The sequence below is a fragment of the Ranitomeya variabilis genome, chromosome 2, assembly GCF_051348905.1.
Source record: "Ranitomeya variabilis isolate aRanVar5 chromosome 2, aRanVar5.hap1, whole genome shotgun sequence".
NCBI classification, from domain to species: Eukaryota; Metazoa; Chordata; class Amphibia; order Anura; family Dendrobatidae; genus Ranitomeya; species Ranitomeya variabilis.
The window spans coordinates 413,632,906-413,921,263 of NC_135233.1; the positions used below are offsets into that span (position 1 = coordinate 413,632,906).

At 45.1% G+C, this 288,358-nt stretch overlaps 2 protein-coding genes across 8 annotated transcripts; both read right to left on the minus strand.

Moving 5' to 3' along the window:
• Nucleotides 1-44,612: 44,612 nt before the first annotated feature.
• Nucleotides 44,613-187,671, minus strand: TYW2 (tRNA wybutosine-synthesizing protein 2). Of its 7 annotated transcripts, none has more exons than XR_013221433.1 (11): nt 187,619-187,671; nt 116,097-116,205; nt 112,216-112,391; nt 92,661-92,829; nt 84,048-84,246; nt 83,821-83,971; nt 83,639-83,748; nt 83,178-83,335; nt 51,966-52,917; nt 50,631-51,081; nt 44,613-49,924 (listed from the first exon to the last, which is right to left on the minus strand). XR_013221433.1 is itself a non-coding variant. In XM_077286549.1 (10 exons), exons 5-10 carry the CDS (start codon nt 92,763-92,765, stop codon nt 52,534-52,536), a joined length of 1,107 nt encoding a protein of 368 aa, XP_077142664.1. In that variant the 5' UTR covers nt 92,766-92,829; nt 94,938-94,995; nt 95,251-95,324; nt 112,216-112,391; nt 116,137-116,217; the 3' UTR covers nt 50,616-52,533. The 7 variants fall into 7 exon arrangements, 5 of the variants coding, with proteins under 5 accessions (XP_077142664.1, XP_077142663.1, XP_077142665.1 ...); XR_013221432.1 differs by having other exon boundaries at nt 116,137-116,205; nt 187,619-187,645; XM_077286549.1 differs by lacking the exons at nt 44,613-49,924; nt 187,619-187,671 and adding exons at nt 94,938-94,995; nt 95,251-95,324 and having other exon boundaries at nt 50,616-52,917; nt 116,137-116,217.
• A 27,009-nt stretch (nt 187,672-214,680) lies between these two features.
• Nucleotides 214,681-216,584, minus strand: LOC143803819 (uncharacterized). Its single transcript, XM_077281584.1, has 4 exons — nt 216,053-216,584; nt 215,800-215,959; nt 215,414-215,688; nt 214,681-214,685 (listed from the first exon to the last, which is right to left on the minus strand). Exons 1-4 carry the CDS (start codon nt 216,165-216,167, stop codon nt 214,681-214,683), a joined length of 555 nt encoding a protein of 184 aa, XP_077137699.1. The 5' UTR covers nt 216,168-216,584.
• Between the last annotated feature and the right edge of the window lie 71,774 nt (nt 216,585-288,358).

Below are 288,358 nucleotides of genomic sequence, written 5' to 3' on the forward strand. Positions count from 1 at the left end.
AAAGTAGATACAGGCCCCCAACAAATAATAACGGTGAGGTAAGAGGAAAGGACAAACGTAAGTATGAACTAGATTCAGCAAAGAGAGGCCCACTAAATAATAGCAGAAATATAGAAAGCGGACTTATGTGGTCAGCGAAAAACCCTACAAAAATATCCACGCTGAATATCCAAGAACCCCTGTACCGACTAACGGTATGGGGGGAGAATATCAGCCCCCTTAGAGCTTCCAGCAAAATCAGGAATCACATTATGAACAAGCTGGACAAAAAACAGAATAATACAAATAAACAAAAAACAAGAAAGCAGGACTTAGCTTATGTTGCAAAAATCAGGACCAGTAGACAAGAGCAACCAGACAAGGACTGATTACACTGATGCCAGGCAATGGACTAAGACTCCAGGAAGTTTAAATAGAAACACCCAGAGTCTTAACGAACCAGGTGACTACCAACCTGGGGAAAGAGTATCCAAGAGCAATACCGCTAGTGACCACAAGAGGGAGCCAAAAAGTATAGTTCATAACAGTACCCCCCCTTTAAGGAGGGGTCACCGAACCCTCACTACGACCACCAGGGCGATCAGGATGGGCAGCGTGAAAGGCACGAACCAAATCGGCCGCATGAACATCAGAGGCGACCACCCAGGAATTATCCTCCTGACCATAGCCCTTCCATTTGACCAGATACTGAAGCCTCCGTCTAGAGAGACGAGAATCTAAGATCTTCTCCACCACGTACTCCAACTCGCCCTCAACCAAGACCGGAGCAGGAGGGTCAACAGCAGGAACCACAGGCACAATGTACCGCCGCAACAAAGACCTATGGAACACATTGTGAATGGCAAACGACACAGGAAGATCCAAACGAAAAGACACCGGATTAAGGACCTCCAAAATTCTATAAGGACCAATAAAGCGAGGCTTAAACTTAGGAGAGGAAACCTTCAGAGGGACAAACCGAGAAGACAACCAAACCAAATCCCCAACACGAAGTCGGGGACCCACACCGCGGCGGCGGTTGGCAAAACGCTGAGCCTTCTCCTGTGACAACTTCAAGTTGTCCACCACATGATTCCAAGTCCGCTGCAACCTATCAACCACGGAATCCACCCCAGGACAGTCAGAAGGCTCAACATGACCCGAGGAGAAACGAGGATGAAAACCAGAGTTGCAGAAAAATGGCGAAACCAAAGTAGCGGAACTAGCCCGATTATTGAGGGCAAACTCAGCCAATGGCAAGAAGGTCACCCAATCATCCTGATCCGCAGAAACAAAACATCTCAAATAAGCCTCCAGCGTCTGATTAGTTCGCTCCGTTTGGCCATTAGTCTGAGGATGAAAGGCAGACGAGAACGACAGATCAATGCCCATCTTAGCACAAAAAGATCGCCAGAATCTGGACACAAACTGGGATCCTCTGTCAGACACAATATTCTCAGGAATGCCGTGTAAACGAACCACATTCTGAAAAAACAAAGGAACCAGATCGGAAGAGGAAGGCAACTTAGGCAAGGGCACCAAATGGACCATCTTGGAAAAACGATCACACACCACCCAGATGACAGACATTCCCTGAGACACTGGAAGATCTGAAATGAAATCCATGGAAATGTGTGTCCAAGGCCTCTTCGGGACGGGCAAGGGCAAAAGCAACCCGCTGGCACGAGAACAGCAAGGCTTAGCCCGAGCACAAGTCCCACAGGACTGCACAAAAGAACGCACATCCCGTGACAAGGAAGGCCACCAAAAGGACCTAGCCACCAAATTTCTGGTACCAAAAATCCCAGGATGCCCTGCCAACACCGAGGAATGAACCTCGGAATTAACTCTGCTGGTCCATTTATCAGGAACAAACAGTCTATCAGGTGGACAAGAGTCAGGTCTACCAGCCTGAAATCTCTGCAACACACGTCGCAAATCAGGAGAAATGGCCGACAAAATCACTCCCTCGGCTCTGAGACTCCAGGAGAGTTAGGCACAAAGCTCCTAGAGAGAGCATCAGCCTTCACATTTTTCGAACCAGGCAGGTATGAGACCACAAAGTCAAAACGGGAGAAAAACAATGACCAACGAGCCTGTCTAGGATTCAGGCGTTTAGCAGACTCGAGATACATCAGATTTTTGTGATCAGTCAAGACCACCACACGATGCTTAGCTCCCTCGAGCCAATGACGCCACTCCTCAAATGCCCACTTCATTGCCAACAACTCCCGATTACCAACATCATAGTTCCGCTCAGCCGGCGAAAACTTCCTGGAAAAGAAAGCACATGGCTTCATCACAGAGCAACCAGAGCCTCTCTGCGACAAAACAGCTCCTGCACCGATCTCAGAAGCATCCACTTCAACCTGAAAGGGAAGTGAGACATCAGGCTGGCACAAAACAGGCGCCGAAGTAAACCGGCGCTTCAGCTCCCGGAAGGCCTCAATGGCCGCAGGAGCCCAATTAGCGACATCAGAACCTTTCTTGGTCATATCCGACAGAGGTTTAACAACGCTAGAAAAGTTAGCAATAAAACGACGGTAGAAATTAGCAAAACCCAAAAACTTCTGAAGACTCTTAACAGACGTGGGTTGAGTCCAATCATGAATAGCTCGGACCTTGACTGGGTCCATCTCCACAGCAGAAGGGGAAAAAATAAAACCCAAAAAGGAAACTTTCTGCACTCCAAAGAGACACTTTGAGCCCTTCACAAACAAAGCATTATCACGCAAAACCTGAAACACCATCCTGACCTGCTTTACATGAGAATCCCAATCATCAGAAAAAACTAAAATGTCATCCAGATAAACAATCACAAATTTATCTAGATACTTCCAGAAGATGTCATGCATAAAGGATTGAAACACTGAAGGGGCATTAGAGAGCCCAAAAGGCATCACCAAGTACTCAAAATGACCTTCGGGCGTATTAAATGCAGTTTTCCATTCATCTCCCTGCCTAATGCGCACAAGGTTGTACGCACCACGAAGATCTATCTTGGTGAACCAACAGGCACCCTTAATCCGAGCAAACAGGTCTGACAATAGTGGCAGAGGGTATTGAAATTTAACCGTGATTTTATTCAGAAGCCGATAGTCTATACAAGGTCTCAAAGATCCGTCTTTCTTGGCCACAAAAAAGAATCCCGCACCAAGAGGGGAAGAGGATGGACGAATATGTCCTTTCTCCAAAGACTCCTTTATATAAGAACGCATCGCGGCATGCTCAGGTACCGACAGATTAAATAATCGTCCCTTAGGAAACTTACTACCAGGAATCAAATCTATAGCGCAGTCACAGTCCCTATGAGGAGGAAGAGCACTGGACCTGGACTCACTGAACACATCCTGATAGTCAAGCAAATACTCAGGAACTTCTGAAGGAGTGGAGGAAGCAATAGACACCGACGGGGAATCGCAATGAATTCCCTGACAACCCCAACTTGACACAGACATAGCCCTCCAATCCAGAACAGGATTATGAGCCTGTAACCATGGCAGACCCAAAACGACCAAATCATGCATCTTATGCAGAACAAGAAAACGAATCACCTCCCGATGTTCAGGAGTCATGCACATGGTCACTTGTGTCCAATACTGCGGTTTATTCTCCGCCAATGGCGTAGCATCAATTCCTCTAAGAGGAATAGGATTTTCTAAAGGCTCCAGGAAAAAACCACAGCGCCTGGCAAACGACAAGTCCATAAGACTCAGGGCAGCGCCTGAATCCACAAACGCCATAACAGGGTAGGAAGACAAAGAGCAAATTAAAGTCACAGACAAAATAAATTTAGGCTGCAAGTTACCAACGGCGACCGGACTAACAAACTTTGTTAGGCGTTTAGAGCATGCTGATATAACATGTGTAGAATCACCACAGTAAAAACACAACCCATTCTGACGTCTATGATTTTGCCGTTCAGTTCTAGTCTGACTTCTATCACATTGCATTAAATCAGGCGTCTGTTCAGACAACACCGCCAAAGGATTAGCGGATTTGCGCTCCCGCAAACGCCGATCAATCTGAATGGCCAGCGTCATAGAATCATTCAGACTTGTAGGAATGGGAAAGCCCACCATCACATTCTTAATGGTTTCAGAAAGGCCATTTCTGAAATTTGCGGCCAGAGCACACTCATTCCACTAAGTAAGCACGGACCATTTCCGAAATTTTTGGCAATACACTTCGGCTTCATCCGGGCCCTGAGAAATAGCCAGCAAAGCCTTCTCTGCCTGAATTTCAAGATTGGGCTCCTCATAAAGCAATCCGAGCGCCAGAAAAAAAGCATCAATATTCGCCAATGCCGGATCTCCTGGCGCCAATGAGAAAGCCCAATCCTGAGGGTCGCCCCGCAAGAAGGAGATAACAATTTTAACTTGCTGAGCTGAGTCTCCAGACGAACGAGGTCTCAAAGATAGAAACAATTTACAATTATTCCTAAAATTCCTAAATTTAAATCGATCTCCAGAGAACAGCTCAGGAATAGATATCTTAGCCTCTGACATAGGACTGCTTGTAACAAAATCCTGAATGCCCTGCACACGAGCAGCAAGCTGATCCACACTAGTAATCAGAGTTTGCACATTCATGTCTGCAGCAGAGTTTCAAGCCATTCAGAGATAAAGGGGAAGGAAGAAAAAAAAAAAAAAAACTCAGAACTTCTTTTCTTTTAATCCCACTTCTGCAATGCATTAACTATTCACTGGCCTGGCATACTGTTGTGATCCTAATGGCAGAGGATCTCAGGGTCTTCAGCAAAGTCTGCAAACATAAAAACTAGCTCTTAGGGAGGTGGTAACTGAGCTGACCACATACCTGATCCTAGCCCACAACTAATAGCAGCCGGGGAACGTACCTAGGTTGGTTCTAGACGTCTCGCGCCAGCCGGAGATCTAACTAACCCTTTCAGAGAAAATACAGACCTCACTTGCCTCCAGAGAAAGGTACCCCAAAGTAGATACAGGCCCCCAACAAATAATAACGGTGAGGTAAGAGGAAAGGACAAACGTAAGTATGAACTAGATTCAGCAAAGAGAGGCCCACTAAATAATAGCAGAAATATAGAAAGCGGACTTATGTGGTCAGCGAAAAACCCTACAAAAATATCCACGCTGAATATCCAAGAACCCCCGTACCGACTAACGGTATGGGGGGAGAATATCAGCCCCCCCAGAGCTTCCAGCAAAATCAGGAATCACATTATGAACAAGCTGGACAAAAAACAGAATAATACAAATAAACAAAAAACAAGAAAGCAGGACTTAGCTTATGTTGCAAAAATCAGGACCAGTAGACAAGAGCAACCAGGCAAGGACTGATTACACTGATGCCAGGCAATGGACTAAGACTCCAGGAAGTTTAAATAGAAACACCCAGAGTCTTAACGAACCAGGTGACTACCAACCTGGGGAAAGAGTATCCAAGAGCAATACCGCTAGTGACCACAAGAGGGAGCCAAAAAGTATAGTTCATAACAGAAACGAGATCAAAGCAAGAAGGAGAATACCAGTAGGAGTCGTGCCGTAAGATCGAGGCAACATCCTACTGAGGCGTAAACAACCGGCGGCCGGAACGCCGAGGAGGTACAGAGCTCTAAGCCATACTTCAAACCAACGGCAGGACAGTCAGTCACAGGCGGGCTGTCTCACCTTAATCACCTACGCAGACATAGGGGGCAACCTTTGGAGAGGGGCGACTCTAGGGTCCCGGAAGAGCTCCGAGCCTACCCGTCATACGGGTGCGTCCCAACCGTAACATCAGGGAGGGACGGAGGATTAGCAGAACATCATCTAATCGAGTTGTGAGGGAACACGAGAAACAGACACGACAGTTGTGGGGACTATCCCGTAAGCACAGCAGGGGAGGACCACAACACATAGCGCTAGCAGGAAGGCACAGATTTCCACCTGCAAAGGGAACTCTGGAGGTGCCATCGGACCGGCCGGACTTGCGCAGCCCGGTTAACCGTATTCCGGATTGAGGACTTTGAGACCTTCAGTAAAGAGGTAAAGAGACTGCAACCTGGTGTCCTCGTTATTGACTGCGACCGGCACTACACTACCACCATCATCCACATCTATTACTGTGTGCCCCTCAGCAGGGTCACGGACCGGGTCTAGCCACCGTGACAACCCCAGAGCAGAGACTCAGAGGCCCGGTACCGGGTACCCCTCGGCCCTGCGGCAGTGGGGGCGCTACATAAAAGTGCTCACCACACATCTTAATAAGTTCCTTAGGGGGTCTAGTTTCCAAAATAGGGTCACTTGAGGGGGTTTCTACTGTTTAGGCACATCAGGGTCTCGCCAAACGCGACATGGCGTCCGATCTCAATTCCAGCTAATTTTAGCTTGAATAGGTCAAATGGCGCTCCTTCTGTTCTGAGCCCTGCCATGCGCCCAAACAGTGGTTCCCCCCACATATGGGGTATCTGCATACTCATGACAAATTGGACTACAACTTTTGTGGTCCATTTTCTCCTTTTACCCTTGGGAAAATAAAAAAAATGTTGCTGTAAGATCAATTTTGTGACTAAAAAGATACATGTTCATTTTTTCCTACCACGTTGCTTCTGCTCCTATGAAACACCTGAAGAGTTAATAAACTTCTTGAATGTAGTTTTGAGTACCTTGAGGGGTGCAGTTTTTAGAATGGTGTCACTTTTGGGTATTTTGAGCCATATAGATGCCTCAAAGTGACTTCAAATGTGAAGTGGTCCATAAAAAAATGGTTTTGTAAATTTTGTTGTAAAAATGAGAAATCACTGGTTAACCCTTATAACTTCCTAACGAAAAAAAAAAATTTTGGTTCCACAATTGTGCTGATATAAAGTAGACATGTGGGAAATGTTATTTATTAACTATTTTGTGTGACATATTTCTCTGTTTTAAGTGCATAAATATTCAGTTTGAAAATTGCAAAGTTTTCCAAATTGTCTCCAAATTTCCATTTTTTTACATAAATAAACGCATGTAATATTGAATAAATGTTACCACTATCATGAAGTACACTATGTCATGAGAAAAGAATGTCAGAATCAGCGGGATCCGTTGAAGCGTTCCGGAGTTATAACCTCTTAAAGGGACAGTGGTCAGAATTGTAAAAATTGGCCCGGTCATTAACATGCAAACAACCCTCGGGGGTAAAGGGGTTATACAATATAGAGTCTGCCTATGGGGGGCATTATACTATAGAGTCTGCCTATGAGGGGTGCATTATACACTCCCTGACAGAAGTTATGTCGCTTATCCATGTTATGTAAATAAAAGCTTATAACCTGACATTAAATTCATCCATTGGTTGTATAAATTATTCTTTTGAAAGCTGAAACCCTCTGAAATGTGGTTTAGGTTAAGAAAATAAATTGGCATCAATGCAGAAATATTAATCATTTAATGGACACAGAATGGTCAGATTTTGTCAAGACAAAAGTTTTGTCGCCTGGTCATATAATGCACCCAATTCTAGTTTACATCCTCACCTGTGCTCAGTAAGTGATCGGTAGTGTCGAGCAATACCTTCCGATATCCAGAAGTATCGTATCGGATTGGATCGGCCGATATTCAAAAAATATCGGATATCGCCGATACCGATACCCGATAGCAATGCAAGTCAATGGGACAAAAATATCGGAATTAAAATAAACCCTTTCTTTCCTTGTAGGTTAATTCTACATGAAGGAAAACAACTAAGAATAATGTAGGATGTATTGGGGGAGGTGGAGGAAAAATTAAAGGCATTCAGAGACACAGAGACCGTGCAGACAGCCGTGAACGGCGATGCAAGGCCAAAAAAAGCTCCTCTATGTAATCCTATATAGTGTTTTTCCACAATCTAGCAGGATACGGATGGAAAGCCACTAATAGGATACATTTGAAAAAATGTGCAGCAGGCTGCGCTAATTGAAAAACGGACAATGGAATGGTATGAGGCAGTGACGCACCCTGAGCTGACTACAACCAGCAGTGGCTGCAGACCAGACTACAGAGTGAGCTGCACTCACACAGAGACCTTGCAGACAGCCGTGAACAGCGCTGCAAGGCAAAAACAAGGTTCTCACACAGCGGTTGCTAAATTAGCCTGGGTAAAGCACAATGAAGCAAATTGCTATCTCTAAACTGGCCCTAGGTCAGAACACAGCGTCCTGTCCCTAACTGAATTCACAGCAGAGTGCTCAACACTAGTGATCAGTTAATTAGTGTGTGTGTGTGTGTGTGTGTGTGTATAAAAAGAAACCCAGCACCCCAGACCTTCACTTGAACTGCAACTTGAGCTCTGACAACATGCCAAAAATCCATCCTGAGACCAAACCCTGGATTATCAAGAGGCTGAAGACCAGATCCACTGTGGCTGCCACCTTTAATGTGTCTCAGCGTCAAGTACAAAGAATTAAAAAAAGATTTGAAGAGACTGGAGATGTGTTTGACAAACCCAGGTCCCACAGACCCCGCAAGACAACTGCTCTGGAGGAACGTTTGTTGGTTAGAAAATCCAAAGCAAGCCCCTCTTCCACTGCAGCAGGGCTCCAACAGGCCTGGTCACCTCAAGTCCCTGTGTCAACTAGAACAGTTTGTAGGATTCTGTCTTGAAATGGCCTCCATGGTCGAATCAGTGCCCAAGAAGCCAGCACTAAACAAAAGGCAAATAAAAAACCGCGTGGCATTTGCAAAGTCCCACAGCCTGCTAAACAGATGGACGCTGGAAAAGTGGCAGAAGGTGAATTTCTCTGATGAATCTACAGTAGAATTACACCACAGCCGCTGCAAATACTGCAGGAGACCTACTGGAGCCCATATGGATCCAAAATACACCCAGAAAACAGTTACATTTGGGGTGGAAAGATCATGGTCTGGGGTTACATTCAGTATGTATCTCATACATCCATCTCTACAACAAAGTTCCTCCAGGCAAAAAAGATCAAGGTGCTCAAGGACTGGCCTGCCCAGTCACCAGACATGAACATCATTGGGCATGTTTGGGTAGGATGAAAGAGGAAGCTTGGAAGACAAAACCAAAGAATTTAGATGAACTCTGGGAGGCATGTAAGACTGCATTCTTTGCTATTCCTGATGACTTCATTAATAAATTGTATGAATCATTGTTGAACCGCATGGATGCAGCCCTTCAAGCTCAAGGAAGTCACAGAAAATATTAAATATGACTCTAATAGCACCACAACTTCATTCACCAATGTTATGCAACATATATTTGTATTGTAAGTTAATTATTTGTTTGAATATCACATTACTTTCTGTGGGCAACAAATCTTTTGTCTTGCCAAAATCTGACCATTCTGTGTCCATTATATGATCAATATTTCTGCATTGATGCCAATTTATTTTCTTAACCTAAACCACATTTCAGAGGGTTTCAGCTTTCAAAAGAATAATTTATACAACCAATGAATTTAATTTATTAATTTATAAGCTTTTATTTGCATAACATGGATAAGCGACATAACTTCTGTCAGGGAGTGTACTCATTCAAGAAAATGGAGCGCACTCAGCCAACTAGGTGGTGCAGGCTGTACTTGGGAAAACCCAAAGTAGCCCAATAAGCAAAAAAACAGCCGCACTCTCTCAGAATATATCTTGCAAAGGGTGATATATTTATTCACATGTGTTGAAACATAAGTATATATACACACACAGCAGGATTAGAAACGGAGTAACGTTTCGACCCTATTCCGGGTCTTTCTCAAACTGCAAGTAAACACAAACTACAATTAGTGTTCTGTACATATAATTAGGCACGCAAAATTAATATTTACAAATATATACAACTATATTTACAATTAATAATTCATGAGTCCCGTTATAAGGAAAAAAATTTGTGAGGTACAGTCAATGCACTAAAATCCTCTCCCTGGTCTCTAGTGGGTTAGGTAATTTATGGGAAGCCATATTCAATGAGACTAGGACTGGAGACATGCTAGTAAAGTAAGTTGAGGGGTCAGTTAAATGATACCTAATGGTGGACCTGATGTGTGTTGATATAAATTATCGCCTAAAGCACTGACCTGTGTTATCGATAGTGGACGAAATGAAGTTTTGGTCCCTTTAAGGGCTGTGCATAGAGAAAGAGTGAAGAAGAATCCCTTGTAAGAAGATGTATAATCCATAAGTGGTGGTACGGGGTATCGGGTAACTACCAACCTCCTCCTGGCGTGGTGCTGGGGTATCCTGCTTCTTTAAGGTGTGTTCCTGCAGTGGAGGCAGTGATTTTATTTATAGTGCCTGCCGGCAGCAAAACGAGGCCATGTCAGAGGGAGGTGTGGAGCGCGGAATGCGTGCTATGTTGGCGGCACCTGCGCAGTGTATGGTTTGAAATAGAGGCTTGGAGTCTCTGTGGCTGCTGCGCATAACTGCGCATGTGCGATGCGTGCTGGAGCTCCGGAATGAGGATCGCATTGTAACCCACGGCGCACGCAGGAGTTGAAACTGCGCACGCAGGAGTCTGTGGATCCTCATTCTCCCATGTAGATGGGTGCCTGTCATAAATTAAAGGCTGGGCTGCCTGAAAAGGGCTGCTAACTATTGAAATGAGGCACAGAGTGTATGGTGAAGGCTGGTGGGGATTATCCCTGGCTGGGTAATTAAAGTGGAACCCCAATGATGAGTAGTAGAAAAATGTGGATCGCTCTGGAAAATTTGTATAGACCAAAATTCAAATGAGAGATTAAAGAAAATAATGAAAATAAAATTAAAAATTAAAATTAAAAATAAAATAAGAAAATTAAAATAAAAAATAATAGATAATAATAAATAATAAAATTAAAAATAAAAATAAAATTAAAATAAAAATAAAATAAAAATGAAAATAAAAGTAAAAATTGGGAGTAAAAAGGGGGAAATAAAAAAAATTAAAATAAAATAGTACTGAAATAACTGGAAATCACTGATATGATGGAAATTCGTACTCAAATATAAATCTACACGTGTAGTGGCGTACCAGGATGAGTGATATAATATACTGAAAATAAGGGGTGGGGGAATAAAGAATGATGTAGAGAATAGAAAATTATAATGATGAAAAAATGAGAAAATGAAAAATAAAATAAAAATAAAAAAATAAATAAAAAATAAAAAATGAGAAAATACGAAAAATTTTGTAACTTACCCATGGCGGGTGTTAGGAATAATTAGTCAGGTCAGTGCATCTGTAAGAATAAGTAAAGGGTTAGGACTAAAGTAATAGCTCTAGTACATTATGACCACATCTATCCACCACTAAGTTTTCAAATATATCTTACACATGTATATTTCTACATAAAAGAGTAACTAATTAATCAATCAATCAATCATGAAATTCTTACAGAGCACAACGGACAAAGCAGTTCAACCATGAATCCTAAGTTGATAGATCTAACTCCCTGTTGAGTCCCTTTGGCGTGAGGGTTTGTAATGTGTGTATCCAGTAGGCTTCCCTCTCTCTAAGTAATTTATTGTGGTTGCCGCCCCTCCTTGGTCTCTCGACCTGTTCCACAACTTGGAATCTTAGTTGTGAAACTGAATGTTTGGCTGATATGAAGTGTTCTGGGATGGGCAACCATGTCTTTTTGCACCTAATTGTGGATTTGTGGCTTGATATGCGGTCGGGAACGTGTTGTGTTGTTTCGCCTACATAAATAAGGCCGCAGTGGCACTTGACCACATACACCACCACAAAATTAGATTCGCATGTGAAGAAACCTTTTGCCTTGTGTCTCTTACCAGAGTGGGGGTGAATGACATCCTCCCCTTTAATGACATTTGAACAACATGCACATCCCAGGCATGGGTAAGTCCCCACCCGTTTTGAGCCAATGAAACTCTGTTTGCGTTATTTCGTTAGGCTACCAATGTCCGCCCTCACCCATTGATCCCTTAAATTTGGTGGTTTTCTTTTGCACATAAGTGCTGGATTTTTGAAGGCTTCAGTGTCAGGATATGACCTATGGAGAAGGCATTATCGGGTGGTGGGTATGTACAAAGGGAATGCGTTCAGGTTTGACGGATGTATTACGGGAGGGTGTAGGTTCCAGGGCTCTCTGTTTTTCGGTGTTTAGGAGTTGTTCTGGATAATTCCTGTCTTTGACTTTGTCGGACATTTCATTAAGGCAAGTTTCTAGTAGATTCTTATCCACACCTCCCTCTGACATGGCCTCGTTTTGCTGCCGGCAGGCACTATAAATAAAATCACTGCCACCAGGGCCGGCCTTTGCCCTGTGCGACCTGTGCGGCCGCACAGGGCGCCAAGGCTCGTTAGCATACAAGGGGCGCATTTATTGAGCTCAGCAGATTAATGTCACATTACATCAAAATCAGGGGTGGGATTCAGCCGGTACGACCCGGTACGGGGCAGCCGTTTTCTAAAATTTCCATCTGCCAGCGTTCCGGTTACCACGCCCCCGGTCATCGGGCCCCCCCTGGCAGTGGCATAGGAAGGGGGCGGCACAATGCGGGGGGCGGCACAATGCGGGGGGGGCGGGTCGCCGGCGGCGCAGAATTTACCTGGCTGTTCGCTTCTCGGCTTCAGAAAAATGGCCGCCGCGATCTCCATCTGCGCATGCGCGGCATCCCGCGGCCATTTTCCTGAAGCCCCGGGCAGCAGAGCACTCCACCTGCGCACGCGCGGCCTCAGGAAGATGGCCGCCCCCACCGATAAGCAGATAGAGCAGGATCGCGGTCAGGTAAGAAGAACTTGTTTTTTTTTTTTAATTATTATTGAGAGCGGCGATCGGGAGGGGGGGGGCAGGGCAGAAAGCTGGACACAGGGAGGCAGAACGCTGGACACTGGGGCAGAAAGCTGGACACTGGGGCAGAAATCTGGACACTGGGGCAGAAAGCTGGAGACGGGGCAGAAAGCTGGACACAGGGGCAGAACGCTGGACACTGGGGCAGAACGCTGGACACTGGGGCAGAACGCTGGACACTGGGGCAGAATGCTGGACACTGGGGCAGAACGCTGGACACAGGGGCAGAACGCTGGACACGGGGGCAGAACGCTGGACACGGGGGCAGAGCGCTGGACACTGGGGCAGAACGCTGGACACGGGCAGAACGCTGGACACTGGGGCAGAGCGCTGGACACTGGGGCAGAACGCTGGACACTGGGGCAGAACGCTGGACACTGGGGCAGAACGCTGGACACTGATGCAGAACGCTGGACACTGGGGCAGAAAGCTGGACACGGGGGCAGAATGCTGGACACGGGGGCAGAACGCTGGACACGGGGGCAGAAAGCTGGACACTGGGGCAGAAAGCTGGACACGGGGGCAGAAAGCTGGACACTGGGGCAGAAAGCTGGACACTGGGGCAGAAAGCTGGACACTGGGGCAGAAAGCTGGACACAGGGGCAGAACGCTGGACACAGGGGCAGAACGCTGGACATTGGGGCAGAACGCTGGACACTGATGCAGAACGCTGGACACTGGGGCAGAAAGCTGGACACTGGGGCAGAACGCTGGACACTGGGGCAGAAAGCTGGACACTGGGGCAGAAAGCTGGACACTGGGGCAGAAAGCTGGACACAGGGGGCAGAAAGCTGGACACAGGGGCAGAAAGCTGGACACTGGTGCAGAATGCTGGACACTGGTGCAGAATGCTGGACACGGGCAGAATGCTTGACACAGGGGCAGAATGGAGACACGGGGCAGGATGACAGACATGGCGTCATGACTGGAGACACTGGAGGCAGGATTGGAGACAGATGGGGCAGGATGGATACGATGGAGACAGATGGGGCAGGATGGGAAGATCATATGGGGCAGGATAGATACTCATTAGGGCAGGATGGGAGAATATATGGCTGACGCCAGGAATGAGACACACGGGGGCCAGGATGGCGAATATTATTACCATAGGGGCTAATTAAGGGATATTATTACTGCAGTGATGTATTTATTTTATTTTTTGAGTATACTGTTTTAAATGGAGGGGCGGTCCTATTACTGTGTAGAGTGACACTATGTCGCCTTCTTCATGTGGTGTAATGTAGAAGTTGGGAAAATTAAGTAATGTGTTCTGCAAGTGGAACTCGAGATAACTGTGTTATTTCCTGCAGAGACGAGTCCTGGCTGGATGAAGTGATGGCGGTCTGTGCGGGATGAAAGATGAAGGACTTCACCTAGAGATGTCACTGGTGAGTCAGTGTGTTACCTATACACTGACACTATACACTGTATACTATATACTGAGGTCCTGTGTATGTCACCGGTGATCACTGTATTACCTATACACAGACGCAGCATACTAAGTACAGATCTCCTGTGTATAATGGCACTTATGGTGATAGTATTGTGGGTTTTTTTTATTATTGATCAGTATTGTAGTATTCAGTCACTATGTGGTGGTAATATGTGGTCTGGTCATGATGTTGTGGTATTCGTTCCTTGTATTTGATATTATTCGATCACTGTGGTGGTAATATGTCATCTGGTCATGGTGTGGCGGTGTTTGGCCTTGCAGGCCGCCGCTCTGCACTCTGATTGGCTGTCAGCCCATATGGCTTTGGACCAAGCGTCATTTTTTCCTTTTGGTCCACTTTAAAGCACTTTATAATTCCCGTTATTGCAATATTAGTGTTTCTTCAAGTGTTTTGCAGGGAAACACAAGTTTTCTAAGTAAACGTGTTGTTGTGAATATTAAAGAGTTATTGTTTTCTTTCAAAGTTTGGAGGGGGGGGGGCGCCGTCCTGCAGTCTCGCACAGGGCGCCTTTTGGGCTAAGTCCGGCCCTGACTGCCACCAATGCAGGCACACACCTTAAAGAAGCAGGATACCCCAGCACCACGCCAGGAGGTTGGTAGTTACCCGATACCCCGTACCACCACTTGACCATATGGATTATACATCTTCTTACAAGGGATTCTCCTTCACTCTTTCTCTATCCACAGCCCTTAAAGGGACCAAAACTTCATTTCGTCCTCTATCGATAACGCAGGTCAGTGCTTTAGGCGATAATTTATATCAACACACATCAGGTCCACCATTAGGTATCATTTAACTGACTCCTCAACTTACTTTACTAGCATGTCTCCAGTCCTAGTCTTGTTGAATATAGCTTCCCATAAATTACCTAACCCACTAGAGACCAGGGAGAGGATTTTAGTGCATTGACTGTACCTCACAAATTTTTTTCCTTATAACGGGACTCATGAATTATTGATTGTAAATATAGTTGTATATATATTTGTAAATATTAATTTTGCGTGCCTCATTATATGTACAGAACACTAATTGTAGTTTGTGTTTACTTGCAGTTTGAGAAAGACCCGGAATAGGGTCGAAACGTTACTCCATTTCTAATCCTGCTGTGTGTGTATATATACTTATGTTTCAACACATGTGATTAAATATATCACCCTTTGCAAGATATATTCTGAGAGAGTGCGGCTGTTTATTTGCTTAAGGGAGTGTACTCAGACTCAAAATCCTTCTGATCATGAATGCGAAATCTGGTGGTTTTCTTAGAATCTACTGCATCAACTGGTAAATTGTGTGACATTTGGTGACATCATTTATACAAAAAACAGGGATTAATCTGCTCAGTCATATTGGACTGCTTTTCTTCCAAAAACTAAGGAAAATATGAGGAGTTCCTCTTATAGTATATACGTACCTGCTGTGGATGGAGAGGTGGAGGAGCCAGAGCAGCCAGTCACAGGAGGCAGGAGCCCAATGCTGCTGCTAACCCCTGATCCTAAAGACAAATGAATATTCACTGCTCCCTATGCCCATAATCCCTCCCACCTCTATACACTGAAGCTGTCGCTTTAATAGAACGCACAGTGTTAGCCGCAGCCACTGGTTCCTGTAGTGGCTGGGTGATCCCATGTGCATGCTATTAAACAGAATGAATATTCATTCCCTTTAGTAGCGGACACAAGTGATAGCAAGGCCGATGCAGGAAGCCGGCGGCTGTGGCTGACACTGTGCATGCTATTAAAGATAATATTCACTGCTCATCATGCCCATAGTCACGGGTGTGAGGAGCAGTAAGTATTCTGGCAGCGGTACTCAAATTGTAAGTGGCGCATGATGTCACTGTCCTACGCTGCTTACAAGCATAAATCAGCTGCCGCCATCAGAACATGACGCTGCGAGGGAGTGGAGGGAAGGCAAGTTGGATGGTTTATGTTTTTTTGTAAATGTTTTTCTGATCGGGGCCATGTATACCAGGATAAGGATGAAGGAGTCATACAGTTATATGAAAAAGTTTGGCCACCCCTATTAATCTTAAGCTGAATGTTTTATAAAAATAGTTTTTTTTGCAGCAGCTATTTCAGTTTCATATATCTAATAACTGTTGGACACAGTAATGTTTCTGCCTTGAAATGAGGTTTATTGTACTAACAGAAAATCTGCAATCTGCATTCAAACAAAATTTGACAGGTGCATAAGTATGGGCACCTCACCAGAAAAGTGACATTAATATTTAGTACATCCTCCTTTTGCAAAAATAACAGCCTCTAGTCGCTTCCTGTAGCTTTTAATGAGTTCCTGGATCCTGGATGAAGGTATTTTTGACCATTCCTCTTTACAAAACAATTCCAGTTCAGTTAAGTTTGATGGTCGCCGAGCATGGACAGCCCTCTTCAAATGATCCCACAGATGTTCAATGATATTCAGGTCTGGGGACTGGGATGGCCATTCCAGAACAGTGTAATTGTTCCTCTGCATGAATGCCTGAGTAGATTTGGAGCGGTGTTTTGGATCATTGTTTTGCTGAAAGATCCATCCCCTGCGTAACTTCAACTTTGTCACTGATTCGTGAACATTATTGTCAAGAATCTGCTGATACTGAGAGGAATCCATGCGTCCCTCAACTCTAACAAGATTCCCGGTGCCGGCATTGGCCACACAGCCCGAAAGCATGATGGAACCTCCACCAAATTTTACTGTGGGTAGCAAGTGTTTTTCTTGGAATGCTGTGTTTTTTTGCCGCCATGCATAACGCCTTTTTGTATGACCAAACAACTCAATCTTGGTTTCATCAGTCCACAGGACCTTCTTCCAAAGAGAAATTGGTTTCTCTAAATGTGCTTTTGCATACCTCAGCCGACTCTGTTTGTGGCGTGCTTGCAGAAACGGCTTATTTCGCATCACTCTCCCAAACAGCTTCTCCTTGTGCAAAGTGTGTTGTATAGTTGACCGATGCACAGTGACACCATCTGCAGCAAGTTGATGCTGCAGCTCTCTGGAGGTGGTCTGAGGATTGTCCTTGACTGATCTCACCATTCTTCTTCTCTGCCTTTCTGATGTTTTTCTTGGCCTGCCACTTCTGGCCTTAACAAGAACTTTACCTGTGTTCTTCCATTTCCTTACTATGTTCCTCACAGTGGAAATTGACAGGTTAAATCTCTGAGACAGATTTTTGTATCCTTCCCCTGAACAACTATGTTGAATAATCTTTGTTTTCAGATCATTTGACAGTTGTTTTGAGGAGCCCATGATGCCACTCATCAGAGGAGATTCAAACAGGAGAACAACTTGCAAGTGGCCACTTTAAGTAGCTTTTCTCATGATTGCATACACCTGGCTATGAAGTTCAAAGCTCAATGAGGTTACAAAACCAAAAAAAGTGCTTTAGTAAGTCAGTAAAAGTAGGTAGGAGTATTTAAATCAAGAAAATGATAAGGGTGCCCATACTTATGCACCTGTCAAATTTTGTTTGAATGCAGATTGCACATTTTCTGTTAGTACAATAAACCTCATTTCAAGGCAGAAACATTACTGTGTCCAACAGTTATTAGATATATGAAACTGAAATAGCTGTTGCAAAAAAAACAATTTTTATAAAACATTAAGCTTAAGATTAATAGGGGTGCCCAAACTTTTTCATATAACTGTATTTTTGAGTTTTAGGCGACAGGAGGTGGCAAGAGTTTGGACGTGCGGTTTGAAGGACAGGGCAGAGTCGAGAGTGACCCCGAGGCAGCAGATTTCAGGTGCGGGAGAGAGCGTGATGCCGTTTACCATAAAAGATAGATCAGGTAGGGGGATACATGAGATGGGGGAAATATGTTGAGTTTGGTTTTGTCTACATTGTGTCTACATTACAACAAAGTCAAGCAGCAGACATTGGGGACAACAAAGCTACAGACAGGCAGAGGGTGAAATCGACTCTCCACTGACTAGGATGATCGTCATCTTATTCGAATGTCACTCAGCAACCGCAGGAGGACATCAAGTAACCTACAAAAGGAATGGCAAATGGCAGCTTGGATGAAGTGCACGGCAAGAACAGTTCGTAACAGGCTCCTGGCGGCTAGAGGCAGGACTCAAGTCATATAAATCTAGAAAAAAGCCTTTCATCACTGAGAAGCAAAGGAGAGCCAGGCTGAAGTTTGCCATAGACCATAAGGATTGGACCATAGAGAACTGGAGTAGTGTAACCTTCTCTGATGAGTCTAATTTTCAGCTTTGCCCAACAACTGGTCGTCTAATTGTTAGACAATGACCTGGAGAGGCGTACAAGCCACAGTGTCTTGCACTCACTGTGAAATTTGGTGGAGGATCTGTGATGATCTGGGGATGCTTCAGCAAGGCTGGAATTGGGCAGGTTGTTCTTTGTGAAGGGCGTATGAATTAAGCTGCATAAAAAGGATATCCTGGAAAATCAGATGATTCCATCTGCTCAGGAAATGCTCCCCAACTCTGAGGACTGTTTTTTGTCCTGCAGGACAATGCGCCATGCCACACAGCTAGGTCAATCAAGGTGTGGATGAAAGACCACCACATCAAAGCCCTGTCATGGCCAGCCCAATCTCCATACCTGAACCCCATTGAAAACCTCTGGAATGTAATCAAGAGGAAGATGGATAGTTACAAGCCATCAAACAAAGAACTGCTTAAATTTTTGTATCAGGAGTGGCATAAGGTCACACAAAAGCAGTTTGAAAGACTGGTGGAAAGCATGCCAAGACGCACGAAAGCTGTGATTAAAAATCATGGTTATTTCACAAAATATTGATTTCCGATCTCTTCCTGAGTTAAAACATTAGTATTGTTGTTTCTAAATGATTATGAACTTGTTTTTTTTTGCTGACAAAAATTACCTAACAAGGTATGAAGTGACACATTAGTGAATAAAAGTAAAAATATCTTTATTGACATATTATTTTAAAAATTACAAATCTTTAAAAGACAGGATGATGGAAGAAATAGGACCTCCAAAGCAGAAACAGGGGGTGACCCACAAACCCAGATGGCAATGTGTTTTTTATATATAAATATACATGTATCTAATGTTGCTGAACTTAAATTAGTATCCCTATAGGAAGCAGGAAAGAGAAGACTGACAATGTGGATGGACGGCAAACATCTCTTTGGAAGAACTGCATGGCAGTCTTATATCTGATTGAAGGGTATAACTAAAAATAGGCAATCAGAGGTATAAATATATACATGGCAATGCCCTCACATCAAAAATGGCTTTGGTGATAGTGTTGATAGATTCTATAATGGCACAAAGTTTTAGTAATCTGGACTACATATTGATTACCTGTACCTATAGCACTACCCTGTCTACTTAAAGGATGGGTTTCTCACTCATAATGTTTTTCATATATGCTATAATAGCCCTGGTGGCACTATTTTTATTAGGACTGTGTTTATTGTCTTATTGATAATGGCCCTACTACTTACGACTGCCATTTTTTCTACTTATGCGCCTTCAATAAGCTTGTTTTACTTCATCGCACGAAGCACTTTATTATCTCCCAAAAATCCCTTCATTCCCCCTTTTCACTTTTACTATCTTACTGTCATAAGACATCCACACCAGCAGATCCTATCTTCTGTTTACACTTCTTTTACGAGGTCATCTTAATATTTAATATTTAATATTTTCCTCGATTACGGTACAACTAGCACTCTGGGTCTCTATTTACTCATTTGACCTCTTTCACTGTTCAGCTTAGTATTGTAGTTGGCACTTTTTCTTCATATTAACCAAACCCATGCTTTATTCTTCATAAACCTATATACCTGTTCATCATAACCTCAGTTACTGTATGTTTCTTATTATTTAAGATGAATTGGCACTCCACATACTTCATATACAACTTCACTTTCTTCCTCTTCCTCCTCTTGGTCTTTTTCCTGCTTGCAGCCGCTGTTGCTTCTTTCGAAGTGTGAAGGGGGCTGGTACCTCTCTCCTCTTTCTAAGCGTGGGTGCGCATGTTCCGGTCTTGTAGCTCTGCTGGACTTACGATCGGCATCATCATGATGATGTGCGGCTTTCCTAACCGCTCATCACCAGACGCGAGATCAGAAGTCTCATTTATTTCAGAGCACCCTACCGTCCTCATGCGCCGCCATCCGCGCTATACAGTCATATGAAAAAGTTTGGGCACCCCTATTAATCTTAAGCTTAATGTTTTATAAAAATTGGTTTTTTTGCAACAGCTATTTCAGTTTCATATATCTAATAACTGTTGGACACAGTAATGTTTCTGCCTTGAAATGAGGTTTATTGTACTAACAGAAAATGTGCAATCTGCATTCAAACAAAAGTTGACAGGTGCATAAGTATGGGCACCCTTATCATTTTCTTGTTTTAAATACTCCTACCTACTTTTTACTGACTTACTAAAGCACTTTTTTTGGTTTTGTAACCTCATTGAGCTTCGAACTTCATAGCTAGGTGTATGCAATCATGAGAAAAGCTACTTAAAGTGGCCACTTGCAAGTTGCTCTCCTGTTTGAATCTCCTCTGAAGAGTGGCATCATGGGCTCCTCAAAACATCTGTCAAATGATCTGAAAACAAAGATTATTCAACATAGTTGTTCAGGGGAAGGATACAAAAAGCTGTCTCAGAGATTTAGCCTATCAATTTCCACTGTGAGGAACATAGTAAGTAAATGGAAGAACACAGGTACAGTTCTTGTTAAGGCAAGAAGTGGCAGGCCAAGAAAAACATCAGAAAGGCAGAGAAGAAGAATGGTGAGATCAGTCAAGGACAATCCTCAGACCATCTCCAGAGAGCTGCAGCATCAACTTGCTGCAGATGGTGTCACTGTGCATCTGTCAACTATACAACGCACTTTTTTTTTGCCTCCATGCATAATGCCTTTTTGTATTACCAAACAACTCAATCTTGGTTTCATGAGTCCACAGGACCTTCTTCCAAAAAGAAATTGGCTTCTCCAAATGTGCTTTTGCATACCTCAGCCGACTCTGTTTGTGGCATGCTTGCAGAAACGGCTTCTTTTGCATCACTCTCCCATACAGCTTCTCCATGTGCAAAGTGTGTTGTATAGTTGACCGATGCACAGTGACATCATTTGCAGCAAGTTGATGCTGCAGCTCTCTGGAGATGGTCTGAGGATTGTCCTTGACTAATCTCACCATTCTTCTCTTCCTTTCTGATGTTTTTCTTGGCCTGCCACTTCTGGCCTTAACAAGAACTGTACCTGTGTTCTTCCATTTCCTTATTATGTTCCTCACAGTGGAAATTGACAGGTTAAATCTCTTAGACAGCTTTTTGTATCCTTCCCCTGAACAACTGTTGAATAATCTTTGTTTTCAGATCATTTGACAGTTGTTTTGAGGAGCCCATGATGCCACTCTTCGGAGGAGATTAAACCAGGAGAACAACTTGCAAGTGGCCACTATAAGTAGCTTTTCTCATGATTGCATACACCTAGCTATGAAGTTGAAAGCTCAATGAGGTTACAAAACCAAAAAAAGTGCTTTAGTAAGTCAGTAAAAGGTAGGTAGGAGTATTTAAAACAAGAAAATTATAAGGGTGCCCATACTTATGCACCTGTCAACTTTTGTTTGAATGCAGATTGCACATTTTCTGTTAGTACAATAAACCTCATTTCAAGGCAGAAACATTACTGTGTCCAACAGTTATTAGATATATGAAACTGAAATAGCTGTTGCAAAAAAAACAATTTTTATAAAACATTAAGCTTAAGATTAATAGGGGTGCCCAAACTTTTTCATATGACTGTATATGCACTCCCAGTAACATCTGACACGCTCACTTATTCCATACATAGGGTTAATCCACTCCGCCCCCTCTTGCACGTTACTCCCAGCACTTCTATGCGCTGTTAGCAACGTTGTATACACGCCCCTAGCAACACCCTAACACGTCTTCTAATTTCTATGTGCATGGCTGGTTAACTCCGCCCCCCTCTTGCACGTCACTCCCAGTATTTCCATACGCTGCTAGCAATGTTGTATACACGCCCCTAGCAACACCTCGACACGTCCCCTCATCTCCATGCACATGGCTGGTCAACTCCGCCCCCTCCTCCACGTCATACCCGGCGTCCCGGACAGATAAATCAACACTAAGGGCTTGTTCACACTTTGCAGATTTTGCTGCGGATTTTTCCGCAGCGGATTTGGAAAAACCGCAGTGCAAAACCGCTGCGGTTTTCACTGCGGACTTTCCTGCGGTTTCTTCTGTGGATTCCTCTGCGGGTTTTCAACAGCACTTTCCTATTGGTGCATGTTGAAAACCGCTGCGGAATCCGCAGAAAGAAGTGACATGCTCCTTCTTTTTTTCCGCAGCAATTCCGCGCGTTTTTTTCCAGGATTTTCCGCAATGTGGGCACAGCGGTTTTTGTTTTCCATAGGGTAACATTGTACTGTACCCTGCATGGAAAACTGCTGCGGATCCGCAGCGTCAAAACCGCTGCGGATCCGCAGCAAAAACCGCAAAGTGTGAACATAGCCTAACACCTAGACTCCATTGCCCCTTTTGTTTGAAGAAGCTGAAAGGCGAAACAGCGCTTGTCGGGCACAGGAGGTGACCTGCCTTCCCACGTTCATCTCTACCCGTCCCCACTCATCTTCAAGTAAATACCTCATGGCTTTGTGATCAATGTTTTTCGGTCTTTTTCATGTGCAGTCTGCCTTAGGAATTTAACCCCTTAACGACCGCCGATACGCCTTTTAACGGCGGCCGCTAAGGGTACTTAAACCACAGCGCCGTTAATTAACGGCGCTGTGGAAAAAGTGAATAGTGCCCCCCAGAGTCGGATTTTCTCTGGGGTCTCGGTTGCCGAGGGTAGCCGAGACCCCAGAGAACATGATTCGGGGGGTTTTTACCGACCCCCGAGTTGCGATCGCCGATAATTAACCGTTTACCGGCGGTCGCAACAAAAAAAAAAACGCGATTTGCCATTTAAATTCTCTGTCCTCCGATGTGATCGCACATCGGAGGACAGAGAAATAGGGTCCCCGATGGCCCCCAATAGCCCCCCAATACTCACCTATCTCCCCCGGTGCTCCTCGTGGCTCCCGATGGGCGCCGCCATCTTTTTTCCGGGGAAAAAATGGCGGGCGCATGCGCAGTGCGCCCGCCGCCCGGCACCCGGAAGATCTTTGGGGTCTCGGCTGCCGGGGGTAGCCGAGACCCCAAAGAACATGATCGGGGTCGGTTTTCACCGACCCCTGTTTTGCGATCGCCGGTAATTAACTGTTTACCGGCGACCGCAAAAAAAAAAAAAGAAGCAATCTGTAATTCTCTGTCCTCTGATGTGCGATCACGCGATCAGAAATAGGGGGATTCGGGGACCCTATCATACTCACCCGGTGTCCCTGGGTCCTCCTGCGTCTCCTCCTGCCGGCCGGCTAAAATTAGGGTTAGGGTTAGGGCTAGGGTTAGGGTTAGGGTTAGGGCTAGGGTTGGGGCTAAATTTAGGGTTAGGGCTAGGGTTGGGGCTAAATTTAGGGTTAGGGCTAGGGTTAGGGTTAGGCTACTTTCACACTAGCGTTTTTTGGCTTCTGTCGCAATGCGTCGTTGGAGAAAAAACGCATCCTGCAAAAGTGCTTGCAGGATGCGTTTTTTCTCCATTGACTTGCATTAGCGACACATTGCGACGGATTGCCACACGTCGCATCCGTCGTGCGACGGATGCGTCGTGCTTTGGCGGACCGTCGGCACAAAAAAACGATACATGTAACTTTTTTTGTGCGACGTGTCCGCCATTTCCGACCGCGCATGCGCGGCCGGAACTCCGCCCCCGCCTCCCCGCACCTCACAATGGGGCAGCGGATGCATTGAAAAAACAGCATCCGCTGCACCCGTTGTGCGGCGCTTACAATGCTAGCGTCGGTACGTCGGCCCGACACACTGCGATGGGCCGAGTACGACGCTAGTGTGAAAGTAGCCTTAGGCTTCTTTCACACTTGCGTCGGTACGGGGCGGTCGCAATGCGTCAGCCCGACGTACCGATGCACGTTGTGAAAATTGTGCACAAAGTGGGCAGTGGATGCAGTTTTTCAACGCATCCGATGCCCAGTCTATGTCCTGGGGAGGAGGGGGCAGAGTTACGGCCACGCATGTGCGGAAATGGCGGACGCGACGTACAAAAAAAAGGTTACATTGAACTTTTTTGTGACGACGGTCCGCCAAAACACAACGGATCCAGTGCACGATGGACGCGACGTGTGGCCATCCGTTGGCAATACAAGTCTATGGGCAAAAAAGGCATCCTGTGGGCACATTTGCAGGATCCGTTTTTTGTCCAAAACGACGGATTGTGACGGATACCACACGACGCAAGTGTGAAAGTAGCCTTAGGGTTAGGGTTGGGGCTAAAGTTAGGGCTAGGGTTAGGGTTAAATTTAGGGTTAGGATTGGGGCTAAAGTTAGAGTTAGGGCTAGGGTTGGGGCTAAAATTAGGGTTAGGGTTAGGGTTGGGGCTAAAGTTATGGTTAGGGTTGGGGCTAAAGTTAGGGTTAGAGTTGGGATTAGGGTTAGGGTTTGGATTAGGGTTGGTATTAAGGTTACGGTTGGGATTAGGGTTACGTTTGGGATTAGGGTTGGGATTAGGGTTAGGGTTGGGATTAGGGTTAAGGTTAGGGTTGGGATTAGGGTTAGGGGTGTATTGGGATTAGGGTTAGGTTTGAGGTTAGCTCTGCCGTGCGCCCAAACAGTGGTTTACCCCCACATATGGGGCATCAGCGTACTGGGGATAAATTGGACAACAACTTTTGGGGTCCAATTTCTCCTGTTACCCTTGTGAAAATAAAAACTTGGGGGCTAAAATTCTTTTTTGTGGGAAAAAAATATTTTTTTATTTTCACTACTCTGCATTATAAACTTCTGTGAATCACTTGAGCATTCAAAGTTCTCACCACATATCTAGATAAGTTCCTTAGGGGGTCTAGTTTCCAAAATTTGGTCACTTGTGGGGGGTTTCTACTGTTTAGGTACATCAGGGGCTCTGCAAACGCAACATAACACCCACAGACAATTCTATCAAAGTCTGAATTCCAAAATGGCACTCCTTCTCTTCCGAGCTCTGCCATGTGCCCAAACAGTGGTTTACCCCCACATATGGGGTACCAGCATACTCAGGACAAATTGGAGAACAAACATTGGTGTCCAATTTCTCTTGTTACCCTTGTGAAAATAAAAACTTGGGGGCTAAAAAATCTTTTTTGTGGAAAAAATTTTTTTTTCTATTTTCACTACTCTGCATTATAAACTTCTGTGAAGCACTTGGGCATTCAAAGTTCTCACCACATATCTAGATAAGTTCCTTGGGGATCTAGTTTCCAAAATGGGGTCACTTGTGGGGGGTTTCTACTGTTTAGGTACATCAGTGGCTCTGCAAACGCAACATAACGCCCGCAGACCATTCTATCAAAGCCTGCATTCCAAAATGGCGCTCCTTCCCTTCCGAGCTCTGCCGTGCGCCCAAACAGTGGTTTACCCCCACATATTGGGTACCAACATACTCAGGACAAATTGGACAACAACTTTTGGGGTCCAATTTCTCTTGTTACCCTTGAGAAAATAAAAATTTGGGGGCTAAAAAATCTTTTTTGTGGGAAAAAAATATATTTTTTATTTTCACTACTCTGCATTATAAACTTCTGTGAAGCACTTGGGCATTCAAAGTTCTCACCACATATCTAGATAAGTTCCGTGGGGGGTCTATTTTCCAAAATGGGGTCACCTGTTGGGGGTTTCTACTGTTTAGGTACATTAGAGGTCTGCAAACGCAACATAACGCCAGCAGACAATTCTATCAAAGTCTGCATTCCAAAACGGCACTCCTTCCCTTCCGAGCTCAGCCATACGCCCAAACAGTGGTTTACCCCCACATATGGGGTGTCAGCGTACTCAGGACAAATTGTACAACAAATTCTGGGGTCCATTTTCTCCTGTTACCCTTGGTAAAATAAAAATTTGGAGGCAAAAAATCATTTTTGTAGAAAAAATGCGATTTTTTTTATTTTCACGGCTCTACGTTATAAACTTCTGTGAAGTACCCGGGGGTTTTAAAGTGCTCACCACACATCTAGATAAGTTCCTTAGGGGGTCTAGTTTCCAAAATGGTGTTATTTGTGGGGGTTTCCACTGATTAGGCACATCAGGGGCTCTCCAAACGTGACATGGCGTCCGATCTCAATTCCAGCCAATTCTACATTGAAAAAGTAAAACGACACTCCTTCTCTTCCAAGCTCTGCGGTGCGCCCAAACAGTGGTTTACCCCCACATATGGGGTATCGACGTACTCAGGAGAAATTGCACAACAACCTTTGTGGTCTAATTTCTCATGTTACCCTTGTGAAAATAAGAATTTGTGGGCGAAAAAATTATTTTTGTGAAAACAAATGCGATTTTTTATTTTCAGGGCTCTACGTTATAAACTTCTGTGAAGCACTTGGGGGTTCAAAGTGCTCACCACACATCTAGATAAGTTCCTTAAGGGGTCTAGTTTCCAAAATGGTATCACTTGTGGGGGGTTTCCACTGTTTAGGCACATCAGGGGCTCTCCAAACGCGACATGGCGTCCGATCTCAATTCCAGCCAATTCTGCATTGAAACAGTCAAACGGCGCTCCTTCACTTCCAAGCTCTGCGGTGCGCCCAAACAGTGGTTTACCCCCACATATGGGGTATTGACGTACTCAGGAGAAATTGCACAACAACATTTGTGGTTAAATTTCTGTTTTTACACTTGTGAAAATTAAAAAAAAATGGTTCTGAAGTAAAATGTTTGCAAAAAAAGTTAAATGTTCATTTTTTTCTTCCACATTGTTTCAGTTCCTGTGAAGTACGTAAAGGGTTAATAAACTTCTTGAATGTGGTTTTGAGCAGCTTGAGGGGTGCAGTTTTTAGAATGGTGTCACACTTGGTTATTTTCTATCATATAGACCCCTCAAAATGACTTCAAAGGTGATGTGGTCCCTAAAAAAAACATGGTGTTGTAAAAATGAGAAATTGCTGGTCAACTTTTAATCCTTATAACTCCCTAACAAAAAAAAATTTTGTTTCCAAAATTGTGCTGATGTAAAGTGGACATGTGGGAAATGTTATTTCTTAACTATTTTTCGTGACATATCTCTCTGATTTAAGGGCATAAAAATACAAAGTTTGAAAATTGCAAAATTGTAAAAATTTTCGCCATATTTCCGTTTTTTTCATAAATAATCGCAAGTAATATCGAAGAAATGTTACCACTAACTTGAAGTACAATATGTCTCGAAAAAACAATCTCAGAATCAGCGGGATTCGATAAAGCGTTCCAGAGTTATAACCTCATAAAGTGACAGTGGTCAGAATTGTAAAAATTGGCTCGGTCATTAAGTACCAAATCTGGTAAAATTGGCTCTGTCACTAAGGGGTTAAGTTTCCTTCTGTGGTATTACACTGCCATCTAGTGGCCATCTCTTTAACTACAGTACTTTACTGTTTCTCTCCTGCTTAGCAGCAATTATTATTTCCACCTTTGTGCCATTATAGAATCTATCAACACTATCACCAAAGCCATTTTTGATGTGAGGGCATTGCCATGTATATATTTATACCTCTGATTGCCTATTTTTAGTTATACCCTTCAATCAGATATAAGACTGCCATGCAGTTCTTCCAAAGAGACGTTTGCCGTCCATCCACATTGTCAGTCTTTTCTTTCCTGCTTCCTTTAGGGATACTAATTTAAGTTCAGCAACATTAGATACATGTATATTTATATATAAAAAACACATTGCCATCTGGGTTTGTGGGTCACCCCGTTTCTGTTTTGGAGGTCCTATTTCTTCCATCATACTGTCTTTTAAAGATTTGTAATTTTTAAAATAATATGTCAATAAAGATATTTTTACTTTTATTCACTAATGTGTCACTTCATACCTTGTTAGGTAATTTTTGTCAGCAGTAATAATTGAAGTGCTAAAGCGCTGCCTATTTTAAACCCCTCCTTTTCGGATCATGGGATTAACTTGTTTTTTTTTTTGCATTATTTGAGGTCTGCAAGCAATGCATTTTTTTTTTTATTTTGCCCATTTCTCATTTTCAGAAAATAAATACAAAATGTATTGCTTGGAACTTCGGAGGCATGTTGTCAGTAGTTTATAGAAAAACAATTTACATTTTACTCAAAAATATTCCTATAAAGAGAAAAATCAGATGAACTGAAAATTTTGCAGTGGTCTCTTCATTTTTGTATATGAGGCTCTCAAATTTGGGTCAGGAGACATCAGTGTGTGAATGCAGCATAGAGTGAGAGCCAGAGGCGTAGCTAGGGTTTTGGTTCAGAGTAGGGGGCGAAGCTTCCGAGTGGGTCCCTAACCAGGTAACTTTGATTACAACTTGGTGATGCACCCTAATAGTGGAGGAGAACCTCAGCAGATGACCGCGCTGTTACTGAAGATAATCCCTATATAAAGACCAACATGGATATTACCGCCATATGGTCAGTGGTAGATACCAGCCCTGCAGAACATATAAGAGATTACAGCACAGTTACTGATAATGACTTACCGCTGATGTCCTTTCTGATGGAATTGTTCATTTTTCCCGTCTTTTCCATCTCGCCCAGACCGACATGACAACTTCATCCACACACGACTCGTCTGCAGCGAATACAACAAAGACACATTTCACTTCTCACATTCCAGCCATCACCATCTATTCCCAACCTGCACAAACTCCTTATCCTGCTGATACTCCAATACTGAGCCGCTGCTGCTGTATATGTCCCTATTACTCCACTTGAAACCCCAATACTGAGCCGCTGCTGCTGTATTTGTCCCTATTACTGCACCTGATACCCCAGTACTGAGCCGCTGCTGCCGTATGTGTCCCTATTACTGCCCGATACCCCAATACTGAGCCGCTGCTGCCGTATGTGTCCCTATTACTGCACCTGATACCCCAATACTGAGCCGCTGCTGCCGTATGTGTCCCTATTACTGCCCCTTATACCCCAGTACTGAGCCGCTGCTGCCGTATGTGTCCCTATTACTGCACCTGATACCCCAATACTGAGCCGCTGCTGCCGTATGTGTCCCTAGTACTGCACCTGATACCCCAATACTGAGCCGCTGCTGTATGTGTCCCTATTACTGCACCTGATACCCCAATACTGAGCCGCTGCTGCCATATGTGTCCCTATTACTGCACCTGATGCCCCAATACTGAGCAGCTGCTGCCATATGTGTCCCTATTATTGAACCTGCTGTGTGGTTCTCTGTGCCCTCTAAATTCTAAAGCACCCCTCTATAATATAGTAATACCGGGTGCAAGTACCTTAGAAAATGGTGCCCACATTTTGCCCCCTAGAAAGTAAGGCAGACCCTGTAATAAGGCAGCACCTCCATAGGCAGACCCTGTAGTATAAGGCAGACCCCCATAGGCAGACCCTGTAATAAGGCACCACCCCCATAGTCAGACCCTGTAATAAGGCAGCATCCCCATAGTCAGACTCTGCAATAAGGCAGAACCCCCATAGTCAGACTCTGTAATAAGGCAGACCCCATAGGCAGACCCTGTAATAAGGCAGCACCCCTATAGGCAGACCCTGTAATAAGGCAGCCCCCATAGTCAGACCCTGTAATAAGGCAGCACCCCTATAGGCAGACCCTGTAATAAGGCAACGCCCCTATAGGCAGACCCTGTAATATGGCAGCACCCCTATAGGCAGAGCCTGTATTAAGGCAGCACCCCCATAGGCAGACCCTGTAATAAGGCAGCACCCCCATAGTCAGACCCTGTAATAAGGCAGCACCCCTATAGGCAGACCCTGTAATAAGGCAGCACCTCTATAGGCAGACCTATAATATGGCAGCACCCCTATAGGCAGACCCTGTAATAAGGCAGCACCCCCATAGTCAGACCCTGTAATAAGGCAGCACCCCTATAGGCAGACCCTGTAATAAGGCAGCACCCCCCACAATCAGACCCTGTAATAAGGCAGCACCCCTATAGGCAGCCGCCATAGTCAGACCCTGTAATAGGGAGGCAGACCCTGTAATAAGGCAGCACCCATAAAAAAAAAACTCACTTCTTTTCTTTTTGGTTCCTGCGCTGCTCCCACTGATCTTCGGACTGCGGGCGCTGGGCAATGATGCCATCGTGCTCGCGACAAGAGATGCTGACACTGAAAGGGGGATTATGGGAGAGGGCGGGTAATGCTCCTTCTCCTATCAATGCGGTCAGCTGTAGCGGTATGTAGCCGATACAGCTGAACCAGCGATGACGGGCGGGGGCCCCCCCCCCCCGGGCGGGGGCCCCCCCCCCCCGCCTGCTCAGGAGCCCATTGCGGCCAGGCGGCAGAGCAGGGAGATCAATTCTCCCTGCTCTGCAGCAGAATGTAACTGTATTGGCATGCTGTGCACGCCAACAGTTACAGTAGTGTAGCTCCGGGTGGGCTTCCTCAGAGCACCGGGCCCGGGGCACCCGCACCCTCTGCCCCCCTGGTAGCTACGCTACTGGTGAGAGCTTTTTGTAGTTTGTCTCCCCTCCAAGTTAACTATTGTGGACCTACAGTACCATTCATAAGTTTAGGGTCAACCAGACAATTTTGTTTTCCATGATAACTCATAATTTTATTAATCAAATGAGTTGCCAAATAAATTGAAAATCTAATCCAGACATTGACAAGGTTCGAAAAAAAGATTTTTATTTGAAATAATAATTTTCTTCTTCAAACTTTGCATTTGTCAAAGAATGCTCCCTTTGCAGCAATTCCAGCATTGCAGACCTTTGGAATTCTAGCAGTTAATTTGGTGGGGTAATCTGGAGAAATTTCACCCCATGCTTCCAGAAGCCCCTCCCACAAGTTAGTTTGGCTTGATGGGCACTTTTTGCATATCATACGGTCAAGCTGCCCCCACAGCAGCTCAATGGGGCTGAGATCTGGTGACTGCGCTGGCCACTCCATTACAGATAGAATACCAGCTGCCTGCTTCTTCCCTAAAGAGTTCTTGCATAATTTGGAGGTGTGATTTGGGTCACTGTCCTGTTGTAGGATGAAATTGGCTCCAATCAAGCGCTGTCCACAGGGTATGGCATGGCGTTGCAAAATGAAGTGATAGCCTTCATTATTCAAAATCCCTTTTACCTTGTACAAATCTCCCAGACCATCACATTGCCGCCACCGTGCTTGACAGATGGTGTCAGGCACTCTTCCAGCATCTTTTCAGTTGTTCTGCATCTCACAAATGTTCTTCTGTGTGATCCAAACACCTCAAACTTGCATTAGTCTCTCCATAACACTTTTTTCCAATCTTCCTCTGTCCAATGTCTGTGTTCCTTTGCCCATATTAATCTTTTCCTTTTATTAGCCAGTTTCACATATGGCTTTTTCTTTGCCACTCTGCCCTGAAGGCCAGCATCCCGGAGTCGCCACTTCACTGTAGACGTTGACACTGGCGTTTTGCGTGTACTATTTAATGAAGCTGCCAGTTGAGGACCTGTGAGGTGTCGATTTCTCAACCTACAGACTCTGATTTACTTGTCTTGTTGCTCAGTTGTGCAGCGGGGCCTCCCACTTCTCTTTCTACTCTGGTTAGAGCCTGTTTGTGCTCTCCTCTGAAAGGAGTAGTACACACCATTGTAACCAATGTAGGAAATCTTCAGTTTGTTGGCAATTTCTTGCATGGAATAACCTTCATTTCTAAGAACAAGAATAGACTGTTGAGTTTCACATGAAAGTTCTTTTTTTCTGGCCATTTTGAGAGTTTAATGGAACCAACAAATGTAATGCTCCAGATTCTCAACTAGCTCAAAGGAAGGTCAGGTTTCTAGGTTCTCTAATCAGCCAAACTGTTTTCAGCTGTGCTAACATACTTGCACAAGGGTTTTCAAGGGTATTCTAACCATCCATTAGCCTTCTTACACAGTTAGCAAACACAAAGTACCATAAGAACACTGGAGTGATGGTTGTTGGAAATGGGCCTCTATACACCTATGAAGATATTGCATTACAAACCAGACGTTTGCAGCTAGAATAGTCATTTACCACATTAACAATGTATAGAGTGTATTTTTGAATCATTTAATGTTAGCTTCATTGAAAAAAAAACCTGTGGTTTCTTTAAAAAATAAGGACATTTCTAAGTGACCCTAAACTTTTGAACGGTAGTGTGCATACAGATATGAGATAAGGAAAAGGGCTTTGCTATATTTGTAGAAACTGTTCCACTCTTGTCTACAGTCTGTGTCTGGTATTGCAGCTCAGTACAATTTATTTAAGAAGACCTATCTTTTGCCATAAATATATAATTTGATTATTTTGTTACCAGGCATAAATTCTGCTTATCTACTGAATAGTGCTATGTCCCTCCCTTTTTCCTGCGTGTCTCCATTCCAGAGATATGGCCCCCTCTTCCCTGTGAACATGTCCATACCTTTTATCCAAGTGAGCAGAGCCCTCGACTGTCCAGTAGGCCACATCTTCTTAAGGACCGCACCCAGTTGGCTAAAACAACCTAGTTTTATATACAGGGAAGAGGAGGCCACATCTCAGGAATGGAAAGGAGCAGAAACAAGAGAAATGTATCGCCGGACTCAGGAGTCCAGAGGCATTTATCTCAGGTAATTTTTAAATAGACAATAGTCTAAATAAAAAGAGATAATAAAGTTTGATATGAGTCCTCGTCCACATGACTATAGGATATCGAGTATTGCATGACCTTGGGAGACTCCCTATGATGTCACTGTATGACATCATATGCAAATTGCCTCTTCAGAGAAAAAAAGGACTTGAACTCTATAGTGCCATCTGTTGGAAGAAGCGATCCTACAAGTCACAATCAACCCTTTAACGAGTCTTGCAATATGACTTACAATAAGAGCCAAATCAGTATCTCAAATCGCAGACACGGTGTTTTCGGCTGTTGGCTCTCGTCAATGCGAAGCATGAGAACTGATTTGGCTAGATGAGAGGCTCTGGACTGAGGTCTAAGGAGTAAGGTTTCTCCTTGTGGAGCATGAGAACTGATTTGGCTAAGTGAGAGGTTCTGGACTGAGGTCTAGGAAGTAAGGTTTCTCCTTGTGAAGAGTGACATACCAGCTCTGGCTTGTCAAGGTAAGGAGGCTTATTCGTAGTGCAATGCTCCTCTGGGAAATTTAATATGCAAATTGCCTCTTCAGAGAAAAAGAGGACTTGAACTCTATAATGACACCTGTTGGAAGCAGCGATCCTACAAGTCACAATCAACCCTTTAACGAGTCTTGCAATATGACTTAGGATAAGAGCCAAATCAGTATCTCAATTCGCAGACACGGTGTTTCGGGCTGTTGGCTCTAGTCAATGCAAAGCATGAGGACGGTCTAAGGAGTAAGGTTTCTCCTTATGGAGCATGAGAACTGATTTGGCTAAGTGAGAGGCTCTGGACTGAGGTCTAAGGAGTAAGGTTTCTCCTTGTGAAGCGAGACATACCAGCTCTGGCTTGTCAAGGTAAGGAGGCTTATTCACAGTGCAATGCTCCTCTGGGAAATTTAATATGCAAATTGCCTCTTCAGAGAAAAAGACTTGAATTCTATAGCGCCACCTGTTGGAAGTAGCGATCCTACAAGTCACCCCTTTAACGAGTCTTACAATATGACTTAAGATAAGAGCCAAATCAGTATCTCATTGACATCATAGGAATTCACTAAATATATGGTTCCCAGGACTAATAATATTATCTGTGACTATATTTCCAGGCAGCGCAGACCTGAAAAGGAATCTGCATGAAAAGTGGTTAAATTACCACCTCCCTCCTTCAGTTGTGCCACTTCGCATGGAATAATTGAATACTGCACAGTTGCCAAGTCTATCAGGGAGCCATTCTCATTCCAGCAGCACAGTGTAGCTGATCCTCCTAATTATGCCTCCATTATCGAGAGAAGTTTCCCAATTTGAAGGTTAAAATATATTCTTTTCCATTTATATTCCTGTTATTTTCTGAAACTTGTCAGACTCCTCTCTATCCTTGTCAGGAGAATGCAGCAAGGGCACGGAGTTGTCTGCAGTATTTGGCAGACTTTCTATCTTTCGTCAGCAAAACAGCAGCGTCACACATTATGTAATCGTGTTTTTTTAGGATCAATGCCATATGGATGCTGTGAAGGAAACTGGTTCCTCCCACGTCTCCAATCCGTGACGTAACTACACAGGCACAGCTTTCCGGTGCCCCCTTTGTCTCTCAGGTCAATAAGGGAACTGCACCTAGAGCAAATGGCCGCCGGGGAGACTGCCCTGTTACTCACGCTGGGTATTCTAAGATTCGCAATCAGAATAAAATGATCAGCCCAAAATTAATTTATGGTTTAATTGCCTTAAGGGCGCACTAGATAATTACAAGAAATATACAGCAAAAATATACCAAGATTTACAGTCAGAGTAAAATATAACAATAATAGTACAATGCGTAGAGGTATAAAGCTGTAGGTCAATTTACCAGGTTGAAGGTCGCTTGTGGAGGCCGGGGAGCTCGGCGTTCCACAGGTACAAGACTTAAAGTTCCCGGGCAGCCCCCAAAAAGCATGTGCTTGCCCACCTCTGGCTGGCATATGCCCTGTTCCTTATTTCATCATCACCTTCTTTGGTTGTGTGTCTCACTGTCCATGTGTCCTCAGCTCTTAATCCTTCTGTGTCCCTCCCCCTGTACCTGGGTGGGCTAAGAATCTCCACCCTTCAGCTTCCCTGCCGAATATATTCCCAATAACTAATAAATGGAATAACTTCTCTCAGGATGATCGGATCAGTACACAGGCGGTACCAGCGCATGTGGTTTGTTCTGCCGGTCATACAGGGTCCAAACCTGGACCCATTCGATCGCTGTGGGAGGCTGATCTCTATATCTCAGGTTCCAGAGCTCTCACTGACCCGGGAGTTGCACTGTCAGATGCACAATTTCTTCATGACTATGAGGATATTTTTTTATTAATCCGTACCTCGGACAATGCATCCATAATTCATAATTTCATGTTGTAGACAGTCCGGCTGGGAAGACAATAGCCATGTCCTCCTGTTGCCACCTGACATGTATGCTTTAAATGAGCCCCCAGGCACCTCCTTGCTCCCTGCTGGTGTGGCTTCCTCATTCCATCTTTGAAGTGCCATCTGCCTGTTACACTGGTCTAGTCCATTACCATACTAAAGGGTCTTCATTCAGGTAGAAAAAAGGTGCGGGCTAGGTGTGCTCATGTCTCTGCAGACGTGTGACAAGGTGAATTCTGATATGAGACAAAATGGAGTTAGGTCAATCTCAGATAGGATGCCAGCATTATGCCCCATATCCAAGATGGCGGCTGCTCCCTCATCACAGATGCATATGCCAAGTGTCAGTTATTTTTGCAGATTGAGCGCAATGAGTGCAGTTTTAACTCCCAAGGATTTCTGCATCTTTACAGTGGGGGCTGTCATGAGGCGTCTCGGGAGGGAGCATTTCTGCAAAAAAGTGAGGTCGGCAAACTTCAAAGAGTGTAACATGCTCTACAATGATGTTCTGTGTGACAAGCAGCAAAATTCTTAGCGTTCTGTAATAAAAAGCATTCCATAAAAATATGAGAAAATTTGGGTAACATTTTGATCCAGACTTTTTTTTTCTATTGTGACATTCATTTTTAGGAAATTGAGGTGATTGAAGGTATGTTTCAAATTTAGCTAACATGGTGATTTCAGTCAACTCTTATAAAGGCCTCAATAACAAATTCACCATATTTAAAAAGGGTGAAAACAGAGGCTTAGGTATAGCTGCTTCCACCGTAAAAAGATCTATCCTTATCTCTATTAGCAGGTACAAACTGGGACTGAAATTCAGCCCTGGCATTTGAAATCACACAGGCCCATGGTTTCCCCGTCCCCAAGCACCAGATGGAGATATATAATTCTAATATTACCCTGGATGGAGGAAAGCAAGATTTACTACAAGACAAATATTTCTAAGGATACCTGTGGCCTGCTGGGGTAAGTGAAAGAGACAGCAATGCAACAGGTTTTCCACACCTGGATTTGGGGATCCTCTGCCATTCTTCCTTGCAGATTCTCTCCAGTTCTGTCAGGTTAAATGGTGAATGTTGGTGGGCAGCCATTTTCAGGTTTCTCCAGAGATGCCCAATTGGGTTCACGGCAGGGCTGTGGCTGGGCCAGTCAAGAATGGTCACAGAGTTGTTCTGAAGCCACTCCTTTGTTATTTTAGCTGTGTGCTTAGTTAGGGTCATTGTCTTGTTAGAAGTAGAGATGAGCCACCTCCCTAGTGTTCGGGTTCAGTTCGGTTCGACGAACAGGGACGTGTTTGGTGAACTGTTTGTCGAACATTCGACGAACACCGTCGAACCCCATTGAAACCAATGGCAGGCAAACACAAACACATACAAACACATGGAAAACACCTTAAAAGGTGTCCAAAAGCTGACAAACTGCTCAGAAGACACAACAAACACGTGGAAAAGTCACAACTACATATAGTCATGCGAAAAGAAAAAGAGGTGGACGAGTAAAAGGAGGAGGAGACACTGATATAGGCATGTCATGCCCTTCTAAATCTAAACTCACTCTACCAACAACCAGACGTCTTGACAAAAAAAATAAAAAAATAAATATCTTTAGGTAGAATGGCGGCGGGTCCATTCAGAACACTTTCCTTGTAAGACGTAGTGGTACCCCCGTTGGGAGTTGTGCCAAAAAATGAACCCAATACATTCAGATTAATCCACCATTTGTTAAATCCAAGGGGCAGGTCAGTAAACGACAACATCGACCCGGAACCAAGTACAGTACTATGTACTGTACCTCCTTTGACGAGGCAATCAGGTGGGTCAAGAAGTTGGGAAGGGGCACCCTAATGGCCAAAACAGACATTGAGGGGGCATTCCGGTTACTACTTGTGCCTCCGAATAGTGTCCTCCCATTGGGCTGCTTCTGTGAAGGAGCATACTACATAGATCGCTGTTTGCCCATGGGGTGCTCCATATCCTGCTCACTATTTGAGGCGTTTAGTTGCTTCCTCAAAAGTGTCGTCATGGACGTTTGTAAGGCGGCACATATTATCCATTACCTCGACGACTTCTTATGCCTGGGCCCAAAAGAATCGCCACAGTGTGAAAACACGCGGTAGTCCACCTGTGAGAAGGAGAGAGCTGGAGGGAGAGTGGACACCACAGAGCCGAGGGGTTAGATTGAGAAAGAAAGAAGGCGGTGTGGCTTGCTTCATGGGTGGGGTAATCTGCTGAGAAGCAGAAATTGCTACTAGGCCCAAAAGGATTTCCTGGGCCAGATGCCGTTAAAAAATAGTACTTAGGTAAACAGGCGGTGTAGCTTGCTTCATGGGTGGGGTACTGTGCTGAGTAGCACAAAATGCTATTAGGTACAAAACGATTTCCTGGGCTAGATGCAGTTAAAAATTAGTAATTAGATCAACAGGCGGTGTAGCTTGCTTCATGGGTGGGGTACGCTGCGGAGTAGCATTAAATTCTACTAGGCCCAAAAGGATTTCCTGGGCTAGATGCCGTTACAAAATAGTAGTTAGGTAAACAGGCGGTGTAGCTTGCTTCATGGGTGAAGTACGCTGCTGAGTAGCACCAAATTCTATTAGGCCCAAAAGGATTTCCTGGGATAGATGCCGTTACAAAATAGTACTTAGGTAAACAGGCGGTGTAGCTTGCTTCATGGGTGGGGTACTCTGCTGAGTAGCACAAAATGCTATTAGGTACAATACGATTTCCTGGGCTAGATGCAATTAAAAATTAGTAATTAGATCAACAGGTGGTGTAGCTTGCTTCATGGGTGGGGTACACTGCTGAGTAGCACCAAATTGTACTAGGCCCAAAAAGATTTCCGGGGCTAGATGCCGTTACAAAATAGTAGTTAGGTAAACAGGCGGTGTAGCTTGCTTCATGGGTGGGGTACGCTGCTGAGTAGCACAAAATTCTAGTAGGCCCAAAAGGATTTCCTGGGCCAGATGCCATTAAAAATAGTACTTAGGTAAACAGGTAGTGGGTGGCTGGGCTACTATGCTGACTAGCAGACACTGAAGCTTTGGAGCAGACCTCTGAATCCCAGGCCATAGTATGAGTAAACACTGCTGCAGACGACCCCACCCACCTGGAATTGACGATGGCAACGTCATGTAAAACTCAGCAAGGGGACTAAATAAAAGAGTCTCCATTTTTTGTTAAAAAATTCGGCCACAGACACCACTTAAGTGGCATCAATTTCGCCAGTTTTTTATAACGGATGGTGAGGTGATTTTCAAAAATCATCAAGCTTTTAGTCTCCCCAAGATGACACAGGGGTAGAAAAGTCCTTGCGGATCCAGGATTTGTTCATCTTGATGAACGTTAGTCTGTCTACATTGTCACTGGCAGCGCTGAACACACGTTCAGAGAGAACGCTGGCTGCGGGGAACGACAAGATCTCCAAGGCTTGAGTGGCAAGCTCAGGCCATTTTTCAAGATTGGAAGCCCAAAATGAGCAAGGGTCCAGTTCCACATTCATGGCATCGATGTTAACTTGGAGACACTCTTGTACTATCCTCTCTAGGCGTTGACTGTGCATCAGACTTCTTGTCTCCTGTGGCCTTGCAAAGGATGGTCTAAAAAAATCTTGAAACGATTGGAAAAAAATGCTGTTACCACCAGATACGATGTTACTGTTACGGTTAGAGTGATGACTCGATAGTCCCACGGTTGGCAAGTTAGAACTCAGAGAATGACTACGTGCACCACTGGTGTTTTGTGGAAAAGCAGATGTTATATTCTGTAACAGTCTCTGCTGATACTCCTGCATGCGTGAATCCCTTTCTTTGGCAGGAATTATTTTGCCAAATTTGCTTTTGTACCGGGGATCTAAGAGTGTGGCAACCCAGTAGTCAGCATTACTTCGGTTTCTGACAATCCGAGGGTCATGTTGCAGGTAGTGCAGCAAGAAGGCACTCGTGTCTTGCGCACCCAGGAGGACCAAGTCCTTGTTGTCTTGGTGGTGGCGAGATGAGAATCATGCTTCCTTCGTCTGCCCTCTCACCCCAACCTCGCACAACAGAAATTTGATCAAGGTCTCCCTCATCTGATGAGTCTTCCATGCCCAGCGCCAGTTTGTCCTCCACTTCTTCCTCGCCACAGTCGCTGCAACATGTGCAGAGTTGAATTCCACAGTGTGGGCACATCGCATTTCAGCCGGTGAACTGGCAGGCCCAACGACTTCTGTAGAGATGCAAGTTGTCGAGCTGCGGGATGCGAATGGCGGAAGTGAGCACTCAGCGACCGTGCCCTCTGCAGAAGCCCATCTAGTCCAGGATAGTGGGATAAAAATTGCTGGACAACCAGGTTCAAAACGAGAGCCATACAAGGCACGTATGTGACATTGCCCCGGCGAAGGGTCGCACCCAGGTTTGCAGCATTGTCGCACACAGCCTTCCCTGGCTGCAGGTTGAGTGGAGACAACCATTGATGGAACTCGGTCTCCAGAGCTGACCACAACTCCTCAGCTGTGTGACTCACATTTCCCAGACATTTCAATGTAAACACTGCCTGATGCCGTTGAGCCCTGGTGACAGCATAGTGAGGAGGTGTGCAGGATTCCTTCTGCGCAGTTACAATGCGGGTGGCATTACCAGACAGGCTTTGGGTGCAGGTGGAGGACCGAGAGGAGGTTGAGGAGGCAGAAGCAGTGGAGGAACTTCTAGATACAAAGGATCGACGAGCAACTCATGGGGACGGCAAGACTTGCAAAGCAGCCCCTTCTCCTGATGTCGCCGTAGTTACCCAGTGCCCAGTCACCGACATGTAACGCCCCTGTCCATGTCTACTTGACCAAGTGACTGTGGTGAAATGCACCCTGTCACACACACACAGAGTTTCTCAAGGACACAGTGATGTTGTGTGCGACATGCTGGTGTAGCGCAGGCACAGCTTTCTTTGAGAAGTAGTGGCGACTGGGCATCTGGTACTGGGGCACTGCGATGGACATAAGGTCTCGAAAATCCTCTGTGTCCACCAGGCGGAAAGGCAGCAATTCTGTAGCCAACAGCTTGCAGATGGAGAAATTCAACCTCTTAGCTTTGTCATGGCTAGGAGGAAATGGTCTTTTACTTGTCCACATCTGAGGGACTGAGGGCTGGCTGCCGTGCTTAGATGGAGTTGAGTAGGGTGTCCCCAGCAAACTGCTGGTCTGTGAGAAAGGTGCAGGCGGAGATGTTATGTTGCCTTGATCAAAATGTGGTGTCGATGTCGGAGAGCGCTCAACACCAGCAGGTGTTTCCACTTGCAAATGTCCTGACGACCTGCATCCAAAACCAAGTGCGACTGCTGTCCCCGCAGTCACAGAGGATGAAGAGGATGCGGATGCACTTGATGGGACAGACAGTGGTTGACCTGGCCCACTAGGCCGCATTGTAGTACAGTGAGCTTCCCACTGCAACTTATGCCTCATATCCATGCGACGGTTCATGCATGAAGTACTCAAGCCAGTGATTTTTTGGCCTCTACTGAGATTTTGTTGACAAATCTTACAGACAACATTAGTTGGGTCATCCTTTGCGATGTAAAAAAATGCCCAGGCTATGCAAGGCTTAGAGCCCGTGCGACCTGAAGAGCCACCACGACTTCTGGTCTGAGGCACAGTTGGGATTGAGGATGCAGTTGTTGATGTGCTTCCAGTACTCCGTCTCTGTCCAGGAAGGCGCACCGTTACCTCGTCGTCAGACTCGTCACTAGCAACCTCCTCCACCTCCTCTGCTGATCTCATGGACTGGCGGTTGACAGTAAGTGGGGTCTACAACCTCGTCATTTTCATCCTGTGTGTTCTCACACCCGTCGTCCTCAGAGCCAACCTCTTCCTGCCCCGACCGAAAAGTCAAGTTTTCGTTCCAATCAGGTAGCTCAGTCTCATCATCATCTTCCTCATTGTCTCCACCATCAGGAGTTAAAGTTTGGGAACGAGGGTCTACATTATGCTCAGAACCTTCTTCATCTGGGCCTGGATCCGACTCACAAAGATTCTGGGCATCAGTGCAGATCATTTCCTTGTCTGGATTCACAGAAGCTCTGGAGCAGACCTCTGATTCCCAGGCTATAGTATGCGTAAACAGCTCTACACACTCAACCATATGTGTTACCCCATGCTCAGACGGGCAGATGGAGACTTGGGAGCTGTGAGGAAGCAAGTGCGATTGGGGTGACAACTCTGAGGACTGGAGTAGTTGTGATGTTGAAGTTGACATGGAGGAGAGCCCACTTGAATGAGCACTTGATATCCGTTCCAGCACCTGCTGTTTTTGTGCCTCATCTGGAATTTTTTGCGATGCTTGTAGCGATGGTCGTAAGAAAGGGATCATATCAGATTGTCCACGAAAAGAAGTAGACATCTTACTTTGGCTGGAAGATGGTCTTTCTTCTGCAGATGTTACTGTTGCTTTACCACCTACCCCACGGACACAACCTTTTTTTCCTTTTCCAACACGCCTATTCCCCTTTCCACCAGCAGCAGGCCTTTTGCCACTCATTTAGTGCTTAACTAATTGGCAAATCTGTATCTGTAGTTGATGGCACAACAAACGATGGATGAAAACCGAGCAGAACTGAGTGGCCAAACTGTGGTGCTAGGCCCAAAACTATTAACTGGATTAGATGCAGTGAAAATAGAGATACACAGGTGGTGTAAGTTAGTTTCACAGGCGGGCTACTCTGCTGACGTGCAAACACTGCTCCTAGGCCCAAAACTATTAATTGGATTAGATGCAGTGAAAATAGAGATACACAGGCGGTGTAGTTAGTTTCACAGGCGGGCTACTCTGCTGACGTGCAGACATTGCTCCTAGGCCCAAAACTATTAACTGGATTAGATGCAGTGAAAATTGAGATACACAGGCGGTGTAGTTAGTTTCACAGGCGGGCTACTCTGCTGACGTGCAGACACTGCTCCTAGGCCCAAAACTATTAACTGGATTAGATGCAGTGAAAATAGAGATACACAGGCGGTGTAGTTAGTTTCACAGGTGGGCTATTCTGCTGACATGCAGACACTGCTACTAAGCGCAAAACGATTTGCTGGGTTAGATGCAGTAAAAATTGAGATACATAGGCGGTGTAGCTAGCTTCACGGGCGGGCTACTCTGCTGACGTGCAGACACTGCTACTAAGCCCAAAACCCCAAAACTATTTACTGGGTTAGATGCAATAAAAATTGAGATACACATGCGGGGTAGCTAGCTTCACAGGCAGGCTACTCTGCTGACATGCAGACACTGCTGCTAAGCCCAAAACAATGTACTGGGTTAGATGCAGTAAAAATTGAGATACACAGGCGGTGTAGCTAGCTTCACAGGCGGGCTACTCAGATGACTATCAGACAATGCTACTAGCCCAAAAGGATTGGCTGAGCTAGATTACACCAAATTCTGTGACTAACACTTGCACAGCACTGGCTCAGACTAGCCTGGCAAACAGTGCTATGAACTGCTGTAACCTACCCTGAAAAGGGCTGATATTACAACTAGTCCCGACTCCCTAAACCTCTCTCTCTGACAATTTGCTCCAAAAAAACACTCTTAGTCTGTATAGCGCCCACAGCAGCAGCAGTGCAGTCTAACACTAAGCTGCAGCAGTGAGGAAATGGTGGCGACGGGGCAAATGGCTGGTTCTTATAGGGCAAGGACATGTGACACACACCGCCAATGACACATGCCCTTGCTTGTGTGCATCACATGCACATTGCTGTGTGTGTGTGTGCACTGCTGATAGGCTGAGAGACTGCACCGCCCCTCTGTAAATGCGGGAAAGAAAAAAAAAATGGAGATTGGCGTTATTTCAGCACAGATCTATCCCTCCCCCCCCCCCATACACTGAGGGTATGTGCACACGTTGCGGTTTGCTGCGGATCCGCAGCGTTTTTTGAGGTGCAGAAACGCTGCAGATCCGCAATTGATTTACAGTACAATGTAAATTAATGAGAAAAAAAATGCTGTGCACACTTTGCGGAAAATCCGCTGCGGAAACGCTGTGGTTTAAAAGAAGTAGCATGTCACGTATTTTTTGTGAATCTGCAGCGTTTTTGTACCCACTCCATTATAGAAAACCGCAGGGGTAAAAACCGCAGCAAATCCGCAAGAAAACTGCAGCAAAACCGCACAAAAAACCGCAGGTGCGTTTTCTGCCAGGAGAGACAGAATCCGCACCAGAAATTCCTAAGCCTAATCCGCAACGTGTGCACATAGCCTGAAACAGTCTATTAACAATGATAAACAGTTTTAATGTGCAAATCAAGCTAGGCTTTTGGTGAACAAACAGTTATTGAACAGAAACTCGAACAGCCGAATTTTAAGCAAATTGTTCGGGTTCGTCGAACGACTCGAACACCGCCCAAAACAGCTCGAATTTGAAATTGGCGAACAGTTCGACTCGAACACCGCTCATCTCTAGTTAAAAGGTGAACTTTTGGCCAAGTCTGAGGTCCAGAGCACTCTGGAAGAGGTTTTCTTCCAGGATACCTCTGTACTTGGCCGCATTCATGTTTCCTTCAATGGCAACCAGTCGTCCTGTCCCTGCAGCTGAAAAACACCCCCATAGCATGATGCTGCCATGTTTCACTTTTGAGATTGTATTGGGCAGGTGATGAGCAGTGCCTGGTTTTCTCCACACATACCGTTTAGAATTCTCACCAAAAAGGTCAATCTTCATCTCATAGACCAGAGAATCCTATTTCTCATAGTCTGGGAGTCCTTGTGTGTTTTTTTTTTTTTTTTTTTAAGCAAACTATGCGGGCTTTCATATGTGTTGCACTGAGGAGAGGCTTCCATCGGGCCACTCTGCCATAAAGGCCCGACTGGTGGAAGGCTGCAGTGATAGCTGACTTTGTGGAACTTTTTCCTATCCTACTGCATCTGTGGAGCTCATCAACAGAGATTTTGGTGTTCTTCATTACCTCTCTCACCAAGGCTCTTCTCCCACGATTGCTCAGTTTGGCTGGACGGCCACGTCTAGGAAGACTTTTCGTGGGCCCAAACTTCTTCCATTTGAGGCTATGTGCACACATTGCGGATTTGCCCATGGATCCACAGCGGATTTGACGCTGCGGATTCGAAGTTTTCCATCCGGTTTACAGTACCAAGCAAAGCTATGGAAAATAAAATCCACAGTGCACATGCTGTGGAAAATACCGCGTAGAAACGTTGCATTGAATTTTCCGCAGCATTTTACACCTGTTCCATAATAGGAATCCACAGGTGTAAAACCGCAGGTGAAATCCGCACGAAAAATGCGGTAAAACGCAGGGCATTTTACCTTGCAGATTTTTCAAAAACAGTGCGGAAAAATCTGCACACAAATCCACAACATGGGCACATAGCCTAAGGATTATGGAGGCCACTGTGCTCTTAGGAACCTTGAGTACTGCAGAAATTATTTTGTAACCTTGGCCAGATCTGTGCCTTGCCACAATTTTGTCTCTGAGCTCCTTGGCCAGTTCCTTTGACCTCATGATTCTCATTTGGGCTGACATGCACTGTGAGCTGTGAGGTCTTATATAGACAGGTGGGTGCCTTTCCAAGTCAAGTCCTAGCAGTTTAAACACAGCTAGACTCCAATGAAGGAGTAGAACCATCTCAAGGGGGATCATAAGGAATGGACTGCATGTGACTTAACTATGAGTGTCTGAGCAAAGGGTCTGAATACTTATGACCATGTGATATTTCCATTTTTCTTTTTTAATAAGTTTGCAAAAAAATCTACATTTGTTTTTTTCAGTCAAGATGTGGTGCAGAGTGTACATTAATGAGAAAAAAATGTACTTTTTTGAATTTACCAAATGGCTGCAATGAAACAAAGAGTGAAAATGTAAAGGGGTCTGAATACTTTCCGTATCCACTGTACATATACCAAGATAGGCAATATTAGTACAGAATTGACCACATTTTTTTGCTTCAATTCTTTTTCCATTTTCCTCCTCTAAAAGCTAGGTACATCTTATGGTCCGATGCATCTTATAGTCCAAAAAAAGGAGTATGTATATAAAGAAGTAGGTAAGCATTAACTATTGTTTTGTCTCATTTTCCTTCAAAGAAAGGCAGTCAATGTAACCTTCGTTCAAACTTATTGTTGAGGTTGAAGCCGAAACATAGAACAGCTCAAAATGACTCCATCTGCCTCATAAGTGAGTGGTTCTGTCTGGTGTTTTGTCTGAATCACAGTTTTGGAGAATTTACATGGAGAGAGCAGGATAAACATGAGCTGAGCCTTATTCCGATTTTTGGGAGCTAGAATGAACAAATCAACAGCAGTTCAAGAATAGTTATTTTTAATTTTGTGCAGTTCACTGTGCGGTAAAAGTGATGAGGCAAGCTTATTCTTTAGGTCGGCATGATTGCAGCTATAATAGATTCATTTTTTTTTTTTTAGGTTTTGCTGCTAGCATATAGTAAAAATGCTTTTTGCAAAGTCTTTTTTGTCGCCATATTCTGAGAGCTGTAACTTTTTTATTTTTTGTCGAACAGAGCTGCAAGAGGGCTTATTTTTTGCAGGACGAGTTGCAGATTTTTTGGTACCATTTTTAGGTACCTAATATTTTTGGATTGCTTTTTATTCAGATTTTTCAGACTCTGAATTGCTGGTTTTTGTGAATTCTGTTAGTGTCTTTATTTTTATTTTTGCGTCGTTCACATGAGATGAACGTGTTAATTCCCATTTGTTCGTCAGGTCGGTACATTACAGCGATACCAGACTTCTATAGATTTTGTATGCTTTGCTAGTTTACACACTAAAAACATTATTTTACAAAAATGAATTTGTTTTTGTATCATCATATACTGAAAGCCATAACTTTTATATTTTTTTTGCCTTATTAGCTATGTTAGGGCTTGTTTTTTTTGCCATAGTTTGACGTTTTCATTTATACCATTTTTTTGCATGACTTTTTGATCGCTTTTTTAACTTTTTTGCTAGTTAATATGCTCAAAAAGCGACATTTTTGGTGTGCTTATTTTTTTCCAATGTTCGCCAAACGGAATAAATAACGTGCCAGTTTTTTAGGTCGGGTCGTTCCAGCTATGGCGATACACCAATTATGTGTACTTTTTTAAATTTATTTTTGTTTTATCACAAATGCTGCATTTTGAGTGGCAAAATGGATTTTAGTGATGTGTGCGCTTTTTTTTACTTAGTCCCACTGTGGGACATGTATAATTTTAATCATTGGTCTCACTCATGTACTGCAGTGTATGAGACTGTCAGTGATTCACTGACTGTGCCTGTAAGACTCAGCTTAGAGCTTGATTTCACAGGCCACCATACCGGGGTGTAATCACATGACCTCAGCGTACCATGGTAACCATTTGGACCCGCAATTCTAATTGCGGGATCCGATCGTTACTAAGGAGGTCTTGTGACCCCCTTGCATCAACTTAAATACTGCTGTCATGACTGACAGCGGTATTTAAGGGCTTAATTGGCCACAATCGCTCACTGAACAGGCAGGGGACAATACTGCAGGGTGTCAGCTATCATGTACAGCTTATTCCCGATCGCCATTTTAAAAATGCAGTGAGGAAATAAGGCCCCTTAACTATCGCCGTTTTAATACGTATTGGCGGTCTGTAAGGGGTTAATTATGGTGAATGTCCGTGGAGCTGGATTTGCTTCCTTCACCTACAGTTTCTACATTACTGGTTCCACATTACAAATGGTCTGGAAAAGCGACATGGCTCCTCGCCCCCTCCTCCTGCTGACCCCACCGGGCCTACACCGCAGAGGCAACTCGAATGGGAAGATACGACTATTTTTATTGATTAGACTTTGATCAGCCTGGGCTGAGTGTCAGGCATTTTTCTTAAATGTGGAGGAAAATTTTTTTTCCAGTACCTTCTTTCTGAAAGTCCATGCAACATGTGATGGCACTGAAATCACCCAATGATGCGTCACAGACTGATCACGCTCGGATTCTCCCGTACCTTCTTTCTGACAGTCCATGTAACATGTGATGGCACCGACATCACCCGAGGATGCTGGAAACATCACAGACTGATCACTCTCGGTTTCTTCCATACCTTCTTTCTGATAGTCCATGTAACATGTGATGGCATGGACATCACCGGAGGATGCTGGATTCTTGGTTTAGGAGTGTACGGATCTATGAAATATTTTTTGAGTTGAAGTCGGCAGGAAGTGGAAAAGGCTTGTATATGTGGTTTGAAAGATAGACCAAGACCAGTGCCAAGGATTACCCCAAGGCAGCGAGCTTGTGGGACTGGGGAAAGTGGGCAGCCATTTACTTTAATGGATAGGTCTGTTGGGGGGTCACGTGAGATGGGAGAAAGATGATGAATTCTGTTTTGTCCATGTTAAGTTTTAGAAATCTAGCGGGGAAGAAGGATGAAATAGACATACATTGAGGGATTCTGGTTAGTAGAGTAGTGATAACTGGTCCAGAGATGTAGATCTGTGTGTCATCAGCATAGAGGTGATACTGAAACCCGTGAGATTCTATGAGCTGTCCCAGGCTGAAGGTGTAAATGAAGAAGAGCAGGAGCCCTAGGACTGAACCTTGCGGAACTCCAACAGATAGGGGGCGAGGTGAAGAGATTGTATGCGAGTGGGAGACGCTGAATGTCCGGTCTGTTATGTATGACGAGGTCCAGGATAGGGCCAAGTCTGTGATGCCAAGAGATGAGAGGGTCTGTAATAATAGGGAATGGTCCATTGTGTCAAAGGCAGGGGACAGGTCTAGGAGGAGGAGGACAGAGTAGTGTCGCTTGGCCTTGGAGGTTAAAAGGTCATTGGTGACCTTAGTTAGGGCAGTTTCAGTGGAGTGGTGTGACCGGAAGCCAGATTGTAAGCAATCAAAGAGGGAGCAAGAAGTGAGGTGGGAGCACAGTTCAAGATGGACATGTTTTTCCAGTAGTTTTAAGGCATAGGGGAGAAGTTATAAAGGGTCGATAGCTAGATACAGAGGATGGGTCAAGAGAGGGCGTTTTGAGGATAGGTGTGATTGAGGTATGTTTAAAGCTTGAGGGGAAAACACTACTTGTTTGTGATAGGTTGAAGAGATGAGTAATGGTTGGGATGAAGACTGTGGTGAGGTGTGGAAAAAGTGGGATGGGATCGGGTCAAGTGAACAAGTGGTTAGATGCGATCTTGAGAGTAGAGTGGAGAGTCAATCTTCTGTAATAGTGAAGTTGGTTTTGGAGGTGGAGGGCTGGGCAGTAAGGAGGAAAGGCTGTGGGGGTTGTCGACCAAAACTGTCTCTTATGTTATCAATCTTTTGCTTGAACAATGAGGCAGTCTTCAGCTGAGAGGGGAGGGAGGAGTGCTGGGGGACGGAGGAGAGAATTGAAGGTGTTGAATAACTGTTTAGGGTTGTGAAACAGGGAGGATATGAGAAATAGGTTTGTCTAGCTGTGGCGAGTGTGGCTTTGGAAGTAGTGAGGGACTGTTTGAATGCAATGAAGTGCTCATTGGAGTGGGATCTTTTCCATCTCCGCTCAGCAGCCCTGGAAGCTTGACTCAGTTCTTTGGTCAGGCTGGTGTGCCAGGGCTGTCTGTTGATTTTGCGAGCTTTGGTATGTGTGAGAGGGGCAACCGATTCCAAAGCTACAGTTATTGTGGTGTTATATAGAGCGGCAGCAGCACCAGCATTGTGTAGGGAACTTATGTCTGTAAGAGGGATTCAGAGAGTGAGTGTAGATCGAGGTGTTTAAGATTTCTGTGAGGGTGTGCAAGTTTGTGGGTTGGGGATTGTAGACAAGGAGTGGAGAAGGAAGACAATGTGAGTAGGTTCTAGTCAGAAAGAGGAAGATGTGAGTTAGAGAGGTTAGATAGGGAGAAGAGGCAGGTGAAGAGGAGGTTCAGTGTGTGGCCATCTTTGTGGGTGGCTGCAGAAGACCATTAAGTGAGGCCGAAGGAGGAAGTGAGAAATAGAAGTTTAGTGGCAGCTGAGAGGGAAATGTCAATGGAGATGTTGAAGTCGCCCAAAATGATAATAGGGACGTCAGCAGAAAGGAAATGAAGTAGCCAGGTGGTGAAGTGGTCAAAAGAGGTGGTGGCTGGCCCCGGGGGGTAGTAAATAACAGCCAGTTGGAGGGGGAGTAGATGCGCACAGAGTGCACATCAAAGGAAGGGAAGTTAACAGAGGGTGCTAATTGGATTGGGCTGAAGGAGCAGTTATCTGACAGGAGAAAATCAACTCCTCCAACTTGCTTGCTGCTGGGGCAGGGTGTGTGGTAAAGGTGGAATCCACCATACGAAAGTGCAGCAGGAGAGGCTGTGTCAGAGGGGGTGAGCCAGGATTCGGTGATGGCAAGGAAGGAAAGTTTGGTAGTAACAAATAGATTATGGATGTAGGAAAGTTTGTTGCAGACAGAGCGAGCGTTCCACAGAGCTCCTGTTAGTGGGACTGGGGAAGCGGGTATAAGGTTAGAGAGGTTATGGAGAGCTGTGATAGAGCGTGGATGGGAGGAAGAAATGACTGTGAGCATGTGGTGGAGGAATAGGATTTGGAGAGATCACCAGCAGTGAGAAGGAACAGAGAAAGTGTTAGCAGGTGGGAGCAGGAGAGGGCATAAAGTGGCTGCCTGTGTTTGGAGACAAAGGATTGTATGTTGAGGAAGAGTTCTGAGGAGAAAGTGAGATGGATGGGGAGGACTGAAGAAGAGATTAACAGTTGCTTACTTGGTGTAGGGATTAGGGGGGTTACCAGAAAGTGAAGATTATAGGGGTGAGAGTGAAAACAAACAGAAACATTGTTTACAGTGACTATCCAGTTACCTTCAGTTCCCTTCTGGTTCAATTCTGGAATTAAAGGTACCTTCACACGAAACGATATCGCTAGCGATCCGTGACGTTGCAGCGTCCTGGCTAGCGATATCGTTTCGTTTGACACGCAGCAGCGATCAGGATCCTGCTGTGATGTCGCTGGTCGCTGAATAAAGTCCAGAACTTTATTTGGTCGTCCGATCGCCGTGTATCGTTGTGTTTGAAAGCAAAAGCAACGATACCAGCGATATTTTACACTGGTAACCAGGGTAAACATCGGGTTGCTAAGCGCAGGGCCGCGCTTAGTAACCCGATGTTTACCCTGGCTACCAGCGTAAAAGTAAAAAAAACAAACAGTACATGCTCACCTGCGCGTCCCCCAGCGTCTGCTTCCTGACACTGACTGAGCTCCGGCCCTAAAGTGAAAGCACAGCGGTGACGTCACCGCTGTGCTGTTAGGGCCGGAGCTCAGTCAGTGTCAGGAAGCGGACGCTGGGGGACGCGCAGGTGAGTATGTACTGTGTTTTTTTTACTTTTACGCTGGTAACCAGGGTAAACATCGGGTTACTAAGCACGGCCCTGCGCTTAGCAACCCGATGTTTACCCTGGTTACCTGGGGACCTCGGCATCGTTGGTCGCTGGAGAGCGGTCTGTGTGACAGCTCTCCAGCGATCAAACAGCGACGCTGCAGCGATCGGCATCGTTGTCGCTATCGCTGCAGCGTCGCTTCGTGTGAAGGTACCTTAATTCTGATCTTCACACTTATAGGATACACACTGCAGACTGAAGTCTTGGCAGACTTGTGCTATGCAATATATGCGCAGCAAGGTGCATTCAGATGTGAAGCAGAGAAGAGTGGTCTCTGCTCATCTTGGTCAGAGAATTAAGAGTGTACCAGATGCATATAATCAAGCCAGAGTATTCAAGGTCATAATACTGGGGTAAAGCAGGGGTCAGTTGTGAATACTAGGAGATGAGGTAAGAGTTTGTGTGGAAAGTTGGGTGATGTACCATGTAAATACTAGGAGCTGAGGTAAGAGTCTGTGTTCTACCGTACCTTCCATCTGACAGTCCATGTAACATGTTGTGGCATTGGCATCACCCAAGGATGCTGTATAAGTCACAGACTGATCACTCTCAGATTCTCCAGCACCTTCTGACAGTCCATGAACATGTGATTTCACTGATATCACCTGAGGATGTTGGATAAGTCACAGACTGATCACTCTCGGATTTCTCCAGCACTTTCTGACAGTCCATGAACATTTGATGGTAGTGACATCACCCGAGGATGCTGGATATGTCACAGAATAATCATTCTCGGATTCTCCCGTACCTTCTTTCTGAAGTCCATGAACATGTGATGGCACTGACATCACCCGAGGATACTGGATAAGTCAGAGACTGATCACCAACGGATTTCTCCAGCACCTTCTTTTTAACAGTCCAGAAATATAGATATAGAAGGGTTAATGCTTTGTCTTTAATTTGCCTTTAATTGTTAGAATGTGTTTAGTCATGATGCAGTAGTCTGGTAGTCTTTTCTTCAAGGAGACTATACTTCTCATCATATATGTTCTCAATAGTCAGCCACATGTTCTTGGTACGTGGGAAATAAAGTTCAGCATGACCCGGGGTAACAGGGTGGGGGCTACATGAATTACATTGAGTTAAATTTATTGTAAATGGTATAAAATACTGCCTCTTGCTCCATTAGATCAGATAAAAGTGACTTGCTCACAAAACGTGTGTGCAGTTCCCTTTTTCTCCAAGGGCTTGTCAATTAAGGGCGTAACCTCCAGATTTGGCCTCACTGGTGATCTGGCATACCTGGCATTAGGTCAGAACGCAAACAGCTACAACACATTTAACATGTGATGGCACTGACATCACCCGAGGATGCTGGATACGTCACAGACTGATCACACTCGGATTCTCCAGCACCTTCTTTCTGACAGTTCATGAACATGTGATTGCACAGACATCACCCGAGGATGCTGGATTCGTCACACTGATCACTCTCGGATTCTCCAGCACCTTCTGGCAGTCCAAGAACATGTGATTTCACGGACATCACCCGAGGATGCTGGATTAGTCACAGACTGATCACTCTCGGATTCTCCAGCATCCTCTTTCTGACAGTCCTTGTAACATGTAATAGCACTGGCATCACCCGAGGATGCTGGATCCGTCACAGACTGATCACTCTCGGATCATATTCGGATATGTACCTGTGACATTCTGTGGGGTGAAAACTCCCAACCCTGTGCACGGCCCCACAGACTATTACTGGCACCAGTGATGGCCACAACATCTGATTTTTTTGTATTTTCTTTTTTTCCCATTCTTCAAAAAGCTATAACTATTGTTGTTTTCCATCTACATTAGCTGTGAGTGCCAAATCACAAGCAGAATGAGGTTTATGTGATGTTTGTCTGCACATGGCACACTCGTTCTATACAAGCATGCAGTCATAAAGCAGCTGGCTCTGGTGTTACCGGTCTCAGACTGCACATATAGCCTTCCATGGTACGGGGTAAATCACATTCTGCTTTATGTAACGTGACGAGACCCTCAGTACTAATGCACAATACCCAATAGTCCCTACATCATCAAATACAATGATGGCAGAAAGAAAATTAACATTAGAACGTTTCCGGTAATGGACGACAATCCAAGTCCAAGACGACGTGGTCCACCCATGGTGCGTAGGACTTCACCTTCTCGATACGGACAATGTGCGTCTGCCATGTGGTGCTATGAATGTCTTGTAATAACGCCCGAATTTTAATCTCAGTAGCCTCTGCCCACTTTCTCCAGAATATTTTCTGCGATCTTCCGCCTTCAGGTGCAGTCGTTTCACTTTTATCACCCGTCTCATGTCTGCTGAGGAAAGCATCCACATTGTGGTGAATGTGCAGTGTGCCGCCAGTGCTTTTCTTCAGGACTCTACAAGCTGCAGGATAACCAGCCTCAGATGTCGGGATTAAGCCTAAATTCACACGGTCCGCTATACTGTGCAGCAACAGCTAAAACAACAAGAAAGAGTAATTATAGAACAAATGTTCATGCAACAGTCACTAACAAGTGAGGTTGGAAAAAATACATAATCCATCATTTGCTCTAGACGAAGGAAAAAGAGTGACCTGAGGCACATGAGGCAAACCATTGCCACTGTGAGAAGCGCTTTCCTATTGGGCATATAGGGGTCCGATTCAAAGATCTGACAGCACAAAAGTGCTGTTAAAGTTTTTTAAAGTTGTAAAATTCTTCTGCAATGTGGATTTTCACAAAATTTGTGATTTTTGGTGGTTTTACACCAGTCTGAATAGCCTCAGCAAAAAAAAAAAAAAAAAAAAGAAAGAGCTGTGGCAATACAAGGGCACAACGATGTACGTCTGTCAAGTTCATGAAAAGTACTGATTTTGTACAGCAGAAATGCTATTGCCATCTCTTACTAGAGTGGCATTTCTGGTACAGCACATGGAGGTGCAAGTCCCTTAGAAGAGACGCCGAATTCATTACAGGTCATATGTCTCTTACTGAACGTCGTGCCTTCACTCCTGTAAGAAAGGTGTATTGCAATTGTGCATTACACAAAGTATAGGCCCCATAATGTGCACTTTCCACATTACAGAGGAGTATCATACAGCTCAGAAATAGGGATCAGATAGTACTAAAGGTGCACTGTGTAATCATCTACAGGCCAATAATCCTTACTTCTACACCAGGAAAGATCTTTGAACAAATTATTAAACAGCATTTATGTAAGTACCTGGATAAGAATGAATGTAATGTCTGTTGTCTGTATAAGTCCCCTCTATAAGTTGTAAAGCGCTGCGGAATATGTTGGCGCTATATAAATAAAATTATTATTATTATTATTATTATTGATTAACAAGAGTCAGCATGGATTTGTAGCAAACAAATCATGCCAGACTAATCTAATTTCCTTCTATGATGGAATCACTGACTGAGTGGATCACGAGTGGGAAATGTGGTAGAGATAGTAGATTTCGACTTCAGCAAAACATTTGATAAAGTATCTCATAATATCCTTATTGAAAAATGCCCATAAATAGGATTGACAAGGCTACGGTTAGGTGGATTCATAACTGGCTCTGTAATTGTACTCAAGAGTGATAATGAATGGCTGCACATCCAATTGGAAGAATGTTTCAAATTGGGTACCATAAGGCGCTGTCCTGGCCCCAGTGTTGTTCAACATGTTGAAAAATAATCTAGATAAGGGAACTGAAGGTAAACTAATTATATTTGCAGACCATGCAAAGCCAGGAAGGATAGCTAACACTAGAGAAGACAGATAAAGGATTCAGAAGCAGATAGAGAAGCTTGAACAATGGGCAGTGACTAATAGGATGGTATTTAGGCCATGTGCACACGATCAGTATTTTTCGCGTTTTTTTGTTATAAAAACGTGATAAAAACGCTTACATATGCCTCCTATTTACAGTGTATTCCGCATTTCTTGTGCAAATGTTGCATTTTTTTCCGCGAAAAAAAATCGCATCACGGACAAAAAAGCAACATGTTCATTAAATTTGCGGAATTGCGGGGATTCCGCACACCTAGGAATGCATTGATCTGCTTACTTTCCGCATGTGGCTGTGCCCACCATGCGGGAAGTAAGCAGATCATGTGCGGTTGGTACCCAGGGTGGAGGAGAGGAGACTCTCCTCCACAGACTGGGCACCATATAATTGGTAAAAAAAAAAGAATTAAAATAAAAAATAGTGATATACTCACCTTCGATGGCCCCCAGAGTCTTCCCGCCTCTCAGGTGCACGCTGCCGCTTCCGTTCCTATAGATGGTGTATGTGTGAAGTACCTGCGATGACGTCACGGTCTTGTGATTGGTCGCGTGACCGCTCATGTGACCGCGACATCATCGAAGGTCCTGCACACACACACATCTATAGGAACGGACGCTGCTGAGGAGATCGGCTGTCTGCAGGTGAGTATAAACATTTTTTTATTTTTTTTAATTATTTTTAAACATTCTATCATTTACTATTGATGCTGCATAGGCAGCATCTATAGTAAAAAGTTGGTCACACTTGTCAAACACTATGTTTGACAAGTGTGACCAACCTGTCAGTCAGTTTTCCAAGCGATGCTACAGATCGCTTGGAAAACTTTAGCATTCTGCAAGCTAATTTCGCTTGCAAAATGCTAAAAAAAAGAAAACGGAAAAAAACGCAAAAAAAAAAAATGCGGATTTCTTGCAGAAAATTTCCGGTTTTCTTCAGGAAGTTTCTGCAAGAAATCCTGACGTGTGCACATACCCTTAAGGAGAAATGCAAGATTGTACATCTGGGCAAGAAAAATGAAAATTACATCTCTAGAATGGGAGTAATAGAATTAAGCAACAGCATGCGTGAAAAAGACTTGGGTATACTAATAGATCACAGACTGCACGAGTCAACAGTGTGATGTAGCAGCAAAAAAGGCAAACAGTTCTAGGATGTATTAAGAGAAGCATAGAGTCTAGATCACGTCAAGTGATTATTCCCTTCTATACCTCCTGCCAGTTCTGGGCACATTTTAAAAAAATACATTGAAAAACTGGAGCAAGTTCAGAGAAGAGCTACCAGGATGGTGAGCGGACTGCAAACTATGTCCCACTAGAAACGGTTAAAGGTTCTGGGAATGTTTAGCTTGCAAAAAAGAAGGCTAAGAGGAGATTTAATAGCAGTCTACAAATATCTGAAGGGCTCTCACAGTGTAGAGGTATCATCCTTATTCTCATTTGCACATGTAAAGACAAGAAGCAATGGAATGGAACTGAAAGGGAGAAGATACAGAATAGATATTAGAAAAACATTTTTTGACAGTGAGGGTGATCAATGAGTGGCACAGGCTGCCACGAGAGGTGGCGAGTTCTCCTTCAAAGGAAGTCTTCAAACAGAGGCTGGACAGACATCTGTCTGAGATAATTTAGTGAATCCTGCATTGAGCAGGGGGGTTGAAAGTGATGACCCTGGAGGTCCCTTCCATCTCTAACATTTATAGGATTCTATGTTCCCAACCTAGGAATCAGAAAATCCATTTCTTTGGACAATATAAATACACCTTTGCTCCTTTATTCCAGAATACTTATCACTATCATTTTACAGTTAGGTCCATATATATTTGGACAGAGAGCATTTTTCAAATTTTGGTTATAGACATTACCACAATGAATGTCTATAACAAAATGAACAATGAACAAAACAATTCAGATGCAGTTGAAGTTCAGACTTTCAGCTTTCATTTGAGGGTATCCACATTAAAATTGGATGAAGGGTTTAGGAGTTTCAGCTCCTTAACAAGTGCCACCCTGTTTTTAAAGGGACCAAAAGTAATTGGACAATTGACTCCAAGGCTATTTCATGGACAGGAGTGGGCAATCCCTTCGTTATGTCATTCTAAATTAAGCAGATAAAAGGCCTGGAGTTGATTTGAGGTGTGGTGCTTGCATTTGAAAGGTTTTGCTGTGAAGTAAACATGCGGTCAAAGGAGCCCTCCATGCAGGTGAAACAAGCCATCCTTAAGCTGCAAAAACAGAAAAAAAACATCTGAGAAATTGCTACAATATTAGGAGTGGCAAAATCTACAGTTTGGTACATCCTGAGAAAGAAAGAAAGCACTGGTGAACTCATCAATGCAAAAAGACCTGGGTGCCCACGGAAGTCAACAGTGGTGGATGATCGCAGAATAATCTCCATGGTGAAGAGAAACCCCTTCACAACAGCCAACCAAGGGAACAACACTCTCCAGGAGGTCGGTGTATCAATATCCAAATCTACCATAAAGAGAAGACTGCATGAAAGTAAATACAGAGGGTTCACTGCACGGTGCAAGCCACTCATAAGCATCAAGAATAAAAAGGCTAGACTGGACTTTGCTAAAAAAAAAAAAAAAAAATCTAAAAAAGCCAGCACAGTTCTGGAAGAACATTCTTTGGACAGAAGAAACCAAGATCAACCTCTACCAGAAAGATGGAAATAGAAAAGTATGGCGAAGGCGTGGTACAGCTCATGATCCAAAGCACACCACATCCTCTGTAAAACACGGCGGAGGCAGTGTGATGGCTTGGGCCTGCATGGCTGCCAGTGGCACTGGGTCAATAGTGCTTATTGATGATGTGACACAGGACAGAAGCAGCCAAATGAATTCTGAGGTATTCAGAGACATACTGTGTGCTCAGATCCTGCCAAATGCAGCAAAACTGATTGTCCATCTATAGGATGAAACGACGACCAATGACCCAAAACACAAAGCCAAAGCAACCCAGGAGTTTATTAAAGCAAAGAAGTGGAACATGCTTGAATGGCCAAGTCAGTCACCTGATCTCAACCCAATTGAGCATGCATTTCACTTGTTAAAGACTAAACTTCAGACAGAAAGGTCCACAAACAGCAACTGAAAACCACTGCAGTGAAGGCCTGGCAGAGCATCAAAAAGGAGGAAACACAGCGTCTGGTGATGTCCATGAGTTCAAGACTTTAGGCAGTCATTAACAACAAAGGGTTTTCAACCAAGTACTAAAAATGAACATTTTATTTAATCTGTCCAATTACTTTTGGTCCCTTTAAAAACAGGGTGGCACATGTTAAGGAGTTGAAAATCCTAAACCCTTCATCCAATTTTAATGTGGATACCCTCAAATGAAAGCTGAAAGTCTGAACTTCAACTGCATCTGATTTGTTTTGTTTAAAATTCATTGTGGTAATGTCTATAACCAAAATTAGAAAAATTCTCTCTGTCCAAATATATATGGACATAACTGTATCTCCCATATATCTGAAAAACAAGTCCTTCGACCCTATATGACGAGTTATCGCAAGTCACGTCTGCATGTGACTCCAGAGAGCTGACTACGGAGAATCAGGGTCCCTCTCTCACAAGTGAAAGCAGCGGTTAAAGCATTTCCATCATTTCATTTTGATAGTCCACAAATGTCCCAGATGGTCATATCCTTCACGTATTACTACAGCCCTTAGGAGTGGTGTAATATGATATTGCGACCCATAAGAGTGGTGTAATATGACACTGCAACCCTTAGGACTGGTGTGATATGATACTGCGACCCATAGGACTGGTGCAATATGATACTGCGACTCATAGGACTGGTGCAATATGATACTGAGGCCCTTAGGGCTGTGTAATATGATACTGCAACCCTTAGGGCTGCTGTAATAGGATACTGCGGCCCTTAGGACTGGTGTAATATGACACTGTAAGAATCCATGTTTGGATTCGTGGCAGCTCTGGTTTCACTGTTTTATATATAGCATTTTCCTTTCAGGACCAACGGGGGTTAATATCAATTTTTCCACCTGGCAATGAGCTTTAACTGCAGTGTGGCTCGCTCAGCTGATGTGGGGGGTGACCACTCCCACCATCCTGTAAATGGTCACCTGATGCATCAGCTGACTCTCCATGATAGCGCAATCTACAGTGACCAAGCCTGGAGTAAGGAGCTTGTTGGCTGCTGTGGTGTATCAATAGTTTTGTGAGCTCATGATCCTGGTGCCTTTATTCTGCTGTGCGGTGCTTTGCAGCAGAGAAAATTGAAGCCAAGTTGTGTTTTTACCCCGTTCCTTTTGTGTTTGTCACTTTGGATTTTTTTCACCACTTAAATAAAAAAAAGAACCCAGACATGTGGTGAACATGGTAAAAAAAAAATAAAATCTAAAAAACAATGTGGAATTGCCCTTTTTTTTTTGCAATTTTACCGCACTTGGAATATTTTTCCTGTTTTTGAGTACACGATATGGGAAAATCAATGACGTCGTTCAAAGTAACATCTTGTCCTGCAAAAAACAAGCCCTCACATGGCCATATTGACGGAAAATTAACAAAGTTATGGCTCTGGGAAGAAGAGAAGCGAAAAACAAACGCAAAAACAAACAAGAGCTCCATCTTGAAGGGGTTAAAAGTAGAAAGATTACTGCCACCCACTGGCATTACTAGTGTCAACATTTTAATTTTGTGTACCTTGAATCAAAGCCTCATTTTGCCAATTATTTTATTAACTGGGACAATATCACAAAAAACCATAGTGTGCAACCATAGTGAAAAGGTAGAAAACGTGCTTACATAAAACTAGCAAAATACCTGCGGCTTCACTCGTGGAAAATGATGTTAAATTGTTGGTTACGCTTACGAAGGTTACATTTTCAGTGTGGAATGCCGACTACAAGAGATAGTAATGGCCAACACTATAACATCTTTTATATACGGGCCACACGATTTCCTCAATTCACGTAACATTGCGGGTTATAATTAATTTAGTGATAAATGAACAATTGGTGGAGAAAGGTTGAATTTGATGGACCGAGGTCTTTTTTTCAAACTATGTAACTATGCAACCTTTGTTGGGGTGATCTCTTAGGCTGCCGTCACACTAGCAGTATTTGTTCAGTATTTTACATCAGTATTTGTAAGCCAAAACCAGGAGTGGGTGATAAATACAGAAGTGGTGCATATGTTTCTATTATACCTTTTTCTCTATTTGTTCCACTCCTAGTTTTGGCTTACAAATACTGATGTAAAATACTGACCAAATACTGCTAGTGTGACGGCAGCCTCAAGGTGAAACCTTTAGTGATTGCCTGTTCCTGACCTAAATATGAGCCAGGTGCATACTTAGAGGATAGACATCGGATACAGAACCAGATGCATGCTTTTCTCCAAGCGAAAGTTGGCACACAACTGAACTTTATTCTTAGAACAAAGAATCCTGTAACAGGCAGAAAGTGGGTGTTGCACAAATTCTGAAAAGCCAGTATCAGTCTATGATAGGTTCTTGCCAACTCAATTCCAAAAATGGTATTCAATCCATTTGTCCAGTATCTGCTTCACATTCCAAGAATTCCTTCCAGGGTGTTGTTCCTGGACAAAATCACCATCTTGCCACATTACACCTGAGCTGTCTTATGTAAGGTTTAATAATTGATTCAATTAGCCATTCTCACCTTCACACCTTGAAGTTGACATCTTCAAAGTTTACATTTTTTTCCCAACTCTTTTCTTGTTAGTTTGGCGTTAAGTTGTTTACTTCTACAAATTTGCAATAACACTGAGGGGAACAACAACTACTTTTTGAACAAATTTTTGTTAAATGTTAACATTTACTCTCCTTTCACAAACACAAAAAATTAAGAGGGGGACCGCATAGTGCAACCCTTCACCCCTCCAGTGTAATCTATTAGCGGATAACGGACAAAGGAGTAAGGCCGGCGTCACACTGGCGAGTTTTACGGACGTAAGAGCGCAGAAACTACGTCCGTAAAACTCGCATAACATACGGCACAATTATTCTCAATGGGGCTGCTCCTATCAGCCGTATATTACGGTTCAGTATTATACGGCTTTCTACGGCCGTACAAAATCGCAGCATGCTGCGTTTGTCAGCGTACTGCGCAAAAAAATCGCCAATGAAAGTCTATGGGGGCGAGAAAAATACGGATTCCACACGGACCAGCAGTGTGACTTGCGAGAAATACGCAGCGGTGTTAGTGAAAAGTCGGTAATTCAATTGCCGGCTTTTCATTTCTCCTGCACAAACCCGACAGGATATGAGACATGGTTTACATACAGTAAACCATCTCATATCCCCCTTTTTTTTTGCATATTCCACACTACTAATGTTAGTAGTGTGTATGTGCAAAATGTGGGCGCTGTAGCTGCGAAAATAAAGGGTTAAATGGCGGAAAAAATTGGCGTGGGCTCCCGCGCAATTTTCTCCGCCAGAATGGTAAAGCCAGTGACTGAGGGCAGATATTAATAGCCAGGAGAGGGTCCATGGTTATTGGCCCCCCCGTGGCTACAAACATCTGCCCCCAGCCACCCCAGAAAAGGCACATCTGGAAGATGCGCCTATTCTGGCACTTGGCCACTCTCTTCCCACTCCCTGTAGCGGTGGGATATGGGGTAATGAAGGGTTAATGCCACCTTGCTATTGGAAGGTGACATTAAGCCAGATTAATAATGGAGAGGCGTCAATTATGACACCTATCCATTATTAATCCAATTGTTGGAAAGGGTTAAAAAACACACACACACACATGATTAAAAAGGATTTTAATGAAATAAACACAGCGGTTGTTGTAATAATTTATTGTTCTCTCAAATCCATTTGCAGTCCCTCGCTTGGCAACATAATAAACGCACAAGATACATACCTTCTGATGTACTGTCAGGTCCAACGATGTAATCCATCTGAAGGGGTTAACTAATATTACAAGCAGGAGCCCTGCTATAATGCAGCTGTGCTCCGTGCTTGTAATTCCCCTGCGAATGAATGAAATGTAGGTCATTGACCTACATTTCATTCATTCGCGGTGAGGCGCCCTCTGGTGGATGTTCTCATGAACTGCAGCCTGGGAACTTTTTCCCACGCTCCAGGTCATATGAGGACATCCACCAGGGGGCGCATCACCGCGACTGAAGGAAATGTAGGTCAATGACCTACATTTCATTCATTCGCAGGGGAATTACAAGCACGGAGCACAGCTGCATTATAGCAGGGCTCCTGCTTGTAATATTAGTTAACCCCTTCAGATGGATTACATCGTTGGACCTGACAGTACATCAGAAGGTATGTATATTGTGCGTTTATTATGTTGCCAAGCGAGGGACTGCAAATGGATTTGAGAGAACAATAAATTATTACAACAACCGCTGTGTTTATTTCATTAAAATCCTTTTTAATCGTGTGTGTGTGTGTTTTTTAACCCTTTCCAACAATTGGATTAATAATGGATAGGTGTCATAATTGACGCCTCTCCATTATTAATCTGGCTTAATGTCACCTTCCAATAGCAAGGTGGCATTAACCCTTCATTACCCCATATCCCACCGCTACAGGGAGTGGGAAGAGAGTGGCCAAGTGCCAGAATAGGCGCATCTTCCAGATGTGCCTTTTCTGGGGTGGCTGGGGGCAGATGTTTTTAGCCACGGGGGGGCCAATAACCATGGACCCTCTCCTGGATATTAATATCTGCCCTCAGTCACTGGCTTTACCATTCTGGCGGAGAAAATTGCGCGGGAGCCCACGCCAATTTTTTCCGCCATTTAACCCTTTATTTCAGCAGCTACAGCGCTGAAATTTTGCACATACACACTACTAACATTAGTAGTGTGGAATATGCAAAAAAAAAGGGGATATGAGATGGTTTACTGTATGTAATCCATGTCTCATATCCTGTCGGGTTTGTGCAGGAGAAATGAAAAGCCGGCAATTGAATTACCGGCTGTTCACAGATATCGCGCTGAATGAAATCTAAATACAGAATATATATATATGTGTCTCAATGACATATATATATATATATATATATATATATATACTGTATATATGTTTTAATGAACATTTGAGCACATAAATCCATTAGATGTCGGTTTTGCAAGCCTGCGCGAAAATCTCGCAGTACGGATGCCATACGGATTACATACGGAGGATGCCATGCGCAAAATACGCTGACACACCCTGCCTACGGATCACTATTTTGGGAACATTTCACCGTATTTCGGCCGTATTACGGCCGTAAAATACGGACCGTATTGTCTTACGCCGAGTGTGACGCCGGCCTAAGACTGGTATACAGATACACAGCTGCCTATTCTACTGATTTTTAGTAAACAATGTTTTTCGTTTTACCCTCAGGTACATATACATGAAAAGATTTTGGGGGTTACCCAACAACAGAGTTGATCATGTCAAAAACATGGACTCTCCAAATTAATGCAGACTATTTTCAGATATGACCTATAGTCCTGAATTGGGTAGTAGTGAAAAGCTACCAAACGCAAGTCAGCTTTCCTACATCTTTGCATAAGTTGCATGTGTCGTATGCGGTCATTTGGTGAGATGTTGCCACATACCTTAGTTCAGCCTGTCTGATCAGTTTCTCCTTTAGACAACACGTTCCCAGTGTTCAGATGTTTCTGCATCTCTTGATTCAGCCTGTCTCATCCGATTTTCCTAAAGACGACGTTCCCATTGTTCAGATGTTTCATCTTCCCTTGACTCAGCTGGTCTCATCTGTTTCTCCCCAAAACGACGTTTCGGTGTTCAGATGTTTCAGCTGCCTTTTATTCAGCCATCTCCTTTCAATCCAGGACTCGCGTTTTTCACTTATCTCAGCTGTTTGCGAAAGTTTTGATTTCTTAGCTTTTGGATTAATTTGCCCAATAACTGGTCTTTTTATAGACAGCATTTTAACCCCTTCATGACCCAGCCTTAATGACCTGGCCGTTTTTTTGCAATTCTGACCAGTGTCCCTTTATGAGGTAATAACTCAGGAACGCTTCAACGGATCCTAGCGGTTCTGAGAATGTTTTTTCGTGACATATTGGGCTTCATGTTAGTGGTAAATTTAGGTCGATTATTTTTGCGATTGTGAAAAAAAAATGGAAATTTTGCGAAAATGTTGAAAATGTCGCAATTTTCAAATTTTTAATTTTTATTCTGTTAAACGAGAGAGTTATGTGACACAAAATAGTTAATAAATAACATTACCCACATGTCTACTTTACATCAGCACAATTTTGGAAACAAAATTTTTTTTTTGCTAGGAAGTTAAGGGTTAAAATTTGACCAGCGATTTCTCATTTTTACAATGAAATTTACAAAACCATTTTTTTTTTAGGGACCACCTCACATTTGAAGTCAGTTTGAGGGGTCTATATGGCTGAAAATACCCAAAAGTGACACCATTCAAAAAATGCACCCCTCAAGGTGCTCAAAGCCACATTCAAAACATTTATTAACCCTTCAGGTGCTTCACAGCAGCAGAAACAACATGGAAGGAAAAAAATGAACATTTAACTTTTTAGTCACAAAAATGATCTTTTAGCAACAATTTTTTTATTTTCCCAAGGGTAAAAAGAGAAACTGGACCCCAAAAGTTATTGTACAATTTGTCCTGAGTACGCCGATACCCCATATGGGGGAGGAACCACTGTTTGTGCACACGGCAAGGCTCGGAAGGGAAGGAGCGCCATTTGACTTTTGAATTAAAAATTAGCTCCAATCGTTAGCGGACACCATATCGCGTTTGGAGAGCTCCTGTGTGTGTGACCCCATTTTGGAAACTAGACCCCTCAAGGAACTTATCTAGATGCATAGTGAGCACTTTGAACCCCCAGGTGCTTCACAAATTGATCCATAAAAATGAAAAAGTATTTTTTTTTTTTTTTAACAAAACATTTATTTTAGCCTCAATTTGTTCATTTCCACATGGGCAACAGGATGAAATTGATCCTAAAGTTTTTTGGGAAATTTCTCCTGAGTACACCGATACCTCCCATGTGGGGGTAAACCACTGTTTGGGCACACGGCAGGGCTCGGAAGGGAAGGAGCGCCATTTGACTTTTTGAATGAAAAATTAGCGGACACCATGTCGCGTTTGGAGAGCCCCTGTGTGCCTAAACATTGGAGCTCCCCCACATGTGACCCCATTTTGGAAACTAGACCTCAAATGGAACTAATCTAGATGTGCGGTGAACACTTTAAACCCCCAAGTGCTTCACAGACGTTTATAGCGCAGAGCTGTGAAAATAAAAAATCATTTTTCTTCTCTCAAAAAATATTTTTTAGCCCTCAATTTTTTATTTTCACAAGAGTAACAGGAGAAATTGGACCCCGAAAGTTGTTTTCCAGTTTGTCTTGAGTACGCGGATACCCCATATGGGGGGGGGACCACTGTTTGGGCACATGTCGGGGCTCGGAAGGGAAGTAGTGACGTTTTGGAATGCAGACGTTGATGGAATGGTCTGCAGGCATCATGATACGTTTGCAGAGCCCCTGATGTGCCTAAACAGTGGAAACCCCCCACAAGTGACCCCATTTTGGAAACTAGGCCCCCAAGGAACTTATCTAGATATGTGGTGAGCATTTTGAACCCCCAAGTGCGTCACAGAAGTTTACAATGCAGAGCCGTGAAAATAAAAAATCATTTTTCTTTCCTCAAAAAAATTTGTTTTAGTAAGCAATTTTTTATTTTCACAAGGGTAACAGGAGAAGTGGACCCCAATATTTGTTGCCCAGTTTGTCCTGAGTACGCTGATACCCCATATGTTGGGGTAAACCACTGTTTGAGCGCACGTCAGGGCTCGGAAGGGAGGGAGCACCATTTGACTTTTTGAACGCAAGATTGGCTGGAATCAATGGTGGTGCCATGATGCGTTTGGAGACCCCAGATGTGCCTAAACAGTGGAAACCCCTCAATTCTAACTCCAACACTAACCCCAACACACACCTAACCCTAATCACAACTCTAGCCATAACCCTAATCAAAACCCTAACCCCAACACACCCCTAACCACAACCCTAACCCCAACACACCCCTAACCACAAGCCTAATCTTAACCCTATTTCCTATTTCCAACCCTAGCCCTAATTCCAACCCTAACTTTAATTCCAACCCTAACCCTAAGGCTATGTGCTCACGTTGCGGATTCGTGTGAGATTTTTCCGCACCATTTTTGAAAAATCCGCAGGTAAAAGGCACTGCGTTTTACCTGCGGATTTACCGCGGATTTCCAGTGTTTTTTGTGCGGATTTCACCTGCGGATTCCTATTGAGGAACAGGTGTAAAACGCTGCGGAATCCGTACAAAGAACTGACGTTTCCGCGCTGTATTTTCCGCACCATGGGCACAGTGGATTTAGTTTTCCATAGGTTTACATGTTACTATAAACCTGATGGAAAACTGCTACGAATCCGCAGCGGCCAGTCTGCCGCGGATCCGCAGCCAAATCCGCACCGTGTGCGCATAGCCTAATTCTAACCCTAACCCTAATTCTAACCCTAGCCCTAACCCTAGTGGAAAAATAAAAGTGGAAAAATAAAAGTAAATATATTTTATTTATTTTATTATTGTCCCTACCTAATGGGGTGATAAAGGGGGGGGTTCATTTACTATTTTTTTTTTATTTTGATCACTGTGATAAAACCTATCACAGTGATCAAAATAATAAAAAAAAAAAAATGTACCTGGAACGAATCTGCCAGCCGGCAGATTCGGTGGGCGCACTGCGCATGCGCCTGCCATTTTGGAAGATGGCGGCGCCCATGGAGCAGACGGACGGACATTGGGAGGCTCCGTAAGTATGAGGGGGGAGATCAGAGCATAAGGGGGGATCGGAGTACGGGGGAAGCAGACAGGAGGATGGGGGAAGCAGACAGGAGGACAGGGGAAGCAGACAGGAGGATGGAGGGGAGCGGAGCACGGGACGGAGGACTGGGGAGGCGATCGGTGGCGGTGGGGGGCAGATCAGGGTTTCCAGACATGGCCGATGATATTGCAGCATCGGATATGGCTGGATTGTAATATTTCACCAGTTTTCATAGGTGAAATATTGCAAATCGCTGATTGGCTGTTTCACTTTCAGCAGCCAATCAGAGCGATCGTAGCCACGGGGGGGTGAAGCCACCCCCCCTGGGCTGAAGTACCACTCCCCCTGTCCCTGCAGATCGGGTGAAATTGGAGTTAACCCTTTCACCCAATCTGCAGGGATGCGATGCCTCCATGACGCCACATAGGCGTCACAGGTCGGATTGGCACCGACTTTCATGACACCTGCGTGGCGTCACAGGTCGGGAAGGGGTTAAAAAAGTCTTTATGTAAGTCTTTAAAGTATTATGACCCGTACTATCACCTCACACTGATCAGAGATCTAATAGATGAATCTATATACATAAAGCAGAAAATGTGTGACTGCCTCACTATCTTGACTGTTCTAGTGTTACACACTGTGGGAACACCAAGTGCAACACAAGGGGAAGAGGGAAAGGAAGCACAAACGCTAGGGAAAAGGGGAGTGGGGACCCCTAGGCAGATCTAATATCACCTTGTCTCTCCTACTTCAGTATATTGGTTCCACATCAATCACCGAGCAGGAACCCAAGCCCTGTATATCCCTAGAGCTAGGCCCTGAAAAGTGAAGGGGGATGAGCACTGGTCAGTCCCCACTGTATACTAAAGAGAAGGTAGACAAACAAGGGGGCAGCAATGTAGCTTGAGCAGACTCAAGGCGGTAGCACCAAATGTCCTAAAACAGCACCAGAGAGGAAGTAAGCTGACTGCTATAGCTCCAAACCTTCACAAGAAAAAATGTGAATATCACCGGAGACTCCCTGAAGCAGACTGGGAGTCTATAAACACCCAGGTCCAGGTGTGTTAATTAGAGCCGGAGGGAGGTTGCCACTGGCTCCAAAAGTCAGAAGGATTACAAAGGTATCTGCAATGCTAAACACAGATGCAGAGCGACTGTCTGTAACATCTGACCCGTGACATCTAGTTGACGATAGCAAAAAATCAGAGCTCAGCTATCACTTTACTTCACCAGCTTCACTGCTGAAATTTGCACTCTGGTTGGTATAGGCAACCAGAATGATCTGTGAGGCAATTCTCATAAATGAGGCCCCAGTTACTTCTGCAGTAGCTATAGTCAACCACAACAACCTTATTGTGAGGCAATTCTAATAAAAAAATTACAGACTTTAGAGGGACTTATCAGGTTGCTGCACCTTAATGACTATATGGTTGCTGTTCCTTTAACCCCTTTACCCCTTAGGGTGGTTTACACATTAATGACTAGGTCAATTTTTACTATTCTGACCACGGTCACTTTATGAGCTAATAACTCTGGAACGCTTCAACAGATCCCACTGAATCTACAAATATTTTTTCGAGACATTGTACTTCATGGAAGTGATAAAATTTCTTCGATATAACATGCTTTATTTGTGAATAAAATGGAAATTAAGAAAATTTTGCAATTTTCAAACTTTGAATTCTTATACCCTTAAATCAGAGGCATATGTCACACAAAATAGAGAATAAATAACATTTTCCACATTTTACATTAGCACATGTTTTGAAACAATTTTTTGTTAGTAAGTTATAAGGGTTAAAAGTTGACCAGCGATTTTTCATTTTTCCAACAAAATTTACAAAACCATTTTTTTTTTAAGGGACCACCTCACATTTGACGTGTCTTTGGAGGGGTCTATATAATAACAGAAAATGCCCAAAAGTGACACCATTCTAAAAACTGCACCCCTCAAGGTGCTAAAAACCACATTTATGATGATTATTAACCCTTCAGGTGCTTCACAGGAATTTTTGGAATGTGGAAAAAAAAAAAGAACATTTAACTTTTTCCCAAAAAATGTATTTAGACTCATTTTTTAAAATTTTCGCAAGGTTAACAGGAAAAAAATGGACCGCAAAACTTGTTTGGCAACTTCTCCTGAACATGACGATACCCCATACATGGGGGAAAACCACTGGCAGGGCTCGGAAGGAAAGGAGCGCCATATGATTTTTTTAATGCAAAATTTGCTGGAACAATAAACAGACGCCATGTCACGTTACGGGAGCTCCTGATGTGCCTAAACAGTGAAACACCATTTTGGAAACTAGACCCCTCAGGTGTGGTGAGCACATTGAGCCCCAAGGTGCTTCACAGAAGTTTATAACATTGAGCAGTGATAATAAAAAATTTAATTTTCCCCGCAAAAATGTTTTTTTAGCACCAAATTTTGCATTTTCACAAGGGTAACAAGAGAAATTGCACCATAAAATGTGTTGTGCAATTTCTCCAAAGTACGCCGATACCCCATATGTGGAGAACAACTACTACTTCTGAGGCACTTCTTTTAGCCCAAATTTAAAATTTTTCTAAGGGCTAATAGGATTTTTTTTTTTACAATAAACTGAGGTCCATTTTTTCCCAGAGAGTATTTTTCAGGCACAGTGCAAAACTCTTTTTTTTTTACTTTTACTGTTCTGGTTTGCGGGTGCCATGACCCACTTGGAGAGCCTCTGAGATTCCAGAACAGCAGAAACTCCCCATAAGTGACCCCATTTTACAAATTACATTCCTCAATTAATTCATCTAGGAGTGCAGTGATCATATTGACAGCACAGGTGTGTCACAGAATTTTATACCATTGGGCAGTGAAGAAAAAATAAATAAATTTTTACCACCAAAATTATGTTTTTGCCCCAGATGGTGCCATTTTTAACCACTTTTTGTGTGAAAATGTACAATGTCCCACAATTTGTACTGAATGTGTAGAAGTCAGTCACAGGAGCGCTGAAAGGAGGCACTGACACGGGATGAAGCTTAGCCACAACGCGTTTCAACGGTATTTCCGTTGAAACGCGTTGTGGCTAAACTTCATCCCGTGTCAGAGTCTCCTTTCAGTGCTCCTGTGACCGATTTCTACCTTTAATTCTGTGTCCATCCTCTTTTGGAGGTTTTCGGCTGGAGCTGCGGTGGTGCCTGGCACTTTACCTATCCTTGGGACTCCCTTCTCAGCGCTCCTAAATGACCGCTTTATTTTGACTTTTAATAGCTCATATGTGGCTGTACAGTGCTACTTAGCCATATGGAGAGACTCAGGAGGAACAGAGCGCTATATGCCACCTGGAACTCAAATTTTCCTAGAATAGTTTGTGGACTTCATATACAGGTCCCCCAAGTGCTAGTAGAGCAGAATCCTCCCTCAAGTGACCTCATTTTGGAAATTATACCCCTTTTGGAATTTATCTACAGGTGTAGTGATGATTTTGACTCCATGGGTGGTTTCCAGACACAATCATCAATGAATGTTGCTGAGTGAAAATTGCAAACTGCCAATGTAGTGACCAGAACATTGTAGTGATCAGTAAGTTATTCCTAGCGCATGCTTCTGGAGACATGCACTAATTAGTTACGCGGGCTTTCATTGATACAGAATTGCCAAACATGTGGATGGTATATATGGTTTAAGTACAATGTGGAGCGCAGAAAGGAAAGGGGGCATTTGGATTTGAGAGAGCAGAATTTGCAGAATTTCTTTTGAGGGGTGAGGAACCATTTTGCTTATTCAGAGCCTTTGTGCTACTAGTAATGTGGAGGCCCCTATAAATTCCGTTAACAGATTATGGACCTGAGTGAGAGCTTGCTTTTTTTGTGGATTGAGTTGAAGCTTTTGTTAGGAACATTTTACATTACGTTTGGGATCACATTTATCCTGCGCTCTACTCTGAGCACTAACATTGGGATTTCCATCTAAATTTCTGAGTGACGCGATTCAGATGAAACCCCTGAAAGATCCATTCACTATAATGAGACAGCAGAGTTACTCGGAATCAGTCTGGCTCTTTTCAGAAGTGCACAAAACTACTGCCGACGGTACATTTATGCAATCCTAAAAAGACGGACACCACCGCATCACATATCCCTATGTTGTCCACAGTTCATCCATCTGCCTCATTACAGGGAATCTTCTGCCAGGGGGTTCCATCAATTATGTATTTCAGAGATTTACATTCAAACCCCAATATAAGCGCTCAGTGCAAATGTCACTAAGCCGAACTGTGATCTTTAGGAGGCAGAATGAACAAATCAACAGCAGGTGAAGAATTGGTTTTATTTTTATTTTTTCATGCCATTCCTTGTGTGGTATAAGTGGTATGGCAAATATATGCTTTGGGTCGGTGCGATTACAGTGATACCAAATTTATATCGGGTTTTAATGCTTGGCTGCTGTCACACACTAAAAAAAACTTTTTAGTGCAAAAACTAGGTTTTGCATCCTCATATTTTGAGAGCTATAATTTTTCCATATTTTGGCTCACAGAGTCATGTGAGGGCTTGTTTTTTGCCGGACGCGTTGACGTTTTTATTGGTACCATTTTCAGACATGTCATTTTTTATTTCTTTCTATTTTGATTTTTGGAAGGCAAAATGAACAAAAACCAGCAATTCAGGATTTTTTTTGTCATAATGCATGTGGTAAAATTGATAAGGCAGTTTTATTCTTCGGGTCAGTACAATTACAATGATACCACATTTATATACCGTATATACTCGTGTATAAGTCGAGATTTTCAGCACAATTTTTTATGCTGAAAATGCCACCCTCGGCCTATACATGAGTCACGGTCCAAAAAGCCGGTGGGGAAGGGGAGCGGCGGGTGACAGGAGCCGGCGGCTGTGGCACAATGACAGCTGCAGGCTAACAGATGAGATTTTACTCACTGTCACGATAATATAAATATGCCATATTCAGAGTATAGTTCTAGAAGATTCCATGGCTCACACACGCTGCAGATTCGACCCCCCTCTTTTTTCCCCCACAGCAGCACCAAGCAGCTATGGCTCTCTGCCTGTCAGCACAGTGAAATTCTAAGCCACTCTCTCACTCCCCCTGCATGCAGCTGTAATGTGAAACCAGTGTGCTGTGTGCAGGCCTACTCAGCCAGCTGGCTGCAGGAAGCACATGGTCGGGGGGGGCATTCCCTTTGTTCTCTTACACTGGTATATAATCGCGCAGATTAGGTCTGGAAGCAGGACAAATACATTTTTGGCCTCTGCGTCGGCCGGGCCATCACACAGTGCGCTTTCTAAGCTCAGCGCCTGGCAGAATTTGAGAATGGCAATACTACTTAATCGGGGCTCATAGCCAAGCCATGTTTAGACTTATATGTAAGCTAATTTTGTGAGAAAACATAATACGTTTGTCATTCTTCCACGGGCTTCTCCCCAAGAGATATGAGTAATAGAAGATTTGACATAACTTCCAGAAAGGGGAGGGCATTCCAGGGCGCAGCCCACTCAGTGAGGTCATCAAACAGAGCATAAACATTTAGGAGCCGAGTTAGGAGGGGTAGCTTTCGCCCAGGGAGTCAGCTGAGAGGTTCAGAAAATCTGCCTGATGCATTGGGACATATGCTCCCCTTTTCCCCAGCTGCATGGTCAGCCATGATATGAACAAACTTAAGTCTATTTTCTTCCTTTAATCCCTTATTTCGTAATTAACATAGTAACAGTTATTAAGGTTGAAGGAAGACTTTAAGTCTATATAGTTCAACGCATAGCCTAACCTAACATGCCATAACATGTTGATCCAGAGGAAGGCAAAAAACCCCATGTGGCAAAGAGTAAGCTCCACATTGGGGAAAAAAATTCCTTCCCGACTCCACATACGGCAATCAGACTGCCCCCTTGGTCTGTCTCAGGTCTATGATTAAAAAAGATCATCAGAAAGGTCTTTGTACTGTCCCCTCATATATTTATACATTAAAATAAGATCACCCCTTAGCCTTCGTTTTTCCAAACTAAATAGCCCCAAGTGTAATAACCTATCTTGGTATTGCAGACCCCCAGTCCTCTAATAACCTTGGTCGCTCTTCTCTGTACCCGCTCTAGTTCAGCTATGTCTTTCTTATACACGGAGACCAGAACTGTACACAGTATTCTAAGGGTGGTCGAACTAGTGACTTGTATACAGGTAAAATTATGTTCTCCTCAGGAGCATCTATGCCTCTTTTAATGCATCCCATTATTTTATTTTCCTTTAAGGCAGCTGCCTGACACTGACCACTAAATGTGAGTTTGTCATCCACCCAAACACCCAGGACTTTTTCATTGACGGTTTTGCCCAGAGTTTTAGAATTAACCACAGACATACATTTTATTACTTCTACCCAAGTGCATGACCTTACATTTATCCCCATTAAAGCTCATTTGCCATTTATCAGCCCATGCATCTAGTTTACATAAATCCTCCTGTAATATAAAAGTGTCCTCCTCTGTATTGATTACACTGCAGAGTTTAGTGTCATCTGCAAATATTGAAATTCTGCTGTGTATGCCACCTACAAGGTCATTAATAAATACCGTATTTTCCGCTTTGTAAGACGCACTTTATTTCCCCCAAATTTGAGGGGGAAATGGGGATGCGTCTTACAAAGCGGATATACCGCTTACCGTTACAGGCTGGGATGAGGGGGTGTCCGCCGCCGCTGCCTGCCACCCGCCACCGCTGTCGCGGTTGTCTGCTGCTGCCCCGGGTGATGCTGGAGGCTCCGGTGCTGCGGGGGGCTCCGGTGACATTTTGTGAAAGACCAGAGCCCCCCGGCAGTTCGTTCATGCTTTCCTGTATGAATGACTCCAGGAAAATTGCCGCCGGAATCTCGGGAGATGAGATTTCAGCGCTGAGATCTCATCTCTCGAGATCTTGGTCCCAAGATCTCCATCTGCGCATGCGCCGCCTCTCGGCGGCCATTTTCCCGAAGTCCACTGCACAGGAAAGCATGGATGAACTGCCGGGGGTTCTGGCCTTTCACAAAATGTCGGCAGAGCTCCCCGCAGCACACGGAGACAGCCCTGCAGCACCGGAGACAGCCCTGCAGACCCCCTCATCCCAGCCTGCAGCACAGGAGCCCCCCTGCCGCACAGGAGCCCCCCTGCAGACCCCCTCATCCCAGCCTGCAGCACAGGAGCCCCCCTGCAGACCCCCTAATCCCAGCCTGCAGCAATGCTCCACTCCTGCCTCCAGCAACAACCCTGGGACCCTGATCCACCGCAGCCACAACCCCTGGTAAGTAATAAGACGCATGGATTATAAGACGCCCCACCAATTTATTAAAAAGAAAGTTTTTTCCTATTTTTCTCCTCAAAATTTGGGGTGCGTCTTATAATCCGGAGCGTCTTACAAAGCGAAAAATACGGTATGTTAAAAAGAAGAGGGCCCAATACTGACCCCTGTGGTACCCCACTGCTAACCGCGACCCAGTCCGAGTGTGCTCCATTAATAACCACCCTTTGTTTCCTATCCCTGAGCCAGCTCTTAACCCACTTACACATTTTCCCCTATCCCCATTATTTTCATTTTATGTATCAACCTTTTGTGTGGCAACGTATCAAAAGCTTTTGAAAAGTCCATATACACTACGTCCACTGGGTTCCCTTGGTCCAATCCAGAACTAACCTCTTCATAGAAATTGATCAGATTAGTCTGACAGGAACGGTCCCTAGTAAACCCATGTTGGTATTGAGTCATGAGGTTCTTCCTCTTCAGATACTCCAGTATAGCATCCCTTAGAATGCCCTCCAGGATTTTACCCACAGTAGAGGTTAAGCTTGCTGGTCTATAATTTCCGAGTTCAGTTTTTGTCCCCTTTTTGAATATTGGCACCACATTTGCTATACACCAGTCCTGTGGTACAGACCCTGTTATTATGGACTCTTTAAAGATTAAAACTAATGGTCTATCAATGACTGTACTTAATCCCTGCAGTACTCGGGGGGTGTATCCCATCCGGGCCCGGAGATTTGTCAATTTTAGTGATTTTTAGATGCCGCCATACTTCCTGCTGGGTTAAGCAGGTGACATTTAATGGGGAATTTTTGACATCACTGATCATATTGTCTGCCATGGAATTGTCTTGTGTAAATACTGATGAAAAAAAGTCATTTAGCATATTGGCTTTTTCCTCATCCACCACTTCACCCAGACTATTTTTAAGGGGGCCAACACTATCATTTTTTAGTTTCTTATTATTTATGTAGAATACTAGACTGAGCCTCTCTGTCTCAATCTTCGCTGCCTTGATTTGCTTTTTACAGAATGTATTTAATTTTCTGTATTTATTTAATGCCTCATCACTACCTACTTCCTTTAATTATCTAAATGCTTTCTTTTTGTCCCTTATTGCACCCCTTATATCTCTATTTAGCCATAGTGGTTTCCTCCTATTTCTAGTATGTTATTCCCATGCGGTATATACTGTGCACAGGTCCTATCCAGGATGCTAATAAACGTCTCCCATTTTCTTTGTGTATTTTTATGTCTCAGGATATTGTCCCAGTTAATTGCACCAAGATAATCTCTCATCCGTTGGAAATTTCCCCTCCTGAAGTTTAGTGTCCTTGTAACCCCTCTATACTACACATCTTATTAAAGGAGACATGAAAACTTATTATTTTGTGATCACTATTCCCCCAGTGACCCCCAACCCTTATATTTGATATGCGGTCTGGCCTGTTGGTTAATATTCCGTCTAGCAGTGCCCCCCTTCTTGTTGGGTGCTGAACCAGTTGTCAGAGGTAATGGTCTCTCAGTTGTCAGACCCCGATCACCTTTGCTGGAACTGCAGGTTTCTGTTCCCCAATCCATTTCAGGGTAGTTGAAGTCCCCCATAATAATGACTTCTCCTTGAGTCGCAGCTTCATCTATTTGCTTTACGAGGATATTCTCCGTTGCTTCCATTATTTTTGGAGACTTATAACAAACACCTATCAGTAATTTATTATTTTTTCCCCCTCCCCTTATCTCCACCCACAGGGACTCTACATTTTCATTAGATTTCCCTATATTATCACGCAGGATGGGTTTTAACCCCTTTCTACCATTGGACGTACTATTCCTGCTCAGAGCAGGCGCTGGTAAGCCTGCAGCCCTGCCTGTCAGATCGCTGATCTGACACAGTGCACTGCAAAGTGTCAGATCAGCGATCTGACCCTATAGTATCATGCCCCCCCTGGGACAATGCAAAAAAGTAAAAAAATAAAAGTAAAAAAAAAAATTCCTAAATAAAGAAAAAAAAATGTTCCAATAAATAAATTTCTTTATCTAAATAAAATAAAAAAGTACACATTTAGTATTGCAGCGTCCGTAACGACCCCATCTATAAAACTGTCCCACTAGTTAACCCCTTCAGTGAACACCGTCACAAAAAAAGAGGCAAAATACAACGCTTTATTATCTGTGGTGATACGCTACCTGAGTGTGTTGGGGGACACTCGCTTGGCATAGGATTCAAGCACTCAGGCACGGTACCTCACACAAATCTGGTCAAATCCGGTTTATTAAACGTCATAAACCACATGACAAACAGTCTATTTCATTATGTCCGTGAACTTATCACGACAACCAGTCTGTTCATGTAGCAGATAAACTTCTATGCCATATATTACAATCCCCTTGTCCAGGGTTACCTTTCAGGAGTTCCACTCCTCATGCTGACTTCACGTCAGTCCCAGGTCCTCAACACAGACCGTCCAGGTCTATGGTCTCTAGGTGCTTCCAGGACGACTCCACTCCCAGGAGCCTCCAACACTGACCGTCCAGGTCTATGGTCTCTAGGTGCTTCCAGGACGACTCCACTTCCAGGAGCCTCCAACACTGACCATCCAGGTCCACGGTCTCTAGGTGCTTCCAGGACGACTCCACTTCCAGGAGCCTCCAACACGGACCATCCAGGACCTACAGCACACAGGCCACTCAGCACACATGGAAGTCTGTCCACACTTGCAGACTACCAAACACTCACACCATGTGCTACACACACCTCCTTTACATAGGTGTAACCGCACCCAGGTACCTGTCACATGGCCAGTCAGGTGAGCGTGACATCACCACAGGTCCTTAAAACACAAAACCATCTTAGGTGTTCAGACACGCCTCTTTGGGTGGGTTTGTAGGTGACTGGACCCACCCATCTCACACCCAAATCTGGTCAGTCACACCCATCTCTCCAATCACCTGGAAGCCTTCCCAATGTAAACAAATCCCTCAGCAGTAGATCTGCTTGAGCAAAATATACCCAGGCTTCCATCACAGGGCCACCCACCTCTGCGATACATATCGGCCATTCACAACACTGCCAGTCACTGTTTCATCACAACTATGCCTCCAAGTGCATCTTGAAGTGCACACACAGCACCCCCTGGCTGTAACATTGGTCACTGCACCACATATCATACCGCCGAACAAAAAGTGGAATAACACGCGATCAAAAGGAAGGATATAAATAACCATGGTACCGCTGAAAACGTCATCTTGTCCCGCAAAAAACGAGCCGCCATACAGTGTCATTATTGGTAAAATAAAACAAATTGGAGCTGAAGTAAATTTTTTGTGAAAAAAAGTTAAATGTTCATTTTTATCTAAACATTCCAAAAATTCCTGTGAAACACCTGAAGGGTTAATAAACTTCTTGAATGTGGTTTTGAGCACCTTGAGGGGTGCAGTTTTTAGAATCTTGTCACTCTTGGTTATTTTCTATCATATAGACCCTCAAAATGACTTCAAATGAGATGTGGTCCCTAAAAAAAATGGTGTTGTAAAGATAAGAAATTTCTGGTCAAATTTTAACCCTTATAACTCCCTAACAAAAAAAAATGTTGGTTCCAATATTGTGCTGATGTTAAGTTGACATGCTATGTATGTACATACTATGTATTTTGTGTGACATATCTCTGTGATTTAATTGCATAAAAATTCAAAGTTGGAGAATTGCAAAATTTTCAAAATTTTCGCCAAATTTCTGTTTTTTTCACAAATAAACGCAGGAAATATCAAAGAAATTTTACCACTATCATGAAGTACAATATGTCTCGAGAAAAGAATGTCAGAATCACCAGGATCCGTTGAAGCGTTCCAGAGTTATAACCTCATAAAGGGACAGTGTTCAGAATTGTAAAAATTGGCCCGGTCATTAACGTGCAAACCACCCTTGGGGGGTAAAGGGGTTAAGGATGATTCTACATATAGACACACACCTCCCCCTCGCTTATCCATACGGTCATTTCTGAACAGACTATAGCCCTGTAAGTTAACAGCCCAGTCATGGCTCTCATCCAGCCATGTTTCAGATATCCCTACCATGTCATAATTCTGCTCCAACAACATTAATTCTAATTCCTCCATATTGTTGGCGAGGCTTCTGGCATTAGTATACATGCACTTTATGTATCTCTCTGCACCTCTATTCTTTCTTAAATTATTAACTGTTCTAACCCCACCCCCCATGCCACTGCCACCCCCAACTTCCTTATTTGTGCCCAGGTCTCTATTTTCCCCTCCTATAAAATGAATACCCTCCTCCCCAATCCCTAGTTTAAACACTCCTCCAACCTTCTAGCCATTTTCTCCCCCAGCACAGCTGCACCTTCCCCATTGAGGTGTAGCCCGTCCCTAGCGTAGAACCTGTAGCCGACTGAGAAGTCGGCCCAGTTCTGCAGGAACCCAAACCTCTCCTTCCTACACCAATTCTTGAGCCACTTATTAACCTCCCTAATCCCCTGTTGCCTCTCTGGCGTGGCACGTGGTACAGGCAGTATTTCGGAAAATACCACCTTGGAGGTCCTTGCTTTCAGCTTGCAGCCTAATTCCCTGAAATTATTTTTAAGGACCTTCCACCTACCTCCAACTTTGCCATTTGTGCCAATGTGCACCATGACTGCTGGGTCCTCACCAGCCCCTCCCAGTAATCTGTCACCCCGATCAGTGATGTGTCGGACTCGAGCGCCAGGTAGGCAGCACACCGTTCGACAATCCCTGTCTGTGACAGATTGCCCTATCTGTTCCCCTAATAACTGATTCCTCCACTACCAGCACCTGTCTGGCCTGACCGGCTCTCCTATTTCCCTCCTTACTGGAGCAGTCACTCCTTCGGCTTTCAGAGGACATGCCTGGCTGCAGCAGTGCTACCCCTGTACAGGCACCCCCCTCATCCGCCAACGTAGCAAACTTATTGGGTGTGCAAGATCAGGACTAGCCTCCCTGGCACTCTTCCCTCTACCCGGCATTTTAAGTGTCACTCAGCTTGCTGCTCCACTGTCCTGCAGCTCCATCCTACCTTCCCCCCCATCTATCCTGTATGTAATTGTCTGTACATACAATACTTGTCTCATTTTATACTTTTGTAAACACTGCCTACCTTTTGGAGTAAAATATATAAAATTACCAGCTTCGTTTCTCCTTGCTCTATAACATACTTACACGTCCTCTGAAGTAAATTACGCTACTAATTGGGTTGGCTCCTGACCCATTATTACTTAAGGACCAGGAGCTGGTGGCAGCGGAAGTGTCCTACGCTGATGGGTAATGCTGGCAGAGACGGAACAGGGTTTTGCTCGGCTGCGGCTGGACATAATTACATCACCCTCACTGCAGTGTGTGCCCCACAGCCAGTACATAGCAGGCAGTCTTTGTGGTGACAAATTATACTAGGTGCAGTTCCCTGACTTACCTGAGGGTAAGGGGAATGCCAGAGAGCTGCGAGTTCCAAACTGGAGCTGAGAAGTGGGATATAAATAAATCCCCTTCAGAAAAGAACTGGGGCCAAAACAAACAACCCCGGTTCATGACACTCACCCTTCGTTGCTGCACCTCCGTTGTCCCGGAGCAGGCGTCTCTCCTCTCCTGTGCTGAGCGATCACGTGGTACCGCTCATTAAGGTAATGAATATGGACGCGTCCTCCCATGATGGGGAGGGGGGGCAATGTGAGCCATGCAAACAACTATGGCACAGGGGAGCGAAGCCATGCGGGATGGGGGAGCCGAGCAATGCGGGACCTAGGGAGCCGAGCAATGCGGGACCTAGGGAGCCGAGCAATGCGGGACCTAGGTAGCCGAGCAATGCGGGACCTAGGGAGCCGAGCAATGCGGGACCTAGGGAGCCGAGCAATGCGGGACCTGGGGAGCCGAGCAAAGCGGGACCTGGGGAGCCGAGCAATGCGGGACCTGGGGAGCCGAGCAATGCGGGACCTGGGGAGCCGAGCAATGCGGGACCTGGGGAGCCGAGCAATGCGGGACCTGGGGAGCCGAGCAATGCGGGACATGGGGAGCCGAGCAATGCGGGACATGGGGAGCCGAGCAATGCGGGACATGGGGAGCCGAGCAATGCGGGACATGGGGAGCCGAGCAATGCGGGACATGGGGAGCCGAGCAATGCGGGACACGGGGAGCCGAGCAAAGCGGGACACGGGGAGCCGAGCAATGCGGGACATGGGGAGCCGAGCAAGGCGGGACATGGGGAGCCGAGCAATGCGGGACATGGGGAGCCGAGCAATGCGAGACCTGGGGAGCCATGCATACAAGAGGGGGAGCCACACATACCAGGACATGGAGAGCCACATACCAGGACTGGGGGAGCCACATACCAGGACAGGACAGGGGAGCCACGCATAGCAGGACAGGGGAGCCACGCATAGCAGGACAGGGATGAGGAGGACAGTGCATACCCTGCTTATACTCGAGTCAATAAGCTTACCCAATTTTCTGTGGCTTATACTCGGGTCGGCATATACTCGAGTATATACGGTAGTTTTTTTTATATGTTCTGGCGCTTTTACACTAACTATTTCATTAAAAAAAATATTTTTGCATCGTTTTATTCAGAGAGCGATAACTTATTTTTCCGCTGATGGAGCTGTATGGTAGCTTGTTTTTTGCGGAGCAAGATTACGTTTTCAGCGGTACCATGTTTATTTATATTTGTCTTTTTAATCGCGTTTTATTCCACTTTTTGTTTGGCGGTACAATTTTAAAGCATAGTTTTTTCTTTGTTTTTTATTGTTTTATGGTGTTAGCTAAAGGGGTTAACTAGTTGGACAGTTCAATAGGTTGGGTCCTTCCGAACATGGCAATACCAAATATGTGTACTTTTATTGTTTATATTTTGTTTCATAAAAATATCTATTGTCAGTAACAAATTGCTATAAGTATGTTACAACTACCAAGCCAAGTTTACAGCCACCAAGCCAAGTTTATAGCCAACTTTATAGCCCCCAAGCCAACTTTATAGCCAGCAAGCCAGCTTTATAGCCACCAAGCCAAGTGTACAGCCAACTTTATAGCTTTATAGCTTCAAAGCCAACTATACGGCCAACTTTATAGCCTCCAAGGCAACTTTACAGATGCAGACTTGTGCACGGGCTCTGGGAAAGGCTGCACATTCATTCTGGGCCAATATCATTAAAAGCCTTCTACAAGAATGAGAACATGGAGTCTCTGCACAGGACTAGGTCAGGCTCAGTCTGAATTATATCAGAGACTCCATTTTATCAGAATCCTTTTAAAACGGAATCTGTCACCATCGTTTTTGCTTATAAACCATGCCCATGACCTTAAAGATCATGGAAATGAGAATAATGGGGATAGGGGAAAATATGTGTAAGTGGGTTAAGAGCTGGCTCAGGGATAGGAAACAAAGGGTGGTTATTAATGGAGCACATTTGGACTGGGTCGCGGTTAGCAGTGGGGTACCACAGGGGTCAGTTTTGGGCCCTCTTCTTTTTAACATATTTATTAATGACCTTGTGGGGGGCATTCAGAGTAGAATTTCAATATTTGCAGATGACACTAAACTCTGCAGGGTAATCAATATAGGGGAGGATAATTTTATATTACGGGATGATTTATGTAAACTAGAAGCTTGGGCTGATAAATGGCAAATGAGCTTTAATGGGGATAAATGTAAGGTCATGCACTTGGGTAGAAGTAATAAGATTTATAACTATGTGCTTAATTCTAAAACTATGGGCAAAACCGTCAATGAAAAAGACCTGGGTGTATGGGTGGATGACAAGCTCACATTTAGTGGCCAGTGTCAGGCAGCTGCTACAAAGGCAAATAAAATAATGGGATGCATTAAAAGAGGCATAGATGCTCATGAGGAGAACATAATTTTACCTCTATATAAGTCACTAGTGCGACCACACTTAGAATACTGTGAACAGTTCTGGTCTCCGGTGTATAAGAAAGACATAGCTGAGCTAGAGCGGGTGCAGAGAAGAGCGACCAAGGTTATTAGAGGACTGGGGGTCTGCAATACCAAGATAGGTTATTACACTTAGGGCTATTTAGTTTGGAAAAACGAAGGCTAAGGGGTGATCTTATTTTAATGTATAAATATATGAGGGGACAGTACAAAGACCTTTCTGATGATCTTTTAAATCATAGACCTGAGACAGGGACAAGGGGGCATCCTCTACGTCTGGAGGAAAGAAGGTTTAAGCATAATAACAGATGCGGATTCTTTACTGTAAGAGCAGTGAGACTATGGAACTCCCTGCCGTATGATGTTGTAATGAGTGATTAATTACTTAAATTTAAGAGGGGACTGGATGCATTTCTTGAAAAGTATAATGTTACAGGGTATATATACCAGATTCCTTGATAGGGCGTTGATCCGGGGAACTAGTCTGATTGCCGTATGTGGAGTCGGGAAGGAATTTTTTTCCCCAATGTTGAGCTTACTCTTTGCCACATGTTTTTTTTTGCCTTCCTCTGGATCAACATGTTATGGCATGTTAGGTTAGGCTATGCGTTGAACTATATAGACTTAAAGTCTTCCTTCAACCTTAATAACTATGTTACTATGTTACTATTATAAATGTGATTCCATCAATAAGTGCATATACGCACAGGAAGAAGAAAGAACACTGACTAACATCTCTATATTGGGGAAACGGCAGAAAGGTAATGTGACAAACAGAAGTGAGAAGCCTTCAGGCACGAAGTCACAGGTGAGCAGATGGCACCGCAGGCTCCCGAGAAACAGTGGACCTGCTGTGGTCTCCTAGGAACGGCACAGCCCCACACAGAGCTTCTTTCTTTTTCAGTTTTGTGGTCAGTCAGGCTCTCTTACCTTAAGCCCAGTTCCCAGCATACCAGACTGCTTTTCCCTACATATGACTTTTTAATAGGTTCTTATTCCATTTTTTAGGGAGGTAAGATGAAGACGACCAGTTCTGGCATTGTTCTTAATTTGTTTATGACCAAATATCTTATAGTTTGGTGTGAGCACAACAATGGAAGACTGGGGGACATATATTGGAAACATATTGACTCCTCGTGATAGTCGCATCATGGGCCGATGTACTTAAAGGGATTTTCCACCACTGTTTAGAAGCTGATCAGAGAGGACGGTTATAAAATAAAGAAATAAGCGTTACCCCGATGGGTCCAGTACCCCCACTGTGTAGACGACCACTAATGTCTGGTGCAGTATTGCGGTGCGATGTCAGTTTCAAGCTGGCCGCCATTGTGGGGGACGTGGCACCGCCATACCGCCCCAGGCATCCCGGGGTTAAGCACAGGGGCTGCTATTTGACATTTAACGAGATGCAGTCTACAAAATTACATGCCAGTCAATAGTGTATATCTTTTTCTAAGAGTGCCGGATTCCATATATTTTTAGTTCATAACATTAGTCCTTCCTCTTTCCATGTGATCACACCCCTGTGGGTGTGAGAGCATAATTTGCAGCCATTGCAAATCTCGCACACGTGCGCCTCACATTTCGGTAGCGTCACTACACCTATGCAGCCAGATGTACGCTTCCCAGCTTCAGAGGCGCCCTTGTGCACGGCCAAAACCATCTTGTGAACTTCCGGTCATGCGCACTGCACCTCAAAAGCTGTGTGGTTCTCTGGTTTCAAAGGCGCAATGCGCGCATGACCGCAAGTTCAGAAGATGACTTCGGCCATACACTAGGGCGCCTCTGAAGCCAGGAAGCGCACACGTGGCTGCAGAAGGGCAGTGACACTGCCGAAATGTGCACACTTTAACATGCTATAAAGGAAATGAAAACGCTCAGTCCAGAGACCATGGTGTAGTGTTTTGTTTGGTAATTAGAGATGACACTATTCCATTTTTTAATGAGAATAGAGGAATTAGCAATGTAAGAATAGATCTAGTTACCTGTCTGTTGTCACCTTCATGAATTTGACATTTTTGGGACACCTTGTTCAGCTCCAGGTTTCGTCGTAAAGCTGTCACAGCATGAGGGTTCCATTCACAGGCGTGAACGAAGGCTGCACCGGCGTGAACCAGGAATGGCAGGGTGAAGTATCCAATGCCTACAGTTATAATTATCCACACAATAATGAACATTTGCAGGAAAAGAGACTTGTTTTGCCAAGATCTTTTTCAATACTACTAATTCTTAAAAGAAAACAGTCATTAGTTTCATACTGCCCAAAGCACGGTAAGATGCCTTAGGGAATGGCATTTTGTCTAATAAGGATAAGGATTGATCGGGGAAAAAAAATATTACTACACATTTTACAAATCCATGCTCAAAGCTAGAGAAAAACAGGAGGAAATGCAAAGATGAATGGGGGCCCATGTGTATAAAATAGGATGTAAAAAGCACACTACACCTGCGTACAGATCCACGACAATCTCTCCGAAACACGCAAGAGTTGCTATTCTCTGTTTTTCTACTATGTTTCCTGCTGAGAACATGCACTTGGTCAAATCAAAACTGTATCTGAAAATTAATGTGGAAATCGTAAGACAAGAAAAGCAAAAATGACAGAATTTTCCATGTAGAAATACATACCGAATGCCATTATCCTTGTGCTCCACCCAAGCACTGTCCCCAAGGAGCAAAGTCACATTGGGCGATCTCAGGCCGTCATTCAGCACATGGCCTTGTATTGCCAGGCGTTTAGCTCCAAGAGCATGTGCTACACAGGACCAAAGCTCATCACCTACAGAAGATGAATAGTTACTTTCTGATTTCCAATGTAAGCTCTATTACTACCCAATAATATTGGTACTCTATACCTAACTGCCTCCATATGAGGTTAGAAAAGCACTCCTTGCCCAATACAACTAAGTCACCATGTTGCTGCCAAGAGTGAGGAAGATCGCTTTCCAGACCCTGTGTCCAAGTCAATCCATAGCTCACCAGCAGGTTGTACAGGTCGCAGTGTAATTTCTGTGCTGGGGGTTTAACCCTACATCTTTTGGAGTGGATGGGATTCTGAAATAAAGGCAACATGTATAAGTATTGTAGGATTCACTACATCAGATAAAAACACTTCAGTGTTCCTGGAGAAGATAATGACAGAGTAAAGATAACTTCAGAATGTTCCAAGAGAAGAACTCTCCAGTGTTCCTGGAGAAGATCATGACAGAGTAAAGATAACTTCAGAATGTTCCAAGAGAAGAACGTCTCAGCATTCCTAGAGAAGATAATGACAGAGTAAAGATACAGTGCCTTGCAAAAGTATTTGGCTCCCTGGAACTTTTCAACCTTTTCCCACATATCATGCTTCAAACAAAGATACCAAATGTTAATTTTTGGTGACACAATTGTGAGGTTGAATGAAATTTATTGGTTATTTAACATTTTTGAGGAAATACAAAAACTGAAAAGTGGGGCGTACAATATTATTAGGTCCCATTACTTTCAGTGCAGCAAACTCACTCCAGAAGTTCATGATGGATCTCTGAATGATCCAATGTTGTCCTAAATGACTAATGATGATAAATATAATCCACCTGTGTGTAATCAAGACTCAGTATAAATGCACCTGCTCTGTGATAGTCTCAGGGTTCTGTTTGAAGCACAGAGAGCATCATGAAGACCAAGGAACACAACAGGCAGGTCCGTGATACTGTTGTGAAGAAGTTTAAAGCCGGATTTGGATACAAAATGATTTCCAAAACTATATACATCCCAAAGAGACTGTGCAAGCGTTCATATTGAAATGGAAGGAGTATCATACCACTGCAAATCTACCAAGACCCAGCCATCCTTCTAATCTTTCATCTCAAACAAGAAGAAAACTGATCAGAGATGCAGCCAAGAGGCCCATGATCACTCTGGATGAACTGCAGAGATCTACAGCTGAGGTGGGACAGTCTGTCCATAAGACAACAAGCAGTCGTACACTGCACAAATCTGGCCTTTATGGAGGAGTGGCAAGAAGAAAGCCATTTCTCAAAGATATCCATAAAAAGGGTCATTTAAAATTTGCAACAAGCCACCTGGGAGACACACCAAACATGTGCAAGTAGGTGCTCTGGTCAGATGAAACCAAAATCGAACTTTTTGGCAACAATGCCAAACGATATGTTTGGCGTAAAAGCAACACAGCTCACCACCCTGAACAAACCACCCCCACTGTCAAACATGGTGGTGGCAGCATCATGGTTTGGGCCCGCTTTTCTTAAGCAGGGACAGGGAAGATGGTTAAAATTGATGGGAAGATGGATGGAGCCAAATAAGGACCATTCTTGAAGAAAACCTGTTGGAGTCTGCAAAAGACCTGAGACTGGGACAGAGATTTGTCTTCCAACAAGACAATTATCCCAAACATAAAGTAAAATCTATAATGGAATGGTTCACAAATAAATGTATCCAGGTGTTAGAATGGCCAGGTCAAAGTCCAGACCTGAATCCAATCGAGAATCTGTGGAAAGAGCTGAAAATTGCTGTTCACAAACGATCTCCATCAAACCTCACTGTGCTCGAGCTGTTTGCCAAGGATGAATGGGCAAGAATTTTAGTCTCTCCATGTACAAAACTGATAGAGACATACCCCAAGAGACTTGCAGCTGTAATCGCAAAAAATTTCAAATAACCAATAAATTTCGTTCAACTTCACAATTGTGTCCCACTTGTTGTTGATTCTTCACCAAAAATTAACATTTGGTATCTTTATGTATGAAGCATGATATGTGGGAAAAGGTTGAAAAGTTCCAGGGCGCCAAATACTTTCACAAGGCTCTGTAACTGTTCAGAATGTTCCAAGAGAAGAACGTTTTGGTGTTACTGCAGAAGATAATTACAGAGTAAAGATAACTGTTCAGAATGTACCAAGAGAAGAATGTCTCAGTGCTCCTGGAGAAGATAATGACCGAGTAGAGATAACTGTTCAGAATGTACCAATGTACCAAGAGAAGAACATCTCAGGGTTCCTGGAGAAGATAATGACAGAGTAAAGATAGCTGTTCAGAATGTACCAAAAGAAGAACATTTTGGTATTCCTGCAGAAGATAATGACTGAGTAGAGATAACTCTTCAGAATGTACCAAGAGAAGAACGTTTCAGGGTCCCTGGAGAAGATAATGACAGAGTAAAGATAATTGTTCAGAATGTACCACGAGAAGAACGTTTCAGCAGCGTTCCTGGAGAAGATCATGACAGAGTAGAGATAACTGTTCAGGATGTTGCAAGAGAGAAATGTCTCAGTTTACTGCAGAAGATAATGACAGTAGAAATATAGAAATTACTTTTCAGAATTTTCCAAGAGAAGCAGATTTCAATGTACCGGCAGAAGAAGAGAAATGGAAGCAAGTGACCCAAAGAAGCAGGAGATGAGGAGGCAGGCAGCACTCATAACGCTGATGAACCACTACCAGGCTCTCACGCAGGACAAGTATGTACAGTACAGACCAAAAGTTTGGACACCTTCTCATTTAAAGATTTTTCTGTATTTTCATGACTATGAAAACAGTACATTCACACTGAAGGCATCAAAACTATGAATTAACACATGTGGAATTATATACTTAACAAAAAAGTGTGAAAAAAATGAAAATAGGTCTTATATTCTAGGTTCTTCAAAGTAGCCACCTTTTGCTTTGCACACGCTTGGCATTCTCTTGATGAGCTTCAAGAGGTAGTCACCAGAAATGGTCTTCCAACAATCTTGAAGGAGTTCCCAGAGATGCTTAACACTTGTTGGCCCTTTTGCCTTCACTCTGCGGTCCAGCTCACCCCAAACCATCTCGATTGGGTTCAGGTCTGGTGACTGTGGAGGCCAGGTCATCTGGCGTAGCACCCCAGCACTCTCCTTCTTGGTCAAATAGCCCTTACACAGCCTGGAGGTGTGTTTGGGGTCATTGTCCTGTTGAAAAATAAATGATGGCCCATCTAAACGCAAACCGGATGGAATAGCATGCCGCTGCAAGATGCTGTGGTAGCCATGCTGGTTCAGTATGCCTTCAATTTTGAATAAATACCCAACAGTGTCACCAGCAAAGCACCCCCACACCATCACACTTCCTCCTCCATGCTTCACGGTGGGAACCAGGCATGTAGAGTCCATCCATTCCACTGGTCTAATGTCCATTCCTTGTGTTCTTTAGCCCAAACAAGTCTCTTCTGCTTGTTGCCTGTCCTTAGCAGTGGTTTCCTAGCAGCTATTTTACCATGAAGGCCTGCTGCACAAAGTCTCCTCTTAACAGTTGTTGTAGAGATGTGTCTGCTGCTAGAACTCTGTGTGGCATTGACCTGGTCTCTAATCTGAGCTGCAATTAACCTGCGATTTCTGAGGGTGGTGACTCGGATAAACTTATCCTCAGAAGCAGAGGTGACTCTTGGTCTTCCTTTCCTGGGGCGGTCCTCATGTGAGCCAGTTTCTTTGTAGCGCTTGATGGTTTTTGCAATTGCACTTGGGGACACTTTCAAAGTTTTCCCAGTTTTTCGGACTGACTAACCCTTATTTCTTAAAGTAATGATGGCCACTCGTTTTTCTTTACTTCGCTGCTTTTTTTCTTTCCATAATACAAATTCTAACAGTCTATTCAGTAGGACTATCAGTATCCACCCAACCTCTGCTGAACACAGCGGATGGTCCCAACCCAATTTATAAGGCAAGAAATCCCACTTAATAAACCTGACGGGGCACACATGAAGTGAAAGTGAAGAGTGTGCAAAGCAGTCATCAAAGCAAAAAGGTGGCTACTGTGAAGAACCTAGACTATAAGACATACTTTCAGTTGTTTCACACTTTTTTGTTATGTATATATTTCCACATGTGTTAATTCATAGTTTTGATGCCTTCAGTGTGAATTTACAATTTTCATAGTCATGAAAATACAGAAAAATCTTTAAATGAGAAGGTGTGTCCAAACTTTTGGTCTGTATTGTTCGTCCTGTCCAGTCAAGTGCTGCAATATTCAACATAAATTAGAGCAGCTGTGCTCACTTTCTTATCCTCTGTCAATACCCTTATTTGCCAGCAGGGTAAGGAGGCACCAGAGAGCTGCAAATTCCTTACTAAGTTTGTGACAAATTGAGGAACCTTGCTGTGAAGCCCTCCTCCAAGACTGATAAGAAGAGGGTATTCTGGGAGCAAGGGAGGTTGTACCGGGAGACTGTCCCCTGTAAACCCCAGCAGTAGTGGTTGAGGGAGAGACAGCTGGTCGTACCTTACCCTCACTGCCAGACACTCCTCTATAGTGGAATATGCTGCTTCCCTCAGCAGGAGCTTCCGGCTTAGGTACAACACAGGGTGCTCTGGGTTCCCCAAGTCGACATAGCTAAGCACAGACCCGAGGCCAAACTCGCTGACGTTTGTCTGTACTCAGAACAGTCAACTGCAATCGACCGCCCTTAGCACAGAGGAGCTGCTCAGGGCAGTCTTCAGAGCCCGAAAGGCCCCTCAGTGTCAGTTTTCCAATCAACTGTATGGGGTAGGTTCCTCTTGGTGAGGTCCATCAAGGGCTTCCCAAGCCTACTATAGTTTTGTACAAAGCGCCTATAGTATACTGCAGTGCCCAAGAAGGACATCACCTGATTCTTGGTCCTAGGGGTGGGCCAGGACGCTATAGTATCCACTTTCCTAGGCTCTGTTCAAGGTAGTGGACCTCGCTCATGCCCATCTGGCACTTTCTCAGCTTGATGGTCAAGCCTGCTTGGTTAATGTGCCTGAGCACCTGCTGCAGATGCTCGAGGTGATCCTCCCAGGTGGGGCTGAAGACAGCAATGTCATCCAGGTATGCCACAGCACACCTCGCCAGTCCCTGGAGCAGGTCGTTGACCATCCGCTGGAAAGTGGCAAGAGCATTCTTCATGCCAAAAGGCATGACCGTGGGCTTGTACAGTCCAAAAGGGGTGATATACAGTTAAGTCCATACATATTTGGACAGAGACGACATTTTTCTAATTTTGGTTATAGACATTACCACAATGAATTTTAAACAAAACAATTCAGATGCAGTTGCAGTTCAGACTTTCAGCTTTCATTTGAGGGTATCCACATTAAAATTGGATGAAGGGTTTAGGAGTTTCAGCTCCTTAACATGTGCCACCCTGTTTTTAAAGGGACCAAAAGTAATTGGACAATTGACTCCAAGGCTATTTCATGGACAGGTGTGGGCAAACCCTTTGTTATGTCATTCTCAATTAGGCAGATAAAAGGCCTGGAGTTGACTTGAGGTGTGGTGCTTGCATTTGGAAGGTTTTGCTGTGAAGTAAACATGCGGTCAAAGGAGCTCTCCATGCAGGTGAAACAAGCCATCATTACGCTGCAAAAACAGAAGAAAACCCATCCGAGAAATTGCTACAATCTTAGGAGTGGCAAAATCTACAATTTGGTACTTCCTGAGAAAGAAAGAAAGCACTAGTAAACTCATCAATGCAAAAAGACCTGGGCGCCCACGGAGGACAACAGTGGTGAATGATCGCAGAATAATCTCCATGGTGAAGAGAAACCCCTTCACAACAGCCAACCAAGTGAACAACACTCTCCAGGAGGTAGGCGTATCATATCCAAATCTACCATAAAGAGAAGACTGCATGAAAGTGAATACAGAGTGTTCACTGCACGGTGCAAGCCACTCATAAACATCAAGAATAAAAAGGCTAGACTGGACTCTGCTAAAAAACATCTAAAAAAGCCAGCACAGTTCTGGAAGAACATTCTTTGGACAGATGAAATCAAGATCAACCTCTACCAGAATGATGGAAAGAGAAAAGTATGGCGAAGGCGTGGTACAGCTCATGATCCAAAGCATACCACATCATCTGTAAAACACGGTGGAGGCAGTGTGATGGCTTGGGCATGCATGGCTGCCAGTGGCACTGGGTCACTAGTGTTTATTGATGATGTGACACAGAATAGAAGCAGCCGAATGAATTCTGAGGTATTCAGAGCCATACTGTGTGCTCAGATCCAGCCAAATGCAGCTAAACTGATTGGTCGTCATTTCATACTACAGATGGACAATGACCCAAAACATAAAGCCAAAGCAACCCAGGAGTTTATTAAAGCAAAGAAGTGGAATATTCTTGAATGGACAAGTCAGTCACCTGATCTCAACCCAATTGAGCATGCATTTCACTTGTTAAAGACTAAACTTCAGACAGAAAGGCCCACAAATAAACAACAACTGAAAACCACCGCAGTGAAGGCCTGGCAGAGCATCAAAAAGGAGGAAACACAGCGTCTGGTGATGTCCATGAGTTCAAGACTTCAGGCAGTCATTGCCAACAAAGGGTTTTCAACCAAGTACTAGAAATTTTATTTAAAATTATTTAATCTGTCCAATTACTTTTGGTCCCTTTAAAAACAGGGTGGCACATGTTAAGGAGCTGAAACTCCTAAACCCTTCATCCAATTTTAATGTGGATACCCTCAAATGAAAGCTGAAAGTCTGAACTTCAACTGCATCTGAATTGTTTTGTTTAAAATTCATTGTGGTAATGTCTATAACCAAAATTAGAAAAATTATGTCTCTGTCCAAATATATATGGACTTAACTGTAGGTGGACTTCTGTGCCTCGGGGCTCAGGGGAATCTGCCAATATCTCCTTCTCAGATCCATAATGGATACACGCTCGCGCTAGCTAACCGCTCAAGCGGCTCCTCGATGCGTGACATTGGGTGTGCATTGGAGGCTGTTATGGCGTTGAGCCCCTGTAGTCCACACAGAACTGGGTGGTCCGGTCCTTTTTTGGCACCAGGACTACAGGTGAGGCCCACGCTCTCTTAGATCATTTAAATCACCCCCAACTTCAGCATCTCATCGACCTACTGGCGCTTGACGTGCTGCACCTCGTCCGAGATCCAATAGGATGTATGCCGGATTGGGGTATGATTCCCGGTGTCCACTTCGTGATCCGCTACCTCAGTCCTTGCAGGCTCCAGGCATGTTGATAAACACGGCCTGGAAGGGTTTTAGCGTTGCTTGCAGGTGAGACCGCTGGCGTGCGGATAGCAAGGCACTTATCTTTATATCCTCTATGGACCTCCCAGCCTTCACTTGGGCCAGCATGTCCAGGAGGGGGTCTTCCTCTCCATCCTCGAACAGGTTGCAGACTGGTAGGATGCAGGCTACAAGTTCTTGATGAGCCTTCATCATATTAACGTGGAAGACTTTTCGCCTACCCCGAGCATGGTCAAGAGTGAACAAATAGGAGACTGGGTTGAGCCATTGGTGTATGATGTACAGGCCTTCCCAAGCTGCGTCAAGCTTATCCTTTGTTACGGGGACTAGCACCAACACCTTCTGACCCACCTGTTAGGTCCGCTCTCCGGCGTTCTGGTTGTACCACCACCGCCAGAGCCGCCGCCTCACCCCTACCTTCTGTCTCTTCCCCACTATCCCATAGAATGTAAGTCCGCAAGGACTGGGTTCTCTCCCCTCTGTACCAGTGTGTCACTGTAAACCTGTTTACTGTAAACGATATCTATAACCCTGTATGTAACCCCTTTCTCATGTACAGCACCATGGAATTAATGGTGCTATATAAATAAATAATAATAATAATAATAATAATACCAATGCTTCTGGTCAGCCTGGTCCTGCGCCATTTTGTCATGCACCAACTGCACCAAGGTCTGCATCTCGTCACAGCAGCGCATGACATACTCTACGATGGACACTTCTGGAGAGCTCAGCTCTTCTTGTCAGGATTCCCTTACCATCTCAAGGGGTCCCCGGACTCGCCTGTTGTACAGGAGCTTGAAGGCGAAGAGGGGCTGTGTGTAGGATTTGGTCCTACAGAAACCAATGGTGGGAGGAGTAGTAGACCACCTCTGGTTGTGCAACAGAACAATGGAAAATAATATCTTCCTGACAGCGATCCCATGATTGCTGGTGGTTAGCGTCTCCTATACCTATAAAGTATAAAGAGCACTTGCTCAGTGTATACTGCCATAAAGGAAGGCAGAGATGGTAATAAAGCGTTCACCCTTTGTGACTCGCTTATCTCTTGTAAATTGTTGAATCGTGTTGCTCTGTACTGTCTTCTATAGTTTGCACGTGTCCAGTCTTAATTGTGAGGTTCGGCAAATTATTAAAAACCATTTCTACCTTCCCTATGAGGAGTCTGGCTGTGTATGACAGTTGACTCCCGGCTTCTGCTAGAGCAGCGGTTAACACTGCAATGACATTTTAGAATATCATTGCAGAGCCAAATGTGCACCACCGGATGTTTAAAGTCTATGAGGGTCTGAAATTCATTAATGTTCACATCTGCACCATTATATTCTTCCAATGCTTCAGTCACAGTCAGTTCGCCTCCACAGACACTAGAACAATGGAAACTTGTAATGGGGTCAACAAAGAATAGTTACAGTATAATGCAAAAAAAAAAAAAAAAAAAACAACACTGTTTTTGCATCTATTTATTTTTTAATAAAGGAAACTAATACTTACCGCTATCAAACTTTTAATGCAGGTGCTTCCAGGGGCTACATTGTTTAAAAGATCTTCTTGTACAGATTCATTAAATTTTTCTTCAAGAACTGGAAGAGCGACCATACCATCACCAAATTTCTGTGCACAATAACGACCATCGAGAATGTTTGCCTTCTCCAGATACTCTCTGCAATAAAAGAACAGAAGAGAGAAATGTGTGACTCAATTATAACCACCACCAGCAGACAGACGTCACCCGGGGTTCAGCTCATGAGTGGCCCCCTAGCCGGGTAACCCTGATTACAACTACAGGGGCCACCATAATTTGTAGGTACAGGAGAACCTCAGCAGATGACTGCGCCGTTACTGGGAAAAAAAATCTCTACACAAAGACCAACACTGGTATTACCGCCATATGGTGAAATGTAGTGGAAGATACCAGTCCTACAGTGTAAGAGATTACAGCACAGTTGTAGAAGGTGACTTACAGCTGACGTTCTTTCTGATGGAGTCATCACTTTTCCTGTCTTTTCCATCTGGCCCAGGCCGACACGTTGGCTTGTCCAGTCAGGACTCTGCTGCAGAGATTACAGCACCATCCCTATTTATCCCCAACCTGCACAAACTCCTCATCCTCCCGTCACCCCAATATTGAGCCACTGTCCCCATTACTGCACTGCTGTGTGATACAAAATCCATCCTCTTACTGCCCCACATACTAACGCCACCACTGTGCCCCTTACATACTAAAATGTCTTGTTTGTGCCCCCTATACATGGCAAAATTGCGCCCTAGAAAACAGTAATGCCCTGTGCAAGTGTCTTTGAAAACATTGTCCACATTTTGTCCCTAGAAAGTAGTAATGTCCAATGTGAACATTTGACGATGCATGTCCCTATAACAATAATCCTTACGTGTCCACATAACATTTAATAATATCACCTGACTCCCCCCATAAACAGTATGATACCCCTGCACCTCCCCTATACACAGTATAGTGTGCTCACAGCTCCCCTATACACAGTATAGTGTGCCCACAGCTCCCCTATACACAGTATAGTGTGCCCACAGCTCCCCTACACACAGTATAGTGTGCCCACAGCTCCCCTACACACAGTATAGTGTGCCCACAGCTCCCCTACACACAGTATAGTGTGCCCACAGCTCCCCTACACACAGTATAGTGTGCCCACAGCTCCCCTACACAGTATAGTGTGCCCACAGCTCCCCTACACACAGTATAGTGTGCCCACAGCTCCCCTACACACAGTATGGGGGCCTACATTAGCTCCCATGCTGTATAATGGCCCCAAAACTAGTTTCAAAAGTGTATAATCATCGCCTAACTAGTTTCCACACTGTATAATGGCCCACACATTAGCTTCCAAGCTGGATAATTGCCCCAGCATAAGATTCCATGGTGTATAATTCCCCCTGAATTAGTTCCCACGCTGTATAATGGCCCCTTAATTAGCAATTGTGGCACATATGACAAATATATGTAGAGATTATACCCAAATATGTAAGTGTCGACCTACCTATATGGGAAAGTAAATGGTTCAGTACAAGAGAATCAGATCATATAAGAAAAAGTACACAAGAACTGAATATAATGAAAAACACATACAAATCTTTAGGAATAGAATAATACAAAAAATGCATAATAGACTGAAAGTGGGCAACCACAAGATGGCACCACACACCACAAGAATAACGAATTTGGGAGATAATCCCACTGTGTGCCAAACATCATAAATCATTTGAATATACCCTGATACTAGTGTCCTAAGTCTCATTGAGAAAAGGGTAATTCACAACCATAGATAGAGAAGCACATGTGGTGCAAGAAGAAGGCAGTTCAGCGAATCGCGCGCCAGGGCCTGGCACCACCGCTCACACTAGGTAAGAACTTGTACCACATGTGCTTCTCTATGTTTGTGAATTACCCGGCTCTCAGTGAGACTTAGGACACTAGTATCAGGGTATATTAAACTGATTTATTGTTATGTTCACACCTGATGTTCATGCCCCTGGACACTAATAAAATAGCTTTATATACAATGCATGTAAGTGACCTCCACATCTCTACAAGTGGCACACTAGGACATGTACAGTGGCTTAAGAAAGTATTCAGCCCCTTGGCTTTTTACCTATTTTGTTACATTACAACCGGTGTTTAAATATTTATGTGATTCGATTTGTGTGTTATGCATCAGCACTAAACAGTCCAAGAAAGTGAAGTGAGAAAAATCCATGCATAAATTAAATTTATAAGAAAGAAAAAAGTCAGCTCACCATGTTGTAGGAATACAGATGAGAAGTTCCACGCGGATGGCCTGGAGCAAGGCAAAATCTTCAGCATTCAATATGAAAGGGATAGGAAATCCGGCGAGGCATGAGTGGTAAATTCAAAAAACATTATTATTATTAAAAATGAGTAAAATTAAAAAACAGATAGAATCACCAGCAGCACACTGACCAACGCGTTTTGGCTAAGGAGCCTTCTTCATGGTAAAAGGCTCCTTAGCCAAAACGCGTTGGTCAGTGTGCCGCTGGTGATTCCATCTTTGTTTTTGAATTTTACTCATTTTTAAGGAGAGTGACATACCAGCTCTGGCTTGTCCAGGTAGGAGGCTTATTCACCGTGCAATACTCCTCTGGGAAATATAATATGCAAATTGCCTGTTCAGAAAAAAAAAAGAGGACTTAAACTCTATAGTGCCACCTGTTGGAAGTAGCGATCCTACAAGTTGCAATCAACCCTTTAACGAGTCGTGCAATATGGCTTAGGATAAAAATCAAATCAGTATCTCAATTCGCAGACACGGTGTTTCGGGCTGTTGGCCCTCGTCAGTGCGAAGCATGAGAACTAATTTGGCAAGATGAGAGACTCAGGACTGGGGTCTAAGGAGCAATGTTTCGCCTTGATACTGATTTGGTTTTTATCATAAGTCATATTGCACGACTCGTTAACCCCTTAATTCCATATGACGTACTATTTTGTCGAGGTGGGGTGGGCCTTAATTCCCACCGACGGGATAGTACGTCATAGCTTCCCCCGTGAGCGCGGCCGAGTGTCAGCTGCCTATCGCAGCTGACATCCGGCACTATGTGCCAGGAGCGGTCACGGACCGCCCCCGGCACATTAACCCCCGGCACACCGCGATCAAACATGATCGCGGTGTACCGGCGGTACAGGGAAGAATCGCGCAGGGAGGGGGCTCCCTGCGTGCTTCCCTGAGACGATCGGTACAAGGCGATGTACTCACCTTGTACCGAGCGTCTCCTCCCTGCAGTCCCCGGATCCAAAATGGCCGCAGGGCTGCATCCGGGTCCTGCAGGGAGTACTTCCGGGTGCCGTGCAGGCGCTGGTAAGCCTGCACGGCTGTATGTCAGATCACCGATCTGACAGAGTGCTGTGCAAACTGTCAGATCGGTGATCTGTGATGTCCCCCCCGGGACAAAGTAAAAAAGTTAAAAAAAAAATTCTACGTGTAAAAAAAAAAAAAAAAAAAAATATTCCTAAATAAAGAAGAAAAAAAAAATATATTATTCCCATAAATACAAGAAATCGCAAGAAAAAAAAAAAAAAAAAAAAAAAAACACGAGCCAAAAAAAGCTTAATTATCATACCGCCGAACAAAAAGTGGAATAACACGCGATCAAAAAGACGGATATAAATAACCATGGTACCGCTGAAAACGTCATCTTATCCCGCAAAAAACAAGCTGCCATATAGCATCATAACAAAAAAAATTAAAAAGTTATAGTCCTCAGAATAAAGCGATGCCAAAATAATTATTTTTTCTATAAAATAGCTTTTATCGTATAACAGCGCCAAAACATAAAAAAATGATATAAATGAGATATCGCTGTAATCGTACTGACCCGACGAATAAAACTGCTTTATCAATTTTACCAAACGTGGAACGGTATAAACGCCTCCCCCAAAAGAAATTCATGAATAGCTAGTTTTTGTTCATTCTGCCTCACAAAAATAGGAATAAAAAGTGATCAAAAACTGTCACGTGTCCGAAAATGTAACCAATAAAAACGTCAACTCGTCCCGCAAAAAACAAGACCTCACATGACTCTGTGGACCAAAATATGAAAAATTATAGGTCTCAAAATGTGGAGACGCAAAAACTTTTTTGCTATAAAAAGCGTCTTTTAGTGTATGACAGCTGCCAATCATAAAAATCCGATATAAAAAACGCTATAAAAGTAAATCAAACTCCCCTTCATCACCCCCCTTAGTTAGGGAAAAATAATACAATTAAAAAAATGTATTTATTTCCATTTTCCCATTAGGGCTAGGGTTAGGGTTAGGGTTAGGGCTAAAGTTAGGGATAGGGTTATAACTCCCTAACAAAAAAAAATTTTGGTTCCAAAATTGTGCTGATGTAAAGTAGACATGTGGGAAATGTTACTTATTAAGTATTTTGCGTGACATCTCTGTGATTTAAGGGCATAAAAATTCAAAGTTGGAAAATTGCGAAATTTTCAAAAGTTTCACCAAATTTCCGTTTTTTTCACAAATAAATGCAAGTTATATCGAATAAATTTTACCACTAACATGAAGTACAATATCTCATGAGAAAACAATGTCAGAATCGCCAAGATCCGTTAAAGCGTTCCAGAGTTATAACCTCATAAAGGGACAGTGGTCAGAATTGTAAAAATTGGCCTGGTCATTAACGTGCAAACCACCCTCGGGGCTTAAGGGGTTAAAGGGTTGATTGTGACAAGTGATGAGCGAACGTGTTCGCCACTACTCGTTACTCGCCCGAGTATCACTATGCGTTTTTGGCGACTTTAGAGACCCAATAACGGTGCAGGGATTGTCTGCCAGGCCATGAAAAGCCGCAGCCATCTTTGTTGTGGTCATGCAGTGATTGGCTGGGCTGTACAGCATCATCCCGAGTATAAAAGACCAAGGGGCCGCCCTGCTCGCTGCATTCAGTTCCGGATTCAGTTAGAGTAGGGAGAGCTGGTGCCGAGATAGGGTCAGAATTGTGGTTTTTAGAGTTAGTGTAGGTCTGCAACTCTTAGGCTAGTTTCACACTAGCGTCGGGAACAACCCGTCGCTGTGCGTCGGGCCGACGTTCCCGACGCTAGGGTGGTCTCCGCCGCACAACGGGGGCAGCGGATGCATTTTTCCCACGCATCCGCTGCCCCATTGTGAGGTGCGGGGAAGTGCGGGGAGGTGGGGGCGGAGTTCCGGCCGCGCATGCGCGGTCGGAAAAAGTGGACCGTCGGGAGCAAAAAATGTTTTTTTTTCCCGACGGTCCGCTACCACACGCCCAAGCGTCGCAAAACGGACGCGACGTTTGGCAATGCGTCGCAAATACGTCGCAAATGCGTCGCTAATGTTAGTCTATGACGAAAAGACGTATCCAGCAAGAACTTTTGCTGGATGCGTATTTTCTGCAAAACTACGCATTTGCGACGTATTGCAGTTAACGCTAGTGTGAAACTAGCCTTACATCCACAACTCCTGAGAGACCAACAGTCCTTTTTAGGGCAAATTCGTGGGTCCCGATATTGCAGCGCTAGGCAGGCAGGGCACAGCATATCCACATCAGTGCAAGCTGCATCCTTCCCAAAGCTCCATAACTGTCTGCTGCTGCAGCTTCTTTACTATATACCTAGTTGGATTTTTTTTTTTGTGTGTGTGTTTTAAATTCACCGAAAAAGGCCTCATATCTGCGTGCTCCAACTTTGGTCATTATTGGCCGGACGACCACTTTTTTTGCTGTCTGTTATTCTAATTCTATACAGCATTATTTAGCTTCCAAAATTACAAAAAGGCCACATATTTGCCAGTGTGGTATTTCCGTGAGAGCCCTCATATATCACTGTGCTACAAGTTTGGTCATTATAGGCTGGAGGACCACTTTTTTTGCTGTCTGTTACTGAAATTATATACAGCACTATTTAGCATAAAAAATATTAAAAGGCCACATATTTGCCAGTGTGGTATTTCCACGAGAGCCCTCATATCTCTGTGCTCCAAGTTTGGTCACTGTAGGCCAGTGTACCCATTTTTTTGCTGTCTGATACTCTAATTCTATACAGCACTATTTAGCTTTAATTTACTTCACAAAAAATCCCCCAAAAAGTCTATTCTATCAGGCTGAGGCCTGGCTGGTGTTTGGGTTGGAAAAATCGTAGATTTGCAGGCATACTGATCAGATATTATTTGAGGATTTGAAATAGTGCAGTAGTCCATTTAAAATAGGCAAGGAGCAAGGGACGGGGAAGTGGACGTGATGATGATGGTGCATGCAGAGGACGAGGACGTGGCCAAGGTGAAAGTGGGCAACAACAAAGACCCACAGCTTCTCGCTCGACCTTCCTGTCCCAGTTTCTAGGGGACCGCAGCACAACACTATTGAAGCCAGAGCAGTGTGAAACGGTTGTTGGTTGGATAGCGGATAATGCTTCCAGTCACTTAGCCACCACCAACACCATGTCTTCCACATGGTCAAATCTGTGTAGCCGTGAGTGTGGCTTGGATATTCCTCTCCCTGATCCTCCTTCCTCCCACCATGCCGAGGGCCCCGAGACAACTAATCCCACACCCGGACACTCTGAAGAGCTGTCCAGTTTTCCATTTCAAGACTCCAGACTCTCTGCCAGTCAACTTCAAGTGGGGACACATGATATCGAAAGTAGAGCTGCCCAAAGCTTTGCGCAGCCCCGGTCGCACAAAACCGATGGTGGGAAAGTGTCACAAGAGGTGGACGATGATGAGACACAATTGCCAGAAAATCCGGAGGAGGAACAGGATGCGGATGTGGATGACAAGGTGTTAGATGACATAGTGAGTGACCCAACCTGGCAGGAGGACATGCATATCGAGGACAGCAGAACACAGGGGGAAGGAGGCATATCCCCCCAACAGGCAGGAAGAAGCAGTGTGGTGGCCACAGACAGAAGGCGTGCATCCGTTCCCCATAACACCAACATGAGTGAAGTTGCCATTCCACCTGTAAGATCTTTCAGAGTCTGGTTATTTTTTAAAGACTCTGCTGATAACCCCAAAAAGGCCATTTCCAGCACCGGCCATGCGCGCATCAGCAGGGGTAGCAAAACAACCAGCCTGACCACCACCGGCATGATCAGGCACATGGCAGCAAAGCACCCGACTTTGTGGGCCAAACCCAAGGCTCCAGGACCACTGCCTACAGGTCACACCACTGCTTCTTCCACTGTTTTGCGGAGAAGCCAATCCCCAGTACACTGTGCATGTGAAGATGCCTCTACCCCTTCACCTGTTGTGGCCCACAGTCAAGCAGCACCATCATGAAGCCAGTCCACATCCTTGTCCCAGCACAGCGTTCAGTTGTCTATAACCCAGTCTTTGGAACGCAAGCAGAAATACCCTGCCAACGCCACACGGTCCTAAATTCTAATATTTCTCTTCTACTTGCGCAAGAAAATAGAATTAGTCTTATCGGTAATTCGGTTTCTAGGAACCTTCCACGACAGCAGTATCGGAGGTTGTCTCCCCACCCTAATAGGGGACAGGAAACAAAGAGGTTAAATACCCCTCCAATTCCTGCAACCACCAGTGTTTTTTCTGGACACAGTAGCATGTATAGTTACCACTTAAGTGCAGGAATCATCCAATAAGAATATCAGATAGGGAGGGAAATTAGTGCTGTCGTGGAAGGTTTCTAGAAACCGAATTACCGGTAAGACTAATTCTATTTTCTCCAGTCACCTTCCACGACAGCAGTATCGGAGTAATGCCAACAGCTAATTTCTAAGGGAGGGACAACTACCTGCAGAACGCGTCTGCCAAACAATAGGTCCCTATTGAAATTTAGTCTCTAGTGCCTGGTGAATGTATGGACTGACGACCAGGTGGCGGCTCTGCATATCTGCTCAGACGATGCGTTCCTTCTCTCTGCCCAGGAAGTCGAAACTGAACGGGTGGAGCGGGCTTTCAGCGATGCTGTGGGTGCAAGCTTCTGGGATGAATATGCAAGACAAATGGCTTGTTTGATCCAGTTAGTGGAAATCCGAGACCACCTTAGGCATAAAGGAAGGGTCTAGCTTAAGGATTATGCTATCCATGGTGATGGTTAAGTATGGCTCCTGTACTGACAAAGCCTGCAGCTCTCCTATAAGCCTAGCGGTAGTGATTGCTACTAGGAAGACGGTCTTAAGGGTCAGGATTTTTAAGCCGATGGTTGATAAGGGTTCAAAGGGGTCCCCGGTCAGACTATTCAGGACAAGGTTCAAATCCCAATGAGGGGTCTGGACATGGAGCCTAGGGCGAATCCTAGTTGCAGATGTCATGAAACGTCTAACCCAACGGTGGCTTGCTAAATCCTGATCAAAGAAGGAACTAAGTGCCGACACCTGAACCTTTAGGGTACTAGGTGAGAGTCCTAGATCCAGTCCCTTCTGGAGAAATTCTAAGATTTGTGCAATATTGGGATGGAACAGATCGGGTTTGTTTGGGAAACATCAGGATGAAAATTTTTTCTAAACCTTGCCGTAGATGGCGTTAGTTATTGGTTTCCTACTTTTTTGTAGGGTCTGAATTAAGTCATCTGAGAGACCTCTGTCTCTCAGAATCTTGGCCTCAGTAACCAGGCTGCCGGTTTCAACCTATGTAAGTCTGGGTGTAGCAGGGGGTCGCTGTTGAAGATCGACTATCTGGGGCAGAAGTATCGGGCCCCCTAGAGACATGTCTGTCAACGCGCCGTACCAGCTTCTTCCTGACCACATCGGTGCCACCAGAATCGTTGTGACTCGGGCTGCCCAGATCTTTTGTAGTGTTCTTGGTAACATACAAATCGGAGGGAAGGCGTATGCCAGAGCAAACTTCCAAGGATGGGAGAAGGCATCCAGTCCTTGCGCTTCGTTTGAGGAGTTGAGGGAGAAGAAAGTGCTTGACTTCATGTTCTGACTGTTGGCAAACAGATCGACGTTGGGACTTTCCCAACTCCGGACCAGGGATAGGAATACCTCTTGGTTTAGAGACCACTCCCCAGGATGGAAGTCTCTCCTGCTGAGGAAGTCCGCCTGGGCATTGTCTGATCCCTTTATGTGCACTGCTGTGATGGATAGGAGGTGTTTTTCTGCCCAGAAAAAAATCCTTGCAGCGGTTAATTTCAGGCTTGTGTATTTCGTGCCTCCTTGGTGTCGGAGGTAGACCACTGTAGTCGTGTTGTCGGACATTACACGTGCATGGTGAACTTGGATGAGGATAGATGTGGCTTTTAGTTCCCTCAGATTTGAGGAGCTAGACCTGATGTTTGGGGGCCACAACCCCTGGAAGTGGGAACCTTCTACTACGGCAATCCAGCCTCTCTGGCTTGCACCCGTTGTGAGCACCTTCAGAGGAAGTTGATCCCAACTGACTCCCTGTTGAAGGTTTTGGGAGTTCAGCCACCATGAAAGGGAGGATGTTATGTGACTGGGGCGAGGATTGCTCCTGGTTAATGCATTCTGGCGTCATTTCGAATGCATCAGGATGTGGGACTGAAGGACTCTTGTGTGGGCCTGGGCCCAGGAGACTGCTTGTATGCATGACGTCAATGAGCCCAGGATTGACATCGAGTCTCTTAAGGTCAGAGTCCTCTGATTCCTGAATCTGGAAATCCTCTGGACGAGATCGAGTTGACGGTCCCTGGGTAAGAAGGGCATTCTTTCCCCTGAGTCCAGAAGAACTCCTAAGAATTTTTTTTCTCAAAGATGGATGGAGATCCGACTTCTCCAAGTTCGGAATCCACCCCAGGGATCTCAGGATATCCAGAACCTTCGTCACATCCAGATTCAGACAAGGAATGGATGGAGCGACAATAAGAAAATACTCAAGCTACTTACTGGTAGCGGTGTTTTTCAGGAGCCCATGACAGCACTAACGAGAGAGGGGATCCACCCTTCAGGGACAGGAAACCTACAGAGATAAAAGGGCGGCACCTCTCTCCCGCATCAGTTGGATTACAGAGCATGAGAGGACCTCTTGGTTAGCAGCACATAAATAATTTACACATTTCACCCTCTGACTAAACTTAAAAAATTTATATCAATAAGTGGTGATAAGCCATGTCAGCATAAAGGGAGGGAATATAGGAGTGCTGTCATGGGCTCCTGAAAAACACCGCTACCGCTAAGTAGCTTGAGTATTTATTCAGTCACCATGACAGCACTAACGAGAGAATTACAGAGAAAAAGAGTTTTAGGGAGGGACTACTGCTTCTAGCACCCTTCTACCAAACGTGAGATCGTTGGAGCCACCCAGATCTAATCTATAATGCTTAAAGAAAGTAGGTGGAGATGACCATGTGGCCGCCTTACATATATCCTTCATCGACACCTCCGACCTTTCTGCCCAGGAAGTCGCCATGGCCCGAGTTGAATGAGCTCTTATGCCTTCCGGAACTTCTAGGCCACCTGCTGAATAAAAGAAAAAATGGTGTACCAGTCCTAAAGTAGAACAAAATCAATTTTATTAAAGCTATAAAACATGAGACAAGTCAAACAGTGACAGTGATGGGTTAAAACCGGCGCACAGGCCGTAACTGCAACAAAAGAGGAACAACACGGCACCCATCATAGGAAACATAAAGGTTCAGGCTCATATGGAGACCGTCCACAGGCTAACAGTATATATATACTCCATAATCCAACTGTGGGAACGCACATGAACGGAACAATATAAGAACCAGAACATACCGATGTAAGTAAGAAATAGATATGCGGCAGGTACCGTGATGTCCCCCTCCTCCCGACGCGCGTTTCGGGTGTCCCTTCCTCAAGGAAGGGACACCCGAAACGCGCGTCGGGAGAAGGGGGACATCACGGTACCTGCCGCATATCTATTTCTTACTTACATCGGTATGTTCTGGTTCTTATATTGTTCCGTTCATGTGCGTTCCCACAGTTGGATTATGGAGTATATATATACTGTTAGCCTGTGGACGGTCTCCATATGAGCCTGAACCTTTATGTTTCCTATGATGGGTGCCGTGTTGTTCCTCTTTTGTTGCAGTTACGGCCTGTGCGCCGGTTTTAACCCATCACTGTCACTGTTTGACTTGTCTCATGTTTTATAGCTTTAATAAAATTGATTTTGTTCTACTTTAGGACTGGTACACCATTTTTTCTTTTGTGGTTATGTTATTATTTGGTGTGTCCTGCACACTTGTTTCCATTTAGGCTTCCCTGCATGGTACCATGCTGGTTCTATTGTTTGGGAGCCTTATTTGCTTTCTACAATTTCACCTGCTGAATAAGCCAAAAATCTCTTCCCTAATCCATCTACCTAAAGGTGTTTTTGGACACCCTAAACGGATATGAATAAAGAATTATCTTTTTTCCAGGGGTCTGTTAAAGATATATACCTAAGTAGACATCTTTTGACATCTAATGAATGGAGTTTGAGTTCTTTTTGATTTTTAGGATTAGGACAAAAGTGGGGAGATTTATTTCCTGAAGTCTGTGAAACTTTGACGCCACCTTACCTTACTTACCTGTCTTCTTCTGTCCCTCGGCGCACTCCCGGCTCTGCTCCGCTCTGCTTCTCCCTTCTCTCGGTCGCGGCATTCTGTTCTTTCACGCATGCGCAGTCGCGTCTCCTGCACCGCACTGCCTCCTGGGAGGTTGCAACCCGATGGCTCTGACCCAACATGGCGGCGCCCATCGGGTATTTCTTCCCGACGTCTTTCCAGGTAAGACGCCTTTGCTTTGTAGGTTTCCCTGTACTTCCAGTCAGTGTACCTATGTCCTAGGCTCCCCGGTCTTTGTACCTTTGTCTCCGCTGTAACTGCCCTGCGTTCCAGTCTGGTCTGCCCTGTTTCACCGACGTGCCTGCTCTGCCTTCCTGCCTTGTCAGCCCTTTCTCTCTACCGTGCCTGCCCTATGTACTTGCCTTATCAGCCATGTCCCGGCCGTGCCTGCTCTGCGTTCCTGCCTTGTCAGCCCTGTCTCTCCGCCATGCCTGCCCTGCTTACTTGCCTTGTCAGCCCTGTGTCTCCACCGTGCCTGCCCTGTGTTCCTGCCTTGTTAATCCAGTGTCTCTGCCATTCCTTCTCCGTGTTCCAGTCTTGCCCACTCTGTGACTCCGCTGTGTCTTTCCTCTTCTATTGTTTTAGTAGCCGTCCCTTTGGCTCCAGCTGTTGTGTCTCCATCCCCCTTGGGCCTGCTCCTAACGCTCCCTGTATAGGGGGTGGTTCCATCTGGTCCGCTCATCCTTGGGGGGCCAGAGGGTCCACTCTCGGGTTGTTCTCCGAATCCTTACACATACACACATACTCGAGTATAAGCCGACCCGAGTATAAGCCGACCCCCCTAATTTTGCCACAAAAAACTGGGAAAACTTAATGACTCGAGTATAAGCCTAGGGTGGAAAATGCAGCAGCTACCGGTAAATTTCAAAAATAAAAATAGGTACCAATAAAAGTAAAATTAATTGATATATCAGTAGGTTAAGTGTTTTTGAATATCCATATTGAATCAGGAGCCCCATATAATGCTCCATTCAGTTCATGATGGGCCCCCATAGAGATATTTGCCCCATATAGTGCTGCACAAATGTTGATTATGGCCCCATAAGATGCTCCATATTAAAATATGCCCATATAATGCTGCACAAAGGTTAAAGGGAACCTGTCACCCCGTTTTCCGTATGAGATAAAAATACCGTTAAATAGGGCCTGAGCTGTGCGTTACAATAGTGTATTTTGTGTACCCTGATTCTCCACCTATGCTGCCGAAATACGTTACCAAAGTCGCCATTTTCGCCTGTCAATCAGGCTGGTCTGGTCAAATGGGCGTGGTGACATCGCTGTTTCTTCCCCCAGATCTTGCTTATTTTTCCGTTGGTGGCGTAGTGGTTTGCGCATGCCCAACTGCCGAATCCACTGCACAGGTGAGGAAAAAGAGCGCTATCTGCGCTATTTCCCTGGTGATCGGTGGGGGCGGCCATCTTCCTGTGGCCGCGCGTGCGCAGATGGAGCGCTCTGCTGCCCGGGGCTTCAGGAAAATGGCCGCGGGATGCCGCGCGTGCGCAGAAGGAGATCGCGGCAGCCATTTTCCTGAAGCCGAGATGCCACAGTGCACTCACCAGTCTTTCTTGTGCGATAGTCCTTTATTTAGAACATGTGCGGGCACACTTGGGGAGAACGTGGACAAAAGATGACGGCCGTTTTGTGCTGCCGCGCTTCTACGGGACCCGTAGAAGCACGGCAGCGCGAAACGGCCGGCATCTTTTGTCCACGTTCTCCCCACATGTGCCCGCACATGTTCTAAATAAAGGACTATCGCACAAGAAAGAAAGAAAGACCGGTGAGTGCACTTCTGTTTTTTTTTCCTTTGCTTGGATTTATACGGTTCTCTATTTATGTGCACCCAGAGTCTAAAGTCAGGCATATATGGCACAGCATCGGCATTTGGTTGAATTGTTTGTGGAAGCGGTGAATTTGTGGGCACATCGGTGCCGTGGACTTGCTCTACATTCTTACAGTAAAAGGAACAGATCCTCTAAGACCCATCTTCAAAAATGCGTGCTCTGCTCGAAGGGGCGGAACTGGAAGCAGATGCGCTCCGGAGGAGGGACTTTCACTCGTGGCCTAGTACCAGCAAAAGCCGCGGACTAAATTTTCGGTGCCCGCCCGAGAATAATGGGAGTGGAGCCGATGTGAGGCCGCCGGAGGACCCACCGAAAACCGAATTTCCCCTGCTGACCTGCCAGACGATACAGCGGGAGGAGGTGTGCGCATGGAAGAGCCAGGAAGAGAGCTGTAGCAGGAGCCCTCCCAGCCACCTACTCCTGCAATGGATTCCAGCTTCAGGTTAGATAGGGGGCTGTGCAAAGGACGGTGCAGGCACCCTAGCTACATCTTCCCTTCAGGGGATGAGGAGAGGGACCTTCTGCCTCCTTCCATCACCGCAGTCTTAGCATTGGTGATGCAGTGGGGGCCACACGGTCTGCACATATGCACCTGTACAGCCTAGGGTTTCAATACCTTAGGGTGGTCAGCGCTGAGTCCGGCATCTTGTCCCACGTTGCAGGAGAGGATACGTGGAGGCGACACTCCACGTGCTCGCCCATTGTTAGTTTGGGGAGATCGGACCCATTCAAAAGGGTCCGTTGCCCCCGTCTCATCTTCATGGTAAAAAAGAGAAAAAAAAGGTCTGGGAAAAACCAGACATGTGCCTCCTAAAGACACTAAACATGAACTGGATTAGCCTGTGGCCAGTGTCAGGGTGTATACGTTTACTTAGTGTCAGTCTCCTGGCGGCAGTAGCATACACCCAATGAGATGAAGGAGAAAACTATTTTTACGCATATCTTGCTGTATGAATCTCGTATATGAACTACACCAGGTTCTCGGGGTGCACCACGTTGGGGCGATTCTTTTAAGTGTAAGCACGGCGCAATTACATGAACCGCTTAAGGAGAAATCCACGCTTTGCCCTCGTTGCATTTAGCTGCTAGCGCTTTCGGTGAGTAATAGATCTATCGATGGACATCCGGAATACACAATTCTTATATCTCTAGCCCGGATCGGTGCCCATATATATCATATTTATACAACAAAGAATCTCAACAAAGAAGGTACCAGTTTTGGCCAGTATTCAATGGGAAGGGGGAATGAGGAGTATAGGGAGACTTGTATTTGCAGCTAAGCCATAAAACTTCAGTGATTCTAGTGAGGGTCTTGAATTACACACATACAAGCAGCAGGCAGAGAGAGAAGGGGGGATGGGGCGGAATGGCCCACAACTGTCTCTGGAAAGCCATGTAACCTTCTGAAACCATACTCGCAATATGAAATTTTTACATTATCGTGACACCTTCCTTCTGTGCTGTCCTTTTTTTCTTGCTGCCTCACCGCTCATCCTCCTGCAGCTGTCTCTCTGTTTTTAAAAACAAATTGTTGCCCGCATGGCAGGCAGCTCGAACCTATCACAGGTGCCGCTCATTTGTGTGGGCTCCAGGCTCTGGTATGCTGCTGTGCCGCCGAGTATTAGATCGGGCCAGGACCTGCAGTCCCCTACCCTCCGAATTTAGCTGCCGGGACTTCAGTACCCATGCAACCACGGACTCTGGTTCTTAACGAGTGTAATCACAGCTCCACTCCCCAGGTTCTGTTCGACTTCTCTCCTACTGACACCTTGTAAGAGGACCAATCCTTGCTTCCAGGCACGACATTACTTCCTGTAAGGTAGGCAATGCCACTGTGACAACCGGACTCCTGGGGTTCCACACATGTACGTGACCTCTCCATCACTACAAGTACCACACTATGACACATACGTGACCCTCCCCCCATCACTACAAGTACCACACTGACACACATACGTGACCTCCCCCATCACTACAAGTACCACACTGACACGTACGTGACCTCCCCCATCACTACAAGTACCACACTGACACGTACGTGACCCCCCCATCTCTACAAGTACCAGACAAAGGCAAGGTTCACACATTCAGTATTTAGTCAGTATTTTACATCAGTATTAGTAAGCCAAAACCAGGAGTGGATGATAAATGCAAAAATGGTGACTTGTTTCGATTATACTTTTCCTCTGACTCTTCCACTCCTGGTTTTGACTTACACATACTGAAGGAAAATACTGACCACATACTGATAGTGAGATTGTGGCCTAAGACACACGTACGTGACCTCCCCCCCATCGCTACATGTACCACGCAGACACACGTACATGATCCCCCCCATCACTACAAGTACCACACTGACACATGTACGTGACCTCCCCATCTTTATAAGTACTACACTATTACCTCTATTTGTATCAAATAGACCTGATTCACTGCAGATGTTACAAGTTCTCCCTACAAAGAATGGAGACATCTGTAATTTATCATAGGTCACGTGTGAGAGGCCAAACCAATAGAGAAAACCCAGAAATCACATGTATCTGACTCCCAACGTCACCACATGGCACTGCTCTCCAACTCCCAACGTCACTACATGGCACTCTGCTGCGACTCCCAACGTCACTACATGGTGCTGCGCTCTGATTCCCAACCAACGTCACTACATGGCACTGCATTCCGACTCCCAACGTCACTACATGGCACTGCGCTCCGATTCCCAACATCACTACATGGCACTGCGCTCCGATTCCCAACGTCACTACATGGCACTCTGCTGCGACTCCCAACGTCACTACATGGCACTCTGCTGCGACTCCCAACGTCACTACATGGCACTGCGCTCCGATTCCCAACATCACTACATGGCACTGCGCTCCGATTCCCAACGTCACTACATGGCACTCTGCTGCGACTCCCAACGTCACTACATGGCACTCTGCTGCGACTCCCAACGTCACTACATGGCACTGCGCTCCGATTCCCAACATCACTACATGGCACTGCGCTCCGATTCCCAACGTCACTACATGGCACTCTGCTGCGACTCCCAACGTCACTACATGGTGCTGCGCTCTGATTCCCAACCAACGTCACTACATGGCACTGCATTCCGACTCCCAACGTCACTACATGGCACTGCGCTCCGATTCCCAACATCACTACATGGCACTGCGCTCCGATTCCCAACGTCACTACATAGCGCTGCGCTCCGACTCCCAAAGTCACTACATTGCGCGTAATCTCCCTCCTCTTTAAACCCCCAGAAGGAGTGTCACGGTTCACACCGTGCTGCCAACAATATGTCACAGATCCCAACAATATGTCAGGGATCCTGGGGAGGATATCTTTGTCGTTCGCACTACTCACCAATTTGTGTGGTTTGGTTGCCCCTGGTTCCTTCTGAAGGGGATTTATCTATATCCCACTTCCCAGTTCCGGTTTGAACTTGCAGCTCTCTGGCGCCCCCTTTACCCTCAATTCAGATTAGGTACTGCACCTAGGGTAATTAGTCACCAGAAAGGCTGCTTGCTATGTACTGGCTATTGGGTACGCTGCAGCGAGGGCGATATAACTACTCCCACACAGGCGGGAACAATAATTATCAACACCGCCGGTCGCTGCAAAGACGCCCGATCGCACAGGACAAAGTATACTGCCACCAGCTCCGATTACACAAGGATTAACGGGTCCAGAGCCAACCCCAAATCAGTAGCGTAATTCACCTCAGAGGCAGGGTGGATAAAAATCAATGTTTTTTTAAAAAAATCAAAAAAATCGGATTTTTTTGATTTAAATCGGATTTTTTTGATTTAAATCGGATTTTTTTCAATAAACTGCTTTTTGAGGAAAATATTTTACCATCCAAAGGTTCTTCCATCATGAGATAAAGCTGAGTTGTTTAACTCAGTAGAATAAAGGCTGTATATGTGTAACATTCACAATGCCATGCTCTTCGAGAGGTTTCTGTAGGATGCTGACTATCCAACAAGTTTGGGCATGTCAACTGAATGGAAAAAGAAACTAAACCAAAAGTGAAACCAAGCTAGAAGTGTGGAATTAAAGGGGCAGTATGAACAAAATGTGGAGGCTAGTAATAGTTTATACAATTAAGACATGCTGCTTTTAAACACCTACCTATTGCCATATAGTAAAACAAAAAAGATTTTTACTTACTTTGGGGTCCCCCCCTCACCCTGGCGTTAGATCGTTGCCCCTAGTTTCGTCCGTGTAACTATGGGCGCACATGCGCACTGCTCTCACTTCTCATTTTAATCGTGATTTATATTAAAAAAAACCTTTTGATTTAAATCAGTGATTTAAATCATGATTAAAATCATGATTTAAATCGATCCGATTTAAATAGAAAAAAATCTTTTGATTTAAATCGTGATTTAAATCATGATTTAAATCGGCGTGATTTAAATCAATCCACCCTGCTCAGAGGACGCACAGTTCGTATAGAGTATAAAAAGACAAGCTAGTAAATTATATATTTTTCTTCATAAAAAAGTAGGCAGTGTTTACAAAGTATCAAAGATATTATAAAAAAGACAAAATCATGTGTACATTACAGAATACAAATAAAAAAAGGAATAAAGTTGAAAGAAATCACTTACAGGTCGTTATCTCATGGCATCATCATGGCAGCCGTGTATTGAGGGGGCCAGCATATATTCAGATGCATAACACCCCTCTCTATAGCAGCTAGACCCCCGGACAAAAGGCACTGCAAACTGCTGTCCCACTAAGTTACCTCACAGCCTAAAACCCAGGCACTCTCCCTGTGGTGACATTACTTAGGGGCTGATGCCTCCCCTTTACTTAGAATATGAAACTATTATGCATGCATATCTCGCTGTATGAACCTCGTATAATAAATACCGCAGGATCACGATGTGCACCACGTAGGGGCGATTCTTTTAAGTAAATACGGATTAATTACATGACCTGCTTACGAAGAAATCTACTCTCTGCACTCGTTGTGCTTAGCTTCTAGCGGTTTCAGCGAGTGATAGATCTATCGAGGGACATCCGAAATATGTAATTCGTATATTTCTAGCCCGGGTCGGTGCCCATATATGTCATGTTAATAAAACAAAGGAACTCAGGTCTTCTACACCAGTTTTGGCTGGTATTCGATGGGAGGGGAATGAGTAGTTTTAAGGAGATATCTGCTATTTGCAGCTAAAAGCAATAAAAATTCTTTTGGGAGGGTGAAAATGAGGGGTTTAGGATTCACACACAAGCAGGCAGAGTGAAAAGAGGGGGTCGGGATGGCCCGCAGCGTGTGTCGTCTAAGCTTTAAGGGACTTAGCAGAGCTCAGTGTGCGTGATAATACACAATCAAATACCTCATGTTCCTGACAAGGAGCGAGTAGAAGTGACAACAGCGGTCTTTTGCCCACGTGGCATTACTACAACGGTTTTTGCAAAATGTATGCAGCGATTTCCCTCAATATCAGAAATTGGAAAATATGGAAACTAGACTTAATTTTTTTCATATTTAACTTTGAAAGAAATAAAAATTGTGTAGAAATATGAAGAAAAGTGGTTTTAATTTTCATTCAAAAAAATTAAATAATATTCCCATGAAACGACCACCAAGAAATCCACACAATGGTCGTCGCTGAAGATCACTGGCTGGTGTGCAAACCCATTGTAAAGGGATTGTCTACTACTTGGACACCCCTTTCTAAAATATTACTCCTACGTGTAAAATAATATTACATCCTCGCCTCATGCAGCGGGCTCTCCCGTGGCTGGTGTGACATTAATATGTCACGTGAGCGCTGCATACAATTTGAAGCCGCTACTAACCTGGTGCGCTCTCACTACATCTGCTAGTCAGAGGGACGAGAACGCAGAAGCCGTATTGCAGCCGGCGATTACCTGCAGTGGGCGACGTAACAGAACTATGCGGGAGGAGAGGTATCTGCACCCTCTAATGCATGGTGTCAGGTGCCGAACGGGCCCCCCAACTGGAAAGCCGGACAGGGTCCCCCCCACTGGAACACAGGACGGGCCCCCTAACGCCATGGGGGTCCCATAAATGAAAAGCCAGAAGGGACATGTAGCGACGGGGTGTCACCACTTTGCCATCACTGCACTGAGAGGATGGAAATTAAAGCTGTTCTCAGGAAGCCTCCTCTGCATCATGTGTACTGGGACCGATCATCCCACAGCTTTCATTCTGCTTCTTACCTGTATCTCTGTGAAAAAGCAGCATCTGTAAGAACGGCAGGAACCTCAGAATCATGAGTTCCACCCGACTCCATGAGAAGCCTTCAGAGGGGGTCAGAGGTGATCCGAGGCCAGAAAATCTATGATATCAGGTCAGCACTGCAATGGTCTTCTCTGTCCTTATGGTCGGCACATCACTGTAGGATTAATAAGAAACACAGCGGTCAGAAACCCAGCTCCCAACAACCAGACGGGAGGGGAGGGGGGCGAAACCCCTAGCTCCCAACAAACAGTCAGGCGCGAAATCCCCAGCTCCAACAGATGGGGGCGAAACCCCCAGCTCCCAACAAACAGACGAGGGCGAAACCCCATCTCAGAAGAAAACTTACTATTCCACATGATGCAAATCATACAACAGAGCGCAACACACTGGCGGACACCTATATTACAGGCTGCCACTCACGCTGGGGGACATGTACACTACAGGCTGTCACACACGCTGGCGGACACGTACACTACAGGCTGTCACACATGCCAAGGACACGTACAGTACAGGCCAAAAGTTTGGACACACCTTCTCATTTAAAGATTTTTCTTTATTTTCATGACTATGAAAACAGTACATTCACACTGAAGGCATCAAAACTATGAATTAACACATGTGGAATTATATACTTAACAAAAATGTGTGAAACAACTAAAATTATGTCTTACATTCTAGGTTCTTCAAAGTAGCCACCTTTTGCTTTGATGACTGCTTTGCATTCTCTTGATGAGCTTCAAGAGGTAGTCATCAGGAATGGTCTTCCAACAATCTTGAAGGAGTTCCCAGAGATGCTTAACACTTGTTGGCCCTTTTGCCTTCACTCTGTGGTCCAGCTCACCCCAAACCATCTCGATTGGGTTCAGGTCTGGTGACTGTGGAGGCCAGGTCATCTGGCGTAATACCCCATTACTCTCCTTGGTTAATAGCCCTTACACAGCCTGGAGGTGTGTTTGGGGTCATTGTCCTGTTGAAAAATAAATGATGGTTCAACTAAACGCAAACCTGATGGAATAGCATGCCGCTGCAAGATGCTGTGGTAGCCATGCTGGTCCAGTATGCCTTCAATTTTGAATAAATCCCCAACAGTGTCACCAGCAAAGCACCCCCACACTATCACACTTCCTCCTCCATGCTTCACGGTGGGAACCAGGCATGTAGAGTCCATCCGTTCACCTTTTCTGCGTCGCACAAAGACACGGTGGTTGGAACCAAAGAGCTCAAATTTGGACTCATCAGACCAAAGCCCAGATTTCCACTGGTCTAATGTCCATTCCTTGTATTCTTTAGCCCAAACAAGTCTCTTCTGCTTGTTGCCTGTCCTTAGCAGTGGTTTCCTAGCAGCTATTTTACCATGAAGGCCTGCTGCACAAAGTTTCCTCTTAGGCTACTTTCACACTAGCATCGGGCTCGGCCCGTCGCTGTGCGTCGGGCCAACGTTCCCGACGCTAGCGTTGTCTCCGCCGCACAACGGGGGCAGCGGATGCATTTTTCCAGCGCATCCGCTGCCCCATTGTGAGGTGCGGTGAGGTGGGGGCGGAAAAGACGTTTACGACGGAGCAGCAATTTCTGAGGCTGGTGACTCGGATAAACGTATCCTCAGAAGCAGAGGTGACTCTTGGTCTTCCTTTCCTTGGGTGGTCCTCATGTGAGCCAGTTTCTTTGTAGCGCTTGATGGTTTTTGCCACTGCACTTGGGGACACTTTAAAAGTTTTCCCAATTTTTTGGACTGACTGACCATCATTTCTTAAAGTAATGATGGCCACTCGTTTTTCTTTACTTAGCTGCTTTTTTTCTTGCCATAATACAAATTTTAACAGTCTATTCATTAGGACTATCAGCTGTGTATCCACCAGACTTCTGCACAACAGAACTGATCGACCCAATCCCATTTATAAGTCAAGAAATCCCACTTATTAAACCTGACAGGGCACACCTGTGAAGTGAAAACCATTCCCGGTGACTACTTCTTGAAGCTCATCAAGAGAATGCCAAGACAATTTCAGTTGTTTCACACTTTTTTGTTAAGTATATAATTCCACTTGCTGTCACACACACTGAGGACACGTACACTACAGGCTGTCACATGCACCGAGGACATGTACACTACAGGCTGTCACACACACCGAGGACACATACACTTCAGGCTGTCACACTGAGGACACGTACACTACAGGCTGTCACACACACTGGCGGACACGTACACTACAGGCTGTCACACACACTGGCGGACACGTACACTACAGGCTGTCACACACACTGGCGGACACGTACACTACAGGCTGTCACACACACTGAGGACACGTACACTACAGGCTGTCACACACACTACAGGCTGTCACACACACCGAGGACACGTACACTACAGGCTGTCACACACACCGAGGACACGTACACTACAGGCTGTCACACACACCGAGGACACGTACACTACAGGCTGTCACACACACTACAGGCTGTCACACACACTACAGGCTGTCACACACACTGAGGACACGTACACTACAGGCTGTCACACACACTGGCGGACACGTACACTACAGGCTGTCACACACACTGAGGACACGTACACTACAGGCTGTCACACACACTACAGGCTGTCACACACACTACAGGCTGTCACACACACTGAGGACACGTACACTACAGGCTGTCACACACACCGAGGACACGTACACTACAGGCTGTCACACGCACCGAGGACACGTACACTACAGGCTGTCACACGCACCGAGGACACGTACACTACAGGCTGTCACACACACTACAGGCTGTCACACACACTACAGGCTGTCACACACACTGAGGACACGTACACTACAGGCTGTCACACACACCGAGGACACGTACACTACAGGCTGTCACACACACCGAGGACACGTACACTACAGGCTGTCACACGCACCGAGGACACGTACACTACAGGCTGTCACACACACCGAGGACACGTACACTACAGGCTGTCACACGCACCGAGGACACGTACACTACAGGCTGTCACACACACCGAGGACACGTACACTACAGGCTGTCACACGCACCGAGGACACGAACACTACAGGCTGTCACACACACTACAGGCTGTCACACACACCGAGGACACGTACACTACAGGCTGTCACACACACCGAGGACACGTACACTACAGGCTGTCACACGCACCGAGGACACGAACACTACAGGCTGTCACACACACCGAGGACACGAACACTACAGGCTGTCACACACACCGAGGACACGTACACTACAGGCGGTCACACGCACCGAGGACACGTACACTACAGGCTGTCACACGCACCGAGGACACGTACACTACAGGCTGTCACACGCACCGAGGACACGAACACTACAGGCTGTCACACGCACCGAGGACACGAACACTACAGGCTGTCACACGCACCGAGGACACGTACACTACAGGCTGTCACACGCACCGAGGACACGTACACTACAGGCTGTCACACGCACCGAGGACACGTACACACTACAGGCTGTCACACGCACCGAGGACACGTACACTACAGGCTGTCACACACACCGAGGACACGTACACTACAGGCTGTCACACGCACCGAGGACACGTACACTACAGGCTGTCACACGCACCGAGGACACGTACACTACAGGCTGTCACACGCACCGAGGACACGAACACTACAGGCTGTCACACACACCGAGGACACGTACACTACAGGCTGTCACACGCACCGAGGACACGTACACACTACAGGCTGTCACACGCACCGAGGACACGTACACTACAGGCTGTCACACACACCGAGGACACGTACACTACAGGCTGTCACACGCACCGAGGACACGTACACTACAGGCTGTCACACACACCGAGGACACGTACACTACAGGCTGCTCCAGTCCTACAACTTTCTGGCGCTTACAGAAAACCCGTGAGAAGCTGAGACCGGAATGTGATGCGGTGCAGGTACGGGCCGTGCGCACGGTAGAGGCTAAATCCAAGGTAGAGGCTAAATCCAAGTCGGCTAAAGGACCTCTGCCCATGTGACCGGAAGGGGCGGTGCCTCTTCCTCCATAGAACAGACAGAGCAGACGCGAGGAAGCTGTGGATGTCATGGCGGGATTTTGTGCAGGATTTGGGTTTGGACCGGATTCAAGTTAGTCTGCAGTTAGCTATTAGATATTAGTTAGTTATTCGATTTTCATGTATGGCAGTAAGCTATTAGTTATTAGTTAGGTATTCGATTTTCCATGCATGGGGAATTATACATAGAGTGGATATTGTTTGGGTAAAATTTTGATCAGGACTTTGAGATGTTTATTTTGCCTACTTGTGGTCCTGGGTTATTCACATAAATCTCTTTCGTCGCACATAATCAAACGCACTCAATCGTACTTAAGTTCAATTTGAAAAGAGGTACCCTGGACCACTAGCACTCAAAATGACCAGCTCAATGTCCTGAACAATATTTGCCCAAAAAAATACCAAGTCTATGTGTAGTTCAGAAGTTATTCACGTAAATCGCTTATGTCGCGAATAAACAAACGCACTCAATCGTCCGTAAGTTCAATTTGAAAAGAGGTACCCTGGACTACTAGCACTCAAAATGACCAGCTCAATGTCCTGAACAATATTTGCCAAAAAAAATATCAAGTCTATGTGTAGTTCAGAAGTTATTCACGTAAATCGCTTATGTCGAGAATAAACAAACGCACTCAATCGTCCGTAAGTTCAATTTGAAAAGAGGTACCCTGGACCACTAGCACTCAAAATGACCAGCTCAATGTCCTGAACAATATTTGCCAAAAAAAATATCAAGTCTATGTGTAGTTCAGAAGTTATTCACGTAAATCGCTTATGTCGCGAATAAACAAACGCACTCAATCGTCCGTAAGTTCAATTTGAAAATAGGTACCCTGGACTACTAGCACTCAAAATGACCAGCTCAATGTCCTGAACAATATTTGCCAAAAAAAATATCAAGTCTATGTGTAGTTCAGAAGTTATTCACGTAAATCGCTTATGTCGCGAATAAACAAACGCACTCAATCGTCCGTAAGTTCAATTTGAAAATAGGTACCCTGGACCACTAGCACTCAAAATGACCAGCTCAATGTCCTGAACAATATTTGCCAAAAAAAATATCAAGTCTATGTGTAGTTCAGAAGTTCTTCACGTAAATCGCTTATGTCGCGAATAAACAAACGCACTCAATCGTCCGTAAGTTCAATTTGAAAATAGGTACCCTGGACTACTAGCACTCAAAATGACCAGCTCAATGTCCTGAACAATATTTGCCAAAAAAAATATCAAGTCTATGTGTAGTTCAGAAGTTATTCACGTAAATCGCTTATGTCGCGAATAAACAAACGCACTCAATCGTCCGTAAGTTCAATTTGAAAAGAGGTACCCTGGACCACTAGCACTCAAAATGACCAGCTCAATGTCCTGAACAATATTTGCCAAAAAAAATATCAAGTCTATGTGTAGTTCAGAAGTTATTCACGTAAATCGCTTATGTCGCGAATAAACAAACGCACTCAATCGTCCGTAAGTTCAATTTGAAAAGAGGTACCCTGGACCACTAGCACTCAAAATGACCAGCTCAATGTCCTGAACAATATTTGCCAAAAAAAATATCAAGTCTATGTGTAGTTCAGAAGTTATTCACGTAAATCGCTTATGTCGCGAATAAACAAACGCACTCAATCGTCCGTAAGTTCAATTTGAAAAGAGGTACCCTGGACCACTAGCACTCAAAATGACCAGCTCAATGTCCTGAACAATATTTGCCAAAAAAAATATCAAGTCTATGTGTAGTTCAGAAGTTATTCACGTAAATCGCTTATGTCGAGAATAAACAAACGCACTCAATCGTCCGTAAGTTCAATTTGAAAAGAGGTACCCTGGACCACTAGCACTCAAAATGACCAGCTCAATGTCCTGAACAATATTTGCCAAAAAAATATCAAGTCTATGTGTAGTTCAGAAGTTATTCACGTAAATCGCTTATGTCGCGAATAAACAAACGCACTCAATCGTCCGTAAGTTCAATTTGAAAATAGGTACCCTGGACTACTAGCACTCAAAATGACCAGCTCAATGTCCTGAACAATATTTGCCAAAAAAAATATCAAGTCTATGTGTAGTTCAGAAGTTATTCACGTAAATCGCTTATGTCGCGAATAAACAAACGCACTCAATCGTCCGTAAGTTCAATTTGAAAATAGGTACCCTGGACCACTAGCACTCAAAATGACCAGCTCAATGTCCTGAACAATATTTGCCCAAAAAAATATCAAGTCTATGTGTAGTTCAGAAGTTATTCACGTAAATCGCTTATGTCGCGAATAAACAAACGCACTCAATCGTCCGTAAGTTCAATTTGAAAAGAGGTACCCTGGACCACTAGCACTCAAAATGACCGGCTCAATGTCCTGAACAATATTTGCCAAAAAAATATCAAGTCTATGTGTAGTTCAGAAGTTATTCACGTAAATCGCTTATGTCGCGAATAAACAAACGCACTCAATCGTCCGTAAGTTCAATTTGAAAAGAGGTACCCTGGACCAGTAGCACTCAAAATGACCGGCTCAATGTCCTGAACAATATTTGCCAAAAAAATATCAAGTCTCTGTGTAGTTCAGAAGTTATTCACGTAAATCGCTTATGTCGCGAATAAACAAACGCACTCAATCGTCCGTAAGTTCAATTTGAAAAGAGGTACCCTGGACCACTAGCACTCAAAATGACCGGCTCAATGTCCTGAACAATATTTGCCAAAAAAATATCAAGTCTATGTGTAGTTCAGAAGTTATTCACGTAAATCGCTTATGTCGCGAATAAACAAACGCACTCAATCGTCCGTAAGTTCAATTTGAAAAGAGGTACCCTGGACCACTAGCACTCAAAATGACCAGCTCAATGTCCTGAACAATATTTGCCAAAAAAAATATCAAGTCTATGTGTAGTTCAGAAGTTATTCACGTAAATCGCTTATGTCGCGAATAAACAAACGCACTCAATCGTCCGTAAGTTCAATTTGAAAATAGGTACCCTGGACTACTAGCACTCAAAATGACCAGCTCAATGTCCTGAACAATATTTGCCAAAAAAAATATCAAGTCTATGTGTAGTTCAGAAGTTATTCACGTAAATCGCTTATGTCGCGAATAAACAAACGCACTCAATCGTCCGTAAGTTCAATTTGAAAAGAGGTACCCTGGACCACTAGAACTCAAAATGACCAGCTCAATGTCCTGAACAATATTTGCCAAAAAAAATATCAAGTCTATGTGTAGTTCAGAAGTTATTCACGTAAATCGCTTATGTCGCGAATAAACAAACGCACTCAATCGTCCGTAAGTTCAATTTGAAAATAGGTACCCTGGACTACTAGCACTCAAAATGACCAGCTCAATGTCCTGAACAATATTTGCCAAAAAAAATATCAAGTCTATGTGTAGTTCAGAAGTTATTCACGTAAATCGCTTATGTCGCGAATAAACAAACGCACTCAATCGTCCGTAAGTTCAATTTGAAAATAGGTACCCTGGACCACTAGCACTCAAAATGACCAGCTCAATGTCCTGAACAATATTTGCCAAAAAAAATATCAAGTCTATGTGTAGTTCAGAAGTTCTTCACGTAAATCGCTTATGTCGCGAATAAACAAACGCACTCAATCGTCCGTAAGTTCAATTTGAAAATAGGTACCCTGGACTACTAGCACTCAAAATGACCAGCTCAATGTCCTGAACAATATTTGCCAAAAAAAATATCAAGTCTATGTGTAGTTCAGAAGTTATTCACGTAAATCGCTTATGTCGCGAATAAACAAACGCACTCAATCGTCCGTAAGTTCAATTTGAAAAGAGGTACCCTGGACCACTAGCACTCAAAATGACCAGCTCAATGTCCTGAACAATATTTGCCAAAAAAAATATCAAGTCTATGTGTAGTTCAGAAGTTATTCACGTAAATCGCTTATGTCGCGAATAAACAAACGCACTCAATCGTCCGTAAGTTCAATTTGAAAAGAGGTACCCTGGACCACTAGCACTCAAAATGACCAGCTCAATGTCCTGAACAATATTTGCCAAAAAAAATATCAAGTCTATGTGTAGTTCAGAAGTTATTCACGTAAATCGCTTATGTCGCGAATAAACAAACGCACTCAATCGTCCGTAAGTTCAATTTGAAAAGAGGTACCCTGGACCACTAGCACTCAAAATGACCAGCTCAATGTCCTGAACAATATTTGCCAAAAAAATATCAAGTCTATGTGTAGTTCAGAAGTTATTCACGTAAATCGCTTATGTCGAGAATAAACAAACGCACTCAATCGTCCGTAAGTTCAATTTGAAAAGAGGTACCCTGGACCACTAGCACTCAAAATGACCAGCTCAATGTCCTGAACAATATTTGCCAAAAAAATATCAAGTCTATGTGTAGTTCAGAAGTTATTCACGTAAATCGCTTATGTCGCGAATAAACAAACGCACTCAATCGTCCGTAAGTTCAATTTGAAAATAGGTACCCTGGACTACTAGCACTCAAAATGACCAGCTCAATGTCCTGAACAATATTTGCCAAAAAAAATATCAAGTCTATGTGTAGTTCAGAAGTTATTCACGTAAATCGCTTATGTCGCGAATAAACAAACGCACTCAATCGTCCGTAAGTTCAATTTGAAAATAGGTACCCTGGACCACTAGCACTCAAAATGACCAGCTCAATGTCCTGAACAATATTTGCCCAAAAAAATATCAAGTCTATGTGTAGTTCAGAAGTTATTCACGTAAATCGCTTATGTCGCGAATAAACAAACGCACTCAATCGTCCGTAAGTTCAATTTGAAAAGAGGTACCCTGGACCACTAGCACTCAAAATGACCGGCTCAATGTCCTGAACAATATTTGCCAAAAAAATATCAAGTCTATGTGTAGTTCAGAAGTTATTCACGTAAATCGCTTATGTCGCGAATAAACAAACGCACTCAATCGTCCGTAAGTTCAATTTGAAAAGAGGTACCCTGGACCACTAGCACTCAAAATGACCGGCTCAATGTCCTGAACAATATTTGCCAAAAAAATATCAAGTCTCTGTGTAGTTCAGAAGTTATTCACGTAAATCGCTTATGTCGCGAATAAACAAACGCACTCAATCGTCCGTAAGTTCAATTTGAAAAGAGGTACCCTGGACCACTAGCACTCAAAATGACCAGCTCAATGTCCTGAACAATATTTGCCAAAAAAAATATCAAGTCTATGTGTAGTTCAGAAGTTATTCACGTAAATCGCTTATGTCGCGAATAAACAAACGCACTCAATCGTCCGTAAGTTCAATTTGAAAAGAGGTACCGTGGACCACTAGCACTCAAAATGACCAGCTCAATGTCCTGAACAATATTTGCCAAAAAAAAATATCAAGTCTATGTGTAGTTCAGAAGTTATTCACGTAAATCGCTTATGTCGCGAATAAACAAACGCACTCAATCGTCCGTAAGTTCAATTTGAAAATAGGTACCCTGGACTACTAGCACTCAAAATGACCAGCTCAATGTCCTGAACAATATTTGCCAAAAAAAATATCAAGTCTATGTGTAGTTCAGTAGTTATTCACGTAAATCGCTTATGTCGCGAATAAACAAACGCACTCAATCGTCCGTAAGTTCAATTTGAAAAGAGGTACCCTGGACCACTAGCACTCAAAATGACCAGCTCAATGTCCTGAACAATATTTGCCAAAAAAAATATCAAGTCTATGTGTAGTTCAGAAGTTATTCACGTAAATCGCTTATGTCGCGAATAAACAAACGCACTCAATCGTCCGTAAGTTCAATTTGAAAAGAGGTACCCTGGACCACTAGCACTCAAAATGACCAGCTCAATGTCCTGAACAATATTTGCCAAAAAAAATATCAAGTCTATGTGTAGTTCAGAAGTTATTCACGTAAATCGCTTATGTCGCGAATAAACAAACGCACTCAATCGTCCGTAAGTTCAATTTGAAAAGAGGTACCCTGGACCACTAGCACTCAAAATGACCAGCTCAATGTCCTGAACAATATTTGCCAAAAAAAATATCAAGTCTATGTGTAGTTCAGAAGTTATTCACGTAAATCGCTTATGTCGCGAATAAACAAACGCACTCAATCGTCCGTAAGTTCAATTTGAAAAGAGGTACCCTGGACCACTAGCACTCAAAATGACCAGCTCAATGTCCTGAACAATATTTGCCAAAAAAATATCAAGTCTATGTGTAGTTCAGAAGTTATTCACGTAAATCGCTTATGTCGAGAATAAACAAACGCACTCAATCGTCCGTAAGTTCAATTTGAAAAGAGGTACCCTGGACCACTAGCACTCAAAATGACCAGCTCAATGTCCTGAACAATATTTGCCAAAAAAATATCAAGTCTATGTGTAGTTCAGAAGTTATTCACGTAAATCGCTTATGTCGCGAATAAACAAACGCACTCAATCGTCCGTAAGTTCAATTTGAAAAGAGGTACCCTGGACCACTAGCACTCAAAATGACCAGCTCAATGTCCTGAACAATATTTGCCAAAAAAAATATCAACTCTATGTGTAGTTCAGAAGTTATTCACGTAAATCACTTATGTCGCGAATAAACAAACGCACTCAATCGTCCGTAAGTTCAATTTGAAAATAGGTACCCTGGACTACTAGCACTCAAAATGACCAGCTCAATGTCCTGAACAATGTTTGCCAAAAAAAATATCAAGTCTATGTGTAGTTCAGAAGTTATTCACGTAAATCGCTTATGTCACGAATAAACAAACGCACTCAATCGTACGTAAGTTCATTTTGAAAAGAGGTACCCTGGACCACTAGCACTCAAAATGACCGGCTCAATGTCCTGAACAATATTTGCCAAAAAAAATATCAACTCTATGTGTAGTTCAGAAGTTATTCACGTAAATCGCTTATGTCGCGAATAAACAAACGCACTCAATCGTACGTAAGTTCAATTTGAAAAGAGGTACCCTGGACCACTAGTACTCAAAATGAACATATAAATGTCCTGAACAATATTTACCCAAAAAAATATCAACTCTATGTGTAGTTCAGAAGTTATTCACGTAAATCGCTTATGTCGCGAATAAACAAACGCACTCAATCGTACGTAAGTTCAATTTAAAAATAGGTACCCTGGACTACTAGCACTCAAAATGACCAGCTCAATGTCCTGAACAATATTTGCCAAAAAAAATATCAAGTCTATGTGTAGTTCAGAAGTTATTCACGTAAATCGCTTATGTCGCGAATAAACAAACGCACTCAATCGTCCGTAAGTTCAATTTGAAAAGAGGTACCCTGGACCACTAGCACTCAAAATGACCAGCTCAATGTCCTGAACAATGTTTGCCAAAAAAAATATCAACTCTATGTGTAGTTCAGAAGTTATTCACGTAAATCGCTTATGTCGCGAATAAACAAACGCACTCAATTGTCCGTAAGTTCAATTTGAAAATAGGTACCCTGGACTACTAGCACTCAAAATGACCAGCTCAATGTCCTGAACAATATTTGCCAAAAAAAATATCAAGTCTATGTGTAGTTCAGAAGTTATTCACGTAAATCGCTTATGTCGCGAATAAACTAACGCACTCAATCGTCCGTAAGTTCAATTTGAAAAGAGGTACCCTGGACCACTAGCACTCAAAATGACCAGCTCAATGTCCTGAACAATATTTGCCAAAAAAAATATCAAGTCTATGTGTAGTTCAGAAGTTATTCACGTAAATCGCTTATGTCGCGAATAAACAAACGCACTCAATCGTCCGTAAGTTCAATTTGAAAAGAGGTACCCTGGACCACTAGCACTCAAAATGACCAGCTCAATGTCCTGAACAATATTTGCCAAAAAAATATCAAGTCTATGTGTAGTTCAGAAGTTATTCACGTAAATCGCTTATGTCGAGAATAAACAAACGCACTCAATCGTCCGTAAGTTCAATTTGAAAAGAGGTACCCTGGACCACTAGCACTCAAAATGACCAGCTCAATGTCCTGAACAATATTTGCCAAAAAAATATCAAGTCTATGTGTAGTTCAGAAGTTATTCACGTAAATCGCTTATGTCGCGAATAAACAAACGCACTCAATCGTCCGTAAGTTCAATTTGAAAATAGGTACCCTGGACTACTAGCACTCAAAATGACCAGCTCAATGTCCTGAACAATATTTGCCCAAAAAAATATCAAGTCTATGTGTAGTTCAGAAGTTATTCACGTAAATCGCTTATGTCGCGAATAAACAAACGCACTCAATCGTCCGTAAGTTCAATTTGAAAAGAGGTACCCTGGACCACTAGCACTCAAAATGACCGGCTCAATGTCCTGAACAATATTTGCCAAAAAAATATCAAGTCTATGTGTAGTTCAGAAGTTATTCACGTAAATCGCTTATGTCGCGAATAAACAAACGCACTCAATCGTCCGTAAGTTCAATTTGAAAAGAGGTACCCTGGACCACTAGCACTCAAAATGACCGGCTCAATGTCCTGAACAATATTTGCCAAAAAAATATCAAGTCTCTGTGTAGTTCAGAAGTTATTCACGTAAATCGCTTATGTCGCGAATAAACAAACGCACTCAATCGTCCGTAAGTTCAATTTGAAAAGAGGTACCCTGGACCACTAGCACTCAAAATGACCAGCTCAATGTCCTGAACAATATTTGCCAAAAAAATATCAAGTCTATGTGTAGTTCAGAAGTTATTCACGTAAATCGCTTATGTCGCGAATAAACAAACGCACTCAATCGTCCGTAAGTTCAATTTGAAAAGAGGTACCGTGGACCACTAGCACTCAAAATGACCAGCTCAATGTCCTGAACAATATTTGCCAAAAAAAAATATCAAGTCTATGTGTAGTTCAGAAGTTATTCACGTAAATCGCTTATGTCGCGAATAAACAAACGCACTCAATCGTCCGTAAGTTCAATTTGAAAATAGGTACCCTGGACTACTAGCACTCAAAATGACCAGCTCAATGTCCTGAACAATATTTGCCAAAAAAAATATCAAGTCTATGTGTAGTTCAGTAGTTATTCACGTAAATCGCTTATGTCGCGAATAAACAAACGCACTCAATCGTCCGTAAGTTCAATTTGAAAAGAGGTACCCTGGACCACTAGCACTCAAAATGACCAGCTCAATGTCCTGAACAATATTTGCCAAAAAAAATATCAAGTCTATGTGTAGTTCAGAAGTTATTCACGTAAATCGCTTATGTCGCGAATAAACAAACGCACTCAATCGTCCGTAAGTTCAATTTGAAAAGAGGTACCCTGGACCACTAGCACTCAAAATGACCAGCTCAATGTCCTGAACAATATTTGCCAAAAAAAATATCAAGTCTATGTGTAGTTCAGAAGTTATTCACGTAAATCGCTTATGTCGCGAATAAACAAACGCACTCAATCGTCCGTAAGTTCAATTTGAAAAGAGGTACCCTGGACCACTAGCACTCAAAATGACCAGCTCAATGTCCTGAACAATATTTGCCAAAAAAAATATCAAGTCTATGTGTAGTTCAGAAGTTATTCACGTAAATCGCTTATGTCGCGAATAAACAAACGCACTCAATCGTCCGTAAGTTCAATTTGAAAAGAGGTACCCTGGACCACTAGCACTCAAAATGACCAGCTCAATGTCCTGAACAATATTTGCCAAAAAAATATCAAGTCTATGTGTAGTTCAGAAGTTATTCACGTAAATCGCTTATGTCGAGAATAAACAAACGCACTCAATCGTCCGTAAGTTCAATTTGAAAAGAGGTACCCTGGACCACTAGCACTCAAAATGACCAGCTCAATGTCCTGAACAATATTTGCCAAAAAAATATCAAGTCTATGTGTAGTTCAGAAGTTATTCACGTAAATCGCTTATGTCGCGAATAAACAAACGCACTCAATCGTCCGTAAGTTCAATTTGAAAAGAGGTACCCTGGACCACTAGCACTCAAAATGACCAGCTCAATGTCCTGAACAATATTTGCCAAAAAAAATATCAACTCTATGTGTAGTTCAGAAGTTATTCACGTAAATCACTTATGTCGCGAATAAACAAACGCACTCAATCGTCCGTAAGTTCAATTTGAAAATAGGTACCCTGGACTACTAGCACTCAAAATGACCAGCTCAATGTCCTGAACAATGTTTGCCAAAAAAAATATCAAGTCTATTATTATTATTATTATTATTATTATTATTTATTGTTATAGCGCCATTTATTCCATGGCGCTTTACAAGTGAGGAGGGGTATACATAATAAAAACAAGTACAATAGTCTTGAACAATACAAGTCATAACTGGTACAGGAGGAGTGAGGACCCTGCCCGCGAGGGCTCACAATCTACAAGGGATGGGTGAGAATACAGTAGGTGAGGATAGAGCTGATCGTGCAGCGGTTGGTTGATCGGTGGTTACTGCAGGTTGTAGGCTTGTCGGAAGAGGTGGGTCTTCAGATTCTTTTTGAAGGTTTCGATGGTGGGCGAGAGTCTGATGTGTTGTGGTAGCGGGTTCCAGAGTAGGGGTGATACGCGAGAGAAATCTTGTATACGATTGTGGGAAGAGGAGATAAGAGGGGAGTAGAGAAGGAGATCTTGTGAGGATCGGAGGTTGCGTGTAGGAAAGTACCGGGAGATGAGGTCACAGATGTAAGGAGGAGACAGGTTGTGGATGGCTTTGTACGTCATGGTTAGGGTTTTGTACTGGAGTCTCTGGGCAATGGGGAGCCAGTGAAGGGATTGACAGAGGGGAGAGGCCGGAGAATAGCGGGGGGACAGGTGGATTAGTCGGGCAGCAGAGTTTAGAATAGATTGGAGGGGTGCGAGAGTGTTTGAGGGCAGGCCACAGAGCAGGAGGTTGCAGTAGTCAAGACGAGAGATGATGAGGGCATGGACTAGGGTTTTTGCAGATTCTTGGTTGAGGAATGAACGGATTCGTGCAATATTTTTGAGTTGAAGTCGGCAGGAAGTGGAAAGGGCTTGGATATGTGGTTTGAAGGAGAGATCAGCGTCCAGGATAACCCCGAGGCAGCGAGCTTGTGGGACTGGGGAGAGTGGACAGCCATTTACTGTAATGGATAGGTTCGTTGGGGGGGTCACGTGAGATGGGGGAAAGATGATGAATTCTGTTTTGTCCATGTTAAGTTTCAGAAATTTAGCGGAGAAGAAGGATGAAATAGTGGACAGACATTGAGGGATTCTGGTTAGTAGGGAGGTGATATCTGGTCCAGAGATGTAGATCTGTGTGTCATCAGCATAGAGGTGATACTGAAAGCCATGAGATTCTATGAGCTGTCCCAGGCCAAAGGTGTAAATGGAGAAGAGCAGGGGCCCAAGGACTGAACCTTGTGGGACTCCGACAGAGAGGGGGCGAGGTGAGGAGGTGGTGTGTGAGTGGGAGACGCTGAATGTCCGGTCTGTTAGGTATGATGAGATCCAGGATAGGGCCAAGTCTGTGATGCCAAGGGATGAGAGGGTCTGTAATAATAGGGAATGGTCCACTGTGTCAAAGGCAGCCGACAGGTCGAGGAGGAGGAGAACAGAGTAGTGTCGCTTGCTCTTGGCGGTTAAAAGGTCAGTGGTGACCTTAGTTAGGGCAGTTTCAGTGGAATGGTGTGGCCGGAAGCCAGATTGTAAGCGGTCAAAGAGGGAGCAAGAAGAGAGATGGGAGGACAGTTCAAGGTAGACGTGTTGTTCCAGTAGTTTTGAGGCATAGGGGAGAAGTGATATAGGGCGATAGCTAGATACAGAGGATGGGTCAAGAGAGGGCTTTTTGAGGATAGGTGTGATGGAGGCATGTTTAAAGCTTGAGGGGAAAACACCATTTGTTAGTGATAGGTTGAAGAGATGGGTTAGGGTTGGGATGAAGATTGTGGTGAGGTTTGGGATGAGGTGGGTTGGGAGCGGGTCAAGTGCACAGGTGGTGAGATGCGATCTTGAGAGTAGAGTGGCGAGTTGATCTTCTGTAATGGTGGAGTAGTTGGTTTTGGAGGTGGAGGGTAGGGAAGTTGGGAGGAAGGGCTCTGGGGCTTGTTGACCAAAACTGTCTCTGATGTTATCAATCTTCTGCTTGAAGAATGAGGCAAAGTCTTCAGCAGAGATAAGTGAGGAGGGAGGAGGTGCTGGGGGACGGAGGAGAGAATTGAAGGTGTTGAATAACTGTTTAGGGTTGTGAGACAGGGAGGATATGAGAGATGAGAAGTAGGTTTGTTTAGCTGTGGCGAGTGCGGTCTTGAAAGTAGTGAGGGACTGTTTGAATGCGATTAAGTGGTCGTTGGAGTGGGATCTTTTCCATCTGCGCTCAGCAGCCCTGGAAGCTCGCCTCAGTTCTTTGGTCAGGCTGGTGTGCCAGGGCTGTCTGTTGATTTTGCGAGCTTTGGTATGTGTAAGTGGGGCAGCAGATTCCAAAGCTACAGCTATTGTGGTGTTATATAGAGCGGCAGCGTCATCCGCATTGTGTATGGAAATTATGTCTGTGAGAGGGAGGAGGGATTCAGAGAATGAATGTAGGTCAAGATGTTTAAGATTTCTGCGAGGGTGTGAAAGTTTGTGGGGTGGGGACTCTAGACATGGAGTGGAGAGAGATGAGAATGTGAGAAGGTTGTGGTCAGAGAGAGGAAGAGGCGAGTTAGAGAGGTTAGATAGGGAGCAGAGGCGGGTGAAGATGAGGTCCAGTGTGTGACCATCTTTGTGAGTGGCTGCAGAAGACCATTGAGTGAGGCCGAAGGAGGAAGAGAGAGATAGAAGTTTAGTGGCAGCTGAGAGGGAAGTGTCAATGGGTATGTTGAAATCGCCCATGATGATAGTGGGGATGTCCGCAGAAAGGAAATGAAGTAGCCAGGTGGTGAAGTGGTCAAAGAAGGTGGTGGCTGGCCCTGGGGGGCGGTAAATGACAGCAAGTTGGAGGTTGGAGGGGGAGTAGATGCGCACAGAGTGCACCTCAAAGGAAGGGAGGGTAACAGAGGGTGGCAGTGGGATTGGGGTGAAGGAGCAGTTATCTGACAGGAGAAAACCAACTCCTCCACCATGCTTGCTGCTGGGGCGGGGTGTGTGAGAAAGGTGGAAGCCACCGTAAGAGAGTGCAGCAGGGGAGGCCGTGTCAGAAGGGGTGAGCCAGGTTTCGGTGATGGCGAGGAAGGAAAGTTTGGTAGTAACAAAAAGATCATGGATGTAGGAAAGCTTGTTACAGACAGAGCGAGCGTTCCACAGAGCTCCTGTTAGTGGGACTGGGGAAGCGGGGGCTGGGCGAATGGGTATAAGGTTAGAGAGGTTACGGAAGTTTGTGATGGAGCGTGGATGGGAGGTAGAAATGACTGTGGGAATATGGTGAGGAGGACCAGGATTTGGAGAGATATCACCAGCAGTGAGAAGGAGCAGAGATAGTGTTAGCAGGTGGGAGCAGGAGAGAGCGTGAGGGGGCTGCCTGTGCTTTGAGACAGAGGATTGTATGTTAAGGAACAGTTCTGAGGAGGAGGTGAGATGGATGGGGAGGATTGAAGAGGAGATGAACAGTTCCTTACTTGGTGTGGGGATTGGGGGAGGTATCAGAAAGTGAAAGATTATAGGGGTGAAAGTGAAAACAAACAGAAACATTGTTTGCAGTGACTGACCAGTTACCTTCAGTTCCCTTCAGGTTCAATTCAGGTTTTAATTCTAATGTAATCCACACTTTTAGAACACACTTCTAGAAATCACACTGCAGACTGAAGTCTAGCAGACTTGTGCTATACAATATATGGAAAACTAAGTGCGTTCAGGTGTGGAGCAGAGAGGAGTGGTCTCTGCTCATCTTGGTCAGAGAATTAAGGGTCGACCAGATGCATACAATCAAGACTAAGTAAACAAGGTCATAAATATCACACAGTAAGTTGGGGGTTAGCTGAAAGGCATACCATCACAATGCTAGGAGCAGGGGAAAGTCTATGCGCAAAGCTGGGTGATGTATTATGTGCGCTTCATGTAGGAGAGCTGGATGAACATACCATCACAATGCTAGGAGCAGGGGAAAGTCTATGCGCAAAGCTGGGTGATGTATTATGTGCGCTTCATGTAGGAGAGCTGGATGAACATACCTGTTGGAAGAATAGAGTCTATGTGTAGTTCAGAAGTTATTCACGTAAATCGCTTATGTCACGAATAAACAAACGCACTCAATCGTACGTAAGTTCATTTTGAAAAGAGGTACCCTGGACCACTAGCACTCAAAATGACCGGCTCAATGTCCTGAACAATATTTGCCAAAAAAAATATCAACTCTATGTGTAGTTCAGAAGTTATTCACGTAAATCGCTTATGTCGCGAATAAACAAACGCACTCAATCGTACGTAAGTTCAATTTGAAAAGAGGTACCCTGGACCACTAGTACTCAAAATGAACATATAAATGTCCTGAACAATATTTACCCAAAAAAATATCAACTCTATGTGTAGTTCAGAAGTTATTCACGTAAATCGCTTATGTCGCGAATAAACAAACGCACTCAATCGTACGTAAGTTCAATTTAAAAATAGGTACCCTGGACTACTAGCACTCAAAATGACCAGCTCAATGTCCTGAACAATATTTGCCAAAAAAATATCAAGTCTATGTGTAGTTCAGAAGTTATTCACGTAAATCGCTTATGTCGCGAATAAACAAACGCACTCAATCGTCCGTAAGTTCAATTTGAAAATAGGTACCCTGGACTACTAGCACTCAAAATGACCAGCTCAATGTCCTGAACAATATTTGCCAAGAAAAATATCAAGTCTATGTGTAGTTCAGTAGTTATTCACGTAAATCGCTTATGTCGCGAATAAACAAACGCACTCAATCGTCCGTAAGTTCAATTTGAAAAGAGGTACCCTGGACCACTAGCACTCAAAATGACCAGCTCAATGTCCTGAACAATATTTGCCAAAAAAAATATCAAGTCTATGTGTAGTTCAGAAGTTATTCACGTAAATCGCTTATGTCGCGAATAAACAAACGCACTCAATCGTCCGTAAGTTCAATTTGAAAAGAGGTACCCTGGACCACTAGCACTCAAAATGACCAGCTCAATGTCCTGAACAATATTTGCCAAAAAAAATATCAAGTCTATGTGTAGTTCAGAAGTTATTCACGTAAATCGCTTATGTCGCGAATAAACAAACGCACTCAATCGTCCGTAAGTTCAATTTGAAAAGAGGTACCCTGGACCACTAGCACTCAAAATGACCAGCTCAATGTCCTGAACAATATTTGCCAAAAAAAATATCAAGTCTATGTGTAGTTCAGAAGTTATTCACGTAAATCGCTTATGTCGCGAATAAACAAACGCACTCAATCGTCCGTAAGTTCAATTTGAAAATAGGTACCCTGGACTACTAGCACTCAAAATGACCAGCTCAATGTCCTGAACAATATTTGCCAAAAAAAATATCAAGTCTATGTGTAGTTCAGAAGTTATTCACGTAAATCGCTTATGTCGCGAATAAACAAACGCACTCAATCGTCCGTAAGTTCAATTTGAAAAGAGGTACCCTGGACCACTAGCACTCAAAATGACCAGCTCAATGTCCTGAACAATATTTGCCAAAAAAAATATCAACTCTATGTGTAGTTCAGAAGTTATTCACGTAAATCACTTATGTCGCGAATAAACAAACGCACTCAATCGTCCGTAAGTTCAATTTGAAAATAGGTACCCTGGACTACTAGCACTCAAAATGACCAGCTCAATGTCCTGAACAATATTTGCCAAAAAAAATATCAAGTCTATGTGTAGTTCAGAAGTTATTCACGTAAATCGCTTATGTCACGAATAAACAAACGCACTCAATCGTACGTAAGTTCATTTTGAAAAGAGGTACCCTGGACCACTAGCACTCAAAATGACCGGCTCAATGTCCTGAACAATATTTACCAAAAAAATATCAACTCTATGTGTAGTTCAGAAGTTATTCACGTAAATCGCTTATGTCGCGAATAAACAAACGCACTCAATCTAACAAATTTTGCCCCCAAAATTCAGAACTCTATGTATTTTTGAAGAATTATACAAAATATGCTAACTCCACATGTGAAACATTTTATCGGTACCTCACTGTTTGCTATCACAACTTACTTGAAGTTTCCATAAGGGCTTAACCCACTAATCTATGTTTAATTCAAGGGTTGTTGAACAGATGCTAAGTTTGTGTGTGAAATTACACTTAATAAAGTTTTATGTCATCAAATTATTTATATGTAATTGTATCGTCATTCTTAACCTTTTTTTTAACTTTACATAGTGGTTCTTGTGTAGACATGGGGGTCAGTGGGTGCTCTCGTCCGCTGTCCCGACCACCTTTACAAAGACAGCATGGACCATGGCTCATCCCAACTGAACGCCCGACCTCCTCAACAGTGGGTGGAACACTACTCATACAACACAGGGTGAGGGAATCACAATATTAAGACTTTCTGGGATCTCCAAACAATTAATGGCATATATCACACAACCAGCAAAACACAAAATGTAACAGGCAACAGTTTCTCACCCTTCCACTGGCTCACCAGGGTTTAGTTTTTGCCCTGTCCGAGACGCCGTAGTATTTGTGACGTCACACGCTGCTTCCTAGCAGCGGCGGCCATTTTTTCATACGCGCATCCAGCATCGCTACCGGCCGGAGCGCTGCTGGCTCTGCACGTTCCCTGAGACGGGCATCCTGATATCCACTCCTGTCGCCGGGTGTCTAATATCTAGAACTATTGACACCTACCACCAGCACCTCTATACCAGCCGTACTTCTATCAAGCCACCCCTGGTAAGGAGCAGAGGTTACTTCTATTTTCAACACATATACTGGCTCTGGTTTTTGGCATTTGCAGTGGCGGCAGTTCATTTGGATTATTATTATTATTACTACTATTTGCTACTACGACTTTTTGCGATTATCATTATTGATATTTATCATTATTGATCCTTGTGTTTTAAATTGATTGGTTTTATATTGATAGTTTTGAGTAATACACATAGTGTGTTTTAGCGCGGTATCATAGTTTTAAATAGTTCTCTTGGTTCACCAGTAGGTGTGACGGGCGAGGCACGGCACCCGTCTGATACCAGCAGCTTGCACACTTACTACCGCACTAGCGCCAGTGTGCTATTGTCTGTTTTTTCCAGGGATTATAATATCCGTTCAACAGAGCTTCCAGGGCTACTTACTCCAAGCCAGCAGCACCCCGCTTTCGGCGGGCACCCACCGAGAACGGAATAATGCCAGATTTAGGAAGCTGACTGAGTACCGCAAATTCTGTAGTCAGGTGACTGGATTGTCCCAAGCTGGATACCATCCTTATGTAGTCTTTGATCTCTCATCCGAATCCTTGCATTCGATGCTAAAGTCCATTTAGTCTTATAATCCATGTTCGGTTATGGCCTGCCAATCGGATCCGCAGATCAAAAATTGGTACCATGCAGCAAGAGAGACTTGGTCACTGGACAGTCCTTCTATACCCCTGAGCTCTCAATTCAGACTTGGGTCTTCATGATTGGTGGAATAAGAGTGTGCTAGATTGGCTAGATTCCAAGCCGCAAACATAATATCCTTAGTACTAATGGTGTCTAAGGGTATGTGCACACGTTGCGGATTTTTTGCAGAAATTTCCTGAAGAAAACCGGAAAGAAAGAAATCCGCATTTTTTTTTTTGCGTTTTTTTTGCGTTTTTTTTGCGTTTTTTTAGCATTCTGCAAGCGTAATTAGCTTGCAGAATGCTAAAGTTTTCCAAGCGATCTGTAGCATCGCTTGGAAAACTGACTGACAAGTTGGCCACACTTGTCAAACATAGCGTTTGACAAGTGTGACCAACTTGTTACTATAGATGCTGCTTTTGCAGCATCTATAGTAAAAGATAGAACGTTTAAAAATAATAAAAAAAATGCTTATACTCACCCGCAGACATCAGATCTCCTCACCGGCGTCCGTTCCGTATAGCTGATGTGTGCGCGCAGGGCCTTACATGACGTCACGGTCACGTGAGCGGTTTCGGCCAATCACAGGACAGTGACGTCATTCGGCAAGGTCCTTCACCGCACACCAGCTACAGGAACCGAAGCCAGCGTGCAGCACAGAGGCGGGAACACTTCGGGGGCCATCAGAGGGTGAGTATAGGACTATTTTTTATTTTAATTCTTATTTTTTGACCACTTATATGGTGCCCAGTGCGTGGAGGAGAGTCTCCTCTCCTCCACCCTGGGTACCAACCGCACATAATCTGCTTACTTCCCGCATTGTGGGCACAGCCCCGTGCGGGAAGTAAGCAGATCAATGGACCCCTAGGTGTGCGGAATCCCCTGCAATTCCGCATTTTAATGAACATGTTGCTTTTTTTTCCGCGATGCGATTTTTTCGCGGAAAAAAAGGCTACATTTGCACAAAAAATGCGGAATACACTGAAAATAATGGGAGGCATATGTTAGCGTTTTTTTCGCGTTTTTATAGCGAAAAAACGCGAAAAAAACGCGAAAAATACTGAACGTGTGCACATGGCCTAACAGAGATGAGATAGAGTCAGCTAATTTACATAGAATCGAGCAATACAATGAAAGGTTAGCATAATTGATTTATACGAGTCTGTGACCTTCCCTGGCAAAGGTAATTACATGAGTCAACAGGAACTGTAAACCTACACTCCTAAAGGTACCTTCACATTAAGTGACGCTGCAGCGATAGCGACATCGATGCCGATCGCTGCAGCGTCGCTGTTTGATCGCTGGAGAGCTGTCACACAGACCGCTCTCCAGCGACCAACGATGCCGAGGGCCGCGCTTAGTAACCCGATGTTTACCCTGGTTACCAGCGTAAAATGTAAAAAAAACAAACAGTACATACTTACATTCGCGTCCCCCGGCGTCCGCTTCCTGCACTGACTGAGCGCCGGCCCTAACAGCAGAGCGGTGACGTCACCGCTGTGCTGTACTTTCACTTTCACTTTACGGCGCTCAGTCAGTGTGGGAAGCGGATGCCGGGGGACGCGAAGGTGAGCATGTACTGTTTGTTTTTTTTACATTTTACACTGGTAACCAGGGTAAACATCGGGTTACTAAGCGCGGCCCTGCGCTTAGTAACCCGATGTTTACCCTGGTTACCAGTGTAAAACATCGCTGGTATCGTTGCTTTTGGTGTCAAACACGACGATACACGCCGGTCTGACGACCAAATAAAGTTCTGAACTTTGTTCAACGACCAGCGATATCACAGCGGGATCCAGATCGCTGCTGCGCGTCACACTCAACGATATCGCTAGCCAGGACGCTGCAACGTCACGGATCGCTAGCGATATCGTTTAGTGTGAAGGTACCTTTAAGGTACCGTCACATTAAGGCTAAGTTCACACGTTGCAGAATTGCCACGGAAATTTCCGCGGCAATTCTGCGCCTCCTGCCGCGGGAATATCGCATGCAGAATTAGCATGCATATACCCGCAGAAAACTAGCGTTTTGCAAGCATAATTAGCTTGCAGAATGCTAGAGTTTTCCAAGTGATCTGTAGCATCGCTTGGAAAACTGACTGACAGGTTGGTCACACTTGTCAAACAGAGTGTTTGACAAGTGTGACCAACTTTTTACTATAGATGCAGCCTATGCCGCATCTATAGTAAAAGATAGAATGTTTAAAAATAATAAAAAAAATAAAAAAAATGGTTATACTCACCTGCAGACCTCAGCGCCGTCCGTTCCTATAGCTGTTGTGCGGTGAAGGGCCTGAGATGACGCCATTGGTCGCGTCAGCGGTCACATGCGGTCTCGCGACCAATCACAAGACACTGACGTCATCGCAGGTCCTTCACCGCCCAGCAGCTATAGGGACCGAAGCGGCAGCGTGCAGCGGAGAGGCTGGAAGACTGCGTGGCCATCGAGGGTGAGTATATCGCTATTTTTTATTTTTATTCTTTTATTTTTTACCAATTATATGGTGCCCAGTCCGTGGAGGAGAGTCTCCTCTCCTCCACCCTGGGTACCAACCGCACTTGATCTGCTTACTTCCCGCATGGTGTGCACAGCCCCGTGCGGGAAGTAAGCAGATCAATGCACTCCTATGGGTGCAGAATCGCAGCGATTCCGCAATTTTAATGAACATGCTGCGTTTTTTTCTGGAATGCGATTCCGCTCAGGAAAAAAATGCAGCATGTGCACAAAAAATGCGGAATGCATTCTATTACATAGGGTGCTTAATGTTAGCGTTTTTTTTGCGGTTTTATAGTGTTTTTATAGTGAAAAAAACGCAAAAAATATGCTACGTGTGCACACAGCCTTAGCGACGCTGCAGCGATACAGACAACGATCCCGATTGCTGCAGCATCGCTGTTTGGTCGCTGGAGAGCTGTCACACAGACCGCTCTCCAGCGACCAACGATGCCGAGGTCCCCGGGTAACCAGGGGAAACATCGGGTTACTAAGCGCGGCCCTGCGCTTAGCAACCCGATGTTTACCCTGGTTACCCGGGGACTTCGCATAGTTGGTCGCTGGAGAGCTGTCTGTGTGACAGCTCTCCAGCGACCACACAGCGACGCTGCAGCGATCGGGATCGTTGTCTAGATCGCTGCAGCATCGCTAAATGTGACGGTACCTTTAGGCCGGGGTCACACTTGCAAGAAACTCGCATGAGTCTCGCACCTCGATACCCGACACTGGCGCCAGCACTCGGGACCGGAGTGTGCGGCTGCATGTATTTCTATGTAGCTGAACGCTCCAGGCCCGAGTGCCGGCGGTAGTGAAGGGTATTGAGGCGAGAGACTCGTGTGAGTTTCTCGCAAGTGGGACCCCGGCCTTGAAAGAAATATGTTTAATTTAAAAAAAAATGAAAAAAAAAAATTGGTGCCAGTGAGGGAAAGCCAGCGACTGGGGGACCAATGTTTGTAGCATGGGAAGGGGTTAATACCCATAGATCTTTCCAGGCTATTAATATCAGCTCGCAGCTGTATATTTAGCCTTTACTGGCTATAAAAATAGGGGGACCCCCAAAAAAAATGACGTTGGGGTCCCCTTATAATTTATAGCCAGAAAGGCTACGCAGACAGCTGCGGGCTGATATTCATAGCCTAGAGAGGGACCATGGATATTGGCCCCTCCTGGCTGCAAATACCAGCCCGCAGCCGCCCCATAAATGGCGCATCTGTGAGATGCACAAATTTCGGTGCTTAGCCTCTCTCTTCCCACTACCGAGTAGCGGTTGGATATGGGGTAATAAGGGGTTAATGTCACCTTGCTATTGTAAATGTCAATAAGACGCCTATCCATTATTAATCCTAGAGTAGTGAAAGAGTTAAAAACAAAATAAAGACACAGCGAGAAAAATGTTAGTATTTTAGTATTATTAATTTAACCATACTTACCATACTTCAGAGCCTGCAAAAAACGTAAAATAATAAACCGTATACTCCCTGTCCGACGCAGTCCAATTAATAACGAGTGTCCCACGATGATCTCCCCCATAGAACAGTGACATCGGGTGATGTCACTGCTCTAAAGGACCTCCAGTGACACACTGACAGGAGACAATGGCTCCTGCAGTGCATCACTGAGAGGTTACTGTAGTTCACTGGTCTCACTTTATGGCAAAAGCTGCATGGGAACTTTCTCACAGCAATGCCAAAAGTGAGACTAGGGACTAGATTTTACAGTGGCGGAGGAATACAGTGCGGAAGGATACCTTCCTCCCGTCATTGTATTCCTGCAGCCCCTAGAGAGCGGTCTCATCAGCTGATGCTGCTGCTCTCCACAGGAAATCGTCGTGGGACACTCGTGGATTTCAGCGGACAGGGAGTATATTGTTAGTGTGTTATTTTAATATTTTTTTTACAGATGACACTGGCTTCGGGGAACAAAGTGACAAGTTATGGTGAGTATGTACTCTATGTTATATGTACTGTATGTCTATGTATGTAATGTATGAATGTATTGTATGTATCTAGTATGTATGTTGTATGTATGTGGTATGTTGTATGTATGTAGTATGTTGTATGTATGTTGTATGTAGCATGTATGTATGTATGTATGTAGTATGTTGTATGTATGTAATATGTTTGTAGTATATAGTATGTTGGATGTAGTATGTATGTTGTATGAATGTGGTATGTTGTATTTATGTTGTATGTATGTTCTATTTATGTAGTATGTTGTATGTATGTGGTATGCATGTATGTAGTATGTAGTATGTTGTATGTATGTAGTATGTATGTTTGTGTTGTTTTTTTTACAATCCACACATTAGCCGGATGATGGGACTACTACTGTCCCATCATTGGCTAATGTGTCAATCACTGTCATTGTAGCAGGCATAGCCGATGGGACTTGTCGTACCATCGGACGATGGCTGAACAAAGACACAAAGACCCCCGGCAGGCCCGCACAGACCCCGGAGAGGCCCGCACAGACCCCGGAGAGGCCCGTACAGACCCCGGAGAGGCCCGTACAGACCCCCAAGAGGCCCGTACAGACCCCTGGCAGGCCCACAAAGACCCCCGAGAGGCCCGTACAGACCCTGATTCTGAATATGTCATCAGTTTTGCCAGATTGGCTCAAGTTTTTGAGATTTTTGGTATCTTATTTATAGCACTTGTTGGTAAATGCGACGCATCATCTCATTAATTTCTTTGGATTAGTACTTGAACTGAGCAGTTCTCAATATAGTTTTGTGTTAATTAGTGTTCTAAAAGTTTGTTCATAGCTTGATTTTTGCACTAACTTTATGTTGTTGTCTGTTTTCCAGTGAAAAGCATGAACTCATCAAGAAGAAGTTGTCTTAACGATCCAGACTCATTCTGTTACATTTGTGGTGAATACACACTGCCAAAACATAGAAGAAACATAACAGACTTCGTAAAAAAAGTGTATTTTGCCTATTTTGGGGTTATGCTTGGGGACCAAGACAAGTTTTGGGCACCACACATAGTGTGCAAAGCATGTATCGAATTATTACGAAAATGGAGCAAAGGACAAAGAAAAAGCTTCAAATTTGGTGTTCCAATGGTGTGGAGAGAGCCAAAAAATCATCATGATGACTGTTATTTATGGTAAACACAGGTACAGGCACATCTTCACAATGAGGGACAGGCCTTCTTGCAGATTCCATGTTACTCCCATTTTCGTTTCTTATGCTTATTGAATCCTTGCACTTGCACTGCACAGAAATAACAGTCATCATGATGATTTTTTGGCTCTCTCCACACCATTGGAACACCAAATTTGAAGCTTTTTCTTTGTCCTTTGCTCCATTTTCGTAATAATTCGATACATGCTTTGCACACTATGTGTGGTGCCCAAAACGTGTCTTGGTCCCCAAGCATAACCCCAAAATAGGCAAAATACACTTTTTTTTACGAAGTCTGTTATGTTTCTTCTATGTTTTGGCAGTGTGTATTCACCACAAATGTAACAGAATGAGTCTGGATCGTTAAGACAACTTCTTCTTGATGAGTTCATGCTTTTCACTGGAAAACAGACAACAACATAAAGTTAGTGCAAAAATCAAGCTATGAACAAACTTTTAGAACACTAATTAACACAAAACTATATTGAGAACTGCTCAGTTCAAGTACTAATCCAAAGAAATTAATGAGATGATGCGTCGCATTTACCAACAAGTGCTATAAATAAGATACCAAAAATCTCAAAAACTTGAGCCAATCTGGCAAAACTGATAGCATATTCAGAATCAGCACCCCAAAAATACCCCAAATTCATTAAAATATTTTGGACACCAGAAAAAAAATGTTTTTTTGTTGACCTGTGTATTATTCTGTGCCATTTATCATTTTCATGGAAACATACTAGGGTTACTTAGGAAATTAAAAAAAACATTCTAATGGACAATGACAGACACAACACTTAATTTGTATTCATGAAATCTCAATGTTGTATTACCAAGCTAACCATGTGATTTATATTTTTATTACGTGTTCAGAGTGGCATAGGTATTTAATATTTTAATATAAGTGTATGTAATGTTTTTTTAAGTGCTCAGTGTGCCACATTAGGGTTATAATTTTAATGTAACTGCATGTAATGTTATTACGTCACCTTTACAATGGACAACATTCCCTATCACAAAGACTATAAACATGACAACAGACCACACATATTTTCATGCCTAAGCCAACTAGAACGCCAATCATACAACCCTGATGCAAGATAGCCACACAAATTTACGCCCTGCAATAGCTAACATGCACGTTGTAACGTTTCGTAAACTCAAACCTGTTAGTCCAACGATGGGTATAGACTCAACCACTGAGACATAACTAAAGTCTCTTATCTGCCTTTTAAAAATCTTAATGTGACTATGGCTGCTCTTCGTACATCAAAACATTCCTAAGCCAACAACCTAAAAATTTTATGCGCATTAAAATTATCTACTGTATTTAAAATGCATGAATGGTCTACTTTTCACAATGACGCAACTCACTTTAGTTGCATTTCATAGATATTACAAGGATTGGTAACAAATAAAATTTATGTCTAATAATCAGTTTACTAAAACCATACTACGAAATCAACAACCTTGATCAGGTACATAAAACTTAATAATCCACATATTTTGAAATTATTGTCAGTGACATGAATATAATAAGCATTTATAATAGGTATACTTTCTAATATTATTATCAATTAATTTAATTTCACATACTTTGTGCCTATAATACATAGAGTATGAATATCTAGTTGAAGCACTACTTCCTTGCACACTAGTTGACAAGATGATACTTGTCAACAATATTTATACATACACTGTAGCAGTTTCGTATTAAGACAACAATTTTAAAGCAAGACCTCCAATGTCTAACCTTTTTGAGATATCAAAACAAAAATGATTCAAAAAATTTACATTAAGCAAGTACATTTGTAAGTAAAATGTTGAGACTGATCTCATCATTTACTTTTATTCTTAAAAATATTAAAAATTTTATATACCCAAATATAAATTTAACTTTCAAACAGGACAAACACAACGACACTGAAATTCAGACTTGAGGTTACAGTGTAAGTTAACTTCAGTATGCCAATTCAACACAAATCCTTACCATGTACAGATGAAGTTCACAGACAATCCTCCATGTAGGGCCACTCTATAGCATACTTCGATGGCTTCTAAGTGAGTGTATCACATCAGAACAGCTCAGTGATGACATGGACTCTTTCAATGCCTACTATTGGTTGAGTTTCTTAAAATTTGGTCACACATGATGGTATTCTGTTTATTACCATGTGATAAGCCCCTCATTGTTTCTACAAGACTCTAAAGGCCCCGTCTCACTTAGCGACGCTAAAGCGATCCCGACAACGATACGACCTGTCAGGGATCGTTGCTGCGTCGCTATGTGGTCGCTGGTGAGATGTCAAACAGTGAGATCTTCCCAACGATCGCTGCTGCGATCTCACTGTTTGACATCTCACCAGTGACCTGTAGCGACCTGTACAACGATGTCACATGGGAGCTATTATGACGATTCAGTGTCTGAGTCGTCAACGAGGTCGTTGGTAAGGTGTCAAACACAGCGATGTGTGCTACCCAGCGGGACCTCAACGATCAAAAAAAGGTCCAGGCCATTCCGACACGACCAGCGATCTCACAGCAGGGGCCTGGTCGCTGCTACGTGTCACACATAGCGAGATCGCTACTGAGGTCGCTGTTGCGTCACAAAACTTGTGACTCAGCAGCGATCTTGCTAGCGATCTCGCTTAGTGAGACGGGGGCTTAAGGAGTCTAGGTTTACAGTTCCTGTTGACTCATGTAATTACCTTTGCCAGGGAAGGTCACAGACTCGTATAAATCAATTATGCTAACCTTTCATTGTATTGCTCGATTCTATGTAAATTAGCTGACTCTATCTCATCTCTGTTAGACACCATTAGTACAAAGGATATTATGTTTGCGGCTTGGAATCTAGCCAATCTAGCACACTCTTATTCCACCAATCATGAAGACCCAAGTCTGAATTGAGAGCTCAGGGGTATAGAAGGACTGTCCAGTGACCAAGTCTCTCTTGCTGCATGGTACCAATTTTTGATCTGCGGATCCGATTGGCAGGCCATAACCGAACATGGATTATAAGACTAAATGGACTTTAGCATCGAATGCAAGGATTCGGATGAGAGATCAAAGACTACATAAGGATGGTATCCAGCTTGGGACAATCCAGTCACCTGACTACAGAATTTGCGGTACTCAGTCAGCTTCCTAAATCTGGCATTATTCCGTTCTCGGTGGGTGCCCGCCGAAAGCGGGGTGCTGCTGGCTTGGAGTAAGTAGCCCTGGAAGCTCTGTTGAACGGATATTATAATCCCTGGTGAGCCAGTGGAAGGGTGAGAAACTGTTGTCTGTTACATTTTGTGTTTTGCTGGTTGTGTGATATATGCCATTAATTGTTTGGAGATCCCAGAAAGTCTTAATATTGTGATTCCCTCACCCTGTGTTGTATGAGTAGTGTTCCACCCACTGTTGAGGAGGTCGGGCGTTCAGTTGGGATGAGCCATGGTCCATGCTGTCTTTGTAAAGGTGGTCGGGACAGCGGACGAGAGCACCCACTGACCCCCATGTCTACACAAGAACCACTATGTAAAGTTAAAAAAAGGTTAAGAATGACGATACAATTACATATAAATAATTTGATGACATAAAACTTTATTAAGTGTAATTTCACACACAAACTTAGCATCTGTTCAACAACCCTTGAATTAAACATAGATTAGTGGGTTAAGCCCTTATGGAAACTTCAAGTAAGTTGTGATAGCAAACAGTGAGGTACCGATAAAATGTTTCACATGTGGAGTTAGCATATTTTGTATAATTCTTCAAAAATACATAGAGTTCTGAATTTTGGGGGCAAAATTTGTTAGATTGAGTGCGTTTGTTTATTCGCGACATAAGCGATTTACGTGAATAACTTCTGAACTACACATAGAGTTGATATTTTTTTTGGTAAATATTGTTCAGGACATTGAGCCGGTCATTTTGAGTGCTAGTGGTCCAGGGTACCTCTTTTCAAATTGAACTTACGGACGATTGAGTGCGTTTGTTTATTCGCGACATAAGCGATTTACGTGAATAACTTCTGAACTACACATAGACTTGAGATTTTTTTTGGCAAATATTGTTCAGGACATTGAGCTGGTCATTTTGAGTGCTAGTGGTCCAGGGTACCTCTTTTCAAATTGAACTTACGGACGATTGAGTGCGTTTGTTTATTCGTGACATAAGCGATTTACGTGAATAACTTCTGAACTACACATAGACTTGATATTTTTTTTGGCAAATATTGTTCAGGACATTGAGCTGGTCATTTTGAGTGCTAGTAGTCCAGGGTACCTATTTTCAAATTGAACTTACGGACGATTGAGTGCGTTTGTTTATTCGCGACATAAGCGATTTACGTGAATAACTTCTGAACTACACATAGACTTGATATTTTTTTTGGCAAATATTGTTCAGGACATTGAGCTGGTCATTTTGAGTGCTAGTGGTCCAGGGTACCTCTTTTCAAATTGAACTTACGGACGATTGAGTGCGTTTGTTTATTCGCGACATAAGCGATTTACGTGAATAACTTCTGAACTACACATAGACTTGATATTTTTTTTGGCAAATATTGTTCAGGACATTGAGCTGGTCATTTTGAGTGCTAGTAGTCCAGGGTACCTATTTTCAAATTGAACTTACGGACGATTGAGTGCGTTTGTTTATTCGCGACATAAGCGATTTACGTGAATAACTTCTGAACTACACATAGACTTGATATTTTTTTTGGCAAATATTGTTCAGGACATTGAGCTGGTCATTTTGAGTGCTAGTGGTCCAGGGTACCTCTTTTCAAATTGAACTTACGGAAGATTGAGTGCGTTTGTTTATTCGCGACATAAGCGATTTACGTGAATAACTTCTGAACTACACATAGATTTGATAATTTTTTGGGCAAATATTGTTCAGGACATTGAGCTGGTCATTTTGAGTGCTAGTAGTCCAGGGTACCTCTTTTCAAATTGAACTTACGTGCGATTGAGTTCGTTTGTTTATTCGCGACATAAGCGATTTACGTGAATAACTTCTGAACTACACATAGAGTTGATATTGTTTTTGGCAAATATTGTTCAGGACATTGAGCTGGTCATTTTGAGTGCTAGTGGTCCAGGGTACCTCTTTTCAAATTGAACTTACGGACGATTGAGTGCGTTTGTTTATTCGCGACATAAGCGATTTACGTGAATAACTTCTGAACTACACATAGACTTGATATTTTTTTTGGCAAATATTGTTCAGGACATTGAGCTGGTCATTTTGAGTGCTAGTAGTCCAGGGTACCTATTTTCAAATTGAACTTACGTACGATTGAGTGCGTTTGTTTATTCGCGACATAAGCGATTTACGTGAATAACTTCTGAACTACACATAGAGTTGATATTGTTTTTGGCAAATATTGTTCAGGACATTGAGCTGGTCATTTTGAGTGCTAGTGGTCCAGGGTACCTCTTTTCAAATTGAACTTACGGACGATTGAGTGCGTTTGTTTATTCGCGACATAAGCGATTTACGTGAATAACTTCTGAACTACACATAGACTTGATATTTTTTTTGGCAAATATTGTTCAGGACATTGAGCTGGTCATTTTGAGTGCTAGTGGTCCAAGGTACCTCTTTTCAAATTGAACTTACGGACGATTGAGTGCGTTTGTTTATTCGCGACATAAGCGATTTACGTGAATAACTTCTGAACTACACATAGACTTGATATTTTTTTTGGCAAATATTGTTCAGGACATTGAGCTGGTCATTTTGAGTGCTAGTAGTCCAGGGTACCTATTTTCAAATTGAACTTACGGACGATTGAGTGCGTTTGTTTATTCGCGACATAAGTGATTTACGTGAATAACTTCTGAACTACACATAGAGTTGATATTTTTTTTGGCAAATATTGTTCAGGACATTGAGCTGGTCATTTTGAGTGCTAGTGGTCCAGGGTACCTCTTTTCAAATTGAACTTACGGACGATTGAGTGCGTTTGTTTATTCGCGACATAAGCGATTTACGTGAATAACTTCTGAACTACACATAGACTTGATATTTTTTTTTGCTAATATTGTTCAGGACATTGAGCTGGTCATTTTGAGTGCTAGTGGTCCAGGGTACCTCTTTTCAAATTGAACTTACGGACGATTGAGTGCGTTTGTTTATTCGCGACATAAGCGATTTACGTGAATAACTTCTGAACTACACATAGACTTGATATTTTTTTTGGCAAATATTGTTCAGGACATTGAGCTGGTCATTTTGAGTGCTAGTAGACCAGGGTACCTATTTTCAAATTGAACTTACGGACGATTGAGTGCGTTTGTTTATTCGCGACATAAGTGATTTACGTGAATAACTTCTGAACTACACATAGACTTGAGATTTTTTATGGCAAATATTGTTCAGGACATTGAGCTGGTCATTTTGAGTGCTATTGGTCCAGGGTACCTATTTTCAAATTGAACTTACGGACGATTGAGTGCGTTTGTTTATTCGCGACATAAGCGATTTACGTGAATAACTTCTGAACTACACATAGACTTGATATTTTTTTTGGCAAATATTGTTCAGGACATTGAGCTGGTCATTTTGAGTGCTAGTGGTCCAGGGTACCTCTTTTCAAATTGAACTTACGGACGATTGAGTGCGTTTGTTTATTCGCGACATAAGCGATTTACGTGAATAACTTCTGAACTACACATAGACTTGATATTTTTTTTGGCAAATATTGTTCAGGACATTGAGCTGGTCATTTTGAGTGCTAGTGGTCCAGGGTACCTCTTTTCAAATTGAACTTACGGACGATTTAGTGCGTTTGTTTATTCGCGACATAAGCGATTTACGTGAATAACTTCTGAACTACACATAGACTTGAGATTTTTTTTGGCAAATATTGTTCAGGACATTGAGCTGGTCATTTTGAGTGCTAGTGGTCCAGGGTACCTATTTTCAAATAGAACTTACGGACGATTGAGTGCGTTTGTTTATTCGCGACATAAGCGATTTACGTGAATAACTTCTGAACTACACATAGACTTGATATTTTTTTGGGCAAATATTGTTCAGGACATTGAGCTGGTCATTTTGAGTGCTAGTGGTCCAGGGTACCTCTTTTCAAATTGAACTTACGGACGATTGAGTGCGTTTGTTTATTCGCGACATAAGCGATTTACGTGAATAACTTCTGAACTACACATAGACTTGATATTTTTTTTGGCAAATATTGTTCAGGACATTGAGCTGGTCATTTTGAGTGCTAGTGGTCCAGGGTACCTCTTTTCAAATTGAACTTACGGACGATTGAGTGCGTTTGTTTATTCGCGACATAAGCGATTTACGTGAATAACTTCTGAACTACACATAGATTTGATATTTTTTTGGCAAATATTGTTCGGGACATTGAGCTGGTCATTTTGAGTGCTAGTGGTCCAGGGTACCTATTTTCAAATTGAACTTACGGACGATTGAGTGCGTTTGTTTATTCGCGACATAAGCGATTTACGTGAATAACTTCTGAACTACACATAGATTTGATATTTTTTTGGCAAATATTGTTCGGGACATTGAGCTGGTCATTTTGAGTGCTAGTAGTCCAGGGTACCTATTTTCAAATTGAACTTACGGACGATTGAGTGCGTTTGTTTATTCGCGACATAAGCGATTTACGTGAATAACTTCTGAACTACACATAGACTTGATATTTTTTTGGCAAATATTGTTCAGGACATTGAGCTGGTCATTTTGAGTGCTAGTGGTCCAGGGTACCTCTTTTCAAATTGAACTTACGGACGATTGAGTGCGTTTGTTTATTCGCGACATAAGCGATTTACGTGAATAACTTCTGAACTACACATAGACTTGATATTTTTTTGGCAAATATTGTTCAGGACATTGAGCTGGTCATTTTGAGTGCTAGTGGTCCAGGGTACCTCTTTTCAAATTGAACTTACGGACGATTGAGTGCGTTTGTTTATTCGCGACATAAGCGATTTACGTGAATAACTTCTGAACTACACATAGACTTGATATTTTTTTTTGCAAATATTGTTCAGGACATTGAGCTGGTCATTTTGAGTGCTAGTGGTCCAGGGTACCTCTTTTCAAATTGAACTTACGGACGATTGAGTGCGTTTGTTTATTCGCGACATAAGCGATTTACGTGAATAACTTCTGAACTACACATAGACTTGATATTTTTTTTGGCAAATATTGTTCAGGACATTGAGCTGGTCATTTTGAGTGCTAGTAGACCAGGGTACCTATTTTCAAATTGAACTTACGGACGATTGAGTGCGTTTGTTTATTCGCGACATAAGTGATTTACGTGAATAACTTCTGAACTACACATAGACTTGAGATTTTTTATGGCAAATATTGTTCAGGACATTGAGCTGGTCATTTTGAGTGCTATTGGTCCAGGGTACCTATTTTCAAATTGAACTTACGGACGATTGAGTGCGTTTGTTTATTCGCGACATAAGCGATTTACGTGAATAACTTCTGAACTACACATAGACTTGATATTTTTTTTGGCAAATATTGTTCAGGACATTGAGCTGGTCATTTTGAGTGCTAGTGGTCCAGGGTACCTCTTTTCAAATTGAACTTACGGACGATTGAGTGCGTTTGTTTATTCGCGACATAAGCGATTTACGTGAATAACTTCTGAACTACACATAGACTTGATATTTTTTTTGGCAAATATTGTTCAGGACATTGAGCTGGTCATTTTGAGTGCTAGTGGTCCAGGGTACCTCTTTTCAAATTGAACTTACGGACGATTTAGTGCGTTTGTTTATTCGCGACATAAGCGATTTACGTGAATAACTTCTGAACTACACATAGACTTGAGATTTTTTTTGGCAAATATTGTTCAGGACATTGAGCTGGTCATTTTGAGTGCTAGTGGTCCAGGGTACCTATTTTCAAATAGAACTTACGGACGATTGAGTGCGTTTGTTTATTCGCGACATAAGCGATTTACGTGAATAACTTCTGAACTACACATAGACTTGATATTTTTTTGGGCAAATATTGTTCAGGACATTGAGCTGGTCATTTTGAGTGCTAGTGGTCCAGGGTACCTCTTTTCAAATTGAACTTACGGACGATTGAGTGCGTTTGTTTATTCGCGACATAAGCGATTTACGTGAATAACTTCTGAACTACACATAGACTTGATATTTTTTTTGGCAAATATTGTTCAGGACATTGAGCTGGTCATTTTGAGTGCTAGTGGTCCAGGGTACCTCTTTTCAAATTGAACTTACGGACGATTGAGTGCGTTTGTTTATTCGCGACATAAGCGATTTACGTGAATAACTTCTGAACTACACATAGATTTGATATTTTTTTGGCAAATATTGTTCGGGACATTGAGCTGGTCATTTTGAGTGCTAGTGGTCCAGGGTACCTATTTTCAAATTGAACTTACGGACGATTGAGTGCGTTTGTTTATTCGCGACATAAGCGATTTACGTGAATAACTTCTGAACTACACATAGATTTGATATTTTTTTGGCAAATATTGTTCGGGACATTGAGCTGGTCATTTTGAGTGCTAGTAGTCCAGGGTACCTATTTTCAAATTGAACTTACGGACGATTGAGTGCGTTTGTTTATTCGCGACATAAGCGATTTACGTGAATAACTTCTGAACTACACATAGACTTGATATTTTTTTGGCAAATATTGTTCAGGACATTGAGCTGGTCATTTTGAGTGCTAGTGGTCCAGGGTACCTCTTTTCAAATTGAACTTACGGACGATTGAGTGCGTTTGTTTATTCGCGACATAAGCGATTTACGTGAATAACTTCTGAACTACACATAGACTTGATATTTTTTTGGCAAATATTGTTCAGGACATTGAGCTGGTCATTTTGAGTGCTAGTGGTCCAGGGTACCTCTTTTCAAATTGAACTTACGGACGATTGAGTGCGTTTGATTATGTGCGACGAAAGAGATTTATGTGAATAACCCAGGACCACAAGTAGGCAAAATAAACATCTCAAAGTCCTGATCAAAATTTTACCCAAACAATATCCACTCTATGTATAATTCCACATGCATGGAAAATCGAATAGCTAACTAATAACTAATAGCTAACTGCCATACATGAAAATCGAATAACTAACTAATATCTAATAGCTAACTGCAGACTAACTTGAATCCGGTGGGTTTGGAGTGGTTTGTGCAGGATTTGCCTCTTCCTCCATAGAGCAGAGCAGACAGGAGGAGGCTGTGGATGTCATGGCGGGATTTCGAGGATTTTTGTGCAAGATTTGGGGTCATTCTCTAAAGTCACAGATCAGGTAAGTGGGAGTCTGCCTAGGGAGAATGGGGTGATGTTGCTTGCATGGGGCTGCCTGGGGAGAATGGGGTGGTGTTGCTTGCATGGGGCTGCCTGGGGAGAATGGGGTGGTGATGCTTGCATGGGGAGAATGGGGTGATGTTGCTTGCATGGGGCTGCCTGGGGAGAATGGGGTGGTGATGCTTGCATGGGGAGAATGGGGTGATGTTGCTTGCATGGGGCTGCCTGGGGAGAATGGGGTGGTGATGCTTGCATGGGGAGAATGGGGTGATGTTGCTTGCATGGGTCTGCCTGGGGAGAATGGGGTGGTGATGCTTGCATGGGTCTGCCTGGTGAGAATGGGGTGATGTTGCTTGCATGGGGCTGCCTGGGGAGAATGGGGTGGTGTTGCTTGCATGGGGCTGCCTGGGGAGAATGGGGTGGTGTTGCTTGCATGGGGCTGCCTGGGGAGAATGGGGTGGTGTTGCTTGCATGGGGCTGCATGTGCATGCTGGTGGGGGGGTCTGCCTGGTGAGAATGGGGTGATGTTGCTTGCATGGGGCTGCCTGGGGAGAATGGGGTGGTGTTGCTTGCATGGGGCTGCCTGGGGAGAATGGGGTGTTGCTTGCATGGGGCTGCCTGGGGAGAATGGGGGGGTGCTTGCATGGGGCTGCCTGGGGAGAATGGGGGGGTGGTGCTTGCATGGGGCTGCATGTGCATGCTGGACGGGGGGTCCGCCTGGGGAGAAGGGAGAGATGTTGTTTGCATGGGACTGCGTGCTGGAGGGGCCTGCCTGGGGAAGGGTGACTGCATGCTGGGGGTCTCAGTGGGAAGGGGGTCATGTTCCTTGCTAGCGGTGCTGGGTGTCTGTTGGGAAGGGGGGCTGTGTGCTGGAGTCTCTGTTGGGAAGGGGGTCATGTTGCATGCGTGGGGGATCTGCATGCAGGGGGGTCTACCTGCAGAATGGGGCTGATGTTACTCGCATGGGTCTGTGTGGTGTGGGGGGCTGATGTCACGTGTTGTGCAGGTCAATGTGTGTGATGTCACTTGCGGTGGGGGGTGCAGGGGAAGTATAGTGCTGTGTGTGGGGGCGAACAGGGGAGGGGATGAATGATGATGGAGATCTGAGGGATTGATATTACTTGGCATGAGAATCTCTGCCTGATGGTGAGGAGTCGGTCCTGTTAATATTATTAATATTATTGGGGACACCTGCTGTCAGGTTGATGACTGACCTATGACCTCTGGGAGCGAAACAGCTTTACAACAATGTCTCCAGATCCCTGGCTTTATTCTCTCCTCGCACGCTGTGCTGCTCAGTATTAGCCCGATGGCCATTGGTGTCAGCCACTACTTGTATCCAGTTTTCCGCATGATTTTTTTTTTTTCTGTTTTATTCTAGGTGTTGTGACTTTTCCCCATCCTGTGCCCCCCAGAGCAGTGACCTCCCTGCAGATGTCATTACATCACTGGACTTCTTTTCACCAAGTGGAATGGCGGTGCCCCCACAATCCATGTGAGGACCCAAAGGGATGACACCGTGTGCATCTGATAATGTCAGATAGATGAGTATAATTACTTTAAAAAAAAAACCCGCTCTCCCTCTGTCTCCCCGCTCTCCCTCTGTCTCCCCGCTCTCCCTCTGTCTCCCCGCTCTCCCTCTGTCTCCCCGCTCTCCCTCTGTCTCCCCGCTCTCCCTCTGTCTCCCCGCTCTCCCTCTGTCTCCCCGCTCTCCCTCTGTCTCCCCGCTCTCCCTCTGTCTCCCCGCTCTCCCTCTGTCTCCCCCAAAATCGATGGTGAGCTAAGCCCACCAGCATCAGGGGCTTGTCTACAGCATTCTGTAATGCTGTAGTTAAGCCTCCAATGTATCCTAAAAGATGTGAAAGAGGTTATATTATACTCACGCGGGCGGTCCGATCCAAGTCGTGGTCCGGTCCTGGGCCTCCCATCTTGATAGGATGACTTCCTCTTCTTGTCTTCACACTGCGGTGCGCAGGCGCCGGGAAAGGTCAGAGGCCTGGGGCCTGCACACTGCAGTACTTTGTGCTGGAGCCGCAGCGTGAAGACACGAAGAGGACGTCATCCGATGAAGATAGGAGGCGCCAGACCGGACCGCGATGCCCATCGGACAGGACCGGGAGTGTCCCTGGGTGAGTATAATATAACCTCTTTTTCTAATTTTTAAGGATACATCGGGGGCTTATCTACAGCATTACAGAATGCATTAAAGAATGCTGTAGATAAGCCCCTGATGCTGGTGGGATTAGCTCGCCCTCGATTTTGGGGGTGACAGGTTGCCTTTAAGCACCACAATACAAAAGCACAGGGAACTTTGGTACAAAATGTGTTTTTTCTTTTTTGTAATTAATCTGTCTTTAATGTTTAATTCATTGTTTTGATTTCTAAAACTCTTTATTATTGATTTGTATGTATGCATACTTATATATTTCTCTTTTTTTTTATTTCTAACTATTTGACTTGTAATAAACTTGTTTGACAGCTATGAGTTGAAATTTCATTTCCTTGCGGATTTACATTCTATGGGGAAGAGACAAAAGGGCGGGGGTGCAGCAGCTCGGGTGGTGGTGAGGCGGCAGAATGGTTATTGCAGGCTGTAGGCTTTCCTGAAGAGATGGGTTTTCAGGTTCCGTCTGAAGGATCCAAGGGTGGTGGATAATCAGACGTGTTGAGGCATGGAATTCAAGAGGATGGGGGATATTGGGGAGAAATCTTGGAGGCGGTTGTGTGAGGAACAAATAAGTGTGGAGGAGAGTAGGAGGTCTTGGGAGGATCGGAGATTACGTGAGGGAAGATATTGGGAGATAAGTTCAGAGATATAGGGAGGGGACAGGTTGTGGATGGCTTTGTAGATCAGTGTTAGTAGTTTGAACTGGATTCGTTGTGGAATTGGGAGCCAGTGGAGGGATTTGCAGAGGGGAGAAACGGGAGTAGAGAGGTGGATTAGCCGGGCAGCAGAGTTGAGGACAGACTGGAGTGGTGCAAGAAAGTTAGCGGGGCGGCCACAGAGGAGGGTGTTGCAGTAGTCGAGGCGAGAGATGAGGGCATGCACAAGCATTTTAGTAGATTGAGGGCAGAGGAAGGGACGGATTCTGGCAATATGTTTGAGTTGGAGGCGACAGGAGGTGGCAAGAGTTTGGACGTGCGGTTTGATGGACGGCAGAGTCGAGAGTTACCGTGAGGCAGCGGATTTCAGGTGTGGGAGAGCGTGATGCTGCTTACCATAATAGATAAATTAGGTAGGGGGGATCGGCATTGTCTACATTGAGTTTTAGGAAGCGAGAGGTGAAGAAGGAGGATATGGCTGATAGACACTTCGGGATTCTGGACAGCAGAGAGGTGACATCTGGGCGAGAGAGGTAGATCTGAGTGTCATCAGCATACAGGTGATACTGGAAACCATGGGACTTTGAGATATCCTAGGCCAAGGGTATAGATGGAAAAAATTAGGGGCCCCAGGACAGAGCCTTGAGGGACTCCAACAGAGAGAGGGCGGAATTAGCCAATACAGTCTGCTGAGCCTGCGCAACGACCGCAGAGTTGCCCAGATCATACCCCTACTGATTACTGGGTGGCCACCCTGCTGGATCCCTGCTGCAAAGACAAAGTACCATTATTACTTCCATCACTGGAGCGGGATGGCAAAATGTGTGAATACAAGCACATGCTGGTAGGGGCACTACTGACGGCATTCCCACCTGCCAGAAGAAACACAAGGCAGAGGAGAAGGAAGTCGCCAACGCAGCTGGGGCACCACCTCAGAAGGGAGGGTTAACATGGCTAAAATGTGAAAAAAATTAATCAGCATGACACAGCATCCAGCGCCACCATCTGATACGGTTGATACGGTCTATACAACCAGGTGCCAGCGTTATAACAACATGGTGGAAGAGTACATGTCTATGTCCACACATCTGCATGTACTAAGTTGGGTCTGCCCATTTAACTTCTTGGTTTCCAAACTGGACACATGGCCTAGGCTTGTACTTTTTGACTTGGAAGTGCCGGCATGCCCCGTGGCAAGTGTAATGTTGGAACATGTGTTTATCACAGCAGGGAATATCACACGTGGGCGCATCTACCTGTCCAAAGTCAACGTGGGCACTCTCGCATTCATTAAAAGAAACCAGGAGTGGAGTCCACAGGACTTGTCTGTACCTCTGGCAAACCAGACAAATGTACCATCTGCACCAAGACATTGTTATATTTTATTTGCCATTTGTTTTATTTTGGGGCCTTACCAAAAAAGAAGAGAAATAAAATCCACAAAAATAATGTTGGATACCATCAGACCTGCCTCTTCCACCTACACTGCAATGTCCACCTCCTGCTAGTCCACCTACACCACCTCCTCCTCCACTAGGACATCCGACTACTGTATCTACATTGTTCTTTTTTATTTTATATTATGTTCTTCTAAGTGCTGTCCCTAAAACAAAAACAAAAAAAAAACTGTTGCATACCTCATCCCCTGCCTCTTCCACCTTCATCGCCACATTTGCCTCAAGCTCATCCACCTACTACACCTCCTCCTACATTTGGACCTATGCCTCTTTTTTCAAGATTATTATTATTACTTTTTATTCTCTGTTATTTTACGTGATCTTACTATCCATATTTGTTTTCAGGGCTGTTGTCCTGCTTACCCCCTTTTTGTTCAATTTTTCACCTTTACCGCTTACTACCCCCATTTTACAGCACGAAAGTTCGAGACCACATTGGCTGTGAGCTGGTCTCATTATGCTGGGAAGGGCCCAATAAACATTTACCTTTTCAGCCTATTAATCAGTGAACAGCTGTCTGCTTTTTCGTAGCTGGTTATTAAAAAATGGGTGGACTCACCCAAAAAATTAATTGGGGCCCCCTCCATTTTTAATAACCAGCTAAGGCAAAACAGACAGCTAAGGGCTGATGTTAAAAAGCTGTGAAGGTCCATGGATATTGGCCCCTACCAACACTAATAAGACTAGTCCTCAGCTGCACGAGAAATGGAGCATCTATTAGAAGCGCTAATTCTTGAGCATCGACTCAGCTGTTCCTGATTGCTTTTGTGCAGTGGCAATTGGGGTAATATATACAGCTCTGGCAAAAAATTAAGAACCCACCACATCAAAACCCTGTCATGGGCAGCCCATTCTCCAGACCTGAACCCAATTGGAAAACTTGGAATGTAATCAAGAGGATGATGGATAGACACAAGCCATCAAACAAAGAAGAACTGCTGACATTTTTGCGCCAGAAGCAGTGTGAAACACTGCTGGAAAGCATGCCAAGATGCATGTAAGCTGTGATTAAAAATTATGGTTATTACACAAAATATTAATTTCTGAATAGTGATAGGCGAGCACTAAAATGCTCGGGTGCTCGTTGCTCGGGTCGAGCAAATTGGAATACTTAGGTACTCGGCCAGAACAGCGAACCCAATATAAGTCTACGGGAGACCCGAGTATTTTTACTGCGATCCCCCCCGGGGGTCCTTTTAATTTCTAAAAACATCTGAAAATGATGGAAACACTGCTCAAAAGACACAGGAACATCATGGGGATAAGCCCTAGAAGCATTCCTAACTCCTAGTTCACAGCCTTAGGCCGGTTTCACACGTCAGTGGCTCCGGTACGTGAGGTGACAGTTTCCTCACGTACCGGAGCCACTGACACACGTAGACCCATAAAAATCAATGCATCTGTGCAGATGTCATTGATTTTTTTGCGGACCGTGTCTCCGTGTGCCAAACACGGAGACATGTCAGTGTTCGTGGGAGCGCACGTATTACACGGACCCAATAGAGTTAATGGGTCCGTGTAAAACACGGACCTCACACGGACCTTCTCCGTCTGGGGTCCGTGTGCGTGCAGGAGACAGCGCTACAGTAAGCGCTGTCCCCCCCACATGGTGCTGAAGCCGCCATTCATATGTTCCCTGTAGCAGCGTTTGCTGCAGAGAAAATATGAATAATAGTGTTTAAAATAAAGATCTATGTGTCCGCCGCCCTCCCACCCCCTGTGCGCCCCCCCGCTGTCCTGAAAATACTCACCCGCTCCCTCGTTGGCTGTTGCTCCTTCCTGGTCTGGCCGCGGCTTCCACTGTATGCGGTCACGTGGGGCCAATCATTTACAATCATGAATAGTCGGCTCCGCCCCTATGGGAGGTGGAGCCACATATTCATGACTGTAAATGATCAGCCCCACGTGACCGCATACAGTAGAAGCCGCGGCCAGACCAGGAAGCAGCGAGGGAGCGGGTAAGTATTTTCTGAACAGCGGGGGGGCGCACAGGGGGTGGGGGGGCAGCGGACACATAGATCTTTATTTTAAACACTATTCTTCATATTTTCTCTGCAGCAAACGCTGCTGCAGGGAAGATATGAATCCGCGATGCAGGGTACCAGACGCGTGGGTACCACACGCTCCGTGTGGTACCCACTCGCCATACGGGCGGCACACGTGTGCCGCACGTATGGCCTACGTGAGTTCCCAGGCACACGGACACGGATAACTCCGGTACCGATTTATTCCGGTACCGGAATTATCTGGACGTGTGGGACAGCCCTAAGGCCGGTTTCACACTTGCGTTGGTAGGAGCTGCGGACTTCCTCCGTGAAGCCCCGCCCTCTGCTGCTAGCTCCGCCTATTTCTGCATGCGGCTGGCATGCAGCCTGTGTACCTATATTTAACATTAGGTACGCAGGTTGTGCCGCAGTATGCGGATGCTTCCGCATGCGTCGTTTTGACGATTCGGAGAAAAAAAAAATTGCTACAAGCTGCGTCCTACGCTGGTCTCCGCATCGTCAAAACGACGCATGCGGCAGCAGCTGCATACTGCGGCCCGACCTGCGTACCTAATGTTAAATATAGGTACACAGGCTGCATGCCGGCCGCATGCAGAAAGAGGCAGAGCTAGTGGCGGAGGGCGGGGCTTCACGGAGGAAGTCCGCTGCTGCTACCAACGCAAGTGTGAAACCGGCCTTAATCATTTTTTTCCGAGATTCATGTCATTTTTCCCGGTGCCACAAAAAACACATTAAAACGAAACCAAAACTGGTTTTGCTGCGAAATATGTCAAGGTACATCCTTTGTAGGTTAATCACTTGCCTGTAAGGCCAAATATTTAACCCCAGACCGAAAATTTCCTCTCCCTCTTAGGCTTAGTTCAGACGCAGCGTTTTTGAAGCGTTTTTCAACTTTAACATTGCTTTCAACCACTACAAATGCATTCACTGGGAAATGTCAAAAATACTTTTCAAAATTTATTTTACAATTGCAAGGTAAGGATGCATTCCAACTAGCGCTGGGGTCCGCCAGGAGGGGATCCGTAATGGATCTGTCCTCCTGGTGACCCCAGCTAAGGCTGGCGGAATCCCGCCATTCCGGCAGCCTTAGCTGGAGTTACCAGGAGGTCAGATCCATTATGGATCCCCTTCTGGCGAACCCCAGCGCTACTGGGAACACAGCCTAAGATGTGTATATTTCAAAACATAATTATGTGCATAAAACAACAAAAAAGTAAATGGGCACGCCAAATATAGGCATTTTATATGCAATATTTTTATGAAAACATTTTTTGGTTGTAGCAAACTTGGTGCAGGAATATTTGTTTGTAACTTTACATATTCCCCCGACAATTCTCGCATATTATTTTTTCGGCTGAATGTTTCTTGCATACATTTTGTCCGCAAGTAGAACAGAAACGCTCCGATTTTCTTTCCTTCTTTGCTGGACAAATATAGCAGCGCTGTCATGCAGAATCCACACTCTTCCCAGCAATAGCAGTCATAAAAGTTCTTCCGCAGCAACAATACAGACAAAAAGATTGAGTATCACATGTAAACCTAGTACAGGCCTAAAAGGCCCCAGGTGCGTGAATATGGGGTAGTCCCAAAAAAAGGTGTTGAGGGAGGATCTAAGGTGATCCTTCACGGTTAACTCCGTGATTTCCAAATTAATATACAAGGTGTTGCCGGCAACTGAAAATGACCAGACGGAGACGTGTGTCTCTGTTTGGGGGGGATCAAGCTGATTTCTCTAGCCTCCGTTTATTGTGTATGACTTATCATAGTCATAGAAATTATACTTCAACCAATTAGCATAAGAACACGCTCACAGTTCTTAGCCTATAAGAATGCAGGAACAATCTGTGCGTCAAAGTCTTGTAGAACAATACACCCTCAGTCTCACGTTCTACCGAGGTTGCAACAATCAAGGTCTCATCAAAGTCTCATAACAGCTGTAAACTTAAGCCTACTAACAAAATTTATATCAAAACAACAAAATGGAGTCGAAAAACACAAAATGGAGAATCTTTCTTAATTGCTTCCTTCACAAAGGTTGTTATACCGAAATGTCTGTAACATAAAAATATATGACTAACTGGAAATTACTAACAACTATATACCTGAGGAATACCTAGAGTTTCAAAATTCTAACTAAAGTACTTTTACAGAAAATAGAAAACATGTAACCTGTCAGGCCTGCGAGGCCCCAAGTATGCGTTCTAAGGTTAAACTGAGATATCATGGAGTCATCAGACGAGTGGCCATAAACCACTAGAATATAAAAGCCACAAGGATATAGATCAAACCACCACAAGCAGACTTTCAGTAAACCTTTATGTTTTACAATGACAAACAGCAAACATATAGAGGCTTCGAACTGTTTCTGAAGTGAGAAAACAAACATTTATCAAGATTGTGTCACTATGAGCATTGTCTGTCACATCTGTAAATGTTTTACAAGACATGCAGCTATGTGATTGTCTGAATGCATTTGGTGTACAGTATTTCAATCTTGTTTACAAATCGCCATTTGTATATTCGCCATTTGTACATTTGAGGCAGCCAAAGTTATGGCTCTCAAGGAGAGAAACTAATATAGTGGACAAAGAAATATTTGTAATAAACTACTGAGCCGAACTAACATCATTGCATTATCAAATTTATATGAAGTGTTTTGTGTCCAATTTGCGCAACCAGGCAACACAAAAAGGAGCTTTTCCAGTGAGCTCTTTAAGGTACACAAATGTGAAGTGTTTGCCATCAAGGATGTGGTTTCACCAATGGGGGGTAACTTTTTTATAAATATACTATTGCCATCACAGCCACCCATGCCCAAACTTTACGGGCCTATAACAATACAAAGCATGTTCACCCAGGTCATGTCGTTGAAGATAAGGAAGAGACATTGCAGGAGACAGAGTTAAGAATTAGGGCCAATGTAGTGGTGTGGGTCTCTGAGACTTGTAATGCAGTGCATGATCTGCCAAACAATTCCCCAATGGGGGTACCTTTTTTAAAAGTGCACTAGTGCCATCGCATGCCCCTAGCTCAAATATCAACGGCCTATAACAGTACTGAGCACGTTTACCCTGGTGATCTAGTGGCAGGAACATTTTAGATTGCAGGAGACCGAGTTAAGAAGTCGGCCCAATGGAATGTCATGCCCAATTCCCCAATGTGGGATCCTTTTTAAAAAAAATAAGAGAGTGCCATCACAGCCCCCTTGGCCAAAATGCACCATACAGAGCACGTTCACCCTGGTGATCTATTGGCAGATACAGGACAGATTGCAGGCGACCGAGTTAAGAAGTAGGCCCAATGTAATGTCATGCCCAGTTCCCCAATGTGTTGTCCTTTTTTTAAAAAAAAATAAGTGCCATCACAGCATCCTTGGCCAAAATGCACTGTACAGACCACGTTCACCCTGGTGATATATTGGTTCTGGATGAGGAGGATGAGGATAAGAACAAACAGACCAAATCTGTAAGCGTATACCCATGTGGGATTGTGAAGAGGTGCATGAGAATACACCTCCCCAAAAGAGAGAATGTATTTGAGGTTATGTTTCGCTGTTTTCACTTGGTGGTGTACAGAAGTCTTTCCCAATCCAGGCCTTGTTCATTTTTATAAGAGTCAGCCTGTCAGCATTTTCAGTTAACAGGCGGATGCGCTTTTCTGTTATAATTCCACCAGCGGCACTAAAACCCCTCTCTGACAGAACGCTAGCAGCAGGGCAGGCCAGGACCTCCAAGGTGTAGAGAGCCAGTTCATGTCACGTGTCCAGCTTGGATACCCAATAATTCAAAGGCACATAGGAATCCCGGAGGATGTTTGTACGATCTGCAAGGTACCCCCTCACCATCTTCCCAAACATTCCACTTCTTGTGACAGCGCCCCTTGCCTCTGTGCCGCCACGATGGGAATGTCTGAGAAAACTGTCCCAGAACTTGGCCATTGTTCCCCTGCCTGAGCTGGATTGTACTTCTGTCTCTCTCTTGCTTGGAGTCCTTGGTTGTACAACAAACTCTGACGTCTGCTGCCAGCGTTCTCACATGGGAATTTTCTAAGTAATTCCGCTACAAGAGCCCTGTGGTACTGCAACATTTTAGTACACCTCTCTGCCTCAGGCAGAAGAGATTGAAAGTTCTCCTGGTAGCGTGGGTCTAGAAGTGTCACCAACCAGTAATGAGTGTCACCCAAAATTTTGATAATCCGAGGGTCACGTGAAATACAGTGCAACATAAAGTCAGCCATGCGTGCCAGACTGCTAACAGGCAAGACTTCCGTGTCCTCATCAACAGGACAACTGACGATGCTGTCCTCCTCCTCCCTGTCCTCAGGTCATCCCCTCTGAACAGAAGCTAATACAGATGTGTTTGTAGTACCATCTATAGCACATGAAAGTAGCTCCTGTTCTTCCTCCTCCTCCTCATTGCCTATCCAATCCAGGTTGAGAAGACATAAGGCTGGGCTGAGTGTAATCCCTCTGTATGTTTCCTTGCTCAATGTCCTCGTGCTCCGCCTGCAATGCATCCTCTCTGATTGTGAGCAGAGAGTTTTTCAGAATGCTGAGAAGCGGGATAGTGATGCTAATTATGGCATAATCGCCACTCACCATCTTAGTGCAGTCCTCAAAGTTTTGGAGGATGTTACATATGTCTGACATCCATGTCCACTCCTGAGGTCTTATGTGTGGAGTCTGACCTGAAATTCGATGGCCTTGTTGATGTTGGTAGTCAACAACGGCCCTCTTCTGCTCACAAATCCTTTCCAACATATGCAGCGTGTTGTGAATTCTGCTCTTGGGCTCCCCCCGGTGGTTGTAAGTGGTACTGCTCCTGATCTCAGCAGTCATCAGGTGCTTTCACTTACTACCAATTCTGACTGGGCTACTTATTCTGGCTGGATCCTTTAGTCAGTGCCAGTTGTCCATTGTTTTCTGGAGGATTCACATCTCTGCTTGGTTTCTCCTGCTGGATTGTCCAAATCATCAAAGATAAGTCCTGGCTTTGTTTTTGCAGTCCACATGCGGTGGACTTTATAGCTCAGTGAATTGCTATGTTTTTTCTTGTCCAGCTTTGTCTGTGTAAGGATTTATTCAGCCAAGCTGGAAGCTCTGGAGTTGCAGAGTTACCCTCCATGCCTTTGTGTAGGTGTGGAGATTTTCGTATTCTCTGTGGTGGATTTTTGTAGTATTTTAATACTGACCGCACAGTACTCTGTCCTGTCTTTTCTTTCTAGCTAGCGTGGCCTCCTTTGCTAAATTCTGTTTTCAGTCTGCGTATGTAATTTCCCTCTCTTCTCACAGTCAATATTTGTGGGGGGCTGTCTTTCCTTTGGGGATTTTCTCTGAGGCAAGATAGTTTTCCTGTTTCTTTCTTTAATAATTAGCCCTCCGGCTGAGACGAGGTGTCTAGGGAGTGACAGGAACATCCCACGGCTACTTCTAGTTGCGTGTTAAGTTCAGGGTCTGCGGTCAGTATAGAGGCCACCTACTCCAGAGCTCGTCCATGCTGCTCCTGGGCCACCAGATCATAACAGCAGCGTAGAGTTCCAGCGCGTGGGGATGGGGACATCACACAATAGTCGGTGAGCTGGAATCTGAAAACGCTGCTGAAGCATGGCAAGGGCGGCTGAAGCTGTAGCTGACTTTCTAAAAAGGTCAGACAGACGGCATACTTTCACTAGCAGATCCGGCAGCTCCGGGTAGCTTTTCAGAAATCGTTGAACCAAGAGGTTAAGCACATGGGCCAAGCAAGGTGTGTGTATGAGCTCACCTTGCCTCAGAGTAGCCATCAGGTTACGGCCATTGTCACACACGACCATGCCTGGCTGTAGGTTCAGTGGTGTCATCCAAACATCTGACTGCTTTTTCAGCGCTGTCCACAACTCTTCTGCATTGTGCGGTTTGTCACCTATGCAGATTAGCTTCAGCACAGCCTGTTGCCGCTTGACTGAGGCAGTGCTGCAGTGCTTCCAGCTTCTGACTGATGTGTTGATTTCAGAGATGGAGGATGAAGAGGAGGAGGAGGAGGTGCAGGAGCTGTAGACTGTTGGGGCAACCCTGATTGACATAGGGCCAGCAATCCTCAGCATGGGGAGGATGTGTTCCATCCCAAGGTCCAACTGGGTCCCGGCTTCCACTATGTTAACCCAGTGTGCCGTCATTGAGATGTACCGTCCCTACCCACAAGCACTTATCCACGTGTCCGTGGTTAGGTGGACTTTCCCGGTAACAGCATTGTTGAGGGCACGGGTAATGTTGTGGGACACATGCTGGTGTAATGCCGGTACGGCACACCGGGAGAAATAGTGGCGACTGGGGACCGAGTACCTTGGGATGACCGCCCCCATCAGGTTGCGGAATGCTTCCGTCTCAACAAGCCTAAAAGGCAGCATTTCTAGCACAAGCAGAAGAGAAATATTAGAATTGAGGACTGTGGCCTGTGGGGCGTTGGCTGGGTATTTCTGCTTGCGTTCCAAAGACTGGGTTATAGACAACTGAACGCTGTGCTGGGTCAAGGACGTGGACGGGCTTGCTGATGGTGCTGCTTGACTGTGGGCCACAACAGGTGCAGGGCTAGAGGCATCTTCACATGCACGGTGTACTGGGGATTGGCTTCTATGCAAAACAGTGGAAGAAGCAGTGGTGTGACCAGCAGGCAGTGGTCCTCGAGCCTGGGGTTCAGCCCACAAAGTCAGGTGCTTTGCTTGCATGTGCCTGATCATGCTGGTGGTCAGGCTGGTTGTTTTGCTACCCCTGCTGAAGCAGGCATGGCAGGTGCTGCAAATGGCCTGTTTAGGGTTATCGGCAGAGTCTGTAAAAAATAGCCAGACTCGGGAAGATCTCACAGGTGGAATGGCAACTTCACTCTTCACTAGTCTGTGGCCACCACACTGCTTCTTCCTGCCTGTTGGGGGATATGCCTCCTTCCCCATTTGTGCTGCTGTCCTCGCTACCCATGTCCTCCTGCCAGCTTGGGCCAGTTACTATGTCATCCAGTACCTCGTCTTCCACATCTGCACCCTGCTCCTCCTCCTGACTTTCTAGAAATTGTGTCTCATCATGGTCCACCTTTTGTGACACTTTCCCACCATTGCCTTCGTGTGACTGGGGCTGGTCAAAGCTTTGGGCAGCTCTACATCCGATCTCATCTTTGCCCACTTCAAGTTGACTGGGAGAGATTTCTGAATCTTGAAATGGAAAACTGAACAGCTCTTCAGAGTGTCCAAGTGTGGGATCAGTTGTCTCAGGGCACTCGGCATGGTGGGAGGAAGGAGGATCAGGGTGAGGAATATCCTGGCCTCACTCACGGCTACTCAGACTTGACCGTGCGGAAGACAAGGTGGTGGTGGTGGTGGTAAGTGACTGGAAGCATTATCCGCTATCCAACCAACAATCGTTACACACTGCTCTAGCTTCAATAGTTGTGTGCTGTGGTCCACTAGAAACTGGGACAGGAATGTCGAGCGAGAAGATGTGGGTCTTTGTTGTTGCCCACTTTCACCTTGCCCACGGCTTCATCCTCTGGATGCACCATCAGCATCACGTCCACTTCCCCGTCCCTTGCCTTAACCATTTTAAATGGACTACTGCACTATTTCAAATGCTCAACACAAATGTCTTTATTAGTAGCAAAATAATATCTGATCAGTATGCCTGCAAATCTATGATTTTTCAAACCCAAACACCAGGCAGGCCTCAGCCTGACCTAACAGACTGTATTCAATTTTTTTTTTTTTTAAAGTTAATTTATGCAAAATAGTGCTGTATAGAATTTGAGTATCACACAGCCAAAAAATAAGTACACCAGCCTCCAATGCCCAAACTTGGAGCACAGAGATATATGACGGCTGTAACGGAAATACCACACTGGCAAATCTGTGGCCTTTGAATTTTTTTGATACGAAATAGTGCTGTATAGAATATGACTATCACACAGTCAAAAAAAAAGTACACCGGCCTCCAATGACCAAACATGGAGCACGCAGATATATGAGGCCTTTTTCAGTGAATTTAAAACACCAAAAAAAGGGAGCACAAGGGTCGCACAGACAACTATGCTACGTATGCCTGACAAACTATAACTTTTCAACAGGCCTCAGTCTGACAGAACAGACTGTATTTTTTTTGGGGGGGGGGGAATTTTTGAAAAAAAAAGAAGGAAAAATAGGTATATAGACAGTAAATAAGCTGCAGCAGCAGGCAGTTATGGAGCTTTGGGAGGGATGCAGTGGGAGCAATGGACGCACATACAGTGCCTGAAGGCCTTGCACTGATGTGGATATGCTGTGCCCTGCCTACCTAGCGCTGCAATATCGGGACCGACAAATTAGCCCTAAAAAGGACTTTTGGTTTCTGAGGAGTTGTGGATGTAAGAGTTGCAGACCTACACTAACTCTAAAACCACGATTCCAACCCTATCTCGGCAGCAGCTCTCCCTATTCTCGCTGAAACAGAAACAGAATGCGGCGAGCAGGGCGGCGCCTGGTCTCTTATACTCGGGATGATGCTGTACGGCCCAGCCAATCACTGCACGACACAACAAAGATGGCTGCCGTGTTTCATGGCCTGGCAGACAATCCCTGCACCGTGATTGGGTCTCTAAAGTCCACCAAAACTGCTGGGTGGAGACTGCAGTTATCGCCGAATAATACCGGAAATGCTCGCTGCTCGCCGAGTACCCCGATACTCGGGCGAGTAACGAGTAGTGGCAAGCACGTTCACTCATCACTATTTCTGAACTCTTCCTGAGTTAAAACATTAGTACTGTTGTTTCTAAAAGATTATGAACTTGTTTTCTTTGCATTATTTGAGGTCTGAAAGCACTGGGGTTTTTTTAATTTTGACCATTTTTCTTTGTTAGAAAAAAATACTAAATTTATTGCTTGAAAATTCTGAGCCATGTCAGAAGTTTATAGAATAAAAGAACAATTTACATTTTACTCAAAAATATACCTAGAAAGAGAAAAATCAGACAAACTGGACATTTTGCAGAGGTCTCTTAATTTTTGCCAGGGCTGTAAGTATAATTACAACTGTGATTTGTCAAAAATCACAGCTGACATCAAGCCCAGGGTTAGTAATAGAGAGGTGTCTATGAAACACCCCGTTTACTAACACTGTAAGTAAAAATAAAGAAACACAGATTAAAAACATGTAATTAAAATATAAAAACAGACACCCTCTTTCACCCATTTACCAAAAAAAAAAACACCTGCAGGTTCAATGAGATCCACAAGGTCCAGCGTAAGGCCAGGTTCACATTGCGTTAGGGCAATCCGTTTAGCGCTAGCGCTAGCGGATTGCGCTAACGCAATGTTTATTTAGGGGCCGCGTTCAGGGGTCGCGTTAACGTCCCCGCTCTCGCAGATCCCCGATCTGCGAGAGCGGGGAGCGGACCTCGGGCGCGCCGCGGACGCTGCAAGCAGCGTCCGAGGCGCGTCACAGAAGAACGGCACATCACTAGCGCGAGCCAAAAAAGGCACGCGCTAGTGATGCGCTGCAGGCGAAATTTACATTGCTGTCAATGGGTGCGCTAACGGACCCGTTGCACGGCGTTAATTGCGACATTTTCGCCGTGCAACGCTGTCCGTTAGCGATCACCCACTAACGCAATGTGAACCTAGCCTAATCCACATCGAGGTCCCAAGACGATCCCCTGCTCCAATACATACAGAAGCCACAGTGACATCATAAAAAGTGACCCCTCCCCGTGTCCGCCGTACACACACTAAGGGCGGCATGGAAGCTGCCACCTCTGAGGTCACTGGAGATTACAGTTTGCGGTTATCACAGTACCCTCTGAGCTGTCACTGGAGGTGAACTCAAGAAGCACAGTGACCGGCAATACGCATAACCTGGCGGAAACATTGTAGTAGGTTGGATTGCCGGACTGCCACCAGCGTGACACATCAGCACTACAGTACGGAAGTCCGACAGTGAACCAGTGGGATCATTACAGTGCATCAGATTGGTGAATCACTGTTGGACTGCGTTGCCCACTAGACTTTGTTATATACAGCAAGCTAAATCTAAGTTGGCAGAAAGACCTGGTCCTTTAGCCTGCTAGGTCTAGTATTAAAACACTCACAGGGACCTGGTCCTTTAGCCGACTGAGATTTAGCTTTCTCACAGAGAGCAGGCTAAATCCAAGTTGGCAGAAGGACCTGGTCCATTTGGCCAATAATTATAGTATTAACCCCTTCACAACGCATGATGCAGTTATGTCATATATCATAGAAATATAAGAAAAAAAATATTGCTTTTGCTCAATTAAAAAAATACACAAATTTGGAATTGACGTGATCAGAAAGGTCTGACCAATCAAAATGTAAAATAATCTGATCAGTAAACGGTATAACGAGAAAAAACTCGAAACGCCATAATGACTTTTTTTTGGTCGCCGCAACATTGCAATAAAATGAAATAAGAGGTGATCAAAACATGGTATCCGCGCCAAAATGGTATCAATAAGAACGTCCCGCCAAAATAAAAAAAATTCCCAGCGGCGATGTGGATGGAAAAATAAGTTATGGGAAGGAAAAAAAAATTTAAAAAACGGAAAATCGCCCGAGGGTTAAACACTCCTAGGTGCATGCATGGAAAAAAATCTGTGGTTGTGTGATCTACAAAAATGATCACCAGTAAATAAAACGGGACGAGGATGAGATTGGCGCAGAATATTGTACACACTGGGATTAAGGGGAAAATTTGTGTGTATAATTGTCACATATAAATAAATGTGTAATCAGATGTCATATCTAGTCTGTGGCTCAATATTACTGCAAAAAAAATCACATGACAGGATTCATATATATCTATATACAATAAGGGTATGTTTCCACGTTCAGGAAACGCTGCTTGTTTGACGCTGCGCAGCGCTGCAGCGTCAAACAAGCAGCGTCCAGATGTTCCTGCATAGTGGAGGGGATTTGATGAAATCCTGTCTCCACTATGTGTGGAAACCCGCACGCGGCGGCCCTGCGACTACGGACATGCTGCGCGTCTTTTCAGATCGCACCATGCCCGTACACCTTGCGGGGACGCAGCGTCCTCGCAAGGCATATCACAGGGCCCTATGGGACAGAGCAATCATCCCGGATGTGAAGAGTTAACACATCCGGCATGATCGTGTCCCATTAAGGGGGCGGGGCTTATCGCCGAGCGGCTTCGCCGCTGCGGCGATACCGCCGCCCATCCGTACCGTGGAGACATAGCCTTAGGGTCCTTCTATCTACTGGGATTTAGCATTCTTATATAGAGCAGGCTAAATCCAAGTCGGCTAAAGGACCTGGTCCCTCTGCCAACTAGGAAATAGCCGACTCTGTGTGAGAAAGCTAAATCCCAGTGCACAGAAGGACCTGGGCCTTTAGCTGACTGGGATTTAGCTTTCTCACAGAGAGCAGGCTAAATCCAAGTTGGCAGAAGGACCTGGTCCATTTGGACAATAATTATAGTATTAACCCCTTCACAACGCATGATGCAGTTACGTTATATAACATAAAAATATCAGAAAAAGAAATATCGCTTTTGCTCCATTTAAAAAAAATAAATTTGGAATTGACATGATCAGAAAGGTCTGACCAATCAAAATGTAAAATAATCTGATCGGTAAACGGCATAACGAGAAAAAAACTAGAAACGCCATAATGACTTTTTTTGGGTCGCCGCAACATTGCAATAAAATGAAATAAGAGGTGATCAAAACATGGTATCCGCGCCAAAGTGGCATCAATAAGAACGTCCCGCCAAAATAAAAAAAATTCACAACGGCGATGTGGATGGAAAAATAAATAAGTTATGGGAAGGAAAAAATAAACGGAAAAATCGCCCCAGGGATAAAACACTCCTAGGTGCATGCATGGAAAAAAATCTGTGGTTGTGTGATCTACAAAAATGATCACCAGTAAATAAAACGGGACGCGGATGAGATTTGCGCAGAATATTGTACACACTGGGATTAAGGGGAAAATTCTTGCGTATAATTTTTGCATATAAATAAATGTGTAATCAGATGTCATATCTAGTCTGCGGCTCAATATTACTGCAAAAAAAATCACATGACAGTATATATATATATATATATATATATATACAATAAGGGTCCTTCTATCTACTGGGATTTAGCATTCTTATATAGAGCAGGCTAAATCCAAGTCGGCTAAAGGACCTGGTCCCTCTGCCAACTTGGAAATAGCCGACTCTGTGTGAGAAAGCTAAATCCCAGTGCACAGAGGGACCTGGTCCTTTAGCCGACTTGGATTTAGCCACAACCCTGGGGAGCAGGGGCGTAACTACCGCGGTCGCAGAGGTCGCCATTGCGACCGGGCCCGGCAGGTCAGGGGCCCAGGCAGTGGCGTATCCAGGGGGGGCAGCCGGCAGGGGGGTGCAGTCGGGCCGCCTAATTCGGCGGTCCGCAGTGTCTCCCCCGGCGGCTGCATTCTGCCGCCCCCGGTCTAGGAGTCGGCTGTTCTCTGTGCCGACTGTCAAGCTGACAGCCGGCACAGAGAAGCTGCAGAGCGCCGGCTCCCAAAATGTGTGGACGTACCGCATATGGGCCCGGAGGTGGAGGGGGGCCCCTGCATGGTGGCTGCGGCTGGCAGGAAGAAATCCCTGCAGATCCGCTGCCTACAAGAGAAAATAGCTGCGGAGCTGCAGCGATCTGTATTCCTGCTTCCTGCCCGCGCTTCCTCTCACACAGACAGCGCCGCTGGATGACGTCATCATTCAGCGTCCGGCTGTGTCAGAGGAAGATGCTGCAGCAGAGCGCGAGGAGAGGTGAGAGGGCTGGTGTGTGTGTGTGTGTGTGTGTGTGTGTGTGTGTGTGTGTGTGTGTTATCTGTAGTATGTGTGTGTGTGTGTGATATCTGCAGTATGTATGTGTGTGTGTGTGTGTGTGTGTGATATCTTTAGTATGTGTGTGTGTGTGATATCTGTAGTGTGTGTGTGTGTGATATCTGTAGTATGTGTGTGTGTGTGTGTGATATCTGTAGTATGTGTGTGTGTGTGTGTGTGTGTGTGTGTGTGTGTGATATCTGTAGTGTGTGTGTGTGTGTGTGCGTGTGCGTGCGTGTGTGTGTGTGTGTGTGTGTGTGTGAGGCAGGGGCGTAATTACCACAGTCGTATGTAGCCAAGATATGCAATTCTGTTCATGCTGATCTTAATGAACATGAAAAAATACTAGTTATAATCATTTACTTGGACAGGAGAGATTTTGGTAGGGGGTAAATAAAATAAATGTACACATTTTGTGGCGATCCCAAAAACTAAAAGACAGATAATGCTACAGCAGTTCTCCTGCACAGTGGCGCTCCTAACCATCCTGTGTGTGTGTGTGCCCTGCACATCAGGTGGCCGAAACATTGATGCGTACAATAAATTTATAAAGTGGCCGGAATGTTAAAGGGGAGGTTAATGTCTGGTGACTAGGGGCACCACTACTGGCTCCGACCGATCACTAGAATGGGGATCATGAGCTCCTTATTCCTCATCACTGCACAATTGCAGTGCTCTTCCCTCTCAGGGGACGCTTAATTTCTTGACTGTCTCTGAGGCCGCTTCAGTCCTCATCCGTCTCTGTGGATGCTTCCTTCCTTGTCCCTGTCTGGGGATGCTTCCTTCCTTGTCCCTCTCTGGAGGCTCTTCCTTTCTTGTCCCTCTCTGGGGGTGCTTCCATCATTGTCCCTCTCTGGGGGTGCTTCCTTCCTTGTCCCTCTCTGGGGGTGCTTCCATCCTTGTCCCTCTCTGGGGGCCCTTCCTTCCTTGTCCCTCTCTGGGGGCCCTTCCTTCTTTGTCCCTCTCTGGGGGCCCTTCCTTCCTTGTCCCTCTCTATATGTGTGTGTGTGATATCGTAGTGTGTGTGAGGCAGGGGCGTAATTACCACAGTCGCAGCAGTCGCCGCTGCGAGCGGCTCTGGCAGGTCAGGGGCCCGTGTGTCCCCTTGAGCCTGTCTCCCTTGTCCCCTTATGCTTGTGTCCCTTGTCCCCATGTGCCAGTCTCCCTTGCCCATTAGTCCCTGTGTGTCCCCATGTGCCTGTCTCCTTTGTCCCCTTGTACCAGTCTCTCTTGCCCACTAGTCCCTGTGTGTCAGTCTCACTTTCCCACTTGTCCCTGTGTCCCCTTGTGCTTGTATCCCTTGTCCACTAGTCCCCGTGTGCCCCTTGTGTCAGTCGCCTTTGCCCACTTGTCCCTGTGTGCCCCTTGTGTCAGGCTCCCTTGCCCCTAGTCCCCTTGTGTCAGTCTCTCTTGTTCCCTTGTGTCAGTCTCCCTTGCCCACTAGTCCCCTTGTAACCTTCTCCCCTGCCTCCTAGCCCCCATGTGTCCCCTTGTGCCTGTCTTCATTGCTCCCTAGCCCCCCTATGTTACCCTTGTGCCTGTCTCCCCTAGCCCCCTTGTGCCCTCTCCCCTGCCCCCTCGTCACCATTTGCTCGTGTCTTTCTCACTGCCCCTGTATGGAGGGGCTGCATTATACTATGAGGGGGGCTGCGTTGTATTCTATGGGGGTTGCATTGAGTTGTATGGCAGGGCTGCAGGGGGGGGCCCCATTTGGAAGTTCGCACCGGGGCCCATAACTTTGTAGTTACGCCACTGCTGGGGAGAATGGGTGAAGTTGCTTGCATGGGGCTGCATGCTGGAGGGGGGTGCCTGGGGAGATGTTGTTTGCATGGGACTGCGTGCTGGAGGGGCCTGCCTGGGGAAGGGTGACTGCATGCTGGGGGTCTCAGTGGGAAGGGGGTCATGTTCCTTGCTAGCGGTGCTGGGTGTCTGTTGGGAAGGGGGGGCTGCAGGTCTCTGGGGAAGAGAGGCTGTGTGCTGGAGTCTCTGTTGGGAAGGGGGTCATGTTGCCTGCGTGGGGGATCTGCGTGCAGGGGGGTCTACCTGCAGAATGGGTCTGATGTTTTTCGCGGGGGCTGATGTCACGTGCTGTGCAGGTCAGTGTGTGTGATGTCACTTGCGGTGGGGGGTGCAGGGAAGTATAGTGCTACGTGTATGGGGGCGAACGGGAGGGGATGAATGATGATGGAGATCTGAGGGACTGATATTACTTGGCATGAGAATCTCTGCCTGATGGTGAGGAGTCGGTCCTGTTTTTTGGTTTTTTTGTTTGTTTTAATACATAAAACGTTTTCTCATTAATATTATTGGGGACACCTGCTGTCAGGTTGATGACTGACCTATGACCTCTGGGAGCGAAACAGCTTTACAACAATGTCTCCAGATCCCTGGCTTTATTCTCTCCTCGCACGCTGTGCTGGTCAGTATTAACCCGGTGGCCACTGGTGTCAGCCACTACTTGTATCCAGTTTTCTGCATGATTTTTTTTTTTCTGTTTTATTCTAGGTATTGTGACTTTTCCCCATCCTGTGCCCCCCCAGAGCAGTGACCTCCCTGCAGATGTCATTTCATCACTGGACGTCTTTTCACCAAGTGGAATGGCGGTGCCCCCACAATCCATGTGAGGGGCACCGCCCCAAAGGGATGACACTGTGGGCGTCTGATAATGTCAGATAGATGAGTATAATTACTAAAAAAAACAAACAAACCCTTTTTCTCGATTTGCTCTCCCTCTGTCTCCCCGCTCTCCCTCTGTCTCCCCGCTCTCCCTCTGTCTCCCCGCTCTCCCTCTGTCTCCCCGCTCTCCCTCTGTCTCCCCGCATCAGGGGCTTATCTACAGCATTCTGTAATGCTGTAGTTAAGCCTCCAATGTATCCTAAAAGATGAGAAAAAGAGGTTATATTATACTCACGCGTGCGGTCCGGTCCTGGGCCTCCCATCTTGATAGGATGACTTCCTCTTCTTGTCTTCACGCTGCGGTGCGCCGGGTAAGGTCAGAGAGGCCTGGGGCCTGCACACTGCAGTACTTTGTGCTGGAGCCTCAGACACGAAGAGGACGTCATCTGATGAAGATAGGAGGCGCCAGACCGGACCGCGATGCCCGTCGGACAGGACCGGGACTGACCCTGGGTGAGTATAATATAACTTTTTCTCATTTTTTTTAGGATACATCGGGGGCTTATCTACAGCATTACAGAATGCTGTAGATAAGCCCCTGATGCTGGTGGGCTTAGCTCGCCCTCGATTTTGGGGGTGACAGGTTGCCTTTAAGCACCACAATACAATTTTTGCAGCTAAAGCCCAGGGGACTTTGGTACAAAATGTGTTTTTCTTTTTTTCATTAATCTGTCTTTAATGTTTAATTCATTGTTTTGATTTCTAAAACTCTTTATTATTGATTTGTATGTATGCATACTTATATATTTCTCTTTTTTATTTCAAACTATTTGACTTGTAATAAACTTGTTTGACAGCTATGAGTTGAAATTTAATTTCCTTGCGGACTTACATTCTATGGGATAATGGGGAAGAAACAAAAGGTCGGGGGTACAGCACCTCTGGCGGTGGTGAGGCGGCAGAATGGTTATTGCAGGCTGTAGGCTTTCCTGAAGAGGTTTCAGGTTCCGTCGAAGGATCCGAGGGTGGTGGATTATCGGACGTGTTGAGGTGTGGAATTCGAGAGGTTGGGGGATATTGGGGAGAAATCTTGGAGGCGGTTGTGTGAGGAATGAATAAGTGTGGAGGAGATTAGGAGGTCTTGGGAGGATCGAAGATTACGTGAGGGAAGATATTGGAAGATTAATTCAGAGATATAGGGAGGGGACAGGTTGTGGATGGCTTTGTAGATCAGTGTTAGTAGTTTGAACTGGATTCGTTGGGGAATTGGGAGCCAGTGGAGGGATTTGCAGAGGGGAGGAGAGAGGTGGATTAGGCGGGCAGCAGAGTTGAGGACAGACTGGAGTGGTGCAAGAGAGTTAGCGGGGAGGCCACAGAGGAGGATGTTGCAGTAGTCGAGGCGAGAGATGATGAAGGCATGCACAAGCGTTTTAGTAGATTGAGGGCAGAGGAAGGGCTGGATTCTGGCAATATGTTTGAGTTGGAGGTGGCAAGAGTTTGGACGTTCGGTTTGAAGGATAGGGCAGAGTCGAGAGTTACCGTGAGGCAGCGGATTTCAGGTGTGGGAGAGAGCGTGATGCCGCTTACCATAATAGATCGGGTAGGGGGGATACGCGAGATGGAGGAAACATGATGAGTTTGGTATTGTCTACATTGAGTTTTAGGAAGCGAGAGGTGAAGAAGGAGGATATGGCTGATAGACACTTCGGGATTCTGGACAGCAGAGAGGTGACATCTGGGCAAGAGAGGTAGATCTGAGTGTCATCAGCATAGAGGTGATACTGGAAGCCATGGGACTTTGAGTTGTCCTAGGCCGAGTGTATAGATGGAAAAAAGTAGAGGCCCCAGGACAGCCTTGAGGGACTCCAACAAAGAGAGGGTGGGATGAGCCAATGAGCCTTTACAGTCTGCTGTGCCTGCGCAACGATCGCAGAGTTGCCCAGATCATACCCCTACTGATTACTGGGTGGCCACCCTGCTGGATCCCTGCTGCGAAGACAAAGTACCATTATTCTGTCACTGGAGTGGGATGGCAAAATGTGTGAATACAAGCACATACTGGTAGGGGCACTACTGACGGCATTTCCACCTGACAGAAGAAACACAAGGCAGAGGAGGAGGAAGTCGCCAACGCAGCTGGGGCACCACCTCGGAAGGGAGGGTTAGCATGGCTAAAATGTGAAAAAAAATTAATCCGCATGCCACAGCATCCTGCACCACCATCTGATATGGTCTATACAACCAGGTGCCAGCGTTATAACAACATGGTGGAAGAGTACATGTCTATGTCCACACGTCTGCATGTACAAAGGGATGGGTCTGCCCATTTAACTTTTTGGCTTCCAAACTGGACGCATGGCCTAGGCTTGTACTTTTTGACTTGGAAGTGCTGGCATGCCCCGTGGCAAGTGTAATGTTGGAACGTGTGTTTATCACAGCAGGGGATATAATTACACATAGGCGCATCCACCTGTCCAAAGCCAACGTGGGCACTCTCGCATTCATTAAAAGAAACCAGGAGTGGAGTCCACAGGACTTTTCTGTACCTTTAGCTGACCATACAAATGTACCATCTGCACCCAGACATTGTTATATTTTATTTGCCATTTGTTTTATGTTGGGGCCTTACCAAAAAGGAAGAGAAATAAAATCCACAAAAATAATGTTGGATACCATCAGGCCTGCCTCTTCCACCTACACTGCAATGTCCACCTACTGCTAGTCCACCTAAACCACCTCCTCCTCCACTAGGACATCCGACTACTTTATCTACATTGTTCTTTTTTATTTTATACTATGTTCTTTTAAATGCTGTCCCTTAAAAAAAAAAAAAATTAATAAGAAACCCCCCCAAAAAAACTGTTGGATACTTCATCCCCTGCCTCTTCCACCTTCATCGCCACATTCGCCTCAACCTCATCCACCTACTACACCTCCTCCTACATTTGGACCTATGCCTCTTTTTTTCAAGATTATTATTACTTTTTATTCTCTGTTATTTTAAGTGATCTTACTATCCACATTTGTTTTCAGGGCTATTTTTCTGCTTACCCCCTTTTTCTATTTTTCATCTTTACCACTTACTACCCCCATTTTACCGTGCGAAAGTTCGAGACCACATTGGCTGCGTGCTGGTCTCATTATGCTGGGAAGGGCCCAATAAACATTTAACTTTTCAGCTTATTAATCAGTGAACAGCTGTCTGCTTTTTCTTTGCTGGTTATTAAAAAATGGGTGGACTCACCCAAAAAATTAAGTGGGGCCCCCTCCATTTTTAATAACCAGCTACAGCAAAAACAGACAGCTAAGGGCTGATATTAAAAAGCTGTGAAGGTCCATGGATATTGGCCCCTACCAACACTAATAAGACTAGTCCTCAGCCGCACGAGAAATGGAGCATCTATTAGAAGCGCTAATTCTTTTTTTTTGTTTCAATATTTTTATTTGGAAAATAAAAATTTCACAATAATCTCCCAACGTGGGAGTATTGAAAATACAAAATTTACATAAGTATCAACACTAACATTGTAATGTATGGGAGAAGTATTAATGTTGATTAATGAAAGACAAGACAAAAACAAGACAGAAACAAAAGGGGATAAGTTCAAGACCGAATACAGTATAAAACCACTCTACAATTTTACAATGATATTCTCACATATCAACAAGTATCGATCGGTTATCAATATTATCCTGTTCAGAATCCCCACTCCTTCGAAGAGAAAAATAAAAAGCAACATCTCAGGGAGACAGGGTGAGAGCCAACTTCATTTGACCATCTGGATATAGTTCGAGCCATGGCGACCAGGTTTGAAAAAAGGAATTCCAGCTATCTGTTCTCTTCGCTTGAATGCGCTCATATATCATGATAGTGTTCATTCTATCTTTGACAAGAGATATTGAAAGTGTAGGAGACCTCCATTTTGACGCTATGTGTATTTTGGTTGCCATTCCCAATAACACCACCAGTCTGTGTAATTTTTTAGATAACCCCTGCGGCTTAAATCCCAGAAGGAGGGTCAGTGGGTTCATTAATGTCTCTTTTCCAATCATCCTATCCAGTAGAAGCTTTACCTCCCGCCACAGATCAGTAACCACCGGGCAGGACCACCATATGTGACTCATGTCTCCTGGTGCGTCACAACCTCTAAAGCATTTGTCAGAGACCTGTGAATATATGGTATGCAACCTCGTAGGGACCAGGTATGTTCTATGTAAGACTCTAAGGGAAGACTCAACCAAAGACACCTGATGGGAGCCTCTTGACAAGGCATCGCAACAGCTCTGCCACTCCTTCAGCGAGGCATCAAATCCTAGGTCCTCCTCCCATTGTCGCATAAATTTAAGCTTTTCCTCCTCTTGTATACTAGTAAAGGAAGAGTACAAAAAAGAAATAATCCCCCCACCCAGTGGATCATCTATACATTTCTGTTCAAATCCTGAGATCTTAATAGGTCTCCCACCCGGTATATTCTTTCTGACAAAATCAAAGATTTGGTTAATACGGAATATTTCTCGTGTTGGCGGATCATACTTTTGAATAAACTCTTGTTTAGACAGGACTATATTAAACGGGGAACAGAGATGTTTTATTGTAGTTATTCCTCTGAGTATCCACCAGGAAAATGGTTGTGGGTCAAGACCCGGAGGGAAGGCTGGATTGCAAAATAGTGAGTTTAGTGGCGTATTCTTGGTTTGCAGTTCATTCTTGAACCTCTCCTTCCTCCAAAGGAGTAAAGACTGAGCTGCAAAAGGTGAAATATTAGTGATATGTTTAGGGAGCTTAGCTTCTGACCACAGCAGGCCCATCAGAGAGTAGGGTTTCAATTGAAAAGATTCCAGTTGTACCCATCTAGGTTTATCAACTGTTGAACATATTCTAGTTAGATGGGCAATTTGGGCAGCTTTAAAATAATTTATAAAGTTAGGTAAGGAGAATCCTCCCCTCTTCCGATGAATAAACATGATCTGTTGCTTGATCCTAGGTTTTTTCCCCTGCCAGATAAATTTGGACACCATAGAGTGTATATCTCGTAATATTCTCGAGGGAACTTGAATGGGGAGGGAGCGGAACAGGTATAGAAACCTCGGGAGAGAGACCATTTTTATGGCATTTATTCTGCCTAGCCATGAAAGTGTCAGTGACGACCATTTAACCAGGTCTCGTTGAAAATTCCTTATAAGAGGGGTGTAGTTCCATTTATACAGGGTGGACCTGTCAGACGTCAAGTTAATCCCCAAATAGGTTAAAAAGTGTTCTTTTTTTTCAAACCCAAACTGCGACACTAAATATGCTTGGTCTTTTTCAGATATGTTCAGGAAGAGGGCCTCTGATTTGTCTATGTTTATTTTAAGCCCCGATACCGACTCAAAATCACGAAGCAATGAGAATAAATTTGGAAGGGTGGTGTGAGGGTTAGAAAGGGTTAGGAGCAGATCGTCAGCAAATAAACTGACTTTGTACTGATCACCCAGATCTGCAGGCCCTAAGATGTTAGGGTTTTTCCTTATGGCCTCGGCGAGAGGTTCCATAACTAAGGCAAACAGAGCTGGCGAAAGAGGACAGCCCTGTCTAGTTCCTCTCATTATATTTATCGGGGTGGGCTTCAGCGACGGGAGCTTAAGATATGCAGTTGGCTGATCATAAAGTAGAGTTAGGCAATTGACTAGCTTGCGGGGAAGACCGAACAGAGATAATACCTCAAAAAGGTATGGCCATGACACAGAGTCAAAAGCCTTTTCGATGTCCAAGGCTAAAAGCATAGTAGGCCGCTGACAATTGGTTGCTGAGTGTATAATATTTAGATTACGTCTTATATTATCAGGCCCCTGTCTCCGTGGTATAAAGCCTACTTGGTCTCTATGTACCAGTGAAGGGAGTACTTTGTTTATTCTATCTGTAATAATAGATGTGAATATTTTTAAATCTACATTAAGTAACGAGATTGGTCTGTAATTTTTAGTTAATAGGTGATCTTTTTTGGGCTTGGGGATAACTGCTACATGCGCTATATAGAATTCTGGGGGCATTTGAACACCGTTTAATAGTGCATTACAGAACTTTGTAATGTGTGGTGTGAGGGTTTCTTTGAATTTTTTATAGTATGGTGCTGTAAGGCCGTCAGGTCCAGGGGCTTTATCAGTCTTTAGTTTTTGGATTGTTAACTCCACATCCTCGTCTGTTATCTCGGCTTGTAACGATTGGGAGGAGGAATCGTTAAGCTTGGGGAGTGACAGACGCTGCAGGAAAGTTTGCAGAGAATGCGGGGGAGGGGGCTTAGGTGAAGAGTATAAATTTTGATAAAAATTATGGAACTCAGTATAAATATCTTCAGGATGAGCAGAGACATTTCCGTCGCTCTTTTTAATCGAGTGGATAGTGTTTAAAGTTTCTTTTTGTCGTAATTGTCGCGCTAATAATTTGCTTGGTTTGTTTGCCATTCTGTAAAAAGAGGCTCTCGTCCAAGCTAAGGCCCGTTCCGTTCTATGAGTGAGGACAGTATTTAACTGAAGTTTAACATCTTGTATCTGCTTGATTAGATACCGTGAAGAGGATTGCTGATTTGCTTGTTCAAGATTAAATAATTTGTTTTCCAGTTTAATTTGCAATTCGGATCTGTTTTTTTTCCTAGCTGCAGCTAACTTAATTATAGTGCCCGTGATAAATTTCTTATGCGCTAACCATATGTTCCCCGGGGATGTCTCTTCGTTTACGTTCGTTTGAAAATATAGCTTAAGATCTTTGCTAATGGTCGCTGCTATTTCTGGGTCTGTCAAAAGGGAGTTATTTAGTCGCCACCTGAACAGTTTAGATGTGTTAGCAGTAAATTTGAAAACCGAGAAAACTGCATCGTGATCCGACCAGGAGGACGGAACATGACGGGAGAACTGAACCCCTAGCAGTGTGTTTGCAGTGGCTAAATGTAAATCTATTCTCGAGTAAGTTTTATGTACAGCAGACATAAATGTGTATCCCTTTGTGGAGCTATTTGTCTCCCTCCATACATCTACCAGTCTATGCTCACTCATCAATCTAATTATCTTTCGTCTGTCACCCTTAGATATGTCTGTTCGTTTTGCTGCAGTGCAGTCAAGAGTGGGGTCCAAAGTGAGGTTAAAATCCCCACACCAGATCAAATGCTGATAGGAGATTGCCGACATCTTTGATAATATTAATCTAAATACTAGCATCTGAGTTGCAGTGGGCATGTAACTATTAACTATGCAGAGGCTTTGTCCTTGTAATTTGCCATGTATGATGATGAATCTTCCCTCCGGGTCCTCAACGGTGCCCTCCACCTGAAATGGCAGGCTATTTTTAAGTAGTATGGCCACTCCCCTAGTCTTACGCTCCCAAGCTAAATGGGACCAATGGGGGGTACCTTTTTTAAAAATATACTATTGCCATCACAGCCACCCATGCCCAAACTTTACGGGCCTATAACAATACAAATCATGTTCACCCAGGTCATGTTGTCGGAGATAAGGAAGAGACATTGCAGGAGACAGAGTTAAGAATTAGGGCCAATGTAGTGGTGTGTGTCTCTGAGACTTGTAATGCAGTGCATGATCTGCCAAACAATTCCCCAATGGGGGTACGTTTTTTAAAAAGTACACTAGTGCCATCGCATGCCCCTAGCCCAAATATCAACGGCCTATAACAGTACTGAGCACGTTTACCCAGGTGATCTAGTGGCAGGAACATTTTAGATTGCAGGAGACCGAGTTAAGAAGTTGGCCCAATGGAATGTCATGCCCAATTCCCCAATGTGGGATCCTTTTTAAAAAAAATAAGAGTGCCATCACAGCCCCCTTGGCCAAAATGCACCGTACAGAGCACGTTCACCCTGGTGATCTACTGGCAGATACAGGACAGATTGCAGGCGACCGAGTTAAGAAGTAGGCCCAATGTAATGTCATGCCCAATTCCCCAATGTGTTGTCCTTTTTGGACTTAAAAAAATAGTGCCATCACAGCCCCTTTGCCCAAAATTCACTGGCCTATAACAGTACAGAGCACGTTCACCCTGGTGATCTACTGGCAGGTACAGGACAGTTTGCAGGAGACCGAGATAAGAAGTAGGCCCAATGTAATGTCATGCCCAGTTCCCCAATGTGTTGTCCTTTTTAAAAAAAATAAGAGTGCCATCACAGCATCCTTGGCCAAAATGCACCGTACAGACCATGTTCACCCTGGTAATATATTGGATCTGGATGAGGAGGATGAGGATAAGAACAAACAGACCAAATCTGTAAGCGTATACCCACGTGGGGTTGTGAAGAGGTGCATGAGAATACGCCTCCCCAAAAGAGAGAATGTATTTGAGGTTATGTTTCGCTGTTTTCACTTGGTAGTGTACAGAAGTCTTTCCCAATCCAGGCCTTGTTCATTTTTATAAGAGTCAGCCTGTCAGCATTTTCAGTTGACAGGCGGATGCGCTTTTCTGTTATAATTCCACCAGCGGCACTAAAAACCCTCTCTGACAGAACGCTAGCAGCAGGGCAGGCGAGGACCTCCAAGGCGTAGAGAGCCAGTTCATGCCACGTGTCCAGCTTGGATACCCAATAATTCAAAGGTACATAGGAATCACGGAGGATGTTTGTACGATCTGCAAGGTACTCCCTCACCATCTTCCCAAACATTACATTTCTTGTGACAGCACCCCTTGCCTCTGTGCCACCACGATGGGAGTGTCTGAGAAAACTGTCCCAGAACTTGGCCATTGTTCCCCTGCCTGAGCTGGATTGTACTTCTGTCTCTCCCTTGGAGTCCTTGGTTGTACAACAACTCTGACGTCTGCTGCCAGCGTTCTCACATGGGAATTTTCTAAGTAATTCCGCTACAAGGGCCCTGTGGTACTGCAAAATTTTAGTACACCTCTCTGCCTCAGGCAGAAGAGATTGAAAGTTCTCCTTGTAGCGTGGGTCTAGAAGTGTCACCAACCAGTAATGAGTGTCACCCAAAATTTTGATAATCCGAGGGTCACGTGAAATGCAGCACAACATAACGTCAGCCATGCGTGCCAGACTGCTAACAGGCAAGACTTCCGAGTCCTCATCAACAGGAAGACTGACGATGCTGTCCTCCTCCCTGTCCTCAGGTCATCCCCGCTGAACAGAAGCTAATACAGATGTGTTTGTAATACCATCTATAGCACGTAAAAGTAGCTCCTGTTCTTCCTCCTCCTCATTGCCTACCAATCCACGTTGAGAAGACATGAGGCTGGGCTGAGTGTAATCCCCCTGTATGTTTCCTTGCTCCATGTCCTCGTGCTCCGCCTGCAATGCATCCTCTTTGATTGTGAGCAGAGAGTTTTTCAGAATGCCGAGAAGCGGGATAGTGATGCTAATTATGGCATCATCGCCACTCGCCATCTTAGTGCAGTCCTTAAAGTTTTGGAGGATGTTACATATGTCTGACATCCATGTCCACTCCTGAGGTTTTATGTGTGGAGTCTGACCTGAAATTCGACGGCCTTGTTGATGTTGGTAGTCACCAACGGCCCTCTTCTGCTCACAAATCCTTTCCAACATATGCAGCGTAGAGTTCCAGCGCGTGGGGATGGGGACATCACACAATAGTCGGTGAGCTGGAATCTGAAAACGCTGCTGAAGCATGGCAAGGGCGGCTGAAGCTGTAGCTGACTTTCTAAAATGGTCAGACAGACGGCGTACTTTCACTAGCAGATCCGGCAGCTCCAAGTAGCTTTTCAGAAAACATTGAACCAAGAGGTTAAGCACATGGGCCAAGCAAGGTATGTGTGTGAGCTCACCTTGCCTCAGAGCCGCCACCAGGTTACGACCATTGTCACACACGACCATGCCTGGCTGTAGGTTCAGCGGTGTCATCCAAACATCTGACTGCTCTTTCAGCGCTGTCCACAACTCTTCTGCATTGTGCGGTTTGTCACCTATGCAGAATAGCTTCAGCACAGCCTGTTGCCACTTGGCTGAGGCAGTGCTGCAGTGCTTCCAGCTTCTGACTGATGTGTTGATTTCAGAGATGGAGGATGAAGAGGAGGAGGTGCAGGAGCTGTAGGCTGTGGGGGCAACCCTGATTGACATAGGGCCAGCAATCCTCAGCGTGGGGAGGATGTGTTCCATCCCAAGGTCCAACTGGGTCCCGGCTTCCACTATGTTAACCCAGTGTGCCGTCATTGAGATGTACCGTCCCTACCCACAAGCACTTGTCCACGTGTCCGTGGTTAGGTGGACTTTCCCGGTAACAGCATTGTTGAGGGCACGGGTAATGTTGTGGGACACATGCTGGTGTAATGCCGGTATGGCACACCGGGAGAAATAGTGGTGACTGTGGACCGAGTACCTTGGGATGACCGCCCCCATCAGGTTGCGGAATGCTTCCGTCTCAACAAGCCTAAAAGGCAGCATTTCTAGCACAAGCAGAAGAGAAATATTAGAATTGAGGACTGTGGCCTGTGGGGTGTTGGCTGGGTATTTCTGCTTGCGTTCCAAAGACTGGGTTATAGACAACTGAATGCTGTGTTGGGTCAAGGACGTGGACGGGCTTGCTGATTGTGCTGCTTGACTGTGGGCCACAACAGGTGCAGGGCTAGAGGCATCTTCACATGCACGGTGTACTGGGGATTGGCTTCTATGCAAAACAGTGGAAGAAGCAGTGGTGTGACCAGCAGGCAGTGGTCCTCGAGCCTGGGGTTCGGCCCACAAAGTCAGGTGCTTTGCTTGCATGTGCCTGATCATGCTGGTGGTCAGGCTGGTTGTTTTGCTACCCCTGCTGAAGCAGGCATGGCAGGTGCTGCAAATGGCCTGTTTAGGGTTATCGGCAGAGTCTTTAAAAAATAGCCAGACTCGGGAAGATCTCACAGGTGGAATGGCAACTTCATTCATGTTGGTGTTACAGGGAACGGATGCATGCCTTCTGTCTGTGGCCACCACACTGCTTCTTCCTGCCTGTTGGGGGATATGCCTCCTTCCCCATTTTTGCTGCTTTCCTCGCTACGCATGTCCTCCTGCCAGCTTGGGTCAGTTACTATGTCATCCACCACCTCGTCTTCCACATCTGCACCCTGCTCCTCCTCCTGACTTTCAAGAAATTGTATCTCATCATGGTCCACCTCTTGTGACACTTTCCCACCATTGCCTTCGTGTGACTGGGGCTGGTCAAAGCTTTGGGCAGCTCTACATGCGATCTCATCTTTCCCCACTTCAAGTTGACTGTTAGAGATTTCTGAATCTTGAAATGGAAAACTGAACAGTTCTTCAGAGTGTCCAAGTGTGGGATCAGTTGTCTCAGGGCACTCGGCATGGTGGGAGGAAGGAGGATCAGGGTGAGGAATATCCTGGCCTCACTCACGGCTACTCAGACTTGACCGTGGGGAAGACAAGGTGGTGGTGGTGGCTAAGTGACTGGAAGCATTATCCGCTATCCAACCAACAACCGTTACACACTGCTCTGGCTTCAATAGTTGTGTGCTGCGGTACCCTAGAAACTGGGACAGGAATGTCGAGCGAGAAGATGTAGGTCTTTGTTGTTGCCCACTTTCACCTTGCCCACGGCCTCATCCTCTGGATGCACCATCAGCATCACGTCCACTTCCCCGTCTGTTGCCCCTTGCCTTAACCATTTTAAATGGACTACTGCACTATTTCAAATGCTCAACACAAATGTCCTTATTAGTAGCAAAACAATATGTGATCAGTATGCCTGCAAATCTATGATTTTTCAAACCCAAACACCAGGCAGGCCTCAGCCTGACCTAACAGACTGTATTCAATTTTTTTTTTTTAAGTTAATTTATGCAAAATAGTGCTGTATAGAATTTAGAGTATCACACAGCCAAAAAATAAGTACACCGGCCTCCAATGCTCAAACTTGGAGCACAGAGATATATGACGGCTGTAACGGAAATGCCACACTGGCAAATCTGTGGCCTTTGAATTTTGTTGATACGAAATAGTGCTGTATAGAATTTGACTATCACACAGTCAAAAAATAAGTGCACCGGCCTCCAATGACCAAACATGGAGCACGCAGATATATGAGGCCTTTTTCAGTTAATTTAAAACACCAAAAAAAAGGGAGCACAAGGGTCGCACAGACAACTATGCTACGTATGTCTGTCAAACTATTACTTTTCAACAGGCCTCAGTCTGACAGAACAGACTGTATTTTTTTTTTTTTGGGGGGGGGAATTTTTGGAAAAAAAAAATAAGGAAAAATAGGTATATAGACAGTAAATAAGCTGCAGCAGGCAGTTATGGAGCTTTGGGAGGGATGCAGTGGGAGCAATGGACACACATACAGTGCCTGCAGGCCTTGCACTGATGTGGATATGCTATGCCCTGCCTACCTAGCGCTGCAATATCGGGACCCACAAATTAGCCCTAAAAAGGACTTTTGGTTTCTGAGGAGTTGTGGATGTAAGAGTTGCAGACCTACACTAACTCTAAAACCACGATTCTGACCCTATCTCGGCAGCAGCTCTCCCTACTCTCGCTGAAACAGAAACAGAATGCGGCGAGCAGGGCGGCGCCTGGTCTCTTATACTCGGGATGATGCTGTACGGCCCAGCCAATCACTGCACGACACAACAAAGATGGCTGCGGCATTTCATGGCCTGGCAGACAATCTCTGCACTGTGATTGGGTCTCTAAAGTCCGCCAAAACTGCTGGGTGGAGACCGCCGAATAATACCGGAAATGCTCGCTGCTCGCCGAGTACTCCGATACTCGGGCGAGTAACGAGTAGTGGCAAGCATGTTCACTCATCACTATTTCTGAACTCTTCCTGAGTTAAAAAATTAGTACTGTTGTTTCTAAATGATTATGAACTTGTTTTCTTTGCATTATTTGAGGTCTGAAAGCACTGTTTTTTTTTATTTTGACCATGTTTCTTTGTTAGAAAAAAATACTAAATTTATTGCTTGAAAATTCTGAGACATGTCAGAAGTTTATAGAATAAAAGAACAATTTACATTTTACTCAAAAATATACCTATAAAGAGAAAAATCAGACAAACTGGACATTTTGCAGTGGTCTCTTAATTTTTGCCAGGGCTGTAAGTATAATTACAACTGTGATTTGTCAAAAATCACAGCTGACATCAAGCCCAGGGTTAGTAATAGAGAGGTGTCTATGAAACACCCCGTTTACTAACACTGTAAGTAAAAATAAAGAAACACAGATTAAAAACATGTAATTAAAATATAAAAACAGACACCCTCTTTCACCCATTTACCAAAAAAAAAACACCTGCAGGTTCAATGAGATCCACAAGGTCCAGCGTAATCCACATCGAGGTCCCAAGACGATCCCCTGCTCCAATACATACAGAAGCCACAGTGACATCATAAAACGTGACCCCTCCCCGTGTCCGCCGTACACACACTAAGGGTGGCATGGAAGCCGCCACCTGTGAGGTCACTGGAGATTAGTTTGCGGTTATCACAGTACCCTCTGAGCTGTCAACTGTCACTTGAGGTGAACTCAAGGAGCACAGTGACCGGCAATATGCATAACCTGGCGGAAACATTGTAGTAGGTTGGATTGCCGGACTGCCCCCAGCGTGACACAGGGGCACTACAGTACGGAAGTCCGACAGTGAACCAGTGGAATCATTACAGTGCATCAGATTGGTGAATCACTGTTGGACTGCGTTGCCCACTAGACTTTGTTATATACAGCAAGCTAAATCTAAGTGGGCAGAAGGACCTGGTGTTTTAGCATAACTAAGTCTGGTATTAAACCACTCCAAGGGACCTGGTCCTTTATCCCACTTGGATTTAGCTTTCTCACAGTGAGCAGGCTAAATCCAAGTGGGCAGAAGGACCTAGTACTTTAGCCTGCTAGATCTAGTATTAAAACACTCACAGGGACCTGGTCCCTTAGCCGACCGGGATTTAGCTTTCTCACAGAGAGCAGGCTAAATCCAAGTTGAAAGAAGGACCTGGTCCTTTAGCCGACTGGGATTTAGCTTTCTCACAGAGAGCAGGCTAAATCCAAGTTGGCAGAAGGACCTGGTCCTTTAGCCTGCTGTGTCTAGTATTAAAACACACAGGGACCTGGTCCTTTAGCCAACAGGGATTTAGCTTTCTCACAGATAGCAGGCTAAATTCAAGTTGGCAGAAGGACCTGGTCCATTTGGCCAATAATTATAGTATTAACCCCTTCACAATGCATGATGCAGTTACGTCATATATCATAGAAATATAAGAAAAAAAAATATTGCTTTTGCTCAATTAAAAAAATACACAAATTTGGAATTGATGTGTTCAGAAAGGTCTGACCAATCAAAATGTAAAATAATCTGATCAGTAAACGGCATAACGAGAAAAAAACTCGAAACGCCATAATGACTTTTTTTTGGTCGCCGCAACATTGCAATAAAATGAAATAAGAGGTGATCAAAACATGGTATCCGCGCCAAAATGGTATCAATAAGAACGTCCCGCCAAAATAAAAAAAATTCCCAACGGCGATGTGGATGGAAAAATAAGTTATGGGAAGGAAAAAAAATTTTACAAAACGGAAAATCGCCCGAGGGTTAAAACACTCCTAGGTGCATGCATGGAAAAAAAATCTGTGGTTGTGTGATCTACAAAAATGATCACCAGTAAATAAAACGGGGCGAGGATGAGATTGGCGCAGTATATTGTACACACTGGGATTAAGGGGAAAAATCGTGTGTATAATTGTCACATATAAATAAATGTGTAATCAGATGTCATATCTAGTCTGCGGCTCAATATTACTGCAAAAAATCACATGACAGGATTCATATATATCTATATACAATAAGGGTCCTTCTATCTACTGGGATTTAGCATTCTTATATAGAGCAGGCTAAATCCAAGTCAGCTAAAGGACCTGGTCCTTCTGCCGACTGGGAAATAGCCCACTCTGTGTGAGAAAGCTAAATCCCAGTGCACAGAGGGACCTGGTCCTTTAGCCGACTGGGATTTAGCTTTCTCACAGAGAGCAGGCTAAATCCAAGTCGGCAGAAGGACCGGGTCCATTTGGCCAATAATTATAGTATTGACCCCTTCACAATGCACGATGCAGTTACATCATATATCATAAAAATATCAACAACAAAAAATATCGCTTTTGCTCCATTTAAAAAAAAAAAAAAAAAAATTGGAATTGACGTGTTCAGAAAGGTCTGACCAATCAAAATGTAAAATAATCTGATCGGTAAATGGCATAACGAGAAAAAAACTAGAAATGCCATAATTACGTTTTTTGTTGTTGTCGCAACATTGCAATAAAATGAAATAAGAGGTGATCAAAACATGGTATCCGCGCCAAAATGGTATCAATAAGAACGTCCCGCCAAAATAAAAAAAATCCCAACGGCGATGTGGATGGAAAAATAAGTTATGGGAAGGAAAAAAATTGTAAAAAAAAATGAAAATCGCTGGAGAGTTAAATCACTCCTAGGTGCATGCATGGAAAAAATCTGTGGTTGTGTGATCTACAAGTTACGTCATATATCATAAAAATATAAGAAAAAAAAATTACCGCTTTTGCTCTATTATAAAAAAAATTAAAAAAAAAATTGGGAATTGACGTGTTCAGAAAGGTCTGACCAATCAAAATGTAAAATAATCTGATCGGTAAATGGCATAATGAGAAAAAAACTAGAAACGCCATAATTACATTTTTTTTGGTCGCCACAACATTGCAATAAAATGAAATAAGAGGTGATCAAAACATGGTATCCGCGCCAAAATGGTATCAATAAGAACGTCCTGCCAAAATAAAAAAAAAACCCAATGGCAATGTGGATGGAAAAATAAGTTATGAGAAGGAAAAAAAATTAAAAAAAACGGAAAATCGCCCGAGGGTTAACCACTCCTAGGTGCATGCATGGAATAAATCTGTGGTTGTGTGATCTACAAAAATGATCACCAGTAAATAAAACGGGACGAGGATGAGATTGGCGCAGAATATTGTACACACTGGGATTAAGGGGAAAATTTGTGTGTATAATTGTCACATATAAATAAATGTGTAATCAGATGTCATATCTAGGCTGCAGCTCAATATTACTGCAAAAAATCACATGACAGGATTCATATATATACAATAAGGGTCCTTCTATCTACTGGGATTTAGCATTCTTATATAGAACAGGCTAAATCCAAGTCAGCTAAAGGACCTGGTCCCTCTGCCAACTTGGAAATAGCCGGCTCTGTGTGAGAAAGCTAAATCCCAGTGCACAGAAGGACCTGGTCCTTTAGCCGACTGGGATTTAGCTTTCTCTATACTGAGCTGGCTATTTCCAAGTCGGCAGAGGGACCAGGTCCTTTAGCCGACTTGGATTTAGCCACAACCCCGTGCGCACTGATGCTGCTGTGGGAGAGTCTACAACAGAGTTAAATTTTTTTTTTAAAGAATGATGTCACCGTAAGGGACGTGGCCTCGTACAATCCAGTGGGAACCCGGGGGGCGAGAATTGACTTCGCAAGCTGAATGTGTTGTGGGAGTGTCTTTGTGAGCTGCAGCGCTGATTGGTTCATCAGGGCAGCGAAGGCGGGCATTTAGGAGCGCGCTCTGTTCCCGAGACAATATGGAAGGCGCGCATTCAGAAGCGCGCATGTCTGCCGGCACACATTCAGGAGCGCGCATTTCTGCCGGCACACATTCAGGAGCGCGCATTTCTGCCGGCACACATTCAGGAGCGCGCTTTTCTGCCTCGGCCCGCATTTCGCATTTAGGGCTCCTTCTCACTTGCAAACAACTCGGATGAGTCTTGCATGTTTAACTTAGGCTGCTTTCACACTAGCGTCGTGCACTGCGTCGCTATGCGTCGTTTTGTAGAAAAAACGCATCCTGCAAAAGTGCTTGCAGGATGCGTTTATTCTCCATAGACTTGCATTAGCGACGCAGTGCGACGCATTGCCACACGTCGCAACTGTCGTGCGACTGTTGCGTCGGACCGTCGTCACCAAAAAACGTTGCATGTAACGTTTTTTGGTGCGTCGTGTCCGCCATTTCCAACCGCGCATGCGCGGCCGGAACTCCGCCCCCTCCTCCCCGCACATCACAATGGGGCAGCGGAAGCATTGAAAAACAGCATCCGCTGCCCCCGTTGTGCGTCACTTTCACTTTCTGCTTGCATCGGTACGTCGCAACGACGCAATTCGTCGTGCGTCGTACGACGCTAGTGTCAAAGTAGACTAAAACCCGGCTCTGCACCCAGCACTCAGATCGGAGCGTGCGGTCGCATAGCAATACATGCAGCCGCACACTGCGCTCCTCTGTGCCAGGTGCAGTGCCGGGGTATTGCAGTGCGAGACTCTTCCAAGTCTCGCGCAAGTGAGAAGGAGCCCTTAGGACTCATACCCATTTGCGAGAAAAAGAACGGTCCGTAATCTGGACCAAAAAGTTCAATGTGATTTTTAATCGCACCATCTGTTTTACATCCGTATGCAATGCGCTTTTTTTCTCAGCAACTATTTTTATACAATCATTTACAGGACCATTTACAGTGTTCTATGCCACAGAATGGTAAGGTATCTGTAAAAAACGGACAGAAAACGGGTGGTCCGTATTCCATCTGTTTTTTTTTCTCGCACCCATTGACTTGCATTGGCGAGTCTCGTCCGAGATGCGCAGCAAATCACAGCATACTGCGATTTTTCTTTCAGTCCGATTTCGGCTGAGGAAAAAAATCGCAAATGAGATGTCACCTATTGAATAACATTGGTCCGAGTGCAATCCAATTTTTTATCGGATTGCACTCGTCCGTTTTGCTCGCAAGTGAGTATGAGCCCTTAGGAAGTGCACATTCAGGATTGCGGATCCGTATTCTGCCTGTAGTGAGCTGTCGCCTTTATTCCCAGCGGATGCGTATTCTGCCTGTAGTGAGCTGTCGCCTTTATTCCCAGCAGATCCGTATTCTGCCTGTAGGGAGCTGTCGCCTTTTTTCCCAGCGGATCCCTATTCAGCCTGTAGTAAGCTGTCGCCTTTATTCTAAGTGGACCTGTATTCTGCCTGTAGTAAGCTGTTTCCCTTATACCTAGCAGATCCGTATTCTTCTGTAGTGAGCTGTTGCCCTTATTCCCAGCGGATCCGTATTCTGCCTGTAGTGAGCTGTCACCTTTATTCCCAATGGCTCCGTATTCTCCCTGTAGTAAGCTGTCGCCTTTATTCACAGTGGATCCGTATTCTGCATGTAGTAAGCTGTCGCCTTTATTCCCAGTGGATCCTTATTCTGCCTGTAGCAAGCTGTTGTCTTTATTCCTAGCGTACCTGTATTCTGCCCCTAGTAAGCTGTTGCCTTCATTTCCAGCAGATCCATATTCTGCCTGTAGTAAGCTGTTGCCTTTATTCCCAGCGTACCTGTATTCTGCCTCTAGTAAGCTGTTGCCTTTATTCCCAGCAGATCCGTACTCTGCCTGTAGTAAGATGTTGCCTTTATTCCCAGCGGATCCGTTTTCTGCCTGTAGTAAGCTGTTGCCTTTATTCCCAGCGGATCCGTTTTCTGCCTGTAGTAAGGCTAGTTTCACACTAGCGTTAACTGGATTTTTGCCGAAAAAACGGATGCGTCAAAAAAGTGAAAAACGGTGACAAACGTATGCCACGCATCCAGCATTTCGACGGATGCGTCGCAAATCCGCTAAACGTTTCCGTCGAAAATACTGGATGCGTTGCATACGTTGTATCCGTTTTACCATCCGTTGTATCCGTTTTTCCGACGGATCCGTTTTTAAAATGGGAGGCTCCCAAATTTGATTGGCTACTGGAAAATTTGAAAAACTATATAGTACTGTATTTACAGCCCATCTTTGTGGGTTTTAGTTTTGTGGCAGCGATGGAAGGTGTTCTTGGGAGGATTGCTAGTTTGGTTACCGACGTTATCTTTGAGACAAATCGCCTGGATATCATAGTGCGGGAGAAGGAGGCGGCAGCGGAAAGGCGTCGGATGCTTCTGCAGCAACGGAGACGGAGACGACTGTGGATTCATCCAATTAATCAACTACGGATGACCCGGGGTGTCCAGTCCACTCTGTACCTGGAGTTGCGGCACAATCCACACAAATTCCACAACTACGTGCGGATGAGGATTGAACATTTCGATTTTTTGCTTGCAAAAATGGAGGATGTCATCCGAAGACAGGATACAAGGATGAGGCTTGCCATCACACCGGCGGAGCGGCTGATGGTGACCCTGCGGTAAGCCTCTTTTTTTTCCTGTTATTGGTCATTTTTAATGTTATATTACATGCTGCAGACAATACTGCGCTGACATACTGCGCACTATTTTCTGCAGCATGTAATTTGGGTTTTCTTGGCGGCCATTCCACTGCTTTATTTAAATGTCATTGCTGATTTTGAATGTTAGATAACAGACTGCAGAAAATACTGCGCTGAAATATTGCGTTGCATTTTCTGCATTTTTTTTTTTTTTGTTTTTGTTTTTTTTGGGTTTGATGACATGCAACTGCTTTTTTTTCTGTCATTGGTAATTTTGAATGTTATATTACATGCTGCAGACAATACTGCGCTGGCATACTGCGCACTATTTTCTGCAGCATGTAATTTTGGTTTTCTTGGCGGACATTCCACTGTTTTTTTACACCGGTTTCATGCTGGTTTTATTGGGTGTCCCATCCTTAAAAAAAAATTAACAGTGCCATATTAAAACTTGTTGGTCTGTGCAATTTTTTCTAACTTTTTTTTTATTTTATTTTTTTTAAAGTTTCCTAGCTACGGGTGAATCTATGACTTCGCTCCATTATCAGTTCAGGCTGGGCATTTCAACTATCTCTGGAATAGTGAAGGACACATGTCGGGCTGTTTGGACCACTTTGCAACCAGAGTATATCCCCCAACCATCCATGGAAATCTGGTTGCGAAGTGCTGAAGAGTTTCAGCAAATTTGCAATTTCCCTAATTGTGTGGGTGCAGTTGACGGGAAACATAAGGATTGCGAAACCGGCAGGAACAGGATCGGAGTATTATAATTATAAGAAGTATTTCTCCATCGTCCTTATGGCTATTGCAGACGCCAACTGCAGGTTCCTTGCCGTGGACATCGGAGCATATGGACGGTCCAACGATTCGCAAGTTCTTAAAAACTCTCCGATGGGTCGTTGCCTTTATGGAGAGACCTACGATTTACCGCCAGCCAGATCACTGCCAGGAACAAATGACCCAGCCCTGGAATATGTCTTTGTAGGTGATGAAGCCTTTCAACTGTCGCCGCTAGGGTTGAGCGAAACGGGTCGATCATTTTCAAAAGTCGCCGACTTTTGGCTAAGTCGGCGTCTCATGAAACCCGATCCGACCCCTGTGCTTGTCGGCCATGCGGTACGCGACTTTCGCGCCAAAGTCGCGTTTCAATGACGCGAAAAGCGCCATTTCTCAGCCAATGAAGGTGAACGCAGAGTGTGGGCAGCGTGATGACATAGATCCTGGTCCCCACCATCTTAGAGAAGGGCATTGCAGTGATTGGCTTGCTGTCTGCGGCGTCACAGGGGCTATAAAGGGGCGTTCCCGCCGACCGCCATCTTACTGCTGCTGATCTGAGCTTAGGGACAGGTTGCTGCCGCTTCGTCAGAAGCAGGGAGAGCGTTAGGCAGGGTCCACTAACCACCAAACCGCTTGTGCTGCAGCGATTTCCACTGTCCAACACCACCTTCGGTGTGCAGGGACTGTGGAAGCTATTTTTTTTTTTTTTTCCCCTCAGCGCTGTAGCTCATTGGGCTGCCCTAGAAGGCTCCGTGATAGCTGTATTGCTGTGTGTACGCCACTGTGGAAACCAACTGCTTTTTTCAAAGCACATATCCTCTTGTTCCTTCCTTTCTGCACAGCTATCTTTTTTGTTTGTCCACACTTTTTATTTAATTTGTGCATCAGTCCACTCCTATTGCTGCCTGCCATACCTGGCTTACATTACTGCAGGGAGATAGTAATTGTAGGACAGTTTTTTTTTTTTGTTTGTTTTTTTTTGTGGGAGATTAAGATTGGCATTTCTGCTACAGTGCCATCCCTGTGTGTGCCATCTCTCACTGAGTGGGCCATAGAAAGCCTATTTATTTTTTCCGTGATTTGTGTTCTAAAATCTACCTCAACACAAAAACACTACATCAATCAGTGGGAGAAAAATATTGGCCTCAGTCAGGGCTTGTGTGCCACTGCTGTGTGTGCTATCTCTCATTCAGTGGGCTATAGCAAGCCTATTTTTTTTTTTTTTTTTTAATATTATTTGGTTTCTAAAGTCTCCCTGAAAAAAAAAAAAAAAACCTAAAAAAACAGTGGGAGAGTAATATTGCCCTTTCAGCTTGTGTGCCAGTCTTGACTCCTGGGTGTGCCACCTCTCTCCCTCTCATTCAGTGGGCCATAGAAAGCCTATTTATTTTTTTTTTTAAATATTATTGGGTTTCTAAAGTCTCCCTGAAAAAACAAAAAATACATAAAAAAACAGTGGGAGAGTAATATTGCCCTTTCAGCTTGTGTGCCAGTCTTGACTCCTGGGTGTGCCACCTCTCTCCCTTTCATTCAGTGGGCCATAGAAAGCCTATTTATTTTTTCCGTGATTTGTGTTCTAAATTCTACCTCAACACAAAAACACTACATCAATCAGTGGGAGAAAAATATTGGCCTCAGTCAGGGCTTGTGTGCCACTGCTGTGTGTGCTATCTCTCATTCAGTGGGCTATAGCAAGCCTATTTTTTTATTTTTTTTTTAATATTATTTGGTTTCTAAAGTCTCCCTGAAAAAAAAAAAAAAAACCTAAAAAAACAGTGGGAGAGTAATATTGCCCTTTCAGCTTGTGTGCCAGTCTTGACTCCTGGGTGTGCCACCTCTCTCCCTCTCATTCAGTGGGCCATAGAAAGCCTATTTATTTTTTTTTTTAAATATTATTGGGTTTCTAAAGTCTCCCTGAAAAAACAAAAAATACATAAAAAAACAGTGGGAGAGTAATATTGCCCTTTCAGCTTGTGTGCCAGTCTTGACTCCTGGGTGTGCCACCTCTCTCCCTTTCATTCAGTGGGCCATAGAAAGCCTATTTATTTTTTCCGTGATTTGTGTTCTAAATTCTACCTCAACACAAAAACACTACATCAATCAGTGGGAGAAAAATATTGGCCTCAGTCAGGGCTTGTGTGCCACTGCTGTGTGTGCTATCTCTCATTCAGTGGGCTATAGCAAGCCTATTTTTTTATTTTTTTTTTAATATTATTTGGTTTCTAAAGTCTCCCTGAAAAAAAAAAAAAAAACTAAAAAAACAGTGGGAGAGTAATATTGCCCTTTCAGCTTGTGTGCCAGTCTTGACTCCTGGGTGTGCCACCTCTCTCCCTCTCATTCAGTGGGCCATAGAAAGCCTATTTATTTATTTTTTTAAATATTATTGGGTTTCTAAAGTCTCCCTGAAAAAACAAAAAATACATAAAAAAACAGTGGGAGAGTAATATTGCCCTTTCAGCTTGTGTGCCAGTCTTGACTCCTGGGTGTGCCACCTCTCTCCCTTTCATTCAGTGGGCCATAGAAAGCCTATTTATTTTTTCCGTGATTTGTGTTCTAAATTCTACCTCAACACAAAAACACTACATCAATCAGTGGGAGAAAAATATTGGCCTCAGTCAGGGCTTGTGTGCCACTGCTGTGTGTGCTATCTCTCATTCAGTGGGCTATAGCAAGCCTATTTTTTTATTTTTTTTTTTAATATTATTTGGTTTCTAAAGTCTCCCTGAAAAAAAAAAAAAAACCTAAAAAAACAGTGGGAGAGTAATATTGCCCTTTCAGCTTGTGTGCCAGTCTTGACTCCTGGGTGTGCCACCTCTCTCCCTCTCATTCAGTGGGCCATAGAAAGCCTATTTATTTTTTTTTTTAAATATTATTGGGTTTCTAAAGTCTCCCTGAAAAAACAAAAAATACATAAAAAAACAGTGGGAGAGTAATATTGCCCTTTCAGCTTGTGTGCCAGTCTTGACTCCTGGGTGTGCCACCTCTCTCCCTTTCATTCAGTGGGCCATAGAAAGCCTATTTATTTTTTCCGTGATTTGTGTTCTAAATTCTACCTCAACACAAAAACACTACATCAATCAGTGGGAGAAAAATATTGGCCTCAGTCAGGGCTTGTGTGCCACTGCTGTGTGTGCTATCTCTCATTCAGTGGGCTATAGCAAGCCTATTTTTTTATTTTTTTTTTTAATATTATTTGGTTTCTAAAGTCTCCCTGAAAAAAAAAAAAAAACCTAAAAAAACAGTGGGAGAGTAATATTGCCCTTTCAGCTTGTGTGCCAGTCTTGCCTCCTGGGTGTGCCACCTCTCTCTTTCTCATTCAGTGGGCCATAGAAAGCCTATTTATTTATTTTTTTAAATATTATTGGGTTTCTAAAGTCTCCCTGAAAAAACAAAAAATACATAAAAAAACAGTGGGAGAGTAATATTGCCCTTTCAGCTTGTGTGCCAGTCTTGACTCCTGGGTGTGCCACCTCTCTCCCTTTCATTCAGTGGGCCATAGAAAGCCTATTTATTTTTTCCGTGATTTGTGTTCTAAATTCTACCTCAACACAAAAACACTACATCAATCAGTGGGAGAAAAATATTGGCCTCAGTCAGGGCTTGTGTGCCACTGCTGTGTGTGCTATCTCTCATTCAGTGGGCTATAGCAAGCCTATTTTTTTATTTTTTTTTTTAATATTATTTGGTTTCTAAAGTCTCCCTGAAAAAAAAAAAAAAACCTAAAAAAACAGTGGGAGAGTAATATTGCCCTTTCAGCTTGTGTGCCAGTCTTGACTCCTGGGTGTGCCACCTCTCTCCCTCTCATTCAGTGGGCCATAGAAAGCCTATTTATTTTTTTTTTTAAATATTATTGGGTTTCTAAAGTCTCCCTGAAAAAACAAAAAATACATAAAAAAACAGTGGGAGAGTAATATTGCCCTTTCAGCTTGTGTGCCAGTCTTGACTCCTGGGTGTGCCACCTCTCTCCCTTTCATTCAGTGGGCCATAGAAAGCCTATTTATTTTTTCCGTGATTTGTGTTCTAAATTCTACCTCAACACAAAAACACTACATCAATCAGTGGGAGAAAAATATTGGCCTCAGTCAGGGCTTGTGTGCCACTGCTGTGTGTGCTATCTCTCATTCAGTGGGCTATAGCAAGCCTATTTTTTTATTTTTTTTTTTTAATATTATTTGGTTTCTAAAGTCTCCCTGAAAAAAAAAAAAAAACCTAAAAAAACAGTGGGAGAGTAATATTGCCCTTTCAGCTTGTGTGCCAGTCTTGACTCCTGGGTGTGCCACCTCTCTCCCTCTCATTCAGTGGGCCATAGAAAGCCTATTTATTTTTTTTTTTAAATATTATTGGGTTTCTAAAGTCTCCCTTAAAAAACAAAAAATACATAAAAAAACAGTGGGAGAGTAATATTGCCCCTTCAGCTTGTGTGCCAGTCTTGACTCCTGGGTGTGCCACCTCTCTCTCTCTAATTGTGGGCCATAGAAAGCCTTTTTTTTTTTTTTTTTTTTTTTTTTTTTTTAATATTATTTGGTTTCTAAAGTCTCCCTGAAAAAAAAACAAACATAAATTAGGTGGGAGATTAATATTGACATTAGTGCTTGAGTGACAGTCCTGCGTGTGTGTCATCTCTGTGATTTTGTGCCACAGAAAACAGAGTGTGTAACATTGTGCCTGATTTTCCTTGTGGTCTCACCAACCTGTTAAGGGATATTGAAATCATACTGAAGTTATAGCTCACCGTGTAAGTTGTTTGACAGCAACAAATAAAGTTACTTTGGTTAAGATTTTAAAACAATGAGGAAGTCTGGTGCAAGAGGTCGTCGTGGGCGTTCATTGTCAGCTGGTAATGATGGTAGTGGTAGTGGAGCATCAGGTGGTCGTGGGGATAAAAATATTCCACCTAAGTCTGGAGCTGTGGAGCCAGTTTCGTCGTCAGGCTACACAAGGCCTCGAACGCTCTCTTTTCTGGGAGTAGGAAAACCGCTTTTAAAGGCGGAGCAGCAACAGCAAGTTTTGGCTTACATTGCAGACTCAGCCTCTAGCTCTTTTGCCTCCTCTTCCGAAACTGGTAAATGTAAAAGCAGCGCGTCGCTTGTGGATGTTCACGGTCAGGGACAAGTCGCTTCCTTGTCCTCCTCAGCAAAAACTACAACAAGAGAGAAGGATGCAGCAGGCGACACAACGGGTCACTCCATGGAGCTCTTTACACATACCGTCCCTGGCTTAGAAAGTGAAACATTTAACAGGCCATGCCCATTACAAGTATATTCTGACATGGAGTGCACTGATGCACAGCCACAGCCAGAGTACTATGCTGCTCCTTTGACTCAGACCACCACATTGCCCTCTCAGGGTACAGATCCACAATCAGACCCTGATGAGACTATGTTGCCCCGCCACGAACGCTATACCACCGACCGACACAGTGACACAGACGAAGTTGCACACGAGCTCGAAGAGGAGGTAATAGATGACCCAGTTATTGACCCCGATTGGCAGCCATTGGGGGAACAGGGTGCAGGCGGCAGTAGTTCAGAAGCGGAGGTGGAGGAGGGGCCGCAGCAGGCATCAACATCGCAACAGGTTCCATCTGCCGGGCCCGTATCTGGCCCAAAACGCGTGTCAAAGCCAAAACCTGTTGGAGCACAGCGTTGCCATCCGGTTAAAGCTCAGTCTGCAATCCCTGAAAAGGGATCCGAGTCTAGGAAGAGTGCAGTCTGGCATTTTTTTAAACAACATCCAACTGATCAGCGCAAAGTCATCTGTCAAAAATGTTCAACTAGCTTAAGCAGAGGTCAGAATCTGAAAAGTCTAAATACTAGTTGCATGCATAGACACTTAACCACCATGCATTTTCAAGCCTGGACTAACTACCAAACGTCCCTCAAGGTTGTAGCACCCTCGGCCAATGAAGCTAGTCAGCAACGCAACATCCCTTCCGTCACTGTAAGGCCACCATTTTCCGCACCACCGGCAGTATCTGTGCAGGTTTCTTTGCCAGCCAAAAGCAGTCAGGGTCAGGGAATCACCAGTTTTGTAGGAGGAAATATTGCATCTAGGGCACCGGCGGAAACAATACCGTCTCCAACCGTCTCTCAGTCTGCCATGTACACCGGCACACCCGAAAGTTCCACGATCTCCAGCTCTCCAGTCCAGCTCACCCTACATGAGACTCTGGTTAGAAAAAGGAAGTACTTATCCTCGCATCCGCGTACACAGGGTTTTAACGCCCACATAGCTAGACTAATCTCGTTAGAGATGATGCCCTACCGGTTAGTTGAAAGCGAAGCTTTCAAAGCCCTGATGGAGTACGCTGAACCACGATACGAGCTACCCAGTCGACACTTTTTTTCCAGAAAAGCCATCCCAGCCCTGCACCAGCATGTTAAACAGCGCATCGTCCATGCACTCAGGCAATCTGTGAGTACAAAGGTGCACCTGACTACAGATGCATGGACCAGTAGGCATGGCCAGGGACGTTATGTGTCCATCACGGCACACTGGGTGAATGTGGTGGATGCAGGGTCCACAGGCGACATCAATTTAGGGACAGTTGTGCCTAGCCCACGGTCTAGGAAACAGTTGGCTGTAGGCGTTCGCACCCCCTCCTCCTCCTCCTCCTCGTCCTCCTGCAGAAGCTACAGCTCTTCCACAGAACGCAGTCTGCCAACCACTCCATCGGCAGATGACACTGTTGCACACCAGTTGTCCCATTATGGGCCAGCTACTGCCAAGCGTCAGCAGGCTGTATTGGCTATGAAGTGCTTGGGCGACAACAGACACACCGCGGAAGTTCTGTCCGAGTTCTTGCAACAAGAAACGCAGTCGTGGCTGGGCACAGTAGATCTTGAGGCAGGCAAGGTAGTGAGTGATAACGGAAGGAATTTCATGGCTGCCATCTCCCTTTCCCAACTGAAACACATTCCTTGCCTGGCTCACACCTTAAACCTGGTGGTGCAGTGCTTATTGAAAACTTATCCTGGGTTCTCCGACCTGCTCCTCAAAGTGCGTGCACTTTGCTCACATATCCGACGTTCGCCTGTACACGCCAGCCGTATGCAGACCTATCAGCGGTCTTTGAACCTTCCCCAGCATCGCCTAATCATAGACGTTGCAACAAGGTGGAACTCAACACTGCACATGCTTCAGAGACTGTGCGAACAGAGGCGTGCTGTTATTTATTTGTGGGAGGATACACGGGCAGGCAGTAGGATGGCAGACATGGAGTTGTCAGGTGTGCAGTGGTCTAAGATACAAGACATGTGTCAAGTCCTTCAGTGTTTTGAGGAATGCACACGGCTGGTTAGTGCAGACAACGCCGTAATAAGCATGAGCATCCCCCTAATGCGTCTGCTGATGCAAAGTTTGACGCACATAAAGGAGCAGGCGTCTGCACCAGAGGAAGAGGAAAGCCTTGATGACAGTCAGCCATTGTCTGGTCAGGGCAGTGTACAGGACGAGGTAGCGGGCGAAGAGGAGGTGGAGGACGAGGAGGATGATGGGGATGAGTATATTTTTAATGCCGAACCTTTCCCGGGGGCACAGGAAATTGGTTGCGTGTCACGGCCGGGTTCTGGTTTTTTGAGGGACACAAGTGACGTAGATTTGCCTGCAACTGCCCCTCAACCAATCACAACCGGAGATTTGACAACTGGAACTTTGGCCCACATGGCGGATTATGCCTTACGTATCCTAAAAAGGGACACACGCATTACGAAAATGATGAACGATGACGATTACTGGTTGGCCTGCCTCCTTGATCCACGCTATAAAGGCAAATTGCAAAATATTATGCCACATGAGAACTTGGAACTAATATTAGCAACCAAACAATCAACTCTTGTTGACCGTTTGCTTCAGGCATTCCCAGCACACAGCGCACGTGATCGTTCTCACACGAGCTCCAGGGGGCAGCAGACTAGGAGTGTTAGGGGTGCACACATCAGAAGTGGCGTTGGACAGAGGGGTTTTCTGACCAGGTTGTGGAGTGATTTTGCTATGACCGCAGACAGGACAGGTACTGCTGCATCAATTGAAAGTGACAGGAGACAACATTTGTCCAGTATGGTTACTAACTATTTTTCATCCCTTATCGATGTTCTCCCTCAACCGTCATTCCCATTTGATTACTGGGCCTCCAAATTAGACACCTGGCCAGAATTGGCAGAATATGCATTGCAGGAGCTTGCTTGCCCGGCAGCAAGTGTCCTATCAGAAAGAGTATTCAGTGCTGCAGGTTCAATATTAACCGAAAAAAGGACTCGTCTGGCTACCCAAAATGTTGACGATCTAACATTCATTAAAATGAACCACAACTGGATTTCGAAATCTTTTGCCCCACCTTGCCCGGCCGACACCTAGCTTTCCTATGAAAAGCTCTTGCCTGTGAATTACTTTTCTAATGTCTAATTTGCTGCAGCTGATTGTACAGCATACGACATGTTTACACCTCCCTAAATGGCAAAACTCCCCACACGGGGCCGTGGTATCGCGACTTGGCGCAAGCACCCGTGAGACTGCTGTTTGTCTGAAGAGGTGGGTGTGCTCGCTTTTGGTTGACGGCATTGCTACTGGGTCCCTCATAGTACAATGTAGTGTCTCTGGCGGTGGTGGTGCGCACCCAACGTCAGACACACCGTTGTAACATGAGGGGCCCTGGGGCGGTCCCGCCGGCCTCAAGAGAGTTCCCCCCTACCCCAGCTCAAAATGTGCTCTACCACGTGCAAAATTATGTCGCACAGCTCCACCAATCTTTAGTCTATTCGCTGACATCATTCAATGTCTGGCACTGACAATACAAATTTGTAGACATCTATGATGCAACTTAAAGTAGTCTGTGTCTGTGTCCTATATTGGCACCATTAAATAGTTACTGCCAAATTACTATGTCAGAAACTCAGTAGATGAGCCCACCCCTGTACCTAAGTATGCCACCTTTTTTTTTGTTTTGGTTGTTTTGCGAGACATTAACATCTATTTATATTTTGGGAGTACTGGGACAGACACTCCTTGCACTACTCCTCCACTCACCACCAAGCTGCCTGTGTATCCATGTAACCGCTGTAAAGCTGCCATGAGCCTATTGTTTGTTATTTTAGGCCTTTGATAGCCTGTCTGCGGTCCCTACTTTAAATACTCCTCCACTCACCACCAAGCTGCCTGTGTATCCATGTAACCGCTGTAAAGCTGCCATGAGCCTATTGTTTGTTATTTTAGGCCTTTGATAGCCTGTCTGCGGTCCCTACTTTAAATACTCCTCCACTCACCACCAAGCTGCCTGTGTATCCATGTAACCGCTGTAAAGCTGCCATGAGCCTATTGTTTGTTATTTTAGGCCTTTGATAGCCTGTCTGCGGTCCCTACTTTAAATACTCCTCCACTCACCACCAAGCTGCCTGTGTATCCATGTAACCGCTGTAAAGCTGCCATGAGCCTATTGTTTGTTATTTTAGGCCTTTGATAGCCTGTCTGCGGTCCCTACTTTAAATACTCCTCCACTGACCAGACCACTGCTGCCCGTGTACCCCTGGAACCAATTATAAAGTGCCTACAGCCAGCCCATTTTCTTATGTTAGGCCTTTGAAGCCTGTCTGCGGTCCCTACTTTAAATACTCCTCCACTCACCACCACCAAGCTGCCTGCCCGTGTATCCATGTAACCGCTGTAAAACTGCCATAAGCCTATTGTTTGTTATTTTAGGCCTTTGATAGCCTGTCTGCGGTCCCTACTTTAAATACTCCTCCACTCACCACCACCAAGCTGCCTGCCCGTGTATCCATGTAACCGCTGTAAAACTGCCATAAGCCTATTGTTTGTTATTTTAGGCCTTTGATAGCCTGTCTGCGGTCCCTACTTTAAATACTCCTCCACTGACCAGACCACTGCTGCCCGTGTACCCCTGGAACCAATTATAAAGTGCCTACAGCCAGCCCATTTTCTTATGTTAGGCCTTTGAAGCCTGTCTGCGGTCCCTACTTTAAATACTCCTCCACTGACCACCAAGCTGCCTGCCCGTGTATCCATGTAACCGCTGTAAAGCTGCCATGAGCCTATTGTTTGTTATTTTAGGCCTTTGATAGCCTGTCTGCGGTCCCTACTTTAAATACTCCTCCACTCACCACCAAGCTGCCTGTGTATCCATGTAACCGCTGTAAAGCTGCCATGAGCCTATTGTTTGTTATTTTAGGCCTTTGATAGCCTGTCTGCGGTCCCTACTTTAAATACTCCTCCACTGACCAGACCACTGCTGCCCGTGTACCCCTGGAACCAATTATAAAGTGCCTACAGCCAGCCCATTTTCTTATGTTAGGCCTTTGAAGCCTGTCTGCGGTCCCTACTTTAAATACTCCTCCACTCACCACCACCAAGCTGCCTGCCCGTGTATCCATGTAACCGCTGTAAAACTGCCATAAGCCTATTGTTTGTTATTTTAGGCCTTTGATAGCCTGTCTGCGGTCCCTACTTTAAATACTCCTCCACTCACCACCAAGCTGCCTGTGTATCCATGTAACCGCTGTAAAGCTGCCATGAGCCTATTGTTTGTTATTTTAGGCCTTTGATAGCCTGTCTGCGGTCCCTACTTTAAATACTCCTCCACTCACCACCAAGCTGCCTGTGTATCCATGTAACCGCTGTAAAGCTGCCATGAGCCTATTGTTTGTTATTTTAGGCCTTTGATAGCCTGTCTGCGGTCCCTACTTTAAATACTCCTCCACTCACCACCAAGCTGCCTGTGTATCCATGTAACCGCTGTAAAGCTGCCATGAGCCTATTGTTTGTTATTTTAGGCCTTTGATAGCCTGTCTGCGGTCCCTACTTTAAATACTCCTCCACTGACCAGACCACTGCTGCCCGTGTACCCCTGGAACCAATTATAAAGTGCCTACAGCCAGCCCATTTTCTTATGTTAGGCCTTTGAAGCCTGTCTGCGGTCCCTACTTTAAATACTCCTCCACTGACCACCAAGCTGCCTGCCCGTGTATCCATGTAACCGCTGTAAAACTGCCATGAGCCTATTGTTTGTTATTTTAGGCCTTTGATAGCCTGTCTGCGGTCCCTACTTTAAATACTCCTCCACTCACCACCACCAAGCTGCCTGCCCGTGTATCCATGTAACCGCTGTGAAACTGCCATGAGCCTATTGTTTGTTATGTTAGGCCTTTGATAGCCTGTCTGCGGTCCCTACTTTAAATACTCCTCCACTGACCAGACCACTGCTGCCCGTGTACCCCTGGAACCAATTATAAAGTGCCTACAGCCAGCCCATTTTCTTATGTTAGGCCTTTGAAGCCTGTCTGCGGTCCCTACTTTAAATACTCCTCCACTGACCACCAAGCTGCCTGCCCGTGTATCCATGTAACCGCTGTAAAACTGCCATGAGCCTATTGTTTGTTATTTTAGGCCTTTGATAGCCTGTCTGCGGTCCCTACTTTAAATACTCCTCCACTCACCACCACCAAGCTGCCTGCCCGTGTATCCATGTAACCGCTGTGAAACTGCCATGAGCCTATTGTTTGTTATGTTAGGCCTTTGATAGCCTGTCTGCGGTCCCTACTTTAAATACTCCTCCACTGACCACCAAGCTGCCTGCCCGTGTATCCATGTAACCGCTGTAAAACTGCCATAAGTGTCATGATCTCTGCAGGCAGAGATCATAGCAAGCCTATAGAGGGACAAGCTCTCGGAAGATGGAACTATACTGACCATGAACTAAGCCTGCCGCGCAACTAGAAATAGCCAGGTAGCATTTCCTATTTATCGCTAGATGCCCAGCTCTGGCCTAAGACCTAAATAGCTAGCAGAGGGAAATATAAGACCTGGCTCACCTCTAGAGAAATAATCCAAAGAAGACAGTAGCCCCCCACAAATAATGACGGTGAGTTCAGATGAAACAACAAACGCAGCAGGAAAATAGTCTTAGCAAATTTGAGGTCCGCTTACTAGATAGCAGAAGACAGATAGTATACTTTCATGGTCAGCAGAAAAACACTAACAAAACACCATCCAGAGATTACCTTAAACTCTGGCATTAACTCATAACGCCAGAGTAGCAATCCCTGATCAACGAGAGCTTTCCAGACACAGTAACAAAACTTCAGCTGTGAACTGGAACAAATAGGCAAAACAAAACATGGACAAAAGTCCAACTTATCTAGTAGTTGTCTAGAAGCAGGAACAAGCACTGAGAGGCATCAGATAACATTGTTGACCGGCAAGAAACCACCAGAGAAATGAGCTTAAATAGCGACACCCACTACTGATGGAACCAGGTGAAACAGGAAAGAGGATGACAAGTCCAATTCCACAAGCGGCCACCGGGGGAGCCCAGAATCCAAATTCACAACAGTACCCCCCCCTCAAGGAGGGGGCACCGAACCCTCACCAGATCCACCAGGGCGACCAGGATGAGCCCTATGGAAGGCACGAACAAGATCAGAAGCATGAACATCCGATGCATTGACCCAAGAATTATCCTCCTGGCCGTAACCCTTCCAGTTGACCAGATACTGGAGTTTCCGTCTGGAAACCCGAGAGTCCAAAATTTTCTCCACAACGTACTCCAACTCACCCTCAACCAACACCGGAGCAGGAGGCTCAACTGAAGGTACAACAGGTACCTCATACCTGCGCAATAACGACCGATGAAAAACGTTATGAATGGAAAAGGACGCAGGGAGGTCCAAACGGAAAGAAACAGGATTAAGAATCTCCAATATTCTATAAGGGCCGATGAACCGAGGTTTAAACTTAGGAGAAGAGACCCTCATAGGGACAAAACGAGAAGACAACCACACTAAATCTCCAACACAAAGCCGAGAACCAACACGACGATGACGGTTGGCAAAACGCTGAGTCTTCTCCTGGGACAACTTCAAATTGTCCATAACCTGCCCCCAGATGTGATGCAATCTCTCCACCACCGCATCCACTCCAGGACAATCCGAGGATTCCACCTGACCGGAGGAAAATCGAGGGTGAAACCCCGAATTACAGAAAAACGGGGACACCAAGGTGGAAGAGCTGGCCCGATTATTGAGGGCGAACTCTGCCAATGGCAAAAAAGCAACCCAATCATCCTGGTCAGCAGAGACAAAACACCTCAGATATGTCTCAAGGGTCTGATTAGTCCGCTCGGTCTGGCCATTAGTCTGAGGGTGAAAAGCAGATGAAAAAGACAAATCTATGCCCATCCTAGCACAGAATGCCCGCCAAAATCTAGACACAAATTGGGTACCTCTGTCAGAAACAATATTCTCAGGAATACCGTGCAATCGGACAACATTCTGAAAAAACAGAGGAACCAACTCAGAAGAAGAAGGCAACTTGGGCAGAGGAACCAAATGGACCATTTTAGAGAAACGGTCACAGACCACCCAGATGACAGACATCTTCTGGGAAACAGGCAGATCTGAAATAAAATCCATCGAGATGTGTGTCCAAGGCCTCTTAGGAATAGGCAAGGGCAACAGCAGTCCGCTAGCCCGAGAACTACAAGACTTGGCCCGAGCACAAACGTCACATGACTGCACAAAGACTCGCACATCTCGTGACAGGGAAGGCCACCAGAAGGATCTTGCCACCAAATCCCTGGTACCAAAAATTCCGGGATGACCTGCCAATGCAGAAGAATGTACCTCAGAGATGACTCTGCTGGTCCAATCATCCGGAACAAACAGTCTATCAGGCGGACAACGATCCGGTCTATCCACCTGAAACTCTTGCAAGGACCGCCGCAGATCAGGAGAAACGGCCGACAAAATTACTCCCTCCCTAAGGATACCTGTGGGTTCAGAATTACCAGGAGAGTCCGGGTCAAAACTCCTAGAAAGGGCATCTGCCTTAACATTCTTAGAACCCGGTAGGTATGACACCACAAAATTAAAGCGAGAAAAAAATAAAGACCAGCGCGCCTGTCTAGGATTCAGGCGTCTGGCAGTCTCAAGATAAATCAAATTTTTGTGGTCAGTCAATACCACCACCTGATGCCTAGCCCCCTCGAGCCAATGGCGCCACTCCTCAAACGCCCACTTCATGGCCAAAAGCTCCCGATTCCCAACATCATAATTCCGCTCTGCGGGCGAAAATTTGCGAGAAAAGAAGGCACAAGGCCTAATGACGGAGCAGTCGGAACCTTTCTGCGACAACACTGCCCCAGCTCCGATCTCCGAAACGTCAACCTCAACCTGAAAAGGCAGATTCACATCAGGCTGACGCAACACAGGGGCAGAGGCAAAACGGCGCTTAAGCTCCTGAAAGGCCTCTACAGCATGAGGGGACCAATTAGCAACATCAGCGCCTTGTCTGGTCAAATCAGTCAGTGGTTTAACGACATCCGAAAAACCAGCAATAAATCGGCGGTAAAAGTTGGCAAAGCCCAAAAATCTCTGAAGACCCTTAAGAGAGGAGGGCTGAGTCCAGTCACAAATAGCTTGCACCTTGACGGGATCCATCTCAATGGAAGAGGGAGAAAAAATATACCCCAAAAAGGAAATTTTCTGGACCCCAAAAACGCACTTAGACCCCTTCACACATAAAGAATTAGACCGCAGAACCTGAAAAACTCTCCTGACCTGCTGGACATGAGAGTCCCAGTCATCAGAAAAAATCAGAATATCATCCAGATATATTATCATAAATTTATCCAGAAAATCGCGGAAAATATCATGCATAAAAGACTGGAAAACTGAAGGGGCATTAGAAAGACCAAAAGGCATGACCAAATACTCAAAGTGGCCCTCGGGCGTATTAAATGCGGTCTTCCACTCATCCCCCTGCCTGATCCGCACTAAATTATACGCCCCACGAAGATCAATTTTAGAGAACCACTTAGCACCCTCTATACGAGCAAACAAATCAGTAAGCAATGGCAATGGGTATTGATACTTAACAGTGATCTTATTCAGAAGCCGATAATCAATACATGGTCTCAAAGAGCCGTCTTTTTTTGAGACAAAGAAAAACCCAGCTCCCAAGGGAGAAGAAGATGGACGAATATGTCCCTTTTCCAAAGACTCCTTTATATATTCCCGCATAGCAGCATGTTCCGGCACAGACAAATTAAACAAACGACCCTTTGGATATTTACAACCCGGTATCAAATCTATGGCACAATCGCACTCACGGTGCGGAGGTAACGACCCAAGCTTGGGTTCGTCAAAGACGTCTTGATAATCAGAGAGGAACTCAGGGACTTCAGAGGGAATGGACGACGAAATAGAAACCAAAGGTACGTCCCCATGAATACCCTTACATCCCCAGCTCAACACAGACATTGCTCTCCAGTCCAAGACTGGGTTGTGAGACTGCAACCATGGCAATCCCAGTACCAAATCGTCATGTAAATTATACAGCACCAGGAAACGAATAATCTCCTGGTGATCCGGATTGATACGCATGGTTACTTGTGTCCAGTATTGTGGTTTATTATTAGCCAATGGGGTGGAGTCAATCCCCTTCAGAGGAATAAGAGTCTCCAAAGGCTCTAAATCAAAACCACAACGATTGGCAAAGGACCAATCCATAAGACTCAGAGCGGCGCCAGAGTCAACATAGGCGTCCGTGGCAATGGATGACAAAGAGCAAATCAGGGTTACAGACAAAATAAACTTAGACTGAATGGTGCCAATGGAAACAGACTTATCAAGCTTCTTTGTACGCCTAGAGCATGCTGATATAACATGAGTAGAATCCCCACAATAGAAACACAATCCATTCTTCCGTCTAAAATTCTGTCGCTCGCTCCTGGACAGAATTCTATCACACTGCATACTTTCTGGCGTCTTTTCCATAGACACCGCCAGATGGTGCACCGGTTTGCGCTCCCGCAGACGCCTATCAATCTGAATAGCCATTGTCATGGACTCATTCAGACCTGCAGGCAAAGGGAACCCCACCATAACATCCTTAACGGCATCAGAGAGACCCTCTCTGAAAGTTGCCGCCAAGGCGCACTCATTCCACTGAGTAAGCACAGACCATTTACGGAATTTTTGGCAGAAAACTTCAGCTTCGTCTTGCCCCTGAGATAGTGCCATCAAAGTTTTTTCTGCCTGAAGTTCCAAATGAGGTTCCTCATAAAGCAAGCCCAAGGCCAGAAAAAACGCATCCACATCGCGTAACGCAGGATCCCCTGCTGGCAATGAGAAGGCCCAATCTTGAGGGTCACCCCTGAGCAAGGAAATCACAATCCTAACCTGCTGAGCAGGGTCTCCAGCTGAACGAGACTTCAGGGACAAATAAAGCTTACAATTATTTCGGAAATTCTGGAAGCTAGCTCTATTCCCTGTGAAGAACTCCGGCAAAGGAATTCTCGGTTCAGATACCGGAGCATGTACCACAAAATCTTGTAAATTTTGTACTTTCGTGATGAGATTATTCAAACCCGCAGTTACACTCTGGAGATCCATTATTGTCAGGTGCACACAGAGCATACAGAGATTAGGAGGAGAGAGAGAAAAAAGACTGCAGCAAGGCAGACTGGAGGAGAAAAAAAAAAAAAAAAATTCCAGCAGACTTCTTATAACTCTCCTTTCTCAACCTGGGTCTTTAACACTTTTATGGCCGGTCAAACTGTCATGATCTCTGCAGGCAGAGATCATAGCAAGCCTATAGAGGGACAAGCTCTCGGAAGATGGAACTATACTGACCATGAACTAAGCCTGCCGCGCAACTAGAAATAGCCAGGTAGCATTTCCTATTTATCGCTAGATGCCCAGCTCTGGCCTAAGACCTAAATAGCTAGCAGAGGGAAATATAAGACCTGGCTCACCTCTAGAGAAATAATCCAAAGAAGACAGTAGCCCCCCACAAATAATGACGGTGAGTTCAGATGAAACAACAAACGCAGCAGGAAAATAGTCTTAGCAAATTTGAGGTCCGCTTACTAGATAGCAGAAGACAGATAGTATACTTTCATGGTCAGCAGAAAAACACTAACAAAACACCATCCAGAGATTACCTTAAACTCTGGCATTAACTCATAACGCCAGAGTAGCAATCCCTGATCAACGAGAGCTTTCCAGACACAGTAACAAAACTTCAGCTGTGAACTGGAACAAATAGGCAAAACAAAACATGGACAAAAGTCCAACTTATCTAGTAGTTGTCTAGAAGCAGGAACAAGCACTGAGAGGCATCAGATAACATTGTTGACCGGCAAGAAACCACCAGAGAAATGAGCTTAAATAGCGACACCCACTACTGATGGAACCAGGTGAAACAGGAAAGAGGATGACAAGTCCAATTCCACAAGCGGCCACCGGGGGAGCCCAGAATCCAAATTCACAACACATAAGCCTATTGTTTGTTATTTTAGGCCTTTGATAGCCTGTCTGCGGTCCCTACTTTAAATACTCCTCCACTCACCACCACCAAGTTGCCTGCCCGTGTATCCATGTAACCGCTGTAAAACTGCCATGAGCCTATTGTTTGTTATTTTAGGCCTTTGATAGCCTGTCTGCGGCCCCTACTTGCAATACTCCTCCACTGACCACAATGCTGCCTGGAGTGCCTGCCTGTGTATCCATGTAACCGATGTAAAACTGCCATGACTGCCTACTGTTTGTTATTTTAGGCCTTTGATAGCCTGTCTGCAGCCCCTACTTGCAATACTCCTCCACTGACCACACCAATGCTGCCCGTGTACCCCTGGAACCTATTTAAAAGTTCATAGAGCCTAGTTATATATTTTATTTACTATTAATAAGGCCATGATGGACTACGCTGTACCACGCTACAAGCTAACCAGTCGACACTTCTTTTGCGAGAAAAGCCATCCCAACCCTCCACCAGCATGTAGAAGACCGCATTGTCCATGCACTCTGGCAATCTGTGAGTACAAAGGTGCACCTGACAACAGACGCATGGACCTGTAGGCATGGCCACGGAAGATTACGTGTCCATTACGGCGCAATGGGTTAATGTGGTGGATGCATGGTCCACAGGGGACAGCCTACTAAGTCTGTCTGCAGTCCCTAATTCAAATTGTCCTCCACTGTCTAAATCGGAACTTCCACCTTCTGGCTTTCGGCCTATAGTATCAGAAATTAAACTGCATTTGGCCTTCAACTTTGGTTAGGGCCTACTAACGGCTTCTGCCCCTCCCTGGTGTTGCCCTCAACTAAATAAAGCTGAGCTTCAACCTTCTGCTCCAAATTACCATTTTGAAAAATGCAATAGGCTTTTCCGGCCTACTAAAGGTGTCTGTCTGTGTGCCCCTGCCTGGTGTTGTCCTCAACTAAATAAAGCTGAGCTTCAACCTTCCGGCTCTCATTAAGTGGTTTTAAAAAAAAAAAATGGTGGTTAGGGCCTACTAACGGCTTCTGCCCCTCCCTGGTGTTGCCCTCAACTAAATAAAGCTGAGCTTCAACCTTCTGCTCCAAATTACCATTTTGAAAAATGCAATAGGCTTTTCCGGCCTACTAAAGGTGTCTGTCTGTGTGCCCCTCCCTGGTGTTGTCCTCAACTAAATAAAGCTGAGCTTCAACCTTCCGGCTCTCATTATGTGGTTTTAAAAAAAAAAATGGTGGTTAGGGCCTACTAACGGCTTCTGCCCCTCCCTGGTGTTGTCCTCAACTAAATAAAGCTGAGCTTCAACCTTCCGGCTCTCATTAAGTGGTTTTAAAAAAAAAAAATGGTGGTTAGGGCCTACTAACGGCTTCTGCCCCTCCCTGGTGTTGTCCTCAACTAAATAAAGCTGAGCTTCAACCTTCCGGCTCTCATTATGTGGTTTTAAAAAAAAAATGGTGGTTAGGGCCTACTAACGGCTTCTGCCCCTCCCTGGTGTTGCCCTCAACTAAATAAAGCTGAGCTTCAACCTTCTGCTCCAAATTACCATTTTGAAAAATGCAATAGGCTTTTCCGGCCTACTAAAGGTGTCTGTCTGTGTGCCCCTGCCTGGTGTTGTCCTCAACTAAATAAAGCTGAGCTTCAACCTTCCGGCTCTCATTAAGTGGTTTTAAAAAAAAAAAATGGTGGTTAGGGCCTACTAACGGCTTCTGCCCCTCCCTGGTGTTGCCCTCAACTAAATAAAGCTGAGCTTCAACCTTCTGCTCCAAATTACCATTTTGAAAAATGCAATAGGCTTTTCCGGCCTACTAAAGGTGTCTGTCTGTGTGCCCCTCCCTGGTGTTGTCCTCAACTAAATAAAGCTGAGCTTCAACCTTCCGGCTCTCATTATGTGGTTTTAAAAAAAAAAATGGTGGTTAGGGCCTACTAACGGCTTCTGCCCCTCCCTGGTGTTGTCCTCAACTAAATAAAGCTGAGCTTCAACCTTCCGGCTCTCATTAAGTGGTTTTAAAAAAAAAAAATGGTGGTTAGGGCCTACTAACGGCTTCTGCCCCTCCCTGGTGTTGTCCTCAACTAAATAAAGCTGAGCTTCAACCTTCCGGCTCTCATTATGTGGTTTTAAAAAAAAAAATGGTGGTTAGGGCCTACTAACGGCTTCTGCCCCTCCCTGGTGTTGCCCTCAACTAAATAAAGCTGAGCTTCAACCTTCTGCTCCAAATTACCATTTTGAAAAATGCAATAGGCTTTTCAGGCCTACTAAAGGTGTCTGTCTGTGTGCCCCTGCCTGGTGTTGTCCTCAACTAAATAAAGCTGAGCTTCAACCTTCCGGCTCTCATTAAGTGGTTTTAAAAAAAAAAAATGGTGGTTAGGGCCTACTAACGGCTTCTGCCCCTCCCTGGTGTTGCCCTCAACTAAATAAAGCTGAGCTTCAACCTTCTGCTCCAAATTACCATTTTGAAAAATGCAATAGGCTTTTCCGGCCTACTAAAGGTGTCTGTCTGTGTGCCCCTCCCTGGTGTTGTCCTCAACTAAATAAAGCTGAGCTTCAACCTTCCGGCTCTCATTAAGTGGTTTTAAAAAAAAAAATGGTGGTTAGGGCCTACTAACGGCTTCTGCCCCTCCCTGGTGTTGTCCTCAACTAAATAAAGCTGAGCTTCAACCTTCCGGCTCTCATTAAGTGGTTTTAAAAAAAAAAATGGTGGTTAGGGCCTACTAACGGCTTCTGCCCCTCCCTGGTGTTGCCCTCAACTAAATAAAGCTGAGCTTCAACCTTCTGCTCCAAATTACCATTTTGAAAAATGCAATAGGCTTTTCCGGCCTACTAAAGGTGTCTGTCTGTGTGCCCCTCCCTGGTGTTGTCCTCAACTAAATAAAGCTGAGCTTCAACCTTCCGGCTCTCATTATGTGGTTTTAAAAAAAAAAATGGTGGTTAGGGCCTACTAACGGCTTCTGCCCCTCCCTGGTGTTGTCCTCAACTAAATAAAGCTGAGCTTCAACCTTCCGGCTCTCATTAAGTGGTTTTAAAAAAAAAAAATGGTGGTTAGGGCCTACTAACGGCTTCTGCCCCTCCCTGGTGTTGTCCTCAACTAAATAAAGCTGAGCTTCAACCTTCCGGCTCTCATTATGTGGTTTTAAAAAAAAAAATGGTGGTTAGGGCCTACTAACGGCTTCTGCCCCTCCCTGGTGTTGCCCTCAACTAAATAAAGCTGAGCTTCAACCTTCTGCTCCAAATTACCATTTTGAAAAATGCAATAGGCTTTTCCGGCCTACTAAAGGTGTCTGTCTGTGTGCCCCTGCCTGGTGTTGTCCTCAACTAAATAAAGCTGAGCTTCAACCTTCCGGCTCTCATTAAGTGGTTTTAAAAAAAAAAAATGGTGGTTAGGGCCTACTAACGGCTTCTGCCCCTCCCTGGTGTTGTCCTCAACTAAATAAAGCTGAGCTTCAACCTTCCGGCTCTCATTATGTGGTTTTAAAAAAAAAAATGGTGGTTAGGGCCTACTAACGGCTTCTGCCCCTCCCTGGTGTTGCCCTCAACTAAATAAAGCTGAGCTTCAACCTTCTGCTCCAAATTACCATTTTGAAAAATGCAATAGGCTTTTCAGGCCTACTAAAGGTGTCTGTCTGTGTGCCCCTGCCTGGTGTTGTCCTCAACTAAATAAAGCTGAGCTTCAACCTTCCGGCTCTCATTAAGTGGTTTAAAAAAAAAAAAATGGTGGTTAGGGCCTACTAACGGCTTCTGCCCCTCCCTGGTGTTGCCCTCAACTAAATAAAGCTGAGCTTCAACCTTCTGCTCCAAATTACCATTTTGAAAAATGCAATAGGCTTTTCCGGCCTACTAAAGGTGTCTGTCTGTGTGCCCCTCCCTGGTGTTGTCCTCAACTAAATAAAGCTGAGCTTCAACCTTCCGGCTCTCATTAAGTGGTTTTTTTAAAAAAAATGGTGGTTAGGGCCTACTAACGGCTTCTGCCCCTCCCTGGTGTTGTCCTCAACTAAATAAAGCTGAGCTTCAACCTTCCGGCTCTCATTAAGTGGTTTTAAAAAAAAAAATGGTGGTTAGGGCCTACTAACGGCTTCTGCCCCTCCCTGGTGTTGTCCTCAACTAAATAAAGCTGAGCTTCAACCTTCCGGCTCTCATTAAGTGGTTTTAAAAAAAAAAAGGGTGGTTAGGGCCTACTAACGGCTTCTGCCCCTCCCTGGTGTTGCCCTCAACTAAATAAAGCTGAGCTTCAACCTTCTGCTCCAAATTACCATTTTGAAAAATGCAATAGGCTTTTCCGGCCTACTAAAGGTGTCTGTCTGTGTGCCCCTGCCTGGTGTTGCCCTCAACTAAATAAAGCTGAGCTTCAACCTTCTGCTCCAAATTACCATTTTAAAAAATGCAATAGGCTTTTCCGGCCTACTAAAGGTGTCTGCCCCTCCCTGGTGTTGTCCTCAACTGAACAAAGCTGAGCTTCCACATTCTGGCTTTCGCCCTATACTATCAGATATTAAACTGCATTTGGCCTACTAGTGTGGTTAGGCCCTTGAAACAGTGTCTGCTGCTCTTGGGTTTGCTACTCCACTGAACAAAGCAATGCCGCCTGTTTAGTCCTGTTACCAATTTTGAACTGCATGTAGCCTACTTTATTCTTTGGCCCTATATCTGTTTCCTCCTCATCCTGCCCATTGCCCAGCCACTGCTAAATGAGTCTGCTGGTACATTGACCTAGACCACTACATTCCCCTTGTACTCTACACAGCCAGAATCTGTCCCTGCTGAAAGTAAGGTTCCCCTTCCCGCATGTTATACCACCTTACACAGGGACAAAGAGGAAGGTGCAGATGAAAGTGCAGGTTCCTTCATCAGGTGGGGGGGCATACTCGTTGGCGACGTCACTGGCACAGGGCCCCTCAGAGTACGCAAAAGTGTCGCTGCTGGTGGGAGGCGCCCCCGCCATGCAAACACACCGCCGTACTTTGAGGGGCCCTGTGCCAGTGGCAATGCGAACGAGTGGGCCCCCCCCCTGCTTGCTCAGGATCACAGCACTTGCAACTTTTAAATACTTACCTTTCCCTGCAACACCGCCGTGACGTAGTCCGCATTTCCTGGGCCCACGAAAAACTTGAGCCAGCCCTACTCCCCCCACAACTTTCCCCCAATTCCCTATGCCCAACTATTATTATACAGTTAATTAAGATTGGCAAGCTTCAGAAACAAGAATGGATGTTTTTGGCATTAAAATGGGCACTGTAGGTGTTTTCCTGGCCTCCACTCACTGCCGACTATGCTTCCCCATTGACTTGCATTGGGTTTCGTGTTTCGGTCGATCCCCGACTTTTAGCGATAATCGGCCGACTGCACTCGACTCGACTCTGGACAAAATCGGGTTTCCCAAAACCCTACTCGATCTTAAAAAAATGAAAGTCGCTCAACCCTAGTCGCCGCACCTACTGAAACCGTACAGTAGCCGGAACTTAAACCATACCAAGCGGGTCTTTAATTACCGGCTTACTAGAGCACGAAGAGTAGTGGAGTGTTCCTTTGGCATATTGACGGCGAAGTGGCGAGTTCTGCTGACGGCTATCAAGCTGAAAACAACAACTATAGACGAGGTAGTTAAAGCCTGTGTGGTGCTCCACAACTTTGTCCTTTCAAAGGAGCCCATTTCCTTGGATGATGAAGATTTGGAGACAACCTTGTGGGACTACCGCAGCAGCTCGGTTCGCTCTTCAAGTTCAGTTACAAGGATGAGGGACCAGTTTGCCGATTATTTTGTCTCACCTGTCGGGTGGATCCCGTGGCAAGACATGATTGTGTAACCTGTTTCCCATGTGTAACCTGTTTCTCATGTGTCTTTTGTTTATGTAAAAAATGTGTTTCTGCCCAAAAAAAAAAAAAAAAAAAAAAGGCCCAAAAGCGTGGTTTTCTTGCTAGTAAAACCATTGTTATACCTTTAACATGTCTGGTGTTTTTTTTTATTAAACCTTTTTTATTATATTACCTTAAGAAATCCACACACACACAAAGAGTACAATTATAATCAGATTTTTATTTTAACTCTTTTTTTTTTTTGCAAAAAAAAATTTTTTTTTTTATTTTCCATTTTTTTTTTTTGGAAAACTTTTAAAATGTTTATGTCAAAAATATTTTGCAAACATATTTACAAGTCTTCAAACTGTTGGGTGGAGATATGAGAGGAGGAGGGGCAGGAAGTTTGGACCACGTCGGTAGGTGGGGAAACCCTACTTGTTTGGGGTGCAGTGGAAGGGGGTGTTAAACCAAGAGGCTGACCAGAGGGGGGTGGTGTTGGGGTAGGGGGAAGAGAAAAGTTGAGTAATGAAAACATTGGGGAAGTAATTTGGTCTGGGGGCCGGGATTGTTGTGGGGACTGGGTAGGGTAGTGGGACTGGGTTGGGTAATGGGGCTGGCATGGGGTTTGGTAATGGTGCTGGTGTGGGGATTGGAGCTGGGTTTGGTAATGGTGCTGGTGTGGGTATTGGGGCTGGGTTTGGTAATGGGGGGTATGGTGTGGAAATGGGGCCTGGGGTGGAATTGGGGTGGAGGTGTGGGGAGGTGTGTGGGTAGATTCATTAATGGCCTGCAGTGCAGCATTATGGCAGGTATTCATTACCCGCATCTGTTGCTCAAAAGAAAGCTTCTCCATGCTCATGAGCATGGATTGGAAAAAAAGATTGGCCGGATCGGGACTTACAGCTGAATGCAGCCTATCCAAGCGACTGCTGGTTTCACGGCTTGTTTCACTGATGCGTGACTGCACCATGTTGAAACCAGCAGTCACTTGCTCTCCCAAAATTTTGAAAGAGCCTTGGAAGGATGCATTCAGGTGTAAGAACTCAGGAGCATAGCTCCTTTCCTGACCCCTCTGTCGCTGCCGCCACGAACCTAATGGTGGTGTCGAGGTGGCAAGATCAGAGGGGTGGGGTAAAGGGAACGCTAACTGTTCAGCATCAGATGCGAGCAATGAAGCCTGCAATAATGCTCCACTGCTTGGGGCGGATGAAGTGGAGGGGACAGAGGGGTCAGAGGAGGGGACAGAGGGGTCAGAGGAGGGGACAGAGGTGTGGGGCCTACCGACGTGGCCCTCAGTGGCGGACTCAGGAGGGATCGCTCCAGAGGGCGCAGAGGAAGATGCAGGCGCCCGGTGGCTGGAGAAGGTGCTGTGAAAGAAAAAAAAAAAGAAATTAATACATTGGAATGAAAAAGCCCTGACTGAAAGCAAACTAAGTAGACAGGTTAACATGGTTATTAGTGGGCTGTAGAATACTTACACTCTGCTTAGCATGGTTCGCCTCAGGAAGGAGAGGGCCTGGCCATATTTATATTTGCTCCTCTTCCTTCCTGCAGAGCCACTCGGGGCCTTCATCTCATCGTTGAATTCCCTCTTAAAGCGATCCCTCAGTGACCGCCACCGCTTCCTAATCTTTCCAACTGTGAAGACAAGAATCAAAAGAAAAAACAAAAAATTGGTAAATGCAATACATTACAGTCAGCTCAAAACATCACTGGAAAGTGAATACTTACCTAGTTTGCTCTGCTGCTGAGGATGAAGGCTCTCCCGCCTTGGAAACAGGTTGCGACACACTTCGTCCCAGAGCCGACGGGTGACACCGGTATCAGCATGCCTGCGGTCAGCCATGTTCCACAGCGGCTCCCGCTCGCGAACCTCATCGATGAGACAATCGATGTCAATGTCATCATCATCATCATCCTCTTCTGCGGGAGCACGCTGTGAAGCCTGTGTCAAAAAAAAACAAACAAAAAAAAAAAAATTAGTACACTGAAATACTAAAGTACCAATAGAATCCCCCTCCCCCCCAAAAAAAAAACTCACTGATGGCCGACCGCGGCGACGAGTCCGCCGACTCTGGGAGTATCTGGGAGAGCCTTCAGTGGCAGCAGCAGCAGCCTGAAATAAAGTAAACAAATTCTCAGTTAAGGTAGGCAGGTGTTTAGTAATCTGTTTTGTGTATGGTGCAGTGTGATGTGCGAAGCAACTGTTTCACCACTACTTACACTTGGTTCCTCCTCCACTTGCATCTCTCCACCCATCTCGCCCCCTTCTGACAGCTCCTCATCTGATTCAGCTTCCTGTTGAAACATAATTTATGCATGTGGTTAGACATCAAAATGTAATTTTAAAAAGCGAAAAAAAATAAACCCATTTTTTGTGTTGACTTACCGATACACGCTGTTGCTGTGGAGGAGGGCTGTCAGAAGAGGACATTGTTTTGTGGTCCTGGTGGGCAGCGGCTGTGGTCCTGGTGGGCAGCGGCTGTGGTCCTGGTGTTTCTGTAAGTTAAAGAGACACTTGCAATCTGCTCGACACATTGAAGTAGCAGATTGGGGGTCTTCAAAACTTACTTCTAAAACTTCAGAGCTGTGGTCCTGGTGGGCAGCGGCTGTGGTCCTGGTGGGCAGCGGCTGTGGTCCTGGTGTTTCTGTAAGTTAAAGAGACACTTGCAATCTGCTCGACACATTGAAGTAGCAGATTGGGGGTCTTCAAAACTTACTTCTAAAACTTCAGAGCTGTGGTCCTGGTGGGCAGCGGCTGTGGTCCTGGTGGGCAGCGGCTGTGGTCCTGGTGTTTCTGTAAGTTAAAGAGACACTTGCAATCTGCTCGACACATTGAAGTAGCAGATTGGGGGTCTTCAAAACTTACTTCTAAAACTTCAGAGCTGTGGTCCTGGTGGGCAGCGGCTGTGGTCCTGGTGGGCAGCGGCTGTGGTCCTGGTGGGCAGCGGCTGTGGTCCTGGTGTTTCTGTAAGGCCGGGGACACACTTAACGTATAAAAAAACGGTCCGTTTTTCACGGCCGAGAATCGCACAAATGTTTCAAAAACAGTGATCCGTGTGCAGTGCGAGGATGCGATTTCCTCGCATCAAATGATCCGTGTGACATCCGTATGGCATCCGTATGGCATCCGTACTGCGAGATTTTCTCGCAAGCTTGCAAAACCGACATCTAATGGATTTATGTGCTCAAATGTTCGGGAAAACATATATACAGTATATATATATATATATATATATGTCATTGAGACACATATATATATATTCTGTATTTATATTTCATTCAGCGCGATATCTGTGAAAAGCCGGTAATTCAATTGCCGGCTTTGCATTTCTCCTTCACAAACCCGACAGGATATGAGACATGGTTTACATACAGTAAACCATCTCATATCCCCATTTTTTTTTGCATATTCCACACTACTAATGTTAGTAGTGTGTGTATGCAAAATTTCAGCGCTGTAGCTGCTGAAATAAAGGGTTAAATGGCGGAAAAAATTGGCGTGGGCTCCCGCGCAATTTTCTCCGCCAGAATGGTAAAGCCAGTGACTGAGGGCAGATATTAATAGCCAGGAGAGGGTCCATGGTTATTGGCCCCCCCGTGGCTAAAAACATCTGCCCCCAGCCACCCCAGAAAAGGCACATCTGGAAGATGCGCCTATTCTGGCACTTGGCCACTCTCTTCCCACTCCCTGTAGCGGTGGGATATGGGGTAATGAAGGGTTAATGCCACCTTGCTATTGTAAGGTGACATTAAGCCAGATTAATAATGGAGAGGCGTCAATTATGACACCTATCCATTATTAATCCAATTGTTGGAAAGGGTTAAAAAACACACACACACATGATTTAAAAGTATTTTAATGAAATAAACACAGCGGTTGTTGTAATAATTTATTGTTCTCTCAATCCATCAGGACCACCCTCGCTTGGAAAAATAATAAACGCACAAGATACATACCTTCTGGTGAACCGTCTCGTCCCACGAAGTAATCCATCTGAAGGGGTTAACTAATATTACAGGCAGGAGCCCTGCAAATGCAGCTGTGCTCCGTGCCTGTAATCCCCGGCGAATGAATGAAATGTAGGTCATTGACCTACATTTCCTTCAGTCGCGGTGATGCGCCCCTGCTGGATGTTCTCATGAACTGCAGCCTGGGAACTTTTTCCCACGCTCCAGGTCATATGAGGACATCCACCAGAGGGCGCATCACCGCGACTGAAGGAAATGTAGGTCAATGACCTACATTTCATTCATTCGCCGGGGATTACAGGCACGGAGCACAGCTGCATTTGCAGGGCTCCTGCCTGTAATATTAGTTAACCCCTTCAGATGGATTACTTCGTGGGACGAGACGGTTCACCAGAAGGTATGTATCTTGTGCGTTTATTATTCTTCCAAGCGAGGGTGGTCCTGATGGATTGAGAGAACAATAAATTATTACAACAACCGCTGTGTTTATTTCATTAAAATACTTTTAAATCATGTGTGTGTGTTTTTTAACCCTTTCCAACAATTGGATTAATAATGGATAGGTGTCATAATTGACGCCTCTCCATTATTAATCTGGCTTAATGTCACCTTACAATAGCAAGGTGGCATTAACCCTTCATTACCCCATATCCCACCGCTACAGGGAGTGGGAAGAGAGTGGCCAAGTGCCAGAATAGGCGCATCTTCCAGATGTGCCTTTTCTGGGGTGGCTGGGGGCAGATGTTTTTAGCCACGGGGGGGCCAATAACCATGGACCCTCTCCTGGCTATTAATATCTGCCCTCAGTCACTGGCTTTACCATTCTGGCGGAGAAAATTGCGCGGGAGCCCACGCCAATTTTTTCCGCCATTTAACCCTTTATTTCAGCAGCTACAGCGCTGAAATTTTGCATACACACACTACTAACATTAGTAGTGTGGAATATGCAAAAAAAAATGGGGATATGAGATGGTTTACTGTATGTAAACCATGTCTCATATCCTGTCGGGTTTGTGAAGGAGAAATGCAAAGCCGGCAATTGAATTACCGGCTTTTCTATAGAACACCGCTGCGTATTTCTCGCAATGCACACGCATGGTCCGTGTGGAATCCGATTTTTTCTCGCACCCATAGACTTGCATTGGCGAGTCTCGGCCGAGATACGCTGACAATCGCAGCATGCTGCGAGTTCCCTCGGATCCGAAATACGGTGGAGAAAATATCGGATGATGGGAGCTGCACCATAGATTAACATTGGGCCGAGTGCTATGCGATTTTTTATCGCATAGCACTCGTCCGTATTACGGTCTAGTGTGACCCCGGCCTAAGTTAAAGAGACACTTGCAATCTGCTCGACACATTGAAGTAGCAGATTGGGGGTCTTCAAAACTTACTTCTAAAACTTCAGAGCTGTGGTCCTGGTGGGCAGCGGCTGTGGTCCTGGTGGGCAGCGGCTGTGGTCAGTGGCTGCGGTCCTGGTTTATCTGTTAATATGTATAATGGATCTATAGTTAGACCACCCCCTGAACTAGGTAATGTTCAATGATAAACACCCTACTAAAATGATGTCAGAAATGTTCATACAGGTGAACACCAAAAACCCCCAAAAAAGTTGCACGTTATACCATTCATTTCCATGTCCCAAAAAAAAAATTTTTAAATGTTAACACTATGAAAAAATATATTTGACACATTTCATTTAAAAAAAATAACCTCCCCCCCCCCAAAAAAAAAAAAAAAAAAATTTACAGGTTAACCTTTATTAAAAAAATGAGCCCTCAAACAACCCTGTATTGCATGTGTAACCATTGGTACATACACCAGTTTTAAATTTACCTTTATGAAATAATACTACGGACATTTTTTTAATAAACATTTTATTTATTTTTTTTCTCTCTTTTTAAAAAAATCACAATTAGGAGCTGACATGCTCTTTATTTTAAATACAAGTACTTCAACTGCAAATGGTTATAACTGTAATTAAAATAAAATCAACACTTTTATTAAATAGAAAAAACCCACACTCACACATTCAAACCACAAGCTGCAGACCGCTAGACTTTTTTAAAAAACACATCAGATTTAAAAAAAAAAAAAAAAAAAACATTTAAACCACATGCTGCACAGACCACTATACAGTCAATACATCAGAAAAAGGCAAATAACCAATTACAGCATGGACAAATGCACATGCAATCAACAAGACGCACACAAAAAACATGCATGGTATGTGGCCACATTCCGGATCGCATCAGAATTTGGTCAGGATTTCCCATCAGCATTTGTACGCCAAAACCAGGAGTGTAACAATTAGGGAAAGTATAATACGAAAACAGGCACACTTTTGCTTTTATCACCCACTCCTGGTTTTGGCGTACAAATACTGATGGAAAATCCTGACCACATCCTGATGCAATCCTGCACATGGACACATACCCTCCCACATGAACAGGCATAAAATTGGCAAAGGCATAATAAGGTGCAGGCACCATGATACAAAAGCACACAGCCGTACAAAAATACACACATGCACGCACTTAGCTTTATGCAAATACACATATGTACAACAAAGGCAGAAAGGTGAACCCAATCAGAAGACGCATACACACACACACATACAAAAGGCTGACAATCCTTTGGCTGAAGCAGCAGGTCTTCACAGTGGCTGGAATCAGGCTGCATCTGGACTCTAGCATGGCACTGGCTGGTGCAGGATGATGACAGGCCTCAGGTTCTCTTCAGGTTTTAAGCTCTTTCTGTAGTCAGTACCTCATATACACACACAAATGCACAGGCACACAGATGCACACAAAAATTGCAATACTCACACTGGCTCTATGGTGGCTGGAGTCCTGTGGCTGGAGTCCTATGGCTGGCTCCTGTGGCTGGAGTCCTATGGCTGGCTCCTGTGGCTGGAGTCCTGTGGCTGGCTCGGGTCTTGTGGCTGGCTGGGGTCCTGTGTCTGTCTCCTGTGGCTGGCTCTATGGTGGCTGGCTCCTGTTGCTGGCTGGGGTCTTGCTGGCAGTCTGGAGTCTTGGTGGCAGGCTTCTTCTCTGTAGGCTTCTTGCTGGCATATGTGGGGTTGAAGGCCCAGGCCAGGTTTATATAGATTTGGGGGTGTCTGACCAATTGGCAACAAAATACTTCTTCTGAGCATGCTCAGTGTAAAAAAAACGTATTGCAGCGCTGTATTGCGTCGTACGACGTGTCCCGACGCATCCGTCGCTCATAGGCTTCCATTGCAGCCAACGACGTATGCCGCAGGATGCGTCGCGACACGTTTTTTAGGCGGAGACAAAAAACGTTACAATCTACGTTTTTTTGAGACGACGTGTCGCCAAATTTCGACGCATCCGTCGTAAAACGTACACGACGTATGCCAATCCGTCGCCATACGTCGCCAATACAAGTCTATGGGAAAAAAACGCATCCAGCAAAAAGTTTTGCTGGATGCGTTTTTTCTGAAAAAAGACGTTTTGAAACGTAATGCAGTTAACGCTAGTGTGAAAGTAGCCTAAGCTGTTGCCTTTATTCCCAGCGGACCTGTATTCTGCCTGTAGTAAGCTGTTGCCTTTATTTCCAGCGGATCCTTATTCTGCCTGTAGTAAGCTGTTGCCTTTATTCCCAGCGGATCCGTATTCTGCCTGTAGAAAGCTGCTGCCTTTATTTCCAGTGGATTCGTAATCTGCCTGTAGTGAGCTGTCACCATTATCCCCAGCTGATCCGTATTCTGCCTGTAGTAAGCTGTCACCTTTATCCCCAGCTGATCCGTATTCTGCCTGTAGTAAGCTGTCACCTTTATCCCCAGCTGATCCATATTCTGCCTGTAGTAAGCTGTCACCTTTATTCCCAGCGGATCCATATTCTGCCTGTAGTAAGCTGTCACCTTTATTCCCAGCGGATCCGTATTCTGCCTGTAGTAAGCTGTCAACTTTATTCCCAGCAGATCCATATTCTGCCTGTAGTAAGCTGTCGCCTTTATTCCCAGCGGATCCGTATTCTGCCTGTAGTAAGCTGTCGCCTTTATTCCCAGCGGATCCGTATTCTACCTGTAGTAAGCTGCTGCCTTTATTCCCAGCGGATCCGTATTCTGCCTGTAATGAGCTGTCGCCTTTATTCCCCACTGATTCGTATTCTGCCTGTAGTGAGCTGTAGCCTATATTCCCAGCAGATCCATATTCCGCCTGTAGTAAGCTGTTGCCTTTATTCCCAGCGCATCCGTATTATGCCTGTAGTGAACTATTGCCCTTATTCCCAGCGGATCCATACTCTGCCTGTAGTAAGCTGTTGCCTGTATTCCCAGCGGATCCGTTTTCTGCCTGTAGTAAGCTGTTGCCCTTATTCCCAGTGGATCCGTATTCTTCCTGTAGTGAGCTGTTGCCCTTATTCCCAGCGGATCCATATTCTGCCTGTAGTGTGCTGTTGCTCTTATTCCCAGTGGATCCGTATTCTGCCTGTAGTGAGCTGTCGCCTTTATTCCCCGTGGATCCGAATTCTGCCTGTAGTAAGCTGTCGCCTTTATTCCCAGCAGATCCGTATTCTGCCTGTAGTGAGCTGTTGCCCTTATTCCCAGTGGATTTGTATTTTGCCTGTAGTAAGCTGTTGCCTTTATTCCCAACATACCAGTATTCTGCCTGTAGTAAGCTGTTGCCTTTATTCCCAGCGTACCTGTATTCTGCCTCTAGTAAGCTGTTGCCTGTATTCCCAGCGGATCCGTATTCTGCCTGTAGTAAGATGTTGCCTTTATTCCCAGCGGATCCATATTCTGCCTGTAGTGAGCTGTTGCCCTTATTCCCAGCGGATCCATACTCTGCCTGTAGTAAGCTGTTACCTGCATTCCCAGCGGTTCCGTTTTCTGCCTGTAGTAAGCTGTTGCCTTTATTCCCAGCGGATCCGTTTTCTGCCTGTAGTAAGCTGTTGCCTTTATTCCCAGCGGATCCGTTTTCTGCCTGTAGTAAGCTGTTGCCTTTATTCCCAGCGGACCTGTATTCTTCTTGTATTAAGCTGTTGCCCTTATTCCCAGTGGATCCATATTCTTCCTGTAGTGAGCTGTCGCCTTTATTCCCAGTGAATTTGTATTTTGCCTGTAGTAAGCTGTTGCCTTTATTCGCAACGTACCAGTACTCTGCCTCTAGTAAGCTGTTGCCTTTATTCCCAGCAGATCCGTATTCTGCCTGTAGTGAGCTGTCGCCTTTATTCCCAGTGGATCCGTATTCTGCCTGTAGTGAGCTGTCACCTTTATTACCAGCGGATCCGTATTCTGCCTGTAGTGAGCTGTCGCCTTTATTCCCAGCGAATCCGTATTCTGCCTGTAGTGAGCTGTCACCTTTATTCCCAGCGGATCCGTATTCTGCCTGTAGTAAGCTGTCGCCTTTATTCACAGTGGATCCGTATTCTGCATGTAGTAAGCTGTCGACTTTATTCCCAGTGGATCCTTATTCTGCCTGTAGCAAGCTGTTGTCTTTATTCCTAGCGTACCTGTATTCTGCCCCTAGTAAGCTGTTGCCTTCATTCCCAGCAGATCCATATTCTGCCTGTAGTAAGCTGTTGCCTTTATTCCCAGCGTACCTGTATTCTGCCTCTAGTAAGCTGTTGCCTTTATTCCCAGCGGATCCGTACTCTGCCTGTAGTAAGATGTTGCCTTTATTCCCAGCGGATCCGTTTTCTGCCTGTAGAAAGCTGTTGCCTTTATTCCCAGCGGATCCGTTTTCTGCCTGTAGTAAGCTGTTGCCTTTATTCCCAGCGGACCTGTATTCTGCCTGTAGTAAGCTGTTGCCTTTATTTCCAGCGGATCCTTATTCTGCCTGTAGTAAGCTGTTGCCTTTATTCCCAGCGGATCCGTATTCTGCCTGTAGAAAGCTGCTGCCTTTATTTCCAGTGGATTCGTAATCTGCCTGTAGTGAGCTGTCACCTTTATCCCCAGCTGATCCGTATTCTGCCTGTAGTAAGCTGTCACCTTTATCCCCAGCTGATCCGTATTCTGCCTGTAGTAAGCTGTCACCTTTATCCCCAGCTGATCCATATTCTGCCTGTAGTAAGCTGTCACCTTTATTCCCAGCGGATCCGTATTCTGCCTGTAGTAAGCTGTCACCTTTATTCCCAGCGGATCCGTATTCTGCCTGTAGTAAGCTGTCAACTTTATTCCCAGCAGATCCATATTCTGCCTGTAGTAAGCTGTCGCCTTTATTCCCAGCGGATCCGTATTCTGCCTGTAGTAAGCTGTCGCCTTTATTCCCAGCGGATCCGTATTCTACCTGTAGTAAGCTGCTGCCTTTATTCCCAGCGGATCCGTATTCTGCCTGTAATGAGCTGTCGCCTTTATTCCCCACTGATCCGTATTCTGCCTGTAGTGAGCTGTAGCCTATATTCCCAGCAGATCCGTATTCCGCCTGTAGTAAGCTGTTGCCTTTATTCCCAGCGCATCCGTATTCTGCCTGTAGTGAACTGTTGCCCTTATTCCCAGCGGATCCATACTCTGCCTGTAGTAAGCTGTTGCCTTTATTCCCAGCGCATCCGTATTCTGCCTGTAGTGAACTGTTGCCCTTATTCCCAGCGGATCCATACTCTGCCTGCAGTAAGCTGTTGCCCTTATTCCCAGTGGATCCGTATTCTTCCTGTAGTGAGCTGTTGCCCTTATTCCCAGCGGATCCATATTCTGCCTGTAGTGTGCTGTTGCTCTTATTCCCAGTGGATCCGTATTCTGCCTGTAGTGAGCTGTCGCCTTTATTCCCCGTGGATCCGAATTCTGCCTGTAGTAAGCTGTCGCCTTTATTCCCAGCAGATCCGTATTCTGCCTGTAGTGAGCTGTGGCCCTTATTCCCAGTGGATTTGTATTTTGCCTGTAGTAAGCTGTTGCCTTTATTCCCAACATACCAGTATTCTGCCTGTAGTAAGCTGTTGTCTTTATTCCCAGCGTACCTGTATTCTGCCTCTAGTAAGCTGTTGCCTGTATTCCCAGCGGATCCGTATTCTGCCTGTGGAAAGATGTTGCCTTTATTCCCAGCGGATCCGTATTCTGCCTGTAGTGAGCTGTTGCCCTTATTCCCAGCGGATCCATACTCTGCCTGTAGTAAGCTGTTACCTGCATTCCCAGCGGATCCGTTTTCTGCCTGTAGTAAGGTGTTGCCTTTATTCCCAGCGGATCCGTTTTCTGCCTGTAGTAAGCTGTTGCCTTTATTCCCAGCGGACCTGTATTCTTCCTGTATTAAGCTGTTGCCCTTATTCCCAGTGGATCCATATTCTTCCTGTAGTGAGCTGTCGCCTTTATTCCCAGCGAATTTGTATTTTGCCTGTAGTAAGCTGTTGCCTTTATTCGCAACGTACCAGTATTCTGCCTCTAGTAAGCTGTTGCCTTTATTCCCAGCAGATCCGTATTCTGCCTGTAGTGAGCTGTCGCCTTTATTCCCAGCGGATCCGTATTCTGCCTGTAGTGAGCTGTCGCCTTTATTCCCAGCGGATCCGTATTCTGCCTGTAGTGAGCTGTCGCCTTTATTCCCAGCGGATCCGTATTCTGCCTGTAGTAAGCTGTCAACTTTATTCCCAGCAGATCCATATTCTGCCTGTAGCAAGCTGTCGCCTTTATTCCCAGCGGATCCGTATTCTGCCTGTAGTAAGCTGTTGCCTTTATTCTCAGCGGATCCGTATTCTGCCTGTAATGAGCTGTCGCCTTTATTCCCCACTGATCCGTATTTTGCCTGTAGTGAGCTGTAGCATATATTCCCAGCAGATCCGTATTCCGCCTGTAGTAAGCTGTTGCCTTTATTTCCAGCGCATCCGTATTCTGCCTGTAGTGAACTGTTGCCTTTATTCCCATCGGATCCGTATTCTGCCTGTAGTGAGCTGTTGCCCTTATTCCCAGCGGATCCATACTCTGCCTGTAGTAAGCTGTTGCCTGTATTCCCAGCGGATCCGTTTTCTGCCTGTAGTAAGCTGTTGCCCTTATTCCCAGTGGATCCGTATTCTTACTGTAGTGAGCTGTTGCCCTTATTCCCAGGGGATCCATATTCTGCCTGTAGTGTGCTGTTGCTCTTATTCCCAGTGGATCCATATTCTGCCTGTAGTGAGCTGTCGCCTTTATTCCCCGCGGATCCGAATTCTGCCTGTAGTAAGCTGTTGCCTTTATTCCCAGCAGATCCGTATTCTGCCTGTAGTGAGCTGTTGCCCTTATTCCCAGTGGATTTGTATTTTGCCTGTAGTAAGCTGTTGCCTTTATTCCCAACATACCAGTATTCTGCCTCTAGTAAGCTGTTGCCTTTATTCCCAGCGGATCCGTATTCTGCCTGTAGTAAGCTGTTGCCTTTATTCCCAGTGTACCTGTATTCTGCCTCTAGTAAGCTGTTGCCTGTATTCCCAGCGGATCCGTATTCTGCCTGTAGTAAGATGTTGCCTTTATTCCCAGCGGATCCGTATTCTGCCTGTAGTGAGCTGTTGCCCTTATTCCCAGCGGATCCATACTCTGCCTGTAGTAAGCTGTTGCCTGCATTCCCAGCGGATCCGTTTTCTGCCTGTAGTAAGCTGTTGCCTTTATTCCCAGCGGATCCGTTTTCTGCCTGTATTAAGCTGTTGCCCTTATTCCCAGTGGATCCATATTCTTCCTGTAGTGAGCTGTCGCCTTTATTCCCAGCGAATTTGTATTTTGCCTGTAGTAAGCTGTTGCCTTTATTCCCAACGTACCAGTATTCTGCCTCTAGTAAGCTGTTGCCTTTATTCCCAGCAGATCCGTATTCTGCCTGTAGTGAGCTGTCGCCTTTATTCCCAGCGGATCCGTATTCTGCCTGTAGTGAGCTGTCACCTTTATTACCAGCGGATCCGTATTCTGCCTGTAGTGAGCTGTCGCCTTTATTCCCAGCGAATCCGTATTCTGCCTGTAGTGTGCTGTTGTCTTTCTTCCCAGCGGATCCATATTCTGCCTGTAGTGAGCTGTCGCCTTTATTCCCAGCGGATCCGTATTCTGCCTGTAGTTAGTTGTTGCCTTTATTCCCAGCGGATTTGTATTCTGCCTGTAGTGAACTGTTTGTCACGGGGAGACTAGGTGGGCGAGAGCTAATAACCCGGGCCCCTGCAATTTCCCTCAGACTAGGGAATTCCTGACTGACCCTCTACCTGAAGTTTACACTGATGGTGTGCATGTCCAGGCCTCGAACCTCACCCTGCCTCCTGTTTCAACCCTAGGCTGAAAACCTCAGCCCACCAGCCAGTGAATGCAATACACCAATACCCACAGTAAGCACAGACAAGGATAAAGGAAAATATACACCACGCCGCAGTCACTCAGGAATACACTATAAATGTGCAGGGCAAAATAAATACAAATATAGGAAGGAGTAAATAAGACAAAGGAAAATACACCACCAGCAACGATTCTCCAACAACCAGCTCTCCACTCCAGACCGAGATAACAACGCTCAAGACAGAAGCTATAATCGGCGACGCCCAATGATCAAGAGAACTATTTAAAGGCAATGGGCATAGCCCAGCTTCCAATCCGAGGATCAGGTAAATTAACCCCGGAACAGCTAGATAAAATCTAGCCGACGCCAATGAGCAAATAGTGGTCAAAAGCGGAATTACCGCTGTCTGTCGGACGACCTGGTCTGAACAGCGTCCAACATGACACTGTTGCCTTTATTCCCAACGGATCCGTATTCTGCCTGTAGTGAGTTGTTGTCTTTATTCCCAGCTGATCCATATTCTGCCTGTAGTAAGCTGTTGCCTTTATTCCCAGCGGATCCGTATTCTGCCTGTAGTGAGTTGCTGCCTTTATTCCCAGCGGATCCATATTATGCCTGTAGTAAGCTGTTGCCCTTATTCCCAACGGATCTGTATTCTGCCTGTAGTGAGCTGTCGCCTTTATTCCCAGCGGATTCGTACTCTACCTGTAGTAAGCTGTCACCTTTATTCCCAGCGGATCTGTATTCTGCTTCTAGTAAGCTAGCTTTATTCCCAGCAGATCCGTATTCCGCCTATAGTAAGCTGTTGCCCTTATTCCCAACGGATCTGTATTCTGCCTGTAGTAAGCTGTTGCCCTTATTCCCAGCGGATCCATATTCTGCCGGTAGTGAGCTGTTGCCTTTATTCCCAGCGGATCCGTATTGTGCCTGTAGTGAGCTGTTGCCCTTATTCCCAGCGGATCCGTATTCTGCCTGTAGTAAGCTTTTGCCTCTATTCCCAGCGGACCTGGATTCCGCCTGTAGTAAGCTGTTGCCCTTACACCCAGTGGATCCGTATTCTGCATGTAGTAAGCTGCTGCCCTTATTCCCAGTGGGTCCGTATTCTGCCTGTATTGAGCTGTTGCCTTTATTCCCAGTGGATCCATATTCTGCCTGTAGTAAGCTGTTGCCTTTATACCCAGCGGATCCATATTGTGCCTGTAGTGAGCTGTTGCCCTTCTTCCCAGCGGATCAGTATTCTGCCTGTAGTAAGCTGTTGTCTTTATTCCCAGCGGATCCTTATTCTACCTGTAGTAAGCTTTTGCCTTTATTCCCAGCAGACCTGTATTCTGCCTGTAGTAAACTGTTGCCCTTATACCCAGCGGATCCGTATCCTGCCTGTAGTAAGCTGTTGCCTTTATTCCCAGAGGATCCATATTCTGCCTGTAGTAAGCTGTTGCCTTAATTCCCAGTGGACCTGTGTTTTGCCTGTAGTAAGCTGTTGCCCTTATTCCCAGCGGATCCGTATTCTGCCTGTTTTAATCTGTTGCCTTTATTCCCAGCTGATCCGTATTCTGCCTGTAGTAAGCTGTTGCCTTTATTCCAAGCGGACCTGTGTTCTGCCTGTAACAACTCTGCTGGCATCACGGCATGGCCTCGCATTTCTCACACTATCTTACCCACTGCTCCAGGTCATGATGTGGTTTCTGTTTCTTGCCAGCTCCATGTTCTGTGTCTCTGCTCTCTGCATGCTTCATAGTTCTGTGTATAGAGGGGCGGCGCCTGAACTCTCTGGTTCTTATAGGAATCAGGTGCATCTGTCCAATCTGTTCCTGACCAATTGCCAGGAGACCTCCAGTATTTAGTTCAGCTCCACCCGGTGTTCTGGGCCTGTGCAATGTGTTAGCTCAGTTAGTGTCTTGCTTCTGAGTTTGCCTGGCCTTGCTCTGAGTTACTCCCTCTCTGGAGGATTCTCTGTGTTATTTCCTTGGTCTTGTTGTCTGCCCACCAGGAGGCAGTATATCCTGGTCTCTGTGTCTTTGTCCTTGTGTCTTGTTCCATTGCCTTGTCTGTACTTAATCTTATCTCCGTCTCCTAGTCTTTGGCTTCCTTCCCTGTTGTCTTTCCTTATATTCTCAGTCTGCTTACACTCCGCACTCTTGCAGCTCTGCCTGCTCTGAACCTTTGTGACTTTACCTCTGCTCCTCACTTCTGCGTTTCTGCTCCTTTCTACTCAGCTTATCTTCTGCTGTTGCAGTTATCCCTTGCTGCAGCTTCTCTCCACATTCTTTGTGGCTCTGCTCAGCTTTGCTGCATAGACCTCTCCCGCAGCTTCTCTCCGCTCCTTGCGGTTCTACCTGGCTCCGCTCCTTGCAGTTCTACCTGGCTCCGCTCCTTGCGGTTCTACCTGGCTCCGCTCCTTGCGGTTCTACCTGGCTCCGCTCCTTGCGGTTCTACCTGGCTCCGCTCCTTGCGGTTCTACCTGGCTCCGCTCCTTGCGGTTCTACCTGGCTCCGCTCCTTGCGGTTCTACCTGGCTCCGCTCCTTGCGGTTCTACCTGGCTCCGCTCCTTGCGGTTCTACCTGGCTCCGCTCCTTGCGGTTCTACTTCTCCTGCACTTGGCTCCGCCGGGAGCTCTTGGCTCAGCCTCCTGCCTGTCTGCACTTGGCTCCGCCTCCAGCTCTTGGCTCCGCCTCCTGCCTGTCTGCACTTGGCCCCGCCTCCAGCTCTTGGCTCCGCCTCCTGCGGTTTTGCACTTGGCTCCGCCTCCTGCTCTTGGCTCCGCCTCCTGCATTTCTGTTCTTGGCTCTAGCTCCTGTGCTTTCGCTCTGCATCCGCTCTTGCGGTCTTTATCTACTTATTCCTAGGTCCTCGTGTCTGAACAGGTTCTTACCCGTTCTACATACCTGCCTGCAGACCGGTCCCTACCGGTTCTTCCAGTGTACCAGTCTCGTCCACCAGTCCTACCAGAGAGCCAGCCATGCCCGCCTGCCTACCAGAGAGCCAGCCGTGCCCGCCTGCCTGACAGTGTTCCTGTTGTACCCGTCTGCCTGTCTATGTGCCAGCCGTGCCCGCTTGCTTGTCTATGTTCCGTTCCCCGGTGGGATCAGCAGCCACAACCAGACTCCACCCTGGAGTGGTACCTGGTAGCTTCCTATTGCACAAGTCTGACCTCACCATCAGAGGCTCCAGTGAACACCTAGGAAGCTACTTAGTTACGCCCCTTCCAGGGAGGTTTGGTCTGTGGTCCAGTGGGGCCACTCCCCCGCACGCCCGCGCCAACCAGTCTGGGCGCGAGCATGACACTGCCTGTAGTAAGCTATTGCCCTCATACCCAGCGGATTCCTATTCTGCCACTAAATATTGTCATTCAAGCACTTGAATTTCATCTGCATAAGTACAGTAATTACACTAGCGATTTGTGCAATTATATCATACAGGTTATCTTTTTCCTAATGACTCATAATTACTTTTCCTTTGATCAGCAGTTTTTCCTCCAATGCAAAGGGGTTTCCATGGGAGGTAAACATTCACCATCCGTTGCAAATTTGGTTATGTCATACTGGGAGGAATTGTTTCTTTATTCTGATTGTAACCCATTTCTTATGGACATATTCTGGTATGGTAGATACATCGACGATTTACTCATCATATGGAGTGGCGATGTATCTGCCATACCAGAGCTTCTCATCCATCTTAATTCTAATGATTTCAATCTTCGCTTTACATGCAGTCATAACCCACATGTGATTTCTTTTTTGGACTTGACACTGTGTAGCACTGTGGGCCATGTTATTACTACCTCTACATTTCATAAACCATTATCTGGCAACAGCATCTTACATGCGTCCAGTAGCCATCCTGGACATACAATAAAGTCCATACCAGTGGGTGAGCTCACTAGAATAACTAGGAATTGTAATGATACTAGTATCTTAAAGCAAGAGACCGACTTGTGTTGTAGAAAATTGGATAAAAGAGGCTATTCTAAGTGGTCTCTTGATAGAGCTAAAAACATAGTACAACAAAAAAAACGCAGCGATATGCTGTTACCAAAAAATAAGGAGAATAAATTATATCAAAATCAAAAAACTTTTTGCTCTATTAAATATAGCCCTCAGTACAACGACATAAAGTCTCTTATTTTGAAAAACATTCCCATTTTATACGAGGATGAGATCCTCTCCGAAATTTTGTCTTCTGGCTGTCAGGTGATTGCAAAAAAAGCCACTACTTTGTCTGACATTCTCTCACCCAGCCTATTTAAGTCTAGTAAAAACTCCCACACATGGCTACATCATAGAGGTTTTTATCATTGCGGCGCTTCCAAATGTCGCACATGTGCCCACTCTGCTGTTACGCATTCTTTTTCTGATAGCAGTGATAAACAAGAACATAAAATTCAGCAATTTATTAATTGTAATAGCAAGAATGTAGTTTATATGATAACATGCATTAAATGTAAATTAAGCTACATAGGCTGCACTACTCGCATGTTAAAGACACGTATCTCTGAACATATTAGGCTACTTTCACACTAGCGTCGGGCTCGGCCCGTCGCCGTGCGTCGGGCCGAGGTCCCCGACGCTAGCGTTGTCCCCGCCGCACAACGGGGGCAGCGGATGCATTTTTCCCACGCATCCGCTGCCCCATTGTGAGGTGCGGGGAAGTGCGGGGAGGTGTGGGCGGAGTTCCGGCCGCGCATGCGCGGTCGGAAAAAGCGGACCGTCGGGAGCAAAAAACGTGACATGTAAGGTTTTTTTTTTCCCGACGGTCCGCTCCCACACGCCCAAGCGTCGCAAAACGGACGCGACATTTAGCAATGCGTCGCAAATGCGTCGCTAATGCGTCGCTAATGTTAGTCTATGACGAAAAAACGCATCCAGCAAGAACTTTTGCTGGATGCGTATTTTCGGCAAAACGACGCATTTGCGACGTATTGCAGTTAACGCTAGTGTGAAACTAGCCTTACTGATATTATTGTTCTCACTAATAATAATCGCTCTGTGTCTTATGCCTCCAAGCATTTTATCACCAGTCACCAAAGAAACACTGCATTCCTTCGGGTTGTTGGTATTGAGAAGCTTGGAATGACACCCAGAGGAGGAGATCTGAAAAGACGGCTAATGACGCGTGAAGCTTTTTGGATGTTTTGCCTTAACACTTGCTATCCCATGGGTTTAAATGCTCGCAAGGAAATTATGTTTCATTACTGAGAGATTTATATTGCTCAATTATATTATGTTTTTTTTTTTTTATATATATGTGCACATTATACATTTTTTCTGTGTTTTGTTTTTTGTGATATTATTGCGTTTTTATTGTATATATTCACTGTTGCATCAGGTGGTGGATTGATTCACTGTGATGAGTCACAGCTGTTATTTAAACCTCATTCTGGTGCATGGTGAGCAGCTTTGAAAAAGAACTTAGTGTTCGAAACATGTAGCATGCTGCCATTTCTTCTCCTGTGAACCATGTTTTTGGATCTTGGATTTTATCTTCAATAAATTTTGATATTTTTAGAAGCTGGATTTTCTCCTTCATTTGTTCCATTGCCTTACGTGAAGACTGCACGTTATCCGGGCTTCCCCACAACAAATGCCTAGTAGGTGAGCTGGTTTTGTCATATTTTTTTTTTTTTCTCACTTTTGTCATAGTCCAGTTTTGGAAACTGTGCACACTAGGGTTGAGCGAAACGGGTCGTTCATTTTCAAAAGTCGCCGACTTTTGGCTAAGGCTGGGGTCACACTAGCGTATTGCATCCGATGCGAGAGCATCGGATGCGATATGCTAATGACCCTCGGCTCCTGCTCGCAGCAGAGCCGGAGCCGAGTGTCACGCGTCTGCGCTCCGATTCTCTCGCACAGGGAGGATCGGAGCACAGCTGCGGAGGAGGCGGAGAAATGAATTTCTCCATCTCCTCCATTGCTGGGGTCCGCTTATAGCGTACAGCACTCGGATGATATCCGAGTGGTGTGCGCTGTCTCACTCGCACCCATAGGCTTATATGGGTGCGAGTGAGCCCAGAGTTTTCCTCGGTCCGAGACAATCGCAGCATGCTGCGATTGTCTCGGACCGAAGAAAACGGCCGACAAAAAGTCGGCTGCTGGGAGCTGCCCCATATGTTAACATTGGTCCGAGTGCAATGCGATTTTTTTATCGCATTGCACTCGGCCGTTTAAAACGCCAGTGTGACCCCGGCCTAAGTCGGCGTCTCATGAAACCCGATCCGACCCCTGTGCTTGTCGGCCATGCGGTACGCGACTTTCCCGCCAAAGTCGCGTTTCAATGACGCAAAAAGCGCCATTTATCAGCCAATGAAGGTGAACGCAGAGTGTGGGCAGCATGATGACATAGGTCCTGGTCCCCACCATCTTAGAGAAGGGCATTGCAGTGATTGGCTTGCTGTCTGCGGCGTCACAGGGGCTATAAAGGGGCGTTCCCGCCGACCGCCATCTTACTGCTGCTGATCTGAGCTTAGGGAGAGGTTGCTGCCGCTTCGTCAGAAGCAGGGAGAGCGTTAGGCAGGGTCCACTAACCACCAAACCGCTTGTGCTGTAGCGATTTCCACTGTCCAACACCACCTTCGGTGTGCAGGGACAGTGGAAGCAATTTTTTTTTTTTTCCCCTCAGCGCTGTAGCTCATTGGGCTGCCCTAGAAGGCTCCGTGATAGCTGTATTGCTGTGTGTACGCCACTGTGGAAACCAACTGCTTTTTTCAAAGCACATATCCTCTTGTTCCTTCCTTTCTGCACAGCTATCTTTTTTGTTTGTCCACACTTTTTATTTAATTTGTGCATCAGTCCACTCCTATTGCTGCCTGCCATACCTGGCTGAGATTACTGCAGGGGAGATAGTAATTGTAGGACAATTTTTTTTTTTTTTTTTTGTGGGAGATTAAGATTGGCATTTCTGCTACAGTGCCATCCCTGTGTGTGCCATCTCTCATTCAGTGGGCCATATAAAGCCTATTTATTTTTTTGTTTTTTTTAATATTATTGGGTTTCTAAAGTCTCCCTGAAAAAAAAAAAAAAATACATAAAAAAACAGTGGGAGAGTAATATTGCCCTTTCAGCTTGTGTGCCAGTCTTGACTCCTGGGTGTGCCACCTCTCTCTCTCTCATTCAGTGGGCCATAGAAAGCCTATTTAATTTTTTGCTTGATTTAGGTTCTAAAATCTACCAGAAAAAAAAATAAAACATCAATCAGTGGGAGAAAAATATTGGCCTCAGTCAGTGCTTGTGTGCCACTCCTGACTCCTGTGTGTGCCATCTCTCACTCAGTGGGCCATAGAAAGCCTATTTATTTTTTTGCTTGATTTGGGTTCTAAAATCTACCAGAAAAAAAAATAAAACATCAATCAGTGGGAGATTAATATTGGCCTCAGGGCTTGTGTGCCACTCCTGACTCCTGTGTGTGCTATCTCTCACTCAGTGGGCCATAGAAAGCCTATTTATTTTTTTGCTTGATTTGGGTTCTAAAATCTACCAGAAAAAAAAAATAAAACATCAATCAGTGGGAGATTAATATTGGCCTCAGGGCTTGTGTGCCACTCCTGACTCCTGTGTGTGCCATCTCTCACTCAGTGGGCCCTAGAAAGTCTTTTTATTTTTTTAGTATTTGGTTTCTAAATTGTCCCTGAAAGAAATCATTTGATCTTATTTGGTTTCTAAAGTCTCCCTGAGAAAAAGAAAAAGGTGTGAGATTAATATTGACATTTGTGCTTGAGTGACAGTCCTGCGTGTGTGGCATCTCTCATTCAGTGGGCCATAGAAAGCCTATTTATTTTTTTTATTTTTTTTTAATATTATTGGGTTTCTAAAGTCTCCCTGAAAAAAAAAATACATAAAAAAACAGTGGGAGAGTAATATTGCCCTTTCAGCTTGTGTGCCAGTCTTGACTCCTGGGTGTGCCACCTCTCTCCCTCTCATTCAGTGGGCCATAGAAAGCCTATTTATTTTTATTTTTATTTTTTATTTTTTATTAGTATTTGGTTTCTAAAGTCTCCCTGAGGAAAAAAAAAAAAAAAATTAGGTGGGAGAATAATATTGACATTAGTGCTTGAGTGACAGTCCTGCGTGTGTGTCATCTCTGTGATTTTGTGCCACAGAAAACAGAGTGTGTAACATTGTGCCTGATTTTCCTTGTGGTCTCACCAACCTGTTAAGGGATATAGAAATCATACTGAAGTTATAGCTCACCGTGTAAGTTGTTTGACAGCAACAAATAAAGTTACTTTGGTTAATTTTTTAAAACAATGAGGAAGTCTGGTGCAAGAGGTCGTGGCCGTGGGCGTTCATTGTCAGCTGGTAATGATGGTAGTGGTAGTGGAGCATCAGGTGGTCGTGGGGATAGGTGGAATATTTTTAAGTCTGGAGCTGTGGAGCCAGTTTCGTCGTCTGGCTACACAAGGCCTCGAACGCTCTCTTTTCTGGGAGTAGGAAAAACGCTTTTAAAGCCGGAGCAGCAACAGCAAGTTTTGGCTTACATTGCAGACTCAGCCTCTAGCTCTTTTCCTCTTCTGAAACTGGTAAATGTAAAAGCAGCGCGTCGCTTGTGGATGTTCACGGTCAGGGACAAGTCGCTTCCTTGTCCTCCTCAGCAAAAACTACAACAAGAGAGAAAGATGCAGCAGGCGACACAACGGGTCACTCCATGGAGCTCTTTACACATACCGTCCCTGGCTTAGAAAGTGAAACACTTAACAGGCCATGCCCATTACAAGTAGAATCTGACATGGAGTGCACTGATGCACAGCCACAGCCAGAGTACTATGCTGCTCCTTTGACTCAGACCACAACATTGCCCTCTCAGGGTACAGATCCACAATCAGACCCTGATGAGACTATGTTGCCCCGCCACGAACGCTATACCACAGACCGACACAGTGACACAGACAAAGTTGCACACGAGCTCGAAGAGGAGGTAATAGATGACCCGGTTGTTGACCCCGATTGGCAGCCATTGGGGGAACAGGGTGCAGGCAGCAGTAGTTCAGAAGCGGAGGTGGAGGAGGGGCTGCAGCAGGCATCAACATCGCAACAGGTTCCATCTGCCGGGCCCCTATCTGGCCCAAAACGCGTGTCAACGCCAAAACCTGTTGGAGCACAGCGTTGCCATCCGGTTAAAGCTCAGTCTGCAATCCCTGAAAAGGGATCCGATGCTAGGAAGAGTGCAGTCTGGCATTTTTTTAAACAACATCCAATTGATCAGCGCAAAGTCATCTGTCAAAAATGTTCAACTAGCTTAAGCAGAGGTCAGAATCTGAAAAGTCTCAATACTAGTTGCATGCATAGACACTTAACCACCTTGCATTTTCAAGCCTGGACTAACTACCAAACGTCCCTTAAGGTTGTAGCACCCTCGGCCAATGAAGCTAGTCATCAACGCAACATCCCTTCCGTCACTGTAAGGCCACCATTTTCCGCACCACCGGCAGTATCTGTGCAGGTTTCTTTGACAGCCAAAAGCAGTCAGGGTCAGGGAATCACCAGTTTAGTAGGAGGAAATATTGCATCTAGGGCACCGGCGGAAACAATACCGTCTCCAACCGTCTCTCAGTCTGCCATGTCCACCGGCACACCCGCAAGTTCCACGATCTCCATCTCTCCAGTTCAGCTCACACTACATGAGACTCTGGTTAGAAAAAGGAAGTACTTATCCTCGCATCCGCGTACACAGGCTTTTAACGCCCACATAGCTAGACTAATCTCGTTAGAGATGATGCCCTACCGGTTAGTTGAAAGCGAAGCTTTCAAAGCCCTGATGGAGTACGCTGAACCACGATACGAGCTACCCAGTCGACACTTTTTTTCCAGAAAAGCCATCCCAGCCCTGCACCAGCATGTTAAACAGCGCATCGTCCATGCACTCAGGCAATCTGTGAGTAAAAAGGTGCACCTGACTACAGATGCATGGACCAGTAGGCATGGCCAGGGACGTTATGTGTCCATCACAGCACACTGGGTGAATGTGGTGGATGCAGGGTCCACAGGGGACATCAATTTAGGGACAGTTGTGCCTAGCCCACGGTCTAGGAAACAGTTGACTGTAGGCGTTCGCACCCCCTCCTCCTCCTCGTCCTCCTGCAGAAGCTACAGCTCTTCCACAGACCGCAGTCGGCCAACCACTCCATCGGCAGATGACACTGTTGCACACCAGTTGTCCCATTATGGGCCAGCTACTGGCAAGCGTCAGCAGGCTGTATTGGCTATGAAGTGTTTGGGCGACAACAGACACACCGCGGAAGTTCTGTCCGAGTTCTTGCAACAAGAAACGCAGTCGTGGCTGGGCACAGTAGATCTTGAGGCAGGCAAGGTAGTTAGTGATAATGGAAGGAATTTCATGGCTGCCATCTCCCTTTCCCAACTGAAACACATTCCTTGCCTGGCTCACACCTTAAACCTGGTGGTGCAGTGCTTATTGAAAACTTATCCTGGGTTCTCCGACCTGCTCCTCAAAGTGCGTGGACTTTGCTCACATATCCGATGTTCGCCTGTACACGCCAGCCGTAAGCAGAACTATCAGCGGTCTTTGAACCTTCCCCAGCATCGCCTAATCATAGACGTTGCAACAAGGTGGAACTCAACACTGCACATGCTTCAGAGACTGTGCCAACAGAGGCGGGCTGTTATGTTTTTGTGGGAGGATACACATACACTGGCAGGCAGTAGGATGGCAGACATGGAGTTGTCAGGTGTGCAGTGGTCGAAGATACAAGACATGTGTCAAGTCCTTCAGTGTTTTGAGGAATGCACACGGCTGGTTAGTGCAGACAACGCCGTAATAAGCATGAGCATCCACCTAATGCGTCTGCTGATGCAAAGTTTGACGCACATAAAGGAGCAGGCGTCTGCACCAGAGGAAGAGGAAAGCCTTGATGACAGTCAGCCATTGTCTGGTCAGGGCAGTGTACAGGACGAGGTAGCGGGCGAAGAGGAGGTGGAGGACGAGGAGGATGATGGGGATGAGTATATTTTTAATGTAGAACCTTTCCCGGGGGCACTGGAAATTGGTTGCGTGTCAAGGCCGGGTTCTGGTTTTTTGAGGGACACAAGTGACGTAGATTTGCCTGCAACTGCCCCTCACCCAATCACAACCGGAGATTTGACAACTGGAACTTTGGCCCACATGGCGGATTATGCCTTGCGTATCCTAAAAAGGGACACACGCATTACGAAAATGATGAACGATGACGATTACTGGTTGGCCTGCCTCCTTGATCCACGCTATAAAGGCAAACTGCAAAATATTATGCCACATGAGAACTTGGAACTAATATTAGCAACCAAACAATCAACTCTTGTTGACCGTTTGCTTCAGGCATTCCCAGCACACAGCGCACGTGATCGTTCTCACACGAGCTCAAGGGGGCAGCAGACTAGGAGTGTTAGGGGTGCACACATCAGAAGTGGCGTTGGACAGAGGGGTTTTCTGACCAGGTTGTGGAGTGATTTTGCTATGACCGCAGACAGGACAGGTACTGCTGCATCAATTGAAAGTGACAGGAGACAACATTTGTCCAGTATGGTTACTAACTATTTTTCATCCCTTATCGATGTTCTCCCTCAACCGTCATTCCCATTTGATTACTGGGCATCAAAATTAGACACCTGGCCAGAATTGGCAGAATATGCATTGCAGGAGCTTGCTTGCCCGGCAGCAAGTGTCCTATCAGAAAGAGTATTCAGTGCTGCAGGTTCAATATTAACCGAAAAAAGGACTCGTCTGGCTACCCAAAATGTTGACGATCTAACATTCATTAAAATGAACCACAACTGGATTTCGAAATCTTTTGCCCCACCTTGCCCGGCCGACACCTAGCTTTCCAATGAAAAGCTCTTGCCTGTGGACTACTGTGAATTACTTTTCTAATGTCTAATTTGCTGCAGCTGATTGTCCAGCATACGACATGTTTACACCTCCCTAAATGGCCAAACTCCCCACACGGGGCCGTGGTATCGCGACTTGGCGCAAGCACCCGTGAGACTGCTGTTTGTCTGAAGAGGTGGGTGTACTCGCTTTTGGTCGACGGCATTGCTACTGGGTTCCTCATAGTACAATAAAGTGTCTCTGGCGGTGGTGGTGCGCACCCAACGTCAGACACACTGTTGTAACATGAGGGGCCTTGGGCCTGTAACGCCAGCCACAAGAGAGTTCACCCACCCCCAGGTCAAACATTGCTCTACCACTTCCACAGTTATCTCTCACACTTCCACCAATGTTAAGTCTATGCGCTGACATCCTTCCATACCTGCCACTGACAATACCATTGTGTTGACATGTATGATGGTACTTAACATAGTCAGGGGCAGTGTCCTCTATTTACCACAGTAAATACTTTGCGCAAAATTAGTAGGTCTGAAACAACGCAGAGGATCCCACCCCTGAACCTAATGATTGCACCCTTTAGTGTTTTTGTTTTGTTTTAATGCGAGACATTCACATTTAGTTGTTGTTTTGGACTACTAACTGGCAGACACTCATTACAATCGGCCTCCGTTGACCAGACCACTGCTGCCCGTGTACCCCTGGAACCAATAATAAAGTGCCTACAGCCAGCCCATTTTTTTATGTTAGGCCTTCGAAGCCTGTCTAAGGTCCCTCCTTCCACTAGGCCTCCACTGACCAGACCACTGCTACCCGTGTACCCCTGGAACCAATAATAAAGTGCCTACAGCCAGCCCATTTTTTTATGTTAGGCCTTTGAAGCCTGTCTGCGGTCCCTCCTTCCACTAGGCCTCCACTGACCAGACCACTGCTGCCCGTGTACCCCTGGAACCAATAATAAAGTGCCTACAGCCAGCCCATTTTTTTATGTTAGGCCTTCGAAGCCTGTCTAAGGTCCCTCCTTCCACTAGGCCTCCACTGACCAGACCACTGCTGCCCGTGTACCCCTGGAACCAATAATAAAGTGCCTACAGCCAGCCCATTTTTTTATGTTAGGCCTTTGAAGCCTGTCTGCGGTCCCTCCTTCCACTAGGCCTCCACTGACCAGACCACTGCTGCCCGTGTACCCCTGGAACCAATAATAAAGTGCCTACAGCCAGCCCATTTTTTTATGTTAGGCCTTCGAAGCCTGTCTAAGGTCCCTCCTTCCACTAGGCCTCCACTGACCAGACTACTGCTGCCCGTGTACCCCTGGAACCAATAATAAAGTGCCTACAGCCAGCCCATTTTTTTATGTTAGGCCTTCGAAGCCTGTCTAAGGTCCCTCCTTCCACTAGGCCTCCACTGACCAGACCACTGCTGCCCGTGTACCCCTGGAAACAATAATAAAGTGCCTACAGCCAGCCCATTTTTTTATGTTAGGCCTTCGAAGCCTGTCTAAGGTCCCTCCTTCCACTAGGCCTCCACTGACCAGACCACTGCTGCCCGTGTTCCCCTGGAACCAATTATAAAGTGCCTAGAGCCTATTTTTTTATTTAATTTAATATTAAGAAAGCCAGGATGAACTACGATATACCACGCTATGAGCTACCCAGTTGACAATTCTTTTGCGAGAAAAGCCATCCCACCCCTCCACCTGCATGTTAAAGACCGCATTGTCCTTGCATTCTGTCAATTTGTCAGTCCAAAGGTATACCTGACAACAGACACATGGACCTGTAGGCCTGGCCACGGAAGGTTACGTGTCCTTTGTGGCTCAATGGGTTAATGTATTGGATGCATGGTCCACACAGGGGACAGCCTGCAAAGTCTGTCTGCAGTCCCTAATTCAAGTTGTCCTCAACTGAATAAAGCTGAGCTTCTACCTTCTGGCTCTGATTAACTGCTGTTTTTAAAAAAATTGGCTGTTCCGTCCTTCTAAAGGTGTCTGCCCCTGCCTGGTGTTGTCCTCAACTGAATAAAGCTGAGCTTCAACCTTCTGTTCCAAACATACAACAAAAAACTGGTACAATACAAAAAGTGGCCTCCAGCTACAAAAACTTTCTCCTACAAGTAGTTAACTGACAGTTTTTTTTTCCATTGAAAACACAGATATGGCATCCAACGAGTGTTGTCCTGTCTCGTCTTCTTTATATTATTGCCAAGAAGCTGCAACTGAATAAAGCTGAGCTTCAACCTTCTGTTCCAAATTACCATTTTTAAAAATGCAATTGGCTGTTCCGGCCTACTAAAGGTGTCTGTCTGCCCCTGCCTGGTGTTGTCCTCAACTGAATAAAGCTGAGCTTCTACCTTCTGTTCCAAATTACCATTTTTAAAAAAGCAATTGGCTGTTCCGGCCTACTAAAGGTGTCTGTCTGCCCCTGCCTGGTGTTGTCCTCAACTGAATAAAGCTGAGCTTCAACCTTCAGTTCCAAACATACAACAAAAAACTGGTACAATACAAAAAGTGGCCTCCAGCTACAAAAACTTTCTCCTACAAGTAGTTAACTGACAGTTTTTTTTCCAGTGAAAACACAGATATGGCATCCAACGAGTGTTGTCCTGTCTCGTCTTCTTTATATTATTGCCAAGAAGCTGCAACTGAATAAAGCTGTGCTTCAACCTTCTGTTCCAAATTACCATTTTTAAAAATGCAATTGGCTGTTCCGGCCTACTAAAGGTGTCTGTCTGCCCCTGCCTGGTGTTGTCCTCAACTGAATAAAGCTGAGCTTCAACCTTCTGTTCCAAATTACCATTTTTAAAAAAGCAATTGGCTGTTCCGGCCTACTAAAGGTGTCTGTCTGCCCCTGCCTGGTGTTGTCCTCAACTGAATAAAGCTGAGCTTCAACCTTCAGTTCCAAACATACAACAAAAAACTGGTACAATACAAAAAGTGGCCTCCAGCTACAAAAACTTTCTCCTACAAGTAGTTAACTGACAGTTTTTTTTCCAGTGAAAACACAGATATGGCATCCAACGAGTGTTGTCCTGTCTCGTCTTCTTTATATTATTGCCAAGAAGCTGCAACTGAATAAAGCTGTGCTTCAACCTTCTGTTCCAAATTACCATTTTTAAAAATGCAATTGGCTGTTCCGGCCTACTAAAGGTGTCTGTCTGCCCCTGCCTGGTGTTGTCCTCAACTGAATAAAGCTGAGCTTCTACCTTCAGTTCCAAACATACAACAAAAAACTGGTACAATACAAAAAGTGGCCTCCAGCTACAAAAACTTTCTCCTACAAGTAGTTAACTGACAGTTTTTTTTCCAGTGAAAACACAGATATGGCATCCAACGAGTGTTGTCCTGTCTCGTCTTCTTTATATTATTGCCAAGAAGCTGCAACTGAATAAAGCTGTGCTTCAACCTTCTGTTCCAAATTACCATTTTTAAAAATGCAATTGGCTGTTCCGGCCTACTAAAGGTGTCTGTCTGCCCCTGCCTGGTGTTGTCCTCAACTGAATAAAGCTGAGCTTCAACCTTCTGTTCCAAATTACCATTTTTAAAAATGCAATTGGCTGTTCCGGCCTACTAAAGGGGTCTATCCCTGCCTGGTGTTGTCCTCAACTGAATAAAGCTGAGCTTCTACCTTCTGCCTCTTATTAACTGCTGTTTTTTTAAAAAATTGGCTGTTGCGGCCTACTAAAGGTGTCTGCCCCTCCCTGGTGTTGTCCTCAACTGAACAAAGCTGAGCTTCCACATTCTGGCTTTCGCCCTATACTATCAGATATTAAACTGCATTTGGCCTACTAGTGTGGTTAGGCCCTTGAAACAGTGTCTGCTGCTCTTGGGTTTGCTACTCCACTGAACAAAGCAATGCCGCCTGTTTAGTCCTGTTACCAATTTTGAACTGCATTTAGCCTACTTTATTCTTTGGCCCTATATCTGTTTCCTCCTCATCCTGCCCATTGCCCAGCCACTGCTAGATCAGTCTGCTGGTACATTGACCTAGACCACTACATTCCCCTTATACTCTACACAGCCAGAATCTGACCCTGCTGAAAGTAAGGTTCCCCTTCCCGCATGTTATACCACCTTACACAGGGACAAAGAGGAAGGTGCAGATGAAAGTGCAGGTTCCTTCATCAGGTGGGGGGGCATACTCGTTGGCGACGTCACTGGCACAGGGCCCCTCAGAGTACGCAAAAGTGTTGCTGCTGGTGGGAGGCGCCCCCGCCATGCAAACACACCGCCGTACTTTGAGGGGCCCTGTGCCAGTGCCAGTGCCAACGAGTGGGCCCTGGCTGCTTGCTTAGGATCACAGCACTTGCAAACTTTACATACTTACCTCTCACTGCTCCACTGCTGTGACGTAGTTCACGTTTCCTGGGCCCACTAAAACCTTGAACGAGCCCTACCCCCACAACTTTTGCCAAATGACCCCCAATTTCCAATGCCCAACTATTATTATAAAGTTAATTAAGATTGACAAGCTTCAGAAACAAGAATGGATGTTTTAGGCATTAAAATGGGCACTGTAGGTGTTTTCCTGGCCTCCACTCACTGCCGACTATGCTTCCCCATTGACTTGCATTGGGTTTCGTGTTTCGGTCGATCCCCGACTTTTAGCGATAATCGGCCAACTGCACTCGACTCGACTCTGGACAAAATCGGGTTTCACAAAACCCGACTCGATCTTAAAAAAATGAAAGTCGCTCAACTCTAGTGCACACCATGAGCCTGTAAAAACAAGTGTTTGCTTTGTTTTACATTTTTGTGCTCTAAGGCATATATTTTTCTTTGTTTCCTTTTTTTTGTTTGTGGGTATTTTGGAAATATCTTTACAAAATGAATGAAAGTCCAGAAAGAGCTCGCAAAGCGGCTCAGTTGTTCTCAATGGATCTATCCTCCACAATTGATGGGTCTGAGTCAGACCTTTTCAGCACAGACGTTAGTAAGCTTGAAAAACTGATGATAAATGAAATGAAAGTGTGGTGGGATTTTACTACACTGGACAATTATGTGCAAAAAGAAATGATCCCTAGAGGATTGCGCATTAAAAAAATTCCCACCACCACATATTCACAGCAGTTTGTGCAAGAATGGAACATGATCCTAAGCAATTGCTCTATCCAGCTAATGCAATTAATTATGAAATATGAGGACACTAAGCTGAAAAATATTCAGTCAGAAATTAATGACATTAAAACTAGCTTGGTAAATAAAGACACCATCAAATTTAATGAGGAATTAAAAAATATTAAAATATCTCTATCGAAATCAGAAGATTTAATCATGAGTCGCAAGAAAAATAAATTTCAACGTGACTTATGAGATTATCAAACAAATCAGGTATATGAATGGGGCAGATGGCAAAAAGCACATAAAAGCCCTCGCCCAATCCTGAAACGTACTAATTCTTCTGATATATCTGAGCGCCGAGTTTCTTTCAGCTACTCAGACATGGATTCTATGGATAATGGGTCTATTGAAACTGGTGGTAATGAAAATATCAATCAAAGTATGGACAATACTAATACCTACTACCGTAGACCAAGAAGATTCAATTCAAAAAACGCAAGAGGCGCGGGGGCCGCAAACACCGCAGGAAATTCTCGCATGGCTACCCGCAACAGAAAGTAACAATATTCTGCCTGTAGTAACCTGTTGCCTCTATTCCCAGCGGATCCGTATTCTTCCTGTAGTAAACTGTTGCCTTTATTCCCAGCGGATCCGTATTCTGCCTGTAGTGAACTGTTGCCTTTATTCCCAGCGGATCCGTATTCTGCCTGTAGTAACCTGTTGCCTCTATTCCCAGCGGATCCGTATTCTTCCTGTAGTAAACTGTTGCCCTTATTCCCAGCGGATCCGTATTTTGCCTGTAGTGAGCTGTTGCCCTTATTCCCAGCGGATCCATATTCTGCCTGTAGTAAGCTGTTGCCTTTATTCCAAGCGGACCTGTATTCTGCCTGTAGTAAGGTGTTGCCTTTGTTCCCAGGTACTGCGTCTCCTGGAACATATGGGATTGCCAGAGGTGCTGTTTCAATTAGACACATTGGCTATTTCGGAGACTGTGGACGACTTGAAAAGTCAGGTAATGCCATGTACAAGCTCTCGTGTCCTTCTCTATGTGTCTATGATATTTTTTGATGAGTTACCAGATGTCTCCTGATTGTAGATGACTTTGAGGACTCTTATCTTCAAGTATCACCTGGATTTGGGACACAACAGCGAGTCGTACGACGCTGTCGCGCTTTTTCCCGATCACAGCAGGTGAGACGGAGGTCCGATAGCTCGTGGTGTTGGGCGGAGGTCTGATGGCTCGTGTAGTGGGACAGAGGTCCGATGGCTCTTGGTGTGGGGTGCAGGGCTGACAGCTCCTGGTGTGGGGCGGAGGTGTGTATGTTGTGCCTGAGCCTTAGGGTATGTTTCCACGGTCTGGAAATGCTGCATGTTTGAGTTCAGCTGCAGCGTCAAACACGCAGCTTCCAGATGTTACAGCATAGTGGAGGGGATTTCCTGAAATGCTAGAATGTAGGTGATAGCTGGAGAGTTATCTCCTGTGGTCATCTACAGCTCTGCTATGTCTGGATGCCTGCCATCCAGATATAGCAGAGCTGGACTACTGGTCCGACTTAGGGAGTATACTGTTGTTTTTTTTTTGTTTTTTTCTTTCAGAAGATCGATGGCTTTGCTTGGATTACCAGTACAAAGATAGCAAAACTGTTTGTTGTTTTATTTCATTAAAATACTTTATGCTGCGTGTTTGTGTTTTATTAACCCTTCACCAACTATAGGATTAGTAATGGTAGGAGTCTGATTGACACCTCTCCATTACTAAGGCTACTTTCACACTTCAGGTTTTTGCCGTCGGGAACAATCCGGCGAATTTAAATAAAAAATCAAAAACAGATCCGTGTTTTTTTTTATGCAGGATCCGTTTTTTTCTCATAGAGTTGTGTTAGCGCCGGATTACAACGGATGGCCTGACGTTTCATCCGTTTTTTGCTGGATCCGTCAAAAATGATTTTTCCGGCGGACAGAGAAAACGTACAGAGGAACTTTTTTGCTGTTCGGCGAAAAAACGCCCAGCGATAATCGGATGGAAAGTGAGGTGAAATGAGTGGATCCAGCTACAGATTTCGGTATTTTTACACTGAGCATGCCCCGTAGCTTTGTTTTCCATTCTGGAGTCTCTCTCTCTCTTTTTCTGTCTCTCACTCTCTTTTTTTCTCTCCCTCTTTTTCTCTCTCTTTCTCTCTCCCCCATATGGCCATATCTATCCATCTATGAATATCAGCCCGCAGCTGTTCTGGCTATAAATTATGGGGGGAACCCACCTCATTTTTTATTTTTTTTTGGGGGGTCCCCCTATTTTAATAGCCAGTAAAGGCTAAATATACAACTGCGCGGTGATATTCATAGCCTGGTGTCACGATAATGTATGAAATGTAATATGATTTTGTAGCTTTGCCTGTTAGCACCCATGCTTTGGGCTTAAACCCCCCTTCTCTCTGTGTTTCTGCTTGCTGAAATGTGTGTAGAAGAGGTTTTATTGCTTCTAGCTGCAAATTCCAGGTTCTGGGCAACTTAATCATTTCCTCCCGCCACAAGAATTTATATGACCGGTAGCCGCAATAGACAATTGTACCAGCTGAAACGGGTCTAGGCCTCCCAAAATCCATGAGGGTCTTTGTTCTATTATGATAAGATGTTGGGTCACCGATTTAGGCTAGGAAAATAAGTCCGTGTTGCGAATCTCCATTGGCGGATCTGTCAGCCACTGTAAGCATGAGCCTCTAAACCCCAAGGGGACAAAGTACGGATTTCTCCGGAACTGTGTGTCCCAACTAGCCAGAATTTGGTACAATAGAAAGCCAATTGTAAAATAAGAGGAATGAGGGGTGTGTTATGATTCTGACATGTTCTGGAGCGAAGATACGAGAATTATAAGAATTAGTGTTAAATTTGGTAAGTCTGAGGAGAGGGGAGGGTCTGGGGAAACCAGCCCTTTTAGTGATGTCACCAGGCTGCAGTTATAAGTTTTCTGCAAGGCACCCAGCAGTTAGTCTTACTTGAGGAGCTCTTACTGCCAGCCCTGATGAACTGGGATATTTGGAGCTCCGCCCACTAGCCTGGTTTTGCCTGAAATGATCTGAACACATGTAAGTGTTAACTTCTCATTTAATCCCTGTTATTTTATAATTACCTTTGTAAATATTTCTAATTGTCTCTTATTGTAACATCCTTGTAATATTTTTATAAACACTGCCTGTTCTTTTACGAAGTAAAATATTTATATTACTAGTTTCGTTCTCCTGCTCTAAAACATACCCTTAGTCTTCTGAAGGGAATTACGCTACTGTTTTGGGTTAGCTTCGGACCCGTTAATCGAACCTGGTGGCAGTATACCTGGTTCTGTGCCTTTGGGAGTCATTGTAGCGACGGCGGCATTGATGATTATTGTTCCTGCCTGAGTGGGAGTAGTTATATCGCCTCGCTGCAGCGTGCCCAATAGCCAGTACCTAGGAGGCAGGCTTTCTGGCGACTAATTACCCCAGGTGCAGTACCTAATTTGACCTAAGGGCAAGGGGAGCGCCAGAGAGCTGCAAGTTCGTGTTATATTGCAGTGCAGTGGGATAACTAAAATAAGCCCCTGCTGTAAATCGATAGGTCAATAGCCTTGTGTGTTTTCTCATCACAGTGTAGCAGTGGAGGGATAACTAAGATAAGCCCCCCTGCACGTGATAGCCATCTGTTGGCCTAAGGTCACCCCGATCCGTGACGTAGGGGTGACAGTCACAGTGTGAATCGTGACACTTGGGAAGCTCCATGGATATTAACCCCTTCCCAGGCTACAAACATCGGTCCCCCAGTCGCTGGCTTTCCCTCTCTGGAGCACAAAATTGTGCAGGAGCCCACAACATTTAAAAAAAAAACAACATTTTTTAATTACACAGATATTGTGTTTAAGGCCAGGGCACACTTGCGAGAAACTTGCACGAGTCTCTCGCCTCAATACCTGGCACTGCCGCCAACATTCGGGACCAGAGTGTTCAGCTGCATAGAAATACATGCAGCCGCACACTCCGGTCCCGGGTGCTGGGTATTAAGATGTGAGACTCGTCTGAGTTTCTCGCATGTGTGATCCCGGCCTAACTCTTTATAGTTATTAAGGTTGAAGGAAGACTGTAAGTCCATCTAGTTCAACCCATAGCCTAACCTAACATGCCCTAACATGTTGATCCAGGGGAAGGCAAAAAAACCCCATGTGGCAAAGAGTAACTCCACCATGGGGAAAAAAATTCCTTCCCGACTCCACATACGGCAATCAGACTAGTTCCCTGGATCAACGCCCTATCAAGGAATCTAGTGTATATACCCTGTAACATTATACTTTTCCAGAAAGGTATCCAGTCCCCTCTTAAATTTAATTAATGAATCACTCATTACAACATCATACGGCAGAGAGTTCCATAGTCTCACTGCTCTTACAGTAAAGAATCCGCGTCTGTTATTATGCTTAAACCTTCTTTCCTCCAGACGTAGAGGATGCCCCCTTGTCCCTGTCTCAGGTCTATGATTAAAAAGATCACCAGAAAGGTCTTTGTACTGTCCCCTCATATATTTATACATTAAAATAAGATCACCCCTTAGTCTTCGTTTTTCCAAACTAAATAGCCCCAAGTGTAATAACCTATCTTGGTATTGCAGACCCCCCAGTCCTCTAATAACCTTGGTCGCTCTTCTCTGCACCCGCTCCAGTTCAGCTATGTCTTTCTTATACACCGGAGACCAGAACTGTGCACAGTATTCTAAGTGTGGTCGAACTAGTGACTTGTATAGAGGTAAAATTATGTTCTCCTCATGAGCATCTATGCCTCTTTTAATACATCCCATTATTTTATTTGCCTTTGTAGCAGCTGCCTGACACTGGCCACTGAATATGAGTTTGTCATCCACCCATACACCCAGGTCTTTTTCATTGACGGTTTTGCCCAGAGTTTTAGAATTAAGCACATAGTTATACATCTTATTACTTCTACCCAAGTGCATGACCTTACATTTATCCCCATTAAAGCTCATTTGCCATTTATCAGCCCAAGCTTCTAGTTTACATAAATCATCCTGTAATATAAAATTGTCCTCCCCTGTATTGATTACCCTGCAGAGTTTAGTGTCATCTGCAAATATTGAAATTCTACTCTGAATGCCCCCTACAAGGTCATTAATAAATATGTTAAAAAGAAGAAAGCCCAATACTGACCCCTGTGGTACCCCACTGCTAACCGTGACCCAGTCCGAGTGTGCTCCATTAATAACCACCCTTTGTTTCCTATCCCTGAGCCAGCTCTCAACCCACTTACACATATTTTCCCCTATCCCCATTACTCTCATTTTATGTAACAACCTTTTGTGTGGCACCGTATCAAAAGCTTTGGAAAAGTCCATATATACTACGTCCACTGGGTTCCCTTGGTCCAGTCCAGAACTTGCCTCTTCATAGAAGCTGATCAAATTAGTCTGACATGAACGGTCCCTAGTAAACCCGTGCTGATACCGGGTCATGAGGTTATTCCTCTTCAGATACTCCAGCATAGCATCCCTTAGAATGCCCTCCAGGATTTTACCCACAGTAGAGGTTAAGCTTACTGGCCTATAATTACCGAGTTCAGTTTTTGCCCCTTTTTGGAATATTGGCACCACATTTGCTATACGCCAGTCCTGTGGTACAGACCCTGTTATTATGGACTCTTTAAAGATTAAAAATAATGGTCTATCAATGACTGTACTTAATTCCTGCAGTACTCGGGGGTGTATCCCATCCGGGCCCGGAGATTTATCAATTTTAGTTATTTTTAGACGCCGCTGTACTTCCTGCTGGGTTAAGCAGGTGACATTTAATGGGGAATTTTTATCACTAGTCATTTTATCTGCCATGGGATTTTCTTTTGTAAATTGTACCATTTTATTATGTTTATTACTAAACATCGGGCTTGGTATTATCTATAGATGTATCTATCTATTATCTACCTATTATCTATCTATCGTGTGAGGTACCAAGGGGAGAAGTACTAGAAAACAGATGTTTCTCCCCGTTTCATTTCATATGTCTCCCAGTATTGATTGTGAAGCTGTTTATTTCACTGTAATCCGGTCCTGGTTTCTTTAGTGATCAGCGTGGAAAGGACTGGTGCTTCCCCTCCACACATGCAGTCCAGGTTTTGGTCTCCTGACTGCTTCAGCTGATAATCAGGAGCTGCTGGGATCTCACTCTCTCATCTGCTGGTCTGGGAGCTGACACAGTAAGACTGCATGAACTTCTTTATCGTTTTGTAGGTTTATTTTGTAGTTAGAACCTTGTTGTTAGTTAGCGGCCAGACGGCCTTAGACATTTTATTTCATGTTTTGTATGACAAATATGCACAATAAATACGCCTGGCACATGTCTGTATGGAACTCACCAGCCTGCTATTGTCCATTGTGACTCCATAGCCACCTGCTAGGGCCAAAGCAAAGATCCCTACTGAGCTATATTCCCACAAATGGTGTTTCAAATGCGGTCAATCGTGGCTATTGGACTGTGACTGCAGAGAAAGTGCTCTGTGTATGTCCTGGCTGAAAGCTCCTGTGCTTTTGAAGAGCCAAGAGTCCAGTAATATGGAGGAACTGGTGAAACAGTTATTGCAGGCAAATGTTCAACAACAGCAGACCAATACGTACTTCCAGCAAGCCCTGGACCAGCAAAACCAGATTCAGCAAGAGCAGTTGAATGCATTAAAGCAGGCTTTGGTTCGTCAGCGCCGAGATGAGAGAGATCGTGCACAAAGTGTTGCTAGTGCGCGGAAAGCTGTACAAAAGACGCTGCTTAAAATGACTGCTGACGATGATGTGGAAGCGTATTTCACCGTATTTGAACGTATTGCCGAATGTGAGCATTTACCGGTGGACAGATGGGCTGAAGTGGTTGCTCCATTTCTGAGCAGAGATCCACAAAAGGCCTATTACGATCTAAGTGGAGTGGATGCTATGGACTATACCAAATTAAAAGGCGAAATCCTGGTGAGGCTGGGAGTAAGCACATATGTACGAGCACAGAGGGTACATTTATGGACTTTTGTGGAGCATCAGCCAGCCCGCTCACAAATGCATGATCTCGTCCATCTAGTAAAAAAATGGCTGCAACCAGAGACTTTGATATCCGCACAGATGGTGGAACGTGTTGTTCTACACAAGTACCTGCGGTCCTTACCCGCTAAGATACAGAGGTGGGTTGGACAGGGTGACCCATCTACAGCCGACCAGTTGGTGAATATGGTTGAACGCTACAATGCTTCTGAAAGCCTACTCCAAGGGACGTTATCACCTCGCTGGACTCCCAAGAAATCACCAGAAAATCCTGCGAAACCTGCTTCGTCTTCAAAAGAAGAGAATGTTGCAATGAAGGCTAGCAGACCCATAAAGGACTATGTAGGTGGTACGGTCTCACAGCAAGCCAGCAGACCCTATCTGGGGTCCCCGGTGAGGAGGCAAGGACCTATACAGTGTTGGCGATGTCGCGGGCTTGGTCATGTAGCAGCTAACTGCCCAATGACTACAGAGCCAATGGACTGTAACGCTATGAGACGACTTTCGTTATATGTACAGTCGGTCTGTGTTGCAGAGGTCCTCACAGGAAATGAACGACATGTGTGTTGCCTTGAGGTCGACGGCCATAGTGTGAATGCCGTCTTGGATTCCGGCAGTCAAGTAACTCTGGTACATGCCAGTTTGGTGGACCCTAGAGCCCTAACGAACTTAACCGTGGGCATTAGTTGCATCCATGGTGATGTAAAAAACTACCCCACTGCCTGGGTCACCCTTGCCACGCCAGTAGGAACCAAAAGACATCAAGCGGCAGTCCTAAAGTCTATGGGACATGACGTAATATTAGGGAGAGACTTTCCCTTATTTTGGGACTTGTGGAGCCTTAAAAATGGCATGGACACTATAGTTGAGGACGGTGACATGGGGCTAGCCCCTGAGCCATTGCAGCAAGATGAAGGGGGGCCCATCTCAGAGGAAACTCCCAGATCTGTAGACTCTCCTCTGGCTGTATATGCAGGCGAGGCAGATGAGCTAGAGGAAGCTATAGAAATGCCAGGTCTTGAGGTGGCCCGTGGTAAATTCGGGACCGCTCAGCACCAAGATCCTACTCTGGCAAGGGAATGGGAAAATGTAAAGGTCTCTGAGGGAAGACCATTGTACCCAGGGGCTCAAAATGAGTTCCCACATGTGGCGGTGCAACAGGATATGCTGTATCACATAGACAAAGTACGAGGAGTGGCGGTAGAGCAACTAGTGGTGCCCAAGTCCTTCCGCCAGGTAGTTTTGAAACTGGCCCATAAACATCCCTTGGGGGGACACCTGGCAGGAGAAAAAACAAACCACCGTATTCTACAACGTTTTTTTTGGCCGGGTCTAGCGGGAGACGTGGCCCAGTTTTGTCAGTCCTGTCCTACGTGTCAATTGACCGCACCTATGTCACATTTTAGAAGCCCCCTTGTGCCCTTACCAATAATAGAGGTGCCCTTCGAGAGGATAGCAATGGATATAGTTGGTCCATTAGTTAAATCTGCCAGGGGTCATCAGTACATTTTGGTAGTACTAGATTATGCCACTCGTTACCCTGAAGCAGTACCCCTGCGGAATGCCAATGCGAAAGCAATTTCAAAGGAACTTGTTAATATGTTTTCTCGCACGGGCATTCCGAAGGAAATACTAACGGATCAGGGGACCCCCTTTATGTCTCGTATACTTAAAGACTTATGTAAACTACTAAAAATCTCCCACTTGCGTACTTCAGTATATCACCCTCAGACTGATGGATTGGTGGAGCGATTTAATAAAACCCTGAAGGGAATGTTGAAAAGGGTGGTAGATAAGGACGGGAGGGATTGGGATGCTCTCCTACCATATCTCCTGTTCGCTATACGTGAAGTACCCCAATCCTCCACTGGCTTTTCGCCTTTTGAGTTAGTTTATGGGCGATGTCCTAGAGGCCTGTTAGATGTTGCTAAAGAGACTTGGGAACAAGAGGTGACTCCTTATCGTAGTGTAATTGAACACTTAATGCTTATGCAAGATAGAATTGAGGCAGTCATGCCAATAGTTAAGGAATGTTTAGAACGTGCACAACATGCCCAAAGCACGGTATACAACCGAGCGGCTAGAACACGAGCCTTTCAACCCGGAGACAGGGTGCTAGTATTAGTACCTACTGTAGAAAATAAATTTCTTGCGAAGTGGCAGGGCCCATACGAGGTGTTGGAGAGATTAGGTGAAGTGAATTATAAGATACATCAACCAGACAAGAGAAAAACCGAGCAAATCTACCACATAAACTTGCTTAAGGCCTGGCGGGACAGGGAGAGTCTAATGGCAGGAGCTGCCCTTAGTGATGGACCTCGAAGGGCACCACCATCTTTGGTAAATGTCCCCCAGGTAACATTGCCAGAAGTGGGTATTGCAGAGACACTGTCCGAAAGTCAAAAACGAGAGACCAAGGAATTTATACAGAAAAACGCAGAGGTTTTCTCAGAACTTCCTGACCGTACTCACTTAATTAAACATGACATTGTTACTGATCCACATGCGCGGGTACGGCTAAAACCATATCGAATTCCGGAGGCTCGGAGACAAGCCATTGCCCAAGAAGTTGAGAAAATGTTAGAGCTTGGAGTCATTGAGGAGTCCCGGAGTGGTTGGGCTAGCCCAATCATGTTGGTTCCCAAGCCCGATGGGACTATTCGATTTTGTAATGATTTTCGGAAACTAAATTAGGTATCGAAATTCGATGCCTACCCGATGCCGAGGGTTGACGAACTTATAGAGAGACTGGGTTCGGCCAGGTACATATCCACTATTGACTTAACAAAAGGTTATTGGCAGATTCCCCTCACGGATTCAGCCAAAGAAAAAACTGCCTTTGTCACGCCCCAGGGACTGTTCCAGTACCGTGATATGCCATTTGGGTTGCATGGTGCCGCAGCCACCTTCCAACGTCTAATGGATATTGTCCTAAAACCCCATGTGCAGTATGCGTCCGCATACTTGGACGATATCATTGTCTTTAGTGATGACTGGGACACACATTTACCAAAAGTACAAGCTGTTTTAGACTCGGTAAAAACTGCTGGGTTGACTGCCAATCCCAAGAAATGTACCTTGGGTTTGGAAGAGGCTCGCTATCTGGGATATAGCATAGGGCGAGGAGTCGTAAAGCCACAGACCAATAAGGTGGACGCTATTCAGAATTGGCCGCGACCGGTCACCAAAAAACAAGTTGGAGCTTTTTTAGGGATCGTCGGTTATTATAGGCGGTTCATCAAACATTTTGCCACCATCGCGGCCCCTCTCACAGATCTTACCAAGGGGTCAAAATCTATCACAATAAAGTGGAACGCAGAAGCAGAGGAGGCCTTTCAACATTTGAAAACGGTCCTCTGTGACCAACCAGTGTTGGTTGCCCCTGACTTTAAACGGGAGTTTATTGTCCAAACGGACACCTCTGGTGTTGGCCTCGGTGCAGTGTTGTCACAGGAAGTGAATGGTGAAGAACACCCAGTGGGCTATCTAAGCAGAAAGCTTACGAGGGCAGAAAAGAATTACAGTGTGGTTGAGCGGGAAGCCCTGGCTGTAAAATGGGCCCTATACACCTTACGCTATTATTTGCTAGGTCGCCAATTTAGGCTAGTGACGGACCATTCACCCCTAACGTGGATGTCCCAGGCAAAAGAGGGCAATGCGAGGGTGACACGCTGGTTCTTAGCATTGCAACCTTTTAAATTTTCCGTTTGATCACAGGGCAGGTGCAGCACACGGGAATGCAGATGCGTTGTCTAGAACGCACTGCTTAGTGACTCGTCATGTCCGACCCTATGGGCTCGAACAGAGGAAGGGGGTGTGTGAGGTACCAAGGAGAGAAGTACTAGAAAACAGATATGTTTCTCCCCGTTTCATTTCATATGTCTCCCAGTATTGATTGTGAAGCTGTTTATTTCACTGTAATCCGGTGCTGGTTTCTTTAGTGATCAGCGTGGAAAGGACTAGTGCTTCCCCTCCACACATGCAGTCCATGTTTTGGTCTCCTGACTGCTTCAGCTGATAATCAGGAGCTGCTGGGATCTCACTCTCTCATCTGCTGGTCTGGGAGCTGACACAGTAAGACTGCATGAACTTCTTTATTGTTGTGTAGGTTTATTTTGTAGTTAGAACCTTGTTGTTAGTTAGCGGCCAGACGGCCTTAGACATTTTATTTCATGTTTTGTATGACAAATGTGCACAATAAATACGCCTGGCACATGTCTATGTGGAACTCACCAGCCTGCTATTGTCCATTGTGACTCCATAGCCACCTGCTTGGGCCAAAGCAAAGATCCCTGCTGAGCTATATTCCCACAATCGATATATTTATCTAGCTGTCTATCGATATATCTATAGATAGATATGATAGATAGATATATTGATAGATTGAGAATAGATAATAGATAAGATAGATACGATAGATCGTATCTATCTATCTATCTATTCTCTATCCTATTTATCTATCTATCTATCTATCTATCTATCTATCTATCTATCTATCTATCTATCTATTATCTATCCTATTTATCTATCTATCGTATCTATCATAGAATGTAAGTCCGCAAGGACAGGGTCCTCTCCCCTCTGTACCAGACTGTCACTGTAAACCTGTTTACTGTAAACGATATCTATAACCCTGTATGTAACCCCTTTCTCATATACAGCACCATGGAATTAATGGTGCTATATAAATAAATAATGATGATAATCTATCTATCTCCTATCTATCATATCTATCCATCTGTGTGTGTAAACATTATTCTTCAGTGGAGTATGTAAAAGAAGAGATTGGACAAAGAAATTACATAACAATTCTTTTTTTTTTTTTAACATCTTTAATTAGCTTACAAAAGCACACACAAATCCGAATGAAAACAACGCATGAAAAATGCGGATGTACTCAGCGTCCAACCCGCAGCGTTTACTGACCGTGGGAACATATTCCAAAATATCTGTAAACAGGAAATCACTTTATTTTTTCCTTACCAGAAGCCAACTTTCAAGTAGCTTTATTTAAAGTGACAACAAATCGCATGGAATGAAAAAACGCATCAAAAGCCCATGTAAAAAACTCATCAAAAAGCAGGTGGCCTGCCAGTGACCTCAGATGCAGATTTTACCTGCGTCAAATCCTGAACAAATACTGAGCCATTCCTGACCGTGGAAATATACCCTTAGACCCTAGCATATGCTCCATACATGGCCAAATGGAGGATGGAAGCATCTCTTTTTCGTGTCAGGCCCTGATCATGAGCCGCTTCGTACACCCGCTCCTGGCCTGTAACGTTCATGAACCTCAATGGTTGGGAATGGAATAAAGGCACCATAGGAAATAGCTCATTGGCTGTGCAGCTCCGTGCTTTGATTTGCTGCCAGGCTGCAACTGGCCTGACGCTGTTTGGTTCATCAGGGTAGTGTAGACGCGCATTAAGGTGTGCGCTCAGTTCCTGAGGCAGGCTTACAAGGTGGAAGGCGCGCATTCAGGAGTAGTGTTGAGCGATACCGTCCGATACTTGAAAGTATCGGTATCGGAAAATATCGGCCGATACCGGCAAAGTATCGGATCTAATCCGATACCGATACCCGATACCAATACAAGTCAATGGGACTCAAGTATCGGACGGTATCCCTGATGGTTCCCAGGGTCTGAAGGAGAGGAAACTCTCCTTCAGGCCCTGGGATCCATATTAATGTGTAAAATAAAGAATTAAAATAAAAAATATTGCTATACTTACCTCTCCGACGCAGCCTGGACCTCACCGAGGGAACCGGCAGCGTTCTTTGCTTAAAATGCGTGCGTTTACTTCCTTCCGTGACGTCACGGCTTGTGATTGGTCGCGTGCCGCCCATGTGGCCGCGACGCGACCAATCACAGCAAGCCGTGACGTAATTTTCAGGTCCTGAATGCCTAATTCTAGGCATTCAGGATTTTAAAATTACGTTCCGGCTTGTGATTGGTCGCGTCGCGGTCACATGGGCGACGTGACCAATCACAAGCCGTGACGTCACGGGAGGCAGGAAACGCGCGCATTTTAAAATTACGTCACGGCTTGTTATTGGTTGCGTGCCGCCCATGTGACCGCGACGTGACCAATCACAGCAAGCCGTGACGTAATTTCAGGTCCTGTATGCCTAATTCTGCATTCAGGACCTGAAATTACATCACGGCTTGCTGTGATTGGTCGCGTCGCGGTCACATGGGCGGCACGCAACCAATCACAAGCCGTGATGTAATTTTAAAATGCGCGCGTTTCCTGCCTCCCGTGACGTCACGGCTTGTGATTGGTCGCGTCGCCCATGTGACCGCGACGCGACCAATCACAAGCCGGAACGTAATTTTAAAATCCTGAATGCCTAGAATTAGGCATTCAGGACCTGAAAATTACGTCACGGCTTGCTGTGATTGGTCGCGTCGCGGCCACATGGGCGGCACGCGACCAATCACAAGCCGTGACGTCACGGAAGGAAGTAAACGCGCGCATTTTAAGCAAAGAACGCTGCCGGTTCCCTCGGTGAGGTCCAGGCTGCGTCGGAGAGGTGAGTATAGCAATATTTTTTATTTTAATTCTTTATTTTACACATTAATGTTGTTTCGATACCGATACCCGATACCACAAAAGTATCGGATCTCGGTATCGGAATTCCGATACCCGCAAGTATCGGCCGATACCCGATACTTGCGGTATCGGAATGCTCAACACTATTCAGGAGTGCTCTTAGTCCCTGAGGCAGGCTTACATGGGGGAAGGCAAGCATTCAGGAGTGCGCCCAGTTCCTGAGGCAGGCTTACATGGTGGAAGGTGTGCATTTAGGAGTGCGCTCAGTCCCTGAGGCAGGCTTACAAGGTGGAAGGTGTGCATTCAGGAGTGCGCTCAGTCCCTGAGGCAGGCTTACATGGTGGAAGGCGTGCATTTAGGAGTGCGCTCAGTCCCTGAGGCAGGCTTACAAGGTGGAAGGCATGTATTGTTTTTCATGTCAGGCCCTGATCATGAGCCGCTTCGTACACCCGCTCCTGGCCTGTAACGTTCATGAACCTCAATGGTTGGGAATGGAATAAAGGCACCGTAGGAAATAGCTCATTGGCTGTGCAGCTCCATGCTTTGATTTGCTGCCAGGCTGCAATTGGCCTGACGCTGTTTGGTTCATCAGGGTAGCGTAGACGCGCATAAAGGTGTGCGCTCAGTTCCTGAGGCAGGCTTTCAAGGTGGAAGGCGCGCATTCAGGAGTGAACTGAGTCCCTGAGGCAGGCTTACATGGTGGAAGGCGTGCATTCAGGAGTGCTCTTAGTCCCTGAGGCAGGCTTACATGGGGGAAGGCGTGCATTCAGGAGTGCGCCCAGTTCCTGAGGCAGGCTTACATGGTGGAAGGCGTGCATTTAGGAGTGCGCTCAGTCCCTGAGGCAGGCTTACAAGGTGGAAGGTGTGCATTCAGGAGTGCGCTCAGGCCCTGAGGCAGGCTTACAAGGTGGAAGGCGTGCCTTCAGGAGTGCGCTCAGTCCCTGAGGGAGGCTTATAAGTTGGAAGGCGCACATTCATGAGTGCGCTCAGTCCCTGAGGCAGGCTTACAAGGAGGAAGGCGCGCATTCAGGAGTGCGCTCAGTCCCTGAGGCAGGCTTACAAGGTGGAAGGCATGTATTCAGAAGTGCGCTCAGTCCCTGAGGCAGGCTTACATGGTGGAAGGCGTGCATTCAGGAGTGCTCTTAGTCCCTGAGGCAGGCTTGCATGGGGGAAGGCGTGCATTCAGGAGTGCACCCAGTTCCTAAGGCAGGCTTACATGGTGAAAGGCGTGCATTTAGGAGTGCGCTCAGTCCCTGAGGCAGGCTTACAAGGTGAAAGGTGTGCATTCAGGAGTGTGCTCAGTCCCTGAGGCAGGCTTACAAGGTGGAAGGCGTGCCTTCAGGAGTGCGCTCAGTCCCTGAGGGAGGCTTATAAGGTGGAAGGCGTGCATTCATGAGTGCGCTCAGTCTCTGAGGCAGGCTTACAAGGAGGAAGGCGCGCATTCAGGAGTGCGCTCAGTCCCTGAGGCAGGCTTACAAGGTGGAAGGCATGTATTCAGAAGTGCGCTCAGTCCCTGAGGCAGGCTTACAAGGTGGAAGGTGTGCATTCAGAAGTGCGCTCAGTCCCTGAGCCAGGCCTACAAGGTGGAAGGCGCGCATTTGGATTGCCCCCATAGGGCAGTGGGGTACTCGGTACCGGGTCCTTCGGTTCTCAAGAGGGAAGTCACGGTGGCTGACCCGGTCCGTGGCCCTAGGGACATCTGTTGTAAAAGGGAAAAAGGTCTTTAAAGGGATGTGTTTGTGATGCCACCTGTGGTATTCGGTCAGGGTGACTGACGCTGCTTTAAGGGGTCCGCTGGGGTGGTGTTATGGCAGCTAGATGGCATACCTTCCCACAGGTGAAGTATATCCCCAGGGCTTCCCAGTGTGTAGATGGTGGATGGTGTGAGGTGCAGTGAAGAACGAGGACACAAGGTTGCAGTCTCTTTACCTTTTTACTGAAGGCTTCAGCATCGACAGTCCAGAGCACCAGATCACAGGGTAGGCAGAGTCCGGCCGGTTTGAAGTCAAATCCAGAGTCCCCTTATCCAGGTGGAAATCAGTAGCCTTCCTCTATCACCTTGGTGTTGTAGTACCTTACTGCTGAGCTTCTCATAAGGTCCTCACAACTGTTGTAGATGTTCTAGATGTTTCTCTCTCTGTCCCCCGGATGGATAGGAAAAACCCATATGACTGGTGGCTTGAGGCTTTTTACAGAGACTCTAGCACGCCCCAGCCTCCACAAGTTGCCACCTTGCCTCCTGGGTGTCATGATTTCCCTAATGGCAGGGAAATAAAAATAACAAAAACGGACTAGCTCTCGGGTGATGGAAACTAAAGTTGACCGTGACCTGAACCTGACACAACACTGGAAGTAGCCGGGGAGTGTTTCCTACGATGCCCTAGACACCACGCGCCAGCCGGAGATCTAACTACCCCTATCAGAGGAATATACAGGCCTGCCTTACCTCCAGAGATGAACCCCAAAAGGAGATAGCAGCCCCCCACAAATATTGACGGTGAGTCAAGAGGAAAAGACATACGTAGGATGAACAGCAGATTTAGCACAGTGAGGTCCGCTTTCTAGATAGCAGAAGGATAGGAAAGAGCTACTTCACGGTCAACTTAAAAACACTACTCAAAAACACCATCCTGAAATTACTTTAAAACTCCAGTGACAACTCATGCCACTGGAGTGGCAATATCAGTCCGCAAGAGCTTCCAGCTACAGGGAGTCACATTGCAGCAAGCTGGACAAGAAATAGCATAAACTAGAAACAAAATTCAACTTAGCTGAACAGGAACTTGAGGCTGGAGAATGCAACAGAATGCTACTGATTCATTGTTGGCCGGCATAGAACTAACAGCCAAGCAGCCTTAAATAGGAAACTCCCCAAATGGGTGGCAACAGGTGATCAGGGATAGAAGAAGGCACATAAGTGGCACTACCATAAAACACCACCGGGGGAGCCCACAAACAGAATTCACAACAGTACCCCCCCTTAAGGAGGGGGCACCGAACCCTCACCAGAACCACCAGGGCGATCTGGATGAGCACTATGAAATGCACGAACCAAATCAGGAGCATGAACATCGGATGCAGTCACCCAAGAATTATCCTCCTGACCATAGCCTTTCCACTTAACCAGATACTGAAGTTTCCGTCTGGAAACACGGGAGTCCAAGATCTTTTCCACCACATACTCCAATTCACCCTCAACCAGCACAGGAGCAGGAGGATCAGCAGAAGGAACAACCGGTACCTCATACCTCCGCAATAATGACCGATGAAAAACATTATGAATATTAAAAGATGCTGGGAGGTCCAAACGAAAGGACACAGGATTGAGAACCTCCAGAATCCTATAAGGGCCGATAAACCGAGGCTTAAACTTAGGAGACGAGACCTTCATAGGAACAAATCGAGAAGACAGCCACACCAGGTCCCCAACACAAAGACGAGGACCAACACGCCGATGACGATTAGTGAACTGTTGAGTCTTCTCCTGGGACAACTTCAGATTGTCCACAACCTGTCCCCAAATCTGATGCATTCTATCAACCACAGCATCCACTCCAGGACAATCCGAAGACTCCAATTGACCGGACGAAAAACGAGGGTGAAACCCTGAATTACAAAAAAATGGAGAAACCAAAGTGGCAGAACTGGCCTGATTGTTAAGGGCAAACTCTGCCAATGGCAAAAAATCAAGCCAATCATCCTGATCAGCGGACACAAAACACCTCAAGTAAGTCTCCAAAGTCTGATTAGTACGCTCAGTCTGGCCATTAGTCTGAGGATGGAATGCAGACGAAAAAGACAAGTCGATGCCCATCCTGGCACAGAACGCCCGCCAAAATCTAGACACAAACTGAGTACCCCTGTCAGACACTATATTCTCAGGAATACCATGCAAACGCACCACATTCTGAAAAAATAGAGGAACCAGCTCAGAGGAGGAGGGCAATTTGGGCAAAGGCACCAAATGCACCATCTTGGAAAAACGGTCACACACCACCCAGATGACAGACATCCTACGAGAAACAGGAAGATCAGAAATAAAGTCCATAGAGATGTGCGTCCAAGGCCTCTTAGGAATGGGCAAGGGCAACAACAACCCACTGGCCCGAGAACAGCAGGGCTTGGCCCGAGCACAAACATCACAAGACTGCACAAAAATACGCACATCTCGAGACAAGGAAGGCCACCAGAAGGACCTAGACACCAAATCCCTAGTGCCAAAAATTCCAGGATAACCTGCCAACGCGGAAGAATGAACCTCCGAGATAACTCTACTGGTCCAGTCCTCAGGGACAAACAGTCTACCAGGCGGACAGCGATCAGGCCTATCCACCTGAAACTCCTGCAAAGAGCGCCGCGGGTCTGGGGAGACAGCTGACAATATCACCCCATCCTTCAGGATGCCAGTAGGTTCGGAATCACCAGGCGAGTCAGGCTCAAAACTCCTAGAAAGGGCATCCGCCCTCACATTCTTAGACCCAGGCAGATATGAAACCACAAAGTTAAATCGGGAGAAAAACAATGACCAGCGCGCCTGTCTAGGATTCAGACGCCTGGCTGACTCAAGATAAATTAGATTCTTGTGGTCAGTCAAGACCACCACCTGGTGTCTAGCACCCTCAAGCCAATGACGCCACTCCTCAAATGCCCACTTCATGGCCAAGAGCTCCCGATTTCCAACATCATAATTTCGCTCAGCGGGCGAAAACTTTCGAGAGAAAAACGCACATGGTCTCATCACTGAGCAGTCAGGATCTTTCTGCGACAAAACTGCACCTGCTCCGATCTCGGAAGCATCTACTTCAACCTGGAAAGGGAGCGACACATCAGGCTGGCGCAACACAGGAGCAGAAGAAAAGCGGCGCTTAAGCTCCCGAAAGGCCTCCACAGCCGCAGAGGACCAATTAGCAACATCAGCACCCTTTTTGGTCAAATCAGTCAAAGGTTTAGCAATGGCAGAAAAACCCGCTATAAATCGGCGATAGAAATTAGCAAATCCCAAGAATTTCTGAAGACTCTTTAAAGAAGTATGTTGTATCCAATCACAAATAGCCTGAACCTTAACAGGGTCCATCTCCATAGATGAAGGGGAAAAAATATATCCCAGAAAGGAAATTCTCTGAACCCCAAAAATACACTTTGAGCCCTTTACAAAAAGAGAATTAGCTCGCAAAACCTGAAAAACTCTCCTGACCTGTTGAACATGAGATTCCCAGTCCTCCGAAAAAATCTGAATATCATCCAAATACACAATCATAAATTTATCCAGATATTCACGGAAAATATCGTGCATAAAGGACTGAAAAACGGAAGGGGCATTCGAGACCGAAAGGCATTACCAAATACTCAAAATGGCCTTCAGGCGTATTAAATGCGGTCTTCCACTCATCCCCCTGCTTAATCCGCACTAAATTATACGCACCACGTAGATCGATCTTAGTGAACCACTTAGCCCCCTTTATGCGAGCAAACAGATCAGTCAGTAAAGGTAACGGGTACTGGTATTTAACTGTAATCTTATTCAGAAGTCGATAGTCGATACAAGGTCTCAATGAACCATCCTTTTTACCCACAAAGAAAAATCCTGCCCCTAGTGGAGACAAAGAGGGGCGAATATGACCCTTTTCCAAAGATTCTCTGATATACTCCCGCATAGCAGTATGTTCAGGTACAGACAAATTAAACAAGCGACCCTTAGGAAATTTACTACCGGGAATCAGCTCAATAGCGCAGTCACACTCTCTGTGAGGAGGGAGAGAATCAATTTTAGGCTCCTGAAAGACATCATAAAAATCTGACAGAAATGCTGGGATCTCAGAGGGAGTAGATGAAGAAATGGGAATCAAAGGTGCATCCCCATGAATCCCCCGACATCCCCAGCTCAGCACAGACATTGATCTCCAGTCCAAGACTGGATTATGAATTTGTAACCATGGTAATCCAAGCACTAAAACGTCATGTAGATTGTATAACACAAGGAAACGAATAATCTCCTGATGGTCTGGGGTAAGACGCATAGTCACTTGTGTCCAATATTGTGGTTTATTGCTAGCCAAAGGTGTAGAATCAATACCCTTCAGGGGAATAGAAACTTCCAGAGGCTCCAAATCAAACCCACAACGCTTGGCAAAGGACCAATCCATGAGACTCAGAGCGGCGCCAGAATCCACATAAGCATCCACGGTAACAGATGATAAAGTACAAATCAATGTCACGGACAAAAGAAATTTAGACTGCAAGGTACCCATAGAAAAAGATTTATCAACCTTTTTATCAACCTTTTTTATGCGTTTAGAGCATGCTGATATAACATGAGCTGGATCTCCACAATAAAAGCACAACCCATTTTTGCGCCTGTAATTCTGTCGTTCGCCTCTAGACAAAACACTATCGCATTGCATATGCTCTGGTGCCCTTTCAGAGGTCACCGCCAAATGGTGCACAGGTTTTTGCTCAGAAGATACCGCCATATGGTGCACAGGTTTTTGCTCAGAAGATACCGCCATATGGTGCACAGGTTTTTGCTCAGAAGATACCGCCATATGGTGCACAGATTTGCGCTCCCGTAAACGCCGATCAATCTGGATAGCCAATTTCATGGCATCATTCAGACCTGTAGGCACAGGGAACCCCACCATGACATCCTTCACGGCATCAGAGAGACCTTCTCTGAAATTAGCTGCTAGAGCGCACTCATTCCATTTAGTAAGTACCGACCATTTACGAAATTTTTGGCAGTATATCTCAGCTTCATCTTGCCCTTGGGAAAGAGCTATCAAGGCTTTCTCAGCCAAAATCTCTAAATTAGGTTCTTCATAAAGCAACCCCAAAGCCAGAAAAAACGCATCTACATTTAATAACGCAGGATCCCCTGGCGACAATGCAAATGCCCAACTTTGTGGGTCACCCCGCAGTAGAGAAATAACAATTTTAACCTGTTGTGCAGGATCACCAGCAGAGTGAGATCTCAGAGACAAAAATAATTTACAATTCTCTCTGAAATTCAAAAAACGAGATCTGTCTCCGGTAAAAAATTCAGGCATAGGGATCTTAGGTTCAGACATTGGAGCACGTATAACAAAATCTTGTAAGTTCTGGACCTTTGTAGCAAGGGTATTCAAACCTGCAACCAAACTCTGTGGGTCCATGATTCAAACAGGTGAAACCAAAGCCATTCAGAGATTAAGAGGAGAGGAAAAAAAAAAAAAAAGGCTGAAGACTGCAGTTTAAGCAAGGAGTACAAATGAGCAACTAAGGTGCACTTTCAAACACAGAAAAAAAAAAAAACCTTTTCTCATCCTTTCCTGCTTTAGTGCATAGTTTTAACACATCTGGCCGGCCAAACTGTCATGATTTCCCTAATGGCAGGGAAATAAAAATAACAAAAACGGACTAGCTCTCGGGTGATGGAAACTAAAGTTGACCGTGACCTGAACCTGACACAACACTGGAAGTAGCCGGGGAGTGTTTCCTACGATGCCCTAGACACCACGCGCCAGCCGGAGATCTAACTACCCCTATCAGAGGAATATACAGGCCTGCCTTACCTCCAGAGATGAACCCCAAAAGGAGATAGCAGCCCCCCACAAATATTGACGGTGAGTCAAGAGGAAAAGACATACGTAGGATGAACAGCAGATTTAGCACAGTGAGGTCCGCTTTCTAGATAGCAGAAGGATAGGAAAGAGCTACTTCACGGTCAACTTAAAAACACTACTCAAAAACACCATCCTGAAATTACTTTAAAACTCCAGTGACAACTCATGCCACTGGAGTGGCAATATCAGTCCGCAAGAGCTTCCAGCTACAGGGAGTCACATTGCAGCAAGCTGGACAAGAAATAGCATAAACTAGAAACAAAATTCAACTTAGCTGAACAGGAACTTGAGGCTGGAGAATGCAACAGAATGCTACTGATTCATTGTTGGCCGGCATAGAACTAACAGCCAAGCAGCCTTAAATAGGAAACTCCCCAAATGGGTGGCAACAGGTGATCAGGGATAGAAGAAGGCACATAAGTGGCACTACCATAAAACACCACCGGGGGAGCCCACAAACAGAATTCACAACACCTGGGTATAGGGCGGATCAGTAACTTGGAATTAGCTGTCCTGCCGGTCTCTGGAGCAAGGCATAAAGGACTGTTGCTCCCACGGTGTTCCGGCTACCGGAATTCTGTGCCTCAGAAGGAGGCAGCCTGTGCAGGGCAGAACTCCTTCTGGTTTTCCTCTCCTTTTGCTATGACTTCTCCTCACGCTTTACAATACAGTTCTCCTTCAGTGTCTCTTTCTTAGGGGCTGCCGCACGTCGGGCAGGCGCAGCTCCGTGGCCTACTGTCTAGGCCTCTGACAGGATCCCACCCCTGTCAGGGACCCACTACCTGAACGGAGCTCAGATAGCAACTGTCCTGAGGCAAGCTCAGTCAGCTCCTTTCTGCCTATCTTTCTAACCAGACCACCAGTTTTACCTAAGTGTGAAGAGAGCCCTAATAAATAGGCACACACTTAGGTAGGAAAAAAGGATCATCCCCGCGCTGCCGAAAGAAGAATTCCAAAACTTGTAGAGGTTTCAACGTGGTTTATTCTACGCGTTTCAGGGTTCAGGTGACCCCTTCATCAGGACATACCACAAATATTGTACTATTGTAAATATATGTACTGTAATATTATCAGGTCCTGCACTGACCTGTGGATCTGCAGCAGCCGCCATTAATATATGTCCTTCCTTCAATCTCACCAGGTGAGTAGTTCTCTTGGTGGGCAACTTTGTGTAACGTTTGATAAGACCCTATTTGCGCTTTTGTGTCTCCCTCTTTTCGCTGACTAATAAATAGGAGCATAGCTCTGTCATGATTCACACCGTGACCGTCACCCCTACGTCACAGATCGGGGTGACTTTAGGCCAACAGATGGCTATCACAGGTGCAGGGGGGCTTATCTTAGTTATCCCTCCACTGCTACAATGTGATGAAAAAACACAAACAAGGCTATTGACCTCTTGTTTACAGCAGGGGCTTATTTTAGTTACCCCACTGCTCTTCAATATACCAAGAACTGCAGGGATTTAGGTATATCCTGCTTTACAGTTCTGCTTGAACTTGCAGCTCTCTGTTGCCCCCCTTACCCTCAGGTCAGGTTAGGTACTGCACCTAGGGTAATTAGTCGCCAGAAAGGCTGCCTACTATGTACTGGCTATTGGGCACGCTGCAGCGAGGCGATATTACTACTCCCACTCAGGCAGGAACAATAATTATCAATGCCGCCATCGCTACAATGACTCACAAAGGCACAGAACACGGTATGCTGCCACCAGCTTCGATTAAATGGGTCCAAAGCTAACCCAAAACAGTAGCGTAATTCCCTTCAGAAGACTTGGGGTACATTTTAGAGCAGGAAGAACGAACTAGTAATTTATATATTTTACTCCGAAAGTTTAAGGCAGTGTTTATAAAAAGGCATATAAAGATGTTACAAAAGAGACAATTGAAAATATGTACAAAGGTAATTATAAAAATAACAGGGATTAAATAAGAAAGGTAAACTCACATGTTCTCAGTTCATGTCAGGCAAAACCATGCTGATAGGGGGACCCCAAATGTCCCGGTGCATCAGGAGGTCTGGATAGGAACAGCTCCTCAGGTAAGACTCACACTAAGACTGAAGGCTGGGTTGAGTGGAGTCACTTATACCCACAGCCTGGTGACATCACTAAAAGGGTTGGTCTACCCAGACCCTCCACTCTCATCAGATTTACCAAATTTAACACAAAGTTTTATAATGCTCGTATCTCCGCTCCAGAACATGTCAGAATCACAGCACACCCCTCATTCATCTTCTTTTACCATTGGCTTTCTATTTGTACTAAATTCGGGCTAGTTGGGACACAGAGTTCCGGAGAAATCCGTACTTTGTTACCTGTTGGAATTAGAGGCTCACGCTTACAGTGGCTGATAGATCCGCCGATGGAGATTCGCAATATATACTTATCATTTTTCTAGCTCAAATCGGTGGCCCAATATCTTACTATAACAGAACAAAGAGCTGCATGTCTTGAGAGGGATATCAGACCAGTTTCAGCTGGAGGGAGATTTGTGCCGCTACAAGCGCAATAAACCTTCCTGGCTTGGGGGCAGGGCAGAGCATTGAGAAGAATAGCTTCACACACACATAGAAGCAAAGAGAGAAGGGGGGTTTAGCTCATAGCAAAGCTACGAAATCATATTACATTTCATACAATATCGTGACACCTCCCCCTTTTGGTCTGCGCTATGGAGGCAGAACCCCTCGGTATGCCTCCATGCGCACCTCAACAGTTTGACCTTGCTGCGCGGCCGAGCGCTGAGGGGGCGGGGCCCGAAAGCCACCACCAGTCGCTGGGAGTGCCCCCGAGGTACATCGGCTTTCTCGAGCGGGTGGCGCACACTTAAGGTTTTTCCCCGCTGCAGCGAATGCGTAGCCAGGGAACGAGCTCTAAGCATCTCCAACACGCTCCCTGCTGCCCCGTGAACCAGCAAAAAAAATCACGGGCGAATCGGACAACATCAAAAAATCCATTCCTTACCCAAAACTCACGCTCTCCGCCCCTTCTCCCTCCTCCTATCCGCAGTTTACCCAGAACAAAATTCAGAGGTTTTCCTGCAGTACCGCAGCGAACACCAGGTGTCATCATTCTGTTTTTTAAATGCTGACTGCCCACTGGATGGCAGCGGTGGTTCATCAAGGAGCCTGGTGACCCTCAGCTCCCCTTCAGTGCTGTTTGCCATGTCGAGCTTTGGTAAGGGATGCTGGTTCCCCACGTTTCATACCCATCTCTCCACACTAAGCGCAATTAGTACAGAAACACAGTAGTGACACCAAAATCTGATTATCAAGAGAAGATTGAGTATAATATATACTATAATTTAATTATAATTTATGGATCACCCCCTATGTGCCAATTATAGTGGAAAACCACTAAAGAGTGCAAAACAAAGCTCCCAACATGAGGACCCGAGCCAATGAGAACAAGACAGCATGAGGACCCGAGCCAATGAGAACAAGACAGGGAATATTCGTGATATTAAATTATTTAATTTATTAATAAATAGCAATATTGACAACCATTTATTGAAGAATATATAGTAAAATAAAATAGTTAAAATACATATATTAATTAATAATTTACAAAAAATCGTGCACAGTAAAAGCCGCAAAATCATGAGGCAAGCCAAATACTATATAAATACATATGGCAATTTATCCCAGTACACACTAAAAAATAATAAGAGAACCAATAAAAAAATATATATAATATGTGTCAGTGATAAGAATATCACTAAAGAAACCAAACAATTCACTTTCAAATATCCAGGTGACCATGTGACAAAATAAGGTGCTATGTGCAACAATCCAATTACCACCAAGAACTCATGAAGTGTAGCAAAAGGGGCCAGAAGGCCAAAAAGTGCAATGTGCCAATGTAAATGGGAAAATGCCAGTTACTTACAATGATAGATCAAGGGAGTGACCCCAGGCTGCCAGCGGCTATCTAATGTGCACCCCGACGCGCGTTTCAGACACGCAGTCCTTCGTCAGGGGGCACCTTATTTTGTCACATGGTCACCTGGATATTTGAAAGTGAATTGTTTGGTTTCTTTAGTGATATTCTTATCACTGACACATATTATATATATTTTTTTATTGGTTCTCTTATTATTTTTTAGTGTGTACTGGGATAAATTGCCATATGTATTTATATAGTATTTGGCTTGCCTCATGATTTTGCGGCTTTTACTGTGCACGATTTTTTGTAAATTATTAATTAATATATGTATTTTAACTATTTTATTTTACTATATATTCTTCAATAAATGGTTGTCAATATTGCTATTTATTAATAAATTAAATAATTTAATATCACGAATATTCCCTGTCTTGTTCTCATTGGCTCGGGTCCTCATGTTGGGAGCTTTGTTTTACACTAAGCGCAATAAGACATCGTGCGTTTTTTTAAATTTAAGCCCGCACGCGTGCGTTTTTTTGTGGGAAAATCTGAGGAGCCCTTAGCTGATACTGACACGCGCGTTTAAATTCCTCTGCGATGAAAAAACAAGCCGAAAACCGGGGTCACGGCAACTTTTTAGTCGCAGATGAAGTTGAAAGCGTGCGCATTAGGATCAGGGCGCCCCCCGGAGGCTGACCGTAAAAAATGGTTAAAAACTGCTGCAAATGACTAGGATGGGGCCGTAAATGGCTGTGGGTGGGGTCAGTGTGCAAAAAAATCACAAAAACGGATAAAAAATGCATGCGATTTTTACAAAACCGCATGCATTTTTTGTGAGAAAATCTGAGGAATCCTAAGCTGATACTAACGCACACGTTTAAATTCCTCTGCGATGAAAAAACACCCCCGAAAACCGGGGTCACGGCGACTTTTTCATCGCAGACGAAGTTGAAAGTGTGCGCGTTAGGATCAGGGCTGTTATGATCCTTAGTGGTTGAGGATCACAAATTACTCCAGCTAAGTAACAAACATAGGACAAGCTCTAGGGAGGTGGCAAACTGGACTGACCGCAAATCTGAACCTATCCAAACACACTAGAAGTAGCCGGTGAACGTGCCTAAAAATCCTAGACGTCTCGAGCCAGCCTGAGGAACTAACTACCCCTAGAGAGAAAGAAAGACCTCTCTTGCCTCCAGAGAAATAATCCCCAAAGATATAGAAGCCCCCAACAGATAATAACGGTGAGGTAAGAGGAAGGCACATACACAGGGGTGAAAGCAGATTCAGCAAATGAGGCCCACTAATACTAGATAGCAGAAAATAGAAAAGGGAATCTATGCGGTCCGTAAAAAATCCTTACAAAATATCCACTCTGAGATTTCAAGAACCCCCACACCAACTAACGGTGTGGGGGGAGAAACTCAGTCCCTAGAGCAACCAGCAAGCAAGGAAATCACATTTTAGCGAGCTGGACTAAAAACATAATGAACACTGATAATCAAAAAATGAACAAACAAAAACTTAGCTTGTCTTGGAGAGACTGGGAGCAAGGTAGCCACAAGGAAACTGAAGAGCACTGAATACATTGATAGCAGGCAAGGAACTGAGTCTCCAGGTGAGCTAAATAGGAAACCAACCAAGGATAACGAACCAGCTGATGCAGCCAACCTGCAGAAAGACAACACTACACAGTACCGCTTGTGACCACTAGAGGGAGCCCAAAAATAGAATTCACAACAGTACCCCCCCTTGAGGAGGGGTCACCGAACCCTCATCAAGACCCCCAGGGCGATCAGGATGAGCCGCGTGGAAGGCACGAACCAAATCGGCCGCATGAACATCAGAGGCGACAACCCAGGAATTATCCTCCTGACCATAGCCCTTCCACTTAACCAAATACTGAAGCCTCCGTCTAGAGATACGAGAATCCAAAATCTTCTCCACCACGTACTCCAATTCGCCCTCGACCAGCACCGGAGCAGGAGGCTCAACAAAAGGAACCACAGGTACCACATACCTCCGCAACAAAGACCTATGGAACACATTATAAATGGCAAACGATGCTGGGAGATCCAAACGAAAAGACACCGGGTTAAGGATTTCCAAGATCTTATAAGGACCGATGAAGCGAGGCTTGAATTTAGGAGAGGAGACCTTCATAGGAACATACCGAGAAGACAGCCACACCAAATCCCCAACACGAAGTCGGGGACCCACACTGCGGCGGCGGTTGGCAAAGCTCTGAGCCTTCTCCTGTGACAACCTCAAATTGTCCACCACATGGTTCCAAATCTGCTGCCACCTATCCACCACAGAATCCACCCCAGGACAGTCAGAAGACTCAACCTGACTCGAGGAAAAACGAGGATGGAAACCAGAATTGCAGAAAAAAGGTGAAACCAAAGTAGCAGAACTAGCCCGATTATTAAGGGCAAACTCGGCCAAAGGCAAAAAAGTCACCCAATCATCCTGATCAGCAGAAACAAAACATCTCAAATAAGTTTCCAACGTCTGATTAGTTCGTTCGGTTTGGCCATTAGTCTGAGGATGGAAGGCCGACGAAAAAGACAAATCAATGCCCATCTTAGCACAAAAAGTCCGCCAAAACCTGGACACAAACTGGGATCCTCTATCAGACACAATATTTTCAGGAATGCCGTGCAAGCGAACCACATTCTGAAAAAATAGAGGAACCAAATCGGAGGAAGAAGGCAACTTAGGCAAGGGCACCAAATTGACCATCTTGGAAAAACGATCACACACCACCCAGATGACAGACATTTTCTGAGATACTGGAAGATCCGAAATAAAATCCATGGAAATGTGTGTCCAAGGCCTTTTCGGAACAGGCAAAGGCAAAAGCAAACCGCTGGCACGAGAACAGCAAGGCTTAGCCCGAGCACAAATCCCACAAGACTGCACAAAGGAACGCACATCCCGCGACAAGGAAGGCCACCTGTTGTGAATTTGGATTCTGGGCTCCCCCGGTGGCTACTGGTGGAATTGAACTGGTGTCTTCATCTTCTCTGTTCACCTGTTCCCATCAAGATTTGGGAGTCGCTATATAACCTTGCTGCTCTGTTAGTTGCTTGCCGGTCAACAATGTTATCAGAAGCCTCTCTGTGCTTGTTCCTGCTCCTAGACAACTACTAGATAAGTTGGACTCTTGTCCATGTTTGTTTTTGCATTTTTGTTCCAGTTCACAGCTGTAGTTTCGTTACTGTGTCTGGAAAGCTCTTGTGAACAGGAATTGCCACTCTGGTGTTATGAGTTAATGCCAGAGTTTTAAAGTAATTTCTGGATGGTGTTTTGATAGGGTTTTTAGCTGACCATGAAAGTGTCCTTTCTGTCTTCTGCTATGTAGTAAGTGGACCTCAAATTTGCTAAACCTATTTTCATACTACGTTTGTTATTTCATCTTGATTCACCGCCAATACATGTGGGGGGCCTCTGTCTCCTTTCGGGGTATTTCTCTAGAGGTGAGCTAGGACTAATATTTTCCTCTGCTAGCTTTATTTAGTCCTCCGGCTGGTGCTGGGCATCTAGAATCAACGTAGGCATGCTACCCGGCCACTGCTAGTTGTGCGTTAGGTTTAGTTCATGGTCAGCTCAGTTTCCATCTTCCAAGAGCTAGTTCCTATATATGCTGATGCTATGATCTCTTGCCATTGAGATCATGACAGTTTGACCGGCCCACTAAAGGGTTAAAATCCTTGGCTGAGAAAGGAGAGAAATAAGTAGTCTGCTGAAATTTTTTTTTTTTTTTTTTTTCTCTCCTTTGAATGGCTCTGTGTTCACCTGTTTGCAATGGATCTTCAGAGTGTAACTGCAGGTTTGAATAATCTCGCCACGAAGGTACAAAATTTGCAAGATTTTGTTTGTCATGCACCTGTATCTGAGCCGAGAATTCCTTTGCCGGAATTTTTCTCGGGGAATAGATCTGGGTTTCAGAATTTTCGAAATAATTGCAAATTATTTTTGTCCCTGAAATCTCGCTCTGCCGGAGATCCTGCACAGCAGGTCAGGATTGTGATTTCCTTGCTCCGGGGCGACCCTCAAGACTGGGCTTTTTCATTGACACCAGGGGATCCTGCGTTGCTCAATGTGGATGCGTTTTTTCTGGCCTTGGGGTTGCTTTATGACGAACCTCATTTGGAGCTTCAGGCAGAAAGAACTTTGATGTCCCTATCTCAGGGGCAAGATGAAGCGGAAATTTACTGCCAAAGATTCCGTAAATGGTCTGTGCTTACTCAGTGGAATGAGTGCGCCCTGGCGGCGACTTTCAGAGAGGGTCTCTCTGATGCCATTAAGGATGTTATGGTGGGGTTCCCTGTGCCTGCGGGTCTGAATGAGTCCATGACAATGGCTATTCAGATCGATAGGCGTTTGCGGGAGCGCAAACCAGTGCACCATCTGGCGGTGTCCACTGAGAAATCGCCAGAGAGTATGCAGTGTGATAGAATTCTGTCCCGAAGCGAGCGGCAGAATTTTAGACGGAAAAATGGGTTGTGTTTCTATTGTGGTGATTCTACTCATGTTATATCAGCATGCTCTAAGCGCACTAAAAAGCTTGGTAAATCTGTTTCCATTTGCACCTTACCGTCTAAGTTTATTCTATCTGTGACCCTGATTTGCTCTTTGTCATCTATTACCACGGACGCCTATGTCGACTCTGGCGCCGCTTTGAGTCTTATGGATTGGTCCTTTGCCAAATGCTGTGGGTATGATTTAGAGCCTTTGGAGACTCCTATTCCTCTGAAGGGGATTGACTCCACCCCATTGGCTAATAATAAACCACAATACTGGACACAAGTAACTATGCGTATTAATCCGGATCACCAGGAGATTATTCGCTTTCTGGTGCTGTATAATCTACATGATGATTTGGTGCTAGGATTGCCTTGGCTGCAATCTCACAACCCAGTCCTCGACTGGAAAGCTATGTCTGTGTTGAGCTGGGGATGTAAGGGGGCTCATGGGGATGTACCTGTGGTTTCCATTTCATCATCTATTCCCTCTGAAATTCCTGAGTTCCTGTCTGACTATCGTGACGTCTTTGAAGAATCCAAGCTTGATTCGTTACCTCCGCACCGAGAGTGCGATTGTGCCATAGATTTAATCCCGGGTAGTAAATACCCAAAGGGTCGTTTATTTAATCTGTCTGTGCCTGAACATGCTGCTATGCGTGAATATATAAAGGAGTCCTTGGAAAAGGGACATATTCGTCCATCGTCATCTCCCTTAGGAGCCGGTTTTTTCTTCGTGTCAAAAAAAGACGGCTCTTTGAGACCATGTATTGATTATCGGCTTTTGAATAAAATCACTGTTAAATATCAATACCCATTGCCGTTGCTGACTGATTTGTTTGCTCGCATAAAGGGGGCCAAGTGGTTCTCTAAGATTGACCTTCGTGGGGCGTATAATTTGGTGCGAATCAGGCAGGGGGATGAGTGGAAAACCGCATTTAATACGCCTGAGGGCCACTTTGAGTATTTAGTGATGCCTTTTGGTCTTTCAAATGCTCCGTCAGTTTTCCAGTCCTTTATGCATGATATTTTTCGCGATTATTTGGATAAATTTATGATTGTGTATCTGGATGATATTCTGATTTTTTCGGATGACTGGGACTCTCATGTCCAGCAGGTCAGGAGGGTTTTTCAGGTTTTGCGGTCTAATTCTTTGTGTGTGAAGGGTTCTAAGTGTGTTTTTGGGGTACAGAGGATTTCCTTTTTGGGATATATTTTTTCCCCCTCTTCCATTGAAATGGATCCTGTCAAGGTTCAAGCTATTTGTGATTGGACGCAGCCCTCTTCTCTTAAGAGTCTTCAGAAATTTTTGGGCTTTGCTAACTTTTATCGTCGATTTATTGCTGGTTTTTCGGATATTGCTAAGCCATTGACCGATTTGACTAAGAAGGGTGCTGATGTTGCTGATTGGTCCCCTGATGCTGTGGAGGCCTTTCGGGAGCTTAAGCGCCGTTTTTCCTCTGCCCCTGTGTTGCGTCAGCCTGATGTTGCTCTACCTTTTCAGGTTGAGGTCGACGCTTCTGAGATCGGAGCTGGGGCAGTGTTGTCGCAGAAAAGTTCTGACTGCTCCGTGATGAGGCCTTGTGCCTTCTTTTCCCGTAAATTTTCGCCCGCTGAGCGGAATTATGATGTTGGGAATCGGGAGCTTTTGGCCATGAAGTGGGCTTTTGAGGAGTGGCGCCATTGGCTTGAGGGGGCCAGACATCAGGTGGTGGTATTGACTGACCACAAAAATTTGGTTTATCTTGAGACTGCCAGGCGCCTGAATCCTAGACAGGCGCGCTGGTCATTATTTTTCTCTCGGTTTAATTTTGTGGTGTCATACCTACCGGGTTCTAAGAGTGTTAAGGCGGATGCCCTTTCTAGGAGTTTTGAGCCTGACTCGCCTGGTAACTCTGAGCCCACAGGTATCCTTAAGGATGGAGTGGTATTGTCAGCCGTTTCTCCAGACCTGCGGCGGGCCTTGCAGGAGTTTCAGGCGGATAGACCTGATCGTTGCCCACCTGATAAACTGTTTGTTCCTGATGATTGGACCAGTAGAGTCATCTCTGAGGTTCATTCTTCTGCGTTGGCAGGTCATCCTGGCATTTTTGGTACCAGGGATTTGGTGGCAAGGTCCTTCTGGTGGCCTTCCCTGTCACGAGATGTGCGAGGCTTTGTGCAGTCTTGTGACGTTTGTGCTCGGGCCAAGCCTTGTTGTTCTCGGGCTAGTGGATTGTTGTTGCCCTTGCCTATTCCTAAGAGGCCTTGGACGCACATCTCGATGGATTTTATTTCAGATCTGCCTGTTTCTCAGAAGATGTCTGTCATCTGGGTGGTGTGTGACCGTTTCTCTAAGATGGTCCATTTGGTTCCTCTGCCCAAGTTGCCTTCTTCTTCCGAGTTGGTTCCTCTGTTTTTTCAAAATGTTGTTCGTTTGCATGGTATTCCTGAGAATATCGTTTCTGACAGAGGGACCCAATTCGTGTCTAGATTTTGGCGGGCATTCTGTGCTAGGATGGGCATAGATTTATCTTTTTCGTCCGCTTTCCATCCTCAGACGAATGGCCAGACTGAGCGGATTAATCAGACCCTGGAGACATATCTGAGGTGTTTTGTGTCTGCTGACCAGGATGATTGGGTTGCTTTTTTGCCATTGGCGGAGTTCGCTCTCAATAATCGGGCCAGCTCTGCCACTTTGGTGTCCCCGTTTTTCTGTAATTCGGGGTTTCATCCTCGATTTTCCTCTGGTCATGTGGAATCTTCGGATTGTCCTGGAGTGGATGCTGTGGTGGAGAGATTGCATCAGATCTGGGGGCAGGTGGTGGACAATTTGAGGTTGTCCCAGGAGAAGACTCAGCTTTTTGCTAACCGCCGTCGTCGTGTTGGTCCTCGTCTTCATGTTGGGGACTTGGTGTGGTTGTCTTCTCGTTTTGTCCCTATGAGGGTCTCTTCTCCTAAGTTTAAGCCTCGGTTCATCGGCCCGTATAAGATATTGGAGATTCTTAACCCTGTTTCCTTCCGTTTGGACCTCCCTGCATCCTTTTCTATTCATAACGTTTTTCATCGGTCATTATTGCGCAGGTATGAGGTACCGGTTGTGCCTTCCGTTGAGCCTCCTGCTCCGGTGTTGGTTGAGGGTGAGTTGGAGTACGTTGTGGAGAAAATCTTAGACTCTCGTGTTTCCAGACGGAGACTCCAGTATCTGGTCAAGTGGAAGGGATACGGCCAGGAGGATAATTCTTGGGTGAATGCATCTGATGTTCATGCCTCTGATCTGGTTCGTGCCTTTCATAGGGCCCATCCTGATCGCCCTGGTGGTTCGGGTGAGGGTTCGGTGCCCCCTCCTTGAGGGGGGGGGTACTGTTGTGAATTTGGATTCTGGGCTCCCCCGGTGGCTACTGGTGGAATTGAACTGGTGTCTTCATCTTCTCTGTTCACCTGTTCCCATCAAGATTTGGGAGTCGCTATATAACCTTGCTGCTCTGTTAGTTGCTTGCCGGTCAACAATGTTATCAGAAGCCTCTCTGTGCTTGTTCCTGCTCCTAGACAACTACTAGATAAGTTGGACTCTTGTCCATGTTTGTTTTTGCATTTTTGTTCCAGTTCACAGCTGTAGTTTCGTTACTGTGTCTGGAAAGCTCTTGTGAACAGGAATTGCCACTCTGGTGTTATGAGTTAATGCCAGAGTTTTAAAGTAATTTCTGGATGGTGTTTTGATAGGGTTTTTAGCTGACCATGAAAGTGTCCTTTCTGTCTTCTGCTATGTAGTAAGTGGACCTCAAATTTGCTAAACCTATTTTCATACTACGACATAACTAGCCCGATTATTAAGGGCAAATTCAGCCAACGGCAAGAAGGTCACCCAATCATCCTGATCAGAAGAGACAAAACACCTCAAATAAGCCTCCAGAGTCTGATTAGTTCGCTCCGTTTGTCCGTTAGTCTGGGGATGGAAAGCGGATGAAAACGACAACTCAATGCCCATCCTACTACAAAAGGATCGCCAGAACCTGGAAACAAACTGGGATCCTCTGTCCGACACAATATTCTCAGGAATGCCGTGCAAACGAACCACATTCTGGAAGAACACAGGAACCAGATCAGAAGAGGAAGGCAGCTTAGGCAAAGGAACCAAATGGACCATCTTGGAGAAACGATCACATATCACCCAGATGACAGACATGCCCTGAGACACCGGAAGATCAGAAATGAAATCCATAGAGATGTGTGTCCAAGGTCTCTTCGGGACAGGCAAGGGCAAGAGCAACCCGCTGGCACGAGAACAGCAAGGCTTAGCTCGAGCACAAGTACCACAGGACTGCACAAATGACCGCACGTCCCTTGACAAGGAAGGCCACCAAAAGGACCTGGCCACCAGATCTCTGGTGCCAAAAATTCCCGGGTGCCCTGCCAACACCGAGGAATGAACCTCGGAAATGACTCTGCTGGTCCATCTAGCAGGCACAAATAATCTGTCAGGTGGACAAGAGTCAGGCCTACCAGCCTGAAATCTCTGTAACACACGTCGCAGATCTGGAGAAATAGCTGACACGATAACTCCTTCCTTAAGAATACCCACAGGTTCAGCGACTCCAGGAGCATCAGGCACAAAGCTCCTAGACAGAGAATCGGCCTTCACATTCTTAGAACCTGGTAAATACGAGACCACAAAGTCAAAACGGGAGAAAAACAATGACCAGCGGGCCTGTCTAGGATTCAGGCGTTTAGCAGACTCGAGATACATCAGATTTTTGTGATCAGTCAAGACCACCACACGATGCTTAGCACCCTCGAGCCAATGACGCCACTCCTCAAATGCCCACTTCATGGCCAACAACTCCCGATTGCCCACATCATAATTTCGCTCTGCCGGCGAAAACTTCCTAGAGAAAAAGGCACAAGGTCTCATAGTAGAGCAACCAGGGCCTCTCTGCGACAAAACGGCCCCTGCCCCAATCTCCGAAGCATCCACCTCAACCTGAAAGGGAAGTGAGACGTCAGGCTGGCACAAAACAGGCGCCGAAGTAAACCGGCGTTTCAACTCCTGGAAAGCCTCCACGGCAGCAGGAGCCCAGTTAGCTACATCAGAGCCTTTCTTGGTCATATCCGTCAGCGGTTTAACAACGCTAGAGAAATTTGCGATAAAACGACGGTAGAAGTTAGCAAAACCCAAGAACTTCTGAAGACTCTTAACTGATGAGGGTTGAGTCCAATCATGAATAGCTCGGACCTTGACTGGATCCATCTCCACAGCAGAAGGGGAAAAAATGAACCCCAAAAAGGGAACCTTCTGTACACCAAAGAGACACTTTGAGCCTTTTACAAAGAATTTTCACGCAAAATCTCAAAAACCATCCTGACCTGCTCCACATGCGAGTCCCAATCATCAGAAAAAACCAGAATATCATCCAGATAAACAATCAAAAATTTATCCAGATACTTCCGGAAAATGTCATGCATGAAGGACTGAAAAACTGAAGGTGCATTAGAGAGCCCAAATGGCATCACCAAGTACTCAAAATGACCTTCGGGCGTATTGAATGCGGTTTTCCATTCATCGCCCTGCCTAATGCGCACAAGGTTGTACGCACCACAAAGGTCTATCTTGGTGAACCACTTGGCACCTTTAATCCGGGCAAACAAATCTGACAACAGCGGCAAAGGATACTGAAATTTGACAGTGATCTTATTTAAAAGCCGATAGTCAATACAAGGCCTCAAAGATCCGTCCTTTTTGGCCACAAAAAAGAATCCCGCACCAAGAGGGGAAGAAGAAGGACGGATATGCCCCTTCTCAAGAGACTCCTTGATATATGAACGCATCGCGGTATGTTCAGGTACCGACAGATTAAACAGTCTCCCCTTAGGAAACTTACTGCCAGGAATCAAATCTATTGCACAGTCACATTCCCTATGAGGAGGCAGTGCACTGGACTTAGACTCGCTGAAGACATCCTGATAATCAGACAAATACGCCGGAACTTCCGAAGGCGTAGAAGAAGCAATAGACAAGGGCAGGGAATCTCCATGAATTCCATGGCAGCCCCAACTTGACACTGACATAGCCTTCCAGTCCAAGACTGGATTATGGGTCTGTAACCATGGCAAACCCAAAACAACCAAATCATGCATTTTATGCAGAACAAGAAAACGTATTACCTCCCGATGTTCGGGAGTCATGCACATGGTAACCTGTGTCCAAAACTGCGGTTTATTTTTTGCCAATGGCGTAGAATCAATACCCCTAAGAGGGATAGGATTTTCCAATGGCTCAAGAACAAATCCGCAGCGCTTGGCAAATGACAGATCCATAAGGCTCAGGGCAGCACCTGAGTCCACAAACGCCATGACAGGATACGATGACAGTGAGCAAATCAAAGTTACAGATAGAATAAATTTAGGTTGCAAATTACCAATGGCGACCGGACTAACAACCTTAGTAAGACGTTTAGAGCATGCTGAGATAACATGTGTAGAATCACCACAGTAGTAACACAAGCCATTCTGGCGTCTATGAATTTTCCGCTCATTTCTAGTCAGGATTCTATCACATTGCATTAAATCAGGTGCCTGTTCAGACAACACCATGAGGGAATTTGCGGTTTTGCGCTCCCGCAACCGCCGGTCGATTTGATTAGCCAGGGCCATAGAATCATTCAGACCTGTGGGGATGGGAAAACCCACCATCACATTCTTAATGGCTTCAGAAAGGCCATTTCTAAAATTTGCAGCCAAAGCACACTCGTTCCACTGGGTCAGCACGGACCATTTCCGAAATTTTTGGCAATACACTTCAGCCTCGTCCTGGCCCTGAGACATAGCCAGCAAGGCTTTTTCTGCCTGAATCTCAAGATTGGGTTCCTCATAAAGCAAACCGAGCGCCAGAAAAAACGCATCAATGTCAGCCAATGCCGGATCTCCTATATATCAAAAAAACCTGGCACTCAACTTATTGTATCTGGAGATATGTTTTATTGTCAGCAACAAAAACGTTTCGGTCCCAAAACGGACCTTCCTCAGTTACTGAAAGTGCAAATAACATATAAAATAAAATAAACAAACAAATAAACAAAGTATTTACAAAGCTGTTCATCCAGTGTATGGCAAACATGGCGGTACAGTTGCTACAGTAATACAAAAACAGTACAGAACCAACCAATATTGGCACAATGCTACTTTGGGTGGTGAGTGGTTAGAACTATTGTAAGTGAGGGGGTAATCACATACCGTTAGAAGTAGAGGATTGGAGAAAGATGTGCCCGTGTAGGCAAGTGATAAGTGGTTTCTGTAAGATAGGGCATATAGCATAAGTATTGGACCAGGGAGAAGGTGGTTGTGGTAACGTGGGAGAGAAAAAATCATACCCATGAGGATGCAGACCTTAGGTCTGTGTGAGGCTGAGTGGGCAATGTCCTAATCGATAAGAAAGGGGGGGTAAGGGGGGGTTGCAAAACTGTCAGCTTGCACATCAAGGCTATGTTAGGGGAAAGAAACTCGCATTGGAGACAGGCTTACCTTGCAGAAGTGGCGTTACTGACGCGGTGTCCACCGCTAGTCTGCTGCCATCTGCTTCATAGTGTGTGTCTTTATATACATGCACGCCTAGACTGAGGGCCTGTGTGTTGCTGAGCCGGATGTGGGCGTGTCCGGCACGCTGGGCTGAAAATGAAGCTGTGGGTGTCATCACCAAGATGGTGATGCATACCAGGGGGCGGAGTTATGCGGGTCACGCTGGGGGGCGTGTCTATTAGAGAAGGTACAGCCCCGTACATGGCATCACCAACATGGTGATGCGTTCCAGGGGGCGGAATAATGCGTGTCACGCAAGGGGGCGTGTCTATAGAAGAGAATGCAGTCCTGGCTAAGGAGTAAAAAAAAGAGCCCCAATGTTTTGTAGTGTGAGCTACAAATGAGAGCGCTATCACCCCAGCAATGGTGCGCAACAAGGAGCAAAGCTAGTGTGTTGTATACAAGGGACATAAAAAGTAGGAGACAATGCTTCCTAGAAGATAACAGTGAAATGTAGTGACATCTCACTGGATGGGAACGTATGCTCCTAAGTGGGTATGGCTATTAGAGGACATATGGATAGAATGATCCATGTGAGACAGAGGTAGTTGATGGCATATTTATTAATACATATTCTAACAGAAAGAGTCACGTGGGAGGATGTAGAGAAAGGCAAAGTTACGTTTAATTAGCTGAAACAGTGCTGGTGATTAGAGGGTGAGCCGTCATATCAGAAGTGAGTGCCACATGGGAGGATTCTGGGTCCAGAAGTCAATACAGGCGATTCTAAAATAACAGAAAACAGGAATTATTAGTATACACATGATAAAGGTGGCATAAACAATAACGCAACCCCAAAATCATTCAGATGAACGCCAATAGGTCATACTCCCTGTTTAACCCTTTGGGTGTTAGGGTTTCCAGGGTATGTATCCAGAAAGCTTCCCGTTTTTTTAGGAGTGCAATCCTATCACCCCCTCGTCGTTGCGGGGGTACTGAATCGATCACCTGGTATCTGAGTTGTGAAATGGTATGACCATGGGTTGAGAAGTGATGGGGGACTGGCAGAAGTAAATTATTGCAGCGGATAGTGGATTTATGTTTGGATATTCTATCCCGCACCGATTGGGTGGTCTCCCCGATGTACAGTAAACCGCATGGGCATTTGATAAGGTAGATGACGAATGACGATTCGCATGTGTAATAATTTTTGATCTGGAAGCTTTTGCCCGTATGTGGATGCTGAAAAGTATTACCCTTCTGTATATTCCCACATTGGGCACAATGTAGACATGGGAATGTTCCCATTTTGGGGTGTGACAGGAATCTTGATTTCGTTGTTTGTGTGGGCCCAAAATCTGCCCTGACCAAGGTGTCCCTGAGATTCTGTGGTCTCTTGAAACATGGAAGGAAAGGGACTTTGAACTCGGGAACCGTGGGATACGCTACCGAAAGTAAAGGCCAGTGTTTTCTGATATGTTTATGGAGGATGGAGGTAACCGGGTGATAAACATGTACAAAGGGGACTCTTTTTCCCTGTTCATTACTCCGGATGCGAGTAGAAGGGTTTAGTTGTTCTTGTAAAATGCGTTCAGGATAGCCACGTCGCTGGAACTTCGTGGTCATATCCCGTAGGCGTTGGTCCTGTAGGTCCTGATCAGAAACTATGCGACGTACACGTTGATACTGTGATTTGGGGATACAGCGTTTGACTGCTGGGGGATGAAAGCTATCGTAATGCAAAATGCTATTACGGTCAGTGGGCTTCACATGGAGGTCTGTAGTTAAACGACCCTCTTCATCCTTCACTACCATAGTGTCTAGGAAACTTACAGTCCTAGTGTCGTGGGTTATGGTAAATTTTATGCCTGGCCATGCTCCGTTCAGAAACGAAAAAAATGTTTCCAGGGATTCCAACGTGCCCCCCCATAGGCAAAATATGTCATCTATATAACGTGTCCAGTACAGGACGTTTGAAGTGAAGAGGGAATGCCTATAGATGATAGATTCCTCGAAGTGTGCCATGTAGGCATTAGCGTACGGGGGCGCAACGTTGGAACCCATGGCGGTCCCACGTACCTGGAGGAAAAATTGATCCTGGAACAGAAAATGGTTATTGAACAAAATCAAAGTAAGGAGATCCACACATAAATTAATCTGATTAGCGTCTAAACCGGCTGATGTCAGTAGATGGTGGACCGAATTAATACCCTCTACGTGGGGAATTGAGGTATATAGGTCCTTAACGTCCATTGTCACTAGGATTGTATGAATTGGTATAGTGCCGATTGATTGAATTTTGTTCAGAAACGCCCCTGTGTCCAGAAGGAAGGATGGGGTATTCCGGATTAAGGGTGTAAGGACTTTTTCTAAATAAATGGATAGAGGGGACAAAATAGATTCGGTGGATGCCACTATCGGTCTCCCCGGGGGGTTTTGTAAGTTCTTGTGGACCTTCGGTAAGATGTAAAAAACCGGTGTTACCGGGTTCCTTTTAGTCAAGAACTCAATGGTTTTGGTGTCAAGGATCCCTAATGAGGAATATTTCAATAGAGTGGCCTCTATTTTGTCTGTAATGTCCCCAGTGGGATTTCTACTGAGTTTAATGTATACCGACTCGTCCTGTAATTGTCGTGCAACTTCCGACAGATACGTGGACTTGTCCATGACCACCAGGGCACCCCCTTTGTCAGCTGGTTTTATTATCAAACTGCTGTCCTCCCGAAGGGATCTAAGGGCCTGTCTTTCAATGGGGGACAGATTAGGGGGAAAAAAGAGTCTCCCTTTCTCAATGTCGTCACGTATGTCAAGAAAAGATTGGTATACAAAGCTTATAAACGTCTCCACTGCATGCGACCCCTGCGGTGGGCGGAAGTTACTCTTACACCTAAGTCCCAACTGAGTAATTGAAAGAGGATTATTAGCAATGTTCACATCGGGAGGAGAAGGTGGTGTGGTGGAGAAGTAAGCCTTAAGTCTGAGGAGGCGAAAGAATCGTTGCAAGTCCATTTCTAGTTGGAAAGTCTGACATTTGTATGCAGGGCAGAAAGAGAGACCTTTCTGTAACACCTTAAGTTCAGCAATACCTAAAGACCTAGAGGAAATATTAATTACCAATGATTCCATACCATGGAGCGCGTCACTCGCATCCTGTCCGCGTTGTCGTTTTTGTTGCCGCCCCCGCCTCGTCTTCTTTGTGGGAACCGGCGCCTTTGTCCTAAAAAAGGAGCCTGGCTGGAGGAAGGAGCGTCCCGTTCCACATCGGATCCCGAGGTAGAGAAGTCTGTGGATGACCTTGGGTTCCGTGGAGGTGGACGTCTTGTAGAGGAGTTGTCGTGCCATCGATAAACTTGATTCTGTTCGTAATCGATGGTGTCCCTGGAGAACTTGTTTCTTTTCCGGATTTCAGTGTCTCTCTTGTGTTGTTCCACTCGGGTCTGGATCTGCGTTCTGAGTGCGCTGAGTTCCTCGGGTGTGCCTGCTGTTGTTAGTTGTGCTTCGATGTTACGGATCTCTGCAGCGTTGGCCTCGATCTTCTTATGTAGAAACTCCACCGTGAGGGTCATCAAGTCAAAGGAACATTTGTTAAGAATTTGTATATATTTTGAACAATAATCAGAATTATCATGAAATAGTGTGGGACGTAAAGCCACTCTCAACCCCCTGGGGATGCGCTTAACCCTTAAATACTCGGATAGGGTGGCGCAATGGAGCTCAATGCTGGCCTGATGTCGGAGTGCCTTTTCTAAATCCCTACCACGTGTTTCGTGCGGTGGACTCTTTAAGAAGTCACATGAGAAAGTTGATTGTGCCAAAATATTGGAAGATTCTTCCGTGTTGTAAGAGAATGTATCTGAAGACGTAGCCATTTATGGCGTGCAGTCAAGTAGAGGAGATACAAATCAAAAGTTAGACTCGTGCACTGCCTTAATCTTGGTGGTGCTCAGGTAGGTTCCAACACCATAACCATATATCAAAAAAACCTGGCACTCAACTTATTGTATCTGGAGATATGTTTTATTGTCAGCAACAAAAACGTTTCGGTCCCAAAACGGACCTTCCTCAGTTACTGAAAGTGCAAATAACATATAAAATAAAATAAACAAACAAATAAACAAAGTATTTACAAAGCTGTTCATCCAGTGTATGGCAAACATGGCGGTACAGTTGCTACAGTAATACAAAAACAGTACAGAACCAACCAATATTGGCACAATGCTACTTTGGGTGGTGAGTGGTTAGAACTATTGTAAGTGAGGGGGTAATCACATACCGTTAGAAGTAGAGGATTGGAGAAAGATGTGCCCGTGTAGGCAAGTGATAAGTGGTTTCTGTAAGATAGGGCATATAGCATAAGTATTGGACCAGGGAGAAGGTGGTTGTGGTAACGTGGGAGAGAAAAAATCATACCCATGAGGATGCAGACCTTAGGTCTGTGTGAGGCTGAGTGGGCAATGTCCTAATCGATAAGAAAGGGGGGGTAAGGGGGGGTTGCAAAACTGTCAGCTTGCACATCAAGGCTATGTTAGGGGAAAGAAACTCGCATTGGAGACAGGCTTACCTTGCAGAAGTGGCGTTACTGACGCGGTGTCCACCGCTAGTCTGCTGCCATCTGCTTCATAGTGTGTGTCTTTATATACATGCACGCCTAGACTGAGGGCCTGTGTGTTGCTGAGCCGGATGTGGGCGTGTCCGGCACGCTGGGCTGAAAATGAAGCTGTGGGTGTCATCACCAAGATGGTGATGCATACCAGGGGGCGGAGTTATGCGGGTCACGCTGGGGGGCGTGTCTATTAGAGAAGGTACAGCCCCGTACATGGCATCACCAACATGGTGATGCGTTCCAGGGGGCGGAATAATGCGTGTCACGCAAGGGGGCGTGTCTATAGAAGAGAATGCAGTCCTGGCTAAGGAGTAAAAAAAAAAAAAGCCCCAATGTTTTGTAGTGTGAGCTACAAATGAGAGCGCTATCACCCCAGCAATGGTGCGCAACAAGGAGCAAAGCTAGTGTGTTGTATACAAGGGACATAAAAAGTAGGAGACAATGCTTCCTAGAAGATAACAGTGAAATGTAGTGACATCTCACTGGATGGGAACGTATGCTCCTAAGTGGGTATGGCTATTAGAGGACATATGGATAGAATGATCCATGTGAGACAGAGGTAGTTGATGGCATATTTATTAATACATATTCTAACAGAAAGAGTCACGTGGGAGGATGTAGAGAAAGGCAAAGTTACGTTTAATTAGCTGAAACAGTGCTGGTGATTAGAGGGTGAGCCGTCATATCAGAAGTGAGTGCCACATGGGAGGATTCTGGGTCCAGAAGTCAATACAGGCGATTCTAAAATAACAGAAAACAGGAATTATTAGTATACACATGATAAAGGTGGCATAAACAATAACGCAACCCCAAAATCATTCAGATGAACGCCAATAGGTCATACTCCCTGTTTAACCCTTTGGGTGTTAGGGTTTCCAGGGTATGTATCCAGAAAGCTTCCCGTTTTTTTAGGAGTGCAATCCTATCACCCCCTCGTCGTTGCGGGGGTACTGAATCGATCACCTGGTATCTGAGTTGTGAAATGGTATGACCATGGGTTGAGAAGTGATGGGGGACTGGCAGAAGTAAATTATTGCAGCGGATAGTGGATTTATGTTTGGATATTCTATCCCGCACCGATTGGGTGGTCTCCCCGATGTACAGTAAACCGCATGGGCATTTGATAAGGTAGATGACGAATGACGATTCGCATGTGTAATAATTTTTGATCTGGAAGCTTTTGCCCGATAAACTTGATTCTGTTCGTAATCGATGGTGTCCCTGGAGAACTTGTTTCTTTTCCGGATTTCAGTGTCTCTCTTGTGTTGTTCCACTCGGGTCTGGATCTGCGTTCTGAGTGCGTATCCCACGGTTCCCGAGTTCAAAGTCCCTTTCCTTCCATGTTTCAAGAGACCACAGAATCTCAGGGACACCTTGGTCAGGGCAGATTTTGGGCCCACACAAACAACGAAATCAAGATTCCTGTCACACCCCAAAATGGGAACATTCCCATGTCTACATTGTGCCCAATGTGGGAATATACAGAAGGGTAATACTTTTCAGCATCCACATACGGGCAAAAGCTTCCAGATCAAAAATTATTACACATGCGAATCGTCATTCGTCATCTACCTTATCAAATGCCCATGCGGTTTACTGTACATCGGGGAGACCACCCAATCGGTGCGGGATAGAATATCCAAACATAAATCCACTATCCGCTGCAATAATTTACTTCTGCCAGTCCCCCATCACTTCTCAACCCATGGTCATACCATTTCACAACTCAGATACCAGGTGATCGATTCAGTACCCCCGCAACGACGAGGGGGTGATAGGATTGCACTCCTAAAAAAACGGGAAGCTTTCTGGATACATACCCTGGAAACCCTAACACCCAAAGGGTTAAACAGGGAGTATGACCTATTGGCGTTCATCTGAATGATTTTGGGGTTGCGTTATTGTTTATGCCACCTTTATCATGTGTATACTAATAATTCCTGTTTTCTGTTATTTTAGAATCGCCTGTATTGACTTCTGGACCCAGAATCCTCCCATGTGGCACTCACTTCTGATATGACGGCTCACCCTCTAATCACCAGCACTGTTTCAGCTAATTAAACGTAACTTTGCCTTTCTCTACATCCTCCCACGTGACTCTTTCTGTTAGAATATGTATTAATAAATATGCCATCAACTACCTCTGTCTCACATGGATCATTCTATCCATATGTCCTCTAATAGCCATACCCACTTAGGAGCATACGTTCCCATCCAGTGAGATGTCACTACATTTCACTGTTATCTTCTAGGAAGCATTGTCTCCTACTTTTTATGTCCCTTGTATACAACACACTAGCTTTGCTCCTTGTTGCGCACCATTGCT

Bases quoted from the DNA above. Each gene is read 5' to 3' on its own strand.
- LOC143803819 (XM_077281584.1), bottom strand. From the start codon at position 216,167: ATGGCTGACCGCAGGCATGCTGATACCGGTGTCACCCGTCGGCTCTGG. The intron at 215,960-216,052 runs GTAAGTATTCAC...TTGTCTTCACAG, and splicing joins TCAGCAGCAGAGCAAACTAG to TTGGAAAGATTAGGAAGCGG. The intron at 215,689-215,799 runs GTAAGTATTCTA...TTTCTTTCACAG, and splicing joins CGAACCATGCTAAGCAGAGT to CACCTTCTCCAGCCACCGGG.
- TYW2 (XM_077286548.1), bottom strand. From the start codon at position 112,289: ATGGAGTCGGGTGGAACTCATGATTCTGAGGTTCCTGCCGTTCTTACA. The intron at 83,749-83,820 runs GTATGTATTTCT...ATTAATTTTCAG, and splicing joins CACAAGGATAATGGCATTCG to ATACAGTTTTGATTTGACCA. The intron at 83,336-83,638 runs GTGTAGTGTGCT...TTATAACTGTAG, and splicing joins TGTCGTGGATCTGTACGCAG to GCATTGGATACTTCACCCTG.